At 39.2% G+C, this 288,358-nt stretch overlaps 2 protein-coding genes, 1 long non-coding RNA gene and 1 pseudogene across 3 annotated transcripts; 3 read left to right on the top strand and 1 right to left on the bottom strand.

Moving 5' to 3' along the window:
* Positions 1–10,735: 10,735 nt before the first annotated feature.
* Positions 10,736–173,011, top strand: CYP7B1 (cytochrome P450 family 7 subfamily B member 1). Its single transcript, XM_024572295.3, has 6 exons — positions 10,736–11,291; positions 142,008–142,144; positions 149,322–149,909; positions 150,369–150,575; positions 160,797–160,972; positions 168,394–173,011. Exons 1-6 carry the CDS (start codon positions 11,179–11,181, stop codon positions 168,679–168,681), a joined length of 1,509 nt encoding a protein of 502 aa, XP_024428063.2. The 5' UTR covers positions 10,736–11,178; the 3' UTR covers positions 168,682–173,011.
* On the top strand, positions 50,269–50,823 carry LOC112315451 (proliferating cell nuclear antigen pseudogene; annotated as a pseudogene).
* An 8,896-nt stretch (positions 173,012–181,907) lies between the features above and the next one.
* On the bottom strand, positions 181,908–183,348 carry BHLHE22 (basic helix-loop-helix family member e22). The gene has a single exon (XM_053930423.2). It carries the CDS (start codon positions 183,187–183,189, stop codon positions 182,086–182,088), a length of 1,104 nt encoding a protein of 367 aa, XP_053786398.1. The 5' UTR covers positions 183,190–183,348; the 3' UTR covers positions 181,908–182,085.
* A 4,316-nt stretch (positions 183,349–187,664) lies between these two features.
* Positions 187,665–207,200, top strand: LOC123477887 (uncharacterized). The gene is made up of 5 exons (XR_006652910.2): positions 187,665–188,217; positions 194,181–194,256; positions 195,474–195,782; positions 196,083–196,255; positions 205,014–207,200. It is a non-coding gene; the product is annotated as an uncharacterized lncRNA (long non-coding RNA).
* Positions 207,201–288,358: the final 81,158 nt, after the last annotated feature.

Genomic DNA, 288,358 nt, shown 5'->3' on the forward strand with positions numbered 1-288,358 from the left:
TGAGGGTCACCTGAGCTGGTCATCATCTGGATTTCATGGCTCTTACTGCAAAGACTCCAATGTATCATCCTCTCCCTTTACTCCTTCATTTTCAATTCTGTTTTTGCTTGTATTTCTCTAGCTCCATGTGTCTCAAAGTCAATGTTGTCTGAAGAGAGATCAGTTGCTATCTACACAGAACATATGTCCCTATTTGGATACCTCAAAGTCTAAGGGCTACCCCATGACTCTTTTAGATCAGACTGTTGGCCCTGGTTTAATTAGTGTGGCCAAGGCACACAAGACAATAACACTGGTATGTGATGTTGAAGGAACAATTTGTGTCTGGGTTCTGAAGGGGACAGTTGGGCAGCTAGAATTGTATACTTGCCTTATCTGTATGCCTTATGAACCCCGTATTGGAATTAAGCTAGATTTGCCAGATTTAGCAAATAAAATGAAAGGATCCCCAGGTAATTTTGAATTTCATGTAAACAAAAAGCTATTAAATGCAGTATTTGGGACATACTTAAATGTGCTTGAGGGCCACTTGAGTTCCAGGAATATTATCCACACTCTAATCAGCAGGAAAAGGGCAAGGAGGCAAAGAATGTGTCCATTCCTGTTAAATGTGCTTTCCTGGAGTAGTAATTTATACTTGACCTAGTTAGAATTTAGTCACATGGTCACATCTAACTCTACAGGAGGCTGGGAAAACAGTGTTAACATTGGACAGTCTTGTGCTCAGCTAAAGATTGAGAGCTATTCCTGAGGAGGAAGAAAGAAGTAGATATGGAGGGTCAACTGGTCATCTCTGTCAGAGAAGTGATGGGGATCAAGGCATGTGTATGAGGTAAAAGAAATTGAACTGGACTGAAGATAATTATGCTGTAATTGGGTTTCAAAAACAAAAGAGGAATCAAAGATGTCTTCAGATTTTATTTCAACCAGATCAGTTTACAGAATGGAAGCTCCTTTTAACAGAAATGGAAAACACAAGAGAAACATTAAAAAAGTATTAATATCAAGGGGATATCCAGGGGGAGATGGTGGTGAGATAGGTGGAAGCAGAGTCTACTTCCCCCTGTGCACGGGTAGAACACCTAGCCAATCTTCTGAGGAACAGAGTGAACAGCCAATGGTACCCTGGCATATATGAAGGCTGGAGGCCAAAACTGTAGAAGACATTGGAAAATCAGATGGTAAGGAGAGTGCTTTGGGACAATAAGGTCCATAGGACCAACGCAAGGACCAGGGTGACTGCAGCCCCAGACCGGGTGCTGCTCCCATCCCCCAGACCTGCGGAGTCTGCCGCAGGATTCTTGGGAGAGAGCCAGGTCAACGGCTTCCTCCCTGCCAAACAAGGTTTGAGCAGCACCAGGAGGGACCTGGATGCTTGAAGTCACTGGGGGAAATAAGGACGAAATGGCAAACACATGGGGCAGTGTGCACCCACTGAGATTGTGGACGCCAGCTGGGAAGAGTTGGGCCCAGACGACCCTGATCCGGATAGTCCCTGGTCTGGTTGGAGAGTGGGGCTGTGTGAGAGGCCAGGCACTTATTTGGAGTGACAGGCTTGAACAGGAGGAATTTTTCAAAAAGGAAAAAAAAAAGAGGCACTTCGTGGCTGTTTAGGGAATTCTCCTGCAGCAGCTGTCCCTGCCACGACCCAGCTATGCCTGTGCAGCCTTCACAGCCTCAGCTGTGGGCCCAACTTTGCTGCCAGGACTTGGGCTGCCCCCCTAACCCAGCCGCAGAGGCAGAGGGTGCCCAGCCGCACCCTCAACCCCAGAGGTGTGCCACCGACCCAGCTGCCCCCCACCCACCCCACCTCAGCTGCTGCCACAGGGACACTGAGCACCAACTCCGCTGCCCCTGGTGCAGCAGCCACGGTGGCGCCCCTGCCCTGTGAGGCAACTGGCTCACTAAGAGGAAGGCAGAGACATCTCTGCAGAGGAGACCAGCAGGGCTCAGGGAGTCAGCAATCCCCAGAAAGACTTAACTCAGTGGGGGAGCCAAACTACCCTGAAAGAGACTCTGAGAGTCCCTAGTATCTAGGACAGCAAAGAGTGAGAAGGTGGTATGTGAGGTGGATTAGGGGATCCACCAATTAGGGGATTGGTGAACCTTAAGGACAGTGCAACCAATGGACTGAAGGCATAGGCTGGGCGCAAAAGGGCACTGGGGGCCTGGCGGCAAACTGAGGAACTGGGCTGGAGGCTGGGCAACTGTGAAGAGGGCTGGCCCCCATCCCTGCAAAACCACAGAAAAGTGAAACCAATGCCCCCTCAGCCTGCTGCAGTCAGAAAGACCAGCAGAACTGGCTTGGCCAGTTTAAAGCCAGCAGGAGGCTCCTTTTCTTCTTCTTCTTCCTTTCTTTCTTTTTTTTTTTTAATTCCCACAAGTGAGACAATAAAACCTGGAGCTGTGAAAGGACCAGAGTTAGACTCAAAGAGGTATCATCCCAACAACTGAGACAGTGAGGCAAATTTCACTTTGCTACTCCAGGGAACTTGCAAGTTATAGTATATTTGTATTATTATTATTTTTTCACTAGTTTTACATCTTTTATTCTATTAGTATTTTTTAATTTCTCTTTATTATGTTTAGTCTTCTTCACTTGGTTTGTTAAATTGCATTGTTTGACTGGTTTTCCTTGTTATCTCTTTCGTAGTGCATTTTTAATTTTCCTTCTTTCACTTCACTTGTATTCCAATAGCATACTACTCTAGGTTGTATACTTCACACTCCTGTTATTCAGATCACACAGATTCTGTCATATGATTGTTGCTCCATTACTACTGTAAATAATTGTTGTTATATACAATTGTAAACACTGCACAGCACCCCTCCTGGATCTTAGCTCACTTCAGTTTCTGGAACTCTATTACTGTTGTGGTTAACTCTATTCTCTTGCATGCTACACCTATTTTCTATCCTTAACTCTCACTACATCTCATAATCTGACCTCCCGCAGGCTCACTGCTTTCTAAATCCAACTCACAATCCTTTTCCCCCCTAACAAGAATCTTATCTGTTTTCTACTCTTTCTAAAAAGTGGCTAGTTGGGTGAAATATCACAGTTAACACTATACATATCCAAAGGATCTCCTATCTCTTCTCTACAGGTTGGTACTTTAAATACCATAGAATATACTCCCATTGTCTTAATCCATTTTGCCTTCCTCCTCCAATTGATCACATAAAAGAGTAGGTGGGAGCTGTGAACACCAGCATACCTGCTGGAAGAGGAAACCCACCAACAAACGAACCACCAACAGATAATAACGGAAGAAGGTGAAGGAGTGAGTGGAAGCCACACTAACCTCCACCCAGGACCAATCTGGAAATACAACTAAATGATGGAGAAATTACCCAGCACAAACAACAGAACAAGAGCTAGAGAAAAGCCTCATGCACATAGAAGAACCAGCTTTAACATAACCTGTACACACCCACACAACAGAATACAAGACGTGGTGGATGGAGTGATCCTCAGTTAACCAGCTGGAGGGAAGGAATGACCAAAGAAAGATCCAACAACAATCAAAACCCAAAGACATACAGAAAGCCAACATAAACAACAGCCCAAGACCAGCAAGCTCAGGAGATCAAGGAGACTGCACTACTGAATTTCACAGGTCTGCTACCATAGAAGTTCACACCATAAACCCAGGGAGTCAGAACAGATCAATTTAAGAAGCAGAGACTAACAAGAAGAGTCTCACAAACAATGGCAAGACAAAAGAAACAATCCCCAAATGAAAGGAAAGGAGGAAGTCTCAGAAAGAATGCTAAATGAAATAGAGGCAAGTCAACTTAGATACTGAGTTCAAAGCAATGGTTATAAGGAAGCTCAATGAGATCACAGAGAATTACAAAAACTACAGGGAAACTACAATGAACTCACCGCAAACTATATCAATATGAAAAAGGAAATTGAAAATATCAACAAGGGCCAAGAGGAAATGAAGAATACAATTTCTGAATTGAAGAACACAGTAGAAGGAATCAAAAGCAGGCTAGGTGAAGCAGAGGATTGGATTAGCAAGATGGAGGACAAGGTAGAAAAAACCACCCAGAAGGAGCAAGAAAAGGAAAAGAGACTCATAAAGAACAAAGAAGGGTTAAGGGAAATTCAGGACAACATGAAATGTAATAATATCCATATAATAGGGATACCAGAAGAAGAAGAAGAAGAGGAAGGGATAGAAAACATGTTTGAAAAAGTAATGATGGAAAATTTCCCTAATTTGATGAGAGAAAAAGTCATACACAACCAGGAAACACAGAGAGTCCCAATCAAGAGGAACCCAAAGAGGCCCACTTCAAGACACATCATAATTAAAATGGCAAAATTCCAAGACAAAGAGAGAATCTTAAAGGCAGCAAGGGACAAACAGGAAGTAACATACAAGGGAGCCCTGACAAGACTAGTGGCTGACTTCTCAATGGAAACACTCCAAGCCAGAAGGGAATGGCAAGGAATATTCCAAGTAATGAAAACCAGAGGCCTGCAACCAAGACTACTCTATCCAGCAAGGCTCTCAATTAAGATGGAATGCCAAATAAGGAGCTTCCCAGACAAAAGAAACCTCAAAGAATACACTTCCTCCAAACAAGCCCTGCAAGAGATGCTAAAGGGTCTGCTTTAAGAACAGGAAGAAAACAGTGAGAGAGAGAGGAACACAACTGTGAAAAAATGGAAATGAATAAGTACCTATCAATAATAACCTTAAATGTAAATGGATTAAATGATCCAATCAAAAGACACAGAATAGTGGGATGGATAAGAAATCATGACCCACACGTATGCTGCCCACAGGAGATCCACCTCAGAAAAAAGGACATAAACAGACTGAAAGTGAAGGGCTGGAAACAAATATTCCAAGCAAATGGACAGGAATAAAAAGCTGGGGTAGCAATACTCATATCAGACAAAATGGACTTCAAAAGAAGGGCCATAAAAAGAGACCCAGAAGGTCACTTCATAATATTCAAGGGAAGAATCCATCAAGAAGACATAAACATTGTCAATATATATGTACCCAACATAGGAGCACCCAAATACATAAAGAAAATCTTGGAGGACTTCAAGAAAGATATTGATAGCAACACAATTATAGTAGGGGACTTTAACACCCCACTGTCAAAAATGGACAGATCTTCCAAACAAAATATCAACAAAGATACCAAGACATTGAACAATGCCGTAGATCAAATAACTTAACTGATATATAGAGAGCCCTTCATCCCAAAAAAGCAAAATGCACATTGTTTTCAAATGCACATGGAACATTTTCAAAGATAGACCACAAGGTAGGACAAAAAACAAGCCTCAACAAATTCAGGAAAACTGAAATCATATCAAGCATTTTCTCTGATACAAGGGACTGAAACTAGAAACCAACCTCAAGGAAAAAACCCCCAAACACTCAAAATCATGCAGATTGAATGGCATGCTATTCAACAATGAATGGGTCAAGAATAAGATTAAGGAAGAAATCAAAAAGTTTCTGGAAACAAATGAAAATGCACTCACAACACTCCAAAACTTATGGGATACAGCAAAGGCAGTCCTGAGAGGGAAGTTCATAGCGATGCAGGCCTACTTAAAAAAGATAGAAACATTTCAAATAAATAACCTAATGCTACACCTACAAAAAGTCAAGGAACAATAACAAAACAGCACAGAGCAAGTAGAAGGAAGGAAATAACCAAGATCAGAGCAGAATTAAATGACATAGAGACTAAAAGCACAATTGTCAGGATCAATGAATCCAGGAGCTAGTTCTTTGAAAAGATAAACAAAATCGACAAGACTTTAAACAGGCTCATCAAGAAAAAGGGAGAGAGAACCCAAATAAACACAATCAGAAATGAAAGAAGAGAGATTACAAATGATACCACAGAAATAGAAAGGATTATAAGAAATCATTATGAAGAACTATATGCCAAGAAATTTGAAAACCTAGGTGAAATGGACAAATTTCTAGAAAAATATAATCTTCCTAAACTCAATGAAGAAGAAGCAGAAAGCCTGAACAGACCAATAACACCTGATGAAATTGAAGCAGTCATCAAAAAACTCCCAACACACAAAAGCCCTGGACCAGATGGTTTCACAGGAGAATCTTGCAAAGGATGAGCTAACCCCTATCCTTCACAGATTATTCCAAAAAATCCAAGAAGATGTAAGACTCTTACACTCTTTTTTGAAGCTAGCATCATCCTAATCCCCAAACCAGATAAAGACATAACAAAGAAAGAAAACTTCAGGCCAATATCGCTGGTGAACATAGATGCTAAAATCCTCAACAAAATATTGGCAAACTGCATCCAGCAATATGTTAAAAAGATCATACACCATGATCAAGCAGGAATCATCCCAGGGATGCAAGGATGGTACAATATTTGCAAATCAATAAACATAATATGTCACATAAACAAAGCAAAAGACAAAAATCACATGATCATATCAATAGATGTGGAAAAAGGATTTGATAAGGTACAGCACCCATTTATGATAAAAACACTCAGCAAAGGGGAATAGAGGGAGCATTCCTCAACATAATAAAGGCATATACGAGAGACCTATAGCCAACATCATACTCAATGGGCAAAAACTTAGAGCTTTCCCACTAAGATCAGGAACAAGACAAGGATGCCCGCTTTCACCACTCCTATTCAACTTAATATTGGAAGTCCTAGCCACAGCATTCAGACAAGAAAAAGAAATAAAAGGCATCCAAATTCAAAAGGAGGAAGCAAAACTGTCATTGTTTGCAGATGGCATGATAGTGTACATAGAAAATCCTACAGGCTCCACCAAAAGGCTACTCGATGTAATAAGTGAACTTGGCAAAACAGTGGGATACAAAGTCAATATTCAGAAATCAAAGGCATTTTTATATACCAACAATGAAATATCAGAAACAGAAATCAGGTAAAAAATTCCTTTTGACATAGCAACAAGAAAAATAAAGTACCTAGGAATAAACCTAACCAAGGAGGTAAAAGACCTGTACTCAGAAACTAAGGAAGACACAAACAAATGGAAGCATATACCATACTCATGGATTGGAAGAATTAACATCATCAAAATGTCCATACTACCCAAAGCAATTTATAGTTTCAATGCAATCCCTATTAAAGTACCAATGCTATATTTCACAGATATAGAACAAACATTTCAGAAATTTATATGGAACCATAAATGACCCTGAATAGCTGCAGCAAATTTGAGGAAGAAGAGCAAAGTAGGAGGGATCACAATACCTGATATCAAACAGTATTACAAGGCAACTGTAATCAAAACAGCCTGGTACTGGCATAAGAACAGACTCATAGACCAATGGAACAGAACAGAGAGCCCAGAAATAAACCCAAGTGTCTGTGGTCAATTAATATTTGACAAAGGGGGAAGAAGCATAAAATGGAGTAAAAATAGTCTCTTCAACAAATGGTATTGGGAGATATGTACAGTTACATGCAAAAAAATGAAATTCAATCACCAACTTACACTATACACAAAAATAAATTCAAGGTGGATAAAAGACTTAAATATAAGTCATGACACCATAAAAGTCCTAGAGGAAAACATTGGTAGGAAAATCTCAATATATTCCATGCAGCAATATCTTCACTGATATGTCCCCTAAAGCAAGGGACATAAAGAAAGAATAAACAAATGGGACCTCATCAAATTAAAAAGCTTCTGCACGACTAAAGGAAACAGCATTAAAATGAAAAGAGAACCAACTATATGGGAAAACATATTTGCCAATAATACCTTGGACAAGGGTTTGATCTCCAAAATGTATAAGGAACTCATATGACTCCACTCCAGGAAGGCAAACCCAATTAAAAAATGGGCAAAGGATTAGAACAGACACTTCTCCAAGGAGGACATACAGAGGGCCCAGAGGCATATGAAAAGATGCTCACCATCAGTAGTCATCAGAGAGATGCAAATTAAAACCACAATGAGATACCACTTCATACAGGTGAGAGTGGCCATCATAAACAATTCAACCAACAAATGTTGGAGAGGATGTGGAGAAAAGGAAACCCTACTGCACTGTTGGTGGGAATGTAGACTGGTGCAGCCACTTTAGAAAACAGTATGGAATTTCCTCAGAGAACTAAAAATGGAACTGCCTCTTGACCCAGCAATTCTGCTGCTGGGATTATATGCTAAGAATCCTGAAACACCAATCCAAAAGAACCTGTGCACCCCAATGTTCATAGCAGCACAATTTACAATAGTCAAGTACTGGAAACAACCTAAGTGCACATCATAAATGAGTAGATCCAAAAACTATGGTACATTTACACAATGGAATACTATGCAGCAGAGAGAAAGGAGGAGTTCCTACCCTTTGTGACAGCATGGATGGAACTGGAGAGCATTATGCTGAGTGAAATAAGCCAGGTGGTGAGGGACAAATACCACATGATCTCACCTTTAACAGGAACCTAATCAACAAAAGAAAAAAGCAGGCAAAATATAATCAGAGACATTGAAGTTAAGAACAGTCTGACAGTAACCAGAGGGGAGGTGGGAGAGGAGAATGGGGGGAAGGGTTTTTAGGAACAACTATAAAGGATATGTGGACAAAACCAAAGGGTGGGGGGTGGAAGCAAGAGAGGGAAGTGGGTTTGGCTGGGGTTGAGGGGGAGTGGTGGGGGGTAAATGCAGACAACTATAATTGAACAACAGTAAAATAATTTTAAAAAGTATTAAGTGTATGCCATCTTCTAAGTAAGGTTCTATACAGCTACCATAGGAATATGACACAGTTGCTAACCAAATCTAGTAGGTGGCAGTGTAGTGTCTCTCTTTTCACTTGTAGGGGACAGTGTGATCAACTGCAGGTGTTTGCTGATATTGTTTAATAAAAATTAAAATGTTTAGCACTTAGTATATGTTCAAAAATGATTAGTACTTGATATTTTTACATATATTTTAAAACAGATGAGTCTTCCAGGTGATCAAATGGAAAATAAAAGTACAAAAGTTCAGGCTTCTTGTGAAAATTAGCAAGAAGGGGGGATTGCTGCCATGGTTACAGAAATGCACAGCATGGATACCATCCTGTAAACAGGCTCTGCTGGCCAAACAGTGATGGAAACCAATTCGCGTTCTTTTGGAGGAGACAGCGTAGCTGTTGGCTCACTGTACCCTTTTGGATTTCCTGGAAAACTGAATCTACAGCAGGAGGATGGGGAGGCAGTAGAAAGACCCTGGAATAAGAGTCAGAGATGAAGAAAAATACTCATAAACATCAGGGTTCCAATGCTGGCCCAGCCATTCACAGCTTCAAGGCCAAGGACAACAACACAGCAGTAATTCAGTTATGGAGACTGACTAAGAGCCAGACACATGAAAAGTCCTTCCAAATATGTTATCTCAGGATATGGAATCAGGAAGTTGGGGGATAGAGAGTGGGTGCAGACATGGTTATCCAAGAGATGGTTTCCACCTGCTATAACAGGAAAGACGGTCAGAAAAAACTCAGATATAGTGGGAAAATATGTTGGGGTGAAAAGTAGAGACTGTTAAAAGTATGGAGGAGAACGAGATTAATTACAAAAGACGAGTAACATATGGGAGTGCAGGGATGGAGCAAAAGAGAAAAAGAATTCATGGCCATGGACGAAAGTGTGGTGATTACGGGGTGGAGGTGGAGGTGGAAGAGGGTATAAGAAGGATAAATGGTAACGGAAAAAAATACGATGAAAACCACAGCAAAAAGTAGTTAGGGATAATTTCTCAAAGGAAGTGGGTTTTGAACTGGGCCTTGAGGGGTAGGTAGAATTTTAGCATTTAGGGAAGAGAGGAAAAATTTTCATGCAGAATGAGTATCATAAACAAAGAAGTGAAAGGGCTGATTGTGAGAGACATATTGGCTCCAGCTTTAATGAATGCGGTACTGTGCTAGCCATGGGAACTGTACCATAAACAGAAATTGCGGAGGGCTTCTCATTGCGAGTCAGAGATTTATGACTTTATCATGGAGGCATCTATCAAGAATTTTGAACACTGTAAATGCAGAATAGGTCTATGTTGTAGAGAGGTGGCAAGAGGGGTGGGATGGGCTGGAAAAGTCAAAGGTCAGAGGTATGGAGGGCACTTCTGAAGTGATAATAGTTCAGAGAGAACCCTTGAAATAAAATATTGCAAAAGAAAAAAACACACAGTTGTCCTGGAATAGGCTTGGTGAGAATGGTTATTATTATTCTTTATTTATCAACAAATCGGGGTAAGTTCCTAAACTTGAGTCTCGGATGTTCTCTAAAACGCTGCTGAAAATTATAAGTTTGGTGTGGAGAGTTAATAAACATGTGAAGTTGCATGTGAATGGTGACCACTCAGGAAAAGGTATTTTAAAATTTTCTCCCTTCTTTCTAAGTACAACCTGTGGGGCTTGTCTCACTTCTATTTGGGCCCTTACAGTTATTCTGCAGTCTTCTCTCTCTCTCTCCTCTCTAGCTGGGCTGAATGCCACCTTGGGGCTTTTGAGGGGTCCGCAGCGCGTCTGTGTTCCGGGCCTCGGTATTCCGGGCCGCGGGACTGGCCGTACACACAATAGGCTTTCAACGAAAGCAAATAGGACGTGCCCGGCGACCGGGCGGCGCAAGGGAGCGCACTCCGCAGGTATCTGCCACCCGCCGGCCGGGCTCTCGGGTCTCGCCTATGAGATTCCCGGTGTCTGCCCGCGGCTGGCGGGCAAAGTCCCGCTCCCCTAACGGGCAAGCAAGGTCCCTCCCGAGGGGCGCGGGCTACGGGATGGGGAACCCGAGCCGCACTCACTGCCTACTCAGAACACAAATCCCCCTCCTCTAGGCCTTCAGAGGCTCACTCTCGGGAAATCCCAACCCTTTCCCTTTCTGCGGCCCTTCTTCCCGCCCCGTTTTCGAGGAGCAGCCCGGAGGGAGGCGTCGCCGAGCGGGGCGGTGCGCGTGGGTGGGAGTTGTGCCGGGGGAGGGGAGTCCGGGAACTTTGAGACCCAGCCTCCAGAGGTCCCGGGTGACATCCTGGCAGCGCCTTGGACAGGCCAGCCGCTCGGGCCGGACGGAGCGCAGAGGGGAAACCGCGCCAGTCGGCACAGTCGCCGCCCGCGCCACGCGGAGAGAGACCCGAACAGCTCCCCGCGGTCGCGCGCGACCCGGACGGCGGAAGAGGTGTCTGAGAGCATGGGCCGCTTCCCGCTGGAGCCGTTGCTGCAGAGGCTACTCAGCCCCTGGGGCCTGGCCGTTGCCGCGGCCCTGCTCCTCCTGGTCCTGTGCCTACGCGCCCGGCGCACCAGGTAAAGTGTCGCCGAGACCTCCCCGCGCGGCCCCGCGGCCCAGGCCACGCATGCGCTCTGGGCCCCCTGGACCTCGCGCTGGAGAGAGGACCTAGGGACCCCTGCACGTTTGGGGAGCAGATAGTCAAAACTTGGGGGGCACCGGCGTCTTTTGAGATTCTGTGTAGTGATAAAGTCTTTTTGTGCCTCTCCCATACATGCGCATGCACATGAAAGCGTTGGGACCGAATTCGATTTGCTGTTCCAGTACAGGTTGTAATAAGCCTTAGGTTTGTGTTATACATTATGTATGACGCATGGCTTCCAAACACATTTTGGTGCCTTCTTACAGAGAGTTGATAACTTTAGCGCCTAGAATTCATCCAGCATTTCGGGAGTGGAATTTTGTTTTACATTTATTTCATTCAGTTAAAACTGAAACGTTTCGGGGAATTAATTGTGTGGTATGAACTATAAATAACTCTGCCTCAGTTTACTTCACTGTACCTCATCTGGAAAAAACCGAAATAATAGTACCTCTACCTTTTTCCTGTTTCTCTCCATTCCCCTTTCCCTCTGGTAATCACCATAATGTTGTCTGTCTATGAGGGTTTTTTGTTTGTTTTGCTTAATCCCTTCACCTTTTTCACCCTGCACCCGACGCCCTCTCCTCTGACAGCTGTCAGTATGTTCTCTGTATTAGTCTGTTTCTGTTTTGTTTGTTAAATTTGTTCATTAGATTCCACATACACGTAAAATCATATGGTATTTGTCTTTCTCTGGCTGGCTTATTTCACTTAGCGTGATACTCTGCAGTTCGATCCATGCTGTCACAAAAGGTAAGATTTCCTTCTTTTTTGCAGCCAAGTAGTATTCCACTTTGTAAATATACCACAGCTTTTAAAAAATTTGTTGACACTATTACAGATCTCCCCATTTTCCCTGCCTTTGCCTTCCTCCACCCAGCTCCCATCTGTGCCTATGAGTTATGCATATTCATTCTTCTACTGATGGGCATGTGGGCTTTTAGTTTGATGTAGTCCCATCTTTTTCCCTTTTGTTTCCCTTGCCTGAGGAGATATATCAGAAAAAATATTGCTGTGAGAAATGTCTGAGATTTTACTCCCTGTATTTTCTTCTAGGATTTTTATGATTTTGAGTCTAACATTTAAATCTTTAATCCATTTTGAGATTATTCTTGGGTATGGTGTAAGAAGGTGATCTAGTTTAATTTTTTTTGCACATATCCAATTTTCCTAACACCATTTATTGACTGTATACCATTACATGTTTTTTGTTGGGAACCGCCCTGCCTGGTTTCAGAGGCTGTAACCCCCCATGGTTAAGGCTGAGTCAGACTTGGGACCATAAGCCACTAGGGAGACAAAGCCTATCTCCCTGGCAGAAGTGCCATCTCTGCCCACTTCACCTTGCTTGGCCCTGAGCTTGGCCAGCTAGCCAATGACGGGTAAGAATCCTCAAGGGAGGATCAACCTAAGACAGGCTCTGGTCACCAGGGATAAGGTCACAGGGAAGGACTCGGGAGGGGGGGGGGCTGTGGCAAAAGGGGGTGATGGACCCTCGCCCCTCGGCTTTGAAATAGCCTGAGTCCTCATTCAGTCTGCAAGAAGTCTCCTAATCTCTTGGCTGCTTTACTTCCCTGTCTGACTTGAGCCTGAAGCGATAACAGAGGGCAGTGCAGTCCTGTGCTGGGAGGGGCGGATTCCCTGGGGAATCAGGCCTAAGGAAAATACATACATTCCTGTGAAACCTATTTAATCTGTACCCTCAGCTTAAAAGATAAGGGTCCAGACCTGAGACAGTCTGGCTGCTTAAAGTTTTATGGCCCTCTAGCTGATTGGCTGTAGCTCAGCATAAGCCCTCAAGGTTCTCTGTAAATCCTGTATTGTTTAACCCTTACTGGCTGACAATGATTGATGAGCTTTATCTGCATTCCTATGCGAATGAACCTAATAAAAGCCCATGGAGAAAAAGGATCAAGGCCCTTCTCCCCTTGAGAGAAACAGCCACCTTTCCTCCCCAAGCAGATCATGTCTTGGTAGTGTTTTTCTTCATCCGTGGCGGAACCGGGGGGCTGCGTTAAAGACCCCCGGACAGTTTTTGCCTCGTTTGCCAAATATTAATTGACCAAAAAGGTGTGGGTTATTTCTGAGCTCTCTATTATGTTCCATTAATCTAGATGTTAAAGACCTGTATTTGGAAAATTATAAGATACTGAAGACAGAAACTGAGGATGAGCCCTGGCGGGGTAGCTCAGTTAGTTAGAGCGTCATTCTGATATGCCAGGGTTGTGGCTTTGATCCCCAGTCAGGAAACATACAAGAATCAACCAATGGCCCTGGCTGGTGTAGCTTCGTGGATTGAGCACAAGTCTGCGAACCAAAGGGTCGCCAGTACGATTCCTGGTCGGAGCACATGCCTGGGTTGCGGGGGCCAGGTCCCCAGCTGGAGGCACATGAGAGGCAACCACACATCAATGTTTCTCTCCCTCTCTCCTTCTCTATCTCTCTCCTAAAAAATAAATAAAATCTTTTAAAAAAAGAATCAATCAATGAATATATAAATAAGTGGAACAACAAATCAATCTCTCTCAATAAATAAATGAATAAGTAAATAAAAATTTTAAAAAAGAAATTGAAGAAGATACAAATAAGTAGAAGCATATACAATATTCAGGAATAATTAACATCATTAAAATACCCATATTTCCCAAAGTAATCTATAGACTTTTTGCAATTCCTATCAAAATACCAATGGCATATTTTGCAGAACTCGAACAAATATTCCAAAAATTTATATGGAACCACAAAAGGACCCCAGATAGCCACAGCAGTCTTGAGAAAGAACAAAGTTGGAGGAATAAGTTTACCTGATATCAAACTATACCACAAGGCCAGTACAGGCCAATAAAAACCGTCTGGTACTGGCATAAAAATAAAGGTCTAGATCAATGGAAGAAAATATATTTTAGACACCTTTCTATGTCATGTTATTGAAATCATTATTTGTAGTGATTTTATAGAGATATACCACACTGACACATAGATATCTTTGTGTTTTGGGGGAGTATTTGTGTAGGGTTTTGGAGTTGTTGTCAAAATATACATGTGCCTTACTTTTTAACAGATGTTGCCATAGTACTCTAAGTCCCAATTTATGTTTCTACTAATGATTTATATAACTCCAGTTTCTCTTTTTCCTGTCATACTGGTATAAATCATTTTAATTTCACCAATTCGATATTAATAAAAATAAAACTTTGTTTTTTCTCAATTTTTATTTATTTGCTTTTGAGGGACTTTGGAATCCTTAAAGGAGATAATTATCTCTTTGTTTTTGTATGATTAATAATAAATGATCATTAACTACTTCTGATTATTAATAGCTCTTATATAATAGGCATCATTAAACTTTCATACCTGCTATAATTATTTTTACTATTGTTATTAGTATTTAAGAGTTTCTGGATATACCTCTTACTTAAAAAGCCCATCCACTCTCCAACATAATAAAAACATTCACCATTATTTTCCATCTAGTTTATGTTTGAAGTATTTTATACATATATATTACATTTTTATTTTCATCCAATATCCATCCTTTGAACAATTATGTCTGAAAAGTTTGTAATATAGCATAATATAGGAATGCTGGATGTTCTAAAGTAAACATTTAAATGTTACCTAAAAAATTGGTAAAAAATTTTCAAAATAGGTAGAAATCAGCTCAGCGGTCATTTGTTGCCCTTGGCCACCTACCAGCCCACTCCTCCTCTTTCGAATACAGCACTTTGATTTCCTTCTGTGAAATTGGTTTTCCCTTTTAGATATGATCTGGTGAGACTGTCAACCACAGAAGCTGTTGTAGTGTCCTTCAGGAGGGAGTACAGTGGCTTGACCTAGAGTTGTAACTGTGGGGTTGATGGGAAGTAGGTAGAATAAGGATATATTTTTGGTGGTAAAGTCAATAGGACACACTAATTAATGTGGCATATAAATGAGAGAAACGTCAATAATGAAGTTTAGAAGGTATTTTTTCCCATGTTTTATGCTTCTTGTCTGATCATCTGTGTGTAGTGTGATGTTGTTTCCTGAGATAGGATTTCTGGGATTTGAGGAGATCAAAAATTTGATAGGTAGTGAGGTATGTATTTCTGGTGCTCAGGGAAGACATCCAGGCAAGACAGAGAATCATGAAAGTCACAAATGCGAAAGTGGCATATAGACTCATGAGTGTTGATTTGATCACCTGGTGAGAGAGTTTGATGGAGAAGCAGAGGGCCCGGGCCCCTCTCCCTGCTGAAGAGCCTTCCAGAGAAAGAGAAACCAGCAGACTGAGAGGGAAGAGCCAACGATGGGGAAAGAAACCCAAGTGAAGATGGTGTTCTGGAAGCTAGGGACAAATGTCAACAAGTTGGGGGAGTTATTTGTGTCAAATGCTGCTAAGAAGTCTAGTTTGATGAGGACAAATAAATGACTATCAGAATTGACAAGATGAAAAGCTGGTAAGAGCTGCGCAAAGAATTGGTGGGAATGAGTCTGAAGTGGACTGAAATGCTGTCCTACATAGCTTCTAAGATTTTATACTCAGACTAGAGTGCAGTTCAGTATTATGTTTGATATCTCTTGAGCCAGTAATTCCAGTAATTTTATTTAAAAGAATTTCTCTTGGTGAAATAATCATGAGTTCCTTAAAAATTTAACCTTGACACAGTTCATTGGGACTGCTTATTATAGTGAAACATTAGGAAAAAACTAGATTATCAAAAAATAATGGTTTATTTAAAGAAATTCTAGCATGTCCAATAATAGAAAATCATGTAGCCATAAAACATATAATGTAGAATATGTGAAGATGTGGAAAGCCATATTCAAGCTATGTTAAGTAATAAAAATTATGAAACAATCTGTTCAAATACTCAGTATTAATGACCTCCAGCCAGAGACCATTAGGAACACACCTATAGTTGAACAAGGTGATTTATTGTTAGTTGTTTATTGCAGTGAAAAAGAACACACACACCTTTCATTCTCCATAGAAGACCGTTAAAAAGGACTATTTTGGGCTTGTGGTTTAGGACTTTGGAGAGGGTTTAAGGAAACAAGGTTTTGCTCTATTGGTAAAATACTGTCAGAAAGTGAAAGCTGTTCTGGTTGAACATTATTTTTTAATTCTATTTTATTTGTTTGCTGTTCAAATGTTACTTTTCAATTCAATATTATTTTGTATTAGTTTCATGTGTATAGCACAGTTAAACCACCATAAACTTTACAAAGTATTTCCCCAATATTTCCAGTACGTGGTACCATATATAATCACTACAATATTATTGACCGCTGTCCATGTTCGTGAGTCCTTTTTCATTTTTGCTTATTCCTTCCACTCCCTAAGCCCCGTGCCCCCCAGAGCTGTCAGCCTGCTCTCTATGAGTCTGTCTCTACTTTGCTTATTAGTTCAGTTTGTTCATTAGATTCCACATATGAGTAAATCATATGGTATTTGCCTTTCTCTGACTGGCGTATTTCACTTAGCATAATGTTCTACAAGTTCATCCATGCTGTCGCAAAGGGTACAGTCTTTTTTATGGCCATGTAGTATTCCACTGTGTAAATGTCCCATAGTTGTTTTATCCATTCATCTACTGATGAGCGCTTCCATATCTCAGCAATTGTAAATAATGCTGCAATGAACATATGGGTGCTTAAGCTGGGCAACTGAGGAGTACAGCTGGAGACACTGATTAAACCTAAGAGAAAGCCTGCAGGCAAAAGTAGACCTCTGGGAGCTCTGAGACTTGAGCTGACCCTACCCCAGCCCCGGTGCTGGATAAAAGTCTGCCTCGGTGCACAGCTTGGTTCTTTCTGCACACACACAGGTCCAGCAGAGGGAGCCACATGCTGTGGATCACTGATATCTCCAAACAGGTTGCCCAGGGCCAGTCACAGGCAGCATCTTACATAGGTCTGATCCAGAGTCTTTGCAGATCTACCTAATACAGAGACACAAACACAAAGAGGCAGCCCAAATGGGAAGACAAAGAAACAAGTCCCAAATGAAAAAAATAAGAGAATTCTCCCGAAGAAGAACTAAATGAAATGGAGGCAAGCAACTTATCATATATAGAGTTTAGAGTAATGATTATAAGAATACTCAACAGCATGAAAAAAGACATAGAAACCATAACAAAGGACCAGTCTGAAATAAAGAATGCAACATCTGAAATAAATAACACACTGGAAGGAATAAACAGTAAGTTGGATGAAGCAGAGGATCACATTAGTGATTTGGAAGATAAGATAGAAAAAAACACCCAAGCCAGCAGCAAAAAGAAAAAAAATTTTAAAAATGAGGAGAGTTTAAGAAACCTTTAGGACAACATGAAGAGTAACAACATCCGAGGGGATGAGAATACAAGGGGAATAAATGGTGATAGAAAAATACAATAAAAAATAAAAATAAAAATAAATTAAAGAACATTATTGACTATATTCTCTATGCTATACTTTATATCCCCATGACTATTTTGTAACTATGAGTTTGTACTTGTAAATCCTTTCACCCTTTTCACCTAGTCCCCTCCATCACCCCTCCCAGATGGCAACCATCAGTCTGTTCTCTGTATCTTTGAGTCTGTTCATGTATATTGTTCTTTAGATTCCACAAATAAGTGAAATCATATGGTATTTGTCTTTAACTGACTGATTTATTTCACTTAGTATAATGTCCTCAAAGTCCATCCATACTGTTGCAACTGGTAAGATTTCATTTTTTTATTGAACATTTTTAATAACTCTCATCTATAAGGCAAGAGGAATTAATTGAGACTAAATTGGTAATTGGTAAATAAACAACAGACACTAATATCAGTAAAGTTTGGGGGATGTTTGTTCATATTATTGATTTTGATGATTTTGTCAGTATTTAAACATGGTCTTATATTTGTCTTTTTCCATAATGGTCATAGAGTCGTTTTGCTTTATGTCAATGTTTGTGCAAGTGCATGATTAATAGAAGAACAAGGTATCCTAGCTGTGGGTGCCAAACAAGCACTTAAACCCCAGGGGCTGCTTCCATCCTTCTTAAAAGTAGAAAAGGTTGTGAGGATATACCTCAGATGGTTTGGTGGGGGAGGGGAGGTAAAATTTAAATGAAATGTGCAGATTTTTAGTGTACAGTTTGATTAGTTGTCATAAATGTATATACCAATGTTACTGCCATCCCAATCAAGACATACAATATTTTCATCATCCCAGAAAGTTTTCTCATGACATTTTCTAGTGAGTCCCCACCCTTGAACTCTGATTGAGTTTTGCCTGTTCTTTAAATTCATATAAATGAGATTTTGCAGCACCTATTTTTATGTATGGCTTCTTTCTCTCGATTTACTAATTTTGAGATTCACCCATGTTATGACATGTGTCAGTAATTCGTTTATTTTATTTCATTGCTGAATAGTTTATATATGTTGGGTTGGCCAAAAAGTTCATTTGTTTGTCATCTGATAGCTCCAGTAGTGCTGAGTTGTCTTTAACTTCATTCTAAACAGTTTTGTTAGGTTGTATCATGACAGCTGTAAAAAACACATCAAAATTGCTGAATTTTTGTGTAGCCATTTTAATATCGAAGATGGAAGAAAATAACATTTTCAACACATTATGCTTTATTATTTCAAGACAGGTAAAAATGGAACTGAAACGCACAAAAATTTGTGCAGTGTATGCAGAAGGTGCTGTGACTGATCGAATATGTTAAAAGTGCTTTGTGAAGTTTCTTGGTACTATTGACATTTTGGCTGAACAACTCTTTGCCATGGGACTGTCTTACGCGTTGGAAGATGTTTAGCAGCACTCCTAGCCCCTGCCCACTAGAAGTCAATAGTGGGAGATAGCCAACACACTCAAAATATACATGTCAATACAGTTATTGGAGAAAAGAAAAAAATGTGTGTTTTAATTATGGAAAAAGCTAAATAGACTTTTTGGCCAACTTCATATATATAACATATATATAATATATACTTTGTACTACATTTATTATGTATGTATATGTATACTACAATTTGGTGATCTTTTGTTTTGTTAGTGGATGTTTAGTTGTTTCCAGTTTGGGACTATAATGAATAAAGCTTCTGTAAATGTTCTTTCACAAGATTTTTGTGCATATATATTTAATTTGGGGGGGGGTTAAAACCTTAAGGTCCTGGGACAGGTTTGATAGGTCATATGGTAAAGACTTTTATACCCACAACCATTTTGGAAAGTTGACTCTTTTCCGTAGTAATTGCACTATTGTTCACGCTTCCACCAGGACTGTCTGTGAGTTCCAGTTGTTGCACATCCTCATCCATATTTAATGTGGCCAGTCTGTCGGTTGTAAGCACTATCTTTCTAGATTCTGTATTTTGTTATCCTCCCCTGAAGAGTGTTGAATTTTGTTTTAGTGTGTAGATAGATTTCTGGCTGATTATCTTGCTAGGGCTACATTCCTCTTGGTAGGTCTAGAGGAGAATCCATTTCCTTGCCTTTTCCAGCTTCTAGAGGCCACCAGAATTCAAAGCTCTTTTCCATATGCTGAAATTCCTTCCTCTTTCTTGTAAGGGCCCATGTGATTACATTGAACCAATCCATATTAATCTAGGATAATCTTCCAATCTCCAGGTCCTTAATTTTGTCACATCTGCAAAATTCCATTTGCCACGTAAAGTAACATATTCACAGGTTTGGGGGATTAAGACAGACATCTTTGGGGGATATTATTCTTCCCACCATAGTATTCCCACCAACCACCAACGATGTATTATGTCCAGCCTGCATGCAAAATATATTCACCCCATCCCAACATCCACAAGTCTCAACCCATTACAGCATCAACTCAGAGTCCAAAAATACCATCTAAATCTTATCATCCCAAAAGTTCCACATCTCATCCCAGAAATCATCCAAATAAGGTCTGGGAATCTGAGTATGATCTATCCTGGAACAAAAATTCCCAAGAACTTCATGAGTCTCCCAAGTATGTCACAGGGATTTACTCTGAGACAAGAAACTCCTCCACAGATTATGTTCTCTATCATATTCCTCACTTCTTGGATAATCCCATTTATATTTCTGGCTTTTTCTGAGATGGCTATGATGAGTCACATGCTTAATCTTTTCAGTGACTGACTAATATTCTGTATATAGGGATGGGATCTATGACTAAATACTCCAACCTTTTGATTCTTCTCCAGCACTGTGAAAAACTGTCCAGCCACATTTTTGGTCCTCTCTCCAGAGCACTCTTTCCTGACAGTGAATCTCCTAGTTTTGGTTGGTGTCTTTCGCAGTCTGGATAGGCAGAGAGTCCCCCAACTGGTCAATTACTGGTTCTTTTGTGTGTAACAGTTCTTCCCTTCATTGATATCTTTCCTCTCACATTTTACTAAGAGCAGCGAGAAAAATCTATGCTGTTCCTTCAACACCTTGCTTAGAAATCTCCTCAGCTAAATATCCAAGTTCATCAATTACAAATGCTGCTTTCCACGTAATTTCAGGGCACAACACCACTAAGCTTTCTGTAATTATATGACAGGGATTTCTTTTCTCCAGTTTCCAATAACATGCTCCTCATTTCATCTGCGCCCTCCCTGGCAGTGCCTTTCATGTTAATATTTCTACTCACAGCCTATTTCTGACAATGTAAATATTCTTTAAGATAATATATTTGTTCTCTACCACACTGCTCACTTCCTTCTGAGTCCTCACTAGGGGAGTTGTTAACATCCGTATTTCTACTCACCCACTATTGAAGGCAATCTAGGGTTTTTCCATCATCTTCCTCAAAATTCTCCCAGCCCCTGCCCATTGCCCACTTCCAAAGCCACTTCTACATTTTAAGGTGTTGGCACTTCCAGGTACCAGAATCTGTATGAGTTTCCTATTGCTGCTGTGACAAATTATCACAAGTTTAGGGGTTAAAACAATACAGACTTACTGTCTCACAGTTCTGGAGTTAGAGTCTCCCTGGGCTTATATCAATGTATCAGCAGGGCTGAGACCCTTTTGAAGGCTTTAGTGGAAAACACTAGATTTTGAGAACACATCTAAACTTGTGCTAGATGAACAAAGTCTTCAACTAGAAAAAGACTTTTAAGAATGAGCTCAGAAGAGAATGTCTCACCAAGTGACATTTCCCAGGCTACCTCAGAGAGAATCTCCTTACTCAGAATGAGATTCAAAGGGTCCATGAACTCTGTGACCACTGACCAGTTAAACTATCTGAGTCATCTTCCTTAACTGGAAAATGGAAATGACAGCTATCTCACAAGTAAAGTGCATGAGAGATGTGAACACATTTTATAAAGTGTGAAGTCACTTAGAAGACAGGCGGCTTGCACCATCAGGTTTCCTTGGCACTTCCCAGAGACTCTTCTCTCCCAGTCGCTGGTTGGGGGAAAAGAGTGGGGTGGGTTTCCTTCACTCTTTCATCTCATCCCTGCAATACATGTATTCCCACACCAACAAAATGCTTAAATATGTAGGAAATAAGGTGTAAATGCTAAGATAAATTTTAGGTAAAGTAAAAATTCAGTGATTTTTTTTGAGTTGTAAGATATCAAGGTTATGTTGATAATGACTTGTTTTGAAATGTTGATTTGTTGACATCACTGTATCACATAAATCAACTACTTTCTCTTTGTAATTACTTAATTACTCTCAGACAAGACCCCCAGTGTTCTAGGTTCCTCACATCGTTACCGTTGCCTAGAGAATGAGAACTAGGTTGCCATCATTAGTGGATGTTTTTCTTTTGTTCCCCTTTTCTCATATCACAATTAGGAAAAGGATGGGGGCAGCTGAAAGCCAAGTCTTTTTCTATGCAAGAGTATGCTGAATTTAAAAAGTGAATTTTTATGTTTTTACATAGGAGGTAGGGAGATCTCTGTGTACATCTGTGGCTCTTGATTAAATGACAAAGCAGTTACTATGTGGTGTTATACCTTCCCTTATTAAGCTACTGAGTTTGGATTGGTCTTGTCACCATTTGAGACAGATTTCAGGCTTGCTTCAATGTTTTATTTTGTAACTTGAAAAAGAGTTTCTGAAAATCCAGAACATTCCTGTTGTGTAGTTCCAGCAACATGGGAGCTCTGAAAAACAAACAGTTTGCTGTTTATTTTGTGTGTCATTCAAAATGACCATTTAATGCTTTGTGACATGGTCAGAACTGCTAATATCATCAGCATTGAGGATTGGTCAATGCTATAATCATATTTGGCAGATAAATCTCAACCATCTCTTTAAAAAATCACCTGTTTGCATAAGAGAAATCAATTCAGAATTTGTGTTGCATCAGCCTAAATCTGGTAACCTCAATCAGAATAAAATCTTGGAGTGCTTACCTTAGCAATAGAGGGACATTTATGTATGTAAATTCACACATGGCTCAGTGTCACCCAGCAATGAATCTTGCTTGTGGAGGCAGTGTAGCGTAAGGCAATGAGCATGGCTAGAAGCCAAAATGGACCTAGATCCAAAATCCAATTCCTCCCATGATGATGTTGACTTTTGAAAAGAAGATAAGAGAAGATTGAAATCGTAAGACACACCAAACAACAAAAAACAAACAAAAAACTTCCACGGTTGAAAGCCTTTTAAAAAGAAGGTGTTAATTGGGCCATAAAGGACCAGGTTCAGGGGCATGAAGTCTAAACCACCAAGAACATGCTTAGGTGGAAAAGGTAGCAAGTCCACCACCCTGGAGATGATGGTGCTCTATCACACATCAAGTTTAGGGGAAGATGGAAGTTGTTTTAAAGGAATTTACATTGGCTACAGATAATGTAGGCAGAATAATGCGAAGTGAGGGCAGTTCTGGGATAGAGTCCAGAAAGAAGATGTGTTTGCTCTTTTGGATTGGTTGTGGGCAACAGTCTAGAAAGCTCATGGGAAAGCAATAAGTGGAGGCCCCTGGGGTGGGTGGCACCTGGCTTTCTTCTTTTAGATAGTCTTTGTAGTAGCCGCCAGGAAGTTAATTCAAAGTTCCAATGTACACTCAGGAGTGTGGGCAGTCTTTTGTTGGTTTGGCTCTACAGGTGTTAATTGATTAACTCACTTACTCTTCCTTCTACCCTCTGGCCTGCTGTAATTTAATTTAGGACATTTCAGAATTTTTGTCCTTATCACAATGAACAAAGTTGAGGCTCTGCTTTATACCAGGCTCAGAGCTTAGATGTTTTGCATATATTATCTCATTTAATCTTCATTGTGGTTCATGAGATAGCTATTATTGAGCTACTTTTCAGAAGGGAATAATACAATAAGAGATTGCATAATTGCCTCAGATGGCAGAGCTCTGGGGAGTAGAATGGGTTTTTGGAACCAGGTCCATTATAGCTTTGGTAGACAGAACAAAGCCCCCTTAACCCTGAGTTTGTTCACACTTTAATGTACAGAACCTATGACTATATTAGATTACTTGGCAAAGAGGATTACAGTTGCAGAAGGCATGGAGGTTGCTAATCAGCTAACCTTAAAATGTGGGATGATCTTCAACTATTTGAGTGGACCCAGTATAGTCACAAATTAAAAGTGCAAGAGAGCAGAAGAGAAGGTCAACCAACCTTTGCAGGCCTGGGAGATTGGATTAAAGAGTTCAAAAGCCAAAGAATGTGTACGGCCTCTTGAAGCTGGAAAGACAAGGAAATAGATTCCCCTCTAGAGCCTCCAGCAAGGAACCTTGCTCTGTGAACACAACACTGATTTTAGCCAAGGAGTTCTGGCCTACAAAACTATAAGATAATAAATTTGTACTGGTTAAGCCACTGATTTTGGTAATTTGTTACAGAGGCCATAGAAAGATAACACAGTAGTCATCTTCCCCATGCTCTCTGTACGAAACTATACCGACTCTTCTAAGAAGGTTGCAAAGAAGGGTAAGACTGGGATTTGGATGACTTTGCTGGTTGCCCATGACAAGCAGGATAGAGAGTGAATATTTCTAAATACTCAGGGGCTTTCTCACTTGGTCAATTTAAAATAATTTGAGATTTATTGGTCCCAAACTTCACAGATTATCACGGGCTATTCACTAATGTCTCTTTCTTCCTTATCCCTCAATTCATGAGTAAGTTTTGAAGGTTTCTGATGTATTTTGTTTCTCCACGAACCTTCAGAATCTTTTTGAAAATCAGACATAGGTTGTAGGCATTGAGATACAGATGTGATTTGGTCAGGAAACTTTTTATTTTGAAGACTGGCACATTCCTTCTCCCTGCTGCTCACAGCATGGAGAGCTGAAGATGACTCCGAGGATTTATTTTTCATTATCATTTATTTATTTTAATGTTTAAATTATAGTTTACTGTCAGCATTATTTTGTATCAGTTTTAGGTAGAGTGCATAGTGGTTAGACAATCATAGACTTTACAAAGCGTTCTCCCCAGTATTTCCAGACTCTGAGGATTTGGAGGTCTAACAGAATGGGGTACTGTACTTCACTGATTTCTCCCAAAATAGTAAAGCTGAAAGAGCCATCCGCTGCACAGGAGAGATTAACAGCTTCCTGTAGGAGAATATTTTGTGCTTTATCCAAAATAAAATACCATTGAAATGACTTCAGGTTACTGTTCTGTGAAAGGCAAAGGACAAAATTATAGAAAGCTACTTTGTTGAATGAGAGAAGGTGACATCTATTATATCATGCATTTTTATAGCTGCAGCGCTCATTTTTATGGCTTTGGCATTTTTTTTTCAACACAGGAGTATTTGGGATGGTATCTCTTTTTGTCTCTAGGAAAGTGGAAAGAATTAATTAAGTCTGTAATTGTGTAATACAAAAATTAATAGAAATTTTAATAAAAGTGCTACCATAACAGGATTTAAATCCATTGTCACTTCTCGTCATAACTTAATCCTAAATAGCTGGTAGTAATGAAGGGGAAACTTTAGAAGCTCTACTTTAGTTTTAGCACCTAGCACAATACCCAACACTGAGTAGTTCCCAGTGAATATTTGTTTTAAGAATGAAGGATGAATGGATGAGTTAAGTGCTCAGTGCATTAATTGTACCTATTTCCAATATAAATATTTTAGAGTTGTAGATCTCAATATCAAAATATACAAACTGCAAATAAAAAGGATAAATCATGTGTCATCCATATCAGGTTTTTTGCTGCTTTAATTACAAAGTGAAGTTTTTATAAGCAAGTGCTTCTATCATGAATATTTAAAATGGAGAACATATTGGTGCAATAATTATTCTTCAGTATAAACCTCACTGAAAACAGAGCGATTGGAATGCAGTCAATTCCTAAAATTCTGCTTCTGAAAATTCAGAGTTTCAAAATATGTATTGTGAGCTTTCAGGTCTAGGTACTGGATTTGTATAACTGTGATTATGATTCTCCTCCCTGGCATAGGTGGACACTGCTTTATTTAACAGATCAGAGCTCCTTTGTGAAGAAGATGAGCCTGGTTTTGGTTAATCACACAGAGTCACACACATTTTGGTCTTTACACACTGAAAACAAATAATGATAGGGTGATTACTCATACATATGAAAAGGATCAAGTTTTCTGCTTGAAAATCAAAGTTGCCCCGTGAAAGCACTGCTTTGTTTTAGGACTATGGACACCCATCCCACTTTACCCCAGGGAGACGAATGGTTTGTTGTTCAGTTATATCCGGTGAGAATTTACCGTCCTTTTGGTGCAGGAGGTGAAGGGATTAACATCTTTGGAAGATGGACCACTTTAGGTCTGGCTACTCCAACATTGTTGACTCTTCTATATGTCTTTGTATATTGAGTTTATGATAATGTAGAATTACTATTGACTTGTTATGATGACAGCCAACATTTTCAAGAACTTCCTATGTGCCTCCCAGACATAGAGGCAAGTACTTCATATTCATTATTGTATGGAATTTATTGAATCCTCCCTCATAACAAACAACTCTCTTCATTTTAGAGAGGTAAAAAAGTAAGTCTTATTTAAATAGTATCTCAAAATTATAAAACTAGAATATAGTGCAGTGAGGGTTCAAATATAGTGTTTATCGTCAAGTCCAAATATTTAATACTGATTTTTCTTTTTTTCTTTTTAAATGTTCTTGTAATAATGTTCTGATATTTGTACTTATTATTTACTGAAAATAAAAGTATTAAGATCTAAAACAACTTTTAAACATTTCTAGTAGAACTGTAACTAAGATATGACTATATACATTTGGACTTTAAAAGAATATGTTGTCTATAAAAAGCAGGAAATAATAGTCTGCTGCCTCCCTCCGACACAAGATTGCATGAAAGCCATATTCAGTGAACAAGGTGAGACAGTACGTCTTTTTCCTTATCCCTTTTGCTAGCTTTTGCACCCACCCACTTAATGGCTCAGCAGAGGATTTGAGGCTAATTGTGTTCCTGATGGCCCTTTATTCAGATAAAAAGTCTTGGCTATTGTGAATAATGTTTTAATTAACATGGGAGTGCAGATATCTCTTTGTGATCCTGATTTCAATTTGTTGGAGTAGGGGATTTTATACCTAGAAGTGGAATTGCTGGATCATATGGTAATTCTACTTTGACTTTTTTGACAAACTTCTATATTGTTTTCCATAGTAATTGTACCAAATTACATTTCCACCATCAGTGTGCAAGGGTTCCATTTTCTCCATATCCTCACCAACACTTATTTTATTTTAATAATAGCTCTTCTAACAGGTGTGAAGTGATATCTCATTGTGTTTTTTTTTTAATCCTCACTGGAGGATATGGTTATTGATTTGAGAGAGAGAGGAAAGGGGGGGGAGAGAGAGAGAGAGAGAGAGAGAGAGAGAGAGAGAGACATCGATATGAGAGAAACTTCGACCAGTTGCCTTTCATACAAACCCTGACCAGGGATTGAACCACAACCTAGGTATGTGCTGTGACTGGGAACCGAACCCACAGCCTTTTGGTATGTGAGATGATGCTCCAACCAACTGAGCCACTTCCAGCCAAGACTCTCATTGTGGTTTTTATTTGCATTTCCCTGATGATTACTGACATTGCATACCTTTCCATATAACTTTTGGCCTTGTGTCTGTCTTCTTTGGAAAAATGTCCATTCACTTCCTTTGTCAGTAGTGAAGGAAGTGAATGAAGTTTCCTGTATATTTTGGATATTAATGATTTATGAGATAGATGGTTTGCAGAGATTTCCTCCTATCCCATAGGTTGCGTTTCCATTTTGCTGATAGTTTCCTTTGCTGTGCAAAAGCTTTTTGGTTTGATGTAGTCCTACATGTTTATTTTTGCTTTTGTTGCCTGTGCTTTTACTGTCAATCCAAGAAATCATTGTCAAGGAGCTTTTCTTCTATGTTTTCTTCTACGGGACCTGCCTCTTGACACAGAGAATATTGAGCAGGCTGAGAGCCACACTGTAATCTTTCTGAAAACTTGTAAAGTTTGATTTAAAATCACTGTTTTCCAAACGAAAACCATGTTGAAGCAACCTGGAATCAAAGGGGAAGGATATTTTCACCCTCTGGGAATCCATTAAAGACAGCTTAGTGTGTTCCCCCTTTTAACAATCCTTCCTAAATGTATTATACAAGCTGTCACCCCATTACTGCAGTTCCTCTTGCATATAGAGAAGCAGCGTTAAGTACTGCGTGAGAAGTGTTACAGACGGTTCAAAGATGACTTGATAGAGCAAAACGCAGTGGTTCCTGATATATTTCTTGAATGCTTTCAGATCTATAGTGAGATTTTAATCTTGCTTTGGGTATTGAATGACCTTTTTCACACGGACAGAGAAGCTCAATACTGTGTGTAGAATGTGTAACTGCTTTTATTTCTTTGCAGGCATGCATGTGACTTCTCTCACTATGCATGCAGTGTATGTGTGTGTGAATATATAAATGTGTAAATATATGTGTGTATATATGTGTATAGATTTCAAACTAGTTCTACCCTTTTTGCTTGTCAGTGTGTTGTACCATATGGTTACAGTATCATGCCAAAAGATAAAAATATTCCTAGACCATATGAAATCACCAGTCAACGGAAGAAGGGTAAAGACTTTCGACCAAGGCATTTGTGACTCTGATGCATTTGAGGACAGTAGTACATGGCTTAATACCCCAATTTTAAAAACAGGACATATTTTGAAATAAACATGGCTCTTACTTTTTAAGAGAAGGAATCCAAAAGTAACATCTTTGAAAATCTTATTTTTTGAAAGTAAAGGAATTTATTCAAATCAGTGTTTTCTTTCTATATGGAAAATCTCCATATTTATATATAAAACTTTCCCCCCTTATTTTACTCTCTAGTGTTACCATATAGAGAGACCTTAGAGATGAAACCTACTCTGCTACAGGTGGATGGAGTCTCTTGGTTGTAGATAATATGGCCGAAGCACAGTTTCTCTAAATTATTCTGTGAGTGGGATGTTTCAACCAAGATAAGAAAGGTATGGAAAATCAGATCCCACAGCATTCCTAGAGACCATGGAATAAAGTCATAGTAACAATGTGATTCAAGGCTGTTTACTCCCCCCAAATAAGCAACAGAGGGTCTGCAGGTGGTCTACAATATGCCTCAGTTGTGCTACTCAGATTTTACTCATTTTAGGTCTCAAGTAGACCTGGGGCCTTTTGTGACACATTGAATTTTGTTTCCAACTAATTAAGCAAATCAAAATGGGTGTGGGGGTGGGGAACTTCAATAGTTACTTTCCTAACCGAAGACTGAGTATATTTTCTACTAGAGAGGTAAGCTAGTACATAGAGTAAGTGCCATCGTCATGACATTTGTAGGTGACAGTTCTGTAAATAGTACTCATGTTATTTGACAAAGATGCGATCTTAATTTTTATCACTTCACTAATTATGATTCTTCTCCTTCTTTTGTATTTAATCCTAATTTTTTAAGAAAATGATCCTACCTGAGCTTTTTTGTAGGATGGGTCTAAAATAGTATGGTCTTGATAATCCTCCTCATTTTATAATTTATGTTTGAACCCTCCTATTTTGCAATTGAATTCTTAGATAGTGGTTTCCTCACCTTGAGACAAACAGATGCCCAAAATGTTCAAGCAAAAATCTTAGTGCAGAAGTATCTATATATTTTATTTGTTCTTGTGCTTTTCTCTTTGTTCACTGGAGATCTACCATAGAGAAATTATTTTAGTCTTAAATATCAGTCAGTAAAATTGAGTAGGTAGGTAAAAATGTTCTTAATTGCACTGCCCTGGAAGATATATGCAAATTGCATTCCACTTTACAGGCAGCTATAATATTTTTAAAGGGCTAGTCTTTCCTTTTTAGGAGCCAAAGTGACTGACTCATGTCAGTTTCCTTAATCTGCTTTAAGATAACTCAATCCCTCTTTGAAACTCTGCATTTATACTCTTAAAACAGTCATGTTTGAGAAGAAATTCTGGCCAAACTGAACCAAAAACTGGAGTAGTGTCTGTTTTGGGACTTTAAAAATTGTTAACTGTGTTATAAAAAGGAACTCATAAACTAAGAGTCTCAAGCACTGTGCTTATATGATGGGGTAAGAGGGCTTTTTAAGTATTTTAACATGACTCAAATTTGTAGGATATCTCATGACCTGTGTAAAACATTTAGCATAATGCTAGGTTATTTAATCACTTAAAATTGATCAGTTTTCATTTAGAAACCACTTGGAACAGTGACAGCTTTATAACTATTTATGATATGCATAGATTTATTTTCAAATTCACCCTCTTCTGTAGAAGCTGTGGTTATTTATAAAAAGAGAAAGAAGGAACATGCAGGGACATTGTTTTGGTCTGTCACAGGATGACTTTGGAAAATGACTAGAATTTTGGCTGCATCCAGAGCCTGCTTTCCCAGGGTCTCTGAAACCTTAAGATCAAGTAAGAAAGAATCCATGGCAGTGAGTGCTTTATTTTTTCCAACTGCTGTTTCCAAGTTTCCATTGGAATGCTACAGTTACAATCAGGTCAAAAAAATAACTTAAGAGTACTTACCCTTATTAAAAGAAAACAACTAGGGGAGTGATATTTGTGGAAAAGGTAATGATGGAGCTAACTCCTTCAGAGAAAATGGCATGATAACACTTCACACTAATCTCTCTCTGAGCCTCAGTTTTTGCATAAATAAGGATGTCAGACTAGATAATCACTTTGGAAATGATAATGATTCTTCAAGGACATTGTCATTCTTCAGTTAACCCCACCAAACAATATATATTTCAGCTATCTGGAATGTATATGTCTTTTTTTAAACAAAAATTCCATTGTAGTATCTTTCTTTCTTCCCTTTTTGACCCACTGCAAAAGCTCCACCTGTCTGGAGTTTTTCCAGCTCTTTCCAAGGCAGAATTTACCATCTTCTCTCCCTGCCTCTCCCAGTCTCCCCCAGCACCTCAGAATTCATTTCATGATGCATTATAATGATCAGTCAATAGACATTACTCCCAGTCATTGCGTTAGGAACTACTATGAGAATCAGAGTCTACTTTTCATTCATCTCTATGTCCTCAGCTCCTAGGAAAAAGTTTGGTATATTTTAGGTAGTCAGTAAGCAAAACATTAATAATTTAAAAAGGAACTGTCCTTAAATAAAATCAGTTCTCATCAAAATGTGGAAAATAACACCTATGGACAATTCTCTTCATAGTCATTATTGGTTCATAAAGTGCTGGGAAACCTGATATACACAGTTGACTCTAAAGACATGAGTCACGGCTCCACATGAGTCAGAGCTAAGCCAGTTAGGCAAGTGGGAATTCCTTTTAGTCCACTTGTCAACTACAGAGTACTTTCAGGGCCCAACATAAAAGGATCACAAGATCCTGATTCCCAGAGGGTTCAGGGCCATGAGAAACAACTCATTTCTAAAGACTGAGGGCAACACTCTTTCTGAGAATTGGAGAAAAGAGTTGTTCAAATGGGATTAGATGAGGACATTTGGAAATCTAAGCATGCTGCCAGAACTCAGATCAGAGGCAAGAAGACCACTTCAAAACACAAATTGGATGAAACTCTTGGTACAAAAACAAAATAGCAGAGGGTGAGGTATTTGGTACATTTGTTCCAAATACTTCAGGTGGCAATATGGCAGAATGGTGAAGAACTAGGGCTTTAGAGCCAGAGAAATACGGAAGAGTTTGAATACTAGCTCTGCTACTTATTTGAGGTAAGACTTTCCACAATTTATTTTACCTCTGAGGATAGAAGTAGTTTTGGAGGCAGATGGATGAGTTTTGAAAAGGTTTCATTTCTTATACCCTGAGGGAGAGCAGGCATGCCCTATTCAGTAAATAGTTATCGAACTCCTACAATATCCAAAACCCTGAGGATGTAGAAAGTACAATAAGATACCATCTCTGCCACACAGAGTATATATATATAGCTGCATTAGGAAAATGTATAAATATGTCTCAATCTTCAAATGTTCACACTTCACTGCTATATTAGTTTAAGATTGCTTAACAACTCCATTTGTCAGTATTTGCAGACTTAGTGCCTTACAATACTGACAGGTCAAGTAAGGTGAACACTTAAGGCTGTGTGTCCTGCACTAGAAAAAGTTGAGGCCACTAGTGTCAACTGTTACTGTTGACATAAATTACCCAATAATCACCAAGACAAAAGAAATTGCTTTCCCTCAGATCCATTAGTCTTTCCTTTCATGTGTTCTTTTCAGTTCAATTCAACAAATATGTCAACAAATATGTGTTGGTTGCCTACCATATTCATGCTTTTTTGCAGCTGGATGTACAGAGATGAAAGTCAATTTCTATGTTTAACCCCAAATCTATAGAGATACATAAAGGGTCCAGCAATTTTATTACACAACATGATAGGTAGGCAGGACAGAGATAAGCACACACACACAAAACACAACAACCCTTCATAGTGGGGGTAGATTAGAGACATTCTTAGGAGCAGGAACTACTGGACTCGGAATGTGGCTGCATGTGGATGGAGGAAAGAGGGAAGGTGAAAGGATGATTCTTAGGCTTCTAGTTTCAGTGTCTGTCACTGGTCATTTGACAAGGTAGAAACTGTTTAGGAAGATTAGGTCTGGGGCCCACAGGATGAACTCACTTTTTTGGACATAATGAATGGGCAGTATCTATGGGATACCCTGTTGTCCTACTGTTGACATTATTTTTTCTTTGCTTCTCACCTCATGATTTTTATCAGGAAGAGGGGCAGAGTTGTGGGTAGGATAGCAGAAATAAATGGAGGTGGCTGTCGGCTCAAGGCCAGTCTCCTAGATGTCACATCTGGCCCAACATGTCAATATTACATGCATATGTTGTCTACCATTCTTTCACAAGATGCATCTTCTGGGCCAAAGCAATCGGCTTAAGGGTAGGCATGTGACCTAAAAGTCTCCCACCTCAATTTTTTCACACGACAGTTGATGTGGAACACCCCATTCTTTTATGGCGCTGGAGTTGTAAAGACGTGAGCCTGGAAATGGCTAGCAGCCATTTGCTGCATCCTGAGGGAAGCAGGTCTACATCTTGAGAGAAGGTTTAGCTGATTAGCAGAAACAAAGCAGATAAAGGGAGGTCATTTTTAATTTCTTTTTTTGTCTTTTAATTAATTTATTTTTATTGACTATTGGGATGACATTGGTTAATAGAATTATATTGGTTTCAGGTGTACTTTATATAATACATCATCTGTATATTGTATTCTCACCTCGAGTCAAGTCTCCTTCCATCACCATTTATCCCCCCTTTACCTTCTTGCACTTCCTCTCTCTCCCCCTTTCCCTCTGGTGATCACCTTACTATTGTCTGTGTCTATGAATTTTTCTTTATTGCTAATCCCTTCACCTTCTTCATGCAACCCCACAACCCCACAACCCCTTCACGCCTCTGACAACTGTTAGTGTATTCTCTATTTATGAGTCTGTTTCTAGTTTGTTGGTTAGTGTATTTTGTTCATTAGATTCCACATATAAGTGAAATCATATGGTACTTGTCTTTCTGGTGACTGGCTTATTTAAACATTTCTTGAATGTCAAATGTGTGCCAGAAATTGTTTTAGATGCTTGGAAAATACCAATGAACAGAACAGACAAAAGTAATTAATCTGCACTTGAGCTCACATTGGAGAGAGATATTAATAATGCAATAAATAAATTAAAAAGTTAGATATGTTAGGAGTGAGTGCTGAAGAAAAATAGAGCAGACTAAGAGGGATCTAGAAGTATAACTGGTTGTAATTTTATATAGGTTAACTTCCATTGAGGAAGTAATAGTTGTGCACAGAATTGAAGTGAGGAGGCGGTGGCTGGAATTTTGGTTGAAAGAATGTTTCAGTCAGAAGCGGCAACCAGTGCTAGGACAGTAAAGTGGAAGCGTGCCTAATGTCTCTGGGGAGCAGTAAGCAGGCCAGTGTTCTGGGAGTGAAGTGAGCGATTCGTGATGTGGCTGAATATCAGGTCAGAGAAGTGACAAGTAGTCAGCTTGTGAAAAGCTTTGAAGGCTTTTGCAAGACTTTGGCTTTTATTCCTAGGGAAATGGGAGACATTGGAAAGTTGGGGATGATGGAGTCAGGTCATCTGATTCACATTGTAAATAATTACTCTGGCTGCAGGGTAGAGGGCAGGCCGGAAACAAGACACCTAGTTAAGAAGTTATAGTGGCTCAGGTTAGACATGTGGTGGTGAGAAGTAGTCAAATCTGAATATACAGGGTCCAGCACAAATAACACCCCCTTTTATTACAAAATCTTTTATTATGAAATCATAAGCATGTAATTCTATACCATTACAATATCATACTTAAGCACACTGTATGACATTTTAGGTGAAATATTCAAATTAAAACTATAAATTATTATTCCCATATTATTGCCCTACCAACCATATTCAAGCAGGCGTTACTTCTTCTGGACCCCTGTATTTTGAAGGTAGAGCTGACAGAATTTCCTGAAAGAGGGAACTTAATTAAAACTCTAAGATATGTGGCCTGAGCAACTGGAGGATGGAGTTGCTAAGAGCTGTTGTAGAGTACTGTGGATGGGTGTGTTTGGGAGGGAAGATCAATTTCTCAGGTTTAGATGTGTTAGAGTTCAGATTTTCTAATTACACAGCTAGATGGACATGTCCTATAGGTAGTCAGATGTTTAAATATCAAGTTTAGGAGAGAGGCCTGGATTGGAGATGCAAGTTTTGGCATATAGATAGAAAATGAAGGCAATGAAAGTGATTGAAATTCGGGGGGCAGTGTGGGTATAAAAGAGCAGAGGACCATGAACTTGAGCCTTGGGCAAAAGAGGACTGAAAAGGGACCGGTCGGTGAGGTGGAGGAAAACCTTGAGAGGATGGTGTCCAAGTGAAGGAAGAGCGACCGATGAACTGCGTCAAGTGCTGCTGGTCAGTCAAGTAAGATAAGCACCAAGAAGGCTCCTTGGTTCAGTAAGGTAGATCACTGTTGATCTCAACAAAAGAAGTTTCTGTGGAGTGGCAGAGCTAAAAAACTCTCTAGAGGAGGCTTGATGGAAAATGACAGGAGTGAGATTTGAGACAGTGACTACAGATAAATCTTCTAAAAAGTTTTGTTGGAGAGGGAATGAGAAATAGGGCTGTAGCTGGTGGGGGACATGTGACTAAGGACAGATTTTGTTTAGATATATAAGAGAAATGACAGCATGTTTGAATGTGAGTGACAAAGATTCCACAGGAAAAGAAAATGATATAGACAAGAGAGGGGGGAATTTCCAGAGAGAATTCCTTGCATTAATGGGAGACACTGTCTACTAGTCAACATTCTCCTGAGAAACAGAACCAATAGGAGGCGGGGGGGGGGGGGGTGTTATAAAGAACTGGCTCATATGATTATGGAGGCCAGCATGTCCAAAATCCAGAATTTGCAGAGTGAACCATCAGGCTGAAGATCAAAGGAAGGGTCAATGTTGAAGTTCAGGTTCAAGGCCATGTGCTGCAGAATTCTTTCCTGCTCAGAGGAGGTCAGCCTTTGTGTTCTATTCAGGCCTTTAACTGATTAGATAAGGCTACCAGCATTACAGTGGGCATCCACCAATGTAAATGTTAATCTCACTCAAAAACCCTCACAGAAACATCCAGAATAATGCTTGATCTGGCCAAGCCAAATTGAAACATAAAATGAACCATCACAGGTGGGATCTCATGTTTAAGAGGACGGTTGGGTTAGTCAGGGGCATGGACTGTACCTTCACAGAATGAGGTAGGAAGGCAGAGCATGGGTGTGTGATGCTGGTTGGTGGGTGGTTGTGATGCTGAGAGTCTGGGAAAGTTCTCTGCAAGTTATTTCAATTTTGTCAAAGGAATTGAAGTAATTTGAAGAGAAAGTAGGAAGCAAGGTCATCTGATGAGAGTGAATAAGGGGAACTAGGTATCTGGAGTTTGAGGAGCAAAACAAAGGGAAGGAGTGAATTAGTTATCCAGAAACGTGGGAGAGTGAATGAAGCAGGGAAATGTGACGTGAATAATGATGGAGTTCAGGATCACTGCAGGTTTGGGGTCATTAGTTTAAAGTGACACCTGCTAGTAGGGTTGTGTATATTTCTCCAGCCATGTTCACTGCCTAGGCTACACATGGAGAAGGCAGAGCATCATACGAATGGAGTAATGGTTTTGCCCATGAGCTCCCTGCAGTGTGAGAGGGACAAGGTAGTTGAAGAGGTAAGCTGGGCACAGTTATGGTGATTGGCTATGGAATTCGAACAAGGAAATGGGCAATAGAGGATATCAAGTGGGAGAGGGACTCAAAAAGGTGGATGTTCTAAGGGTGTGAAGCCCCTGGTGCCTGTCACTCCTGGGGCCAGTTTCACTACTGACTTTAGTTATCTGAACAAATTCCCCTTTGAGCTAAATAGGTTGGGTTTCTGTCACTTGAAGTTGAAAAAGTCCTGCCAATTTGGGAAGAAAATATAAAGAAAAAAAAGGGAAAGGACCTGACAAAATTTCTATTACTTTTCAAGCAAGTGATTCTTAACTATCACAATGTATCAGAATTTTCTGAAATGGAAGTGTATCGATGTTTTTTAAATGATGCTCAGATTTTACCCAAGATTCTGATTCAGTTAGTGAGGACTGAGGGACCTGTTTTCAAAACTCCTCTATATAATCCAAATGTTCAGCCTTGGCTAAGAATGAGAGATCTAAATCTTCTCAACTAAGGTCTTTAGTGACAGCCTCAAATTATTTGGATGCTGCAAATTAATCTTTGAATTAAATGATCAATTAATTTTTGGATTATCTCTGCATGCTCCCAGGAGATTTATGGGGGAAAGGAAGGTGTTCACATTTCTCCTGGATGGCTTTTACAGCTCTAGAGACCACTGTGTGTGAAGTCCGCAGCCAGCGAAGGACTGTGCTGACCGGTGTGCTGGGGACTGTGCAAACAAAGGAGTGGCCGTCACTTTCCAGGAACTCACTGGGGCTTCTTTATTTGTTATTGTTTGTTTAATGTTTATTATAAGGAGTATATTAGTTTTAGATTTATGGCTCAGTTGTTTTATTTTTTATGGTGGTTGAACACTTTACTGCAAATTAAGGCTCCTTAAGTAATTGGTGTGTAAAGTATGCCCCTTTTAATCGGCATTTATAGCAGGGCAGTAGGATATACTAGGAAGAGCTCTGGTCTGTGTGTCAACAGAGCTCTGCTTGAGTTACATTCTCACCCTATCCCAGCTCTGAAATTTAGGGCAAGTTTCTCACTCTCTTTGTTCCCATCTGCAAAATGAGGAGGCTGTCTACTACTTTGCCCCTCTCACACTATTGGGAGCTCACGGGCAAACCATAACTCCATTAGTATGACTCTCCACCTTCTCTACACGTAGCCTGTGCAGTGAATGGAACTCTAAGATCTGTTGCAACCCCAGATCTCTATGACTCAAGCTATAGTTTTATTTTTCCCCCAAATTATTTTTGATATAGAGTTGTAGTTTTGCTGTTTTATGACACAGTTGATCTTGCCTGTGGTTTATTGGAATATTGTGTGGTACCAGGTGGAAAACATGAATTGGCTTAATGACAATTCACTTTCCAATATGGCATTTAGGGAAGCCTTGTGGGGGCAGTGAAGACACCTATTCACAAAATGATGCCATTGAAAATACTGAATGATAAAGATGAAGTAAAGAATAATGGTAAGAACACTGGTTTTTGCTGGACTTCAGAAAGGAGGGAGAGAGCTAGTTTCTTTGTTGTTCTGGGAGGACTTCATGCAAGAAGTGATAATTGACCCAGTGTTTGGAGGATGAACTGGATCTCAGTATTCAGGGGAGAAGAGGACTTTATCTTGTGTGCTTGGCTGGAATGCTGGAATGACAGTCGAGGAAGTGAGGACTGTATTTTTGACAAATGGAGGGACAGGATCAATTTGTCTTTGTGGAGCAAAAGAAAAGACTGGAAATACAGAAACTGTAGACATTGAACTACATTCCAGCAGCTGACAGTGCTGTAGAATATAATGATGGTCACATTCCAGTATTAATATTTAAATCTGTTAATAAAAGGTTGAACACTTAAAAAGTAATGGGGAATGGAGACTTCTGAGGGGAAAAAAATCTTTAGAAAAATGGAATATACAGTGGGGTTTGTACATGCCTTGGAAGACATGCAGAGGACAGTGTGAAGGTAGTTTCTGGACTCTTAACATTCATGCACTTTATAAACTTTTAATCTAAATTGACATGCTAATTTAATCTACATTGATATACTCCTTGGCATCCAAACATGATGCCATTCGTACCTCCTCTTTTATAATTTTCCAATTCTTGTGGAAACATACCATTACCTTAAGGCATAAAAATCTCTTTGGTGGGGAGAAGAAGTGAAGATTCAAAATATTTGTGTGTTTGTCAAGATTTTTTTTTATTTTTTTTTATTTTTTTTATTTTTTTTTTTTCGATTTGTTGTTTTTATTATTTCTGTTGTTTATGCATTCATTGTTTGATTCTTTTTTTTTAAATATATTTATTGATTATGCTATTACAGTTGTCCCATTCCCCCCCACTCCACTCCATCCTGCCCACCCCCCTCCCTCCCACATTCCCCCCCCATAGTTCATGTCCATGGGTCATACTTATAAGTTCTTTGGCTTCTACATTTCCTACACTATTCTTACCCTCCCCCTGTCTATTTTCCACCTATCATCTATGCTACTTATTCTCTATACCTTTACCCCCCTCTCCCCCTCCCACTCCCTTATTGACAACCCTCATGTTCTAGTTGTTTGCCTAGTTTGCTCTCATTTTTGTTTTATGTGTGGTCATTAATAACTGTGAGTTTGCTGTCGTTTTTACTGTTCCTATTTTTGATCTTCTTTATCTTAGGTAACTCCCTTTAACAATTCATATAATAAGGGCTTGGTGATGATGAGCTTCTTTAACTTGACCTTATCTGATAAGCACTTTATCTTCCCTTCCATTCTAAATGATAGCTTTGCTGGATACAGTCAAGATTTTTTAAATCAAGGCACTGTACCACCCCCTCCATGCATTTCATTAAGGGATTAGGCACCAATAAATTCTGTGCTTTTAGGTTTAATAATAATGTATAAAAATACATTGCATTCAACTTTTTAATTTAATTGTGTGCTGCTAATGATTGCAATAATTTAATTGTAGTTTAACCCAGAAGAACCTTTTAAAATAGAATAAAATTGTCATGAACATTATAATAAAAATAAAATAAAGTAAAACAATATTTTAAATTGTAATACAATATTTTTGCAGAGATGTATAATTGGTAATCTATATTTAAAAAAAACTGGTGTGTAGCTAATAATTCTGTGCTGCTAATCTCATATACTTTGCAGTCTGTTTTGGAAAATCCACCAGATATTAGAACCACTTAAAAGAAGGTGATTCTTTTTATTAGGGGATTTGTTTTTATTTGGTTTGGTTTTTCAAATGGTCAAGTCAGGCATTTGCTTATGCCTATGTCAAATGTACCTTTGAATCAGAGCATAGCCACCTGCCAACTATGTAATCTTAGATAAATTACTTAACTCCTCTAGGCCTTAGTTTTCTCCTAAGTAAATTGAGCATGATAAGACATACCACATAGTTTTGACTTGAGGAGTAAATAAGAGAGTGATGTTAAGCACATAGTAGTGTCGGGTACACAGAAGACTCAAGTCAATTGTCTCTTTCTCTCTCTCTCACTCCCTCATTATATATAAATAATTGAAGTTGATTGTCGATCAGCCACTAAGTTAAATGTGACTTTAAAAAGTAGCCTCACTTGGAAAATTATCACAGAAAAAGATGAGTAAATTAGTTTTAAAAAATGAAATACTAGAAATGCATCAGAAAATTGCAAAGTAATTTCTCCTTGAAGTATGAATAATGCCTCTTAGTTCACTTCCTATATTTTAGATTTTTGTATATTGTTTATGCTTGTCTATCTAAATACCTACCTGCCTATTTAGTAATGTAAGAAATACCTGAGAGAAACATTTATTATTCACTAATGATTATAACAATGAATAATAAAATACAGATGGAAGATATTTTGGAGGAAAGAATGCTACAGGTCTGGTTAATGCATGCAGCAGTCATCCGAAAGCTGACTGGAAGGATTTGAATTTTTATGTGTGTACTGACCCTCAAAAATGTTTTTGTCTCAAAAAGGATATGAACTACTAAAATACATGCCTTTAATGTTGTGTTGATGTATGCTATAGCAAACAGTCATTCGTCGTTTAACCAAGGTTCAAATGCATGATGAAAACTTAGTGAAGTAAGCTATTTTCTGACCTAACTGAATTATCTTCTCAAATGAATTACACCCAAGTATTGGCAACTCATTGTCATAATTTCCTTGCATGTAACTTATCAGTGCCACAGAAATTCTAGAAATCTTTTGGGCTACTTGTTTGGTTAATATAAATAAAACTGACCATTCAACCTGTAGCTGGAGAGAGTCAGAAAAGAAAATCAATATGATCACTCATGAACAGGTCAGTTTATTCACAAAAATAATTTTAATACATTCAGACTTAATGGAGCTTTATGAATAATTCTTTTAGATAAGATAAAATGACAACTTTAGCATTTTTACTAATGCACTAAAAATCCACTGCAGTAGGTTTCTGAGCTGTAATTAGGAGAACTACCATGTCGTGTGACTCTCCATAAGCTGGAAGTACATGTTCGGTGCTATCATTTATAACAGTTTTTGCAAACTAAAGACATTTTCACATTTGAAAATTTGGAAAGCAGTTCAGAATCTCAACTTTGGAACATGCCTATCTTTCTCATTTCCTGCCTCCCTCTTAAGCCCTCCATTTCTCTTCACCGTGGAGTATGCGTAGGAGCGAACGGCTAGAAGACAGTACTGTACACAGTTCACACTAGGTCTTGTTAAGAAGATGGGAGGGACTACATCTTTAACCATATGGAGTGCTGAAATTTTTGGGAACAAACCAAAATGGTAATCCGAAGTCTTATTTAGGAAACAAAACTTGTGTGACTAGAAATAGACCAGCTCCTAAATATATTCTGGTTTATGTGCATTATGGTGTAAACCACATGCCACTAGGTAGGATTTTAGGTGGTCAGCAGAGGGCAGGTATATTTGCTACCTAAAGAATGTGTCTACGGTCTGGGAACTGATTATACTCTTTTTTCAGTTTGATAATTTCAAGTCTTTTCTACCCTTGTGACAAATCTATACATATATACATGTTTTTTAATATTGCCAATCCCTTTGAAGCAATGAGTGTTCATTTTTAGATAACTTTAATTATGAATTATGTCTTCAGAAATCTCATTTCTACATTTCAATTTTTAAAAGCATCACATAAGATATTTTCTGAAATATTGGTCTTCTTGGACTTAAACAACTGAAGATAAAATTGTAAACTCTTATTGGAAATATTCTATATTTTTTGCCAAAATAATCCGAGTTACCCATGATATGCAGCTACGATAGAGTGGGTTCAAATCTCTAGACTTTCAAGCATCAATAACTTCCTCACTAATTAGCTGCTTCATCCTAATGCCAATGACTTAATCACTCTGAGCTTCACTGTCCTTATTCATAAACTAAAGATTTTTGTATTTCATGATCTCGAAGACTTATGCCATGTCTGAATTTCCATTTTCACAAAAGTTTAACATACCATACTCATAGTTTGATTGTTTTCCATATTTTTTTTTCTTATAAATCATTTACCTGTCAACATATTTGTTTGCTGGATTTTATAATTTGGCATATGGTTACTCTTTTCTGATACATTTCTTTCGCACTTGATAAAGGGGAACCCACTGGATGTATTTTTGTAAAATAGTGTAAGAAGTATAGATATTTAGAGATGTAAGTGATCATAAACAGCATGAAACTCGTCTGTTAAAAATGAGAGGAGTGATGATTGTCCAGGGCCTTGATTTCAGTTTAGAAGGAGGATGTTTGAACTCAGACACTGGCAGACTGATGACCTTTTATCTTTCATCCTGTGTTCCACCCTTTGGCTGTGTCATAACCAGTAATGTTGCTACTGTGATATAATCACGGGTTTGTGACATTTAAGAATAAATCTTTGATTCTGGTGAGATACAACAGTTCCAGATTTTTGTAGTCAAAGCTCCAGTTCCTCCTTCTGTCTTGGAATTTGGAGCTGACCCGGCTGAGAAGGCTAGGAGTAACTTACTCTCCTCCTCCTTTATCATCCCACAGTGCAGCGCGACCCTCATGGTGCTTGGTCAACTCCTTGGTCAGCATCTGTTTCGGAAGAGACCTTGCCTTGGACTTGTCTTCCTGTAGATGGTGATCAGGATTGTCTGATGGCCCAGCTGGAGGCAGCAGAGTGTTGATAGGAAGTGGTGCCAAGGATCTCTTAGCTTCACTGTTTTAAAATGGAGGTTTTATTATTTTTCGGATATGGTGAATAATACCACACCACAGGGGGCCACACAGGGTAGAACCAGTTTTGTCAGGAGGCGGAGAGAGCCGGGAAAGAACTAGGGGGAGGGACTTTATTGTGGTTTCTACTGGAAGGAAAGCCAAGGCAGAGTAAGTAGGCTGAGGATTGGCTAGTTTGAATGATTTTAGCAGGCTCTGGGGCACAGGAGTTGTCCCTGGTTGTTGGTACCTGGCTCTGGGCACATTAGGGAGGGATCTAGTGCCCCAGACTGTGAAAGCCCAAGATGAAGGAAGTGGTTGGGATGTATTATCTGAATTGGTTGGTTTGTGTATGAAAGTTATGCTAACTATGGGAAGCTGGGGGTGGTGGAGGGGGGTGGAGGTCCCCTCTGGTGTTAGCAAGGCCCCAAGAAGTCAAAGTATCAAAAATGGAATAAAAAATATTTAATACATTTGCTAGGCCTTAGGATTTTTTATTTGAAATGACATAAATAGTTGTATTATTACTAATGTAATGTCAGTAATAATTCTTAAATAATTTCTGAAAACAGTACTGTGGTCTATTCATTATTTCATTTGATTTGCACTCTAATGAGGAATGAGTTATAAATTTTTACATGCTTTTTACAGATGTACAACATAAAGATAGGGGTTCACTTGCCAGGTTTCCACACTGAGTAACTGTGTAACTGTGCCTGTTCACTGCACTTCAAAATAAAAGGGGAACGGAATTACATTTATTGAATATCTACTATGTGTCAAATGTCTTCTTAGGTGCTTTAGTGTAGTGTGTTATTAAATAAATTAAAAAATTCAATATGATTAAATATTCTTAATAACCATCTAAAAAGGAATTATAATGTCATTTTATAGATAAGAAAAATGAGATTCATAAAAGTCAGGAAAATTATTTCAAGGCTACATACCTAGTAAGTGGCAGAACTGAGATTTGAACTGTCTGGGTCTGTTGGACCTGAGGTAGTAAATGAATTTCATCTCAAGCGTCAGCTTCAGTGAACTGCTGGAGGCTGGCTGAAGCGGTGTGGAGAAGGCGTCTGTGTCTGGACTCAGTGAAAGTGTCACATTTAGTTTGTGACCTTTGTCACGGGAGTGAGGGGAGAGAAGCAGCACCCACCCATTTGTTTCTTCTCCTTGAAGTAAACTCTCTTTAATGTTTCTTTCAGCTCCACAAATCTGTTGTTCTAGGTAACCATGGTAACAGGTGGTCTCTAAGCCTGCATTCCCCTTAGAGTAGAGCCAAAGACAGAGGTTTGTGGGCAGGTAGTTTGAGAATGTGACCCCAGGGAGCAGGAGCCAAGGGTCGGCAAGGAGGGAAAACCAGTGTGTTAAACCACCACTTGTACCCAGTCTGCTGTGACCTCCTGAGAATCTTTATGAAATGTATCTGAGAATACTTCCCCAGGGACAATCACAGGGGCAAGAAGCATTTATGCGTAGACTCCTAGGCCCCACGGCTCACACCAGCCACTGCTGAGCTGATGAAGACAGTGCTGGCTCTTACCAGCTCCAGTGTATTAGCAATCTGCGCTGTCCACTTCTTGCTTTCTACCTCGGTGCTTCTTTGATGCAGCCCAAGAAGATGCTGACCACTGTTGATTTCCATAGCTCCCAGAGGCCTTGGGAGACTCCATGACCCTTCTGAAATCTATTTGTCCTAGGAAAGTGCTAATGGCATCTAGTCCTAAGAACTTCCTGAACTTTTCCTCTGTCCTTTATTTTTCTGACTGTTGGGATTGTAAATATCCGTCTGTTTATAAGAGAGCAAGTATATTGGGCACTAGTAATCCTATGTAGTTGAACATCTATTGTGTGGTAGACTCCATAAACCCAGGATCTCACTCAGTCTTAACCACACCACTGTGAAGGAGGTATTACTTCCCTGCCTTGCACAGAGGAAAGCACTCTGGGAGCCAAACAATTGCCTAAGGCCACTTCTACCAAGCAGTTGAACTGAAATTCAGACTTGCCTCCTGCTGATTCCTAAGCCCATAATCATTTCATTCTGTGGTTGTCTGATGGGAGAAAGTAGGAAGGGCTTGGCTTTTATTTGACCAGTGCTTGAGCTTTTACCCTGGGGTTCTACAAAATGAACTTACTTCTGGGTATCAGGTTCGTCAGCATCCTCCATGTGAGTCAACAGGAGGCTGGCCCATTCGTTCTCCACAAAAAGTGCTGGAAACCCCCACTGGGTCTCTGACTCAGAGATGGGTCTCTGAGCCTGTGAATCTTTGAACTGGGTAAGTACAAACTGAAGTTGTCGAAAGTCCCTAGAAACTGTACCTTCTTTCCCCAGAAGGGCTGGAAGGCCACATTTTCTCAGAAACAAAATTAAACAGCACATCAAATTACAAAGAAAATTAGCATCAACCTCTCTGAATGCCAGTGTTGTAATGAATGAAATAAGACTGTGGACTTCATGATCTCAAAGGTTCCTTCCACGCTAAATTTTATGAGGCCAGGGCTACACTGAAGCAGATTTGTTTTTCAATTTTTAAATTATTTTATTGTCGTTCAGTTACAGTTGTCTGCATTTTCTCCCCCCCCCCTCTACCCCACCCCAGCCAAACCCACCTCCCTCCCCTGCTTCCACCGTCCCCCTTGGTTTTGTCCATGTGTCCTTTATAGTAGTTCCTGAAAACCCTTCTCCCCACTATCCCTTTCCCCCTCCCCTCTGGCTATTGTTAGATTGTTCTTAACTTCAATGTCTCTGGTCATATTTTGTTTTGGAGAAGCCAGAGGTCAGAGGCGTGGTTTCAACCTTTCTGTTTCTCCAGTATGTAGCACATAGTAAATCCCGATCCTGCGTTTGCCAGATGACAAAGGAATGCGAAGCTGACAGGTCCCCTCCTGCACACCTTTCTGCCACTTCATGATAGTTCTTCATCCTGTTCCAGCACCTATACATTCTACTTCGAAAACAATCCCCAAGCTTAAAAAATGGTGGGGCGTTTAGTTGTCCCTTCGTACCAAGGATCTCAAGTCAGTATATTCTCTTCCACAGGTGTACTTGCAAATTGAGATGTATACCTAATTATGAAATTAAAGGAGTTTTGTCTGTCAAGCCAGTTTCAGGTTTGAAGGACAGAACTCTTCCAAGGCTGTAAAATCATCCCACTGGATGTAAAACCCAAATTACCTGTTTGATGCACAGAGAAGGGTAGAGTGCTTTCCTTAAGGACAACAGGGGGAAAAATGAGGAAAGTGAGTGAAGAGTTGTACATGAAGTGACCACAGGCACTGCCAGGAAGTCAGCAGCCGTTCTCTGGTTGTGGCTGCAAGCCCACCAGGTACGAAGTGCATCGGGTGAGGGGATGATGTGAGTGTTCAGAGCAGGGGTCCACAAACTGCAGCCTGCAGGCCGAGTCCAGCCCGGCCCTGTGCCTCTTTTTTCATGTGTGTGCAAGCTGGAAATGGGTTTTACAGGTGAATATTTGCTACTGATTTGGTGACTGAGAACACTAACTTCAAAATTCAATTAAGCGAAATGTTAACCCCTACTCCCCCCCTCCAAAAAAAAGAAGAAAAGAAAAAAAAAATTCCATTCCTTTCTTAGCAGGCTTATATTATTGAAAAAAACGTACTCCAGCCCTGACCGGTGGGATTTGGTTGGGTATCATCCTACCAACCAGGAGGTTACAGGTTCGATTCCTGGTCAGGGCACATGCCTGGGGTGCAGGTTCAGTCTATGGTCGAGGCACATGTGAAAGGCTACCAACCGATGTTTCTCTCTCACATTGATTTTTCTCTCCCTCTCTTTCTCCCTCCCTTTCCCTCTCTCTAAATTTAAATAAATAAAATCTTTTAAAAGATTGTACTCCATTACTATTATTGTATTTTAAACTTCAATGAGGAATATGTGGAAATTTACTTATGTAAATACCTATGTGATATAATTGACTTTTCCTCTGGGCCCACAGGGCTTAAAATACTTATTCACCAGCCCTTTACAAAAACATATTTGCCAGTCCCTTGTTAAGAGGAAAAGAAGTCAGACAATAGGAAGATGAACAGGGGTATGGGAGAGGTTAAAGGAGAAACTGAGGGAAAGTGAAGTGATGTTACAAATGAAACGAAAAAAGTACAGTGTTCTTTCTCTCATCTTGTGAAGCACATACATAAAACCTCTAAGGACTAGCCAGTCTCCCTTCTCCAGCAAAAAACCAATTCTCTTCTGAGTTGAAACAGACATGTGGCATATGCACATACATGGGTGCACACGCTCCCAGTGGCCGGCTACGAGGACAACGTGACCCTGAGCGCAAATCACAGCTCTGCCTCTAACCCATTGTGAGATCTGGCGTGTTATTTCCCCTATGGTCTCGCCACCATTTCCTGAGGTTGCCAGTGGAACTTGGAATCATTAAAGCCGGTGGGTTTTCCCACTTTTCAGCACACACTAAAATCCCGACCCTGTGTGTGCCAGATGACAGTGGAATGCAAAACTTTGTCTCTGGGCTCCACATGCTGTTCTCACAACTCTTCAGTGATTCCAATTCTGTCCTGAAATTCTCTACATAAATACAGGCCTTGCCCAAGGTTCTGTCCTCAGCTCTCTGCCCTACTTTTTTGTTTTTTACGTTTTCCTTTAAAGTTCTCATTCCTTCTCCAATCTGATCATGTTATTCCTTTTCATTACCCTGACAAAGGTCTGTCTGTTGCATACAAGGTGTTTATGTGCACACCTGTCCCCCACCAGCACCAACAGATGCACGCTTCTTTCTCAGCCTTCTTCTAAATGCTTGCTCTCGATTCCAGGGCTCACTTCTGCTTGCCTGCTTTGTCTACTGAATCCCGTCAGCCCCACCTCTCACTTTTGCTGGACTAACTTCTAGTCCTTCATGACCCCGTCTGCCTTGACCCCTGCCAGTTAACTTGTGGTAAGCATTTAAACACTGTTTGAAGTGTAATATATCATATTATACTTCGGAGCACCTCACATTACTATCAGGGCTATCAGTCACAACTCCAGTATGAAAACATTCCCAAACACTGAGACCTCAGGCAGATCTTAAAAAATAAAATTGATCAGTATAATGTACCACATATGCACACATATCTCAATACTAAAAATACTCCAGGACCCAAAAAGAGATCTTGCACTTTTTGGACAGGCTTTATATAACTTAAGCAGATCATGCATGTCACTCCCCTGCTTCAGACTGCTGCATGGCTTCCTGTTTTTCTCACAGGAGAGAGAACGTCCTAGCTGGGGTGGCAGGGCCCTCCCAGAAGCCTCCACCCACCCTCTGCCGCGCTTGGCATGGGGCATTGGCCACACTGGCCTCTTTGTTCCTTGGACATGTCAAGCTGATTCACCTTTGCACCCTGGTGCTATTGCCTGGAGTTCAGCCTCCACATTTCCATAATGTGCTCAAGCTTGTCATTTAAAGCGCAGCTCAAATGTCATGTCCGAGAAAGGACTTTCCTTACCACCTTACCTAACGCTATCCTTTCCCTCTGTCAAATGAACCCATTTTACTTCCTTTATAGACTTTTTAGAGTCTGAAACTTTCTGGCTTGTATATTGGCATACTTATTCTTTTCTGCTTATAATTCTTATAATGTAAGCTTAACGAAAGAAGAAATGCCGGTGATTTGGCCATTGCTAGTAGGCCTTGGCAGTTGTCCTGCCCCTTATGCTTTCCTTCAGGATGTCAGTCTGAAAGGTCTGATTCATTCTTTGCCGGGAACGGGTTGCTTTGGTGTAACAGGGTTACATATTTGGGGTTCAGAAAAATTCTATGCATGCATGCTTAATACGGAGAGCAAGGTATGTTTGCAAAGTAAGTTTTGTTTACAGAGCAATGGGAGCCGGTACAGTGTTAAATATTAGCACAGTGATTCTGAGTTCAACAAAACAATTATTTTGTAGGCTCAGCAAATTAAAGTCAAGAACAGCCCTAAAGAGTGGATATTTGGCATTGTTTTTGTTTAAAAAATTAGCATAATATTTTTATGAGAAATTCCCATCAGTCTATTCAAATCTGAGTTCATCATCTTTATTTTTAAAAGTGTTAACTATTTAAAGAGAACCATTGAATTTCCTTCCCATATGCATTGAGTTCTGGTAGATTTTAAACAAAAGTGTTCTCTTTAAATCTTCAGTGGAAAATAACATTTAGAACACTGGAAGACCTTAGTAATTTATATTTGACCTTTACTTTTTGTACACTCTGTTAACTTTTCCAGATTGTTAATCAGGTTGTTAATCGTGTGTGCTATCTGTCGGTTCTCTTAAATCTCATCTCATCCCCTTAACATGTAACAGAAATAGTGTATGCATAGTTCAGGGTAGCATTCAAGTGTACCAATTTATCAGGTTTTACTTTCTTCCTATATTGCAAGAAAAATAATAACAAATTATACGTATGTGTATGTATATATACAGGGTGGGGCACAAAGTAGGTTTACAGTTATGAATATGTGGCTTTATTCTTGCATTATTATTTATTAATTATTGTATTATTTTCCCTGAGAACAACTGTGTACCTACTTTTGTCCCACCCTGTATATGTGGTTAAAGCTTCATATATACATATACGTACACATATATAGAAAGAGACATAAGATTTTGCAGTTTCCCTTCAAATATTGTGTTGTATAATTTCACACAGAGAAAATTAGAAAAAAAATTCTCTCAGTTCAGTGAGTCCCATTCTGCATCTCATACCTCCTACCTCAGCTCTCCATAATACCCGACATGTCTCTCCTCCTTACCAGCATACTGTAAAGTCATTAGAATTCTATGGGTGGCAGAGATGCATTGGAGAACAGCTCATAATTAATATAAACCCTTGAGGGAACTTTAGAGTTTATCTTGATATATATACATATACGTGCACACACATAACTTAGTATAACAGAAGGTTGGATATAGCATTTAATTATGAAAATATATGTCAACATATATAGCCCTACTTGTAAGTAAACTTTGTTACATAGTTTCTCTGGCATCTCAGCGGGATACCATTTACGGCCTAGCTGGAGCACTGATTTGCTTACAGGACCTGGAACCTCATACTTCAATACTTTTTTTCTCATTCTACATCGTGGATCAGGTAGTGGCATCTGCTGGCTATGAGTGATATTGCTTTCTAATTCTATAGGCAGCCTGGCTTTTCATCACAATATATCCCTGGAAAGCAGGTTATGATTTTTTTTAGAACAAACATATGCCTGAAAAGATAAATAACAAAACAGAGTGGCAATGACAGTTTACACGCTGGCTGGTTTGTGTCATGGGACAGAAGGAAAAAAGGACTTTTATTGTGAATTTACTGCGCCTATGTGGTGTTGTGTTCTTTCAGATGCTATCGGAGAGGTTAAGAAACTTATCCAGGTTCACAGGCTGGGGAAGGCAGGAATCAGTGGAATCCGATTCTGCGGTTAGTTAGGATGACCTAGCTTTTGAGGCAAACCTGAAAAGAGTATTCAGAAAAAGATCTGGGTGGCAGCGAACACTCTCATATACTGTTCCAGTTTTCTGAAGGACAGTTTTCCCATATGCACCAAAAATCCTAAAAATGTGCATGCCATTTGACTAAGCAATTCCCATTCTGGCAATTTATCCTCAGGAGATAATAACAGAGATGCTTGAAGATTTGCTAATGTATATAGTTATCGCATCTCTATATGTGCATACTATATATTACAGCATCCACTATGACCCATGCAAAATAAATGCGCTAAATACCAACCAGTAACAAAGGGTTGTTAACATAGATTGTAGTATATTTCTATAAAGAAATCATATTCATCTATTAAAATATGTTGTATAGGAATATTTATTGACATGAAAAAATGTTTATACCATATTAATAAGTAAAAGATCCAGTTTTCGATGCTGTATGATGTCACTTCCAAGTAAACCTCTATATATGAATACGTCTGTGTGAATTTTGTGGACTTGTAAAGAAGATACACCAGCGACTGGGAAACTGGCATTGGAAGGGACCCATGCCCTTTTTCTAAGTAGAGCCTGGGAAGCAGCAATTTCCTATCATTTCTTTGAGAAACGAAAAGGCTCTGATAGGCAGAGCTGGACAGCCGGATTGGAGACAGCCCACACAGTTCCCATGCACACCATCACGGGGCCAGGAGCAGCAGAATAATTTGCATGTCCAAAATACTAAAATGTGCTCGCAATGAAGACATCATTACCCTAAGGGCTGAAGATACTATGGACACATTACCACTAGTATTTGAAGCCAGAATTCAAGAAAAGATTTCAGACTATGAAATGAAGTTAATGGAGTTAGATGTTGAACAACTTGGAATTCCAGAACAAGGGTATAGCTGTGTAGTAGATGCCTCTGGTGAATTTGCATGTACATGCCGAGATCTCACTCATATCAGACATGCTGTTATAATTTCCTGTGCAAGAGACGGAGTGAGATTTTCTGCAAGTGGGGAACTTGGAAATAATAAGTTGTCACTAACAAGTAATGTCGATAAAAAAGAGGAAGCTGTTACCATAGAGATGAATGAGCCAGTTCAGCTAACTTTTGCACTGAGGTATCTGAACTTCTTTACAAAAGCTACTCCACCCTCTCCTACAGTAACACTCAGTATGTCTGCAGATGCACCCCTTGACTTGGAGTATAAAATTGCTGATATGGGACATTTAAAGTACTACCTGGCTCCCATGATCAAGGGTGAAGAAGGACTTTAGGCATTTCTAAAGTCTGAGAAAATAAAACTAAGCTCTTTGAGAACTGCTTCTGAGATTCCAACATGCCCTTAAAAGTTTCTTCTGTCACCAAATTTGTACTGGGTACATATGTAGATAATGTTTTCTGTAAATAACCTATTTTTTCCCATTCTCTACAATTTAAAGGATAGTTTCAAGTCAAATCTGGTCTTATGAACCTAGAACTACTTCTGCCTTATTTAGAAATACTCTTTAGGATTTTTGTAACAAAGGGTTTTGACTATTAGTGCAGTTTTAAGAATTCTGTTTTCAATTAAAAAAAAAGTTATTTGAATTTCCAAAAAAAAAAAAAAAAAAGAAGATAGAACACCAGCAGTGGTTATCTTTGGGAGATAAGATGATAGGTTACATTTATTTTCTTCTTTTCCTTGTCTCTATTTTATAAATTTTCTTTAGGGAAAACACATTATTTTTAACAATTTAAAACAGTTTGTATCTTAAGAAAGGGATTGAGAATAGCAACTAAGAGGCCCAAAATACAGAGGCCCAACAGGGATGCAACTGGAGAGGGACAAGTCTCTCCAGTGGGAAGTTAATGGGATGTGCCACTAGACAGGATTCGGCACTGGCCTGAGGATGGTATCCTGGTACACTGTAAAGGGAGAAGCAAGAGGCCCGAGGTACCCAACAGGTGCACAGGTTGCATCAGAGATGTTAAATGGCTGTAATGGTTCCTGGAGAGGAGTCAGACACCACAATGTCTACATAGTTTTTGTTTTTGAGAAATTGGTGGACCAGGAAGAGAACTAACAACAGGAATTAGGGTTGGCTGTGAAACGTGGATGCAAAACCCAGGGCAGTATTAAGTTACTGAACAATTGTCCCTCCTGGGGGCAGTTCTTCACATTTCCCTTTGATCAGGCTCCAAGTTAAGTTTTGTTCCCCCTCCTGGCACCACACTAAAGATTTGGAGAACCATTTGTCTGCAGATAGATGAATCATAATATCGAGTATACTAAAGGTTGCTTAAGGCTACTAATATACTTGGGACAAGTTGGGAAACAAAAATACAACCAAGCAAACAGATGGAACCAATTTCTTCTTTTTACTTATTTTTTTCCCTAGAAGCAAAGGTGATTAAATTTATTCCTTTGACTTCAAACATTTCCCTAAATTGGGATCATTTGCAATATCTAGATGTATTAAACCTTACAAAAGCTTTTGAATGTAAAGTTTTGGAGAGAAAAAGAACAGTAGACCTAGATCTCGTTGCGCTGCCATGACTGATGGAGAAACTCATTTCAGGTTCTTAGATCTCAGTTCCCTCATCTATGAAGGGAGATCAAATGGGATAAAGGTGGAGGGTCCTTTCAGCCTGGAAACTTCAGGACTCACTGGACCTGAAACTTTGCTCTTATTTTCATACCCATATTGTTTTTCGTGTCTACCCACCCCTAACCCCCAAATACAAGAGCCACAAAAGGCGAATTCAATCACAGAAGGTCAGACTGAGGGGAGAGCTGGCTCTTTACTCTTTCCCTGGAGCATTCTTACAGGCTGACTGTGGCCGAAAGGAGCACTTTCATATTCATTTATTCATCTACTCATTCATTCAAGAAACACTGACTACCCAGTTTTGTCCCAGATATTGTGCTCAACAAAAGCACAATATCGTAGGTAAACAAAATTGAAATGATATCTCTTTCAATGACAGGAAACTTCTTATGTAGGGAAGGAATTTCAATTATCCTACTGTATCTTCCCTTAGAGATTCTGAACTTCCTCCCTCTTCTCCTCCCCCTTCTGCCCACACTTCTTCTAACAAGAAATATTATGACAAAAGTTGATTGACTATGTAGATAGTATGGATGTAGAAAACCACTGAAAACCCCTGGCCTGGCACAGGAGACAGACTCATATTCAGAAAATTACAAATTGCCATTGTACAATCTATAACATGGTGATACTTTCTAAATTAAAAATGTTTTCTTAAACTTACTGTGGTGACATTCGGTAATAGGATCATATGGGTTTCGAGTGCACGTTGCTATGATACTAGATCTGTATATGGCACTGTGTGCTCACCACCCAAAGTGAAACCGTATATTAGCACCCCCACCCCCGACTCCCTAGCCTTTCCCTTCGGCAACCACCACATTGCTGGGTGTCCATGGCTTTCAATTTTATATTCCACATATCAGTGAAATCATATGGTTCTTGGATTTTTTGGACTAACTTATTTCACATAGCATCATATTCCCAAGGTCCATCCATGTTGTTGCAAATGGTGGTATTTCATCCTTTCTAATACCTGAGTCTCATTGCACTGCATATATGTATCACATCTTTATTCATTCCTCTAGTGAAGGACACTTTGGTCATCTCCATGTCGTGGTCACCACGAATAATGCTGCACTGAACAGAGGGGTGCATTTATCTCTGTGAACAGGTGTTTTCAAGTTTTTTGGATTGCTGGGTCATATGGTACCTACTTTTAATTTTTTGAGGAATCTGCTAGACTTTTTTAAATTGGATAATAGAAACAGCCACATGAACATACCTGACCACATGTTTCCTATCCTGTTTCCAGGAGTGTTTTACATATCCAACTTCAATCAATAAGTATTACAAATCTATTCAACAAATTTCTCTTTGTTCCCACTGCCTCTCCCTAAATCTAGTTTTCCATCATCATTTACTTAGATTACTTTAGTACCTCCTCACTCATCTCCCTGTCCTCTGAATCCATTAGATCCAGAATGATCTTTCTAAAACACAAATTTGATGATGTCTTTCTCCTGCTGTTATACATTCAGAGTCTAAACGCTCAGTGCAATTAGGATAACCATCCCTGTGCACTGATCTCTGTGCATCATTCAATATTGTGTCTGCTTGTGTAGTTATCTTTCTCCTGCACTACACGGGAAACTCTCCGAAGACTAGTTTATTCAGCAATGAATGAGCCTAGCACTATGCCTGGCACAGAGTAAGCACTTAATGCTATTTTTTAGATGAATGTATGGTGTCAGTGTGGAGGTCGCTTTAACTGAAATCAAAGACATAGATAAAATCCAGATGTAAGAGATGCTCAGTAAGGGTTTGGTTGAATGAACTGATAGCTAATGAAGGTTAGCAGACGAAGAACAGACATAGACAGTAGAACCCTGACAAACACTGACATTTCACTGAGTAGTAGAGGAAGGTAAAATGTGAATGATTGAAAAGATGGGAGGAAAGCTAGGAAAGAATGTGGGAGGTTGCTAAGAAGCAAACAATCTGAATAAATGCTTCTTTTTATCCCCAATGACCAACACAGGGGCAGGTGAATGAATGAGTTAAATGAATGGTGGTCAGCAGATTGGGGTTAAATACATTCCACAAAAGGCAGTTGATAACAAGGGTATGTCAAAATCTCCTCTTAATCTCTGTTGTGTCCTGTTCTGCAGCAAAGTCAATATCATCAGGACTGAGAAGTGTTCATTGGATTGGACAATTAGGGGATCCTTGATAATCAACTGGATAATTATTATAGTTTTAATGGAGCATTTGGTGCAGAAGCACAGGGCGGGAATGGAAGTGAGGAAGGAGGGCAGAAAGTATAGACCACTCTTGGAAGGAAAGGGAAGGAGACATACAGTATTTGACAACAACTGAAGTGGGACTCTAGATTAAAGGGGGTTTCTGTTTGTTTGTACTTAAAGGTGGGAGACACATAAGCACACTTGAGGGGGGAAAACTCCACCTCCCCTGTCAGTGCTCACCCGGAGTCATGACCCCTGAGCAGATGCTTTGGGCAAAGGCTACTGAATGTGTGGATGAATTATAAGTTCAGGGAGCACAGGTGTTTACTAGGCAACATCAGGAGTCAAGGAGGTGGAGGTGAGAACCACTTCAACACTGTCTGTGCTTGTGAGGCCTGGGAAATATCTCATAGTCCCCAGAAGACTTTGGGTAAGAAGGGGCAAGCATATACCCTGAAGTTGTGCAGGTACCACTGCTTCTATAGAGCAAAACACAGGGGTCACAGCCACTGCTTCTAGAGCAAAGTGCAGAGGGCCATGGGCCAGGACGTGACCTTAATTATTCCCCTTTCAAATTTTCAGCTTTGCCCATTGGGTTACTTAATACTTTTTTCTGCTCCGTATTTTCTTTATATTTCTCCAGTAATGATAATGATGATGACGGTGATAATGATAATAATCACAGGCCAGTACTGTGGTAGGTGCTTTTATGAGCACTAATTTCATTCAGCTAATAACTCAAAGCTATAGATAGTGTTCTTGTCCCCCTTTTGCAGATCAGTAACGTAAGTCGAATAAATGAATGCTTTCTATTTATAATAAAGTCAGTGACAAAATAAAATTATTTTAATACATTTTTTGTACTCAAATCTTAAGAAAAACGTCTTTCCTAAAATGATGGTATATAGAAGTTGTAGATCTGTAAATGTAGTTTGGAGTTAAATACATGCCATAAAAGGCAGTTGATAACAAGAGTATGTCAAAATGTTCTTTTAATCTCTTCTGTGTACTTGGAGGGTTATGATATAATCAAATGGAATTTAGGAAATATATAGCATTGGGTTGGGTACCTTTTCCAAAATTTTGTATCTTAAGTAATGAAAAAATTTAATTTTAAATTGTTTAATATTCTGTTTCTAATAATTTGGTTTTGAAATTAAAATATTTCTCCTGCCCCACAGGTGAAATTTTTCTTGGTCTTACTGCTTACTCTAAAAATGCAGAAGTAAAATAGTATAGCAATGATAGCTCACATAAAATTTAGTTATTGTTTCTTTTAAAATACAAATGTCTGTAGGATCACTAATTGAGTTTTCAGAGCCATTGCAACCAACTGAATACTAAATATATTTTCATATTTTGTATGAACAAGTAATCATAATACACAAGAATGACAGTGTATCTTGTGTGATTTCCTATGCAGTTTTCAGAAGTGATTTTTCTTGTGGTAAAACAAAACCAGGGAAGAAAATGCATGCTCTTAAAGTAACCTTAAAGGCCTGCCTTTAAATAGACAACAGAAGCTAGGGAAATCAACGCTGGGGGATCTTAGCTGCATTATTAATCTACCCTTTTGTGTTGCAGAATTACGACACATAATATACATGAGGGTCTACACTGCAGTTTTAACAAAAGACCTGAGCTAGACTGGCTTAAGAAAGGGATTTTATGCTCACCTCCTAAATAACTCCTTCTTTCTTTTTAATTCAACTTAGATTTAGCAAGAGAATTTAGCTATATTTGAAAATTTTAGTGGAGAGAAGTACTCCTTAATATCAAATAGATTAAAAAATATGCATTGAATGGCTGACTCAGGGGCTTTCACTAAACTGGCCATGAATGCTGAAACCATCTGTTTTTCTGGACGTTGTCAGGGTGAGTGTGGCAGAGGCAGCTGTTTGAAAGGAGACGCTTTGGATGATGAACCAGCCATTGTTTCTAAGCAATTCACTTGCATTCAGAGGCTCTACCCAAGCGTACTATAGAGTAATCAAAATCAAACTATTGTTTGTACCAATCATATTGATCTGAAAAGAACGTGGTGGGATGACCCCATTGTAGATGCAAATAGTTGTTCTGAGCAGCTGTATGCCGGCCAATATGTACCTCAGTAGGAAACAGAGAAGCTAGAGGGCTCTCTGCACCCTACTGGGGGAGGAAAAAAGATTATACCAGATTGAGCTGCAGTTTAAGGGGACTGGGGGGAATGAAGACAAGTCTGTTGGTATTGGTGGTAATTTTCTCTTGCAAAAAAATTGTCAACATTAACTCTATGGTGGTGAAGCTCTTTTTATATTAAAGCCTCTACGAGCTAGAAATCTAGAATGTCTATAAAGTTAGATAATGACTTAAAACTATAGCACAAAGAGTGATTTGTTTTCGTTGCAAATGTCAAGTCCTGACTAGTTCTGCAAATTAAAAAATGCACACTCTTGCCTTATCTGGAGTTATTCGTACACTGTTTAAAGTTTTATAATTTATTTACATCTCAGAAAAATGTAGAAACAACCCTGATATTGCAATATTTACATGAACATTAAAAAGGACATTTGTGTCTATGCAGAGAGCAAATGGAAGCACACAAAATGAAAATTATACCATTTAGTGTTTAAATATACTCTGAATGCTATCTTTTAGCCATTAGCATTTAAGCTTTTTGGTTGTCCTTGTCACTTCATTGCATGCATGCTAATATCTTCTCATATAAAATTTAATCTGTTGAACTAAATGAAGGAATTAGTATCTGAAAGACATCTTTCATTAAGCAATTAACGAATCTCTCCAACAAATCTACAAAAGCATATGTGTTTATATTTAATAATTATTTGTATGATCAGCCAGCTATAACACATGCATACATTTTGTTTTATTCACGAGATTACTACACCTAAAGGTACTGTCATTGTGCTATAGAGTCCAAATAAAAATGTGGTCAAACTGGTTGTTTGCTAAAGAAGATACACATCTATAGTTGATGGACTCTTAAAACCCCTCTGTGGTTTAGTAGAGAGCAGTGGCCGTTCTCTCAAACAGCTGTTTGGTCGTGGGTACAATTTTGTGCTGTATTGCACCGAAAAGCAGAAATAACCAGGAAAGTTAAGACAGTTCATAGGTTTGTGGAATACAGTTAAAAGAAGGATCAACACGCTTTGTGCCAACTAACCTTCTTTGTCTAATAGAGGGTCCATGGGAAGACTTGAAGTTGAAATTAAAGAAAATATATAATTTACCCACAATTTTCATTGCTTAAATAATCATTTCTGAGCAACACTTAAATTAGCAGCCTGCTCTGTTTCTTCTGGATTTACTTGCTTGCCTTGGTGTCACCGTGCGTCTGGCACAGGCTGGAGCCTGTGAAACATTCTGGCGTGGCCGACTCAGTCCGTCATTAGGTTGGTAGGCCTATATATATAGTGTGAAGGAAAAATGCTAAAACCTATGTTTCAATCAAATCTCTGATTTTTACTTGAATTATGTGTCTTGGTGGAATGGCTATGAAATATCTGAAAGTAAATTCCACTGGTTCAGATTCTTAAATGTTTTAGGTATACATTTAAGAGACATAGACAATATTGCATTGTTCTAACACTCAGTTTTCTCTCTACTTTTAGGAGAATGAGACCAATTACAATTTTTTAAAAAGCAGTAAGTTCCTGGCCAGGTATCTCAGTTGGTTAAAGTGCCATTCCAATACACCAAGGTTGCAGGTTTGATTCCCAGTCAGGGCACATACAAGAATCAACCAATGAATGCATAAATAAGTGGAACAATGAATTAATGTTTCTCTCTCTTGATCAATAATAATAATATAAAAAACATAGGATTTATTCCAAAAGCAATCACCACACTTTATTCCTCATATAAGTAAATATTTGGCCAAATTCCCCATGCCTGTCTGTAGAAATATTGATTGGGGCGGTAAGTGATATTCCGAGTGATGACCCAAGTGAGGTGCATAATGACATGTTAGCCACCAGAGAATGATGACCTGATGTTCATACCACTATACTTAAAAACAGCTCTAAAAACAGCCACTTACTATTGGATTTTTCTGTGTGTCCATGGGGAAGTTCAATTTTTTAAATGAAAAGAAACAATTCTACAAACTAATAAAATGAAAAATATATTAGTACGCATTATGGGCTGAATTGTATTCCCCCCAAATTTATATGTTGAAGCTCCTCAGAATGTGATCACATTTGGAGATAGAGTATTTAAAGAGGTAATTAAGTTTAGATGTGGTCACATGGGTGGGCCCTATTCCAATACATGTGGTGTCCTCATAAGAAATGGCATTTGGATGTGCAGAGGGATGCGTGCGTGTGCACACAGCAAAGGCCATGTGAGGACACAGTGAGATGTGGCCAGGGTGGCCTTCTGAAAGCCAAAGAGAGAGACTTCAGAAGAAACCAAACCTGCCACCACCTTTGAGGTAGGGTGTTTATACTGTACCTTAGTGCAGATAAGGAAGCAGAGACTGAAAGCAGTTTGGATATGCCAAGGGTCCTACAACTCATAATTGGGAAACTTGATTTTGAACCCATCCATGTCTATGTGTCTCCAAAGCCTTTCTCTTACCCACCCTGCTGCCCTCTGTTTCAAGCAAGGAAAGAAGTCTATCAATGCCATTTATACAAAGAATTGCAGCAATAAATGCAGAACTATAAAGATTGTTTATATTGTTAACCCTTATTAATATTGAAGCTAATAACAAAAATGGTCTATTACCCAAGAATTTTGTTAATAGAGGTTTGTATCACATATTCAATATCTCACCTTTGGTAATTTTATTTTCGTGAGTGAGTTTATTGAAAAAAAAGAAACCTCCACTTGTATTGATTCTCTACTATGTAAATCTTAACAAGTTCAATTTCTCCAGGAGATGCTAACAAAAAGAGTGTAAGTTTTCTTATAGAAAAGTGTGTTAGAGATAGAATATTGTAAAATAAATAGTATAGGAAATTAATAACATTATTTTTAATGTACAATATGTGTTCATAAGGAAGTTCACCTTCTTTTTATAGAAAAGAATTGACCGCTCCAAGCTAATAAGATGGAAAATGTATGAGTATCCAAAAGCCATGCCATTTATCCTGTTTTTCTTCTCCATTGGATTGAACTGTGTGATTCAGGGAGTGGTTAAAAGTTGAAGGTGAGATAACAATAAAATCATCTACTTAATATTTACTCATATTTTACTCATATATCCTTGAAGAACACTATTTATGAAAAAAACTCTGGACACAATGCTGCATTTTCTTTTTCTCTTTTCTACCCTTCATCACTTGATATCTTCATACTTGACAGAAAGAAACACATTCAGAAAACTTATAGACCTGCTTTTGATTTTTAAACATGTAAAGAATGCTTACTTTAAGTTGAGCAAAAGTATATACTAAAGATTTGAGATAGACCAAGGAAATGAGAAAGGCTATACCATGCACACATTAGCAAATAGAACATTAAAAATAATACTGACAATATTCCAAAACAAGCAACCAAAGTTGGATATCCCTCATCCATTTCTATGGAATTTTAACTCCTTGATTATGGGTCACAATTGGCTTTACCTAAACTGATCTGCTTCTGGACTAAAAAGAGTTCCAGAAATTCAACCCAGTGCATTGCGCCAGTTGTCCAGGTGATGTTAGTCTGGGAGTTTGAACCCATATTCTAATAATTGAAATGTTAGTAGTTAAAAGTATCTGGTACTGTCTGTCACAGTTCTGAGTCTGTCCTTTGTGAAAGGCACAGTTTCTAGCCCATAGTTTGTAGCAGAGCCTTCAGGCACACATGGGAAGAAAACAGACTATCTGCTACTGAACGTATCAACTGTTTGTGCTCAATGGTTATAGTAACCAGTAAAATATTAGAAGGTAGGAGAGTAAAATTTTCTGTGGGAGTGTAAAACATAAATGTGTTTCTCCCGAGGGAAGAACAGTAATGGCATTGACAAATGCCATCGTTGCGTGACTTTATATTAATAATATTTTACTACATAAAATTAACCTAAGGAAGGCTGTTTTTCTCTTTTGATTAGACAACTCTTCCCATGCAGCTGATCCGTGTGGAGCCAACTAAGAAATAGAAAGCCTGCTAAACAAAACTGTTTCTGGCATCTCTTCTATAAAGGGAAAGAATAAGCCTCTGTGATTGCCCAGGAGTCAACTGGGAAACCTCAGCGATATTTGAGGTATAAAAAATAATTTCAAAAAAAAATTTTGGGTTAATCTAGGGTCTAATCTTGGGAAGGCAAAATTAAGAGTTGTTAGTGGAGGGAAAACTGTAATAGCATAATCAATAAAAATTTTCATAAAAAAAGAGTTGTTAGTGAAAATGTCGCTTGATTAAGAGGGGATCATAAATGCCTGGGAAGAAGGAATGATGTTAGTGTGGCTATTTAATTACCAAAATGGCAAAACATTATTTTTTAAAATAAACATAGGAGAAACAAAATTATGAAGAACCCTAGCATTCTTAGAAATGAGAAACTTTTTAAATAATTAAAGACATGATAAAATAAGCAAAACAACCCCAGCAAATTATTCTAATATTACATAGACAGTTACAAAGAAAAATAACTCTTTGCTACCTTTAATAAGGAGTAGACTGAATTCTCCAAGACCAACTTGACATTTAACAGAGAAAAACATTCTGATATTTTCTAGAAAAGTATTCATGAGTTGTTTTCTCTTATGAATATACCCATCAAAACAGAAAGTTTTCTTAAAGTTTTAATGCATTTCAATGCTTATTTTCAGTCTTATTATTTGCAGTAATTACGAACAAAGGCAAATGAATTTTACAAAATTTCTGCAATTTTCTATATGCATTCATACTATGTCTTCACCGTCCTCCTTTACAATTTGGAAAAGCCAGGAAGTTCACTTGAAGGAAGAAAGTTCCCTCTTTTTCCTTTGATAAACGAAGCACATCTTACTGTCTTGCACACGGACAACCTGCTTCTCTTCTACTACTGCTTCTAATGTGGTTTTAATTACCTGTGTTAATCATAATTTTTAACTGAACCAACTTCTATTTCTCAAAAAGAACTGAGAGGTAGGTAATCAGGGAAGATTTGTCACGTTCAGGGACATTAGCAAACCAACCAAGTTCATGAGCACACACACAATGAGCCCCTTCAGCCACAAACACCCATTTACACCTTTTTAAAGTGGCAAATTGAACGTAATTATTAATATAACCCAGAGGTGAAACCGCTCCATAAATATAAAAATAGAAAGCAAAAATACACGTATTAAAACCCTCCTTGGGACTAACTAGAATACCTCAGTTCCATATTCTATTGTACTTGGCAGCATCCATATCTGTATTTGAAGTTTATCTATTAACTAACTCAATGTTCAGGGTCTTTATGTACTAAAGGTATTGGAAACTAGGTTGATACCAACATAGGGCAAAACAACATTTCTGTTGTTATAAAACATTTGTCAGAATCACGGTTCAATGTAGTTAAACACATAATTTTCTAGTTTTCATTATCATAGATATTAAATGGCAATAATGGTGACCTATGTGATCAGTAAACAAGGATTAGAAGCTTAGGAAGTTTATGAATTTGTCTCTGTTGATATCTACAAAATAGGTGGCTGGGATTTTTATTGGGATTTTGCTGAGTCTATAGATCAAGTTGAAGAGAACTGATGCCTTGACAATCAGTCTTCCTACCCATGAATATAGAATAACTCTCCATTTATTTAAATCTTTAATTTCTCTTATTAGAGCTTTGTAGTTTGCTGCATATACATCCTGTGCATATTTTATTACCTTTTTACCTAAATATCTTATTTTTTGGTGTTATTGTAAATAGTAGTATGTTTTTCATTTTCAACACCAATTTTCATTGCTGGTATATAGGAAAGCAATTGGCTTTTGCATATTAATCTTGTATTATATAAACTTACTATAATTTATTATTAGTTCAAAGATTTTTTTGTTTGATTCTGTGGTATTTGTACATAGAAAATCATGTCATCTACAAATAAAGGCAGTTTTTTTCCTCTCACTTTCTCAATATTTCCTTTTCTTCCCTTCCCTTCCCTTTTTCCTTCCCTTCCCTTCCCTTCTTCCTTCCCTTCCCTTCCCTTCCCTTCCCTTCCCTTCTGGGTTTTTGGGGTACCCCCTTGTAAATCCTACTTGGTCATGGTATATAATTATTCTATGTATACATTGTTGGATTTGAATTGCTAATATTTTTTAAAGAATTTTTGTATCCATGCTCCTAAGACATATTGGTCTGTAATTTTCTTTTCCTGAAATGTGATTATCTGGTTTGGTATTCAAGTGAGACTGGTCTCATTGAATGAGTTAGGATGCTTTCTGGAAGATTTGTGGAGAATCAGTATCACTCCGTAAATGATTGGAAGAATTCACCAATGATGTCATCTGGGACTGGTGCTTTCTTTTAGGAAGGTTATTAATTATTGATTGGATTTCCTTAATAGATATAGGCCTTCGCAAATTATCTATTTCTTTTATAAGATTTAGTAGTTTTTTTCTTTCAAGAAATTGGTCCATTTTATCTAAGTTATCAAATTTGTGAGCATAGAGTTGATCATAGCAATAATTAGCCTTTTAATGTCCATGATATCCATTATTATTATTGTGACTACCCATTTCATTTTTGGTATTGATAAATTATGATCTTTCTCTCCCTCATCCATCTCTCTCTCTCTCTGTAGTTAGCTTGGCAGAGGCTTATCAATTTTGTTGATGTTGTTAATGTACCAGCATTTTGTTTAGTTGATTTTCTCTATTTTTTTCCTATTTTTAATTTAATTCATTTATGCTATACTATAAATTCTATTATTTATTTTCTTCTGCTTGCATTAATTAAGATGTTCTTTTTTTCTCTAATTTCTTGAGGTAGAATGTTATTGATATTTTGCTTTATAATATGCGCTTTTAATGGTATAAATTTCTTTCTAAACACTACTTTTGTTGCATCTTATAAATTTTGACAAATCTTATTTTTATTTTTACTTACTTTGAAATATTTGTAATTTATCTCAGAACTTCCTTGATCCATAAATTATGTATGATCCATGTAGTATAGAAATATATTGTTAAATTCCCATATATGTTGGAACTTCCCAGGTATCACTCTGTGGCTCTTTTTTAGCCTAATTCCACTGCGGTCTGAGAACACACTTTGTATGACTTCTTAACTCTTGTTTAAGGTGTGTCTTATGGCCCCAAATGTGGTCTGTCTTGGCGAATGTTCCATGTAAGCTTAAGAAAGAATGTTTAATTTGCTGATGTTCCTTCTCCAGTGCTCTTCCTGTCTCTATATAGAGCCAAGCTTTTGACCTGTATCATTTTTGTTCGCCCTCAAGAAATTCTTTCCACATTTTTTGCAGGACAGGTTGGCTAATGGTGAATTCCCTCAGTTTTGTTTGAGAAAATCTTTATGTCTTCTTTGGAAGGATAATTTTGATGCATATAGTAATCTAAATTGTTTATTTCAGCAGTAAATATTTCAATCTACTCTCTTCTTGCTTGCATAAACAGAAGTCACCTGTAATTCTTATCTTTGTTTCTCTTTAGATAAGAGATTCTGCCCCCCTCTGATTTCCTTCAGGATTTTCTCTTTGTCTTTGGAGTCCTGCAGCTTGAGTATGGTACATGCCTAGTCATAGATTTTCAGTACAACTGCTTGGTACTATTTGAGCTTCCTGCTTGCATAGATTCATGTTTGTCATTAATTTTGAAAATCTTAGTCATTATTACATCAAATATTTTTCTGTTTTGTTCTATCTTTTCCTCTGGTATTCCAATTATCCATATGCTGCATATTTTAAAATTCTTTCACAGTTTTTGGATGCTTTGTTCTGTTTATATTTTTATTCTTTATTCTTTTCTTTTACATTTCAGTTTGGTAAGTTCCATTGAACTACCTTTAAGCTCACGCATTCTTCCCTTTGCTCTCTCGGGTCTATAGATGAACCCATCAAAAGCAATTTTGTTTCTGTTTCACAGCTTTTTTATTTTTCGTATTTCCTTTGATTCTTTCTTAGAGTTTTCATCTGTCTGTCGACACTATGCATCTGTTCTTCCACGTTGTGTACGTTTTCCATCAGAGCCATTCGTACAATCGTCATGGTTATTTGAAATTCCCTGTCTTATGGTTCCACAGTGAGTGTCATATTGGACTCTGGTTTTATGCTTGCTCTGTTTAGTCCGACTGTTTTTCCTATTGATTATTAGGATAATTTTGCACAGTTTCAGCTTTCACAATTATTTTTGTGGTTCCTTACTACTGTGAATTGTGAAGACTGTCTATGTGGGGTGGGGGGGAGGGCGGATAAATATTCTGCTCAAGTAATGAACTACTTAGCATAGGGAGTCCGGGGTTAAGATTTTTACTTTGCTTTGATATATACTAAATAACACAAAATCATCTAAAAATATATCTTTAAATGGGATGTTATCTTTTACCTTGTCTTTGATTTAGTTGTAGAGCTTTCTTTGATCTCAGGTTGTTATTGAGCTAGAATTCCTTTTGTGAATTTTTCTCTCTTAGGAAATAGCAGAAATTCCCTAAACATTTTGAAGTTGAATTTCAGTCATTGTTCTGATTTTTTAGAAGCATAGGATAATTCCCTGGCAATTTTCTTAATTACAGTAACAATTATAATAGTAGCATCGAGCAGTAACTGGATATTTGGCATGTTATCAGGTTCTTTGCAGACCCGTTCATATATATTAAGGCAATGTGATGGTTTCTTCTACTCAACAAATAGAGTAACTTAAGTTTTGAATACATCCAGAAGAAGAAACGTCTTTGATTAAGTCTTTCATTAATGTTGTTGATGTAAATGTCTTAGCCTTTTCCCCGGCTGAGGCCAGGGGCTAACAGAAGATAGGGAAGGCTCTTTGTTAGATCCAGGCACTTCCCACTGTCGGCATGGGACCAAGTGGCTCCCATAGCCTGAGATTTGTCATCTGGACACTTAAAGCACCAAGGGAATCTAAAAGTTGCTTTTGCCTTAAACTTAGTAATGACATACTTGATAACTTCATAGGGTGATATAAATACTTAAGCACAGCCCTAGTTTAGAGAAGGAACCAGCCCACTGCCTGGAGATACTAGCAATGCAGGATAATTATACTCTCCAAATCCTCCCATAGAAAACTCAATGACCTGTATTTACTTCTTTTTGGCCTTATAAAAGTTATGTATCCTTTTATATGCAGAGACAGTTCTTTGGGGATGAAGAGTTATGCATGCTCATTAACAGAAGAATGTGTACCACAGCAGGTACTGAATGCTAAACCCAAGGCTTATGACCCCATTGTCCACATGAGTGGCAAGCATAACTTCTCCATTGTGGTGGCGAATGAGAGGATGAAGAGATAATGGTGATAATGAAAGGGTAATTTAAATGTTCTTGCTCTGTACCTTGGTTAAATATTCAGATACCTTTCAAATTAACATGTCTCTTCAAAGGTTGGAATCCAAGTGTGATTAAAGCATTACCTTTTTGCTTTAAAACATTTCCTATGTTTTGAAATGAAGGATACTAAGTTAGAGTTGGCAGAGCACTTTGCCCTGGCTGGGAGCGTTGAGTATTGGATGTAAGTCATTCAGTCTAAAGGGATATTAGATTGTTTTTCTTGGTCTTTCTACATTGATTTTTCCTCCTGACCTGACTCTGTTGGCGAGTATATTAGCATAATCTTTGCCAGAAGACTGCTACTTGGTCAGCTGTTCCCTATAGTCCTTTTCAGTTTAGAAGAATGAAATAGTGGGACAGATGAGGTGACTTCAATGTTGGAATCTTCCTGAGAATTATTCTTTTTAAGAATTCAGGTCCTATGTGTCATTTACCAGTATGATTAATGTATATATTGTGTGAAGATCTGATTCATGAGAATTATCATGGAAATTGGCTCATTGGTTATATGTATATGAAAAGATCTCACGTGAACAGAAAATTTGTGAGGAAAAAATGACTTAAGGAAAGCAATGAATGCTCAGAATTATGTCCTTGGGAAACCTAGTCAGCAAAGAGAAATGGTGTATTATTTTTACACATAGTGTTTAAAAGAAATCAAAGCCATGAAAATTTAGACTCAAATTAAGCAAAATAAATTACAAGATAATTTACAATAGCATAATGTCTTAGATCAGGGTCCTTAGAAGTAGAACTTCTGTGCAGGACCTCCCAGGGGAAACTTGAAAGGAACCAGGAAGGCAAGACAGGGAAGGAAGGGAGCCGGAGGTTGGGGATGACCTCAGGCAGAAACTCCCAGAAGGTGGACTTCAACCTAATCCTGCAGAAGAACTTTGGAATCTGAATTACATTTACATGGGTTGAAAGTTCATCCTCTCTCACCCCATAATTACTGGTTGACAGTCACAGGGTATGTGGGAAGTTCATGGACCCTCAGGCCCTTCCCACATTCTGCACCTGCAGCAAAGCCACCCAGCAGCCTGCGGGATATCCTCTGAAGAGCTGCAGGTCTGGCCATAGAAAGTACCAGATTAAAGTTTCAGGGGGGAGGTGCATGCAGGGACGATGTAAAGGAATGGGGGGGGGGGATTCAACATTGTCTGCTATGCAGATGATCCTAAATTACTTAAGAGTAATATGACAAGTATATATGAAAATTCAATAAGGATATTCAAATCTGTATAATTCTTCAGATTAAAGGAAAAACGTCAAATCAGCCCAGTCAGGAATCCTTGTTTGTTGCTTTGTTCTTAATCATATAACAGACAAATAAAACCGGCTATTCATTGAGTAACTACTGCGGGTCAGGAACTGCACTGGGCATTGTAAATGCATTAAATCTTTGATCCTTTTTGGAGAGGGCAAGAGCTAAACAGATACAATGGTGTGCCAAAAATCGTTGTTGAATGAGCAAATGAATGTATGTACCATATTGAATTAAACACAGGCTGGCTGGCTATATACTTGTACTCTGTTTATTGCATTAAAGTAGAGTTAGCGAGTGGCTGACTCAAGACACAAGTGTACATCTGTGTGCCTCTAAAGTCCCACATATGAATATGCTCTCATACACTGCCTTTCCAAAGTAAAAAATAATTAGACCCCTTTAATTTCTGTTTCCCAAATAATAATGATAACTCTCTGCACTTGAACAGTGCTACATATAGTTCACATAGCCTTTCACATTCATTATCTCCTTTGATCTTCATCACCACCCCATGACATGTAACACCCTCCTTTCAAATTAGGCCACTAATGTTCAGAGAGGTTAGATAACTTACTCAAGGTCACAGAGTCAGAAAACAGTAGGGCTAAAGCCAAAGCCAGCTCTCCTGATTCCCAGTCCAGTGCTCTTTCCAAAATTGGAAGGTTTTTTTTTTTTTATGATTTCCTTTTTTTACATTGTGAGTTTCCCTGAAAGATTCAAAATACATATTTGATGGAGCTGTGTCATTTCAGGGTGATTAGTCAATACACATTTTCTAAGCTAAGTTCTATGAAGTTACATTCAAATGAAGGACTTCCTGATCCCCAAGGTGCATACTCAATCTCTGTGGTTTCTCAGGTATATGTAGCTTTATGAGAATGGCCAATGGTTCATTTTAAATCACTTCTACAATAATTTTGCTAATTAAAAAATGAAAATGTTAGGGAGCAAGAGAAACAATGGAGAGTATTTTTGTTAGTTTTGTTGTTGTTGTTGTTCTTTTTCTTCTTTTAAAGATCAAGAGCTGGAAGAAGATTTTTATTACACATACTTGTTCCATAAAAGGGATATATTTTTCTTTTAGTTTCACTTCAAAAAGATGGCACCTTAATTAAACTCCAGTGGGCCAGTTTAATTAAAAAATGTCAGTCAGATCCTCACAAGGGGACCAGCTATCCATGAAGCATACCGTCTGCTTCCTTTGTGATTACTCAGAAATCCCTGACCCCGCGCCCACCAGGACAGCCCCTGGCAGCAGTGGGAAGACCTGGGGAGTGTGTGCTGCTGAAGAAGACTGGGCCTTTGGTAGGCCAGTGAGCCAGGTCGGGACACTATGAAGAAGAGACACCAGGTGGATCATCGGGCCCCAGATTTTGGACATTCAGAGATTTAGAGACTTTCTTTTTTCTCACTGTACTAAACTAAGGGATTCATCCTCATATTTTCTATTCACATCACCAAGAAGATAACTAAGAAGTTAGTCCCTCTTTCATCCCTGTTCTACTTCCTGTCCCCCTGCTCTCCTTTCTCTGATCTGATGAGAGGCTCAGACCCCAGTGTTGTGTGTACCTGAGAGCCTTCTAGGAGCTACTTCAGCCTGAACCCAGATACCCCTGTCAGCGAGGAAGCCAGCTCCCTAAGTCAAGAGTGTGGTGAGGGATGTATGAATCACAGTGAACTGAGGGCCTACTATGGTCATTCCCTCTTCCATGTGCTTTAAATATGTGGTTTTATTTAATGTCTGCTTTATTATTTCATGCAGATGTAGAAATGGAAGCCTAGAGAAATTCAGTGATTTCCCCCAAAATTAAAAACCAAGCACATGGAGAAGCTAGGAACTGACCTGCAAAGCTATCCATGATCTGACGCGTTTCCAACTAGACTTGCTTCTCAACTGTCTCATCTTTATTTATGAAAGTACTTTATTTAATCTGATTATATAAATATTATATGCTTATTTTAAAATTCCAGTATGTAATAGTCCATAGTACGGATGGTTCATAGTTATTCTATTTTGTTTTGTTTGTTTGTTTTTGCCCCAAGGGACAGTTCAGTACTAAATATTTTTTATTACGGTTGATTTCATATTGGTGCTTTTATGTCTATGGGATAGATTTCCTAGACGTAAGCTTTTGAGGTTGAAGAGTATGTGCCTTTTTTATTTTAATAGATATCTCCAGTTGCCCAAGCAGTTTGTAGGATGTAACTATGCTTTTATCTGATCGGGACTTGTCATAATTTCTTTCCTTAGAAGACTTCATAGCGGACAATTAATTTTAAACAAACGAAGTCCACATTACCATATTTTTCAGACTATAAGACGCACCCCCCATATTTGGGAGGAAAATGGGGGTGCATCTTATAGTCCGAATGTAGCTTACCTGGCTCACTAGGGGGGTGGCGGTGGAGCGGGTTTTTTTCCTATTTACCTTCTCTAAAGCCTAGGTGCGTCTTATGGTCCAGTGCATCTTATAGTCCAACAACATGGTACTTTTAACTTCAGAAGTCATCATTTATAACATCAGAATTAAGAGGCAGTTGATATAAATTATTTTGATGAATTATTGTACTGTCTACATTTAAAATAAGGAATCTTTTTAATTACATTAAAAAACCCAGCAGACATACATAAGAATGGATATAATGGGTTCCCAACTAAAATTTGATGTTTGCAAACTCTGACTTATCAAATGTGTCATATGTGTTTCAGCCCTGGATTAGGTATACATAAGAATCCTTAGGATCAAATTGAAAACAAATTGCCAGAGATAGTATGTGTACTTGTATATACCCCTACTGAATTTCTCGTTTCCTTAAAACTCACAGAAGTTCTACAAATTTTCCTTCCTGGGAATTTGGATGGCACATTGTTACGCAGCAGATCGAGCTGGGCACTGTCGTAGAGGAGCTGCCCCGACGGTGCATCACCATGGTATCATAGGATTCAGAGGCAGAACTGACGGTTCCTCTGTGTACTATGTAGAATCTCTGTGACTCAGGTCTTTCTCGATGGGATGACATGCTACAATGTTACCTCGTTTAGTGCTTTGCTGAAAACCTATTTCCAAAATGTCTTTCATAATGTTCACATTTTTAAAAAGAACAAGACATTTATTTAAATTTACTTAAAAGACCACTGATTCAGGGCTAATGCTTGTATAGTTTATTAATCAAATTGTATTTAGCAGGGGGAAAAAAAGCCAGCTACAATTCACTTACAATTGAGATTTCACTCTATTTTAACGTTATTTTAATGAGCTACAGATTTGAATGTGGGCTTTGTTCATCTGTTGCTTCCGCTCAATTGCAGCTTTACCCTAAGAAGACACAAGACAGATTGATCGGGCTTCCAGTCATTGTAAGGCTTAAATGAAGTGAACAGGGCCTTATGTTTCTAAACCAAATGAGAGGATTAAGGCAAAAAGAAAAAGAAGGGGAAAAACTTTAAGTTCTCCTCCCCCCGCAAAATACTCTACAAATGCTTTAAATCATCTGTTTGCTATTCTTAAATTTGCTACTATAGTTTCCCACTTTTCCTAGGACAGCATCAGAAGATGACATCATAAAAATGAAAATCACAAATACCTCATTTTTTTAACACAATTTCAATGCAGAAGCAAAGCATTTTAATTATGTTAGATTCTCTTTGGTAGGTATCATTGTTACATGCAAATTTAAAAAGCTATTTATCATCTAATACTTTGTTTAAAATCATTCCACATTTTATATGATTTAGTTACATGGAAACAAAATTTGTTTGAATTAAAGTGATTTTGTGGTTTATATTATAACCACATTTTCAACACTGGGTATGTTTTGGGAACTTCTGTGAGGGGCCATATAAGGTCTGGCAAGCATATACTCGACAGGTTTTGGCTGCTCTTGTTTTTAATTTTCAAGGGTGGCCTAGAGAGGCCATAGATTCCAAATGAAGTTTTCCATTGTATTTGTATGATAGCTATGATGCTGAAGATGAGGAAGGAACTCCACATTCAGGAAATGGAACTTACAGAGTAGTCTTCTTAAAGCTGTGGGAAACTTTGGCCAATTTTATTACATAAGGAATTAATCATAATTTCTAACTTTCATGACTTAACTTTCTGATAACCAGAAAGCATGTATGTCCCATTATGTTATTTTTTAGATTATAAATGGTTTATATTAAATGCAAGTTCCATAAGTTATCTTTTAGGTAAGAACAGTTTCTGATTAACAATGATCATATTTTTATGAACAAATATTCTTGGTGGAATAATTCCTATTTCTAATGCTGTACATTACAAATTTGAGTCTTTTAATCATCCTTCATCTATATTTTTATGCTTATTTTGATTAAAGTGAGACAGAACTATTCCAGCTTTCCCTGAGAGCTTGTTGCTTATTGTACTTCATTTTGCTTTATTCTGCAAAGTAAAAGTATTTTATTGGGCAAACTGCCTTCATTGTTATCTAATGAAAGTACATTAATGTTGAACAACCCTTTACATGAGGAAAAAACTTATTTAATCTAACATTAACTGACACACATTATAAGGAAAAGCAAAATTTTTTAAAAAAGTCTTTTACTTTAAGTTTTTTCTTTGAGTTTATGAAAACATCTTCTTAGGCTGTCATGGGCTGAGACCAAAATCATAAAAAAATTCCCAAATAGAAGCTTAAGGGCTGACAGGAAATTCAGCTGTCCTATAATTCTGCACATGTGAGTTCAGGAGAATTTAAGATTATGTGCTTCGAGAAAAATATATTCTCTAACTTAGATGTTCAATTGAAGTTGTAAAGTATATTTGTGCTTCAGAAAATGGCAAATTCTACCTATAATACGGATCTAAATGGCTCCCTATCTGGAAGGGGTGGGTGACAAGAGCCGAAAGAGAAGAAACTCCTTCCCCATTTGGAGGGGTCCAGAGCCTAAGGACAGGCTTCCTGCCCAAAGGCCAGAGGAAGAGCGAGCCAAGTCACCATGCAAAGAAGCTGATGACCTTGGCATGCATAGGAAAAGAGGAGCAGAGACTGGAGCAACAACAAACTAAGAATATTTATTATGTATAAGAGGCAGAGGATAACAGGGAGAGCCAGACATATTTCCTTATGAAATATGTCAAACATGCAGAAGAGTCCAAAAAATAATCACACACAAGTATCATATTGATAATAGGGTAGATGTGGTAAGACCAAAAAAACATATAAAATAAACAATAAAAACTCAGGTATTAAAAAAAAAAGTAGAGAAACACTGTATGTATGTGATTCTGGCTGAGCAAAGCACAGTATTTGCTTAGAGAGTTTTAACAGCCAGGACAGATGTTTATGTGGGACTCGAGCTGGTTGTGCAGCTTGGTGAATGACAGAGTTGTTAATAATTTCAGTGACTGTGGGTTTTGTTTTGTCGTTTGTTAGTTACAGTTAATGTAGAGTTTTAATACATTTTTATTAAAAACAAAACAACCACAAAGCAAAAATATTCAAGAAAGTTGAGATTGACTTTACAGGTAAAGAACTAACTAAACATTAAAAAACAAAATTAAGCTGAGTAAATTTTAAAGATCTTAATAGCTTCATGCAAGGATGCATGGATTGGGCAACATCTCGTCGAGCAAATAGGAAGGACCTCCGAAGAGTTGTACAAAATAAAAGGCCTTTATAGGCAGAAGGAGGTAGGACAAGGAAGTTACACTAACAAAGAGCTGATTGTGGCAATGTCACCTTTCTTTAGGGGACAGTCGAAACTGTAATTAAATTAGTTATTAAGTCGTGGTTTGGTGATGTGGGGCTTAGCACAAGTGACTCCATTTGGGGCCTGTTACCTTGTTTTTAACTTAAGCAGAATCGAATTTCTTTCTATCGCTTGCCATTGGTGGTTATATGTGACTGTAATATTTTAGATTTCAAACTTCTGTTTTATTTTAGAGAATAGATTTTTGTTTAAAGGAAAAAGTTTTTATTTATATATTTAATTTTCAATAAATTTGGAAGCAATTTACAGATTAAATCTAAAATATAATTGCTATAATTCAAACTTTGCTAAAAATATTGCTAAAAAATTATATAACACTGTCATTACACAGAGACCATTATGCTAGTTATTAATTATGATAAACTTTAAAGTGTATCTACATATAATTTTATAATTATATAATTTAAAGGGATATTTTCATCATAACAAATCTATATTTGTTTAACTGATATGTCTTTTAAAATATGCAGCCCTGGTTGGTGTGGCTCAGTGGATTGAGCACCAGCCTGCAAACCAACATGTCGTGGGTTCGATTCCCCGTCAGGGCACATGCTTGGATTGCAGGCCAGGTCCCCAGTAGAGGCAGCCACACATTGATGTTTCTCTCCCTCTCTTTCTCCCTTCCCCTCTCTAAAAATAAATAAATAAAATCTTAAAAATAAAATAAAATAAAATATGCACATGACATACATTTTGGCTTCAGACAAAGAAGCATGCATTAACATTATTGAATGACATGCAACTAGTTTTAAAGAGCTCAGTTTCTCTTTGATGGCACGTGTGTACAACCGCTGTGTGGGTGTTTTGCATTGCTTTGAACACCACCGTTCTCTCTGAATGTTCTGTGTATCTAAGTAACCATGATTGTGGTTCATTTCACTTAATGGTCATTCATATGAAATTAAAGCTTTGAGAATATTATTATTTGCTTCAGCTACTATCAGTTATATTACTCTTTTATAGGATGGCTGATATTTTCACGTAACAGAGATTTTCTCAGTCTCTTGACTTTTTCATTTTATTATGTTGTTCCTTTCACTGAAAAAAGCTCATAATAAGTTCAAGGTGAAGTTTTCCGGCTCAAAGCTGTAGGTCAGTTTTCATGAAAACAATTGGCAACAACCATCTTTGACATCATCCCTTTATTCATTCAGCTTTGCCTTCTGTTGTGTAAATGACTCTACCTGTGTGTTTTTAAAAATCTCTATTTCTAATGGGCACATTAAAAAATCCTTAGGTAGTCAATGCTTTTCTGCAAATAAATGTAAAGTGGGTTATTGTGCCTTAGACTAAAGGCCAGTAAGGCAGACAAAAGGGACACCATTGCAAATTAAACCATAAAGGTCTGAAGTATTATTAAGAGGTTCACAGATACTATGTTCCAATCAGGCTCAATAAGGGCTGAATTCCTATTATACTTCTTAAGCCTCCAGAAAAGACATGGGAAGGGACCCAAAGTTAAAGTCAGTCGTCAAATAAAAAGCACTTAGGCCAAGAGCACATGAATGTATGACTGGGTAATGGGCCTTTCATCTTTGAAATAAAAACAGTTCAGTTCAATTGGAACTGAAGGTTCCCCCTTTGAGAAAGTTTATTTTAATGAGTTTCCATTTTATGCGTGGGCTGCTCTTTAATCCAGGCTGTTCCATTGAAGTCTTACCCAATGAAGACGCAAGACAGATTGTCCAAGCTTGCGGCTATTGTTAGGGGTTGATGAAGTGTATGGGCCCTTATGGTTGATAACAGAAGTAGATGGTCAAAGCCAATAAATAAAACTTTAACTCTAATTGTTGGGGGCTTTATGCTGAAAAGGTTCCATTAGCATGGATCTCTGGTTTCGAAGGACTTGTGAACCCAAAGGCAGCTTGTAGCTCTGTCACACAAACTAAGTCACTTGGGCAAGCAGCAATCTGTCCTAGCTAATCAACTCAGTTTGGCTTTTTAAATTATAGACTTCTTTTTAGAAATAAACACTGTTAATATCGTGACAGACGATTAGCAATATATGGATCTTTTGCATATAGATTTGTCACAAAAGTGGTTTAAAGAGTAGCTTGTGCATTGTTTTATGGGATCTTAATAATGTAAACTTTAGAATTAACCATTTCGTATATATTAAGTAGTTGATATTTGAATATGTGGGGGAGGACGGATATTTTGTGAGCAAAGCTAGCCACAGAACCGTCTCAAGTGTTGTCATAAATGTTGGTTGCCCACCGAAGGAACATTCGTGTGCTGTCTCCCAATTCGTACCCCTCTAAATCCACTTACTCCAATGTTGGGGGTGATGGATATAGTAGTTGTATTCTCATAGTTGTCTTAAAACCTACCAAACCCATTTGTCATACGTTTAAGTTCCTTACAAATATGCTCCAGTGACCTCAAAATTATACATCACTAATTTAGCACTTTAGAAGCCACTGTACCTCATGACTATTTAAATCATGATTTTTGCAGCACAATAGATGGAACCTTGATGATCTTGAAGGACTAACCCCACCATCATTGTCTTGACACTGGAATATAAGTTAGACCCTTGAGGGAAGTCTGCCTCGTATTTAACTTTCCAGTTACCCAGAGGAAAATCCATCCCTGATATATTTGAGGCAGAAATACAAGTGGCTGCCACTAGCCCAGCCATTCGCTCATGTGGCTCAAATTTGGCTGGTCTACAGGGGACCTTGCATGCCCGGAATGAACCACTCCGCCCCCAGGAAGCTCCATCAAACTCCCCCACATCCCAGACAACCACCATTGGCTAACTTCTGACCTAGATGTGAACATAACGGCTGCATTATGGGAAACCAGAGGCAGGATCCTAGAATTGTGGCTGAATGGGTTATTCTCTCCTCTTCTCTATATTTTGTAGTAAAATCCATGTGAGTAAAGTGACTAACAAGGATAATAATGAGAGAAGGAGGACATGAAAGAAGGTGGGTTAGGCAGCCTAATGAGGGAAAGCAGCATAAAATGTTGTTTGATAATTTATGTAAATTATCCAGTGGGTGTCTTTTTCTGTCCTTTTTCCCCTTTGAAAAATACAACATATAGTTTATAATCATGTTCAAAGTTAGTGATTTCCCATCTCTTCTTTAATAAGATTATTTGCACTTATTTTACAGTCTCAGTATATTTCAGTGGTATCAGACTATTAAAAAAACTTTCCAGATTTTTCTCTTTCAGAAAAGACAATTTAAGTATTATGATTCTCACTCTTTATTTTTTTTCTTGGAAGAGTAGCACAAATCCCAATTTCTACCAAATTTCAAGGTAGACACATTGGAAAGAAACAAAGGTGCTTCCAGAATCGTGGCCTGTAATTCACTGGTCAGAGGCCTTGGGGGCCATCAGGGTCTCAGGTCTTCTACTGAAATCCCGTACTCCCTCCTTCCTAGGTTTGTTTTTTCAGTGGTTTGAATTCCCAAACAAGGAGTGTGGGCAGCTTTATTCATACATAAGGAAAAAGGATTCTACACCTTTCTACAAGACATCCCTTCTCTGTGTCATTAGATCACATGTATGTTTAAAATGTGATTAAATGTTGAGTTTGTCCTGTTGGGTATTTTTAACCTTTAAAAAATCTCATCATTATTGTATGCAGCTATATGTCCCAGGAGTAAGTAGAGTGACGGGGACATCAGTCTTCATACAGTATGTGACACAGAACCAGAAATGGGATGCCGTGATGTCCAGATCTGTCTATCACTGAGGAATGGCCATAGACTTCCTGATCAGTTCTGACAAGTCACTGACAGTTTGCAGGAGAAGTACATATGTGACAAAGGACAAGCAGAGGTTGCGTGTGTCAGCAAGAACCCTCTGGTTCTGGCTATAAAGAGTCAAGTTACTGGCAACTCTGGTATTTGGATGCTCTTGGTTTTCTTTCTAAATATGGCTTCAGAAAATCACAGGTGCTCATTCTTCCAGATACACACAGTTTTCTGCTGCTTTAGTCGGTGGCTAAATGGCAGGTCACACTGATTTGAATGCTAATATGTTCTTGGTCCTTTTGCCACATTGTTTATGAATTTACACACATGTTATTAACATAATTGTGGATCCTAGGTGGTGAGGGGTAAATTGATATTATGTAAAGAACCACAATTGAACTGAATTGTTTTCATATCATGTTTAGCATAAAAATTGTCACCTTTGGCTCAAGTTTGAGTTTTCAAGTGTTAATGTCTGTGCTTTACCCAGATGGCACAGAGGCCGTGTAGCATAGTGGTTAAGAGCTTGAATGCTGAAGTCAGATCTCATGGATGTGAGTACACGATACAGTTAAGATTGGGATGTGTTGAGCACTCTACCTAGTATTTCTGGGAGCCAGTGTCCTTATCTGTAAAATGGGGATGACAAGAACTCCTACCTCCTAGGGTCATGAGGGTTCTGGAGGTTACCACCTGCTAAGTGTTTAGAGCAGGGTCTGGTATGTGGTAAGTGGTATATAAGTGTTTGCAGTTATCACTAAATTGCGTTGCTGAATTTTTATATAGTTGACAATACAATTTTTATGAGATAGCATAATATAAAAAGAAAGGATCCATGACTTTATAATTTGATAAACTTTGGAAAAATTTGGGCCATTATTTATTCCTTGAAAATGTTTTTGCCTCCCCCTTTCCCATTTCTCATTCTGGAATTCCACTTACTTGTATGGCTCAGACTGCTTTATATTGGCCCAAATGACATCTCTTTATTTATTTTTTACATCTCTTTTATTTAGTTTTTAATCTTTTATCTGTTTTTTATTCCTTTTGGATAGTTTCTACTGCTATTTCTCCAAGTTGACTGATCTTTTCTTGTATAGTATCTAATCTACTCTCTTGTTGATCTCATGCAGTGTAGTTTCATTTGATATTTTATTTTCCACCACTAAAATTCCTATTTTTTTGTATCTCCTATTTTTTAAATTTGTGTTTTCTTGAACAAATGAAGCACGTTTTTATTTACCACTTTAACATCCTTGTCTGCTAATGTTCTCTCTCTCATTTTTGGAGGACTCTTTTATTAACTGTTTTCTGTATTTTCCCACTTCTTTGCATGCCTGATAGCTTTTACTACATGCTGGACATAGAGGATTTTATTTGAGGGTGCTGAACTTTCTCCTTCTTTTAATAGTGTCAGGCTTTGTTCTGGATACAGTTAAGCTTCTTGGTATCAGTACGATTACTTGGAAACTTGCTTTTAATTTGTAAGGTTGGGTCCTCAAAAATATCATCTAACAAATCTCATACTGATAATTTTTTGATGGTACTACGTATTAATTAATTAATTCCCTAATTAGCTTTCTATCCATTCATTCGACTGTTTTATTGAACTTCTCTGATATGGTAGAGTAAAGATGAAAAAGAATCCTCAGGGAACTTATAGTTAGGAGAGAAGATCAATACAGACATAAAATAGTTTCAGGCAGTGGTATGCACTGATAGAATAATATGCAAAGTACTGTGGAATCTGCTGGTATTTACTTTCCCATGTATATGTAATAAATGGTCAACCAAAGTGTGCTCTCTCGTACTTAAATTTCTTTTCTCTGATTATTCTCTCTTGGCCTCACAACGTTTTAAAATTTTTCATATTGTAAGTATATATCATAAGAAGGAAAAATATATCTACTTTTATAAAAATTCAAGCGTTTATTCAACAAATATATCTTGATTGGCTATAATGTGCCAGTTCATAGCTGGAGCTACAACAATGAACAAAACAAAGTCCTTTCAAAATGCAAATTCAGAAGGCACAATCAAGTGGCTTTAATATATACCATATTACAAGATTATGACTCTATATTTATGTTCCTGCTTTTAAAGTGACATGATGATTCTAGCATTGAGTTAACGGCAGAAAAGTTGCCCTTGGGCAGGCCAGCTTGTTTCCTGTTCTGAGCTCCAGATGATAAGTGTTGCTGAAAAAAGCTAGTTCCAGAGCAGTGTTTTAAAAAAGGATTGCTGATGTATTCATATTTTTGTATGTGAGAGTACTATTTTTGTAGATACAAATTGGATTCCTTTTTTTTTTGTTTTTAGAGTTTTAGGATATGAATTTCAAGAAGATTCTTAATTGCAAAAGAAAAGTCAGGCTAAGAGCAACTACTACAAATGCTACTACTACTGCTCCTGCTGCTGGTTATGACTTCTTGAATTGTCGACATCTGCCCATGCTCCATGAAGTTCTTTACTTAACCTCTTTTCATCCTCAAAAGAATCCTACGAGCTGTAGGATAATAATAAGTATGCGAGAAAAAAGTGAGGGTGTCCGTAAAATCATTTTTAAGTATTTCTGAAAATGAGACATAGTCACCAAGACAAAAATAATTTTAAATCTGCATTATCAAAAGGACTATAATAAGACTATTAGCACATGCTACATTGCACATTGTAAATTGCAATTAGCATTGTTGATTTGATGACTGTGTAGATGGCTTTCTGAGCAAGCCTTATTTGGAAGATTCAAATGAAATTCTACATTATTTTCTTGGCATATTATAAGAATATTTGGAATTTAAAATACCCCTCCCAATAGTGCCTTCTTAGTATCTCTGCCTTACTGAACAGCGAATGCCCCGCTCAGTCAGCTTTCCAAAGAACGAACTGAAAGTTGAGAATGCACGTTCTGTCATCTGTCAGTGGAGATGCACATGAGGATCCCCTGGCTTCCTCCTCCAAGACAGGGGCTCCTTTCTGAGCGTGACAGATGACAAGACCAACACTGGGCGGCCAGCCTTTCATGACCCCTCACCCTCTCAGTGCCACCATGTACCCCTTCCCAGAGAGCGGAGGTGCTGGGCGCCCTGCATTGACTGGTGCCAGAGCAGCGGGGCCACTGACCCAGACAGACAGCTGTAGGTCTACTGTGCAGCTGTGAAGTCATTGCGCTCAGCTGTGAAGTGTGTAAAAATAGAGAGTTGGTGAGCAGTGGTTCTGCTGTTCAAGAAGTTGTAGCAGATCTCTCTACATCTTTTATATGTATACATTATATACATTTATATAAATATATTATAAATTAATAAACACAAAAACATATATTACCTATATTTTACAAAGTCCTCCCTCCCCTCACTGTCCAGCATACACCCATGTATATCTCTCTATTTCCAGATATACTTCTGTAGTGAATTATAAAAAATGGCCTCATCTCATTTTCTATGTATATTGACCAATAAACCTTTTTCAGAACTCCAGAGTGAATGATTGGTCAGACTACAGAGAATTTTACTTTGACTTTGGATTTTAAATCTTTAGCAAAACAAGTTATAGTCCAAGAAAATTTTTAAAAAAAATGAGTTAACAAATGTTAATGTTTTTGTGACATGGTATACTGGCATGACTTGGCAATAAGTGACTATCCAAGGGAGCCCGGCCATTTTAGTCACTGGGGAGACTTTTTATTTAAAGTGACAGTGAATTTCAATCCCAGTGATTAAGTTTGTATTGCAAGTCACCTTTGCAGTAGGCTCTACTGAGTTTTTAAACAGCTGTAATCTGATTGAGTTTGTGAGGTCTCTGTTCATTCAAAAGGGAGGAAGAGAGTCCTCTTCAGCACCAAATAAACACAAGTCAGCTTACATTTTTGCCTAGAAAAGAACTTTTGCCTGGAGATGACATCAGAAAGCTGACTGATGAGTCAATTGCCAGAAGAATATGGCTTGGATTCAGACAAACATATTTAAAATAGATAATAGACTCTAGAATTTGGGAAACAATGTTGGCTTGGTTATTCATTCTTGTTGGCCTATAGGGACCCTCAAAACTAAATGGAAATATACTCCATTAAGGCTGAAACTATTTTAGTAGAGCTCTCAGGCTTTCATTTTCTCTCTTGAAAGTTTGTTTGGTACGTATATGTTGCACGGCATATGCATTTTGAGTTATTCAAGTATAGGTTCTAAATGCATACTGTGTTATTTTTTACAGCTGAATCAGTCACGGTTTCTAATACACATTCTGATTTTGTGAGCTACTAGATAGCTTAAGTAGATGGATTGTTCAATTCTGTTTTTGATAGCAACCTAAATACCTTCTTAAAAGAAAACATATTTCTGATAACAATCTTTGCTTTCTTTTCTGGAAGGCTTATTATGTGCCAATGAGGCAGTACTATTATTGTGATTCAAAGAGGTAAGACACGTGTGCAACGTGAATAGCTAAGACAGGTGTAACCCATGTCTTCCTTGTAAGCTTCTTCATAAAGGTGGTGCTGGACACCCCTCTGTCAAACAACACCTTTGTTTATGTGTTATTTTAATATTTTAATAGGGGATGAGTCCTGGCTGGTGTGGCTCAGTGGATTGAGTGCAGGCCTGTGAACCAAAGGGTCAAGGGTTTGATTCCCAGTCAGGGCACATGCCTGGGTTACTGGCCAGGTCCCCAGTGGGGGTTGTGTGAGAGGCAACCACACACTGATGTTTCTCTCCCTCTCATTATCCCTACCCTTTCTAAAAGTAAATAAATAAAATCTCTTTAAAAAAGAATACATCATGTAAAAAATAATATTTTAATAGGGGACGAAATGGACCTAATTTGATCCTATTGATAAGAATACTAGAGCTGTTATTCAGGACAAGAACTAATTTCTATTGTCCCGAGGAAACTAAAATTTCTTGCTGAAATTTGCTTACTAGAAACTAAATAAATGAAGGAAACTTTCATAATTGCTAAAGTTTTGACAACTATTTGTATTTCATTAGAATTAGGATCTTGATAACCATAGTTAGAAAAATGAGAAGTCACATACCTACATTACTAACAACTTCTCAGTTAGTATATGGGAAGCATGATTGTTTGGGGAATAACTCTTTTCCTAACTTGAATATACAGGAGCTCCTAAATTAAGATTTCCCCTTATACTCATTATTAGCATGTTTTACTCAGAGTCCCATAGTCAATTTTACCATGAACTCTAAATTGAGCTTTACCTTCACAGTCTACAATTGCCCTCAGGTTAAGTTTACAGCTAAATAGGGAATATACTTTTTTCAAAGACAATTCTACTGAATATATTTTCAGAAAGAAATAAGTGTTATTATAAGCTTGTCATTTACTAGAATTGAATAAGAGGAATTCTTAGTAGTTTTCTTTCTACAAAAGTATTTTCAAATAGATATTTGATATAAAAGTAGTTTTATATAAATAAATTTAAGGTTGATTTTAGACCTCCTGGGTTATAACAACCTGTTGGACTTCAGAATGTGTATATGTGTGTGTGTGTGTGTGTGTGATATACACACACATATCACCATGTACATATATGTACACACACAATGTGTGTGTATATATATATATCGCACCATGTGTACATATACATCAGGTTGTGTGTATATATATATGATGTACATGATGTGTGTGTGTGTATACATATATCACCATGTTAAAGGCTCCAAATATCAAAGTGCCATGTTTCTGATTTTTATTGTTCTTGCTGAATCGCACTGTATTATCTTGATACTTTCTAGTATTTTCAGTACAATTATTAAAACAGTTATAGTGGCTCTAAAGGAATGTAATTGGAAAGGAAAGATGGCCTGTACTGGATGAAGTTCTTAATTAATCTTTCACTGTTAAATTGTTCAAAATTAATCAAGTATATTGCCTATAAGAAGGCAACTACACTTTACATATCTCAGTATTATCACCACCAAGCCATATATTAAAAGTTAATTTCTGATTTAAAAGTGTACTTTAACTGCAAAACCATCAATCCTAAATAATTCCATTACAAAAAAAAATCTTATAACACCAAAGAACATGATATAGTACTTTGTGCTTAACATTTGAAATTTATTTTTGGCGTGTGCTTTGCAGCATCAAATTAGGATATACATTTTTATAAAATAATCTCCTTTGGAAAATACCATTTATTCACTCATCGATTCATTTATTCAACACATATTCATTGAAAAAAGTTAGGTTCCGGGCATTGAGAATAATGTCTGTGAAATGCAATAGCAATTTTCTGGTGTATAAGGAGACAGTAAACAACTTGAATTCTAATCACATTTGTAGATAAACGTCCATGGGGCTGTTTGAGAAAATTATCAAAAGGTGATTCTCCCCTCCCGAATTGTTCTGAATTATGCAGACTATACTTTCCACTGGTTCTCAGTGTTTTTACCACGCTAATGCACCAGAGTGACAACACACAGCCCACCAGACAAACCTGATCCCTAGGGGAAGTGCTTCTCAACCGGAGGGAGGAAGTCACTTGTCCCTTTGCTGGAGCTGGAGGTAAACAAAAGACTCCCTGGATGTCTGCCCCATTCCCAGGTTGAGAATCACCAGTAGGTGCGATTATGCTTAATTACTGAGCAGACCGCAGAGATAATGCCTGAATACATCCAGTGCAAAGTCCACATGGTCCTTATACAGTCAGTAAGACCAGGTAAGTTTCGTTGATTTTTTCCCCCATTAAATCAACTAGTTGTATGATTTAATCAGTTAACTAGATGTTTTTGGGTCACACAGATGTAATCTATATCAACATGAATATATTATTTGATTGGATAGTTTGTTAAGGTATGATTGTAATCAGGACCATTTTAAGGTAAATGTGAACATATGTACCTCAAAGCCAGCATAGCGTAAATGCTGTATTTCACTGAATGCAAGAGTCGAGAGTCAAGTCTAAGATGCTTTAATGCTGGAGTACTCTTGATCTTACCAAAGGTGTCAGCGGCTGCCACCTGGCTGGCAGAGACTGTAAGAAGCTATCTCCAAAGGGTAAGAGGTAAAAAAAAAAAAAGTGCTATTCTTAGAATTAATGAGAGTAGCTTTTCTTGAAAAAACTTTATGTTCTGATATACACTATATTCTTAAACCTAAATGTAAAACACATAAAAGGGCACATATCAAGAAAGACTTAAGTAACTCAGGTAAGGAGTATCATATGACTCCAGGGGGAACCTGCAGTTATGATTAAGATCTATCTGTGGAACTCACAGACATTATCCATCTACCAGATATGCCTTCTAATAGGGCATCCTGAAATACCAGGTTTTATTGAATGACTTGAAATTGCATAAAATCTCTTCTGTGTTGGGTTAGCCATATAAGCCAGTGGGATGTTGCATGAGTAGAATGTCACGACATAAGGAACTCACACAAATAATTTCAAAACATATCTTCATGTTTAGGATTATCTTGGCCTTGCCTTTTCTTTAAAATAGAAGTGCTTCTCTAAGAGTTAACATCTCGTATCCCTAACCACTTAGTCTGAGTTAGCTTTTTGAATCCTTTCTCCCTTATTAGGAATATAGACAGGAAAGTTCAGAAAACAAAAGGGTAACAACACAAGAAAAATCTCAGCTATTTCTCTAGTTTGTCTAATCTCCTATCAGGACTTTATCGATCACCTACACTATTACTTTTAGAAAACCATGTTGAGAAGCCAGCAAACAAAATGTTAAAGAATGAAGATGAGTTTCTTTCATAGATAGAGTCTTCTCCTATAATTTGAAATGGGATGTTGGGCTATTAATTAAAATGCTTCTTTAAAGAGGCAGACTGTTGCATTATCAGTTCAAGCTACCCTGTTTCCCAGATATGCACTCTTGCTGTAAACATAAGAGGACTAGATTAAAACAGTCACATGTGTCAGTGTGCTTTCTCGGTGTTCATATACCCTCGCCCCTTTCTGAATAACAGAGCCAGTTGACCGGCAGCTGTTTCTATTATGTACTTTGGGATACGCTGCGTGCTCTTGCTCACCCTACTAACTGCGCAGGGTTCTCATGCTTCGTCCTTGAGTCACGGGGTTTCTCCCGATGGCCTAGCTGCTACTTAGGGTTTCCTCTTTTATTTTTCTGTATAGTCTTAATTATGACTTAAAGGTATCGCCACATTGCATTTACATGAAAGGAAAAAATAAACAAGTAGGCAAGATTTGAAGTTTTATAAAAACAGTGAGTATCATGATGCAGGAAATATTTCTGTGCTTCGGTTACATAAGTAAGCAATTCATGCAAATCAAGATAATTTGTCTTAGAAACTAGATGGTTGTTTTTTCTCCTAGTGAATAGGGAATATCTTTTATTTTGTCCAAAAATGCATCCTTACCTTATATTTTGGAGCAGAATAAAAAAATTAAAAGGACAGAATTTTGCATTGTTGAAAGCAATGGGAGACAAAGCTCCTAACCCTTTCATAAGGCCCTTTCAGCCCATCTCCAGCATGGTGACATTGGTGCAGACAGGGTTTGTCACCCATAAATTTACAGCTTATTCCAGTCTCTTCATAAATTGACTAAATTTTTTGAAAGAAAAAATATATATAGGTGTATAAAATACGCAGTTACAGGTTGTGTTCTATTTAGCCCTTGATTGAAACGTATTGCTCCTCAGTATCTTTTAGCTATGAAAATTATAATATGGAACAGAGATTAGAATGAAATTATCATGGCTAGAAGGCATTTACTCAGTGGTGGCAGCCACATAAACCTGAGTCCTGAGAATGATGATAATACATTAGGTTCTGCATGCCCGATATTATTGCCGTACATTATGTATGTTTCATTTATACTATTTCGCACACACCAGCAACGCTGACAGATAGGTAATTACTCTCTGCGCCAATGAACAGTTATCAGCACCACCGCTGTTTATTGCTGGAATGAAGTGCGTTTGTCAGTCAAGGTCACTTGTTTGTGTGTCCTCTTTAATAGTTCCTTCACAGTTGTTGAACTTTGCACACCGTTCGTATTACAGGGCTCCTGGAGGTTACTTTACTGCATAATGCATTTCTTGTGTTATCAAAGTCACTTGTATTTATCACTTTAATTGATAAACAACTAAGTTGCAGGAAGCAGAACTGAAGATGTGAAAGAACATATTTTGCTAGTCAGCCGAGCCCACTAGGTATTCAGTAATGAATGACCTCACAGAGAGATATTCAGCACAAACCCTCTTAGGTGGGGATACCCCGCCAGCCTGAGCTAGTGAAATTTCATTTTATAATATTAACCTTAATTTCAGCCACTGATGGATATGGACACAATTCCATAACTACTATAGCCTTTTAACATTTGCACTCTCTTAGAAGTATTTTTCTTTGTTCGTTTCTTGTCCAGTGCAGAGTTATTTTCATGCTTAGTATTTTCATACTTATATAATGGACTAAATCCATTTGGGTCGACTTTACGCCAGTCATGTTTATTTTTTTTTAGATGTGTGCCATTAAGCCTCCCCTTTCCATAAAAGATGTTATCGGTCTAATGCTGGTTATCACGGTTGTGTCGAAGCCCCGGTCTTGTTCCAAAATGAACATTGCATGGTGCATTTCTGAGAGTACGAATAAATTCAGTGCCACTGTGTCCATCCTATGCAGCCTGTAATTTCATCTGTTATAAAATAAAGAAAATGGGTGATCTTCTTATTTTTGTTTGTTAGCCACAGTGCTTTTTTAGCAACTGGAAGAACCTCTCGGATATAATAATTTACCCCGTCAAAATAACTGGAGCTATTTCCTTAAGCCTGTGATCAGCTTGAGTTTGTGTGTTGGGAGATTTATACTACCGTTGCTTATTACCAAAGAAACAGTTAGAAAGGATTTATGGCGGTGCACATTATGTGTGTGTCTGGAATTTTTGTGTACTTAACTTCTCTCCTTGCCTTTCTCTGTTTTTTTCCTCCCTTAACATTATTGTCAAATAGAGAGAATATCTATACCTACTATTAAATGCAAATTTTATTCAGGCATTTAAGCAGAATCACATCCATTCATTAAACCAATGATTCTTTTATTTGGAAAAATATATCAGCACATGGTAATATCATACCCTGTTTACAAGGGACTGTAGTTCCCCATCGGTGCAAAAGTTTACTATTTCATTATTAAAGGATTAAACTCTGGCAAAAGGTGCCTGGTGACCGTGAATGTTTTAGTTAATTTGATTATGCCCATAAAGAAAGAATTTAATTCCATAGCATCCACGGGGTCGTATGCCTGACAGTGTGGTTCCAACACATTACAGGTCTGATTTTGTCCTGGGAGGGACTGAAATTGCCATTCGGGTGAGGCGTGGAGGAAGAGATGAGCAATTCGGCTCACTGGTGAACTCAGGTTAACACCATGCCTCGACGTTTGCAAAACGCTTCCTTTTCTTAGTTCTTAGTTACCAGAGTGTTACAAAGAAAGGGTTTTGATCTCATGTAGATAGCATAGCATTAATTACCCTGACACTAATTAAACTGCATCAAACAAATACCACCGTGTTCCTCAGGGGGACAACAGAAGGCAGTTTAAAATAATTACTGGAGCTTCATGCATGTGTGATGTTTTCATTACTCTTAGGACACAAGCAAAAGAGATTTGATATCATTAAAATAGCCACCCTTTAGTGATTGCAACAACAACAGAAAAAGTGACTAAAATTTCCTTGGAGCATATTGATGTCTAAGTAGTAGTGTCTTAATGCTTGAGAATGGTAACTTTTCCTTAAGAACTGCAAGTCTGTGAAGCAGGAACAGGTGTGCCAGTTCACATTCTGGTATGATTATGTATTAGCTTATGTTTGTCAGACCATTTCATTAACCACCCACAGCTATCACATATACATATACTTTGTTCTTTCTGAACCATGAAATGAAATGCATATATCTTCACTAATGCTTGCTATCAATGTAAATGAGAAAAATAAGCTTATTACCAATCACGGCTGCTGTGAAGCCCACACCTCTGTACACTTACAGGTAATAAACATCTTTTTGTAAGTAGGACACAATATGTATTGAGTTCTTGCTATAATAAGAAATGGTGATCTTGTCCTACTTTTGCATTAATGGATGGTACTTCTCATACATATTTAGGCACAATGCAATAGGATCGTTTTGAAGCAGGCTTCTACTCTCAAAACCGGAGGTGGTCATCATGTTTGAAATCTTTTGTCATTCTGGAAGTAAGCAAACCTTCCTGGTCATAGAGAATGGGCTTCTTTTTGCAACTGGACGAGTGCACTGAGTCAGTAGCCACTGTTACAGGGATTGTATGTGGATGACCTCTGTAAGAACAGCTGTTAGGAGGGACTGATGTAAACATTGCTAGAGCCTAGCTAAATGGAGAAGTGTAAGTGATCGGCAGAGTCTTGGGTGGGTACAGTGACTGGGAATTAGACATTTGATTCTTGGTTCAGGTGCATGTGTACTTGTTCATGCATGTATACCTGTGAGCCTGTGCACACACATGCCCTGTACACGTGTGCATTTGTGTGTGTGCAGTGGATTATATGTATTTCCCCCTCTTGTCTGCTTTGTACATACCTACATTGCCCAGTCTATGGTCTTTACTTCACAAGGTCACTTATCCTGTTCATTTCAGTGACATATGAGCAGTAGGAATCAAGTTGCCTGGGTTCCAGCACCAGGTGCCAGCCATCCTCCCTGAAAGACGTTGTGAATTAAAATGGGAGAGTGGTCATTTCCAGATTTATGCAACTCATATTTCACCCACTGAATGAGTCTTTGAATGTGATTATGGAGTGGTTCTATGTATGCCATACTGCATGTTATAAGCCTTTTATTTTATTTTTTACATTTCTTTGAAAGCAATAATTTAAGAAAATTATGCATTATAAGGGGTTTCCAGCAATTTTTTTTAAAGAAAATTAAAGAAATACCAGCTATTTTAGGAAATTCTTGCTTAGGAAAATAACACTGAATTAAGTGTTTTATAATTGTCATACCAAGCAAAAAATGGATCAAAACTGATTGTAGAAGAATAAAATTTATCTTCTTGTAAAAATTTGGTGGGTCCAGAAAATATGCAAAAAATATACTTTTGTTCCTGTATAGCCAGATGGTTTGTCCTATTTTAAGCCAATAGTATCTTCATACATATTTCTTGAATGCCATTGGTTTTAGCTAGAAGACAGTGACTACTATTAGAATTTTCCTTATTCCTGGATGATCTAAACTATATTTTCGGAACATTTGGATGATCATATTGGATGATCATACCAAGAAAAATTTTTCATACACTTAGCTCATAAAAAGTATTTATACAATTTAAAAAAAACCCTTAAAATGAACAGTTCTTTTGACGTGATGTTGACAGAAGTCACTTTGATGTAGCTTAGAGTCATGAGTTTTCTATCTGTTCCATTTTTCCTGGGGCTCCATCAACTCAGACATCCTGATCTGTCATGTTGCAACTCCTTGTGAAGGCCTTGACACAGAGAGGTTTTGACAAGTGCTGGGCATCCGCAGCAGTGCAGAACAAGCAGTGTACGTTTCTCCAGGTAAAGTGACAAAATGTCTAAATGCGTCAGAACAACTGTGTGGTCTTCCATCGCATCCGATAAAATAAAGCAAACTGTTGTTCACGTTCGGTTTACATTCGGTTTTAGCGTTGTATGGTGGCAAAGATTTAAAATTCTGTTAGAATGGGAGGTTAGAGATCTTTCGCCTTATTTACAAGGGTTTACGATGATAAGAACATTTAGGTCACTAGAAAAATCCTTTAAATTCCTGCTGAGTGAGTGATGGGAGTAATTGCATAATGTGATAGGAGTCTTTAAAACTGCAACATGTCATTACATATTCTTTTCGTGTCTTCAGTACTGATTTGAGTAATCCTGCCTGATTAAGAAGTACTTTCTCATCCTTCAGGGTTGACAGTTCAGAGTTCAATTTAGAACTTTCACTGGGCCCTAATTGGACTTGTTGATGGGGTATTAACTTTTCAGACATGTCAGAGTCTTTCTTAGTTATGTTCTCTATTAATGACTGTGTGATAAATGTAAACATCCTACATATTGAATATGATGTTTTTTATATAATTATTTTGCATCTGCATTCACTCAAGAAGCAGCTGTTGAAAGTTGAGTGGGATGCAAAATGGCACAGCCTGAAGATGTTCTTGTTCACGCAGCTGACTCTTTTTGATGTGATACCTACTGGCAGGGTTGTGTGGTGAATTCAACTTGTCTGACAGCCATCAGCGCTGCTGACCAGTGTGGTCTCAGGTTTTCTAGTGATGGGAAAGAGTAGGAAAGTATCCCATAGTTTAGTGTTTTCCTCCGCTGCTGGATCTAAAGCTTCTGCCAACAACCATCTAAATCAACACCGTGCCAGTGTGCTCTGCAGACCAAAGGTCACCCCAACATCTGGCCCCACTGTCTGCTTCTTTCAGGTTTGTCACTGGGCAGCATCTGCTTATGGATTCTTCCTCAACCTCTCTTTGATCTCTCTGACAGTAAAAAGAAGCTTCTATTACCCATCATGTGTTAGCATTAAAAAAAAAACATTCAAAAGCATAGGACATTGAAAAACTGGTGGGATTTTGTATGTTTTCTGCTACTTGTATCTTTAAGCTGGACATTTTGTTTGACAAGAGACCTGGAGTGAAGTGGTTGTATTCTTGATTTCCAAAAATACTGTTACAGTCAGTACGTGTAGCATGTGAAGACAGCTGGTCTAAGAGAACCCTGTCTTGTGCCTCTTGGCCAGTCTTTAAAGAATAAAGAGTGAATAGTGCAAATTATTTTTGTGCATGTTTGTTTTGTATGAACTCTGAAGAATCAACGTTGATATCTATTGTCTGCTTTTCTGACATTTCTATCAGTGGTTAAGATCTCATGCATTTTTCATCCACCAACTTGAAATATAGGGGACAGTTTGGGGATGCGGCATAATCTCTGGATAGGTATTAGGGAATGTTGTCGAAGTTTGCCCATCTGAAAAGTGAAACCCAACAGAGTATTCTCCCCCAGCAACAGGTGGTCAGGTAGTGTGCTGTTTGCGAAGGCTGCATATCTCCTGGGCAAGGCACTCACTAAAGCATCCCCATCACCTTTAGCTCAGTTCTTCTTTCATTCCTACTCTGATGGTCTCTAGCCTGGAGTCCAAATCCAGCAAACATGAAATGAATGCCTTCATTGCCCCTGGCGTTATCCTAAGTACAGAAGTAGACGAGACAGACACATGCCCTGTTCTTCACAGTTTACAATCGGGATTGATGGGGGGAGGGGGCTTAGAAATTTTCGTGTCATGAAAAACACTCAAAGATTCAAGTGAGTTTGACCCGTCCCAAGAATTGGCAACCCATTACTATATTTGTCTGTGAATGTAATTATGGTAGTTCACAGCTCTGACTATAATAAGGTTTTAATTCCAGTCCAAATTGAATGCCACGACTCTCAGCAGGAAGTTATAGTGTGTTCTCCGGCACTTAGCACAGCCCCTAATGTACATTTGTGGAGAGAATTTATGACTTTCTTCTGTTTCTATTCATCCTCCAAAAAGTTTGACTATTTCCTTCTATATCCCTTCACCTTTCAGGAAACAAAAAATAAATAAAAATATTTTTTTTAGGTGGGATTTAACTTTGGCTAAGTAAAACAAGAATTTGTTTTTTAAACAGCATTTGCCACAATTTCAAAGCACTTTTACTAGTTTGGCACCCTTTGTTTTTCAGAAAATCCTAGATATTTAGAAGAAATTTGACACTGAACTCTTAAGTCCGTAGTAACAAGGAGTGTATTAGGACCAGGACTCTTCATATATTATTGTTATTAATTTCCAATTTTCATTCTGTAAAAGGAATTCATTTTCAGGTAATAAATGCCTCTGAAAGTGGTTAAACAATCGGTAAAGTGTAAAAAGATGTGAGATCTCTAAAGAAATGAGGTTTTGTTCCTGGGGGAATTGGTCTAAACACTTTGTAGTCCTAAGCCTGTGCGAGGATGCAAACGGAAGGGGAGCGCAGGACAAACGAGGACTGTTTCTCCCCGTTACCTGTAGTCCGGAAGGACTGGGTCACAGCAGCCAGGTACACCTCCCTCTTCTGTCCGCCAGTTCAGTGACCGTGAGCAAGCCATCTGAGCTCTCTTGCTCCCAGGTTTTTGTATTTCATCCGCAAAACAAGGTCTTGGGATTAGATGGAAGAAATAATCATCTGATTTAAAATTGTTTTTGCAGTGTATATAATTTTCATATATATGTTATCTCCTTTAATCAGAACTTTTAGGTCTGATATTTTAGGAATTGATAATTTCACTTTAAAGGGTATACATCTATTTTGTTAAATAAAGCCTTCATCAGAAGCGTCAAATTATAAGCATTCTGTTTAATGGCCTGATACCTGCTTTGGAAATAATCTGTGGAAATTCAGTCACCTAAATGGTAGGCAATAGAATTGGTAAAGAATAATCATGGCTCTATTAAGAAATTTGATAATAAGTCTTCTTTGTTCTGAACATTTATGTTTACACATTCAGAATGATGTATTAGTGTCTAATCAATTAGAAGAATTATTACTAAATATGTATAACACTTACCATACACAGAGATAATTTTGCATATATATAATTACCTTATTTGAAGTACTCCCAAAAGAAATTATACATTAAAAGAATTTTCTTTTAAAAACAGTTCACAACCAACCTTTTTTGTTAAGAAACCTGTGAATCTACATGTATTGCTTTGGCCACTAGAGGGAGTCTGCATTGTCACAAATGCCCAAGAAACCTCAGGGACTAGGAAACAGGCTCTGTTAAGAGCATTGGTGACACCTCCATTGTCTACCCATGAAATTATACACCTACCAAATATCGTGGTAATCAAACTCAATTCCATCGGGTCTGTTATCCTCCCTCCAAAAAAGGAATTTTTCATCACTTTTTCTTTTGTTCTTTTTTAAAAAAGTACAACTTTCAAAAGATGATAACTTAAAATGCTTCCTCCACAATGACCGAGACGTACCAATCGGAAAGATCAGGAGGGGTTAAAGGACATATATTAGTGAAAATCCGATCACTAACTTTCTGAAGTCCATTTTGGTGCTGGTGAAAGAAGTAATGAAACAAAACTCTTCTGTTGCTCCCTCAGGTCCTCCCCACATAAGCAGCAGCTGTGCTGGCTTTTTTCATCCTGACCTGCTGGTATCCATCACCCCAAACCTGCAGGGACATCCTGCTAGGGTGAGAGGGTAATTGTGTCTCATGTCCGGTCAGTCCGTAGCCCCTCTTCTGAGACCGCCAAACACGTGGCTTTGTGTGTGTGTGTTCCCAGAGCCAGTTTATAAATGAGGAACTGAACCGAAACCACCTGCTCATTCCACGCAGCTACCAGGACGCAGAGGGAGGGCAGGGACAGCCATTCCTTTCTCAGCGTAGCTGGTTTTAGTCAGCAGCGTAATGGAGTTCAAATTGTAAAATTTCCGGTTTCCAGCAGGCCGTCTTATGTTTTGCATAAGGATCTTACCTTACTCATTATTGGCATTTGACTTGACTCACTTCTGAATTGTTTGCTTCTCATTATCCACTTGTATGAAAGTTAGCTGGAGGACCCAACACAGTGTATGAATGAAAATGTACGTGGGTGTTAGGGATATATACAGGTTGTTTGTATGGCAAAATAATTTAGAAGTAATATCACAAGAGTAAACAGTGAGTTTCATGTAAACCTACTTTGTGTCACTGCATATTTTTATATTTTAAAATTTTTTAATTCTAATTTTATTTTGTATTGGTTTCAGGTATACAGCTTAGTGATTAGACTATCATATACTTTACACAATATTCCCCTCAATATTTCCACTGCCCAACTGGCACCATACAGAGTTATCACAATATTATCGACTGCATTTCCTATGCTTTCCTTACTTCCCCATGACTATTTTGTAGCTTTTGATTTGCACTTCTTAGTCCCTTCCCCTCTTTCAGTCAGCCCCCCAACCCCCCTCCCCTCTGGCAACCACCAGTTCTCTCTCTGGGTCTATGAGTCTGTTTCAGTGTTGTTTGTCCATTTATTTTGTTCATTAGAGTCCACATATAAGTGAAATCATATGGCATTTGCCTTTCCCTGACTTATTTTACTTAGCACAATACTCTCTTGGTCCATGCATGCTGTCACATGTGGTAAGATTTCATTCCTTTTTATGGCTGGATAATACTCCATTGTATGTATGTACCACAGCTTTCTTATCCACTTGCCTATTGATAGGCACTTGGGCTTTTCTCATATCTTGGCTATTATAAATAATGCGGCAATGAACATAGGGGTGCATATATTCTTTCAAATTAGTATTTTGGGTTTCTTCTGATAAATCCCCAGCAGTGGAATTGCTGAGTCATAAGGCAGACCCATTTTTAATTTTTTGAGAAAACGCCATACTGTTTTCCATAGTAGCTGCACCAAAGTGATGTACGTTTACATTTAACTTTTGTTCTCATTGAGATGTGGGTATCTTTAATATTCTAGAAAATCATTATATTCTTCCCAAGAAGCACCTGACTCAGAAGGCTTGGTGGCATCACCTCACATAGTGCTACTCAAACTGGCTGTGGTGACGGAACGGTCCTTTTACTCCTTTTCCAATTTGTTGTGGATCAATACTTCTGTCAAATACAATAAAAATAAATGACTAGAAAAGTGAAATAAAAAACATTTGAAATGCTACCTAGTTTTTTAGTATTATGCTCAGCAGACATAAAACCACTCTGAGATTGCTCTGAGAGTTTCGGAACACTGCCTTTCATTTTCCACGTCTCGTGGTGGACAGCGTGCGCTCGGTCTGCAGGCGAACTGGAGCAGCTGTGACCTGGCAGCATTCTCAGTTCACGCCGAAGTTCACACCTTCCTAACGATCCAATCAGAGAAGCGGTGGCCTTGCCTGTCAGACTAATAAATGCAGAACAGCGACTATAACAGCACTCCCTTAGCCTCCTTCCTGTGGACAGAGGGAGGGATTGGAAGGTTTTGCTTCTGACGAATATAGGGTAAGGATAAATAGATAAAGAGCTGTATTAAAAATTAAAAAAGCACAGTGGATGGCAGTGCTAGTTTAATGAAAATAAGGTTCCAAATGTTTGACCCTGAGCATATAATTAAAAGTTTATTGAAGATGATATTTTCTAATCACCTTATACTACAAAAGGTTCAACAATAAATTATTTTCGTCTTTTAAGTTTGGGGCAGGAATGAAGCAATGGAAGGAGGTCTTTGTTGTTCATGAAATATTCAATAGGTAAAGGGTCCAGAGAGCTCAGTAAAATAGTAGGCTGAACACATTGCCTTATTTTTCTTTCTTTTTGGTTGCTCTTTTGAAATGGAGCTGACGGTGATTTTGTTTCCCAAACCTCGGCTGATACTGAGGGTAGATTAACGAAAAAAACGTACTGGTCTGGGGATCAAGAGACCTGGTTATTATCTTGTTATTACTTAACTAGCCATCTGGCCTTCAGCAAGCCACCTAGACCTCCGTTTTCTCTTCTTAAAGTGGGAAGACTAACCCCTCTCAGTCTTCCTCACGGGATTACCGGGAGGACCGGGTTGATTAGTCAGTGGGCTTTGAAGACCATGAAGCATGTTATGGGCACATGCATGTGTGTATGTAAATGTGTATATGTGTATGTGACATTGTTCTTCACTTTTCTTAATCAAACACTCTTGAAATACACATTCTACATCCATTGTTGACCCATTCCATGTATATTTTATGGTCTCTTCTCACTTCACCTCCAGTCTATCCATAACTTTAAGTGTATAATTACACTTAAATTATTCTCATTTTAAATGGTGGAGGAAGGAATCTTTTACATACCATCTCTAAGATTTAGCCTCACCTGCCTGGTGATGCTGTGGTTCTGAGTTTGCAGGTCTGGAGAAAAGGGAGTCCTGCCTCTGAAAGGTCAGTGCCAGCACACACACACGCACGTGCAAGCGTGTGCCCAAGCTCTTGACACTCAGCTTTCTATAGCCATGGTGGGACCTCAGATTCTGCATGACAGTACTTGGTCATCCTGGCTGTGCTCCACAAATGGTCATGATGCAGCTTTCTTCAGAGAACAGGAATTGCGTGTCAGCTCAAGGTCATGGCCTCGGGAATAGTAACAGATAGTCTCAAGTCTGGGACCAGTCCTGATCAGCCTCTTCAATCCCTGGGGAGTCAGGTCTAAACAATTGGAATCCAAATACAAAATTCTGGTAATGGGGAATGGAAAAGTATCTTTCACCCCGGTAAACTGTGAAAGTCTGTGTTAGGTCCTGGAAGAGTCACTTGTGGCTTGAGAACAGGTTAGAAGAATTATGTGATCTCATTCATTCATTCACACATCCATCCTTTCAAATATCTGTTGAGCACACATCATAACCAGGTCCCAGGCACCAGTGCTTGGTGCCCCATAGACCGAGGCAATGAAAAGGATAATCTGGGTCTCTGGCTCTTGTGTAAAATACAGGCAATTATACAGGGTGTGGGAATAGCTTAAGGACACTTTATTTCTTCTGCGGCTGTCTTTGAAAGTGTATGCTGTGTAACAGAGAAGTCAGAAAACCAGCTTGACTTTATTCTTGCCCTTACACAATTGTAGCTCTGACCCAGCTTCTACACTCTCCCCTCACTCCACTAAGCCATTCTTTGAAGTGTCTCTGGCCAGCTTCTGTTGCTCTTTGAGAAGGCTGAGCTAACAATGTTGAGGGAGATGTCTGGCAAGCCAGAGCACGGTCCTGGCCCCATCCCTTAACTCCAGGACCTACCTCTGCTTCTGATCAACTCCATTCATTAGCACAAACATCCGACTTTGTCAGTGACTACAGATACACCGTCCTCTTGTGGGCCAATGCACACTTACACTCTCCCAAGAGACATGGTTAAATGAGAATGCCCATTTACTAATTCATAATTGAGGTGGACTCTTTTAGGAACAAAAATACTTGTATATCCTAATCAGGACATCCCTTTATAGACATGCAGGTAACTGGAGATCACATTGGTCTGATAGAGACTGCTACTTGATAATATTGGGGCTATTTTAGGCAGGCACCTATTTTCAGTGTATTGTGTATTCATTTCCATGGTCCTTTCTCTTTGTTTCATCTGTGAGTTTCTTTTCTAATAATGCTTTGCCTACAGAGGACACTTGGTTAACGCTGATTGATTCAATTCCTTGAGATAGAATCTAGATATCTTCACTCTGTACCTGCAGTATAAACACATCCTAGGCACGTCAGAAAGTATAGACCTTCGGGGGTTCCCAGTAGCTCTGTGATAAGTATGGTGAGCAATGAAGAGTGAGTGGAGGAGCCACCCTGACTGAAGTTATGTGGAGGGAGATTTGCTCTGGTCCTACCCCTTGCTGCAACAGTCACTTGCTGCTTCTGTAGGTGGGGAAGGTTAGAGTTGGGGGGCAATAAAGGGCCTTTTTTAAGGCTTTGACAATCCCAATTCTGCTGGTGCTGGCGGAAGACTCGTTAGTTTCCCAGGGTGCATTGAACTGGAAGGCAATTTTCGTACCATTACCATTCTGTTTAATGTATTCCTTCCTGTACCTACTGTGTCTCAGGCACTTGCGAATCACGGGTGAGCAGAAACAAGCCTATTGCAGGTAGACTTGAAAAGGACTTAGGAGGCCATCCACATTCCGCCTCTGATGACCACCATTCCCCACCCAGTTGCCATCATAACCACATGTTTAAACTGGTGCCTGTTTATACATATGGTGGATGCATGTACCAGGGGGATCCCTGCTTTCTGCCAGTCCATAGCCTTTGCCAGTGGACGGGAGTAAAATAAGATGAGGTGGATATCCATTTGGCTCCCTCTGTTTTCATTTCAGAGCTTTTGGAAGAGCTTATAAGTCATTTTCCTCTGCAATCACTAAGCCACTAATTTTCCTAAACTCTGTGACCTATTTGAGGGTTGAATTAGTGTTGATAAATTGGGACATTTAGACTTTTTGGTAAAGAATACAATTTTGATGAATGTTTATGTCGATTTAGAAGCTGTGGATGTTGATGTAGAGTGTTTAAATGATACTAAACTATTTATATGGCGCTTCTCACTATCATTGCTGAACTGCCTCCACCCCCGCGACAGCATTTACCCCAGGAGCCGCTCCATCCCAAAGCACTGAATTGTTCATAAAACCAGGAGGGGGGATGGAGTGGTGAATTTTGTGCACAGTGACACATGTGTAATCCCTTCCTAGCATGAGTATTTGGTTCCATTTCTTACTGGAAGGCATAAAACTAATTGCTTATGTGCATGTTTAAACCCCAAGAATGTCCTGGCAGAAAGTGAATGCCTGGGGGTGTTTGTATCCATGTCCCACAGTGGAGTGAACAGAAGTGGCTCCAGCTAACGGAGAAGCAAGCCTGCCTTGAAAAACCGTCTCTTCAATTTCCAAATTTTATTTTACGTGTTCGTTTTTAATAGAACAAGTCACAAATATTTCTTCAACTGCAGCTCAATGTATGTGTTATTGAAAATCAACGTTATTCCTTCAAACTTGGGACAGACTAGTGCAAAAGGTTTCTTTGGTGATTGTGTTTGTATGTGTGTGTGTTTAACCAGAATTTTCTAAGCAGAAAAAAGACCTATTGTTTCTTGGCTTGAAAATAGACTATGAATAGGAGTAGCCCTATAACCCCCAAAATACATAGCATGTGGGTTTATTACTTTTTAAGTAGAACATTTTATCCTAAACATGGGAAATGTAATGGTGTCAAATAGTGGGTTTAATTTTAAAGAATATGTAGTGTTGGGACATTTTTTTTTTGAATTAGGGAAAAAGAGTGTTACATCAAGATATATTTCTCCTTATTTATAATGGGAATATATATATATATATATACACATATGTATGTATGTGTGTGTGTATATACATATATATATATATATACACGCACGCACACACACACACAGTATACAGCTGCAGTTTATTTGAGGGATTTTCCAAGAGTAGAGATGCCAGTTAAAATTCAGAATCAAATATGCTTTTGCTAGACTATGATTAGCCAGTTAGAGGTAGGGTATAATCAATAGAGACAATGGGTATTTCAACATGGACTAGTTTAATTAGTAAATAGTAGTGCAGATGAGGGAATGTATGATGCTTTTTTGTGATGGTTTAGGGGATAACGATCGTTCCGCCTGCTTGTCTGTGTCCGTGTATAAGACAGGCCGTCACGGTTTCTGTCAACAAAGCAGGGCCATGCGCGTGGGTGCGTCAGGGAAGTCAGTGATTAATATGCCTCCTCTACTCTTTAAAGAAATTCTAAAAATAAGATTTAAGTCAGTTACGAGTATTTTGAATTTCTCTATGTTTACTTCATCATTTATTAAGTAATGAGCTTTGGTAGCATATTATAAATATAACTTATATTTTAAAGCTTGATGTTCATATGTATTTTAGATAATTTACCCCCAAATATGCAATATAGTTGGAAACAAATAAGAATATTTTTAAAGGTAAAAAAAGTATACATAGCTATTTTATAAAACCAATGTAACACTAGGAAAGAAATGAAAGGCTATTTAAACTTAATGCCAGTATCTCAGAATTTACTTTCAAATGAACGATTTTTTAGCACCCAGGGCCTAGAAAACCAGAACTCCAAAATTTGCATTTCAGCAAAAGTTGGACCCAGGAAAGTTTACTGGAAGTGTGCATTTTAAAACAAAGTGTGAATTCCATGTGGGCATGGTTTTTTTAAAAAAAGATTTTATTTATCTATTTTTAGAGAGGGGAAGGGAAGTAGAAAGAGAGGGAGAGAAACATCAATGTGTGGTTGTCTTTTACGTGGCCCCCACTGGGGTCCTGGCTTGCAACACAGGCATGTGCCCTGACAGGGAATCCAACCAGGGACCCTTTGGTTCGCAGACCTGAGCTCAATCCACTGAGCTACACCAGCCAGGGCCAGGGCCAGGTCCTGTTTGTTTGTTTGTTTTAATTCAGTGTGTGCTCAACATCTAGCATTACGTCTGGCATATAGTCTATAGGAAATAAGTATTTATTACAAAATAAATAAATGAATTTTAAAAAAGATAGGAAGGCAGAAAAGAAAGAAGAGAGGCCTAGAAAATGGAAAAGCTTCACAGGAAGCTAGTTTTAAGTGCTCTTCACATGTTAATTGTAGTTACTACAGCCACCCACATCTCTAAAGCTTTGCTAGGAGAGGTGGTAGACACAAAAGGGTACAGGCATTCTTGAAGGAGTGGCTACAGAACTGTCACAGGTGCAATGATCCAGCCTGAATTTGGGGTTTTATGTGCAGACATCTGTATTATCACCATGGCTCTCAACGAGTCAGAAAATGAGTTTTATGCTGACTGCAAGAGCTGAGAGCAGAGGGAATGATGGCTGAGTATAGTTATTTGGTACTAAATGTATTTGTCCGTGTTGTGATACAGGATGAGAGAACTCAGCCCACCCAGGAGATGGCTGGGAAGGGGAATGTGAGCTGCAGTGTATTACGTCCACCGAACCAGCGTGCCGTGTCCACTCCCAGCGCTACCAGCCTCAGTTAGCCAGAGGCCTCTTGCAGACAACCTCAGGTAGATCTAGTGAAAGGTGGGGAATATTTTTAAAGACCTACCATGAATGAGCGAAGCTTTCATTATTTATTACTCCTTTCACAGGGCTGAAAGCAGGTGGAGCTGTTTTCCCAACTATGCAGAGTAACACACATGTGAAAAATACTTGGAGGAACTTTGAATTATCCAAGGAGTAATATTTTTTAAAAAAATTTACATTTCTGGAGCATATTTTATATGCCATAGACTTTTAGATGCTATTGAATTTGGGGGAGGAAGGTTGAATTTATTTATTTTTAAATTGTGATGTTATTCACACATCATGAAGTCCATCTTTTAAAGACATACTGTTCATTAGAGTTTAGTATATTCACAAGGCTGTGCAACCATCACCACTATCCAGCTCTAAAATATTTTCATTACCCTCCAAAGTACCCTGTTAGCAGTCATCCCTGTTAGCAGTTTCCTCGGTAATCACTGATGTACTTTCTGTCTCTATGAACGTATGAACCTGCCTATTCGGGATATTTTGTATAAGTTGAATCATACAATATATGACCTGTTGTGTCTAGCTTCTTTTAATTAGCAAAATGTTTTCAAGGTGCATCCATGTGGTAGCATGTATCTGCACTTCATTCCTGTTTGTGGGTGAATAATATTCCCTTGTATGGGTATACCTCATTGGCTTATCACTCATTAGATGATGGGTATTTGGAATGCTTCTACTTTTTGGCTATTGTGAACACTGCTAATATTAACATCTGCGTATATGTATTTGCGTGGAGGTATGTTTTTATGTGTCTTGGATATACACCTAGGAGTGAGATTGTTGGGTCATGTGATAACTTTGTGTTTAATACTTTGAGGACCAGTCAGGAGTTTCCCACAGTAGCTATACCATTTAACAGCCATCCTAGTGGGTGTACAGTGGTATCTTATTGCAGTTTTGATTTGCATTTCTCTAATGACCAATGATATTGAACATCTTTACATGTGCTTGTTGGGCATTTGTGTTTCTTCTGTGGATAAACGTCTAGGAGTAATTTTGTTTGGTATTATTATGCATTTCTGAATTAATCAGGAGACAAAAAGTAAGGCAGACTTCAAACAATCCTCCAAACAGTTGAAATAATTTCCACAAGAAAGGGGGGATTTTTGTAGGGTGGATGTTGGGTGGCATCTGGGGTCACAGAGGAGGTAGTTTGGGCATCAAAGCAGGGACCAGGAGAGTGGACCCAGATGGTGCGGACCACAGTTGCACAGAGTTCAAAAGGGCAGAAACACGTTATGGAAAGTGGGAATGGAGGTGCTTAAGAAAATGTTACTTTCTCACAAATAAAACATAGCATCATTAAATATTGTTTCAAATTTTAATTTCAATTTTAAAAGTTAGGGAAAAGTGACAGCATATAATGGTCAGGATCATCTGTGTGTTTTTATTGCCATGTAATGTGCTTTATTAGAATCATATTTCTGGGCCTGGTCAGGTAGCTCATTTGGTTAGAGCATCACTCAATATGCCAAGGTTGTCGGTTTGATCCCCAGTCAGGGCACATACAAGAATCAACCAATGAATGCATAAGTAAGTGGAACAACAAATCAATGTTTCGCTCTCTCTCCTTCCCTCCATTCTCTCTCTAAAATCAACCAATAAATAAAACTTTATAAAAAAGAAGCATATTTCTGGCTAAAGCATCAGAAATTTGTGTAACTGGCACAAGTTTATTTTCTGTGTTTTTAATTTTCTAAGGGTCCATGCATCACTTTATTGTTAATTCTTTAAAATCATAGAAACTTCTATATTTTAAATAAACCAATGCCCCAGAGATGCAGGACACAGACATTTGATTTCATGTTTTTAATTTAAATAAAGTAGAAAATTTGGTACTTTGCCCCTCCAGGCACAGAACTGGGTTGGGCAGGGACTGTCACTTTAAGAAGACAGGGGACAAATCCAGCTATCAGTGAGAATAGACAAAAGGAACAAATGAGGAAAACCATGTATTCGAAAGGATGACTCAACTAGTTAGACAGACTGAACAGGCATGTACAACTCTGGAGGGGAAAATGCAGGTATGAGGAAAGAAGCTTTTGAAGGAGAAAGCCACTGAATGGCTGAAAACAGAAGCATTGTTGTTTTAATGGTGGATAAAATCTACTGTGCCTGGTGCAGAGGGAAGTCAAGGGAGGAAGCTTTTCCATTGCCTTTAAAATAAAAAAAAAAAGTTTTTAAAATAGAACTAGAAATTAGAAAGCAAGAAAAAAAGTTGAAAAACATGAGAATTTCTATTAAAAAGAACTGACCCATCTCAACTAGCATTCACTGAGTTGAGCCTTTTGCCCCAAATGGTTTTTTTTTAATAAAAGGAATCATATTTAAGTGGTAGCAACAAAAATATTTTTGAAAGCAAGAAAATATTTGCAAAGGTTGTTTCCATGCATCTACATAGCACAAATCTCCCTGCTTAGTGTGGAGGCCACCTTAGTGTGGTCAAGGCAAACAGATGTTTGCTTAAGGTTCCATATGTATTTGTCGCCTCACACCTCTTCCTCGTACAAAGGTCTTCCTCATTGTTCCCTGTTTGTCAGCCCTCGGCCCTGCTCAGTGACATAGCATGACAGAAGGAATCTCTATCTACTTCCTTAAGTCAGGAAGCTCTGCCTGAAGTAGAGACTGGTTTTTGTCAGCCCTTTTTCCTTCAAGCTGACTGATAATGAATGAATGATGAATGAATGAATGAATGAATGAACGAATGAACAAATGAGGAAAAAGTATACATTCTAGTCTTATTATCTTATTGAAGTTTATTTCAATGAAAAGGTTATGAATGTTTCACAGGCTTATGAATCATCAATTCTAGCTTTCTTGTCCCCTGGAAACTCAATACATAAAGGACTGTCCTAGAAATGCAACCATATACAGTTTTTACTTTTATTTTTCAATTACAGCTTACATTCAAAATTATTTTGTGTAAGTTTCAGGGGTATAGCATAGTGGTTAGACAATCAAATACTTTACAAAGTGTGCCTTGTCCAGTTGCTGTTATGCTGTCTTGCTTTTCAGAAAATGGCACTGCAATCTCTGCTTCTGTCTCTCTTTCTAACTTAATAGACAGACAGACAGACAGACAGACAGACAGACAGACACAGATACACACACACATATAATAGCTTTGGGTATTTACGACACTGCTGTTAACAAAAGCAGTTTTTCAAGTTCTATAATAGTCCTGATTTCTTGGGCTATGAAAGGCCTATACAGGACTCATCGCACATGGATAGGATCCCTCCTGGAACATCAGCTGTCTCTGCATGCAGACCGGGTTATCACCATAGATAATGTACCTCTTTATTTTTCTGTGGACAGAACAGTCATTCACATCAGCAACTGTGTGACCACATACTGACTAGACACTGTTTCCTCTGCTCTGAATATCACCACAGGTGCCCTACCTCTTGGCTTGGCTCAGCGTGGGTGAGATACCCACCCTGGACCAATCGACTGAAACCTGGGATGTATTGCACATGGCAACTCCCATGAAGATGGAGATAGGAATAGTTGCTGGATCCCATGGGTGTCTACTGCATCCTAACAAATGAGCCAGCATCTTATTTGTAACTAAGATGTTGGTTTTGTTGTCACAGGGGTTTCTTTGATCAGGATAAACTACCTTCTTTAGTTCTAATGACTTCCCTAGGGATAGCAAATTTATGCTAAGTAAAATGCTGCCAGAGTAGTGACATGAGAACCCTACAAACTCCTTTAAGGAGAAGATTAAGATCTGTTTTAGGGGCTTCGGGCAGGGCCACTGGTAGGCTCTCCACCTTGGTGCACACAGAGAGCAGGCTTAATGGAATAGTATTCACTCATACACACGTGAACTCTGCTTCTCAACAGGCGGGAATTGGCGCCTAGCCCTGGACTATGTTTGTGGGAGGTTTTGTCCATAGTCCCTGATGTTGAGAGTGAGCTGAAAGCCCAAGTCGGGGTGAAATGAGCAGTAAAAGCAAGACATACAGTTCAGACCTTCAGTCCAAAGTGTTTAGGCCGAGAGGGACAATTGAGGTAGAAGATCAGAGCTTGGAACTAGGATGCCAAACCAGAGCAAAAATATCCAAAAAGGAGGGTAGAGAAGTGTGGCTTACCCACGAGAAGTCCTAGGGTTCCTTTGAACCTTGGGAGGGAACCATGAAAGATAAAGAGCGGATTCTGACACCACGATAATAATAACAATAAGAATAGCAGCTAACATTATTGAACACTTACTGTGTGCCAAAATGTACACTAGCTGCTTTTAATAAGGAGCTCATTTGACAGACCATATTTTATAGTTAATTTTAAAGCATGGATCCTATGATACATGTCTATGTAAAGAAATCAAGAAGTGTGGTTCCTCCTTATGCATTCCTTTCAGCGCATAACCTTTGGGAATATTTTGATGAATCCTTAATTTTCCAACATGCCATGATTTTAGATTAGATTTTTAATGTGATGGGGATAGAGCTTTTACAGCTTATCCTCCTCAGTTACTTGAGAACGTTCTGGTGAGCTGTTAGTCCTGTACTTGTATGTAATTGTCACTTTTCTGGCAATTGGCTAATATAATCATCAGGAAATCATTGCTTTTTTTAGCCCTTAAAAATGTGCTGTTTACCTCATTTCTATTGTCTTTCTCTAAGAACTTTTAGTTCTTATTTAGCTATTACTGAACTGTTACGGTTACTTCTATGGCAGCATATCCCAGCATATCATTTTGGTCAGCTTTAAAAAGGTTTAGTTTTTTTTTCTTAGGATTTTTGATTGTCCAGTAAGCACATGAGACTGCTTTGTTCGGAATTTCAAAGGCCAGTTAGGGAGGAAGGAAGTACCCCTTTTTTTAAATATATTGTGCCACGAGTGCATATTTTTTCCCTGTAACTCAAAATATTGTGTGTGTATTAGGCTTATCACAAGCCTCATTCAAATCGTACATGTAAATATATTTTGTCTGGTGGGCTTTTCTGTTAACATTCCTGAGTTTTTGTTCAGGCATCATAATGTGCTGCCTTTTACATGAGAACAAAAGCTCCCAAATGTCGGTTCATCAGCTGACAATACCAGTTTTGTCTCTTAATTAGAAAGGAGAATAAAGCTGTTTAGGGGTGTCAATAAAATGACAGATGCATCATTAGCAGACGGCTATGGTGGATCAGTTCTGTGCAAATACTTGGAATGGAATTAATAGAAATTTCTGCTAGCACATTTAAATTGCAAGCTCGGGGGAAGAAAGCAATGTTTTAATGCAGTGAACAACCATTTAAGACTGAATTAAGAGTGTAAGAGAAATCAAGTTGCGGTAGAGAATATATTATATTATGGAGAATTTTATATATTATTAATATATAACAAATGGGCCATTATAGATGTTATATGATTAATTCATTTAATAAATATTTATTGAGGGTCTACTACATGCCAGGTGGTAAATTTAATGAGAGAGTACAAGCTCTGAGTCCAAACTCAATGTGATTGTCTCTTATAATTAGCAGGACAAAATTCCAATTCAACCATAAATCTTGGAAGGGGTTCTTTCAAGGTTTTGCATTAGATGGGTGCACACTGTGTAGAGCCCAGGTTACCCAGTGTGATTCAAAGGAGAATTCCATGTAGTCCAGATTTCCTGAATGGTGGTTGGCAAGGTTGCTTTAGCAAGCGTAAGTAGGTATATGTGAGTATGTCACACACGAGACATTATGTCATGAAATTTAGTGATCAGGACACAGTTTTCTCATGGACTAAACACTACTTGTTCATTTATACTCCTGATGCTTAAAATAATGCTGCAATAGAGTAGGTACCAATAAATATTTACTAACAATGGCTGGGAAAAGAATACATACAAAAATGCCAGCTGACTGAGGCAAAGGAACACGAACAATAGGCTAATTGGACACATTTTAAGAAAGACATGAATGATTGTGCTAGACGCCCTTCATTTGGTTTGAAAGCTATTCATTTGCTTATTAATTCTGTCAAACACCTAAGCTGTTCCAGGCACTGTGATAGGACCGGAGAGGGGAGCAATGAAACACAGGCCCTGTCCTCAAGGAGCTCCCAGTTCAGCTTTTATACGCTGACTGATTCTGGTCAAATTACAGGTCTCCCTCTGATGTATCAGCATGGTATAGAAGAATACAAAATGTCACAGACCTTGAAGGCTTGGCCTTGGAGCTGTGTTGAAAAAAGTCTTTTTTTTTTTTTGTAAATTTCAACAGGAAAAATGTATCTGCTCTTTGTAAGAACCTAGATACGTAACATTTTGGATGACTCTCAGGAACTGCCATGTTCTTACTTCTGGTTCTCAGGCTCCCCATTTCGACCACATTTGTTCAAACAGTATTGTAGCTAGTGTATTTCACACCCAGAAGGGGACTTTAATACTCCTTTCTCTATATGACAATGTCATTTAATGATAAATTATGTAACAAACCAGTAATAAGTATTTTCTTAATATTTTAGTTTTTACATTAATAAAGAAGAAATTTCAGTGTAATACTGCTCAAAATCGGATAATACCTTATGTATGAGCTAAAATTTGCATTTGTCAAATAAAAATATTACACCTTGTAGTTTGCATTGTTACACTGTTTAAAATTTGAAACACAAATAAGAATCCCGGGGAGTTACATCAAATGAATTATAACACAGGTTCAGTTTCTTCATCATAGAAATCACTGGGCTATCATAGTTTAGACTTTACTGTTTAAACAAGGACTATGGAGAACTCTTGGGTTAGGAATTATACTCAAAGTCAATTTACTTCTTTCCTAGTAGTTTAGAACATACTCTTGAAATAAGTACATGTAGCTGAGTCTGGGTGTGGCAGAGGGACAGGTGAATAACTGATAGTTCTCCTAACTGAACTTTCTTGTGGAATACCAAGTTCATGAAGGAAATGTAACAAAAAATAGCCAACTCGTGTAAGCCTAACAGCTGCTTAGAATTTAGGTCAACAAAAGATTTGTGAGGATGAGTATTTTATCGTGAACACTGTTTAGAATTGATGGCAGGCGGTACTAATAAAGAGCAGACCAGCTTTCAGTGGTTTTGTCATTATTCTTCAGTTCTCCGCAGAGGGTGCCACCGTATTGTCTGTGTGCAGGGTGGACCCCTACCGCCGCTCTGCCCTTGGTCTGCCACTGCCCTTGACCACCTTCCTCCACACGTGGACTCATGCCTCATTTTCCCAGACAGATCTTAGATGTGCTTGGTAGTCCTTACCCAGACCCCTGTCTAGACCTTGATGCCTGTCTGTCTGACCTGTATGTTCCAGAAGTATGAGTCTCAGTTACTTCCCTATCCTGGCACAACTCCGAGACTTAACTGACATTCTAGACTTTGTAACTTTTCTGCCTGAACCTACCACGCTTCCTGGCCTGTCTTTGCCTTCATCAATGCTGATCTTCCTATCTTATGTTACTAGTCAGCTCACCCTCCCCATCCCCCAACTTTGCCTTTGTCCACATTCTGACTCTGGTGCTCTAGCCTCCCTGGTGTGGTTGCTGGCTCAGCTTAATCATGGCACAACCTAATTCCTTGGCTTTGGTGGTCAGCAATTAAGGAGTTACAAATTGATAAGTCAAGGTATGTTTGTGTAGGTTTCTTCTAGCAAGTCTGCAGGTAGAGGTGGGATACAGCATTGCCTTCCTCAGCTGAGAGCCCTGGGAAATGCCAGCTGACAGAGGCAAAGAGCACCTGCCTGCCATCGCCCCCTGCTGTTCCACTGGAGCCACCTGGCAGAGGGCTTTTCTGGGGCTTTCCCAGGATTTACCAGTCTCTCCTCACTATTGCCTGTTTTCAGCGTTGCCATAGGGATTTAAAACACTCCCTCCTACCCTTAATAAAAAACCTTTAATGACATAATGACTTTCCCCTTCCAGTCTGGTCCAGATCTTTCTAGCTGGCTTCCAGACAACAGACAGTCTTCTCCCCCCATCCTCCATTATCCACCCCCAACAACCAATTCCTACCCCTGTGCTCGGTCTGTGTCGTTAGCTTCTCTTCAGTCCTCTACTCCACCTGCTAAAGTTCTGCTCAGCCTCTAAGGTGCCAATGCCCTGTGATGCCTCCTCCACCCTCCCCCTATGCCAGGTGGGTCCCTGCTGTCTGCTCTCTGGCTGTCAGTAGACACCGCCTCATAGCAGTGGCTATGTTGTGCAGTATGATTTTTTGTTACCTTCCCGTATCAACAACAGATCTCCCAGAGGAGAGGCTGTGTTTTGTTCATTACATGGATGGCCAGCGTCTGGCACTGTTGTTGGTGATATACCATCGATGATGTTTTCCAAGTTTATTAAAGAATGAAAGTCAGTGCAACCACAGAACCACCATGGTGACTTTGAGAGTCACTGCTCTTATTTACTTACTTAGAAATATGACTCGTCCCAGAGTTTGGAGTGAAGGTAAAGGAGACCAAACGGCCAAGTGTAAAGGAATCAAAAGGGACACAGACGCAGCCTGCATACTCAGTGGACTGAAACTGTCGTTGTGCAGAATGCCATCTACTAGTTGCTATTCATGTTTAAGACCTCCAGTCATAAAAAGACCCCCCAAAACTTTAAATTACGATCATTGTCTAATGATATTGAGTCAGGGAAATTTTTGATAAAATGCATGTATATTGCCTTCCTGAACATATTGTAATAGTGACATAGTTGTGGATAGTGGTATATATAATTGAAGAGCTGTATATACGGTGACTAGTTGTATATAGCTGTACACACAGTTGAACGCTTGTATACAGCTGCACATAGAGTTGAATAGTTGTACATAGCTATACAGTAAGTTGGTTGAAGCTGACTCATCAAAATATTTCAGTTCTCTATGATCCAAAGCAAAGGTATACTTTAACTTTCATTAATAGTACCTCAGGTATACATGAATTTTGATTGATAGTGGGTCTGCTCTGAGCCAGGTCTCTCTGGAAGATTCTTCTGCACACTACATAATGTTATAAACATCAGTATGCTTAATTTCTGTAAGGAAGAAAACGACTATTTTATTTCATCTTTACTTCTTTTCATGTAATAACCACAGGTGAGGAAAGTAAGGTGGAATATTAATGGCATCATTTATTACCACCAATTTTTTTAAGTTGTAATTACTCATTCACACATTTATTCTTTCAGCAAACATGTGTCAAACACTTGCCACATGCCAGACAAACCAGGTGCAACAAGGTCGAGAGTGTATAGCAATGAGAGTGTATAGAAACCTCCTACATAATACAATGTTGCTTGTGAGCACTCTCAGCTTCGGGAACACAGGCTCTTTTGCAAATGGAAATACCAAAGCACACAAAAGAAAAGTGGAAATAAATGTAAAATATCTGTCTCTGTGCACATTGGAACTATAGTCAATAGTCAGCTGTTAAATCCAGCAAAAATTCCATTGCTTTAATTAATTTCTTTGTGCTGATTCTTCCTAGTAAGCCTCAATTTTAACAAAGTTAATTAGGTTGAAGATTAAAAATCCCATTAGTGTCGATCATTCACTTCTTGGCTCCGTCAACAAGATGCTAAAACCTTGCTCAGTTCCGGAGGAGGCGGGAGGAGGCCAGGGCCAAAAGGAGCACTCCAGCTCGCTGCCCGGACCAGATATTTTATGCCATTTAAAGACTTTAGATGGATATCAGATACCCCCATCATTTTAAAGCATATTTTTGTACTTTTCCAAATACCACTTATCTTAAGTCCTTTCGACCTGTGGCTGTTTATTTTCTGAGCAGTCTATGGTTATGGTACTGTTTGCTGAGCAATTGTCCCATCTACTCTGATTATCCAATTTGCAGGTTTGCAGGGAATGGATTTTTAATCAAGGACCTGTTTCCACTGTCACCTTGTCTGCCCCTTTATTATGGGTAAAGACTCAATGGTGGCTGAATCTCACCCAGAGCAGGAAAGAACAATTAATAGAATCATGATTTACCTGCAGGTCATAATTCTGTTCAAAATACTGGTTTGAGTTATGCTTTCTGCTTTGGCTCCCACACCCAACTTAACAATGGCAAGACGTATTGGTAACACGTACCGTTAACACTCCAAGGAAGTAGCTATAAAGTGCTAGTAGTGGATACATCTGGGATCAAGACCAGGGCAAGGGGTCACAAGCTGCAGGCCTAAATATATTGTCTCAGTTACAATGCAAAGTTATCAATGGGAAAGAATCCAGAGAGGATGGAAGAGGCGGGAGGCATCTGAAATCAATTTCAGACAGGGAAATGCAGCAAGGACACTTCACTTCCTGCACAGAGTTGAAGGCCAGGAGGAATTTGATCAAGAGTTAGGATTAGAAAAACTGACTAAACATTATGCAGAACAGTGTTTTCTGAGCAGATTTATCTAAAAACGAGAGAGGGAATATCAGAGGAGAGCATAGCCCCACAAAACTTGTCTGGGATACCCGGGCCCACAAAAGATGGAAAACTCCAAGAGACTTGAGCAAATGGGAAGTTAAGGTAGGTAGCTTGAGCTTTCAACCTGAGTTTGTTGGGGTGGGGCAGGAAAGGGGTGTGCCAGAGTGCAGAGAATGCTGTGCACTAGTGGATCGTCAAAGTTGTCGGGTTCCTGGGGGAAAGCCTAGTGTCTGTCCTTTAGCTTTTGCGTAGGAATCTCTACTATTGGCATTAATATTATTATGTGCATATCTTGAATCAGGGTGAATAGGAGGGATTACTATAGGTTAACACATGAAATGCAAAAAACCCAGAATTTTACTTATAAATGGTCTCTTGCTATAATATTATTGAAAACTAGGGCCTAGAGCAGGCTCTGCAAAGACGGTGTCCTGTCAAGAACCTGTAGGGAGGTTTGGGTTGCCTCCACCCAGAGAGCAGAACTACCTATTCATGGTGGAAAAAAAAAAAAAGGTAAATCCTTCAGGTGAAATGTGCCTCTTTTGGGGCTTCAGGTTTATCAAAGGTATAATAAAGGTGAGACAGTACATTCTGTGGACCTTTTTAATTACAAAAACGTATGATCCTTGACTCTATACAGGTGTTATTTCTGTTGAACTTATCATGGCCTTTCCCTTTCCCTTCTTCTTTGCTGACAGAAAACCCTTCAAATCTATCACGGATGGGCCCACCCCAAAACATAGCCTGTTGGGAAAATATTCTGTCTGTTTCTCAGAGCGTAGGTGTTAATGAAGTCGTTAGCACCACCTCTTGTCTCTTCACACTGTCCCTCTTCTGGTCAACCTCCACTGCTACTGGGCCTGCCTGAAAGTGCTGCAAAAGCACCTTCTCTGTTCAGAAGCATCGCCTTCACTAAAGAGGTCTCAGAGGGACAACCTGCAAAGGGACCCACAGCACAGTCCTAATCACTCAGGAATCCCTCCCAACAAGTCCAATCATCATTTTACAACATGATTGCTCTCCTGGAAGCTCTTTGAACCTTTAAAGAAACCAGTGTCTTAATCTCCACCATTCCAAGTATCCTGTTGTGGATGGCTTCACACAGGTTTCTTTTGTCTAAGCTCCAAGATTTGAGCTGGTGGAAGACAAGGACAATGCCTCTTGGGCTGTAACTGGGGACATGGAGTCTGGCTTTCTTATGTATAGCTTCTAAATGGATATTGTCATTCTGCCATTGGACTTCTTTTGCTTTTTCAATCTCTCCTTTAGCCTTGCCCATGACTACTCTGTTCATATTTGACTCTCATGAAACCCCACTGAAAAGTACTTTTTAAAAAAATGTTTAATCCTCACCCAAGGATTTTTTTATTATTATTGATTTTAGAGACAGAAGAAGGGAGGGAGGGAGGGAGGGAGGGAGGGGGAGAGAGAGAGAGAGAGATTGATCAGTTGCCTCCCATGTATGCCCTGATAGGGAATCAACACCACAACCTTGGTATGTGCCCTGACTGAGTACCAAACCTACAACCTTTGGGTATATGGGATGATGCTCCAACCAACTGAGCCACCCAGCCAGGGCCTGAGCAGTATTTTTAAGGAAGGTTAAACACCAGTTCTTCCATGCCACTTACATGGAAATCCAGCAATCCAAGAAACACTAGTAAAGAACAAACCAGCTGGTGATGGCCCTAGCTTTTGCCTACATTTGGTCTTTAGCCACCACATACATCTCATGCACTCACATTCAGAAGTCAACTTACCTGTGCTAAGAAATATAAACTGGAAGTCTGCATTCCTTGAGAGGCAGATCGGGGCCTCACTGCTCCATCTGAAGTGGTTGTCAGATCTCCCCTCACAGAACATCTGCTGGGTTAAGGTTTGGAGGCATCTCAATTTTTTCTCCTCCACCCCCCCCCACATTGAATAATAAAAATGGTAAACATAATTGGCCAGAGAGTAGGAATTATAGATCAGAAACAAGAAAATATGAAATACAGCATCTTTTCTCCCTGTTAAGTAACCCATCAAATCTGGAGGGTTTAGGGTGAGCAAGTTTATATGCTTTGAAGGAAAGGAAGAGAAAGAGGGAATAAGAGGCCGAATGGGGTCAGAAAGTGATATTTAATCTGCTTTGTACCTTATCTACCAACTGTGTTATATTCTATACTGTTTTCAAATTAGTGCAGGTAAAAGAAATTGCATGCCCAGAACAACTTAATCAGTGGCCTCCATTCATTAATCAAGTCAGAAACAAGAGCTTCCAGATCCAAGTTGATGTAATTCTGGCTTGGAAAAAAAAAAAAGCCTTTCTTCTCATTAAAGTCTTATATTTGGCTTTTTCTTAGTTGCCTAAAATTAGAATGGTCAATCTTCTATAAAATCATGTTATTAATCTGCCCATTCTTTATTCGAAATAATTGTGTGCATACTATGTAAATCACTTCATACAAGCTCTGTGGATTACACACAAAACTAATGAGAATATTAACTCCTGTTTCAGCTTAAATGTCACCACTTCAGAGAAGCCTTCCCAGACCACCCAGCCTAAATGTAGCTCCCACGCACTTGCAATCATATGTGTCTCTTCTCTCCTCTCCTCTCCTCTCCTCTCCTCTCCTCTTCTGTATTGATTCTAGAGAGAGGGGAGGGGTGGGGGAGGGGAGGGGTGGGGGAGGGGAGGGAGAAGGAGAGGGAGATAAACATTGACCAGTTGCCTCTTGCATGCACCTCAACTGGGGACCCAACCCGCAACCCAGGCATGTGCCCTGACTGGGAACCAAACCCACGATCTTTCCGTTTGCGGGACAAACACCTAACCAGCTGAGCCACTCCAGCCCGGGCTGTCTTGCTTTATATTCTACATAATCTTGTCACTCACTATATTTCTTTTGATTAGTGATTAGTTTTCGCTAGAAGAATATAAGTTCCATAATAATAGAACCTTGAATCTTATTACCTTTTGCATTAGTCCAGGTTCTCCAGGGACACAGACCCAGGATACATACACACGGACCCACGTATGTACTGGCTGTACTTTTTCCAGACAGACTTTGTATGTACTGACTCTAGTAACTGGTTTTATTACCTAGTTTGACAATCGTTTTATCTTGAGGGAAATGGCGTAAACCGACCTTTTTCTCATCCTTTTCTTAAAGTTTTATTTATTTTTCAAGAGAGGGGAATGGAAGGAGAAAGAGAGGGAAACATCAATGTGTGGTTGCCTTTTGCATACCCACTACTGGGGACCTGGCCTGCGACCCAGGCACGTGCCCTGACTGGGAATCAAACTAGAGCTCCTTTGGTTCGCAGGCTGGCACTCAGTCCACTAAGCCACACCGGCCAGGGCCTGACCTTTTTCTTATTTCACATACTTATTCAGGTTATCTCATAAAAATTATCCTTTTTAAAGAAACTAGAAGTCTTTAAGTGATTTCACCTATATATGGTATTAAAAGATGAATATATACATTGAAGCGGAAATGAATAGGAAAGGTGGCATGGACTGCGTTCTGCTTCTGATTTCCAAGTAAGGGGACATGTGATATGCATATGAAATGGGGTGACTCCCAGGTTATGGGGAGGCCATGTGGTATAGGGCACTGAGGAGGGAGAGAGACCCCTGTTCTGGGCTCTGCCACTAGGGTGTGGCCTTGAGCAAATTATATTATCACAGTGGGAATAAATTCAAAATGGAGTTGGAATAGCCCTTAAATATTTCTAAGTCCTGAAACACTGCTCCCACAAAGTCGTACATTTAATTCTAATTTGGGAAACAGAGGAAGGCAAAGCTTAGGACCAGAATTGGCAGGGAGGTGTCTAGTTGCGTGTGTGTTCATGTCTGAAGCCCACAGGCTTCACCCTTCATTCCCTCCCCACCCCGGGACTCCAGAAAGTCCTCAAGGCTTCAGACTATAGTTTGCAAACCATAAACTCCTTGAAATGGAAAGATGTCTTTGCCTACTTTGAAATTATATGAACAACTGTGAAAAGGTAATCCACAAGTTTTTATAAAGCTGTGCTTTCTTTAAAATAATAACTACCTAAGAAATATGAGAACATACTGCACTATAAAAAGTTTAACTGATACAGGAGTATCTAGAGTAAAGTGTGAAAAGCCTCTTTGCCTTGCACTCTGTTTCCACTCCCCCAATCTCTGTCCCAAGTTCTTTTGGGAATTTGGTTTGAAGCCTCCAAGATGTTTATTTTTGCATTTATTTTATATATGCATGAGGAGGAAGCATGTATACAAATTGTAGCGTATAAATTGTAGAATTACTATTTTATACCTTAACCTCTTTCATTTAACCACATGCCTTAGAAATCTCCCTATGTCAATAAAATATACAAATTCTAAGGGCTAATTGTGCATGAGAACTCCCATGTACCCCACACTATCAACAGCCCTGAAAATGATTATCTTTAAAACGTTTCCTATCAGAAGGGCAAATTTGAAGTCTTCCTGTTGTTTTTATTTATTTTCTTTGACTTGAACACTAAATTTGGTAAGGTAAGCTTTCCGTTATCTGTTATGTTGATTATCACCTAAGGTCTGAAAAGAAGTGAACCTTTTAACCACAGAATCTGTTTAACAGAACTACTGACTGTTATGTCTCATGCGTCTGATAAGACATTGAGGCCCTGTAACCTGTAAAGCAATTTGCTTCTGGGTTTCAAACATATTTTCATGCATTCATAGTCATTAGTGGCCTTGGATAGAGAACATTTCATTAATTAGAGGAAACTTGTCATTCTCATGATGCAATGTAAATAGAATTTTAATTAATAAATGCAATAATTATCATTCCCACCTTGATTTTAATTGCCAGGTCTAGCAATTATAAAGTCCCAGTATTCTTTTTCTTACTTTTTTTTTTTTTTGGTCAATTTAATAGAGACTTCTTTTTTCTTTTCAAAAGGAAGCAAAGCAAAACTTAGTATCAAGCCCCAACTTCTTATTTCATGTACTGGGATGTCAAGTAAGTTGCCAAACCAATCCATCATAAGGAAGCACGAATCTCCTAAGCAAATGCCAGTAAAAAGGGAATAGATTTAGTAAGATTAATAATCACTTTAATTTATAGCATTCTTTCTCCCGAAGACACTTACGAAGCATTGCAAACATTCGAACCAAAATGCATTTTAAGCCACTGGGAAACAGATATGTAAACTTGCTAAAAAAATAAAATATGAGCCTCATAGAGTAGTCCTTCATATTCAGAGATGACACATTCATATTATATAGATATCAGTTCAACAAGTTTTTACTGCATTTTATTTGTTCTCCCCAAAGCCTTATTTTTGATAGATGATGTCTAAGATATACAGGGAGCATCCTTTCAATAACATGTGAGTGATGAAAGGCAAAACAAAACAATTTATCAAATCACACAGCATACATCCCTATAAATTTGGAGGATGATGAATCTGTAGACCCATAGAACTTGGCATGTCATGTATTCATCAAAGGTAAAGCCCCAAACATCTCAAACACTGCCGGTGACAGGAAGGCTGATCTTATGCAGGGAGAAAAGAAAGTAATTACCCTCTGAAATTATTTCTATACTATAAGAATCTTTGGAAAATTGAGTGGTTGTCTGTCAAGTTTGAGTTCAGGGTTGTATGAAGAATTTGATCTAAATATTTCAACAGAGAATGATGTCATCACATTCTTTTCTTATTTAGCACAGTTAAGTGCCTTTACAAAAAAAAGTCCAAAATGCCTACTATGTGTTATGCTATGTCTAGTATTTATAGCTGCTAATGAAGATCCAAATAAAACCCTTCATCAGAATGTAGAAAAAAAAGGACTAGGTATTCATTTTCCTCAATTCTACACCAAGGAACCAAAAGACAGTTATTTTCCCATCACAGGTGTGATTTGCAAATATGGATAAGAGACACGCTGACCTAATTTCATTCCCTAATGACAAGGTGCCCACGGGATACCTGGTTAGTGAGTCTCATTCCTTATAACTTGTTGAGTAGACTAAATGAATTATTACTATGTGTTTTCATACAGAAAGCTCAGAGGAGAGTTATCTCTCATCTTCTTCAAGAGCTCAAGATTTTTAAAGGTCCCTATTATCACTGAGCCCTGAAACATTCAAGTTGTTTTCTTGATAACATTAGGAGCATGGTGACTTTTTAGGGTCCTCTGTGCCTGTGTTCAAAGTAGGAGAGGTCTTCATTTGTCCTGGCCTAGCCCTACTGTGCCAAAGTGCTCTGAGGAAACACACTTTCTACTGCTCGGAGGTCAGTGTGGTGGCCCCAGGGGGAATGTGTCCCTCGTCCCAATTTCACATTACCTAGGTAGTAGGAGACCTTCACTTCAGAAGCCTTTTATTTACTTATTTATCTTTTGTACTTTCAAATCTATAATTCTACTAGCATGACTTAGCACATAGTGATAGGGTTTGGGGTTTTTTTCCCTTCTATTTCCTTTAGTCATTCAAAGTTGTGTGTCCCCACCCGCCCCCACCCCGCTTTGAGAAAAAAATAGCTATATTTAATTAAGGGAAATATTTTGAAAATCTATCAGAAACTTTATCTCTGGGTGGCTAGCCCCTTCTACCGTGAGAACCCTGGCCTCTGTGTGATATCCCGGTAACAGAGGCTGTGTGAGGGGGAGAATGTGTGGTCGTTGAGGAACTAGAGTGCAAGCGCCCACCCATAGGGCTGCAGAGGACGTGAGAAGCAGACAGCTTGGCATTCTGGGATAGATACTCTTTCACCCAAATTTTTCAGATTAAATAATAATACCACCGTAACACAACTCTGAAGTAGCCGGCGGTGTTTGTTATTTGGCTGTGTGCGTGATTTTTTAAGGCAGATAATGGCTATGGCAAAGCAACTCATCATGATGGTAAATAACAGTCATAATCAATACTATTGAAGGGGCAACATCCAAACAGATAATTGGATATGAGACTATTTTTCTCTTTAATTCGGTGTTCTGGTTAGTTCTACTCACTCTCCGTCAGCTAAGTCGGTTATAAGTTAGTATCATCACCAAAACTGACCATTCTGCAGAACGCAGACACTCTCCTATGTGGGCATTTCAGATCCCCTCCTTCATTTGCATTTCCTCTGGATGGCAAGCCTTTTGGGTTAGATTCTTCCTAAAATGCATCTGTGGTAACATGAAAAAATAGGTTATCCTGGCAATGTAAAATAGATTTGTTTAGCCTGAGCCCAGTTATATATAATGATGCAAACCTAAAACAGTGATCTGTAAGAGAAAATTGTATGTGCGTGCACATGTGTTTTTCTACAAGCCTACTGCATTTTAATCAGAAATGGATACCCTAAAACTAGGCTCTTGAATTATGTATCTCTCTTAGTTCCATAATCAGTAGTTTTCCTATTAAATTAGTACATGTTGCTTTTGTTTTCATATCTAAAAAGAAGTTATGGAAAGGATTTTTGATAGCCAAGATGTCCCTTGGTAATTATTGTAATTTGTTTTTAAATTGATTACTCTATTCTAGGCACTATTCTTCCAATACATTACCTCCTTTAAGCTAACGACCACCACACAGAGGCAGAGGTCATTCTGTTTTGCAGATGAGGAAGGTGGGGCTTAGGGAGGGGTGGGAACGTCTCTGAGGCGAATCTGAGATTTATACCATGCCTGGCTGGCTAGACATCTGAGTTCTTTGCCCTGTCTTTCGTGGCCTTGAGCTTCCTCATTCCTGCTTCCAACACTACTTACTCTCCAGAACGCGTGGACAGTTCCTGGCAGGAAAGAGCCTTCAGGTTCCCATGACGTTTGGACCTTCTCTGTCTCTCCAAGTCCCCCTCATCCAGGCCATCCTCCCCCTCGGGGTGCTTAGTCCTGCTACTTTGCACAGCTGTTTTCCACCCCAGGCTCCCAGCACTCTCATTCACCACATCTGGACACTCTTCCCCAGCCTGACCCTACTCACCCTTCTGATCTGACACCAAATGTGAGCTCCTCTGAGCCTTCCTCCCTAGTCCCTCCTCACCATCAATTTAATTGTGTCTGTTCCCATTACCCTCTTTCATGGGACCCTGTTCTTTCTTTTCCCCTCAACTCATAATTATGTATTTTTAATTTAAGCCATTTAATTTTTTCCTTCAGTAGGCTGGCAGCTCTGTAAGGGGACTTGCCTCACCTCTGTATCCATGATGATAAGGACAGTGTCTTTCATATTTATAAAATGGATGAACTGGGTTTACTTCTGGGTGTCACTGAGAACCAGTATTTTAGGACTGGGCAGTCATTAAAGAAATTTGAGGAGATTGTATTAATTTTTAAAGTTGTACAGGTGAAGTTAAAACAATTTGCCCAATCACAGTTTGTCTGTTCTAGTTGGTATAGCTTGTTAAATATTGACATTCTCTCTTCTTATACTGCCTTCTCCAAACATTTCTGCCTTTTGATGTAAAAGGCTCCCTCCACCTTGAAGCCTTCCCAGATCACCTCATAAGGATCAGCTCAAGAGTCCTTCCTTAACCACCTGATTTTATAGCTCCTCTTTTTGAGGACCTGTAATAAACTCCTAAGGGAGAGCAAAACTCTTAGCTTTTCATCTAGATATTATACATAGAGTCTGACCCAGTGCCTATAATACAGTAGGCATTCAATTATTTTCTGCTGAATTAATAAATATTAATGTGTCCCACTGACGATAATGGACTAGCATCATTTTCATCTATGACACATAGAAAATAATTATATAAATTTCCAGAGTCCAATTCACTGGCCAGCCGTGGTCTGGGTTCCTTTTTTATGATGATGCCAATGTGATTGGCAGGAACAAATTTTAATTCTATGCATAATCAAGCCAAATTTCAGTTGGCCGGGCTTCCTTTGAACAAACTAATTATGCCATTGTTCTGTCGGTATTTCAACCCTATATTCTGTCTCTATGTTTCTCATGCTTCAGTGCCTGTAGGACAGACAAGAATTTATAGATAAAGGACAGGTGCAACAGAGGGGACTCCCTCGTGGCGATTACAGCTCAGCTACCCGCCTTGTCTTCATCGCAGATCTCTCAAACATTTGCACACGCACCCCTTAGGTCTGTGCACATCAAGTGAAAGTCAACGAAACACGGGGGAAAGGGCTTAATCAAGTCACAGCTCTGGGCGTGGCTTTCATGTAGCATCCAGCCTGCAGGCCAGAGCCCCGCTGAGGCTCACTCAAGAATGTGGAGGCCCGGCCCCACTCAAATCCAGCTTCCCTGCTGTGCACTGGGAGACACGGTTCTTCCCTCTCCCAAGTCTTGGTTTCTCTCTCTGTGAAAAAGAATAATGATAAAATCTGCTTCAGTACATGACTGTAAAAGATTAAATGAGATAATCTATTCAAAGCATTTAGCACAGTGTCTGACATAAATGAGTTCTATAAATAATAGCTGTTATTAAGTTTGAACCAGAAGCAATAGCAGTGTGTGTGTGTATGTGTGTAAATATATATGGTGTGACCTAAAAAATAGTGAATCTTTTTGGCTGGATTGTTCAAATTTCGAATAGATCAGATCTCAAATACTGCCTTAGGATCCCCCAACACACACACACACACACACACACACGCACACTCACACCCCCTCAGCTGACCTTAGTCCTTAGTCATGGACAGTGCGTGTGATTTGAGACACAGACATGAAAAACAGTACAAGCAACCCCTCCCTTCTCTGGCCTGGGCGACTCTTGTAACTGCCCAGTGGCAATCTGTATTTCCAACCCCTCAGGCGGGGGGCAGAGCGGGTCTGGCCAGGGAGAGCAGTGACAGTGCAGTGCTGCTGAGAGCCGAGGAATATTGGGCCCCTGAGGGGGGAAGATTGGGTGTCAGGGGGACAGGCAAGAGAGAAACACAGTGCTGTCAGATTAGAGTGGACAGAAGTGAAATGCTCAGTCCTCAAGATCTAGGGGTGAAGCTGAGCTCAACTTCATTCCTTTGTGCTGACACAGTCACTGAAAAGGAAACGCAACTTAGCAGAGAAAGAAAGCAGGAGAAGAACAGTCATCCCTGCCCCTTCCCCAGTCCTGGCTACTAGACACAGCTGTGCGCTCTTTGTGGTTTACAGCCTGGCTGATCGTTTAGCTAGGAAGTGGGCGGGAGAGCTGGAGAACCCAGGATGTGAAGGGGCACTGCTGGAGCTACCTAGCAAAAGTTGCCTTTGCATTTGTAACTTGCAAGAGTTACAAGGGTTCCTTGGCTATTTAGTGCATCTTTTGAAACCTGCTGTTCAGATCATGGAGGCCCTGTTTATGAAAGGGGAAGGCAAGTGACTCATGACAAACCATATTTCATGAGCTTTATAATCTGAATCAGAAATGACTGCTATTGATTTCATCTCCTGCACGTTTCTCTGTGAAGCCTCTATTTATTTAATCATTTATTTATGCAGCCATTTTTTTTTTTTTTTTTTTTTTTAGTATTTACATGTCAAGCACTGTGCTAAGAGTTGGGAAAACAGAGATAAATATAAGACACATCAGTAGGCATGTGTATACACGCCTTCAGGAATAATTAGTTGACCAAAATGAATCAATATTTGATTCCTCATCACTGTCTATTATAAACATTTGTAATAAAATGAGGTAGCAGCCTTCTCACAATTATTTATAAAGTATCATTGGAAATAAAGTGGATATCATCTTTTAACAATGACAGAGTGGAGGGAAGATGATCAAAAAACGGTTCGTAAGAAGAGGCTTGACTAAGCTGAGTCTTAAATGGTATCTAGAAGCTTGCCAGGTGGATAAGGAAAGAACATTTCTGGGTGAAGGAGAGAGCATGTTTCAGAAATCGCCTCTGTTCCAGAGTTACTTCAGTGTAGGAGCGGATGAGGGGAGGGGAAGGGAAAATGAAGCCTCAGAGGTAGGCAGAGACTAGGCAACGAGAAAGGCAGAGTGGCCAAGAGGAGAGAATCCAGGATCGGGTCAAAGAGACCTGGTTTGAATGCCATTGCTACCGGCTGACAACAGCTGCCTGACCCAGGACATCCCCTTCCAGATTTCCTCTCTTCATCTCCCACCACGAAAAAGCACACATGTCCTGCAGGGTTGTGGTAGAGATTTGCTACCATGTGGGTGTGGGTGAAATTCTGGAAACCTAGAAAGTACTTAGTATCTGACTGTGATACATTATTGAAATGCCACACAAAGGAATTTGTGCTCTATTTTGTTTGTTCCAAGGAACCAGTAGCGATTTACTTGGTGAAGTGGCATGACTTGCATTCACCTTCTGGTTGAATGGGAACAATAGAAATCACTTGATTTGGGCAAGTTCTCTAAATCTTAGCTTGATCACCTAAAGTAGAACTTATCTTTGCATCTTATTATGAAGACTAAATGAGATTATACCAGCTTTTCGCACTGTGCCTACCCCAATAGTAACCTATCAATGTATGTTAGATATTTTTATTCTCTTTATCAGGGTGAGGTGAAAGTAAGGAGAGCAGCAGCTAGCTGGGAGGCCTTTGTTAGGGTCTGATTGGGAAGCTAGGGAAAGCCACGCCTTATAGAATGTGCTAAAGGGATTTAAGAATTAAAATTCCTGGGACAGTCCTGGGATTCTTGAATGTGGAAGATAATCTTACTGTTGATGTGTTTTCCTTCATATGTGTTTTGTCCTCTACAGAATAAAAACTGTAGTGAAAATTATTTTTGTAAAGTATGCATTTTATAATAAAGATGTATATTTCTGTAAATGAGGTCCACATTCCCTGATTGTCCCTGGTAGTGAATCGCCACAACTGAGTGTCACGGCTTTAGGGAAGAGACTACTCTGAGTTCAACAAAATTGGAACAAGTACTGGAGAGACCACAGTTGGATTTAACAAATTGACAGGAATCCGGAAGGAGCTGTGACTTCCACTCTGGACCAGATCTTCCTATCCCCCCTTTACCCTGCACACAAATTTAAATATATTAAAGGGATTATTAACAACATTAAACAGTTTAACAGAAATCAGCCTAAGCAATGCAAACCATCTGTTTATAGCTAAGATCAACTGCTCAGGCTCCAACTATAATAGAAACACAGTTGAAATCATCTTTGGTTCTCAAAAAGAAAAGGATGTAAAACTCAACCTAGCTTCTTGCAAACCAATAGGAATAACTCATATCAGAGTTATTGCTGGCATGGGCTAACTTTCAAGAACACCGAAGTGGCCTGAAATGGAAGATTTGACTGCCTTCTTCCAAATGTTCACGAAGTTCAGGAAAAGCCTACCAGAGCCCTCATGCTCAGCAAGCCCCCACCCCGCACCATTCAGAATTGAAGGATGTGTTTAAATTTCGGTGACCTCCTGTTGTATGTAACAGCAATTCCCACCAAGGCTTTATCCTTCATGCTTATGTGAAGCCTGCTTGTGTGGTTTAAGGTCTCTGTGTCTGACTTTAATTTACATCGAAAAGCTGCAAGTCACCGTATACCTTCTTTTGTATTTTCAATCCTCTGTGGAGTTTCTCCTCAATTTTCTGAAAATTTCAAAGTGTTTTTCCGACCTTCCAATCATCAGCATTGTGAGTTTTCTCATTCACTTTTTCTAGTTAAACTCTCTCCTCATAGCAGAACAAAGAGCTAAAATGATTGCCTACATTGTAGAGTATTGCTCAGCAATGTGTAAGTACCCACGTCTTGATTCCTGAGACCTCCTAGTTAGCCTAATATGATAGACGAAGAATGGCGTGATGGGCAGCCTCTGAGATGCTCCTCTAAGATGACCCTTGACCCCTGGTAGTTATACCCTTGTATGTTCCCCTCCCCTTCAATGTGGGCTGGACTTAGTGATTTGCTTCTAACAAATAGAATACAGAAGAAATAATGGGATTTCACTTTCGAGATCCAGTTACAAAAAGACTATGGCTTCCATCGTGGGCACTCACGCACTCTCGCTGTCGTGGATCACTCACTCTGAGGGAGCTAGCTCCTTATGTCCAGGGAGCCCTGCCGAGAGGCCCATGTGACAAGCGACAAGGCCTGCAACAGCCCTGCCCCACTGAGCCCTCAAACGAGACCAGAGCCCTCGACAACATGAGTACAGTTTCATCAGAGACCTTGAACCAGAGGCACCCTGAACCTTGCCTGGCCTCTTGACACACAGACGTTATAAGAAAATAAATGTTGTTTTAAGCCTCTCAGTTTGGGGGCATTTCATTATACAACAATGGTAATGAATAAAAAGGGCAAAGCTCCTGGAAACATAATGTATGAAAATCCTGCCCGTGTCATGTTTTAGTAAGTGGCCATGGGCTAGTTAGTTAGCTTTTGTAAACTTCAACTTCCTAATCTATAAAAAGGCTATAACAATAGTAATAATACTTGCCTTCTGCAGATGGTTGTTTGGGCATTAATAGAGATGAAAAGTGCTTGGCGGACTATCTGGCTCATACTAAGTACTCAGTGAATATTGTCTTGTTGTTACTGTTATCGCCAACGCTTCTCATTTTTGAGTATTGGGTTTTGACTAGGGTCCTGTCCTTTAGTGTCTTTCCTTTGGTTCTCTCTGGTGGGTCTCACATTCTAGGACTTGACTTCGCACCTATGTATTGATGACCACCAAATGTCTGCATCTCTTAAAAACTCAAGGTGTGTATTTATTGTTACCTATTGTATAATTCTAACAGGATGTCCCACCCACAAGTATCTCAGTTCAGAAATTCAGAGTTCTGTCTCGCACCTTGTCTCCCAACCCTAGCTTGCTGTTGCTTCTTCTGCTTGGGAGGAGGCATGATCTAGGAACCTTGCCCTGAGTAGGAACAGCTGAGATTGTGCTGATTTACTAAATCAGTCATTCCATTCATACAGTGATCATGCACCAAAATATTCATCATAATGTTGTGGTAAAAATTAGGAACTGTCTCAGCTTCCTTTAATGGAGAATCGACTAAATTATGCTCCTGAATAATATTTCTTCTTACTATGGGGTAACTCACTTCTAAGAGCAATACAGGGTGGGCAAAAGTAGGTTTACAGTTGTTCATATGGAAAATAATACAACAATTAATACAATAAGCCCTATTTATATTCATTCAGTGGACTACATGCAGTGCATTTGAGAAGATGCTATAGGTATAGATTTACTGGTCTAGAAAGATACCCATGAAATACTGTAAAATGAGAAAATTATGAAAGATATATAATAGCATACTATTAAAATACCTCTATGCATAGATGTGAATATATAATAAATAGGTTTTCCTTTCAGGAACTTTTTCAATATGCACAAATATTTAGCTACTACGATTTAGTTAAATAACACCAGTTCTCAGATAACACAGTTCAAGTTTTGTTGTTACAGTGTATTACTGTGAAAAATAAAGCACCGACTTCACCATTAGCTCTTCAGTCCACAAACCACTATGCAAATAGCAGATGTACATGACGCCAGTGGACACTCGTATTTCTTCCCTCAAAGTCTGCCGCTGATAGGTCCCTCCACATCTGTTACTCAGCGCACGCAAGTGTGTGGTTGTGTAGTATCCTTTTCTCCCAGTGATAAACCTATGTGAGAAATCAGGTACTTGAAAGGAGGAGTTGACCAAGAAAGATCAGCAAAGAAACAAAAAGTGAAGATGCTGGAAGTGAGATGTGAATCTAACATAAGTGGACTGATAGGAGGACCAGTTGCCCCTGGGGATGAGTGGGGAGATTGCCGCCATTCTAGAGACTGGAATGTGCAGCGGAGGGATTTAGTGAAGCGAACTTGACGTAAATGAGGGCAGTGGTTGTGATGAAAAGGATGGCTTCCCAGGAGACGTGACCTCCAAATAACTTGCTTCACCTTAAAGGGACTCTCAGATGTTTCACACCATTGACAGCATGAAGGATAAAATGTTGGAAGCTGATCCAAATTTAAAAAATGCATGTGACAACTCACCAAGACATAGAAAAGGTGTTCACTCCATGAAGTAAGTTACATGACAAGAGGAAGGCAACCACTCTTCAAACTATTCTTGATAAGTTACTATATTTAAAAAAATGTTATTCTCTATGTTTCTAGTGTTTCAAATCACAATATTCTAAATTTTCTGTTTTTATTCCATTTATAACCAATGGTAAGAGAAATTTTGATGCTTTGACAAAAACTTTTAAAGATCACAGAATCATCATCATTTTCCTTATAGATTAACATTGTTGCACAGATGAATCTTGCACAGTTTTATGTCCTGCACTTTGTGCAAAGCAAGGGCTGCCTGTATATATTGGTAAAAAGATAATAACGGTCCTTAGGACTTTCATTAAGATGCTAATAATATTACTTTGGAGAGGCTGAATTACAGGCGACTTTTTGATTACATACATTTTATAATGTCTCTACAATGAATATAGATTTTTAAGACTTAATCTAGTTAGATAGGCATCTCTTTCATTAACATCCATTTCTGAGCCGTACCAATGAAAGGAATGTGATGAGTACTGGACATTTAAGGAAGAAAAAGACATGGTTCTTTCCAACAAGATGGGCATGGAGTGGTACAAACATTTGCCATGTTATACAAACTTTTACACTGCATGTCAATAAAATGGAGATATAAACAAAAGCCAGGAGAGCATCCAAGAGAAAGCCTCATCTCCTCCTGGTGAAGTTGGAGAGAGCCTCAGGCTTTACTCCAACATTCCAGTGTTTTTCCCCAAGGAAAAATGCATCCCAGTTGGCCACAGCAGTTCATACTTCAAATTACTGAAATTTGTAGCCCTCTTTCTGCAGAGCCAATGTTAGTTCTAGGCCTCACACATGGAACAGGTGAAGTTAATAAAGTAAAAACACTGAGTGTTTTGCCAGAAATTATTTAGATACTTGTTTTATCTGCTTCCTTCTGTTACTGAAACTTGATCAAAGGGCTCTCACATTGATTGGTCTTTGTTTTTGTTTTTCATGCTGCTTTTTATAAAAAGCCAAACCTGTGTAATCAGAATCATCAACAGCAAAGAGCAGGAGGCAGTTAGCCCTGCTCTGGGCCCAGGGATGTGACTGACGCAGACAACTCCTGCGCCACGGTCGGCGTGGTCCCTGTCTGTGCTTTGCCTTTTGTTTTGAGAGTTTTAAAATTAAAGTTTAATGAGTTGATGATGGCTTAAAATTTAATTACTTCCCCAATCAATTGCAGTTGTGAGATCACCTTATCACAAACTGACAGCACCAAGCAGGAATACTTCCTAATGTAAATAAATGAATTTCAGAAACAAAAATTCTGAGTGTGATACGAAAGGCTTATACAATTGGGCTTTCCCCTGCTAGTGTCTTCAGTACATTCTTGTTTGTTAAAATGGTTTTATCTTCAATTTTGTGACCTCATTTAGAACACTCATTCCTAGAGTATGATGAAATATGGTGGTGAATGAGGGGCTTCACTAGTGTTTTGGCAAACATGGCCTTCCTTTCCCTCTGCTTCTCTGATGTTGGCTCCTCAGGGCCTTTCTCCAGGGGCAGCACAGCATATATAGACAGCTTTTCCCAAAATGCAATGATGAGCAGATGAGCTTACCTGGGTCAGAAGGCCACCCTGAGTGTGACATCAACATTGAATCACATTGTGAGTAAGTTAACCCTTTGCAGTTTGTTTTAAACCTTTTATTTTTTAAAAGATTTTATTTATTTTTAGAAAGGGGAATGGAGGGAAAAGTGAGAGAGAGAAGAATCAATGTGTGGTTGCCTCTCACGTGCCCCCTACTGGGGACCTGGCCCGCAACCCAGGCATGTGCCATGAGGACTGGGAATCAAACCTGAAACCCTTTAGTTTGCAGGCCGGCACTCAATCCACTGAACCATGCCAGCCAGGGCTGTGATAGACCTTTTAAGTCAAGGACTGAGTCTCCACTCACTGCAACACTTGCTAATCTTACATTTAAACCAAGAACAGGCTGTAAACTTGGAGTTATCAGCAGACTAGAACATCTAGTTAGAATTTAATAATAATGTTTTTTTTCCTCTTTTTCTGTATAGTAGTGATTTACTTATCTAAAGTAAATGAGTCAATTTAAGGAAAGGAACTAAGAAAATAGCGTGAGCTGTGTTTCATAGATAGGGCTAAAAAAATTGTCGATGGTCTTTAAAGAACTAAAGTTGAAAAATATCAATAATTTGGAAAAATCTTGGCTAGTAGTCAAGAGGCCCAGATTTATATTCTGGGTCTCTGTCATTTTAGGATGGTTGCAAATCATCAGCACATCTACGAGGCTGTCTGGAAAAAGTCCTATCATTGTTAATATAGTGAGAACAGTTTGTGCAACATCGATGTAACCTGGCAGCCTAGGAGAGTGGACTTGAATGTGCATGTGTGAACAATGAGGACTTCACTGCACTAGTCAATGGGGGCAGTAGACGCCATTGAGTGAGCATGTGTACTATGTAGCTGTCGCATTCAAAATGACTGAGAGAGTCCAAATCTACATCAAAATTTGCGTTGAGCTTGAACATTCCTCCATAGAAACTATTTGGATGATTCAGAAGGCTGCAGCTATGGGCAACTGATGATTGGCAGCTTCATCACAACACACCCACCATGTATCACATCTTGTGCAGAGATTTTTGGCAAAACATCAAATCACCCAGGTAACTCAGCCCCCCTACAACCCAGATTTGGTGCCTGGCAACTTCTGGCTTTTCCCCAAACTAAAATCACCTTTGAAAGGGAAGAGATTTCAGGCTGTCGATGAGATTCAGGAAAATAACACAGGGCAGCTGATGGCAATCAGGAGAACTGTTGAGGTCCCAAGGTGCCTACTTTGAAGGGGACTGAGGCATCATTGTTCTATGAACAATATTTCTTGTATTTTCTTCAATAAATGTCTCTATTTTTTCATATTACATGGCCGGATACCTTCTGGACAGACCTCATATAGCTCAATATTCTCTATTGATTATATTAAAAAATCTATTAATTTTCAGGTTAGGGTATATGTGATTCACAATAATAGTTATCAATTAATGGAGGCTTTCTTTTGAACTTGAATGTTCATAAATATTTTATATATACCATTGGACCCTCATAACCATCCATTGAGGTAGGAGGTATCACAAGGCATACTTTGCAGAAAGTGGAGCAGACACAAAGAGTATACATGGACCAGGTGAAAACCAGGAATCAAACCTAGACAGACTCCAAATCCTGTGCTTTTAAGCCTTTAAGATTACCAACCTAAGTTCTCGAGGGGCATTGCAACATTTCTTTTAAATTCCAAAGTTTCAATATGTTCACCCACTTCCCCCAGTTTGTCACCCAACCACACCATTATATCCTGTGGAAATAGCTTCAGCCCTAATCTGGACCTTGTGGCTCAAGCAGTGCAGCCGAGTGGCCTGGGGAAAAATCTCTCCATCTGCCTGCTGGCCACAAAATGGAAGAATGAGCCGCCTCTTCCTGACACCATCAAGGGAGAGAAACCATCTGCAGAGAGCACAGAGGCTTTGGAACATTAAGGAACCGCTGAAAACACTGTCCAAGTAGTATTTTCCCAAGGCTCAGGTGATTAGCATGGGCGGTCTCAGCCACGGTTCCTCATCTCCCCCATGCTTTCTCACCTCAAATACACCTTTGTGTAGTGTGAGAATCTGAGACATCGGCATTTGTAATTACATTTTAGGCACCCACTGAAAACTGTAAAAGGTTCCACAGATCATTGTTCTCTTCTAGCCTAAACCCACAGTGCTCTAGAGAGGAAATGCCCGGGCACAGTCAGAATAAAGTATGTTTACTTGGGTGAAAGGCCCCATGAAGGTCAAACATAGAAAATGTTCTGCTGCTCTTAGTTCACATCTTGAAGTAGAAATTTCTCAGAAGGTTCAAATTAAAAAATAAACCCCAAAGTTATAATAATATAAACTTAAAAAAAAAAACCACTTTTCCAGGCTGTGTTAGAAAATGATTTTATGTGTGGCATAGATAATTAAATATTTCTATATATGAATGTTCTATGACTTTGTTTCTAATTATTTTTAGGACAGTAAGACAGTTTACAGTAGCACGCCCGGTTATATTTATTTGCTTCATTTTATTATTAGGAAAAGATACACAACTTGCATAAACTTGACCCATGTCGACCATCAGATATATATCTTTTCCCTGGGAATAGAATTATTAGAGAGAAGCCACTGTTAACTTATGTTCTTGTTTATTTTGAAGTGAAGTAAATGGTATTTTTATTTTAAACATATGAACAGATTCTAGAGCATGTGCGCATGGAAGACTGATGCTAATGATTATTGGCATTAAGGTATCATTCGTATTATATTTTTAAACCACAGATCATTTTGGAGGGTTGACAGTTGATGGTTTTAGAGTGTGGCATCTTCTAATTACCTGACTCTCCCATATCTCAGCAGCAGAAATTGCAGTATGCTTTTGCAGAGTTAAATTTTAAGAAAAGGTGTATAGTATCTTCCAGATCAAACATAGGAAAAGTACTCCAGCCTCACTAAACTACCTTTAACATAATCTTGCAACATGAATCAAACTGAGGAGTTACGAGATAGAGCACATAACCTTTAATAACCCCTATCATTATCTTCGTTACAGTGTATCTTAGTTATGATTTGTATAAACCTAACACCTACCACCATCAACACTGCGCTTCCCTGGGGAAGACCTTGGGTCCTTGTCACCTAGAGCAGTGCCTGACACAAACTGAGTACAGGGTAATTGTTTGAATTAATACATTGATTGATCCACGGATTCATGGGTGACCCAGCTAAGATTGCTACAAATAGTCAAAATGTATTTGAAATCATTGACACTTCAAAGGAACTGTATGACTAGATAAGAGACAATTTCAGGATATTCTGTGCCTGGGAGGCCAAATTAAGATGGCAGGTTTTCAGGAAAGAAAGTCTGTCTCTTAGGATAAAACAAAGATATGTCCAAATGGTTTATGTGAAAGTCGACAGTAAAATGTGTGTCACAACAATTCATTTTTAAATGTTCTATCATTAGCAATAATTTGGATATAAAACAAAAGGTTAAAGTCTTGCTGAGTGGCCCAGGGACAGGTCACTTTGCATGCGCCGTCACCAGGCTTAGCCGCGCTGCGCAGACTGTGGCTGTTTCTCTTGCCTTCACCAAGGAGGGCACTGAGGAATTCTCAGATGGTAAGGCAATGATTTCCGGCCCACACCAAATAAATCACTATCCCTGAGGCTGGGGGAGGTTTATTCAAACAATTTTTCTGATGTTTTTATGGTGAATCCAGGGTCAAGGACTATTGGATTAAAATTTGGCAGAAAAAAATAAGGAGAAGACACATTTAGGGATCATTCAACAAGGTGGACACCGGATAGAAAGTAGGACAATGGGCTGGGACCCGCTGTGGAATTTAGGGGGTTCCAACAAACATTTAAAAAAATAAAATAGAAGAAAAAGTATTAAAGTGCATCACCATAGTGAGTATTGTTTCACGACTTTTAGTTATATCTGCATCCCCATATATCCACATATGTGTGTCATGTGTCACAATGTACACACTGGATCAAAAGCATTCGCGAAACATTGGTCTAAAATGATGGGAGTATATATCAACACTTACTTTGCAATCAGTACGAGGTCTGCAGAGTACCACGCAATTTATTAATCAAGACAAATCTCTTTGTTAAACTCTTATATTAGTCATCTTTGGCTAGTTTATACTGCAGGAACAAATAACTCGGTGCCTTAGAACTAATTTATTTCTTAAATAAATCTATATATTCTCCATGAGTCATTGTCTTCATTAGTTTCCACATTTACAGAGAATTTTCAATGTGAGATATTTTTTGATCTGTAGAAATAGGAAGAGAACAGTGGAGCCCTGTGATGGCTTATAAAGCTACTACTAGGAAGTGGCATGTACCACTGCTCACAGTTCATTGGCTAAAGAAAGGTCACATGGTTCAGCCTGGTACCATGAATAATGTTCCTACAGAGAGGAATGGCAGAATTTTTCAACACTACCACAATTTACCACAGCTCTTAAGCTATTCCCTTAAAAATTTGTACTCAAATTCTTTATTTTCAGGGCTTTACTCAGATTTTGGTAAGATCAATTTATCTGGGCCTTTAGGGGTAAATACTTCTGGTCCTAGTGTCTAAGAACTTTGGTGCCACAAATTCTTTACACTTTACTGTCACTTTGCAACAAATAACACATCTGTCTGAGTTGGTGGTACTGAAGACTTTAAAACCTCCTGAGATTCAGATGTCTTCATCCTTTGCTTCAGATGCCAAACTTTGGGCCCTGTAGTATACTTTCATCAACCAGAGTTATTAAAAAAACAAACATTACACTAGACTAAGATTCATAGCAGAAATTTCTAGAGATACCTCTTAGAAAATGGAGGTGGTGAAAGGTATCCATAGGTTGTAGAATTTGAAACCCTTCAGCTACCACACTCTGGCTGGTGTCAAGTGGCTCATTTTGTTTCCAGAGAATTAATGTTGTTTCCAAAAATTAGCTCTCATATGGCTCATTCAGGTAACCAGTGTTGAATATGGAAATTAGATTTTTGTTCATACAAGTTTATTACATTATAGCTTATGAATCACAGTGGCTATGTGCCAGACTCCCTTTCAAGCTAAGCAGCCTCTTTGCTATGTTATTCCAGCTGAGTCTTTTATTTGAAGTGTTCCTTCATCTTGGCTCATTCAGCCACAAACAGAAGTTGCCCTATGGGAGATAACATCTTATGTTTATTTACTTTATAGGATTATCACCTCTGGGCTCATTGCAAGTGCAAAACATATCAGGAAAGAGAAAAAATTTGACTTCAGGAAGTCAGGACTCCCTTAACCTGAAATGTACCTGACTTTCCTTGGATTCTGTGATGCAGAAAAATCGAGTCATTGGCTTGTCAGCCAGGAGACCTGGTCTGTGACCATTTTTGTTGCGTTGTGGCCATGTGGCTCTGGGCAAGTTATTTTACTTCTCTGATTCTCTTTTCATATTTGCAAAACACATGATGAGCCTCCCAAAACTTAGTTTCAGGGTTCTGTTCTCCTTATGGAATGCTGCAGAAGTCATATACACTGTTCCAGCAAATCATTAAAGAAGAGATTGTTGTTTATAAAATATGAAAATAAAAATTTATTTTTTCATATATAGAAATTGCCAGTAACATCTAAATTTAAACCTAATGCTTAAGTTTTGTTAAGTCATTGAAAATGACTAGGTCCCCTTCCAGTCACAATACAGTGAAGGCCACCAGCCCCACCGACACGTGCACAGTCTTATTTCCAAGTGCCAAAGGAAGCCAAGGTTCATGAGACACTGGGGAAAGAACGCTTCAGTTATGAAAGGGAGGAACCATAGAAAAGAAACCAGGGTTGGAGGAGCGAGGACAGGGACAAAATCAAGAAAGTGTCTCATTAAATGGAGCAAAAGAAAAAATGATGGAAAATAGGAGAGGAACTATATGGAAATTACAGGACCGTATGTCTGACTGTATTGAGGGAGATTTTAGTACTGAAAGAGCTTAATAAGATTTAGTGATGGATACACAGAAAACAACTGAAACACAAAAACAAAGCCATTGAACACTACCGAAGTAATGATTACGGTGTAAACACTGAGAACTGATTTCACAAACCAAGTGAGAAGATGCATGCACGAGGGAATAGCTCAAGCAAAACAAACTAAGAATTATGTTTAAAATATGTAAAAGGTTATCTTTAACAGAATTTTAAGATTTTCAGACCTTAGTGATATCCGTGTCTACACATGGTGCTCTTTCTTCTATATCTATGTTCTAATATTAGTGATGATAGATTTCCTGAAGTCACTCCTTTTATGCAGTGACTGAAAATCACCAGCTAAAGTTAGAAACCAGTCTTTGGGAAATAATGGTATTTCCCTTTCAGCCCTCTAACCTGGGACAAGATCAAAATGTTGCCTTTCTCAGCATCATGTGCTGTGTTACAAATGTAGAGATACTGTTATGTTATCCTATGTTAATAGTTCATCCAAATTAAAATATGGTTATGAATTATTACAGTATGAAGCAGATGTAGCATATGGTTCTCAGGCTTCTTAGCTTCCCACCTCAACAAACCAAGTACCCTTTAATTCTTTCCCTACGGTTCTGATAAGCTGTGTTTGCTTATTTTAGTGCTGTCTTTTAAAATTTGGAACTGTTTCTTTATTGGCCCGGTTTGATGAAATGTCATTTGATAAGTTGACTTTGCATTTATAAATTGTTGGCATTGATCTCCATATTGTCATTTCCAAGGCTTTCTGGCCTAGTCCTTTGTTATAATTCAGTTTCCACAAGAGTGTGGGTTCTGATCTTTGATTAAACATTCAAAATCAAATGATTTAGTCCAATGTAAGAAATGACAAGTTAATGGAATTGATATCTCTTCCATGGAGTACAATCAAATCCTGTTGGTAAAATAAATTAGCAACTGATTGTCTCAGAAATTACAAATTTGGTTGCATGGTTTTCTATTTTAATTAAGGAGTTGAAATAACTTTCAATTACAAGTCGATTTTCCTCTTTTAGAATTGTCTGGGCCATTTAAACATTCTTGACTGGTTTTCTCCTACGATCCAGTGCTCTTGGAAGCCAGTTTGTTCTTACAATGTGTTCTCTCAGAGAACACAAAGCCTGAAAAGCTGAAGTTTCTTTCAAAGTGGGAAGGTGATTCTGGTGCCCCATTTCCTGACCAGCAAATCACATATGATAGCCCTCAACTAAAATCTATATTAGGCAAATAAAGGAAATATGAAACCAAATGAAAACATATCTCTAAAAAATGGTGCTTTAAAGAAAACTTTTAGGAAATGGAGAGGAGAAGAGAACCATTATTGGATGTGTATTTTAGGTGACCCTGTGTAGTGATATGGAGATTATAATAGTAATAAGAAGAATAGCAGCTAACATTTTCAGTGCTTACTGTGTGCAAGTCATTACCTTTGGTTATTTGCAGGCATCAAATTATTTCTCACATGAGGAAAGTGGAGTGGAATATTTATTTTACAGCTGAGGGACCTGAGGCACAGAAAGGTTAAATAAACTGGCCAAAGTCACCAAACTGGGGAAAGCTGGCAGAGCCTGGAATTTGAGTCATGCCATGTGGCAGGACTAATTCAGGGGGCTATTGCGGCAAAGCTCACGAGAATGGATGAAGGCCTGAACCATGCCCTCCTAATCCAGGGTCAAGTTCATAAAGAAAAGTACTCCAGTGGTGTGGCACTGATTGTGAGGCCTGCCGAGACTCAATTAAATTTTAAGTGACAGCTTTTTAAAAATATGCCTTGACATTATTTCCATGGTGCCAATGTATCTCAGTTATGTGTGTGTGTTTCTTTGTCTTTTTAAAACTCATTTGTAGACTTCTCTGAGTGAAATCCTACATGTTTGTGTTTTGGCTCCTTATCCACAGAAGCGTTTACAAATCACTCACTTGATTGAGGCATTAGTATAAATCTGCTAATGGAATTGAGTTTACAAGGCACATTCTACAGGCAAAGCTTTGCTCAATCACACAATTGCAGAGATGAGCTGATGGCTAAGAACCGAACTGCAGTGTGGCTTGCAGAGTTAGGCGTTAGGGTGTCAGGGTGTATTTGGTCATCTTCATACTGGTTTTGCTTTAATTCCATGCCAATAATGCAAAATTTGTGACCATTCAACATCACTTGCTTTTACTTTGCCATTACATTTAATGCTTTGATCCAAAGGGCCTGCACAGTGCATATCTTTGCTACCAGGAAATTAAAGCAAGTTTTTAAGCCAGTTGCCATCCTGGTCAAACCAAAACATTTCAAGAGGAAAGGCCTTATTCATGACCCACAAAGTCAGCAGGCCTGTCTACAGTGGTACAAAAGTTGCCAAAGAGCAGAGTTAAATCACTGAGAGACTGAAAAGTGGCATTTTTATAAAGACATTTTTTTTGTATATTCTTTGTGAGGCAGGGGCTGTGAATGCCAGATGCCGATCACACAGCACCAGTGGGTTTGCAAGGTTACAAGGTGGGGAAAAAATGAAGGTTAAGTGCGGGGGACAGCAGAGATTACTTATGGTAATGAATTCTATAATTTTCCTAGACAGAGTGGATTAACGTTCATCCTGAAAAGAGATTACAGTAAGTCTGACTCTTGCAGTGAACAAATATTAAGCAGATCATTTATGTTCAACATATGAATCGAGAGTCTTAATGAATGTATGATTTATCATATATAAGGGGGGAAATGTAACTGTCCCCTAACTGTACACGCGAGATGCCCTGGGGTTTTATGAAGGAGCAGAAGCATCGTGCCCTGTGCCGCAAGCCTCCTTCCTCCGTGTGGAGCCTTGAGAGGCTCTCGGGGACCTTAGTGTCATAGTCCTACAGCTGCACCTCCTTCGTGAAGAGCACCCCTCCTTCCCATGACTGTCACAGAAACCACCCCTGCCTGCCCCATTAGCATGTCCCCTAGACCCTGGTGGAAGAAGGGGGGCACCCTGGGGCCACCATGTGTCCATACTTGTGCACTTACACGGTCGGACCCCCAGTGTCTGCTCTTCCTTTTCCAAGTGTGGGCGGGGTGGGTTCTGCTGTCCGTATGGTACATCTCGGGCGGCTGCACTCATTTTTAGAACCAGCCTTCGATTCATTTGTACGGTGTATTTTTTCCCATCATCTACTTTTCAGAAGACAGTGCCTTCTGTACATGGCTTTCATTTTAACATTAAAATAGCATGTTTTAAAATTTCAAAAGCAACAATGCACTGAGAAGGGTACAACATTTTGGTGGGATTCTTTCCAAAAATGTTACAACCTCAATCTAATCATGATAAACCATCAAACACCCCAAAGTGAAGGACATTCTACAAAATAAATGGCAAGGAGTCTTCAAAAGCAGTATGATTGTGTCACGCAGACCAGAAGATACCAATGACCAAACCCCCAGAGTCTCACCACCCAGAGGTAACAACCATTTATATGGTAAAGTATACCAGACCTCTCTCTTTACATTTATATTCACATAATTTTTTAAGAAAGAGAAAAATATGATATGGGTCTGTGGTTACTTAACTGCTTATTCACTTAAAAGTAGGTCGTGACCAAGTTTCTCTGAAAGGTAAACATTGGTGGACTCTGTCATACAGCATCCGGTGGTGTCTGTCTGGGGGTCAGAACTCAGGGCAGAAAGTCGTCACACCATGTCCTTGCTGCCCCCCACCCCTTCTCCCTCTGCAGCTCACGGAAACCATCAGCTCAGTCCACCATGGTCCTCATGGTCCAAGTGGCTCCATGTAAGCCTTTATCTTCATCCTCACGAGCCGCAGTCCCCCATGGAACTTCACGATGAGCTCCTCAGTGCCTGTCTTGTTCCTGAGGGTGACAAATTTCTTGAGGAGGCTTTCGCATTCTATGGACACAGAGAAGGGAATGTAGTACATTCCGCTCAACCCACTCCCCCTGCTCTGTAAAGTTCTGTCCGTCAAAAGGTGACATTCCTCTGACCAGTGTATGTGACTCACAGGCTCCACACATCCACCTCAGGGACATCTTACTTTGGGCCCTGGAAAGAGTTCGGGCCACTATGAGGGGCTCCCACACAGGTACCCAGCTACTGCCAAAGGTAAACCAAAGTCTGCAACCTTGATGTTCAGGTCAGCATCCGAGAGCAGGTTTTTTGCCTTTAGGTGGACAATACCCTTCTGGTTGCCACACTGTGCAGCAGACAGTGTCTGGTAGAATCTGCCGGGTGCCTCTGTGTCTTCCATGCTGCGGTGATCTGCTGGGTAAGGACACACCTCCTCCACTAGCACACTCCAGGACGAGGTAGGGTGTTTCCTCAGTCTCAGCATTTCACATAATTTCACGACGTCAGAGTGACCCAAGGCTTTCGTTATTTTGATGTCATAGGATACTCCCTGAAGCCTGGAGATCTGCTGACTCTTGTAATGGGCTCCATGGCCACCTCTTTCCCAACCGCAAAGTGTTCTGAAGAAACAGACCTTGACTGGAATCCCCTTCTCTCTCTCACCTGTCTCAGGGAGCTGCTCTTCAACTGGCCCAAGTTATCACACTTACCTTCACTTAGCCAATAATTCAAAGGATGGAGAGCTTCTAACACGAGCAACTCCATCAGAGGTAAAGGTACGCAGAGAGGGCTCACTTTAATGAAACTATTCAGGCAGAGAATGGGTGAGCAAAATCACCTACTCAACTGCTTACTGTATATGAATAACAGGGAAAACCAATCCTGTCCTGTGTACCAGCTACTTTCAAATAATCTAACCTGAACAGTAAACCTCTCAGGTATATATTATGATTATCATTTTCGGGCAAAATGGATCATCTTCACAGCTAGTGTACTGAATTTAAAATTTCCCAGTCTGAGTCAGATGTACAGAAATGTGACTTTATGACTAAATTCAAATTTCTCATGAGCCGCTATGCCTGCTGATGGCAGAAAACACTAATATTTTCAGTGAAAGGTAGCTCAGTCACTTAGTCTCTTTTGTATAAATATTAAATAAGATTTAGGACTCTCTCTTCCCATTCCTCTCTGTTGCTCTGGTGAGTCCTGTTGTGCAGATGTTCACACTAGTTGCCTTTGGTGTCCTGGGGTGCCTCCTGGCTAGGGCTTCCCACGTGGTCCTCCACCTTTGCATCCATTACTGAGGTGCCCACAGTTGGTTGTAACTCCCACCTGGTTTCCCAGCAAAGTAATGCATGTGGTTCCGCATTTCCTTTGCCCCAACTGGGATCTCGCGGAGGATGTGGGCAGCCACGAGTCAACCAGGCCTTCCACTCACTCCTCCTCTTTTGGGATCTTTCACCCAGCACCTTGCAAAGATGTCCCTATTTCCCCGTATCCTGAAGAGCTTATGGATTCTCAATTATCCAGAGTTGTGGGAACACTTTAGGTGTCCTCCTGTCCACACTGGGGCCGAGAGGAGAAATAGAGACTATTTCAAAAATACAGTTCTAAGAAGCACCGTGAGGCTAATTCCATTTTCTAATTAAGTGGCTTCCAAAGAAAGTCAAGGAAAAGATAAGCAGAGCAGTTTCAAAAGTCCCTTGCTCGGCAACAGTTTATTCAAAAGTTCAGCATTATAATCAAATACTGCAATGCACATCAGTTGTATAGTTTCTGAAAATTTAACCATACACATGAAAAGAAAATTTTCACTAATCAGAAAAAAATTGAAAAAAAGAAAAAAATTAAATTATTAATGTACTATCACAAATATTAGGTGACCTGATATAAATGCATTAAAAAAAAACTATCAGTCAACACATACATGTATTACTTCTTTTCTGAATTGATATGCATGTATCAAGGCTGCTCACCACTTACCTGGGAGGTTGTTACAATAACCTGGACTCCTAGTCTAGAATGATCACAGAAAAATGAAAAAGAGGGAATGACTTCTATAGATCGCTGTGGGGAGTGCTGGGCTTTAAGTGTCAATGGAAACAATGTGTGATAAGTCACTAGCCAAATCTGTTACATATTTATTTAACTAAAGGTGTAGCATGAAGAGGAACTTCAAATATTATTAGAAACCAAGGATTTTGTGTTGATTCACTCTTTTCTACTTTAGATGCTTCCTTTTAACAAAAAAACCCCCATGTCTTAAATGTCTTTTCTATTTATATACACATTTTATGTACTTAGATTGTTCTCCACTATTTGCTTCCATATAAATTTGAACCATACTTGAAACTTTAAACCTCAAGATATGTCCCACAACTTGTGTGGAAGAAATTGCGAGCAGCGATTCAATGGTTTATGCATAGAACTTGGTTTAATCCTTGAGAAACTTTGTAAGCTCTCATTTGTATCATTTGTGGGATGTGTACTTGTAGTCTCTTAAACAGTAAAGAGGATATTTGACAAAGTGTGTGTTGTTTGAGTGGGACTAAGAGGGGTGTGGACCATTTTTGTTTTTGCTTTTAGTTTTCTATTTGTTTTTCTTTTTGTTACCCACCATTGCTTCAAGACCCATCCCTTTCAAGGTGTGGAATTTGATCATCCCCAACAAAAATTCCCTCACTCAGCAGTGGCCAGTGGTATTGCATTTTCAAAGTCACAAAGCATGAGAGAGACAAGCAGCAGCATTTGTAGTGTGCCAGATGCAAGGGGGGCTTCTAGGGTCATTATGGTGATATCCTTTCTTCCTAAACAGTATTTCACAGATATAATAATGAAGACAGATTATGTTATCTGCCTTCCATGGGTCATAAGTTGAACTGGCACTATGTTTTTTTCCTGAAAATATGTAAAGTTGTGACGTGGTGTTTAATAGTTGTGAGCTATTGCTGTCAAAATAAACACAGCTGTATGAAATGATGACTCTCTCATCTTTGTAACAATAAAATGGCCTCCTAATATGTTTTCCTAACTCTGGGTGTTGTTACTAATCCCCTGGATTTCTGAGCTCCCTCCTTTCTTCCAGTGAAGAATACAGTTTTTTTTAATGATTTTATTTATTTTTAGAGAAAGGGAGGGAGAAAGGAGGGGAGAGAAACATCGATCAGTTGCTTTTGTGCCCTGACTGGGACCATACCCACAAGCCAGGCATGTGCCCTGACCGGGAACTGAACCTGTGACCTTCGCTTTGAGGGACAATGCCCAACTGAGCCACACCAGTTAGGGCAAAGAATACTGTTTTTGACCGAATAACAGAACATAGAGGGTGAAATTAGTGACATTAAATTACAATATGACAAAAAGCCTTTGAAAATCTTTGTCACAGTGCAACATCCATACAATGTTAAAACAGTAAATGTAGACCAAGGAGAAGTTAATAAACTGAGAGGAACTTCTGTGAACTAGGTCACCTGCAAATCTTGAAAGGATCATCAGTGATAGCCTGCATGAAATGGCAGTTGCTGACTTGGGGGCCCTGCTCTGCAATCATATGTGTGAGCTCTTCTTGTTTAATCTGTGGATATAAAAGTCACTGTTACAATATTTTCTTGGTACACTTTTGTATTTCTCAAAAAAAGCAAGTCCCTATTGCTAAAGGTTGCATTCAAGAAAAGAATGGGGAAAGGGACGAAGAGTAAGATACACTTCTATGCAATGTTTTTTGTCTTCCCATTTCTAAGTATATTTATTTAAACAGCAGCATACATTTTGTAAATTTTTATAAAGATGAATTGTTTTCACCCTGTCTGGTTGGCTCAGTTGGCTGGAGTGACTTCCGGTACACCAAAAGGTTAAGGGTTCGATTCCCAGTCAGTGCACATAGCTAGGTTTCGTGTTTGCTTCCAGGTCGGGGCACATACGGAAGACGTATGATTCATGTTTCTCTCATACCAATGTTTCTCTCTCTGTCCCTCTCCCTTCCTCTCTCTCTAAAATCAAGAAACATATCTTCAAGTGAGGATTAAAAAGAAAGAAAATTGTCTTCGAGAAACAGAAAGCAGAGTTTTGATACCTAGTTCCTTTATTTCTATCATACCCCAGATTTTTTTTGTTTTGTTTTGGCTTATTTTTTTCCCCCTGCAAGACCTTATGTTTGTCTTTCAAGTTTAATCCCACCCTGTTGGGTTGCAGGAAGATAAAGGCTTCTGATAAAGTTAATCTAGCTACATAAATGTCCATGTGGCACGTGGTCATAATGTTGATCTTTGATCAGAGCCAGGCTGGTGATATCTTGTGATGAATCGGAATGGGTTGCATGCTTCTAGTATGTCGTCTTCACAGACGGGATGGAGAATTATCAGAGTTCTCTTGAATATTTTTATTCCCTTCCAAGATAAAATGGCTTTGATGGGGTTTTTTTTTGTCTGTCTGTTTGTTTGTTTGTTTAACTGTAAATCAGATTGAGTTCCCCAAATAAGTGACTAAGAAGAAATTTCGAATTCCAGTTTTGGTAGGATTATAGGTCAAAAAGAGAAGAAACTTATGTTTTCATTCATAGTATTTCAACATTTCCTTGAACATGCCTCATGTGTTTTAAAAAGTTGTAAGATTTAACAAATATTTCTATTCATTGTGGGTTGAATAAAAATGTTCATAAAAGAATATAATGAAATATACTTCTTGGGAATGATGTTGAGGTTTTCATTGTTCTTCACAGCATAAAACATTTTGTCAAGATTATGAATTGCCCCTTTTTCTCATTATCTGATTGCAGTCTAATTGAGATCTGATAATGGAGCTTTACTCCAACCACTAAAACACCTGATGTCTAACACCCAGAATGCAGCAAGATCTTCCAGACACTGAATGTTGCCTAAATGTATCTGTCATTTCAGCCAGGCACTTGGGCCTTGCAACACATACTTTCTTTAAAATGTTGCTCACCAAATGCTCTGAATTGAACTGTGTACCCTACAGCCACACATAGAGGGGGTGTCCAGCCTGTGGCCCGCAGGCTGCACGTGGCCCAGGATGGCTATGAATGCGCTCCAGCACAAAATCGTAAATTTACGTAACACATTATTAGATTTCTGTGTGTGTGATTACATGTCACAATGTATTTAATGTGTGGCCCAAGATAACTATTCTTCCTCCAGTGTGGCCCAGAGATGCCAAAAGATTGGACACTCCTGTTAGAGGCTCATTAACTATATTTCTATGATTACATAGGAATCATTGAATAAAAGAATCGAAAAAAGCTGTGCAATTCATCTAATCCCCTTAGAGACTGGCTTAATAACACACATATATTAAAATACAAATGATTTAATTTATTTAAGTTCTTCTTTTTTTTTTTTTCCTTCCTTACAGGAGACCCGGCGAGCCTCCATTGATACAAGGCTGGCTTCCTTACATTGGGATGGCCCTGGAAGTAAGAAAAGATCCCATAGGATTCATGAGAACTCTTCAAAAGCAACACGGTGACACTTTCACACTCTTCCTTGGGGGTAAACAGCACTTCATATATCATAACGTCTCTCTTGTTCCTTAATGTCATTCTGTCTTTCTCTAGGCAACATATGGAATTTTGTACAGTATTGTTTTATTTGCAGAGCTAATATAAAAAGAAACTATGTTCTTGAGCATAGTAATCCTCACATTAAAAAAAAAACAAATAAAACACCCTTGAGGGTAACTAGGTAACCCAACTCTCTGGCCGTCGCTTGTCATTATATTTTGGTTTGGTTCCGTTTTAAGAATGGTTTTTAAAAAGCTTTACTATATTAATAGCCTTTATTTTGTAGAGAAATTTTAGGTTTATAGAAAATTGATCAGATATTACAGAGAGTTCCCATATGTCCTTTTCCCCCCACCCTGATCATAGTTTCCCCTGTTATTAACATCTTATACTAACACTTCTTGCACCTGATGAGCCAGTGTTGATACATTACTAAAATCTGTGGTTTACATTAGGGTCTACTCTTTGTGGTGTATGGTTCTTTGAATTTTGACAAATGCATAATATCGTGTATCCACCATTACAGCATTACACAGAACAGTTTTTACTGCCTTCAAAATCCCTTGTATCCCACATATTCATTCCTCTTCCCCTCCCGAGCCCCTAGCAACCACTGATCTGGAATGTATTTTTAATTCGAAAATGTTCATTATCTTTCTACTTTAATAAAATGTTTACAAAGCTAGATAAAAGAAACACAGCAAGTTTACCATGTACTCTAACCTCAAAGGGCTAAGAAGAGAAGCTACAATGTTCTTAATTCATCCTCCTTTAAGGCTTTTGCTGTCCCGATGCATCCCTATCTATTGCTACATAACAAACCTCCCACAGATTTAATGCCTTAAAACAACAACTGGTCTTGCCATAGTCACTCGTGTGGCTTGAGTCCTCTGGCTTCTTGATTTGGGGATAGATGGTCCATGCTGGCTTTATACTGGCAGGACCTCCCTGTCCACGTGCTGTTTCATCCTCAAAAATGACGCCCTTACTATGTCAGCTAGTGCGTCAGGAGTGTACGAGGAAAAGTTGCAAGGCCTCCTAATGTTACAAAACCTCACTTCAGCCTCATTCCATCAGTCTGATCAAGTTGCAGGCCAGCACAGAGTCAAAGGTAGGGAATTAGACTTCACCTCTTCCTGGGCTGAGTGGCAGCCACATTGCCAAGGAGCAATCTAGAGGGATAGTGGGAATTTGTGGAGGCCAACCTTGCACAGTCTTCCACATCAGCTTTTCACCTGGGCTAGCTATTCCCTTTCTTGGTTTTTGTCTGTCCTGTCTATGCCCCAGAGGGCTGTCTCTACAGTCTACACTCCTCGGCCTTCTCACTTCTGGTTGGTGTGCTGGTGAGAGAGGCAGGTGTGTTCCAGCTCCCCACCTCTCACTGGGCTCCGGTAACACAGTTCACTCTCCTTCCGAAGGAAATGGAAGACATCAGGCATGGCCTCACTCAGATCCCTACATATCTACCAAACATACCAGGTCTCACAACTGTTTCTAACATCTGTTCTCCAATTTCAATGACTGTTCAAGGCATTCTGGGTACCTTTTTCCATGACCCTTACTTCCTGCTTTCTCTAGGCTGGCATTTTATTGTGTATTTCTCTCATACATGTATCTTCATTTTTTTCTCTCTTGAGTCCTTACCCTTCACTTATAACCATGCTTAAGCTTCTCCTGTATTCTTCTTCTAGTTACTTTTCACTTCTTTTTTTTTTTCTCTACAGCATCCAGATTTTTCAAGAGTTATCTATATTTTCTGCTTCTATTTGCTATCTCCTAGAAACCTCCTAACCATTAACAGCCTTCTGCCTTGCTGAGCTCAACAATGGGCCCTCCCCTGGCTAGACCTCTCTACTCGGTTTGACAGCACTGACCCCTCATTCCTTCCTGAAAGTCTCTATTCCTTCACTCTCGTGACACTGCATCTTCTGGTTCTTTCTCCAACTCGGAGTATCTCTCATCTGGGTCATCTTTAGGCATGCCTGTTTTCTTTGCTCAACCCCTTCTATTTTCCTCTTACCAGCCTTAGAATTTTATATTCCATTCCTAAAGAATTCAGGTGATTTCTTCTTACTCTAATTACTTTGCTGAATATCAGAAGCTGCCTTTCGTACGTAGAGTGACTTCATTTCATTGCTACCATTTTAATGTAATTGGGAGGGAAAAATGATCCAACTGGATGAAATTGTAAGCATGACTGAGTTCTCACCTGAGCAGGCAATATTTGATTCATCACAACTTCCTCCTTTACCTGGAAGCTCTTCCAAAAGTAATTGTATGCACTCTGATTTCAGAAAAAAATGAAATGGAAAAAATCATGCATCTTAGACGTAGAGAAATTATAATATATAAACATAATCCTCACAAGGGTTCGCAGAGTCTGGGCTCCACCTACCTCCCCAGCCTCATCTCTTGCTACTGCTTGCCTTGAGCTTAATGCACCATTAATGCACAAAATGGTTTGAAATTTCCTCTCCACACCTCAGGCCCTTTTGTGCCTCTGTGTTTTCTCTTGCTGTTTATTCTGCTAGAATGCTGTTCTCTTCCAGTCATTCTAAGGTGGCTGACCCGGACTCATCCCCTGAGGCCATAGTCCATATATCGCTTCCTCCCCAAAGCCTCACTCACCATTGTCCCTTTCGGTGTGGTGCTGATGCTTCTTCTCCAGGCCCAGGTACTCCCAATGGCACTTCTGTCATAGCATTTAATAAGTTCTGAGTGTATTGCTTACTCACTTGTCAATTTCCTTCCATCGTTTTCTAGCTCCTCTATTGCCACCCTCTAGTCCAGAGCTCAGCACTGATTGATTCACAATAAATAATTGATGAGGGATTTCTCAGTACCTTAGAGCTGATGAAATACTTACTAGAATACAAATAAAGGCCATAGCTGGTTCTATTCTAAGTGAGCTTTGGCTTCATAATACGAAACTGTATTCTCCACTTGTTTTTTAAAGAGTCACTTTAAAAAATTCAACCTTATGTTCTAGTGAGTAGATACAACACATTATTGAAATTTTAGTTTTCCTTTTTTAATGCATCACACAGAAATAACCTAAGATGACTAAGCAGAAACTTGTGGCAGATTTGAATCATTGTATTCATTTTTCAAACAAAAAAACCACAATTTCTTCTGATACTTGATATCTTAGTTTAAGATACTGAGAAGCTTGCCGAATTTCTTATGTCTCAATAATTTGACCATGATTATATTTTTGAACTCAAGAGTAGACAACCACAGTTGACTATGTACTACTACTTCTCTCTGGCTTCTTACTAGAGTTTGAATGAATTCCTGTCAAGATATCTTATTAATATATATGGTTCTAATGATCAGTTTGCAAAATGCTTCATTTGGAAGATGTGAAATGAGGAACAGTTTTCCACCTTTGTCCCATAACGTGATTTCAGTGAGTAATGTTCTTGTGTGATGAGCGAATGATTGTCATCCCAAAAAGTCTCAAGGGACATGAATGTCATCTTAATAAAGAAATAAAAAGGTACATCTTTTCATGAGAAACCACGTAAATTCATGACCTGTCGCAGAAAATAGTTCTCTACTTGGTTTTGCGTGGCGGTGCAGCCGAGTCGTTTTCCCTGGGTGTCGAGCCGGGGAAATACAATGCTCATCACTGTCAGCAGCTGGCGAAACCTCCCTAACAAGGGGGAGTGTGTCCTGTGGTCAGCCTCGTGAAATGAAAAGGTGGTTTCTACTCCACTCCTCCAGCTAACATTTTCAACTTGAGATTTTAAAATATCTGTAGAAGAACCAACTAAACATGGAAATTAAAAGCTTATAATCCTGGAAAACTTCTTTCAAATTCAAATTTATTTTAGATTTTGTTGACTAGGCATTTTTATTCCACATAGTCAAATAATTGTTCTGAATTCCCATGGATGTGTCTCTGTAAAGCACCAAATAGCTGAAATGAAAACATCAAAACTCCATTTATCATGACCCAGATGTCCAACTCCTGTGTGTATAAGACATTAGTGTGGGTGATATAACTTGTTTTTTGACATTTACTGACATACTTTGCATCATATAGCTTCACCTTCCTGAAGGAAGTAATTTTGAAGGAAGTGAAAAGGCTGCTGAGTCACTAAAGGATCATGCACGGTTACATAGGAATGCTAGAGTTAATATCTTAAGGCCCAGAAAGCCCCTAAAAAGGGAAGAGAATGAAATTATTGACAAAGAAAACACTGAAAATTTTGACCCTACTTCAAATTCAAATATACTGCTCATAAGGCATATATATAGCAAAAGTAAGCCTCATTTTAACATTTATATTTTAGACATAGGCAAACTCTGAAATTCTTTAAATCAATTAATTTATGTCAACTGCTGATACTATTCTTTTCTTTTTTGAAAAACAGGGCAAAGGCCATTGTTTCTACCTCGTGATCTTTGGGAACTAGGCAACTTGCCTGTTGACACTTGTTCATTTACATAAAATTACACTAGAGGAAAAATTAATTTTGCTCCAAGAATCCATGGCCTTCAAAATAACTTCTCAGATTTCCTTTGTTAGGAAATTTAAATTCATTTTATGAATGTATATGTGTTTTCCTAACTGTCTGATTAAAGATTACAAAGAAACTCTGGTTTTGCATCTCACATTAGCAGATGGTGGACAGATGGTTTAAATTAATATTAATTTTGGAAAACTTAGCTTAAATTGTTTATACTGAAGATTAAAAGTTGGAAAGCCACCTAACATCTCCAGGGTTATTAGTACTTCCAAACCCACTTGAAAAGCAAAATCCAGAAACCACACGTCCACTTTTAAAGAAATCCACATCTTACTTAGAAAGAGATAAAACACGATGCCTTGATGTGGAAGAAAATTAAAATAAAAATGAGGAAGAGAAAATACAGATCCTGGAATGTAAAAAGCATGGAAAACAGAATTTTGTCTATAAACAAATTGCTTTAAACTGATCAGTGATGATTTTTATACCCAAGAGCCTACGTGCAGCAACTGCTTGTTGTTTTTTAAATATTAATAATCGCTTGCTCCCCGGGGTGCTTTTCCACATTTTAGTCCTTTTATTTGAAATTAACCTTATCAGTTTTCCCACACCCTCACCCCCAAAGAGAGAGAGAGGAAAAGGGACTGAAGATGTGTGGGCGATGAGTTAGGGACGGGAGCTCTCGGCTGCACACGGCCCGCCCTGCGGGAGGCCAGCCCGTGCCGCCAAGGCTGGATCATTTTGTCTTTCCACTCTGATTCTGATGATTTTAGAAAAATGATAGGAAAAATTGCAAAATATACTGTAAAAAGTGTGTGTTTTACAAGCTGAACCTTTTATACATTCTCTGAACTTCAGTAACAAATTTAAAAGAACCTTAAAGACATTTAGTAAAAGCCTTTCATGTAGTGGAAGGAGCAAAGTATGAATCACCACCTGTGAAAATACACAGCTTTGCCTAAAATGATGTCTTTTGCAAAATAAGAGAATTGATTCTTTTTTTTTCAATTATCTGTCAGGCAGATGCTGGCAATTTTATTTAATTAAGCGGCTATGGTAAAGCAGGTGTCAGAAAATATGCCCAAGTCCTGTTGAGTCCTTTCTCCTCTCCCCAGGGGGGAAAAAGATTGAGTTTATTTTATAGATGCAGCTTTGGGATCGGACCAGACTGAGTAGTCATTTCTCGCTTTCCCGTCACTTCTAGATTGGCCCACCTTATTAAGTTAATCAAGGGGAAATAGAGTGAATAAAATTTAAGTCAGATGATTTGTATTTAGAAAAAAATCATAGCACGTGTATCCCTATGTACAGTAAAAACTTAAATTATGTTTTAAATTGTAAAACAACAACAACAAAAGACATTTATCTTGTTTCTAGGGTTGAAAGTTATTCAAAACTTTGTCCCAAATCTTGTACCAAATTAAAGTGGTGTGATGCTGTCGAAGTAACCACAGACAACAAGTGAGAAGTAGTTCGTCTCAGAAAGCTACATAAACATACATGCACACACACTGTGGAATGATAAAGTTAAGGAGAGAGTGTAGATGGTCTGACACACTTCAAGGTCTGATTATTTTTTCTTCTCTAGAAGTCAATAAATAGGCATTAAAATGTATAGGAGCACCTAAACTTCCTGTGTGTTCTTGGGAAGGAAATACTTATTAAATATTGTTATCAAATACTATCTGCATATTTCATATAATTAGGAGTCTTAAAACAGTACTAGAGTACTCCAAGCCTGATGAATCAGAATCGAGAAGAAATCTGTATTTTCAACCAGCACCTTAAATCTGTAAGTGGGTAAGGTTGGACAACATTGATGTACTAAAAGACCAAATGCCACCACCTCAAAGAACACTTTCAAAGTCTTGAAAGCAGACTGGAGCAGACTCCACTCTCTGGCTCACAACTCTGCTATATAATACAACTCTCCATATAATACAATGTTTTCTTTACTCCTTTATAGCTCAAGGGGAAAGAGGTCCAGCCAAGTGTCTGGATTTCAATAAAAGATGAATAAATGAATGAATGAATGAATGAATGAATTCTAGTTTAGGATCCTGTTTCAGTATGTGACCTCAGACATGTTACTAAACCTTCCTGAACCACTATTTTCTCATCTACAAAAATGAAAATTCGGATCTTTTGTGATTTGTTTTTCTGTTGAATTAGCCATTCATTCGTAAGTACCAACTTCATACCACATCTGTACTTAGTTGAGTTAAAATTATTGTATTTAGCCAAGGCTAAGATGATACCAAGCATGAAAAAGCTATTTATAAAGTATAAATAATCAGTAATGGAAGGGCATCTCACCAATTTGATTTGTTTGATTTTCTGTTATTGGAGCAAAAATATAAGAAGTGTTTAAGTCAAGGGATTCTGAGAATATTTAAAGCATAATTTAAATATTTAAGTACTTAGTTAAAAATTCAAAGAGTACACTACCTTTTCTTTATTTCATTAAACATTTCAGAATATTTAACTTCAAGCTTCTAGAGTTTTCCCATTGTCTTCGATTTTCAAAAGAAACTTGTAGTGGATGTTTTAATGAAATGGATTTTATTAAACTTTGCACCTTTCTAGATGTTCTTTATTAAGACCTAATTTTCATTAAAATATTTTCAAATTTCTGGGGGAGGGTGCTGTTTGTTTCACTACCAAATGAGCTCATATTTTCATTTCTTTCAGGAAAGTACATAACATTTATTCTGGACCCTTACCAGTACCATTTAGTGATGAAAAACCACAAATTAAGCTTTCAACAGTTTTCTAACGACATATTAAGGAAAGTATTTTCCATCCAAAAGTTAATGACCAATGATCACCTGAACAATGAACTGCATGACTGCTATCAACATTTACAAGGGAAATCCTTGGACGTTCTCTTGGAAAACCTGATGCAGAACCTGGGACAAGTTTTTGAAGCCCGGCTATTTAAAACCACAGACTGGAACACGACGCACCTGTTGACATTCTGCAGCTCGGTAATCTTTGAGGCTACATTTACAACCATATTTGGAAAATTCGTTGCTGGAGATAGGGCAAAATTGATTACTGAACTTAAAGATGATTTTTTAAAATTTGATGCCAAATTAATGCATTTATTATCAGACATACCCACTCACCTTCTAGGAAATGCCAAGTCTATTCAAAAGAAACTTATAAAACATTTGACATCAGAAAACTTGGCTAAGATACAAGGATGGTCAGAAGTTGTTCAAGTGAGGCAAGATATCCTGGAGAAACACTATGCTTTCACGGACTTTGAAATAGGAGGTAAGGAACTTCCGAATGATTACTTATCTAAAATAGAATAATTTACAATAAGACCTTTGAAATAAAAAGACAAAATCGCGACCTTGAAAATTTTTATGCTCTTTCTAATTGGCTAATGATAAAATGTTTTACTCTGAAACAACCCTCTGTGATAATTGATTTTTTTTTTTTTTTGGCTGAGGTGTAAAACAAGATACTTAATGGTGATAATGAGAAAGAGTATAACTAAGCTGCATTTACTCCTCTTATCACATCCCCCACCTCTCCCCCCCCCACACACATTACATTTTAAACTATTCTCATTAAGCAGAAAATTAGACTTCAGAAGCCTATTGGTCCTCATTAGCATGCACTGATCCTTGGCTGGGTCTGTGTCCTAACATCTTTTAATTAGCACACTGCAAATCTAATCAGTGTAATAAACGCTATTAATCTTCCTTTTCACTTATTTTCTCCCAGCACATCATTTAGGCTTTCTCTGGGCCTCTGTGGCAAACACTATTCCAAGCATGGTCTGGACGATCTATTACATTCTACGGCACCCAGAAGCTATGGCCGTGCTGCGTGACGAAATTGACCATTTGCAGGAGTCAACAGGTCAAAAGCGAGGGTCTGGATTTTCCATCCACATCACCAGAGAACAATTGGACAGCCTGGTCTACCTAGGTAATTTATTTTTATCTGTTATGAAGAAAAGAAGGTTACTTCTCTGCAAACTCAGTTTATCACTCAAAGCTATTTACCAAGAGGTGGAGGACACAGCTGCCTAATTGACATAATAACACCCATTTACATCAATTATAAATTATGTAGTTTATAGCTGTAGATACTCTCGTTGCATGTAAACACTAAGGCCTAGGTAATTAACTATGCAAGGTATGCAAAAGGCTAGACCAAAGCTTTGCAATTATTTGAAAAAAAAGTTTCTGCCTATTAAGTCATTTGATTCTGAGCATCTGTTGGCATGCTAATGCTTTTCAAACACTGCTGTTCTGTCTCGTCAAGAAAGGTATTTGGGGCTTGAAAAAGAAAGTATTTCAGAAAAGCAACTTATGTGCAAAATGTATTTATTCTACACTGAAATGGTGTCTATATTTTCATGCCGTGCTAGGATGTTTTATACAGCCTGCAGTGCATGATTCTGAAAAATGTAGTGCAAGTGATTTCCATTGGAAATTCATGATTTAAACACACTTTGGTTTGGGCGGGGAGGAAGGAAAAGGAAGGGAGAGAGGGAGGGAAAAGAAAAAGCAATAATTACAAATTACTTCATGTGAAATGTCAATATTTTATAAACTATTCACTGACTCGTCAGATATGTGTGGTCACTATGTTAAATACATTTTAGGTCAGGAGTGACTAGGTTGTTTTTCTGTTTCTACATACACCTGTATACCAGTGACACCTGCTTTTGATGACAGTGGCTGCATTCTCCTTTACTGGTTTGATGGGAACTGCCTATGACTATGTGATAAACTTCGATTCCCAAAGTTAAATTCCATATCAATGACTTATCCTCTATTCCTTCTGCATTGACATTTCATCCTGTGGTATCCCCTACTATAGAAGAGTCCAAGTCTCGTTAGGCAAATGCAGGAGTAAGTCTGTATATATCTCCGTTCCTTCACCCCTTTGACAATGTAGGAAAGCATTTTAGCCCATGTTGGTCTCAATTGTTTAACTTTTAGATATTTTCCAGTTTGGGGGGTAGGAACTTCTATACACAAATGTCCCGCAGGTCTTGTCTGCCTGTTGGCCTTAAAAAGAATGGCCCAAGAGATTGTTCTCACTGTTTGGGGTGAAACCCATCAGAAGCAGTAGCTGGAACCCCGCCTTGTGCTGACTGTTAGCTAGCTTGTTCAGTCAATTAGGAAAAATGTGTCACCCTGTAGTTTGCTGTTTTTAGCAAACATTATCAAAGTAATTTTATACTTACTTGGTGAAAGAAAATAATCACACATTAGTAAAATACAAATATTTTTTTATTTTTCTTTTGAGAATTACTGAAGAGCAAATGCACAAAATTTGCATAAAGTTCTGGATAGTTGCCTTTACATGGATACACAGTATTTCCTGAGTAGAAGATATATAGTTCTGTAAAGATCAAGTTTGCATTTCCCATATATTCAATTGCATCTTATGAATCAGATGACATATACTGAGAAATAAAGCAAATAAGCTTCAAAGAATATGTTTGTATTCCATAGACAATTATTACCCTTTTTTTAAAGTGTGTTTTATTGATTATACTATTACAACTGTTCCAATTTTCCCTCTCTGCTCCTTCCCACCAGGTTCCCCCCTTTTTCAGCTGAAGTTCATCAATTCTCTTTTTACCCAACTTCTCATTATTGAAACGAAAGGTCATTTTTAAATTGTGGTATTAAAGGGGGAAAGGTTAAACGTATTTGATCAAAAGAAAAGGGTCCATTCAAGCCCACAGCTAGAGCTGGAGATTTTCATCCTTGGAGTGCTCATAAATTCACAGCTCACTGACCATCAACAAGTGAATAACAGCAATCCCACCTGAGCGTAGATCCACCTGCATACAGGCAATGCCTTGTGCCACCTGGAAAGTAGACCTCTGTTTATCACAACCTCGGTTACAAGCAGAGGCCAGGTAACACTCATTACAAGAACTTAATGTTCTAGAAAATACTGTGCATTTTTTTCTTTATGCGATAGTTTATGCAGGGGGAGCAAATTTTATATGACTCAGTAACAACAGATAACCTCTGCATCTAGTCATAGCTCAGCTGTATTTCTGGGTGTCAAGAGAGTTCGAACTATATGTACAAAAGGCAAGATTTACAGAATTAAATATTTGCACAGCGTACCATATGGTAGGAATGTATGTGCCTCCTGTTCTCATCTCCGTAAGGAAAGTGTTCTATGTATTCTAAGTATAATTTCTCTTTAAAGAGATATCTTGAATTTTTATTATTATAAAAAAAGATCATAAGGATTGAATGAATACTGCATTTTTTTAAAAACCAGGACAGAGAATTTTGTTATTAGTACAGCAGAGGGACGGGAGATTATTTTTCATAGAGATATTGCATGTTACACACATTTATTATACAGCGAGGTTGAAAAGGAAAGCTAGAATGTCATAGAAAAGGGTGTGTGATTCCTGAACAAAAATGATTTCTCTAGAGTGGTCCAGAAGACAGAGTCCAGCAGGGCACAGGCCGTGCAAATCTTTGTGCGTATCTTACTGACACTCCTGGCTCAACCGTGTGGGCCTCAAATGTATCAAATTTCCTCTGATGTCAATATGCACCTAATGTCAGCAAAAGTTAAAATGTGTAATATAGATTAGGCGTTTAAATACCTAGCCCAAAGCAATCATCTGTTTTAAGAGGTTGTAATAGATTTACGCTTTTATCCAATGCTCTTGAAAATCTTTCTTTGAAACCATCCTACCTTTCACTTAAAGAAAAACACAACTTTAGCCCCGGCTGGTGTGACTCAGTGGATTGAGTGCTGGTCTGCAGAACGAGGAGGTCACTGGTTCAGTTCCCAGTCCGGTCACATGCCTGGGTTGTGGTTGGGGGTGTGTGAGAGACAACCAGTCAATGTATCTCTCACACATCAATGTTTGTCTCCCTCCCTCCCCATCTCTCTAAAAATAAATAAATAAGATCTTAAGAAAAATAAAGAAAAATTTTAGCAACTTTATATTTTTATATATTTATGTAATTGGTAAGAATTCAGCGTATCATGACCTCACTAAAATGTTGTATCAATTTAGTAAAGGTCTCTACCATTAAATTTAAATTTAAAATAAGTTAGTAAATACAGTGAGGTTCAGATAACAGTTACTTGGGGCCTACATTTAATAGAAAGAGATGCTGAGAAAATGGAAATTTGAAAAACTCTAAGAGAAAAAAGTAAGAGATAATGCAAAGAGCAGAAGCTCTCAAAATTAAGTTATACTTCTTTCTTCAAGACTTACTGAAATAATGTATGTAAGTCACTTAATAAAAAGTATGGGTTCAATAATTATTATCTATTATTATCAGCAAAAGGATATTAAACTTCAATGTCATCCTTACAATGTTTATATTTTCTTTATTTTCAAGTATTTGTGAACCAAGTGGGTATGACATTCAAGTCTACTTCACCCTGCAGGAAGGCACTTTCTGTATAGCACCCATGAGAAGAGCAACTGTACTCTAAGTAAGAACATAAGGCAAAGTGGGCTGTAATTCTTAAATGGCTCAGGTGAATTGCCAGCAATTACATATCCTGAAAACGAGAAAAGTTGCAAATGTGGCTCAGGTTGGGAATATTGGAGTAAAGGGAGGTACTGCAAAACTAGGGTTGAGCAAAATTTGTAATTCTTTTGATTTTTAAAAAAAGAGTTCAATTATTATAGTATCTCTAGAATTATGACCTTTCCTGTGATTCTTCAATAAAATTCTATAAAAGACTTCTAAGCCCCCCCTTTTTTTATAAGTGGAAGAGGAAAGAAAGGAATGATTCATTGGAAAAATAAAGATTAATTACAAATAATAGTGATTATTAGACATAGTCCATATTAAAACAATGAATAGTTTTGACATTTCAAAGCAACTTTATGGACTTATATTGTTTTGTGTGACCTTCACCAAGATACTGGGGCACTGGGGCAGCTATTACTTTGTCAGTATTTTTACAGATGAGAACATTTGAGGGGAGGGTGGTACAAGGGAACTAAATGGTAATGGAAAAAGAAATACAGTAAAGATGAAAAACTAATACTCGGGGTGCTATATAATTAGCCTCAGATCCTGGAGGAACAAGAGAGAGGCAGGACTTTAACTTGGGCTTTCTGTCCACACCCAGGCTTTCCCCCTCAGACCTCTCTGCTGTCAGAGTCACTGGAGTCCTTTTCATTGTCCAAACTGAAAGGGAGGAGGAGTTCTTTGGACCATGGTCGACAAAGCCAGCCATAATAGTCACACGGACAAGATCTGAAAATGTGGGCTGGACGATGATATTTTTAATTTCAGATGAGACATTAAGGATGACAGTATTAACAATTATTTTACTATGTGGCAGGCATGTATTTTAGCTTATTTAATCCTCAAGTATTATCTATAATGTTGGGTAACAAGGTTCAGAAAGATGAGTTAACCACCTCAAATCCTACAACTAGATGGTGGCGGAGCCAGAAATTGATGCCAGGTCTGTCTAACTCAGTGCTAAACTATAAACACTGTCACCTTATGGGAAAATGCTCCGGAGATGTACCGGAGACCTTGACCACTATTTTTTACATGGACATGTATCACTAATTCTCAAGTGCAGTTGGGTTGGAGTGAGAGTGGGGCTAGAGTTTCACATCAGAATTTTGTGGGGGGGTTTTAATAAAAATAAATTTTTCATTTTGAATAGTTTTAGATTTACAGAAAAGTTACTAAGATAATAGTGTTTCCATATATCCCTGACACACATTTTCCCTTATTATCTTAGTGTGGTATATTGGCAAAATTGTGGGTGTTATTTTGAAAAAACTAATTTAGTATTATAAAATATTTTTTCTTGAGAAATTTAAATTGTACATAGTTTAGACAGCAATAGTAAAGTTTACAAAAACAATCCTCTCTTCCTGTGGGGATACATAGGAGATATCAATTCTATTTCATGTTAGAGACTTCCACCTAGAGCTGAGGGGAAAAGCATCTCCCCTAAAGGGGTGCACCAGAAATAAGGGAGTGAAATGTTTCTACATAATCTAAGGAAACATTAGTTAAAAAGTGAGAAATACTGATTTGGATGTTTATCGAATTTCCAGCTCAGCACAAAGCTAAGAGGGTTAGATAATATAATGAATGCTGGAAGCAGGAGTGGAAAGGATTGAAAGGGAAATTTAATGAGAATGCAGATTATTGAATTTAGGTCTAAAAATCAACTGCATAAGAATGGGATGAGGAAATGTGTGACTGAGAAAAAGAGGTTTAAAGGTGTGGTTCTCAGCCTTGATTCCTCCTTGGAATCATCTGGGAAGCTTCAAAAATACTCAAACCTGGTCCCGCCCACAGAGGTTCTGATTTCAGTGGCCTGGGGTGCAGGCTGACAGCTTTAAAAACTCTCTGGATGACGCTAATGTGCAACCACGGTTTAAAAGCATGTATTTAAAAGTGTTCATTATTGCATTAGTTCTGATTGCATTGGTCTGGGATGGAGTACTTATACTTATTGTTTTTATTATTAAACCATCTTACGTGATTCTAATGGACAGCCAGCGCTGATAGCCTCTGGGATATTAGAAAGTTTAAAACAAGTCAGTGGTTATATTATTTCAAAAATATGTTGTTCATCTGCTTCCAACAAAACAGTAATAGAAGTATGGTATTTACGGCAGAGAAAGTAGCTGCTCCCCACTTTTCCAACTGAAGTAGTACACCCAGTTCTGCCACATTTTAGTGGAACATTTACTAATTGAAATCATCCAGTATGTCAAAAAAAAAAAAAAGGAAAGCCATATCTTCTCTGACACACAATTTAAAAATGACACGATAGTTATCTTTAAATATTTGTAAATGGCTGTTATGGGGAAGAGAAATTAGAATTTTTTTCCTTTCAGTTTCTGAAGGGGAATAATGAAAGGGAGGCAAATTTCAGCTCAGTACGAAAAATAACTTTCTACTAAAAGGGACTTCCTGGATGTCAACATTGGAGATGTCCAGTTGGAAACTGTACAATATCTGCGCTAGGATCTTGGGAAGCATTCCTGTTTACGTGTACCTTCCAACCGTGAATTACCTAGATTGCACTGGCCCTGAAGTCCAAATCCACATGCTGTGTTCTCTTTTTTCTATGTACGTGAGCTACCATTTCACACCAGCGGCAGTAGCTCAGTGCCCTGAGCAGAGCAGGGCCTGAGTAAACGTCAATTGAGTATATGAATGTTGACCCCACACGCCTATATTTTAGCAGTAAACCGAAGGGCACGTGTGTAATGCAGAGTGAAAGCAGGCATTCATTTGTACCAATAAAGATTTATTTTTGACTTTGCTTAAAATATACAACTGCTAATCCAAAAATTAGTTATTTCACTTCACATTATCTGATTATTACAATTTCAGATTACCTTCTCACCTGTCTCGAAGGCAGTTGCATAAAATCGTATCACACACCTGGACCCTCACACCCTCTAGGGCATCCTTCCTCCAGGTTCCCCTCCCCCCTTCTCATCTACCTTCTTCCTCAGACCTCCCTCCAAGTGCTCAGCCCCAGCATACTACAGCAGGGCCTGGCTGTTCATTTCATTCACTCCAGCCACTGCTGATCGCCATGGCTAATCAGATGGTATGACAGTCTGCCCCAATCATTAAGATGACCCAAATTAACAGCCTGGCCATGTCATAGTACATTCATTCCACACACACAGACATGGCTTAAGTGTGAGGCAGAAACTTGGATGTGCTTATTTGTGTTTGCACTGTAACATGCATTATTGATAGTCCTATGCTGCTTCCGCACTTTAAATCTGCAAATGAGAATCATCTGTCAATTATTACAGCCAGAACGGAGATCTAAGGGCAAAAGAGAAAGTGTACATGCACTTTTCCACCGCCGTTTCTTTCTTTTGCCCTTCTCCTTCACAGTTACATTGTAAAGCATCTTAGCTCAACACATTTCTCAGCTTTCTGCCTACAGTGGATACTGAATCAGAATATTTTTATATCCTGAAGAGAAACAAATCTTCCCTAGCCAGGTGAAGAAGGCAGTGCAGGCTCAGAACTGTAATCTGCTGTTGGGAATTCGGTAACCCAACTTCCCTGTGAGTACTGGTCAGTGAAGCTTAGTTCTTAAAAAACACAGGCAGCCTTATCTTAATCACCATTGCAATTGTTGGCACGTTACAGTGCCTGGTGTAAATTATCCCCCAAATATTTGCATTCTTGATAGCCGTTTTCCTACAAGGCATTTAATAAGTAGAGGGTCCTATTACCTGCTAAATGTTAGTATAAATTAACAATCCATTATGCACAATAAGTTTTATAAAACATTTACAGATAGAGATCATGTTTAATTAAAATTAACTTGCATATGAAAGCCAGGCACACTAATGATCTCAATGACCTTTTATTACCTGCAGTCCCTTGTTTTGGCTGGAATGATTGACAGCTTGCTGTTTGGCTACCATGTTGAATTTCAGCTGACAAGACTTTTCATTTTAACTCAATTTGCCCGCCTATCACAAGCTGGTGGCAGTCCAGACCCAAGTCACCCAGCTTTGCCTCAGCAGCTTGCTCTAGTTCTCATTAGTACGCATTTATTCAGTGGAAATTGGAAGACAAATGCTTGAAGGCATGTGAACTAAGTATAGCAAATTAGGTTTAAAGACTGAATATTTATAAGTATATGGAAAGTTTTTTTTTTTTAAATTCTAGAGCAAATTGAGAACTGAGTGCTAGCTTTGGCATAAAAGAAATAAAGATAGAAGGGGGAAGGAAGATTCTAAGAATAACAATACTATAAGCTTTTTCTTTCCATTTTGGAAATATGTAAAATGCCTCTGACAACACCTTATCAAATACCAACCTGGCCTCTCTTTCGTGGAGTGCTTGCACAATGAAGCTTAGCACCTCGTGCGTGAGAAGGGGGAAAAAATGAGGGTCATGTTCAATTGTTGCTTGGTTATCCCTTGGTATGTTTTAAATTGCCTTGTTTGTTCGGCACTAGCACAGAAACAGATGTTGCTCTACCGTGCAGGATAATTTACTGTACCTCCTGGTGCAGCATGGAAGGCCTCCCAGGGCCCAGCTGGTCTGTCAGTGGCACTGGCTGGTGTCTGCTCAACTATGACAACTACAAGTCGAGGCTGCAATTTTTTTGTTGTGCGGTTGTCATTCTTCTCAACATATATCTCTGACTGCACTCGTACTGGGCTGGTGGAGAAGCTGCTGGCTTTTGTGCCTGTATGTGGCAACACAGAGCCGTGGAAGCCCCACTCTCCGTTGTTAATAATAATGCAACTCATTACTTCTGTCGTCTAATGATTATCGGCATGATCGCTCAGAGCAAGAGCCAGCCTCGCCTTGCACACATAACTGGTACTGGAAGGTAAAACAGATTTGTCATTTACGATCTGACCGCTAAGCCACACTTTGTGCTCCATTATTGTGATTAACTTCTGCATAAGAGATGCTCGCCCAATTGTTATTTGTGATACTGCAGTGGGCGCAAGCTGCTCTGCTTCCCGCGAGCGCGTCAGCCAATCGGATGTGACCGTGTTATTTGGACCGGTAAATGCCTGCCCTGTCACAGCAGCCACCCCATAGTTATTTAGCCTTTGTATTCCTTCCTCCCACACCTCTACTGGAGTTGGTGGGGAAACGGTGCTGCTACATATGTCAGCTACCATTTCACACCACAAGCTAAAATGATGCTGTGCTGTTGTTGACCCAACAGACCCGGCAGCCGTACAGGGGAAGCCGGCCCTCGATTTTTACCATAGAAATGTTGGTCGCTGGTGTCCTGCCAGCTTAAATCCATTGTGTCAGGTGCCTTGTGGCTATCTGCAGTAGAGTCCTTGTTCCAAAACCAAAGTTCTTTTCTGGACTCATCATCAACAAACCGTTTCAACTCGGCTTGATTATAATAACGAAGTCAGTCCAAAAGAATATGCATAGCCTCACTGTACATCACATTGAATCACCACACTGGCCACACCTAGCTGACCGCAGCCTCATTTCTTTAGACAAATGCATGCCCAGGGAAAACACCTCCTGGGAGAAGGCACCCAAAGCTACTGGATAGTGCTATGCAAGCCGTGCCTAGATTTAAATGTTAGTGAAATAGTATTCATTTTTGTTTTATGGCTGATGGGAGCCCCCACTGACCAGTCTGCTTCTATAATCTGATAGTGAGTAGCCATGTTTCAGAGCTTTGCTGAACACTAGGGAACTGGGCTCTGTGTGTGTGTCTGTGATTGTACATTGCACACCACAACCAACCATGTGTTACCATGGGAAGGGGGCAAATACTCAGTTTGGAGCTCTCTTTCACATCACTGATTAGAAAGAATCAAGCTTTATATTCCAGGACCCATTCACGCTGGTGAAAACATAGTCAGTTTTGATTATGAAGGCAGAGATGCAGACCTAGACAGGAGCTACATGCTGATATGCATGCTATCAGAATGATTTATGCAAATTATGCATATTATTCCCAAAGGAATTCCTCCTCAAACTGCCAGGATAAATTGCCGGAAATTAGCCATAAAATCTGTCGTGCTAGGAGCAAAAGGTGAAGGCCACTGGGAAAGCAAGGACATTCAGCTTCTGGAATCTTCCAGGTTATGATGGTGGCTGTTATTTTCCCTGGATGCAAAGGAAATAGAGTTTTCTTCTGAATCCTATAAAAGTATTTCTCCTTTGAAATTTTTCCAGCAAATGCTGACTCACATTTTATTTACAGCTGGCATAAAAGACTTTAAGTGTTAAGCTGTCTCAGAAAGCACCACTACAATCACTTTACTATTAACTGCCTAAGTGGTTATTAAATGTCTCAGCCTGGCTTTAAAGGCATAGCTGTTCTGTAGGCTGGTGAACTAACCCACCAGCAGTTGTTTAACAGGGATATGGTTTTAATTTACAATGGGTGTACCCATAACACAACGTTTCTCTCTTGCAAACTATTCTTTCCTACAAAAAATCCTCACTAATGACTTTCTGCCCCAGCACAGCACTGTTTGTTGCTCCCTGTCTGTGAAATGCCAGGCCACAGCTGTCTCACCCACCCCCTTCCCACTCCAGTCCTGCAAAGCCACCATCTCAGCACTTAGTGAATCTGATTAGGAAAGCTATTGGTGATGAGCTTTAATGGCAAATTGTGGGCACTCCCCAGGACCTGTCATAGTTTAAGAAGCTGTTGCTTCTTTTCCTTCAGAAAGCGCCGTTCTCGAGGCTTTACGACTATGTTCGTTTTCGTCCATCATACGCTTCATCGAAGAGGAACTGACTCTACCCTCAGAGACCCAGGACTACCTTCTGCGAAAGGGAGACTTGCTAGCCATCTTTCCTCCAATCATGCACTATGACCCTGAAATCTTTGAAGCTCCAGAGGTAAATAAATGTTGAACTGGTCACTGCTACTTCTTAGATATTGCAAGCCCATTCTTCTTCCTCATGAGCTCTTTCTATCTCTTTCTTTTACCACCTTGCTTCAGACAGGATGTGAGACACTTTGATGACTTCTGTTTTTCCTCCAATGGGAAAATGTTCCTATTCACTGAAGTGCTTCCTAGGATCTCTCCTTCAAAGTTTTTGTAACCCGTAAATAGGAATACTGTGATGAGACTCAATGCTACTGTCTTCCAATGAAATGGACATTGTACCTAGGCCATCATTACCTTTAGGGCATATATAGGTTTTGCTTGGCAGAGAATTATTGAAAACCATAAAAGGCAAGCTACTGACAGGCGGCTTAGAGGATAAACAATGATGATGATTTTGCCAAGTCTTTCCAGAATGAGGTTTATTTCCCAAAGTCAAATACCTTCATGGTCATAGTTAAGCCCATATACTTTTTCACCTCTTACTAAAGATATGTGCTCCTTCTTGATCAGTTAGGATGTATTATGAACTTGAGATTGTAAAGCTGCTGCTCACGGGTGAAGCTCTGAGGGTAATTGTGTCATCTCCTTGTATTTCCCTCCCCCCCCCCCAAAGCTGGAGTTAATGAATATCAAAGACTGGAAATTAATCCACCCTGGCTCATCCCTTAATACCACTTCAGAGGTTCACCACCTGCATGCAAATTAAATGCAGTCATATTCTGCCTGTGCGTCTCATGAAGTAATGCTGTTGCTGCAGTGGGTTTTGTATATAAAAGGCCATTTTTCAAAGGGGATCTCTGTGCTCCTTTGGAGCAGTTCAAACGCTGGACCACTTTTAAACCCAGTTGCCTAAGTGAGTTTTCATGCAGCCAGGCTAGATTAAAATATTGTTGAATTTTGGAAACCAAAGAGAAGAAGACAACTTCAAATACAATGAGATAGTGAGTACTGATTTCATTAGCAAGACAAAATTTTTTAGGCGAGCGAGAAAGTATATATGGTTTCTATGTGTTTCAGAAGAAGGGGCATTAAATGAGTGATGAGAGCAAGTCGGAAGTGAGGTGTTAGTGAGTGAATGAGCATTTCCCGACAACAAGCTTTATTTCTACATTGGTAAATATCAAAATTTTCAAACCCAAGTAGTCAGTAAGTAGGGAAAATAAATAATTAATATTTGAAAAAATATTTTAAAACTTTAAAAGTGCTTTATTTTTAGCCATAATTTTTAATGTATTTAACATTATTATTTTCATTATATGATTATTCCGGTAGTCATTAAGTTTACTATTCATGTCATGATAATAAAACCAACAAATACTCAACAAATGTTTGCCAAATCACCACTGCTTTTGTGGTACTGTTCTTTGGGTTCCTCCTATCCTCCACTCCTGCCCCTGCCCCGGTGATTAAAAAAAAGACCATAAATTATACTTTCAGGAATTGAAAAATCAAAGTTAAATATTGAACATGTCCTGATTTATATTTATGTTCTGGTATTTCTATAAAATACTAATGAGCAATGTCCAAACTTCACCTAACAAATTGACCAATCCTAATAGTAATCGGAAGGGTTGGCCTCATGCTAAACCCGTGGAAGATCAAAATCCCAGTATTGTGAATGCTGGTTTAGCATCACTGGGGTAGCTCTAACTTAAGTTGATAAGCACTTTCTATTATTTACTGGGCTTAACATTAGTCAATTATGCCTGACTAATGTGAAAATTAACTAGCTAATTCTTTGCCATAGTATTGTTTTCTTGAAATTAGTTGTGGAATGCTAGTAATTATAGTTCAGAACCATTTTCACATGATTTGGCAAGGTCCTATGTAATCATTCTATAAACATTTACTAAGCATTTACCACTGTCAGGCATATAAATTGATTCCTTTTTTTCTTAACAACTTAGGATGGCAATAAGATGCTATAGACGCTCATATAACAGATGCCCACCCAAAACAACGATGCACTGACAGTAAAGAAGGCACATCTGTCCTTGACCACTCGTTGCAAAGAGCCCTGGCTCATCAGACGCCCTTATTTTCCATTTCCTTTCTTTGGTACACTGCGTAGCTTGAATGGGACGACGGGCCTTAGGTATAGAAAACAGACAATTGCTGTTGGGTCAAAAATATGAAGAAGACTAACTCCAGATATCAGTATTGTTATTCTCAGAGCACCAAGACAGTGAAGAGCCTTAGGAGGACATAGGTTCTCCCAAGCTAACAAGGCATGGTTTCGGGTTGTTCATGTTCCAGAGACCCTAGAATATTACATTCCAAAACGGGCCATGGTTCTCCTTCACATATCTCTCTGTTCCTGAATGTCCCTCCCAAGAATCATTCATCCTTGATTACCTCTTCTTTGGCAGCGTCCCTGATTCCCACCTTATTCCTAGAGAACTTGCCATTGCCCACTCTGTGCCCCGTGTGTGCCTTTCGTTTATTTTTTGGTATGGTCCACACCACATGGTATTTTGCAATTACTTGTTTACTTCTCTGTGCTTCCATACGCTACAAGCTCAGTGCCTCGCACACAGGAGGGTGTCCTTAGGCGGTGAGCAAACAAGGGGATGCTGGGGTGGATGAAGGTACTGAAAGTGAAAATATGCTCCAGTTAACATTTTAAATCACCCCAGATATTGCACACTCATCTATGTCCAGGGCCTAAAGAGATGAAGTGGCTTGTGTGGAAACATAGCAATACTATCTGGAGTAGTGAGAACTGTGGCAAAAGGAGATCTCAGGAGCCATCTTACTGAGTCCATTCAGCTACTTCTGAGCGAATCCTCAGCTCTTACAAGCATGTAGGCCTGGTATGGCCAAGTCAGTTTCTTTTTAACTCTAAAAACGTGTTTCTAAGTGAAGCTTAGAATAGAATTTTCAAATGTTTGGAAAAAATAAAGTTTAAAACACAATGTTGGCTAAACAAAAGGTGTGTGTTTACCTAACCTAACCTAACTGAATCTATAAGCTACCGACATGTAACCTCTGTGTTATGAATTATTTTCCTGAATATTTGTTGCTTAGCTTATTGTAACGTAGCTGCTCAGGTGGTTCTTGCCTGTGTGAGAAAACAAATTGGCAGTAATATTTAAAACAATGAGAGAGAGCAAAGAAAACATCCCTTCCCAATTCTTTCTTCCTCTTTCTCTGTTGGTCTAAATAGTATCCAAGAATATCCCAGGGGTGTCAAAGTCATTTTCACCTGCAGCCACATTAGCCTTCAAAGGGCTGAATGTAATTTTAGGGCTGTTGCAGGGTAAAAACAAGATAAAACAAAGTGGAGGGCCGGGTTTGGCCCGCAGGCCTTCTGTTTGCCACCTGTGCGATAAATTAGCTAGGAATGGATAGCTCTTTAAATTTTTCCGAAGGCTTCCTCAAATTTATATCTATTACCAGACATAATTTAAGCACTGGCTCTCAAAGAATTGGTTAATGGTGATGATTTCTTTTGTGCCAAAATGCAAAGCTGGAGCTATCAAAAAGATCAAATCTATTGTGTTTTTTTCCTATGGCCAGAAGTGATATGGTATAAAGGGAGGCCTAGGGAGGTCCATATGGAAGAAACAGCAAACATTTAAGATGATAACAGATTATCATAACCATGTAGCCTCCTAAACTAAGAAAACAGTGAAACAACAAAGTAATTATAAAGCCATTGAAGTACCCATTACAGCTCTGAAGTTCAAAGGCCTCTAAATAATTTTTGTCTATATTTCAAACTGGAATAGAGTTGCGCCCCTAGTATATTTCAAGGAAACAAATGTATGGTGCATATCTACTCTTCAAAAAGCACGTGGATGGGCATGATGGGTGACACAGAAATAAAAAGCTCTGTCCTTAAGAGCTTATGGTTTAGGGGCTTGGCCTTATCACATGGTGATCTCATAGCCAAATGTTTCATTTTGACAGGGTTTCTGCCACACCAGTAAACTGCTATACCTACTCTTTGGAACCAGCTGGTAGACCAGCACTCTGAAAGCCCCGAGTTTGTCAGTTTTTACAGTGTAAATAATCCTACCTTGGCTGATTTCATGTAACCAACTTGAAGACGCTAAACATGGAGTTGAAAAGAGACATGCACACTTGTTTGAGCCAGTACAAGCTGGCTATAGCACACCACTGGTTGGAACCTGGGTTGTGGAGATAAAAGGGGACTTGTGTCTTCCGTCATCTTGCTCCCAGGAGGACTGACTGTAAATCAGGGCAACCTCGCAGCACCTGAGTCATCCATTCAAAACACTGGCAGTTTTTATTTCTAGGAAGTCATATCTTTTGTCTAATCTAGATCCCTAGACTCAAATGATGAACTGAGTGAATACAAGACCTGACTGTACTGTACGTCATCTCCCTCAACACGACCATATTTATGCCTTTTTCACTTCAGGGCTTCACATACAGGAAGTACTTTAAAAATCTGTTGAATGAACTAAACATGATATTTGGAGAACACAAATTAGAGTGTTAGACAATGTTCCTCAGTCACTTACACCAAAAATCCTTCTCTATTCATAAAATTGAATCATCTATCCAGTGCTGATTTGTAGTGCTAAATATTATACCATTTTCCCCTTGTAAACACTGAATATTCATCTACTCTTCATTCTCTACATGTTTATTTACTTATTCAATATCTCTATTTTTTTCAAAAGCTTGAAGATTGCTTTTAAAATATACTTATTGTCATGTATTTATTCATTAATTCGACAAACATATATGGAGCCTCTACTATGTGTATGGCACTCTGTTGGGTGCTTAAAAAATACAGAGATAAATAAGACAATGTGACAACTCCGATCTCCTGGGGTTTCTGGGCTCTGCCATTTCCTGTGGGTTAGCTCTGTCTTCGGCCTGTGGCAAGAAAGCCACAGCGGTCGCAGGCATCATTTTCACATAGAAGTAGGGCCAGAGGAGAAAGGTTGATGAACCATTTTTGTTTGTTTTTGTTCAAAAGAAGAAAACTTCTCCCAGATGTCCCCACAGACTTTTCCCCTAAAGCACTAATGCGATTGGTTCATGTACCGTATCCTAAATCAGCCAGAGGCCTGTGTGACGTGGTTACCACCACTGGAGCCTAGACAGATCTGACGCAGAAGAAAGATGCTGAGGAGTCATCTACAACAGTCGTTAGAGGAGCAGTGGGCAATTTCAGTGTCTTACCCTTTCTCTTATGGTTTCTTTATTCTTCCCCATTTAATAATGTTGTATTCAATTGACCCATTTGAATTATGAAACAGTGAGCTATTATAGTTATAAGAGTTGAAGCCGACACGATGAATCCTATATTGAAATTGTTCCAAATGAACTTGTACATCTTGAGCTTTCTAAACCTGCTATGGTACTGTGACCTCCAAATCTCAGGGATGAGACTATTACACTCCTCGTTATGGCTAAAACCAGGCTATATCCCTAGCAGCTGCCACAAGCTTTTCCCAATATCAGTTCCTGCTCTGGTTCCCCATGCCCTGGCAATAGAAAACAAACTGAAAATAAATTTCTACTAAAAAATGTATTTATGCCTATGTTCCCTTTGCCCTTGATGACAGTCTCAAAACAAAAGAAGGGGGCCTCTTCCCTTCTTGTTTCATAGTATATTTAACTAAGTAGGAACTTCTAACATGTTAAGTGTGAGGAAACTGAATAGAATATGATGAAAGTTAGAGGAGCGACATTCCTGATTGACTGGGAATTGGAAGGAACTGAATGTAAACACTAACTAAGGTCCCCGGAGTAGGGGACCAGTATGTGCAGATCACCATGGCCCCCAGAAGGCAGCACAGCCCATTTCACGAAGAACAGGAAACTCATGGCAGTCTTGCTCCCTTAGGAAACCAGGACATTATAAAGTCATAACCCAAGCTAAGCTTTCCGTTTGTGTTTTCTGTCTCAAACGATGGGACTACAGTGAGACCATTTCTAACTAATCATTTCATGGCAAAATTAACTTAAACTGATTTGAACTCAGCCAGGAGCTCTTGGGGAGAGTGCTGGTTTCCTCAGATTGGTCAAAAGCAACAGCACTAAAATGGGGCAAGCAGGCCCGGGCCAAGGTAGTGGATAAAGGTCAGCAGGAAACGGGGCTATGCAGTAACTCTATCTCCAGTAACAAAATATACATCAACAAAGAGTGTTCTTACTCATAGGGATGAACAGATAATTTTAGTTTAGAGCTGATTAGATTGTATTCAAATACATCCCAGAAATTTCTCTGTGGGAAAATACACTTGTGTTCTAATGCAGATTAATTTGCCATTTTGATTGCATCAACTTACAAGTTGGAGGGGAACAGAAGCTACCCAAAGCATGTTTTCTAAGCTTGACTATTTACCAAAATACGTATCTTAGGTAAATGAGGATAAACCCAGTTTTTTTTTTTAAGAAATGATCTTGGTGGCATTAATAGTGGCATGAAATGAGACACTTAGGTCATTTATGATGAATTCACAATCTATCCGGGTATTGTAGGGTTTTCTCTATAACCTGAAATGCTTTTCATCTGACCTGCTTCCTTTGCCTTTGACACTATGTAGTTCATATCCAAGTTGTGTGCTGAGCAGATCTAATGCTAATGAGCACCAAGCACAGGAAATACTTGGTCATTTTCATGCATGCCACGTGTTAATTTAATCAATGGTTTAATTCACCATGGGCTGAAATAAGGTCACTCAGTCTCCTCTTGGAAACTCAAGTGAGAATAAATTAAGATGGCGGGCCAACACCCGAGATGATCCAGGCCCATCGTGTTCTGTAACAAGTAATAGAACTCATTTATGCAAACATATCAGAAACACCTGCCAGCCTAGAGTTAGCCCAAAGAGAGTTCATTCTAATAGAACTGTCATAGGAGAAATTTAGTCCACCATCAAAAACCAAGCAAGACTGTTTTTGTGGCTTAGCTCCTCTCTAATGCTTCATGTGAATTTTATTATTTTATATCTATTGAATCTAAACATAAACATTGAGCTCTGAGCTTATAGTTCTTATCCATTAGTAGCTGACTAGGAAAGAATAGAAAAAAAGCATATTATGGATCTTCAGTTAACAGCTGCTATTCATTATTCCAGTAATAATAGTGGCAGTGCTGGATTCCTGACCTTCTGCCCAACATTGGCCCATCAAGTGCCCATTAGTCAGGACCCACCTTAGAGGACAAAAATAGAGACACTGCCCCCATACTTAGGAAACTCAGCATAGGAGAGAAAGGTGGATTGGGAGGGAATGTCATATAGATGCTCGGATTCCACTTCATATGGAATTTCTTAGTAGAATTTGAGTTTTTTGAAAGTTTATACATGATTTGCACTTAATCAAGTTTTACATTCTTAAAAGGAGCCTTTTAAGACAGGAAGGGGAAGCTGGCAACTCTGTGGCCATGGACTCAAACTATTTCATGAACATTTTTTAACATTCTCTGTTTCTTCCTCACAGGAGTATAGATTTGACCGCTTTGTAGAAAATGGGAAGAAGAAAACCATCTTTTTCAAAAGAGGTAAAAGGCTGAAGTATTACCTCCTGCCATTTGGATTAGGAACCAGCAAATGCCCAGGCCGATTTTTTGCAGTGAATGAAATAAAGCAATTGTTAGTTGTACTTTTAACTTATTTTGATTTAGAAATAATAGATGATAAACCTATACAACTAGACTACAGCCGCTTCTTGTTTGGTATTCAGTACCCAGATTCTGATGTTTTATTTAGGTACAAAGTCAAATCTTAAAGAAACTAAAAGGAAAGAAATGAGATCTATGGAAACTAACCTAAACATCCTCAACTACTCTATTTGTTTCTGATTTCTGTAAATATAATTGCTTTGTGTCTTTGGTTTTTTAAAAAAGTGCCAAATTTGATTTGATTTGAGATGCATTCAGTTTGTATTTGGCCATACAATAAAACAGGATGGTGGCATGAAAACAAACATTAGAATCAACAAAAATAATAAACCTAATAGCAGTTTTAAATTTCTACATACTGTGATTTTTCACCTGTGATTGCAAATAGGCAGCAATAGATTTGGTACTGTGGGATTTTTTAAAAGTCACTCAAATTCATCTGTAATATGTAAATACACATTTTATTTACTGCTGGAAATTTGTACTGGAAATTGACACAGTCTAACAACTTCCAAATTCACAGAGAACGGAATTAAGTTTTCATGAGAAAGACTGGACGAAAATATTCCCTTCCAAGTATAATATCGATAATACCTATATCACTATGGTATGTTCGCATTAAATGAGTTTTGCAGGAGATTAAATACTACTTCAACTTCAATATTTAGTCTTCCATAAACACTCTTTATTACTTGTATACTATAGTTCAATAGAAAAAAATTTCTCATGACATAAGACCACTCATGTTCAAGTTCGATACTGATGAGATTTAATGTATAAGAACACACAAAACCTATTATATATTCAGCAGTTGCCCTAGACATTAGCATTAGGTTTATTGTAGAAGCAAATGTTGAAATCATTGCAGGACTGATTGTAGCATTTGGCTGGAGTGTAAACTATAACATTATGCCAGTATTGCAATTAAGTCTTTCCTAACTGCTTCTACTTATAGAAATTGAGAAACTAGATAGTAGCATTTGTTCTTGACACCTGACCTTTTGGACTTAAAGTTTGTTTTATTTTGAATTACAACATTACGTAATGGAGTATAATTTTAAATGCCGCAATGCAGCATTGTGTCCACGACGAAAGGGTTCTAGTTCCAGACTACCAAGTGATTGTCTGGAATTTGACATAATGATGATGCTCTGTCTACAGGGGCAAAACAGGTGGTAAAACCCAGATAATTCATGCTGCATTAATTGAGACTTCTAAAATTTCACAAATGTGCTATTATTTTTACAAGGAAATTGATTTTTAATAACATTATAAAGTACTTACCATACTTAAGAATAAAATAGATTTCCCAGCATTTATTTTCTCCTTCCTGAAATACATGCTCTAAAAGGTCCTTAGTGGAGGTTTTCTGGTCTAAACTCTACTTTTGCTTGATTGAAGATATTTTCCTTTTTGCCCTCATTCTGGAAACATGATTTCACGAGGCGCCCACGTGTAGGATGCGAATCGTTTCCTCACAGCGCTTGAAGATGTTCCTAACAGGGCTTCCGTCATTGTTTTCAAGAGGTTAGCCCTTCATCAATTTAATTACTCAGTAGGTAGTCTGTCTCTTCTCTCTGACAGCTTTAACGTATTGTCTTTGTCTTCGATATTCTTAGTTTTTATTTGTCAAGCTTGTGATTCTTGAATCTGAGAAGGTGTGTCTTTCATTAAGTATGAAATATTGTTGGCCATTTTTTCTTTAAATATTACCTCTCTCCAGCTCTCTGTTAGATCCTCTCACCCTATACTCAATGTTGTCTGAACTTTTCTCCCCATGTTTTATATTTCTAATTTAAATTCTTGGTAATTTCTTTAGATCTCTCTTCTAGTTTGTTTTCCTTACAGTGTATCGAATCTGCTCTTTAACACATCCATTGAGTTTATTTCTTCCTTCTTTTTACTTTAACTCCAGGTTGATAGGATTGAGGAATCATACTCCTTATACCTGTTAGTTCATTGTACACAATTATAGTTGGTCCAGGCAAAGCCCCTCTGGCTTTATTTACTTATTCTATTTTATCCCTAACCCCCCACCCTTGGACCCTCTCCATTGTAGGCAAACATTCTAAAGTGTTTTATGTTTATCATTTTATAAAACACATATTATTATCTTGGGTCCATGTTTTGATTTACATAAATGTATTTTCTATAAACCAGATCCTTGTTAATATTGATTATACTCTATAATGTGCACCCACCATGTTTTAATAATCCGTTTACCCAGGAAACTGTTGGTGGGGCAGTTACTGTGAGGGAGAGGCCAAAGCCCAACCTCTCCCCACTTGTCTTCCCGCTGCTGTGCCCAGCCACCCCCCACCATGGGGTGCTGCAAACCCTGTCCTCAACCCCAGCCCCAAGAACACACACACACACGCCCCATTTGGGCCCTCAGCTTTATCTCCTAAAGCATAAGCATAGCCCTATAGCATAGCCCATGACTTTGTGCCAGGACATCTACTCCGCCATATTACCTTAAGTGGAAGCCTCAGATTCTTAAATTGATCTTCGTAGTACACTTCTGTGATGTTACAGCAGAGAAAATACAGAAAATTATTCCATTTTAATTTCTGCTTAATTTATAATTGGAAGTGTGTACGAGAATTTGGAAAAGAAAGTAAGAATAAATTAAATGGTTGAGAAAATATTCTGCAAAAGCAATGGGCAGGAGAACCAAAACATAGGAGTCCTGTGACCAGCTTAAACCTAGAAATTAAAGAGTGCTCATGAATAGAACAAATGTCACGGTGCAATAAGTTAAAGACATGGTTTCTGGCTGCAACATAACTGGTTTTTTATTGTCAACAAGTCACCTTGCTTCTCAGTGCTTCAGATTCTTTATTTGCAAAATAAAAATAACAAGGCCTTCTCGATACCAGGGTTCATTATGAGGATTAAACATAGTAAGATATGTGAACTTATTTTGAAAAGTATAATGCAATATGCAAACATAAAGCTGTAAAAGAGATACTTTAACAATGTTTGCCTTTTAAAAGCTTTTTTATGTATTTGTAAAAGGGAATAGAATGTCACTAGTTAATGTGTTAATCATTTATTTGATCAAACATTTATTGAGCATTTCCTCTGTTCTAGATATGTTGTTCATTAAATTACCTTTCCTCAAAAACACACAATTTCTTAGGGAAAACAACATATTCACAGCTAATTTATGATAAATGTAGTTGTAAGTAATAAGTTCATCCTTTTAAAACCATTCTAAAATCCTGATTTATCACTAGTTCTGACTAACCTTCCATCATTCTTTCCACATTAATGTTTTGTAATGAGAAATTACTATGTGCATAATCACACACAATAAAACATATACAGCAGGAATTGTGACTGTATGGTAAAAATAACCAAAACCAAATACAGTCATTTAGGCTCCATAATGTTTTTCAAACTGTATTTAACATATTATAAAACTCATCTTTTCTCTTGTAAGTCTCCCCTAAGTTTCAAAATAAAGGAAATGAATCATTAATAATGTAGCTTTATATCAATGGCCAACAGTAATGATGCATTCAGTTAGCAAAAACTAAATGTTCTGAAGGTATTAAGATAAAAGCTATTTATCACTAAATAAGGCATGTGATAAGCAACCCGTGGGAAATTTTGTCTTGGTTTTCCTGACACACTTCATTATATCTTCTCCATTTCAACATTAAGTTTTGGGTCACAAGTCTAAGGCAAAGGAGCTTCCCAACTCAATGGGGGTAACTTTTCCTGTAAGCATCTTCTAATTTAACAGTGGAATCTTAAAACTAATTTCAAAGATCAAAGCTAAAAATTGTCTAGGCTTGGATTGTAGTGTAAAATAATGTCAGTAATTATAAAACAAGAATTATATGTCAGTAGAATGTGCCCTGTTTTAACCTATTAAATGTGCCAATGTTGAAAACTATTATTTACTCGAGCTGCGTTATTAGGTATTCACATTCACATACTCAATTAAGAAAAAGTTAGCAAGCCAAGATGGCATTCCCTGTAGCATTATTTTAAATTATAATGAGCGATCACATAAAACTCTGGTATTTCTCTAAAGCAATTATTGCTTATTCTACTTCATAGTGTTAATCTAAATCAGTGATCATTGGGGTTTGAACATTTTAGCTTTAAATGTTTATTCTGTTTATAATACCTTCTTGAGTAAGAGAAATTTAACTCAAGGAAAGCTCTACTATATAATTTTAAATAGAAGATAATTTGGCAATATTTATGTTTAAAAATGTTTTTTAGGCAGAGGAATGCTATACATTATAAAAAAAAAAAAACTATTGTCCTGAATCAGTTGTTTAATGTTATCTTTTGATTTTAAAATGGCATATATGTGGGTTTATGAGGAAGCATATTAACATTCTAGGTAAGAAAAATGCTTTGTAAATCTATTTAATTTTATTTACAAAATGAATTCAATAAATCAATTTTTACAGCATATATGAATGGCCATGTCTTCTTATTTCCCTATGAGGAACAAGTTAGACTTGATTACAAGTAGCAAATTATTTGGTAAACAATTTTGCTGTCTGAATAGCCCCACATCTCATCACCTCCCCCCACACACACATGCATGTATTTTCATTCTGATATTCTCCTTAAAAGCATATTAATTGTTATGTTCAGAGTATTTTTCAATATATTTTAGCTTAGGTATTTATGTGGGAAGTAAACACAGATCTAAAAATATCAGTGACTAATAAGTTATTTATTTATTTATTTATATTGATTTTAAGGAGAGAGAGAGGGAGACATCGAACTGTTGCTTCGCCTATTATGCATTCAGTAGTTGATTCTCATATGTGCCCTCACCAGAGATCAAACCCACAACTTTGGCACATCGAGACAATGCTCTAACCAACTAAGCTACCTGGCCAGGGCCATAATAAGCTTTTCAATAAGTTCATTTTAACCAGACTGACCTTGCTAGGCTACAGTTCTTAATAATTGTTATGATTCTGTGGAAAGATGTATAAGAACAACAAGAAATGAGACAGAACTTCCCATCAGATGTGGGCTTTGTCCTCCGCGGATCGCTGTACCGCAAATAGTGAATAAAACAATAATATTTGGACAGTTTTCTATGTCTTTATAAAGCTGAAATTCAAACTGTAAAAAGGCGGATAATGCAGAATGCTGTTGATGAAAATGAAATGTGGCTCCTTCGGTAACTGGCCATTCATTGTTTCACTGGGATACCTGGCTTTTCAAGAAACACTCCTGTGAGTCATTGAGGTTTGAAGGGAGCTCGCCTTAGCCTCTGAAGGTGTCCATGTGTATTTGAACTAGTCAGTTCAGAATTGTTTAACAATCAGGATAAATTATGTCCTTAAGTGGACGATCTATGAAATAATTATCTTTGTTTTCAATTTTACTCTAAAAGGAATTTATTGAGTAAACAAAAATTGTTCAGAAGTATCTGAAATTAACCACGATCATGTGAGTAATAATGTGCATTTTCTATTCTGAATATAGCTGGGTAGAAAAAATACCACGATTATGCTGGATAAGTTTAAGTGTTAGATGCAGTTTATTCTTAATTATTTGAGGTATAGGTTATGTTCTCAATTTCTAAATGTGTTCTTTTTTTATAAGGAGAGCATGACATATTGCAGACTGCACAGAAAGTAAATGTTTTCGATAGCATTTTATTTCCCTTACAACACTTTGTGCTTATAGGAGAAACTAGGAGGAATATAAGCAACAGGTAAAGGTACTAATATCTAGTGATTCATCACTGAGTCACATTTAAAAATATCAATTGTGTATTAGTTGGAAATGTTTTTTGTTTGCAAGAGAGTATTTACCCCATGTTACTTTTGTTTCTAAGAACTAGCCATTGTAGTTAACAAAATGTATGTCATTATGTGTGAAAACCCACATTTTTTAGTAAATGCTTTGATTTCATGTTTAAATTCATGTTTAAGTGAAATGTACTTTTATTCTATAACTTCTAAGAATTGGCTGATATACTTAAAGTTTCATAAATGCTTTCTTTTATACTTTAAATGAAATATTTTTTAAGTATTTGAAATCACTTTTGAATTTTTTATGAATCTAAAAGTTTACAGGAAGTAATATTTTCTCTGTTTTGAAATCAGATATTAATTTTTAAAATCTTTTTATTTTGAACCAGTTTTAGACTCACAGAAAAGCCATCAAAATAATACTTATTTTTAAAGAAGAGAGTCCTTATACTAAATAATGCTTGCAAAAACTTTAACTAAAGATGGTACTAGGACTTAGGCAGTGAAGATCTTGGTTCATCTTTGACCTTTGGAAATGGTCATCCACAGTACCACCCTATAGGACAATATACTGTAACTAGCCACTGACTGGCAGAGATAATTTGAGTACGCATGCCACTCAAATCCTCCATAGTTCAAAGTGTTTTGTTTTCATTAAATTTTTTCCCTAAATTATGTAAAGAGCTTACTTTGTTGAGTAATTCCAGATTTTACTTAATTTTACTCTCTTGAGAAATCTATGCTTTAAAGATATGTATGCCTGATGTTTCACCAAAAGAAAATTTAGTTATTCCTTGGCGCTGGTTCCTGATTTCCTTTTCTCCTGCATGGTTCTTCACATTTCTTTTGGAGGCCTGGTTAGGAAATGTATGTATGTACATATGTATGTATGTATGTATGCATGTATGTATTTTTACAGAAGTCTCAATGGAGGGCCAGCCTCCACGTGAATGTTGACCCTAGCTCTGCAGGAAGACTGTATCTGGCCGATGTAGCTGTACTTACTTACTTGAAGAGATAATGAATGCATGAGCTAATGTTTTAACCACTTAGGTGCATATTCTGAGGCTCTCCCACAATAAAGTATTGTTTGTCTTCTCTTTTCAAAGAGTAGATAAAAAATATTTATCAAAGAATTCCTTTTACCAAGTTCTTCAGTAATTGCCAGAGCAGATAAATGTATAAAATGAGGTTAGGCCATGAAGCACTTTGACGTTTAAATCTAAATTCTCATCTCTAAACATCTCTATTAACATAGCAGATTTGAGTTGCAACCATCCTCCTAATAAAATATGAAATCTTTTAAGATTGCCAAGGATTTGTAAATAATGGATCCTTTAAATATCCCTGAACTTTATTCTAAAACTTATCAGGAGAAATAATAATTGCTTTATATAACCACTGATACCATTTTAGCATTTGATGAAGATGTTAATTTATGGTTGGTTAGCAGTTTATGGCTGTCATTAGTTTCTCAGTTTGATTCACATTAGAAATCTATTTTTCTTTTTTATTTTAATCGGAGACAATTATATAAAGATATGGTTATGTTTTATCTAAAATGTATCATTCTACTATAGCATTTCAAATTATTCACAGATCATAGTTCTTATATGTGCATATATGAATTTAAAAAATACAGCAATAAAATGCTTGAAACAGATCATAAATTTGCTTCATATTTTATTGCATCTCTGAATCAGGTTGAGACGACAAGGGCAACTATGGGCTTTGGGAAAGAATTAACTCTTTCCCAAACTGGGAAGGAGAATGATATCCCGGTGTGCATAATTAAAGTCAACTCCCCCATCAAAGCATGCGGTGACTTGTCAGATAGGCTTGTCCACGGGTGTATTGGGGGTAGGGGAATGAAGGTAACTGCCAAATCCTCTTTTCCTTTCCCGTCTAACCTTCCCAGCACAGTCATTTCTCTTCCAGAGCTTTCTAACTTGTATTTCTCTATTGTGAAATTAGAGAACACAGGGGAAGGAAAAGGAAGAAATTCTCACACGCACATGAACCACTCACTCAGGGGTACTAGGTAATTTTGCAGTAGCCCAGAAGGCACCTGGATCAAGTTAAGAAGAGTAATTTAGAAAAAGTGGTAGAATTGAACAGAAATCTAGCCTTAGGGAAAGCAAGCAAAGAGTTTCCCTGCCTGGCTAGGAAGAAAAGAAGTCTTTGGGGGTTAAAACTGGGGCACCTTCCCAGAATTCCTAGGTGTGGCTCAGCTGTGAGATGCTCTTGACAAGCCTGGTATCTGAAGGTGAGCCCACCAGGCCATGCGGTGCAGGGAACAGCCCAATCCTAGTGCCTGCCACCTCTCCAAAGAGTTTGAAGCAGCGTTCCTTAAGTTCGCTTTTTGTCCCAAGGAACTTGGAGGTTGCATAGCTTTGCGCTTGCCTGCAGGAGGGACCTGGGGCGCCCGTCCAGGCGAAACTCTGGGAGAAGGGGTGCTCTGCGGCTGCAGATTCGGAGTCCCTCCCCGGACGCAGCGCGAGCTGAGAAGCGCTGTAGGCGCGCTTATTGTGGACGTCGTTCTGTCTGCAAACTTGAGCTGGCTGATCTGCAGGAAAGCCATCCCTCTCTTCTCCTGCCCTCCCAGGCCCTGGCCCTGGCCCTCAGGCGAAACAAACACCAGGTATTCCGCACAGCCCACAGAACCCTGGTTCCAGTAACCACTTTATCAGTCGATCAGAAGAGCCAGAGATGCCGCGGGGAGACGGGGACTTAAACCGAGTTGCTTTTACGCTTAAACTTAAGTTATTGTCTCCTCGTTTTCTCTCCTGTTCCCCTCCTACCACCAACTGTGCCCAATGTCTGATTTTAAAAGGCCAAATTTAAATCGACCTGCAGCTCATTGACTTGGCAATCCAGGGGCTTCCGAGTTATAAATGCCAACTCAGAGCGCGCAGGAAACGGGCTTCTTTATTTTGCCCACACAACAACAACAAAAAAGTTAATTGATGTAAAGTTGCGTGGCATGTGTATAATTTAGTCTGACCCACATTTTAATTAAAAGAAAACTTATGTATGCTCCTGATGTTTATCTTTTGCAATTTAATTTTGTTTAGAGGCGCCGTTGTGTAGTTGACGCCCCTCTGCCCCCAACCCACATTTCATTAAAGGTTTTACTAAGGAGCCTCGCCTGACTAGGATTCATTACCTCCCGCCATCCATGAGCACACTTAAGGGTCTCCACTGGCTTGTCCGCTCCACCCGGCAGGGTCGCCACAATGTGCTGTGAGCCGGGAAGTGAACTCTCATCATTATTTTTCAAAGTCTGGGAAGTGTATTATCCTTTTTTCCTAGTGGTAATTAGTTACCATAGCATCTAATACGTAAATGTGCCCAGAGCACACCATTAACAGTTAAACGGAGGATTCAATTTAACACATGATTATATCTTTCATAAGTCATTACATTGGAAAAGTCAATGCCACTCATGCTGGAACAATCTCCAGGTCCGGGGCGCACAGAAAGTTTCGGTTCTGGCGTCGGAGATCAAGGGCGTGTGGAGAAGGGAAGCCCATGAGATTGCTCCTACCCTCCTATCTCCCCCAACCCAGGGAGCTTTTGGCAGTAAAGATGGGTGGTGGATGGGGTTGAAGGGAGAAGAATTTAAGCTCAATACAGGATGTTGGAGAGGATGCCCAGCTGCGGAGTGGAGAGCGCACCATGAGTGCGCGCGCGCACTCGCTCACACACTCACACACGCACCACGGGGAGGGAGTAGGAGGGGTAACTGGCGAGCTCTTCAAAGATGATCATTTACAGGCCCTGTAGGAGTCCACGCAAAGCCCCAGCGCTTCTGTCGGTGCCCAGTATCAGACTGGAGATGAAACCTAAGTTAAGAATTAGAAATTAGAGAAGATTGAAATTAGAGAGAAATTGGAAAAGGAAACAGGTGGAACAAAGGCCAAGTGGGATCCTGGGGCCTCGCTTGGCCTCATCGGCCCACTCTCAGTTCCTAAGAAACCCACCAGAGCAGAGGGATCCACAGGGCGCTGCTCCTGGAGAAGCGCCCCAAGGCGCGTAGGCGTCAGAGCAGACTCAGGGACCCGCCGCTCTGCCGGGTTCCCAGAGCACTTCTGCAAGACCTCACTGACCCCTCTGGTCTCAGTCACCCAGTCCCGACGCGGACACTCCAAACCGGAAGGACTTCTGGTGCCCACAAGCTGTGGGTCAACTTTCCAGACTGGTCCGAACTTCAGGACTCAACCCTCAGAAGAAAAGCGGCCCGGTGTTTTGCCAGGTGGGGAAGAATTCTCTCCCCAACCCTCAGTGACCTCTACAAGCTGCTGCTGAAGAAACTTTGGAAAGGTTGGGCAGGAAGAGCACCTAAGGCACCCACCGAAAACCCCTTTCCTGTTCTTTTCGGATGTCCCACATTTATTCCTAGAACCAAATGCTCATTATCTCCTGGATTGGAAAAAGAACTGAGTGGTCTGAAATTACCAAATAAAAAATAAATGTTATTAACCTGCTACTTTAATGATTGTTCGTATCCCTCTAACATTTCAACTTATTCTCAACATCCTCTTCTTTGGCCCACCCTCATCCATTTCAAGCCTTTCAGGACTAAAGACTGGAGATTAGGTTATTAAAGGGTGAAAGGAGGGTAAGTATTTCTTTTTCTCCTGAAGTTCAAGAATTATTATTTGCACAATTTCTAATAATAGTTGAACAGTACAGAGGTTGCAGAGGAAGTATTTCAAGGAGGCCACCTTAATAATGAGAAATACTGAGCAGTAAATCTTGCAGCAAACGTGTCCCCTACAATGTTAATATGCAAAAAGAAAAAAAATCGACTGATGGTGGCTGTGTTTAATTCCTAATCAGAATGATGGACAGCAGGGCCAGAACAATACAAACTAATGGCTGTGTTGCTGATCACTTTACCCCTTGATTAAAGACACCCAATTATGGCGCAGAACAGTGTCGTAATTATGTTTCTTAATCACATCCAGGAGGTTTAATTGCCTTAACGATGTGTTTCATTAAATGAATTTAGGTATTATAGTCGACAGTTTTCATACACAGTTGTTTTCAAATTAACATAATATTAGACATCGTCATGGAAATTGTTTTAATAATCATAATTAGATGCACCCAGGCTTTGTCTGGTAAATGCTAAGAGACAGGTCTCCTCCTGCCTGGGGGCTGCCCTGGTCTCTTCCCTTCCTCTACCCCCACTCCCAGACTGGGAGGGCTCCAGCTTCAGGGCCCTCTGCTGCTATGTTTTCTGCAAAGTTACAGGTTCTGATTAATCCTTTTTGATGGCAAGTGGAGCAGAAAATATCCTCCCTCACCCCCCACTAAGTCTGATGCCATTTAGGGACACCATTCTGAGCTGAGGCTACACAAAAATGCATTCAGCAAGCTGCCTACAGCAGAAGCACTCTAACTTTACCACCACCACCTCTATAACCTCTACCACAATACACATCAAGACTGCTCTATGTGAGGGTGTTATTCAGGTCCAAATACAAGCCTATACAGATATTCTTTAATGGAATCAATGTCCAATTTACCAGGACAAAGTCCCTAAAAATCTCATTAACAAGCAACAAGTTTTGAAAACCTGTATGGGCACTGTTTACACTTCAAATTCAACCTGGTTGAGTCTTCTGTCATAAAAAAAAAAAAAAAGTGAACAACCACAATAAAATTCATCCTCCCAGAATTTAAATCCATCTCTTTTCCTTGGCTTTTGGGCAATTTGGAAACAGAACTTTTGAGCAAAACTCCAAGAACCTTTACCAGCTTCGATGGGCTCTGGTGTGGTTAACAAGGCCATACAACTGGGAAAAGAATTCCAGGGACAGCATGGCCTTCAAAGTTATGCCAACAGACAGAAACTCCAGACCTCCTCCGGGTCTTACCGCTGACCCCTTTTCTCTGTCCACCAATGACCAGGCCAAGGATCCTTTGAACAAGTAAACAAGTGAACTAGGGTCACTCCTAATTATGTATCCCTGACAAAACTTCTCTAAAACTCCTTTCTTTTTTGTTACCTTTCAAGCAAAAAGTAACACAGAAGAGAGGGGACTGCTCCTTCCACAAAGCACAGCATAATAAAATGTTTGATCAAAATATTTTAATAAAGATTCTTTCTGACATAGATACACATACAAATGGTCGTACATAGCTGTCATAGTCTGATTGACCTATTGAATATATATATCATTCTTTATACATCCAAAACCCACCAATAGATCCCAACTCGCCATCCAACCTGACAAACTAAATTTGTATTCTCTGCAAGGAGTGGAAAATAGCAGGACTCCATTTTTTAAAAAAGGTTTTCTTGATTTTTGTAGGATAGAAAGGCAGGCAAACAGCCATGCAAACTAAAACTGAAAGCTCACTTTGGGTGAATAGCTTCTTGCTCTTCCTTAGCTTTATTTCATTTGTTTTAAATTTTATTATTTTTTTAGAAAAATAACAAAGGATTTCACACCATATGCAAATCAAACCAGTCTTTTAACTTAAATAATTCTCCACAGTTAAAATAACTTATATATGTACATATATATATTAAAAGCAATTAAATTAGACCTTTTAAAAATGCACAGCACAGCCTGGAAAAATATTTGCTTAGCATGTTCTTACTTATAGGTTCTATTGCTGTGATGTTTTTCCCTTTCAGAATGCAAAGGAGTCCCCTTTCAAAAGAGAGCAATTCATTCATCAATTAAGAATACACCTTTCCTGTAATTTTTGGACTGAAGCAATTTATTAAAGCTCAATTTAAATACAGGGATGATGCAACTGAAAAAATCCAGGTGACCTTTGATAAACCTAAGCAGCTCAGATACATCCATAGGTCTCTTCATACTTGTTGGCAAATAAACCTTTTAAACACTTGGCACACAGAATAAGGTAATCTGTAGAACAGAATTTTAGAGGCATTAATAAAATCTGCACGTAAGACCCATGACCTTAACACATGATAAATACTGTCAATGTGGAAGGGTCATTGAAGAATAACAAATAAATACCATGAATCGTTAATACATCATTGCAGAGTGGAAAGTAACAAGGTGCACATAAATATATTTAAATGCAATTCTTGTAGCCACAGTCAGTTTTTTTTATATCACTCTTGCCAAAACTTTTGAGCATTTTCACAGAATTAAAGTTCAGAGACGATAAAAAATACAAGTCTTTCATAGCAACATGTCTCTTTCATTTTTTTTTTAAATCATGATTTTCACTTAAATAAATCTACCTTTCAAGTTTTTCTCCTGGCTCGGAATCAAATTTTATTTTCAAGTGCCCGTTATGATTTGTCTGAATGAATATTCCAGTCCCACAAGCCACCCAACCCCGGACTCCTCCTTTCCCCCTCAGCACTAGCCAAATTCCCAATTATTAGTAGGATTAGTATTTTGCCATTTAATATTCTCCACTCTTCATAACCAAGTCACTACTTCTCAACTTATTTTTAACCTTAAAGGAAAACTCTGCTTCCTCGCGGTCTAGGCTGCCACCAAAGTTTCCACTTTTCTGAGAAAAAAAAGACACCCATACTTCAGCCCAACTCCACCTCCCTCCTCCCTCCCGCCCCACCCCAAAGACCGAAATTCCGGGGATGTCAAGGCTAAAGTCCCGTTTGTCTCTGTTGCGTCTCCAGTTCTCGCCTCTGCTTTGTTTGCTCTGCAAGTGTTTCACAACTACCAGAAGATCAAAATAAAGGGGGTGGGGGCCGCTTTTCCCTTTCCTCTAGCTTTTGGGTCGGTTTTGTGTTTTTCAGGGGTGGGTTTAAGGCTTCTCCGTGCACTGTTTGCAGAGGCTGGAGGAGACGCTGTTGAACAGGGCGCACTTCTCTGGGCAGGAGGCGGCCGGGGGCAGCCCAGCGCTGAACGGGTAGCCCGCAGCCTGCTCGTAGGCGCCCAGCGCCGGGTGCAGGGCCGCGGCCGCCGCAGCGGCCGCCGCGGAGCTGGGTAGCGAGGCGGCCGAGATGGCCTGGCCCTGATTGAGGTAGGCGACGAGGCGCCGCATCTCTTCCAGGGCCTGTGCTTGCATGAGGATGTAGTTCTTGGCCAGCAGCAGCGTGGCGATCTTGGAGAGCTTGCGCACCGAGGGGCTGTGCGCGTAAGGGATCACCGCGCGCAGCTCGTCCAGCGCGTCGTTCAGGTCGTGCATCCGCCGGCGCTCCCGGGCGTTGATATTCAGCCGCAGCGCCTTTTGCTCTTTGGATTTCTTGCTGCTGCTGGTGCTGCTGCTACCGCCTCCCGCGCTGCTGCTACCCCCGCCACCGCCGCCGGGGCCCCCTGGGGGGGCACTGGCGCCTCCGTGGAGGTGGGCATTGGAGCAGCCCTCGGCCGCTTTGGCGCCGCCGCCTCCCGCACCCGGGGAAGCCCGCGGGTCGGCGCCTCCGGCCCGCAGCACCAGCTCGCAGCGGCCGTCGCTGTCGTCGTCGGGGCTCTGCTCGCCACCGCTGCTCTCAGCCACCGAGCCCCGGCTCGCACTTTCGCCGTATTTGAGGCACAGGGCGGCCCCAGCCGGCAGGCTGCTCAGTCTAGGGTCGCCCCCAACGCCGGCAGAGCCCACCAGCAGCCCGGGGACGCCCACCCCACCGCCGCCGCCACCACCACTTCCCGCGCCGCCGCCGCTGCCTCCCCCCGGCGGCGGCAGCAGCAGCCCTGCCCCCTCGGGATCAGCCGGCTCGAAGCAGCCGAGGGGCGACGAGGAGGAGGACGCCGGGCGCTCCCGGGGCGGCGGCACCAGGGACAGGTCCATGCCCGGGGGCGTGGAGCGGAAAGACGCCTCCAAGCGCTTGGCGGTGGAGGCGCTTAGGCTTTTGGGTAGGAAGAGGTCCTCTTCGCCCGCTGCGGCCGCGCCGAGGTGCAGCCCGCGCTCCATGGTCCGGGGCCGGCGCGCAACCCGGGCCCGCGGCGCCGGCCGCCGGCTCCTCGGCTCGGGAGTCAGGCGGCGCGGGAGACGCGCCCGAGCCGGGCTCCGGAGCTGGTGCGCGCGTCGGTCCCGGTGCTGCTGGCAGCCCTCTCCCCTTCTTTTTCTTTTTCGCCTTCCCCCGCGTTCGCCGCCTCCTCCTCCTCTTCTTCTTCGTCTCCAGCCGATGGTGCTGGCTGCTGGGGCTCACCATGGGCCGCGGCCCCGCATGGTGGGAGGGTGGGCGCGGAGGGAGTGGAGCCGCCGCTGCTCTGAGACCAGCCCCGCGCCTCCTCTCCGCACCGTTTATCTTGCTTGGATTCACCTTCAAGAGATTTCCGGACCCATCAACCAGCCGCCGCCGCAGACGGGGGAGTCTTTTACATCATTATCTCTGAGTAGGTTATTATGAAGAAGACTCGCCTGTTGGGACAGCGCTTGCTACCCAATCAGGTTAACGTTTTAATTAATAGGATTAAAACGGTAACAAACAATCGCAGGCGCTATCTGGCCGCGAGTCTGAATAGTTTCCTTTCCCAGGTCTGAAGACAGGCAGCAGCTAGAGCTTTATAAAAGGCGCCTGCTCTGTTATTCTGCCTGCCATCTGTATACACAGCTTAGCGCATATGTTTGCAAGGCGCTGGGTCCTGTTAGTAACCCAACAACTGCCTTTAGCTTGACATGTGTGGCGACTTTCACTCATCAATGAGCACACTAAAAGCCCTACTTAGAGCCGAGGATGTTCTTTGCTCCTTCAGCAAATTGTGGATCCGCGGCGAAGCCTGGGAGTCCCGTGGAAAGCCTACGCTCCCTCCCACCGCCCCCCACCCCCACCCCTACCCCCACTGTCCTTCCCTCACCACTGCTGCCTCATCTTGTGCTAAATTATCTTCCCCGGAGACTTATTCTCCACTCATGTTCATAGGATGACACTGGTCTGGATTTGGAGATGGGGCTTTGCAGGGTGGGGGGACTGGTGTCCCCACTGACTTGCCCAAAATTCACCCTAGATTCTCAGCTAGTAAGAGAGGAAAGCAATCGTCCCTTTTAAATACACTGCCTTATTTCCACCCCGCCCCCGCCCATTTCCAACCGGGATTGGGGGTGGGGGGGGGAGAAAAATGAAGAGCAAATTGCCTATGCAACCCTTTCGATTAAAGGCGTGGGGGTGTCTTTGCGACGCTTTGCAAATAACCGCTACAGTGATGGTGACTCAAGCACACGATTTCCTAAATAGGAAAGAACTGATTTCTCAAACTTTCTACCGGATTAATATCTCGTGGTTTCAGAATAATCAATTTAAGCAGGAGTCAAATCCTCTCCCACCCCAAGTGGGGGCATTTGGGCATACTGATTTGCCCGAAACGTAACCGCCACGGCTGGGAAGCCGTTCGGGGACAGCTGGCCCTGCCGGGTGGTTCTGGGAGGGCTGGTAAAGGCGGATCTGCGAGGACAGTGCTCCTATCCGGATGCAAAGTGGTACACGCCGTCCTCTCGTCCCCGAGTTGCGTGTCTAGGAGCACATGGCATTTAGCGGCTGGTGTTCATCCTTCTGACATAAGTAAAAACAGTATTTCCCAACACCTCCAATAAATCTTTCCTATGTGGCAGAATTACTGAAGCCTATGAAATTTTTGGTTTCTCTGGTTTCATTAAAAACCTTTTAATTGTGGCTTTCTGAGTTGGCCCCAGGTGTTGGACTCTTTTCATTACATTTTGCTCTAATGTGATGAAATTCTAATTCTCTCCTTACCATATGGTTAAATTTCCCAACTGAGAATTAGTTGAAAAAAGGAGAAATAATCTATTAATCTCTGTAATAGATTCACAAATGAGTTTCGCCACAAAACCTGTTTTTGAATGGTAATATCAGAACAGTTGGGCGCCTTATTTCATAAAGGAAGGGTGAGGGAGACGCAGAAGCTTCTGCATTGTCACCTGGAAGGGATGAATAACCCGCGGTATCTTTTCAAAATAATTGCCTGAGATTCAGTCTCACGGGGACAGAAATACTTCGCCGTCGTCGGTTACCTTCGCGCCTTAGGATTTACTGGAGCCCAAAGACTGACACACAGCGCGAGGGCTGCGGAGGGCTTTCTAGCCTGGGACCCAGGCTCGCGGTTCTGGAGAGCTTGAGCCAGCCCGCGGGGCTCACTGGGGACCCCAAAGCCCTCGCTCACCGCTTTCCTCCCCCCCCCCCTTCCCGGGCGCTCGCAGCTGTTAACCTCTCCCTTTAGGAAACTAAAGACCTGCTCCTGTTATTATTTTTCAATTGGCAGCCCCTACCCCGGCTGGGATAGTAAACAAAGGTTCTCCATAAACGTGTAGGGGAGTCGAGTGTGCCTGATACTAACTTATTCAAAGTCCTCGGAGGACCGAGGCTGCCACCATAGTGGCTCCGGGCGAAGTGGAGACGCGTACGGGTGTCTGACTCGGTTCTTCATCCAGCCTGCCTTTTCAGTGGGACTCCTGCCGGCCCATCAGTAGGCCCTGGAAGGGCAAAGAATCTTCCACTCTCGGGCCAGGTGGTAGCTCCGGCTTTGCTGTGCCCTGCAAGGGCCTTCCGGAATGCCCAGCAGGGGTAACCACAGAAAGCCGCCTAGGCACCTCCTGCCCTGGCTTAGACTTGGGACTCTCGCCTGCTCCCTGTCCTTCACCGTCATCAGATAACTCTGCAGGCGAGAGTACCTCCTGGCCTTCCGCGACCCCACGTCCACACTCTTCTCCCTCCTCCCTCCTCCTCCCCGCGTCCATTCAAACTTCTGGGAACAAACTTTTGCACAACTTTATTTCATTCAGTAGGAGGCAAAAACCTCTTTTCTTAGCGGTTCAAGAAAATCCTCCAGGTCTCCCCGGAGGAGGTGACTGCTTAATAGATCCTGGAAATTTAGTTTTGGGAAAGTGACGGAGAATTTATAGAAGCTCTAAATGTGGGCCTTATAACAACCGTCGGGGAATGGTCTTTGAGGTTTATGCACTCGTAAACGTTTGCTGATTGCTTCTGGGAAGTTGTCAGGCACTTAACACCGCGTTTATCTCAGGGGGCAATGAAAACACATCTGCCTGGCCTCTCGTTACCTGGTTTAATCGTCGTCAGCACTAAGTCCCTGGCTGGGCTCTCTCTGCTCACTTGAGTGGGATCCCGCCGCCTGGTTTCAGGCTGGCGGAGGAGGGCTGACGTCAGCTGCTCACTTAGTGCCCTCTGGCCGCAGGAGCTCAGGAAATCTGTGCACTTGAACTTTATTCTTGGCAAGAAGCAGGGGGAAAGGGCCTGGGCTCCTGGTGTAACTAGCAAGCTGACTGAGTAGCAGAGGAAAAGCCAAAATAAACACATTCCTGTTCCTTGGCATGAAAGGGTGGGAAATTAGCCCGCGGGGAAATCTCCTGACTCAGAGATGACCCCAGAGAATGAGCAATGGAAGTGAAGTTTTCTGATGGTGCTTATTCGGAGGTCACTGTGAGTTCCCGAAGCAATTGGGGGACAGGAAATGCAGGGACTGTCTGGTCTCTTCTGCCGGCAGCTTGGCAGGAGAAGCTCAGGCCCCTCGGCAGGCAGGTCCGTGCTCACTGCCCCCAGAAACACCCAGCAGAAGCCCTTGGTGCTGGGCTGGTTGGCTTAGCGCCCGTCGGCCCACAAACATCAGCACAGGGAACGTTCTTGGCCGAGTGTTGGACACCAAGTTTACAGGCGACAGAGCATGTTGTACAAAGATGAATACAGTTCTGTTACTGCAGGAGGGAACAAGCCTATGGCATTGAAAAGATTCTAAAAGAGCAAGCTGCACCGCCCTGAAATGAGCTTCAGACCAAACTAATTTTTTTAAGTCACACTTAAATTTGTTAGTGATCGTCTTTATTAATCTTTGCTTGAAATTTGAAATAGGAACTCAAATAAAACCAGAACGGAACACAATCTAATCTCCTTTTCAAGAGGAAAGCCTGGAGTCCCTCTTTGTTATTTCTATAGCCCCGATAAACAGTTTATTGCTTACCTAGATTAAAAATTTGGAGAACTCTGAACACTGGGATTTGGGTATCTGTGTGTTTTCTGAAAGGGAGGCTTGTCCGTGTGTGTGTGTGTTTCAGTTTATCTACTTGAAAACATTCCAAAAAATAAAAGCAAAGTTTGGCAAAGATGACTGAACTTTCGCTTGAGAGCTGCTCTGGAAAAGCAGATTCTCTGAGAGTGACGGGACCCCCTGCGGGAGGCGTTTGCCGGCCGCCCCGTCCAGTCTGGCTGGGACCTAGGGGACCCCAAATGAGCATCCTCCCAGAACGGGAAGTACCCGATCCCACCCCGTAGAAGCAAGGTACACCCCCCGCGCTCCAGGCTCAGGCACCTTTGGCGGCTTTTTAGCTGGGGTCGGAGGCGTGCTGACCTTGAAGTTGCACTTGCCTGTCTCCGCCCCTCGCCCGCCCCAAGCCGTCTGGTGAGTGGCGCTCCGGTCAGCTTGAAGCCTGCACAGCTGAGGAGTATCACCCTGCGCCCCTTCGGGGTTTGGGAGCTCAGGATCTACCCGTTGGCGGAGAAATTGAAGCTCAACGAGCTCCTGAAGTAGAGCCTTCCGGTGTCGTTCTGTTATCAGTATTTTCTTACCCAGTTCGCCAGGTCCTACAAAGCTCACTGCAGAGAGATACTATGGGTCCACCCCAGTCTTGGGGACGGGCGGTGTTAATGAGGAGGAGGGTAGCGAGGGTGCAAGGGCCAAGGGAGCTGAAACGCGACTGCCAGTAAGCCCAAGGCCCCAGCCTCCCAGCTGCTTTGGTGAAGGACTTGGCGATTCCAAGAACTTCGACCGCGGAAACGTGGAAACCTGTTGATATAAAGTTCTTTCGGGAAGATTTTTCTTGTTTCTTTATCTATTTTAAATAAAAAGAAGTTGATCTTCACAATTGTTAGCCGACAGGCTAGCTTAAGTTTGAACAGACGTTGGAGGAGGACCCTCACCGCCTGAGAAAGTTTTTTTCCAGCGCGACTATGCGCCCCACACAGCTGCGCAGGTGAGTCCTCCAGCGAAGGGTTCGCCTTCCGCCTGCGGGAACTTTCATATTACGGCGACTTTTAAGGCGAGCGGAAAGACTTGCTGCCTGCCTTGCACTGCTGAGACCCCAGAGAACAATATAGGATGTGTGGATGGGGGTGGAGGAAAGCTCGTGAAAAGAATTTCGAAAAATTACCTGGGATGTTCTGCGTTCAGTTGCACTCACTAGGTGATACACTTTTTTCTGTTACACGTCCTCCCCCCACCTAATCTTATGTTTATCCAAGGTTGGAAAACATCCGGATTTTTTAAAAAAGAAAAGTTGTTAACACTTTTAGGGCTTGCCTGGTCTCCACTAATCAAGAAACAAACTGAAAAGGGCTGAGATCAGCTTTGGGATTTTAGTTCTGCGATTTAAAACCCATAGCGCCATCTCCTGGCAATGAGGAGAATATCGAGGTGGATGACAGCAATACTGAAAAGCTGAATATGAAATACTCAAATACGACTTTATTTAATGCCTCAAAAATTGTTTCAGTGATAAATCGATTACAATGACAAAACATGAGCTGGAAATTCGTGATCGTTAAACGTTGCCAGACACAATCTTGGAAGCTAATTATTTGTAAATAGGAGTTTGTGTTTTTTATATCTACACACATAATTTTTATAGATTCAAACATAATTATTTTAGGGATTGATAAATATGATTCTTCAATCTATCACAAATGTATAATTTGATGGAATAAATTAAATCACAGGTTAATTTCTACATCAGGATTTGAACAAGTCATTTCGTACTGAAGTTACTGTAACTTTATAAATATTTCAGTGTGCTCAGAAATTGATTGGCTAGTGAAAACCAGTGCTGAATTACTATTCAGATACTTTAATCATCAACAGATTTCTCTTTCAGGTATGGATATTTTCAGTAAAAGCAGTCCTCTGTTTACTTTTTGTGGATGATGCTTACTACCTATGGGAGAAGGGAAACTGATGTGAAATGACCGTTTGTTGAAACAAAGTCTTCTGGTTTCTCATGGAATTTTACTAGTCAACATTAGTAAACAGTCTGCCCCATTTTTCTCAATAGTCCTTCACCTTCTTTATTAAACAGTCCTCTCATGTCACAATCTTTCAGGATTAGGCTTTCTGAGCCTGAAATACCACCTGAAGCTAAATCATTTTCCAAACACTTAATGCACATATTAAAATCTGGATACCTAACAACTTTGTGAATCAAAATGTTTCTGAAGTGTGAGTATTTTGCAAAATTTGCTCCCTTTTATAAGGAAGACTGAAATCCAGTAAAACTTAGAGATGACATCCCAACTAAGAACATTTTTCATCTACAAGTATGATTAGATACCCAGCCAGCTGTTTAAAATATAAGCGCAAGTAGCTATGCTTTTTGTAGTGTACAAAACACTATGAGTATCCTTAAAAAACATTGTAGATAAAACAGACAAATGTAAACTCCATTTCAGGAGAAAGATTAATTTTATTTGACTAATTAAAGCAGAGATCTATTAAACCAAATATTTGGACTCATTTACTCTGTCAATGCAAGAGTTTCTGTTTGAAAGAAATTTGATTATATTTAGGAAGAACTAGATCAACAGATGGTTAGTTAGGGAGCTTTTCACAGTTAAATTTTAAATTTTAACATGGATAAATTTGACACCTCAAACAATTGTGATGAGGTCATTTGATCTATTATAGCAATGCAGTGTTGTTGGACATAATCATTTTAACTTATGTTCAAGAAACATTCAGTTAATGTATCTGGCTGAAAACTGCATTGACTGAGTTGTCCACTTGGAACAATATACATACACACACCAGACATGTATATTCACACTATATTTACATGTTGCTAAGAAAGTATTATAAAAAGGAAACCGACAGCTACAAGGCATCAAGACAAGAGTGATTAAACATACGAATACTATTCCTCTGGTGCAGTATTTCACTCAGACTACCTGAAGGGGCCTTCATGTGCACGCAGTGGTGTTAGCACGCAAACCAGGCTGTCTGTCTGTTGCAGTATAATGTGCATGTGGAGAATGGATATTACCGTATGGTATGGGGGCTTTAAAAGTTAATCTCAAAAGTGATTTGGGAGCTGCCTAGGCTTCAGGTATTTCTGGAAAAAATAAAAATCTCCCATTACCTCATGGATAAGAAGTTGAGATTTTCCCAGAAAGATTGTTTTGTAATCCGTGTGCTGGAATGTGGGATGGGACAAACATAGGCTTATAGTTGTTCATATGGAAAACAATATAATAATTAATAAATACTAATCCAAGAATAAACTCTGTGCTTCACATACTCACAACCACTTTTTCCTCACCCTGTATTCTTACTCCCTTGAGTTGCTTCCCTTAGTCCCACTGCTTTTGAGAACATGAGTCATGGGGGAAATGAAAGGACAGAAGGAAGGGTAAGGATAGGTAGGTACACAGATTTGAGGACAAAAAATGCATTTAGTGTATTCATTTGCTTTTCTTTTAAAATGAAGTTTTTGAATTATGATTTTTACAGATGTCGAAACCTGATTGCACTTCCTTGCAAATTGCTTTAAAAGATATGAGCTGGTATAGTAGAAATCACAGATTCTCAGCAGAAGAGCTATGTAATCTTTGGCAATTTTCTTGATCCTACTTAGCCTCAGGAGGAAAATGGATCTATTAATCATTGCTTTCCCGACTGCTTCGGGGTATTAATCAAAGGAGACTATGTGGAAGCATTTTGCAAACACTAAAATGGTATGTGGATTTAATGTTAATGCTTTATTATGCTTCTGTGACGGTTTCATCTAAACCAGTGTAGTCACCTTTAATTATCATTGTTGGTTTGTATTTAATTTACTTTTTCTCATTTTGTTTTTTTAAGATTTTATGTATTTGTTTTTAGAGAGAGGGGAAGGGAGGGAAAGAGGGAGAGAAACATCAATGTGTGGTTGCCTCTCATGTGCCCCCTACTGGGCATCTGTTCAGAAACCCAGTCTTGTGCTCTGCCGGGAATCAAACCAGCAACCTTTTAGTTCACAGGCTGGCACTCAATCCACTGAGCCACACCAGCCAGGGCTAATTTACTTTTTCAATCATAACTTTCAGGTGCTGGTAGACTAGGCCAACAATTTACTGCTTGAGCCATACTTGAGGGTCACGGGGTGGGGGTGGGCATGGGGCCATTTCTGTGGGGCCTTTTATGCTCCCAGGCCATCCGTGCCCTTACCCTTCTCAGCCTCTCCCTTCTCCTGAGTCCCCGACTGCTCTGCTTGTGGAGTGCTCCCTCTCTCTCTTTCTGCCATATCAAACTGAAGGAATTTGTCTCTAGCCAGTTACAAAGTGGTCACCATAGTGTATTTGACTGAATCAACTGGTATATGGATACAGATATGGCCATGGATTTGGCTCAAAGTCAGTTCTGATTTGGATATCCTACTGTGTTTTTATTATTTGCAAGAATCTTACACGATAATGCTTCAAATGTGTAGAGTGCACTTTTCAATTTAGTGACATTTGTTAAATTGATGAATATGCTATTTTTCTTCCTTCTGGATTGTTTTATGGATCTATCTGTGATCTTTGTGTGCTATTTCTTTCTCCCTCCCTATGACTGGATACATCAATGTTTTTATTATTTCTGTTGTTTATAGTCCAGTTTATGTCAATTCACTTGACAGTGGTCACCTTAACGCCAACTTGAATTAATTGTTCATGAAAGATTTATGGAGACAACATAAAATGTATTACACATCTTATCTTCCCTGACCCATTAATGTTTTAAAAAGATTTCATTTATTTATTTTTAGAGAAAGGGTAAGGAAGGGAGAAAGAGAGGGAGAGAAACATTGATGTATGAAAGATACATTGATGGTTGCCTCTCATACGCCCCCAACTGGGGACCTGGCCCACAACCCACGCATGTGCCCTGACTGGGAATCTAACTGCCGACCTTTAAGTTCTTGGGCCCTCGCTCAATCCACTGAGCCACACCAGCCAGGGCTAATTTACTTGTTATTATTTTTATCAAGGAAGGTAATCAGGGGCTGCGAACCAAAGGCTCACCAGTTTGATTCCCAGTCAGGGCAGATGCCTGGGTTGCAGGCCAGGTCCCCAGTGGGGGCCACGTGAGAGGCAACCACACATTGATGTTTCTCTCCCTCACTTCTTCTCTCTGTAAAGATAAATAAATAAAATCTTTAAAAAAAAAGGAAGGTAATCAGGTTTGTCTGAATTATCTTTTCCTTTTAAACTTCAGCTATTTATTGCCTACAGGTTTTATTATTCTGGAAATATTTGAAGAGAAATTCTACTTTTATTTTATTAGAATCAGAATTAAATCAATTGTATGTGGATTGAGAAATACATTTAAAGTAAGACAATGAAAACATTACTATGTTTATAGAGATTGTTTTTTAGAACCTGAGGGTGGAAAAGTTTATCTAAACAAGGCAAAAATCAAAGGACTCACACAGAAAAAGGTTGACATATTTAACTACATAAAAAATTTAAAATTCCTGTTCTGCAAAGGAAGAAACTATAAACAAGTTTAAAAAACAAATGGCAGATTAGAAAGAGAAAATAAACATATCAAATACGCAAAGAACTTCTACAAAACAACAAGAAACTATCCAATAGGAAAATAATTTAAGCTGGCAATGAACAAAATAAATATAAATATCCCCCAAATGATATAGATTTTCATTTGGGGGATAAGACTAATGAGGAAAATGGGGAAGGACTCATAGATGGACAGCAGATGACAGCTAGTTGGGGGGCAGGTTAGGGGGTGGAGGGATCCAGCAAAAACAAAAAAAAGACTCACGGACAACAGTGTGGTGATTGCTGGGGGGAGGGGGTATAAGGGGACTAAATGGTAGTGGAAAAAATACAATAAAGATTAAATTTTTAAAATGTTGTTCAGAATTATTAAGAAAAAGAAAACACAAATAAATGTTTTAAAAATAGTCCGCATTTTAAAAAGTTAATAATATGCAGAGTTGTGAGGAAAATGGAGGGTCAAGGCGGTGGGGGTTTCATAAGTTACATTACACACTTTTATAAAAAATGAAGAGGTTATAGATGACAGATGTTTACTGCTTGTTACACGGATAGTATTTTTTTTTCTTTAACAATTAGAAAAGCAGAAGAATAAAAGATCGCAGTCCCTAGCTGAGTAGCTCAGTGGTTCGAGTGTCATCCCAATGTGCCTAGGTTGTGGGTTTGATCCCTGGTCAGGGCGTATACAAGAATCAACCAGTGAGTGCCTAAATAAGTGGAACAACAAATCCATGTTTCTCCCTCTGCTTTCTCTCCCTAAAAATAAGTAAATAAGTATAAAGGAAGAAAGAAAGAAAGAAAGAAAGAAAGATTATATTAAAAAGTGTTAATATTTCCTCTAGGTTCTTTGCATCAGTATTCATTCTTTATCTTTTAAAAAATAATTTTCTAATTTAGAAAATTTGCTCTCCATAATTTTGCTCCTTAAATTGCATTACTTAAACCATATTCTTTCATGTTGTTTGGGTCAAGAATGCATTTAAAAATAATGGTATTCATAAACAATATATATTTTCACTTAACCACAGATATCTGACTTCTTTACTAATAATTCAATTTTTGAAGAGAATTCATGACATTAAAAATACTTGATGATTATGTTGCAATACTAGGGACTCTTACTGAGTTTCAATAATGAATAACTCAGTTTAACTTTTTTAAATTAAGGCATTTTATGCTTATACTTTAGCATGGTCACAAAACTATTTTTTAAATAGAAGAAGTAAAGATTTTTTTGTGGGGCAAAAATGCTTTCAGCTCTGACGAAGTGATTTTTGGGGTATGATTTTATCCTCTTGATCTCCTCACATGTCTTCGTATTGTCATTCACCCATTCTGTCCCTTGCTTCCCAAGCAAAAGAACAATGGCTTCTGCCTTTGAGGTTACTAAATTCACACTTTAATCTTTCAGGGGCCGCTATTTCCCAGTCACACTCGGGTGTCTGATTGTCAGCTTTATGTCTCAGAAAGTATTCCCCACAATTCAGGTACAGTAAAGTATCTAGCTCCAGCTAGCCTCTGTGTACTATATAACTTTTATAGTCATTATAAAAAATAATTTATTGAAAAAACTTAAACCTTTTCCAACTCAAGTGACTTTTGATTTAAATGTCTATGATCCTGGCTATGGCAATCAGTGATGGCAGATTTTTTTTTCTGAATTAAGTTTGCTGTTTATATGACAAAGTTTAGAAAATATTAAAGTAACATCATCTCAAAGATAGCAGGTTAGAAGAAATGGAGAGTCTATAGTCTATGTTTTACCATGACTTGCTTTGGAATCACATGTAATACAAGGCCTGGAGAAATTTCCTATTCTTTGTGTCATATTTTTCCTCTTATATATATTTTTACTTTATTCAGGCTGCTACATAGTAAACTCTAAAATACAGCTAGCTGCCCTCTGTTGTGACTATTTATTGGAAATACATTGTGAGGTGAAATTATGAGAAGCAAGCTAAGCTATTAACAGTAACATTAGATATTTAGCATAATAATTAATTATTAAAAGATTTTTAGGAGGTCATTTAAAGGTGATGGTATAGGCAACAAATCTCTGCGAATGCTTAACTGCTTAACCTCTAAAGACATAAACTCTCAATATACTGTGATCTGAATTTGAAGGTGCTGAGCTGACAGCGGTATTTCCTTTGCACACGGATGTAGCTGACAAGATCAGTGTGTCCTCTGCACCCTTCGACACTCTGGTCAGGGATTGGATCCGCTGCTTGCGAGGCCTGCTGCACTACCTGCGGGCTGCTTTGTCACCTGCTAGACTTTGGGCACTAAAATGAAATCACCAGTTATTCAAATGCAAATGCAAATAGCACCAAGATAATTTTATATTTGCCAACTGAGTTCTTCTGACTCAGAGTATGGTCAAAGCAATTAAGTCATCTTTCATCTGTGGGCAATTTGATGTGCCAAGACCCAGAAATGTCATTTGGTTTGATCATGCTACCATTTTAAAAGAAAGCAATTTGCATACAGCTTACAGTCTTTTCACTGTGTGTGGGGTTTTTTTTCTTTTTTTGGTAGGATCAAGCTCCCCATATTTTCTAGTTTCTAATGATGGTGTTGCAGCTTGTTTTAAATGCATGGACTTCTTTAAATTTTAAAAAGATATTATGATACTGAAATAGAGTTGAAAACAATCTCAGACCACAGTTAGTTAAGAGGGAATCTGTTGTCTTTGTTTTTGTAGAACCTGATGCTGATTAAGGTATGACAGAAGATATGATTGCTGTCTATAGAGCTTTAATATCAATCTTTACTGTCAATTTCAAAATATACTGAAGGACAATAAAAGACAAGACAGTAAAGCTCCTTTATAGAGAGAGCCGAGGAGATCCTGAACACTGACTGCTAACTTACTTAATGAGATATCTTGCCCTGACTGGTGGGGCGCCACTGTTTGAGTGTCAGCCTGCAAAGCGAAGGTCGCCTTTTCCAATCCTGCTGAGAGCGCATGCCTGGGTTGTGGCTGCGTCCCGCATGAGGACGCGTGTCAGAGGTAATCCATCCATGGTTCACATCAGTGTTTCTCGCCTTCTTTTTCTCTCTCTAAAAATAAACAAATACGATTTTTTAAGAGGTAAGATGGGTATGGGAAAAAAATCCTCCCATAGTAAAGGCAGCTTCAAAGGAGAAAGTGTATTAGAGAGGCTTACCGATGACGACGTATGCAAGAGAGCATTCTTAGTGAGTGTGGCTCTTAACAGAGCTGACAGTTTTGAGCCATGGGTAGGCTTACGAGGTAAAAGAAAAAAGCAGAGGGATCCAGCACTAATTTCTTCAGCCTATTTTTTTTTAGGAATAACAGTCCTGCGAGGAGAAACTGTGCTTCAAACCTCATTAGTAGGATCAAATGTGATCTTCATCTTGATAAGAGTAAGCAGTGAGTTTAAAACCCACCTGAAGGAGCAGAATCAGGAAAGCTCCTGCCTCTGTGAAGCATGTCAGAGTAATTTTGTAACCTAAATTAAGGTAAGTGGTGACAAAACCTATTTAAACATTCCAGCGGCTATCTGTGCTAACTTGAATCACTTTGTGCAGTACAATTCAACTCAGTGGGAGGTGGGGCAATGCGGCAACTATTCAACAAGGTACAGGGCCATCTTTCTTTAAGTCTTGATTCTAATATTATTTCTTCTGGAAACAGATATCTAAGTAATGTCTTATTTGTTACTTCCGCTGCAGTTTAATAATAACAGACAATTCTAGATGAGACGTGTTAATGGTTGCGAATCTCCAGAAGCTCTAGACAGGTGTTGGATAGTCTAGATGCAGTCAGTGCTGCCCTGGGAAGTGCTAGTTCCACCGCATGAATTTGTAGACATGGTTCAGGTACATAGAGTAATATCTAGTTAATAAAATATAATTTCAGTAGCAGCAACCATTATACCAGATACCATAAGACATAAGAAAAAATTTTCTACTAGTGACTGAAAGTAGCAAATTTTACCTTTTTTTTTTTACTTCAAAGAAAGACACCCCCTCCTTTCACAGCCTCCCACTCCTCTTAACTCTTTATACAGTCCAATTGCCCTTCTAATTGCACATACAGAGTCTATTTCAGAAAAGAGATAGTAAGTAATCACAGTCTACTATGATTGTAAATTTATTGGGAGGTTACAAAGGTACTTACTACAAAATGGGCCACCAGGTAAAAAATACTTCTTAAAATGTTTTGTAATATAAAAATAGATTTTATGGATTTTTCCATGTGCTCATATGCATAACATAATTTCAACACTTCACGTTCTTGTAATTGTTTGAAGTTTTTAAGGGTGGCTAGTGAGTACCTTATATATCTTAGCTTTCTCTCAATCACTGATTCTTTGCTTTTAACACATCTGTAAACACATAATTGATATTTTTGATATTTGGTATTTTATACTCATCCTATTCAGGTTTCATCTGATTTTCATTGTGACTTTAATTTGTAAATGTGAAAATTACACACTTTATCTTATGTCTTAAAGAGAAAAAAATGCTTGCAGCCATAGACTATAAATCATATGCAGTAAGATGGGTTACTCCGTTACTTGCCCCGTCATGTTCTAGAGCAGCAGGTCAGGTGAGAAGACGGTGCTCTTTTGAAACACATTCAAGCTCAGGAAATATGAGAATAAGGTGCACAGCCAGCTAAGCCTCCCTAACTCTTGCATTTCTATTACACGCTTTAGGAAGTCATGGGACCTGGATTCTGGTTCCAGTTTTCTTGTAAATTAAGTTGTATGACTTTAAACAAGTTTTTTAACCTCTCTAATCCTCATTTTTTAATCTATAAAATGAATATAGCATTTTTCTATCTGTGAAATGAATACTATCAATTCGAAGGCCTTGAGAAGCATTACTGATCATATCTATTCCTCCCGAGGGCCTGTTAAGACCTCGGAGTGAGTGAGCTTTGGACTGTGTGTTTCAAGAACCTCCATCCTGACCCCAGGATATTTCAGCCGCACTCAAACTTGTATGTCCAGCCAAAATACTGTTTACTGTCTTTTTCCATACAATTCCATATTCTCATGTTTTTCCTATATTTGGAATAAAATATACAGTTTTGAATAAAAGATTGGAGAGGCTGATAACTGTGTGAGGCTTTTCCTGACCATAGAGGCAGACTAGCCATCCTGATTCTTTAGTCCCTAGGGAGTTAGGATGATGGTTTTGTTCCTTACAGTGATATTTAACTCAGATAATTTTTACTCCCGTGTTCTGCTATTTGAATATAAAATATAATTCTTTTTATTGTTCTTTACTTCCAGATCCTAATTACCCTCATTTTAGTCTTATTTTGACCAGTTTCTGGTTTGCAAAAGACAAACCTTAAAATAACACACTCCATTTTATTCTTAGAAAATTATTTTCCAAGATAAAAAGTAGTTACTTTTAAAAATAACCTTTTTTAAGTGACATGAAATCTGGCAGAAAAATATACATTTCAAAACTCCTTTTGAATAGTTCTTATCTAGGCTTGTAAGGGGGAAAGTGCTGGATATTAGACACAGAAGATTAAAAGTATTGATTAGTATCACTCAATGATAATCAGAACGCATTATATCAGAAGATTGGGAAAGTAGTTCTGTTTTGGGTTCGGCACATGTGAATCATAATTGACATTAGAAGCATGTTAGAGGCAGGGGTAGGTTCAAAAGCATAAATTCTTATTATTAGAAACACCAATTGCTTTTGTTTAAAAAGCATAGCTTTTCATGATAACTGCCTGATGTCCATTATTCTGAATTTTTTTAATTAGGTATACAGGAATGTCAGCTTTCTTTCTGAAGTCCCAAACAATACTATTGCAAAATTCAAAACATTAGAACACCAAGGGATTAGAAGAAAAACAAATGAATTCAAAAGGAAAAGGCAGAAATTTTATACAGCTAGAAAAAAATTATACATGAAGAAAAGATATTGTTCAACATTAGGATAGTTAGTGTTTTCAAAGTTGAGAAGCCAACAAATAAAACAGAAATAATTGAAAGACATCAATTAAAAAGAAACAGTCTCTTGAAATAAATAAAGAATTGGCTCTACATACTGAAAGACCACGCCATGCTCCAGAGAAGGTTAATGTTGAATGAAGAATCCTGATTTATGCCTTGATCAAGTTACCAAACTTTACAGATAAAAAAATGTGGTTGACACATTTAAGCAATACTCAAATAACATCTGTTGGGGGAAATCAGGTTGGCCTCAGATTTCTACATAACAATATTGAATGCCCACAGACAACGGAGTAAAGAAGCTTCGTTCTGAGGCAGCGTGTGACCCACGTATATTACACTCACCAAAACCGTCCATTAAGTGTGAAAGCAAGAGGCAGCCATTCCCAAACATGAACAAACCAGCCGTGTTGAGTCCTTCCTGGCAAGTCTACTTGATGCCGAAATCCAGGCAATTCATTAAAATAAAGGACTCAGGGGAGGAGAGGACCTGATAACAAGAACAGATCTGAGCATCATTTCACTTCAGTACAAAACTAAGACTAAGCATCTATGGAGATTATGAGAATTGAGACGGAATGTAAATCTTGGTAGCTCATACAGTATTTAATCAACAAAAATAAAATAAAAGGCAGGAGGAAATATTAGTGTGGCAATCGCCTCATGTTTTCATATGATCAATCAGTAGCATTTAGAAGTGAAATACAGTTTAAAACATAACCATAATAATTCCAGCCACTCCATAGTTTTCTTTGTGATTTTTATTAATTTGGTTAAAAATTTATTCAAAATTAAAATATTTTACATTTTACTCTGTTTTGCTGTTAAGCGCAAATGCAATTAAATCATTTTTAAACATGCATAGAACAATCCCTACTTTATAGTAATTAATGTCTCTTTTGTCTATGAATTTTTGCTTAGCGCTGTCTAGTCTGATGTTCACTTAAGGTTAGTAAGAAAAATTTCTAGCTAATTGGACTTAGAATCATTATTTCTTTTTTTTGGCTTGGATTTCATAAAAAATTACATATCATTTATAAAAGTAATTTTTAATTAAAAATAAAATCTAGTGTTTTAACTTTAGACCATTCCCTTTTCTTAGGATTTTTGGTTGGGGCTTTGTTGTTTATAGACTTGGAGTGAAGCATTTGAATATGTAGTTAATTTGGGGACTGAAATAACTGGTACTATTTGACATGCTGAGTACATAATGCAAAGAGAGTATTCGAATGAAATATTATGCCAGATGTACCCACACTCCATATATGTAGTTTGCAAATGTTGCTTATTGTGTATTATGCAAATTATGATTTCCTTTGATACCTAAAACTGTGAACTTTTGTTAGAATATGCATTATTTTGCTTCCAAACTCTTAACTCCATGTTGTTAAAATTGTATATATTAAAATCTAGTCCCTAAAAGGCTTCTCAAATAGAGTTTTAAAAGGGGTTAAAATCAACTTACACAAGATAGCATTATTTGCAGTGTGAACACAGAGATGTGATTTTCAAACTCAATGTAGGTTTTGGAACACACGAAGTATTTTTGGAATACTTGATAATGGTTAGTTGACAACAATATGCTGTTTAGGCTTCTTGAGTACACCCACCTGCTTAGAGACATCAGGGTCTGGCCCAGAGCAGGAATGTGCTGTCCCTGCCTATCAACAGTGACAAGTTTCACTGTCATGGACACCTGCAAAGAGTAACCCTTGCAATTATTAACATATATACTGTTTTATGCAACCCACATCATTGATTTCTTTTCCATCTTAGTTTTTTCTTAATTATCTCATTCTAAGTGTTTTTAACATTTTTTCTCCTTTGTCTTCCTTTTTACTATTTTCATTTTATCCTGCTGTGAATATGAAAGTAGGCATGAGGAAATTACACTTAGTACTACAATCACCTATTGGACACTTTTAATATACCTAAGCACTGTGTTATGCGTGATACCAAGGTGAAAAAAGACATAGACTTGTTCTCAGAAAGTTGGCAATATAGGAAGTAAGATGTGGAAACAGTATATGTTAATTCTGGTTTATTTGTCTCCCAAGTGAAAGCTCTTTCATTGCCTAATGCAAGAGCAGTTTGGAAGGGTAACGGGACTGTGAATGTTTAAGTCACACTGGCATGAGTTTGAACCCTAGCTCTGTTACTTGATAACTGTGACCTGAACTCCAGTTTACTAGTTAGAAGGTAAATGAAAATAATACCTTATGCGGTTGTGATGTGGAATGAATGAGAAAATGCTTGTCAAACTAGTCTGTTCACTACTTGGCACATTGTATTCCCTTAATAATAATTATTTTCTTTTTTCTTTCATAACTCAAAATATTTGCAAGATAACTGTCAAACATATTGCCAGTATCTATAAAAAAGGCTGCTTTTTCCTCCTATGTATTGTTTATACTACGTTTCATGTCTATATCCCTATACGTGAATCTATGTCTACATTTATGTCCTTGCCGTCTTCCTCTTCACTCGGTCTTACACATTTTCATTCTTATTTGAATGTATACTGTCTTGACATAATCCCATGTTTTGTTATTGACCAAAACATTATTGTCCATATCTCCAAATTCTTTGCAGTCCCCAGAGAGAGAGTAGGCAGCCATCCCCCTGTGCTTGCCTTTGTTTGTTAGTGAAAGAAGTTCCTCTCCTGCCATCCGAGGCAAGTCTGTCCATGTGGACTTTGTACGTTTTCTCAGGGACTCTCCTGTGTCTCACATCACTCCTTTTTTGCTGTAGCATTTCCAGTAGTATCTACCAGTTATGCTAATCCAAAAACAAAACAAGTCTATACCACATTTTTGTTGCTTCCTCTAGCTACCTTCATATATCTTTCTTCCCCTTTCATCGCAAGTTTCTTGAAGTAGCATTTTGCATTTCTGTTCTCTGCTCAGTTTTACTTAAGTTCTCAGTCCACTACTGTCTGACTTATTCTACCAACAGTCGAGGAAACTTGCTTTTACCAAAGCCTTACACGACATCTGGTTTCTGAAATCCACGTCACTTTAAAGAAATTCTTTCTTGTGTTACTGACCTCTGTATTGTATCTGAGAGTGGACCGTTCCTGCGCCGGTCACGCTGTCCTTTGCATTGTCTGTGATCACTGGTTACTCCAACAACTAGGCGTTTAGGCCAAAAATTCAGCTTCAAAAGTAAAAATATATTACTAGGAATGGTAAGACATTTCTAGGAATGGTAACAAACAACTCTAAAATATCAGTGGTTTAACAAACACAGTCTTATTTCTCACCCATGTTTGGCCCAAGGCAGGCATTTGACTTGGGCAACTCTCGTGGGTTGCTTTCCTTCAAGTGGGGACTCTGAGATTCAAGGGTCCTTCCTTGGTTTGATGCTAGTGTCTTCCACATTCAGGCACCAAGGGGACTGTGGGAAGACAAACGATTATGGCATAAGCACAACTATTAATTATCCACCTCAGTCTGGAAGTGGCACACATCACTTCTGATAACCTTCCATCAGCTAGAACAGCCCCACGGCTTCCTTTAGAAGTGAGGTGGCCCAGAAAGGAAACGGAGCTCCTGGCTGAGTAGGTGCATCCGAGGAGCAATTTTAAAGTCTAGAAGGGAAGCATGGATTGTCAGGGTTAGCCAGACACAATTTATTACCTTTTTCAACTTTTCTATGACTTGGTCAATTCTCAGTAATGATTGCATTTACTCTCCCAAAGGGTAACTAAGTGCTCTTTTGTGTCTCGCCAGTGATTGCTATTAACATTCACTGTTATCTGAGATGCTGATGCATTTAATGTCCTAATGAGGTCCCAGGGAACGTAGCAGATTGCCTAAGAAGAGACCGTGTCTCTATATTCTCTCAAGTAAAACTGCTTTCCAGTACCTCTATGCCTCATTGATTCACCTTAGTTTTAAATCTCATCTGAAAATATGCCCTTGTCCCTGGGCAATGCCTCTTAATTTATCTCTTCCTCTGCTCTTTATTATTTAACTTTGTATTGTTTAATTAAATCAGGTTACATAGCTGTGTATTAAAGATGCTATTCAAAGTTAAATTGTTACACAACATTAGTATTTTTATTTCACTTGATGTTTCCAAAGCACTATATAGTATTAATTAGTAAATTGTCACAATATTTCAGGGAGGTAAATTAATTATATATTTTTCTTTTGAGAAGTAGCCCGTCTCAGTGAAAGACAAAAGGAGATACTTCGCTTCACAGATGCATCTATGGTAAACTCCTTCCCTTTGGTCTAAGACCAATAGAGGTTTATAATGATCGAAATACTAAAACTGGTCTTTTGAGGCCCTGTGATGCATCAGAAATCATGGTAAACACCTTACAAAGGTTAAATCTTTAATTTTCACCATATCTCAAATACGTACTTTGACATATTATGCCTGAAATCATTCACCTCATGAACTGAGTTGCCTCATTCACACTATTAAAAAACAATTTAAGGGAGCAGTAGGCCAGTACCTTGCAATTAATTCTGCACCCATGATATCAATATGCATCATAACCTCAATTAGTTACCCCAAACTTTCTTATCAGGATCTTCTGTGGGAAAGAACTTTTTATTGATGAGTTTCTCTACATCCTAAAGGGTGATTCCTTAGAACTTAATTCAAAGTGCATTTTCTGTTGCCAAGAATAATTTGGGGTTTAAAACTTGGCAAGTTAGCCCTGGCCCAGTGGCCAGGTTGGAGCATCATCCCATATACTGAAAGGTTGAAGGTTCAATTCTTGGTCAAGGCACATACCTAGGTTTCAGGTTTGATCCCTGGTCCAGGTGCATTTGGGAGGCAACCGATGGATGTTTCTCTCTCACTTTGCTGTTTCTCTCTCTCCCTCACTCTCTCTCTCTCCCCCCCTTCCTTTGTCTCTAAAAATCAATAAATATATCATTGGGTGAGGATTTAAAATAAAAATAAAGAAAGAAATACATACTTTGGCAAGTTAGCAGTTCAGGCTATCCCATGAGCTGCTTCACACCAGGTCAGAGGATGTTTTCTTTGGGGTTCCTCAGGAAATGTTGGTAGAAATCCCTACCTAATAAGGCCAACTCTGTGCAATATTTTGAAGTGTCATTTTGATACCATCTTTCTGCCTGTTTTTTCTGACTATTCCCCCTACTGATGAGCCCATTTTGTTTAGAGAGCCACCTTCCTGAACGTCTTCACTGTCCTTGCCCTTTTGGACTCAGCAGAGATGGGACTAAACAACTTCAGTTCCAATCAGACCACCCACTCTGAGATACTTTAGGGGGCCTGCCACACTCAAACCCATGCTGAGGGGCTCATGCCTTAAATTTTACTGGGCTTTGTCCCACATAATCCATGTGACCCCACTTTTTAAAAAGCTAATTTTAATACTTTACATAGTAGAAAACCAACAAGTAATGTCTTGCTATAAGGGTGACTAAGGGATTCTATAAAGGTATTAGTATGAATGTGATGACTAGAAAATTATACAAACTTTCTTAAAAGTGAAAGAAGATAAAGAACAAGGAAAAGAGACTACATGCTGACACTGGCCAATGTAACATACAGCAATATGACACTAATGAGAGCAAACATGTCAACAATATCGATAAAAGTAATATCTCGATTACTAAAACAGAGAAGGTTTTATACTGAGTAACAAAGGTAACCCAAATCTATGTTGTACCTATGATACATGCTAAAGTAAACTAATTCAAAAGGCTAAAATTAGAAGGATGGAAAACCATATAATAGGCAAATGTAAGTAAAAATAAAGCATGATTTACAATTTTGGTGATATAAGATGTTAATAATAAGGGAAAATGGGTCTAGGGGTATATAAGGACTTTCTGTACTATCTTTGCAATTTTTTTATAATTGTAAAACTACTCTGATGTCAGAATAAAAACTATTAGTTTTATGTCAAAGGACATCGGAGACAACATAAAAGGGCTCTATTAGCCAAAAATGGGAAAATTTGGAAGTCCAACTGACTGACATACAATGAATATTCAAAACCCCCATAGTTTCATGATGCAAAATATGAAAATCAAGTCAAATTGCTGGGCACTATTTAAACTGACTGGTTGTCTAATTCTTACTCTGGAGATTTGCAGTTAAAGGAATGTAATTCAGACAAACTACATAGATCTACTTGCTGAGAAAACCGAATCAATCCAGTGCTCAATCTTAGCATCCATGAGGCAATCTGAGATGTTGTTTGACGTGGGACATGATGCTGTGTAAGGCCACAGCAAGGTGATGAAGTAGTCTTGTAAAAAGCTAACTCCGAGTCTACCTTCTCTTTACCGAAATTACAGGGATAAAGGAACAAGTTAAACGCCACCATGCGAGGAAATAGACTGCATCTGAAAAGTGGGAACATTCTTTCGGATAATAGATTTCGTTCCTGTCATACTTCAATAGCAAGAGGAAAATAAAGAAAAAAAAGAGCAGACATTTCTGAGATTGAAAGAGATCTGAGAGACATGGAATCCATAGTGTGTGGGCCTTGATTAGATATGATTCAACCTTCCAGCTATGAAAATTTTTAGATAATTTGGGAAATTTGATAATGATTGAGATTTTATGATTCCAAGGAATCACTGTTGATTTTGTTAACTGTGTAATTGTTATTGTGGATTTGTCACAAAATTGTTTTTAGGGACACATAGTGAATGATACAGGGGCCATAAGGTGGCAGGAATTGGCTTATAACTCTTTAGTGAAAAAAAAAAAAACTGGTGAAACAGAAACAGAGATAAATATGGCAACCGTTGCAGGCGCTCGCTGACTTTATGATGGGCCTATGTGTAATTCTCCCCAAGTGTATGTATGTTTGAAATTTTTCATAGTAAAACATTTCAAAGCTAAATGTAGTGACCAAAGATTTATCTGAGCTGTGCGGGAAAGACTTTCTGCAAATGACACAAAATACAGAAACCATAAAGGAAATGCTTGGAGCTATAGCCATGTAGACATTTAAAAACTTTGTACTAAAAATTTACATAAACAGAGATCAAAAACAACTATATTTGGAGAAACTATTTGCAACACATATGTAAACAAAGTTAATATTTTTAATATAACTAATCTTTTTTAAAAAAGAGAATATAGAAAAAATGGGAATAGAAAAATAGGCAAATTTATGTTACATATGTAAAATAAGAATTACCAAATAAGGCAATGAGATTTTTTTTTTAATCTATAAGAAAGATAATGCTTAGAAAGATTGTTGACATTCTCTGAAGCAAGGGAGTGGGAAAATGGCACCTATATGTTACTGGTGAGAATAAGTTGCTACAAGTTTTTAAAACTATGTATTTATATTTTAAACGGACAAAATTTGACTTAGTTATTCTATATCTGAGGACTAATATTAAGAAAGTAATTTGAGATGTGTACAAAGGTGTTTTCTGAAGCACGTTTTAAAAAAATAAATTTTGGGATGTCCTCAGTGCCTATCAGCACGGGAATGAATACATGTTACCTTACAACCGCACATGCAATATTGTGAAGCCATTAAAATTACTTATGTAGATCCATATTCACTGACGGAAATATGCTGCAAGGAAGTAGAAAGGGAGGTCAATGAGCCAATATGCTCTGTGATTCTCAGATATGTATTATTAAATTGCTGTTGTGCTTACCACAGAAGGAATATTTTCAGAGTGGGATCCTTGAGAAAAGGGTCAAGAACAATTTGAAATCTTTTAATATATTTTGCCCAACTGACTTAGACAAGATGCATATTAATTGGTGCTTCACAGAAGGACCATTTTCCAGAATACTTGCCAATCTCTAGAATTTTCATTTTAAAATACTTTTGACAATTTGATGGATAAAGAATAATATCTTATTATTGTTTAATGTGCATTTCTTGTTACTAGTGTTTCCTATACTTTTTAATATGCTTACAAATTGGTTGATTTCATATTTTGTAAAGTACTTTTGAACTTCACTTGTAATTTTTTTATCGGTATTTTCATTTTTCTGATTTGTTTGTGGGAGACTTTTAATACCTCACTTCTTTTCACAGCTTATGCTGAAAATATTTTTTAGTGACTCTTTTGTGTTGCCTTAATTTTTTTCACAGTGGATCCTTGATATACATAAATTCTAATTTTTGTATGATCAAATTTAGCAGTATCTTCTTTGAATAGTTTTTCCTTTTGGGACGATCCTTACAAAGGCCTTCTCCACACTGTAACTATGTAAAATCATCACTTCTGCTTTTTGTTAGTATTTTGTGGTTTAATTCTTATATTTAAATCTGTAATCTATGTGAAATTTATTTTGATGCTGTATAATATATGAACTGCTCTAACTTGTCATACAAATGATTGGTAATATGTTCCAATACCACTTAGTGAATAATACATTGTTTCCTCAGTGATCAGAAGTTCCAGATTTATCACAAAATGTTATCTTTTAACGTGGTTTGTACTCAGTGGGTGATAACTTGTAAAATGTATTTTCCCCTTCTCCCTTAATTACATGGCCTTCCTACCCTCACTTTTAATCCTGTAATTTTCTAACATCAATCTAAATTATTATTTGAGATTTTTAAAAAAGTATTAATTTTTTTGATGTTGTGTCAAGGCTCTGAAGAAAAGTTGTGTAATTAGTGTTATTTTGTCACACACATACATACAGCACTCTGTCTTTGATACCTAAGACATATTAATAGTTTAACTCAGTAGATTTATAGAGTTTGAAAAATTTTGGGCTAACTTAAGCTTGAACGCTGCTTTGAATTTTAGTGATGTTTTTGTTTTGGGAGGGGAAGGAGTTATATTTTTCTCTCCTTTAGTTGTGAGACATAATGCAGCTGATTTCTGACTAGGCACACCTATTCTTGAAGGAAGAAAAGATTTGGACAATCTGAAAAAGCCTAACGAGTAACCTTTGCCAAGTACTAATGAGAGGTTTGAGGATCCCCCAGGGAAAAATGATAAATAAAAAACTGGAGGAGCACAGAAACTTGTAGCGATATAATTTCTCCCTGGCTTCATAATTTGGCCCCAGGTTGACCTATGTGTAACCTTAAGAAGCTCTGCTTGTGAGGTAACAGAGGGCTTCTTATGTTCCTGCTTTTAGTGAGGCTGGTTTCTCCCACCCACCCAGCTCTTTCACTTAATCAAGGAAGTTTGCAAGGATGATTCATTCCATGATGCTGCCCAGAGCTGACTCTGGAAGACGCTTTCTCAGCTGAAACTAAACGATACTTTATGTGTCTTCCCTAAATAGAGAGATTAGAAAGTTATATTAAAAAAGTGGTAGAAAAGCACATTAAATATGTGATAAAGTAAGTGGTTTTGTAACTGATTTTATTCCTTAAGTTAAAGCACTTTTTTCTTACTAGACTTTGTCAACTATAAATGAAGATAGAAGCAGTTGGAGAAGGGGCACCCAGGGAAATGCAGAATGCTTCAGGGAACACGTCTTTAAGGGTTATTAAACACAATTTGTTTTTGTCAGATTCCAATTTATCTGTATCTTAGCAAATCCAGGGAATGTGAGTTCTGACATCTTGTACATCCTTATTAATTATTCATGCTTCAGATTCTGTACTTGCTTGACCTTACAGAATATGTGCTGTGTACTCCAGTCAGAATGGACCAGAGCACCCTGCCCATTCTGCAAGAACACAATCGACCCCTCTTCCCCATTTTCTGGTTTCAGGCACAGCCCATATGTGGTACGCATCGCCCTCACTCCCCATTCCCTCCTTTGGAGGGAAAAGTGATAATAATAAGTGAAAGTGACCTTAAAGGGATAATATTAACATCCAGGGGATTTTTAAAGCTATAAACAGCTTAAAATCCAACATTACAAGCCCAGCGTATTGTGTTGTCGGAAATAACCTGTAACACTTGAGTTCTGCGATCATGCCTTTTAAACCCCCAGTTATTTCTGACACTTCTGATGTGCAAAAACAATGTGGCTTCCTTGGTGGTCTATCACCGTGTTGTCTCACTCTGGGAACGGAGATTTGAAATCCTGGACATTTGTCAAAAATGAGCTGATATTTGAAAGATGATCAACCATTCAGATTTTATTGTTTAGGATAAAACAACATAAACAGATTTCTTCTGAATATATGATACGAAGCAGCTGGCAACATTCATTTTAGGGTCACTGTGTCAGTACTTACCCTAAAGTAGTTTCTTACAGCTATTCTGGGTCTATAGATGTTCACCATTCAGGCAGAAGGATGCACTAGCTCTAAGAGTTCAGATTTTTATTTATTTTTTTTAGCAGAATTTCCTGTTGTTGCTTGAATAAATGAGCCACGCTGAAATAGCCATATCGTGAAAAATATTTGATTCCTCACAAGGCGAATCCTCCTAGTGTTTGGAGATTTATTTTTCATTTAGAAATTTCAGTTTTGACTTCCTTCGCGCCCTACTAATTCTGTCCCATGCAGAATAAGAGAGCCAGAGGATATCTGACAGCATGGGGCCAAATTTTATGGCCTTTTGTTTGCCCCTCATAAGGGAATAGGAGCAGACAAAAGCGAATAATGCCAGAAGTGGCTTTGGGGGACTCTTCATTTCCAAAATGTCAACCAGTGAGAACCAATGGGTGAAAACCAAACTAACAATGAACAAAAACTAAAAAGCAGTTGTGATACTGGGTAGTGTGGTATAGTAATATTTTGGAAATATTGATTGGTATTACTCCCATCAATTTCTATTTTCCCCTTCTTTCCACTTGAGCAGAAGAGATGGACAGTTACCAGCTTCCCCACTGGCCTAGGGCCTTTTCATCAAATCAAAGGCAGAGAAAGAAATCTAAGAGCAGGTTGGGAGTCTAGAACTCCATCGAGATCTCAAACTACAAAATGACTCCGGGCTTGGGGAGAAGGAAAAACAAAGGCGAAGTGATGAGAGTGTCCTTATTGATCGGTCCTGCATAGAAGCACACTGCCCTCAGTCTTTGGGGCAAAAATCTGGAGATTAACTTCCCTAGGAGCCCCTCATAAGTGGGAGATTCCTGTGCAAGTACTTCATTGAGGAAGAGCTCTCAGGAGATACCAATAGGGAAGTGAACAAGGTGGGCCAGAAAAAGGGAAAAAACATGCATGGGTACCATCTCGGGTTAAACCCTATCGTCTTGCTCCTGCAGATTATGCTGCAGAGTTGTCCCAGCCTGAGCCAGCTGTGGCCTCCCTCTGCACAGGAAAGCTTTGAGAACAAAATAGCCTCTGTTGCCCCAGGGCAGCCCTCAAAAGGGCCACAGGTGCTGGCTCTTGGGAACAAAGGCAGTGGGTCTAGATATGGGGGTGAAGTTTGCACAAAAATCTTAAAAATGCAATCCAAGTTGTTGTGCCCGGAGCACTCAAGTCTATCCTGCCCAGGGAATAGGAAATAGATTACCATAGTTTTAAATGTATAAAAAGAGTGTACACGGCATTGCACCACTTTCAGGGCTCTCCCTGCCACGTTATCTTTTCTGATCTTCATTAGAATCCTAGAAGATACAGGAAGCTGCATATTATGATCTAGCCTCAGATATGTGATTGAGATATATCATCAAGCAACTAACACAAAAGGTGAAAGCCTATGTCATTAACTCTAATCCCAGCAGCCTTTCTGTCTTCTTGGAGCCGCAATCTAGAGGATATTTCTGTAATCTTCTTATACAAATTCAGAATCCAGGGTCGTTACAGAGTGGAGGCTATATTGTGGTTCCTGCCAGAATTCCTTGGCTCACGTCTGACCCCCTCTGAGTCACTCAGGGTGAAGCCAATAGTTCCTGATGTTTACGAGCTCTTCAGGGAACTCATGTGTAGCTATGGAAGTACAGTTGTCCAGCCCCGGTTTAGGACACCACTGGTTCAGAGCACAGTTTGGGGTTTTAGGCAGGATGGGGTTTGAATCCTGGTTCTACCATTTACCATCTGTGTGAGTTTTGCTAAGTCATTGAAGTTCTCAAATCCTCACTTCTGTCATCTACAAAATTAGGTTATGTTATACTTACTTCAGAAATTGTGCTGAGAATTCAATGAGATGACATTGGTAAAGTGCTAAGCCCAAAACCAAGAAGGAGCAAGTTCCCGATAAGCAGAATCTACTATGATTTTATTATTTCTAATCCTCTCACTTTTCTGCAAATTACTGAAACTCAGGACATCCGTTCTCTAAAAATGATGTTTTTGCCCCTATGCCACATCGAATGTCAGTGTGGACCACTTTTCAGGACTTGAAAATGATTCAGCAAAGTGAACCTTTTGGTTAATGTTGTTTACTGGAGTGGGATTTGAGCTGCAGCAATTTAGACACTTGGCTGGCAGATGGTGGATGGCCTTGGAGGCTATGCCATTTGCTTAGAATACAAGGTTTGTAGTCTCTCTTCACCCGTCATTTCAAAATTGAGTCTCACTTAGAATTTCACAGAAGCAAATGAGCCTGTATTTAAAATCCTGGTGAAATAACCACTCATTTAGTATTTATTTACAGCTCAGAAACCCAGCAGGTACAGTCCCTGGTCTGCTTAATCTTCAAAGCAAATTCAACAGTTCCCTTAGAGTTCCTGAGTGGTGGGCATCTAGAAAGGTATATTTGAAGACTAGTTTTCTCCAAGCTCCCAGGCCCATGACAGAAATAAAACACAGGGAAAGCATTTTTCTCTCTAATTTGTAAAGCAAACAAGAGAAATAAAAAGATCAGGAGGAAGCCAGATGCTGGAAAGATACCCAAATAGAATAATCTTCAATAGGTGAGAAATCACAGCATGGAGGAAGCTGGGAAGAGGGTGGTTTCCAGGCTCTCAGACCCTTCATCACATGCATAAGCAGAAGGAAGCATCGAGTGATGATTGAGGGACACTGATGACAGGACTGGGACGAAAAAATATCAGTTCCTCTTCGCACACGCACAGCAGAGAGCGAACCTGCTGAGCAAGCTCGTCAATCAATCCTGGACACCCAATGACATCATCCCAGAACTGTGGGCGGACCTAGAGGGGATTCAGCGCAGCCCCTTCTGTCTGAATGTGGCTGGAAGCACTGAGGGAGTTGCCTTTTCACAACCAGAATGACCAGTGGGCACTAGAACGGGTATCTCCACGTTGCCACCATCCCTCTCCCCAGTGTGCTCACCTGTGTGGAGCAACCTGCAGAAAACTTTCACTCACTCAGTAAAGGTGGGCTAAAGAGGGGACATAGCTAAGGAAAAGAGATATCTCCTTTCCTGTGCCTTTCCTGAGGCTGTGCTGGGACCTCTACATCCCTTATTTCAGCTACTCTTCAGAGTGGCCCTAGCAGAAGTGTGCTCTTCCCATATTACAGGGAAAGACATTAACTTTCCACAACTGTAACTAGTTAAGTAGCAAAACTCACTTTTAATCCAAAAATTTCTTTCCAAAGCCTATGATCTCAGCCTCCATAACCCTATACAGCAATGAACACCTCTTCGCTGCAAATAATTTAATGAAGTCATGGGAGGTGGAGAAAAAATAAATGTGTACAACACAAATGTTTCTCTGGTGAGATTTGCATGTTTCCTTTAGGGTTATACCCTGAGGAGCAGGGGTTTTTACCTACTGTAGACACGTGCATTGACTAGACCTGTGCTCACACAAAGGGAGGGAGCAGGCAGGATCAACAGGACGTTAGTACATGCACCTGGCCTCCCCTCCTGAAGCTGCTCCTGCCCAGTGGTCCAGGGCCCGGATGCCTTCAGTACCTGCTCGGCTCTTACTGCATGCTAAAACCACCCTGCACGCCCCGTCTCTGCGGAGCAGGCGTCTGCAGAAGGCCACTTTCCCAAGACCAGAAGAGGTAGCGATTGTGTCTAATTCATATCAACAAACAGAAAGTCAAACAAAATGAAAAGCCCCAGAAAAACACTCTAAGGAAATGGAAATAAGTAATTTGCCTGATAAGGAATTCAAAGAAACAGTCATAGGGATCCTTACAAACTTGAGAGTGGAATAGAGCAATTTAGGGAGAATTTCAACAGAATCAGAAAGTGTAAGAAAGAACCAAGCCGACCTGAAGAGATCAAGAGAAGAACAGAGGACAGCTATAAAAACCACCTAAAAACAATGAACAAAATGACAATAAGTATATACTTACTGATGATTTTAAATGTAATAAGATTAAATGCTCTAATAACAAAGACAGGGTGGATGAATGGACTAAAAAACATGACTAATCTTTATGCTGCTTACAAAACACTTCAAATCAAAAGACACATAAGGACTGAAAGGTATTATATGCAAATGGAAATAAAAAAAGCACAAGCGGCAATACTTACATCAGAAAAAAATGGATGTTCAAACAAAAACCGTATAAAGAAACGAAGAACGTTACATTATCATACAGGGATCATTCCCAGAAGACAATATAACATTTGTAAATGTCTCTACACCCAACATAAGAGCATCTAAGTATACAAAACAATTATTAGTGGATGTAAAGGGAGAAATACACAGTACTGCAGTAACAGTAGGGGATTTTAATACCCCACTCACATCAATGGGTAGATTATTTAGACAGGAAATTAATAATGAAATAATGGCCTTAACTATCACCTTAAATGTCACTTAAATGGCAGAAAATGCATTTTTTTCAAGTGTACATGGAATATTCTCCAGGTAGATCACATACTAGGGCATTGACTAGGTAAGTTTACCTTGACAATGTTACTTGTAGGGAATACCTTGTTTTGCTTAGAGCAGGAGAGGGTCCAGGTAAAAGTAGCTGGGGTCATCACACAGTCACCGCACTGCTGACCCCTAATAAAATTTAGGGCACCAAGGTTCGAGGGAGCTTCCCCAGTTGGAAACGTTTTGCACATGTTATGCATCGTTGCTGGGAGGATTGCGCATAGTCTCACGTGACCCCTCTGGGAGGGACTATCTGGAAGCTTACACATGGTTTCTTCTTTATAGTCTAGAATTTAAGTCTTTAGTCCATTTTGAGTTTATTTTTGTATATGGTGTAATAAAGTGGTCCAATTTCATTTTTTGCATGTATCTGTCTAATTTTGCCATCACTACTTGTTGAAGAGACTGTCTTTACCCCATTATGTTTCCTTGTGTCCTTTGTCACAGATTAATTGACCACGTAAGTTAGGATTTATTTCTGGGCTCTCTATTCCATTCCACACACACACACACACACACACAAGGTCTGTCTGGAAAAAGTCCAGCCACTGTTAATATAATGAGAATGGCTTGTGCAGCATCGATGTAACCTGGCAGCCAAGGAGAGTGGATGGAATGCACATACATGAACAATGACAACTTCACTGTACTAGTCAGTGGGGGTGGTAGATGTGTTGAGGGGGCATGTACTGTGTGGCCATTGCATTCTAAATGGCTGTGTGAGTAGAGAAATGAATCTGCATCAGATTTTGCTTTAAGCTTGAACATTCCTCCGTGGAAACTATTTGGATGATTCAGAAGGCCGCAGCTATTGGCAACTGTGATTGGCAGCTTCATCACGACAACACTCATGCATCACATCTCATGCAGAGTTTTTTGTCAAAACAGGAAATCACGCAGGTGACTCAGTCCCCCTAGCAGCCCAGATTTGGCACCCTGCCACTTCTGGCTTTTCCCAAAACCAAAATCACCTTTGAAAGGGAAGAGATTTCAGACCATTGATGAGATTCAGGAAAATATGAGGGGGCAGCTGATGACGATTGGGAGAACTGTGTGAGGTCCCAAGGTGCCTACTTTGAAGGGGACTGAGACATCATTGTCCTATGTACAATGTTTCTTGTATCTTGTATCTTCTTCAATAAATGTCTTTATTTTTCACATTACAAGGCTGGATACCTTCTGGACAGACCATATATATATATATTTTCTATTTTTATGATAGTACCATATTGTTTTCTTTTCTTGGGTGTTGACCACCCCAAATCAAGTGTCCTTTCAGCAGCATTTATTCCCCTCTTTATTCTCTTCTACCTCCTCTTCTACCTTCTCTTCTATCCCCTTTCCCTCTGGCAATCACCATACTGTTGTCTATGGTTTTTTTTGTTTGTTTGTTTATTTTTGCTTTTTTTTCTTAATTCCTTCACCTTTTTTACCTAGCCTCCCAACACTCCTCCCCTCTAAAAACTGTCAGTCTGTTCTCTGTACCTATAACTTTGTTTCTGTTTTGTTTTTTAGTTTAAATACCATACTGTTTGGATCACTGCAACTTTGTAGTACAGTTTGATATTAGGGCATTTGATACCTCCTACTTTTTTGTTTTTCAAGATTCCTTTGGCTATTTGAGGTCTGTTGTATTTTCATATAAATTTTAGGGTTAGTTATTCTGAGATTGCCAGTGATATATTAATAGGGATTGCATTGAATCCGATATTATTTTAGGTAGTAATAACATTTTAACAATATTAATTCTTCCTATCTCTAAGCAAGGTACACCCTTCCATTGATTTGTAACTTCTTTAATTTCTTTCTTCAGTGTCTTATATTTTTCAGAGTACAGGTCTTTCATGATTTTGGTTAAATTTACTCTTAAGTATTTTATGCTTTTGATGCAATTTAAAGTGGGATTGTTAATCCTTCCTGCTCTCTTTTTTCAGGCCTAAAAGGGTTTGGGCAATGTGTGCAGGAACACACTGTAAAGACAATTCAGGTGGGCCAGAGCACCTGGATAGAGCCCCTGCCCACCTTCTGGAGGTTTGGGGGGAGAGAAACAATGGAGCTCGCTGGTCCCTCTAATCCTGGAGAATTTCTGCAGTCCCTAGAGAACTCCCATGGCTCCCCAGTCTTTCCTCTCTCTGGTTTATTGTACCAAAAGTGGACCCATGCGCAAGACCTCTGTACAAGCTTTATATGCAGGGTAGTTTGGGGAAGCTGCTTAGAGCACAGCAGACACTGAAAGCACCTGGGACTCTAGCCTGCTGGGCCTGAGCAGCTCTGGGCAGGGAGGCCAGCTGGGAGTGGTGAAATCCTGTAGTTCCTGTTTGTTCTCTTTGGAGACAAAACTCGCCAGGCAATGTAGCTGGGATCCTGCTGTGGTGATCCTGCAGGTAAGCCAAAGATCTCCCCTTCCCAGTAGAACTCCTGCCACCTTCTGAGTGGGAGGGAAGTAAACAATGGCACTCATGGGCTCCTTTGTCCTAGAGAGTTGACAAGGCTGCAGCTCCAGAGGGCACCCTAGGCCTCCCAGCCCTGTCAATTGGTCTCTTTCTCTTGTCTTCAGAAGCTGTTCATTCAATACTTGGTTTTCTCTCAGAGTCATTGCTGCCTTATACATATATATTTGAATTTGTGTACGGGTGAAGTTAAGTTCAACTTTCTCCTTTCAGGCCGCCATCTTAATTTGTTGCCATTTTTAAAGATTGAGTTGTTTGCTTTCTTTATTGAGTTTCAAGACTTCTTTGTATACTCCATACAAATCACTTATCAGATATTTTGCAAATAGGTTCACCTAGACTGTGGTTTGTCTTTTCTGGCCATTGAGAGTGCCTTAAAAAAGCAGAAATTTTTAATTTTGATAAAGTCCAATTTATTAATACTTTCTTTTGTGATTTTTGCTTTCTGTTTCTCATACAAAAAATCTGTCCTATACCAAAATCACAGACTTTCTTTTTTTTTTTTTTTAGAAATTTTATAGTTTTAATACTTTGGTTTTAGATCTATTTTGAGTTAATTTTTATGTATGATGCAATGGAAGAGTTGAAGTTTTTAAAAATTATAATGTATAGTTAGTGCAGAAATACTTGTTGAAAAGATAGTCTTTTACCCCCATTAAATTATCCTGATAATTTTGTCAAAATTATTTGACAAGTCACATATGTGTCTGTTTCTCAACGCAGCATTCTGTGCCATTGATTTATATGCCTATCCTCACACCAAGGCCACACTGGTTTGGTTAGTGTAGCTTTATAATACATTTTGCAGCCAGGTGATAATAGTCCTCAAACTTCATCTTTCTCAAGACAGCCTTATTCCTTCATTTCCATTCTCTGTGTATTTTTTTCTATAGTTCCTGCCTAGTTGCACTGGTCAGGACCTCCTGCCCAGTCTTGAGTAGAAGTTTATCCTTGTTTCTGATATTTGTAGGACAGTGTGCAGTTTTTCACCCTGAGTATGATGTTAGTGGTAATATTATTTAACAGCCTTATTAGTTTTTGAGTTTCCCAGGGCTGCCATAACAAAGTACTATCACAAATTATGTGGCTTAAAATAACAGGAATTTGTTTTATTGCTCTGAAGCTGAAAGCTTAAAATCCAGGTGTAGGCAATGTTGGTCCTTTCTGAGAGCTGTGAATGAGAATACGTTCCTATCCCCTCTTCTAGCTTCCGATGATTTACCAGCAACCTTTGACATTTCTTGGCTTGTAAGTACATTTCTCTTCACAGGGCATTTTCCCTGTGTCTCTTTACACTGTCTTCCTTCTGTGCATCATTTTGTGTCTAAATTATTGTTTTTTGAGGCTGCCAATCATATTGGATCAGAGCCTACCCTAAAAACCTTAATTTAACTTGGTTCCATGTACAAAGACCCTATTTCCAAATTGAGGCCACATTCTGAGGTACTGGGAGTTAAGACTTCGACATTTTGGGAGTGGGGAGTGACATAATTTAACCCATAAACATGTCATTTATTAAATGGCATAACTTCTCTTCCATGACAAGTTTGTTTGGAGGTTTTATATGAATGGTTGTTAAATTTTGTAAAATACTTTTTCTGCAGCTATTGAGATGATTATATGGTTTTTGGATTTTAGTCTCTCGATATAGTGAATTATATTGATTGATTTCCAAATGTTAAGTAACTGTTAGTTCCAGGATAGATTCCACTTGATTGTAATGTATTATCCTTTATATTACTAAATTCAATTTGCTAATGTTTTGTTAAGGATTTTTGTGCGTATGTTCAGGAAGGATTTTCATCTGAGCTTTATTTTTTTATGTATTTATTTGGTTTTGAAATCAAAGTAATAAAGCCTTCATAAATTGAGTTGGGAAGTATTTTTTTCTCATCTAGTTTCTGTAAAAATGTGCTATAATTGATGTCATTTCCTCCTTAAGTGTTTGGTAGAATTCACCAGTGAAGTCAACTTGTCCTGAGATTTTCTTTGTGAGAAAGTTTTAAAATTAAGTCAATGTCTTTAGGAGATATAGCATTACTCAAGTTTTTCCTTATTGAATAAATCTTGCTAATTTGTGTATATTTAGGAACTTGTCCATTATCTAAGTTATCAAACTTACTAGTCTAGCATTGTGATATCCCTTATCCTCTCCATGGAGGCCGTATAGTGAAGTCCTTTTCATTTCTGATGTTGGTAATTCAAGCCTTTTTTCCACCCCAATGCCCTGACTTTTCAATATTCTCTCTGATCAGTTTGGTTGGAGATTTATCAATTTTATTGATTTTTTTCAAAAAGAACAAGCTTTTGAGTGCATTGCTCTCGTTACTTTTTTGGTTTTCCATTTTTTGTTGAAACTTAACTTTATCATTTCCTTCTATCTGCTTACTGTAGGTTTAATTTAAATTTTTTCTTCTTTTTCTAATTTCTTAGGGTAGATGCTTAGGTCATTGATTTTTTTTTTCTTTTCTTTTTGGTGCAAGTATTTAATAATAAAAATTTCTCTCTAAGCCCTATATTAACTGCAACCAATAAATACTGATAATGTGTGTTTTCCCTGCAGTCAAGTCAAAATATTTTATAACTTTCTTTTTGAATTTGTTAGTTATTTAGATGTGTATTATTTACTTTTTAAATATATGGGAGATTTCTCAGATATCCCTGTTACAAATTTCTAGTGAATTCTACTGTAGTTAGAGAACACATTTTTTATGATTTCATTCCTTTTATATTATTGAGATTTACTTTTGCTTGAGAACATGGTCTGTCTAGATGAACGTTTCTTGTTCCCTTAAACAGAATGTGTACTTGGAGCTTGGAGGAACAGTGTTCTATAAATGTCAGTGAGGTCAGTTTGTTTGGCAATGTTCGGGTCTCCAATATCTTTACTGAGTTTTGTCTATTTGTTTTATGTATTGATGAGTAAGAAGGAAGTGTTGAAATTTTAATTTAATTATAGATTTGTATATTTATCTTTTCAGTTTTATCAGTTTTTGCTTTATGTATGCCAAAGTTCTGTTGTAGGATGATTTATATTTCTCGCATTTCCTTCTGACTTTTAATTATTGTTTCCATCTCCCTGCTGAATTCCCCATGTGTTCATACATGTTGTCCATATTTTCCTCTTGATCCTTGAACATATTAATTATAATTACACAGCAGTTCCTGTGTGATAGTGCCAACCTCTGGGCCATCTCTAGATTTGGTTCTATTACTTGCTTCATCTTCTGATAATGCTTTGATTTTTTTCCCCTTGATTTTATGTGTATCTCTTAATTTTTTATAAAATACTAGACACTTCATGTAGAAGAACAATAGAGAATGAGCTAAATCTTATTCTTGCCTAGAAACAGGCAAGCCTCTTCTTCTCTCACGTGGTCAGTGTGGGTGTCTGACTCAATCTGGCTTGCACTTGAGCTGGGCTTGAGGTATGCTGGGGCTATCACACCTTCGGTGTGCTGCTGCTTCATTGTGCTTAGTGTGGGGCTGTGATTTTTCTCAACACTCCTACTCTGCCCTTAGCTTTCAGGGCATTTTAGCGGAGGGTCCTGCCTCAGTCTTAACCAGTTGCAGCCAAGTTGTGCTTTGTATCAGAGCAAGATCCTACGCTCAAATGTATTTCTTCCACTTCAGATGATTTTTGCTTTTAGTGCTCTCTTAGCAGAAATTTATTTTGTGATCTCAGCTTGCTACTGAGTTTCAGAGGATTTATGAGTTTATAGATTATCTAGATTTTTGTCATTTAAGGTAGAATGATATTTGTCCCTCACTGCCTGGCTTATTTCACTTAGCACAATGCTCTCCAGTTCTATCCATGCTGTTGCAAAAGGTATAAGCTCTTTCTTTCTCTCTGCTGCATAGAATTCCATTGTGTAAATGTACCATAGTTTTTTGATCCACTCATTTGCTGATGGGCACTTAGGTTGCTTCCAGTACTTGGCTATTGTAAATTGTGCTGCTATGAACATTGGGGTGCATAGATTCTTAAAATTTTTTTTAAAAGGTAGAATGATATTCTCATATTTTTCTATACTCTACACTTAAGTGAAACTCTCATAAGTAATGTTTTAAAATGTGGGGAAGATGATGGTGTTTTAACAGTCATTTCCAAAACTGGAAAAATACTGAATGTATAAAACTGTATATCCAATATATCAATAATTCCAATATTAATTGATCTTCCAGTATATTTTAGGCCTTTGGTAAATATTGGATAAGCAAGATTCATGTTGTCTCTTTTTGGCAAAGAAATTATAATTAAAATTCTTCTACATAAACATTGAAAACATATGTACATAAGAAAATTACATAACCACGATTAAAAATCCAACAGTGATTTGAGAAACTATATTCAATAAATATGACAGAAGTTAATATCCTTAATGCATAAGGATCACATGCAGTAAATTATAACAAATACTGTCAGTGCTTCTCTGACATTTACGTGGATCCTGTACCATTTTTATCACACTGGCTTCTGGCATTCTCTCCCTTCTCAATACCTGTACCTGCCTTTCTTCTTCAGAGACGTCTCTTAGCCTTCCAGGGCATGTTTTGCCTGTGCACGTGGAGAATCAGGACTGCATGGCTTTGGTTTGAACCCGTGTCCCCACCCTCACTCCCCCCACCACAGATTTTGAGACAGTCTTTAACTAAAGACTAAGAGACAATTTTTTTTCTGATCAAGAATATTTAGAAGTGTGACCTCTATTGTCCCCAGAGGTTCCCTGAAAGGGGAATGTTATGCCAAAGTTATTCTCCATGGACTTTATTTGATACCACACACTTCTTCAGCTCCCCACACCACCCTTCCTGCCCCACTTCTCCATTCCCTAGTGGCTTTCCTAGGAGCATTACCTAAGAAACTGCTTTGGTGCAAAGCCTCATTTCAGAGACTTCTTATATGAAATCCAAGCGAGGCCATAAATCAAAGCAAAAATACTAACAGTACAACAAAAAAAACTGAGCTAAGAACATAGACTAAGAACTCACACACACACACACAACCCCATACCCCTTCCATGGGTCACTTTTTCTTAATATATTTGGGAGAAACGTAGATTTTAGTCTCACCTGTCCCTACTCCTTCCATGGCTCAGTGAGTTCTCCACAAACTTTTACTTCCTACTCCTCCCAGCTCTCCTTCGAGTGTCCTTGACTTTGCCACTGCCACCTACGACCGGGCCTGCACCTCTCCTTTGGCACAGTGGCCCCCATGGATGGTGCATGGCAGGTGCAGGGGTGGGTAGAAAATATTGCATTTCATTATAGAAGAAGCCCTTAATACAAATGACTAAAAATGATTATTCCCAAAATCTAAGGAGAAAAAGTTCAAGCTCTTTGTTGATCATTACTGCCACGTGCTTTCTTAGTCTTGGTGTTTGCCTTACACTCTCCTTGTTCTCCAAGATAGGGTCTCCCCTGCAACCCCTATGAGGAAGTCCCCGCCCCATTTTGCAAAAACTCTGTTCTCTGTCATAGGGTTTGGATGTCTCCTGGTTCTATCCTCCCCACCTCGTGGTACTTCCCGAGATAAAATTTCCCAAAGTCTAGTTTATCAGTCAACTGATAATAGCAATCCTTCGTTGTGTATGAAATGTATTGAGTATGTGTGGAGTGGGGCCAGGAGATTCAGTGGGACAATGCAGATGAGATCTGATGTTTTTGCTTCAGTCTTCCTCTTTGGTCCAACTGCAGTGGTGTGAGCCAGTTGTGCATATTGCTTCCCAGCTCTTCCTTCAGAGTAACTGCGATCAGTCATGCAGGGAGTGTTTACATCATGGCAATCAGCGATTGCTACAAATCAAGGCTTTTATCCTACTCCAGAAAGCCAATTTTTAAACATGTACTAGCACGCCCCTGTCCCATTATCTTTTTGGGGCACTGCAGCTCTCCCATTCTCCACCCAGCTGGTCTGAATGGGACTAACTTTATTCTCTGGCTTGAAACGTAGGAAGAGTACCACATCCTTCCTGGGTTTGGTAATTGATATAAAAATGGATAAACACCCTGAGATGAACCAAGCAAAGCCTTTTCTGGGACTTTTTCCTGAAATGACTGGGAAAGAGCTGCCTTTTCTTTTTGAGATCTTGGACATTAAGATCTCTGAATGCCTTCACCTTTCTCTAAAAAGTACAAATTCATAGGTATAGAATAGTCAGAGCATAGGGAATAGAGCCGCTAATATTGTAATAACTATGTGCCAGGCAGGTATTGGAGACATTGGGGGACCACTTTGTAACTTATATGATGTCTAATCACTGTACACCTGAATCTAATATAAAAAAATGCCAGTATAAACTGTAATTGAAACAAAAAGAAAAGAAAAAAAATCCCGGAATGTCTGGAGCTGGTGGTGGCCACGTGGACCAGTGCATAGACAAAGCCTGTTGAAAACGAAGCCAGCACAGAGGAAAATAAAGCCTAAACAAGGAACAAAAAGTACTAGGGCTTGTGCTCATCATTTTCATTTCTGGATACAACCCCTAAATTTCAGTTACTGACTCCAACAAATGCCTATTACTGCTTCAGCTATTTTGAGTTGTTTCTGTTACATGTGACCGTATAAATTCTGACTTATATAATTGTGAAGAGAACACACACACACACACACACACACACACACACACACACCTCCCAAAGGCAGAAAGGACGTTACAGAAAATAAGGGAGAAGAGACTTTTCCTACGCACAACATGGAGTGCTACATTATAATGCAGAGCGGCGTTAGTTTTCCTTTTCTCATCCTTCTGCTTCCATAGCGTGCCCCGGGCCTACCGAACAACAGACTCCACAACTTTTAGTTATTCCAGCACCAGGCAGGACTTTGGGGATTAAAGTTCCTCTCCTCTCCTCCCTCTCCCCATACCTTTAGACCAAGTCAAAATGTTGAGCGTTACTGCTTTCTACTCTCTCTAGATTCTGTAGATGGAAGCAATACAGAAATTGAGGAGAGGTGTAATTATACACTATAAACAAATGACGATTTTACATTGGGAAGAAAATGCAAACAAGGACGCTTTTTAAAACCTGGATTACACGAGCAAGTTTTGATAAACTTAATACCTTCCAGTGGGAGTGTTTGGTGAAACCAGATCTCAGGCACATACTGGCTGGAAAGTCAGGTGATTCCACCTTTCTGAACCCCAGATTTTCAGTATGCATCCAGAAGTTTGTGTATTTCCAACGCTCCTTTGCTGAGTAGTTCCACTTCAGGGAATATATACTAAATAAGTGATCAGAAAATCAGGTAGAAATTTACATGAAATGATATTCTTTGGGGCCTTGTTTATAACAGAGACAAGTTGGGAAAATACATAACTGCCTCACAAAAGTGAATGATTAAATTAATTGGGACTCTTCTATATAAGAAAATATTGTATTTTCAAGAATTTAAAATATGGTCCTGAAGTAGCATTGGAGAAAAGGCTGTATACAAACTGGTCAATAGCACGATCTCACATAAAAATGCACGCGTACCTCCTGACTCACCTGGTGTAGGCTGAGAACAGCCCAATACCTTTATGCTTTTGCATCTGTTGGGCCCTCACCCACTTTCCCAGCTGGTGAATTCTTACTTTTTCTTAAAAATCCAGCTCATGTATTATACCTTCTGTGGAAACTTTTCTTGGGAAGGTGGCACCTAAGAGCAGTTAAGCATTCTCTCCTAAAAACTAAAGAACAAACAACATTTTCTAAGACTTTACTTATAAGTCCCTGTCCCTCATCAATACATTGCTCTCTGCAGCCTTTACCACCCAATGGCAGTGGTACCTGAAGTGAGACCATTGCCATTCTGCATCTGTGCTGTCCTGGGAAACCTGGGTGAGGTCTTGGCCAGCAAGGAACAATGGGGATACCTGGTTCCCACCAGCAACAGTAGCCTGCAGCTGGGTGCTCTGAGCAGTCCCGTCATGGATGCATATCATCTTAAAAGATCTTTCTGCTCCAGAATGGAACACTTTGTAACTGGGAGAGGTTGACACACATTAAAAAAATATGCACTTGTGCCACCTGCAATGTTGTTGACTATTAGGTGGGTTCCATGAATAAAATCAGCCAAGCTTTAAAAATATGTATACTTGACTTTATCTAATTGACTTTAGAAACCATAAGAAAGCCATAGAAATGACTCTTCTATTACTAACACAAACCACAGGCAACGCCTGCCTCAGGCAATGTGAAACCACTGCAGGCTGGGGCAAGTGGAGAGAAGGTGAGTTCTTAGCCAGTCTTTGTTGACTTCCAGACAAATGAGCAATTCTATCAGTATAGTCCCTGCACCTGCCTTTCACAAGGGGCCTCCTCCACCAAAAATTACTTCCTTTTCTGCCCAAGCTCTCCATTTTCAGGCACTATGCTATTATTGTTATTACTACTGTTTTGCCAGTAATAAGTAGCTAATCACACAAAACTTACCTTTATTATCATAACATTTTCCTAAAGGACTGGTAACTTCCACATAGATGTACCTCTGCCATTTCTGGCTCTGTGATCTTGGACAGATTACTTAACATCATTGAGAGCCAGTTGGGAAATGATATAGGAGGGATTGGGGCAGTAGTGAGACCTGATGTTTAATAGAGAGATTGTAAGGATTATATGAGATATCACATGTGAAGTGTTATATACATATCACATATATAGTAAGTGCTCAATATATAGATGATATTGTTATTATTGGGTAACTGTGACAAGGAAATAATCTTCCTCCACCTCATAGTCAAGGTAGGTCCCCCCTACTGGGAGTCTTAGAAATCTCTCTGGAGTGGCCATGTGTAGACAGAGCTTCTACAGGACTGGTCAAGGTGGGGTCTGAGCCGGCAAAGGGGTGATGTTGTGTCTCCACTGCCACTTTTGGGGAAGTGGACATTGGATGGTCAGTACTGGACTATTATCTAGAAGGCTCTCATTTTGGTTAGTAAGAATATATTATTCATGTCTTTGCCTCATAGACATGCTGGAATGGTAGTAGTTTGGAAAGGTTTAGGTGGCAAGTCATCAGATTAAGTGACAAGATGCTTGTATACCATGAAATAAACCAGGGGCATACCTTTACAGGCTGTCTGGGCTTGTATTTCCGTAGCTCTTTGTTCCTCTGTCTGATATAATTTATCAAATAGTTGCTGTGTGTCTTTCTTCATTATTCTCTGTGCTCTCAAGCGCAGGAATTGACTTCATCACTCATTAATTCATTCAACAAATACTTACTAAGCAATTACAATGGGCCTACTATGTCTATTGTTGTATTTCCAGTTTCTAGAAGCGTAGCTATTGTATGGTGAACAATTGAGTAATTGGTTTACAATCTTTCAAAGGGTAAGTGGGAAAAGTATGTGGTTTTATGACATGCAAAGAAGAGAATTGCTAGGAAAGCAGTGGGGGAATCCAGTGTACAAAGACGGAAGAGACCAGATAGAGAATTCAGTGAAGACAGGTTATAAGCAAATAGTCAAAGTTGTGGTTTAGAAGGAGAATATTGCTTCATTGAACAAAGATATTGGTGGCAGCAGACATGGAAAGGGATAAGGAGATGAGAAAAAAGAGAATGTGGATAAATACTAAATTTAGAATAGAGGTCAGATCTGGGCAGGGGGAGGAATTGGGTTTTGGGAAGAGTGTGTGATAAGTTTTATTCATATTTGTAGCATTTTATATCTCAATCTGGGTGGTAGGTAAATGGATACTCATAATTTTCTCCATAGTTTTCATATTTCATAAAAAACAAAAGGCTCAATATGATGTTTTATTGCCTTGAAATAGATTTATAATTTTATTAAAATTTTATGAATTATAAAATCAGCCACGAAGTTAAGTCAACCTCAGTAATGCCCCTTCCACTTATACCCACCCATTCAGGCCTTTGGTAACCTTTTCTCGGGGGCTCAGTGACTATTGTCTAACTGTCCGGGCCCCCAGGCTTTGCTTTATCCCAGACACCTCCAACTCTGTCCCAGACAGGTCTTTCTAAAATGTGGGTCATGTCATTTTTCTTCCCTAAAACAGTTTGTGAGATAAAGTCTAACCTCATCAACCTATCATTCAAAGAACCCCACACTTTAGCTCTTATTTACCTCTGTGATCTTTCTCCCTAAAAGCAGGACAGAGTTCCAGTCACAATAGCCCACTTGCCCCACCCCATCCATCTAGCATGCTTTCACCAGTCTTTACTCTAAATCTGTCCATTACACTTGTAAAGACGATTGCAAAACCAGATGACTTCGCATTTCTTGTTTGGTTTGGGAAGCTTTTGGTATCTGAGAGTTTCAGATGAGCAGGTAGGTATTGGATACATCCTGGTATCCACAGTGCCTAGATTGGTCCATTTTTCCTTACAATAGTTGGTTTTCAATAAAATGCCTGTTCAGTGGGAATGAAATGTAAGTCAAATACTGAGATTATAATAATAATTACATACAATTTAAAAACATCAAATATTATGCAGGAGCTGAGGATTCATCTGTGCGTGTGGTTGTTCATACTTCTTGCAGGATACAGATCATACGTACATCCTGAGGTCCTGGTGCTGCAATTTTAGGAGTGTCATGGAGATGAGTATATTTTTCTTGTGGGGATATAGTGTTTGAGAACAAAGGGTAGATTGTGGTAAATTGGTTTATTCTTAAGTAAATATTTACTCCCTCACCCCACCTCCGTTAGAATAGTGTATGCCCCTTTTCCTTGACATTGGGCTTGACTCTGTAATTTACTCGGCCAATGAGATATTAGCAGGTGTGATGCAAGTAGAGGATTAAAATGTGTTTGCGTGGTTGGTCTTACTCTCTTGCACTTGGCTGTTGCCATAGGGCAGCTCCGTGTGCCATGGGTAGTGCGTGGCCAGTAGCTGCTGGCCCTCCAGCCTGGGCTCCAGTGTTAGAAGCGTGGAGCTGGGCTGTCTCCAACACACAGACCTGCAGTCACAAGCAGAACTGACTCAGCCAGCCTGCAGATGCGTGAGAAAGGAATAAGAGCTCCTTCTTATGCCACTGAGATCTTATGATTGTTTTCTTTGTAGAGAAATGTGGCTTATTTAAAAACAGAAAATGCTCATTTTTAGAAGGGAACAATGGTGATATTATTGATCGTGGGTGGTGGTGAGAGAGCAAGAACTGAATCCCAGGCTGGTTTAGAGTTTCTGAGAGATGAACAGCAATGATTTTTTAAAGAAGTCTATGGCCTTCTGAAACCAACTATTTCTCTATATTTAAAGCTGAATGATTTTAGCGAGCGCCTACCCTATCCCACACATCTTTACTTGAGGGTTCCTAATATGAAATACTAAGTGTTGCTTGTTTGTTTGCAGTTTGTAAAAGTGCTGACATCCAGTACCCCGGGGAACTGTGAGCAGGAGTGGAATTCGGGCTCGCTTGGAGTGCAGCGACTGAGCAGTTGATCACATTTTGCAGAATCCTATTTGCAAGCTTAGAAAATTACCACACACAGCTCACCATATGGCACAACTGATTTTTCTAAGGGGACTATTGTATTTGAAAAATCAAAACCACTAAATTCCCAAATCTCTTTTTCCTTTCTCTACTGTCCCGGTTTCCGTGACTACATTTCACAAGTCCATATCACATCTTAAGTGTAAATGATTTCTACTGAAAAACATCATGTATCATCTTCAGAAGGAAGAAAGTGAGAGAGATGTTTACTCTTCCAGGCAAACGGTGTGATCTAATTCCCACAACTCTGTCTGGGACTGAGTATGACACAACTGAGGTGCAATATCTCGCTATGATTTCTGATTTCATTTTCCTGATGACTAGTAAGTTAAAATTTTCAAGTGCTTATTGACCATTTGTATACCTCATTTTTGACACATCTATTTGAATCTTCTCTTTAAATACCAAATTGTCTTTTTATTATTGAGTTGTAAGGGCTCTTTATACGATCTCTATCATGTATGTTTCTAGTAGTTTCCTCTGTCTGTATGTTGCCTTTTAATTTTTTATAATGTCTTTAAATAGCAGAGGATTTTAGTTTTGATGAAGTCTCCTTTATCAGTTTTATCTTTTAAGTGTATTTTTTTGTATACTAACACATATTTGCCCCAAAGTCTTAAGTATTTTCTCCCTTCTTTACTTCCAGATGTTTTATAGTTTTAGTGTTTACATTTAGGTGTTTGAGCCATTTTGAATTAATTTTTGTTTATGGTGTTGGGTAAAGTTCATGGTTCTATTTTTAAAAATACAGACAATGTAGTTTTTTCCAATGTCACTTGTTAAAAAAATCCTTGTGCCATTTAATAACTTCAGCACTTTTGTCAAAAATTAATTGACAAGGTATATGTAAGTCTATTTTTGGTACATTTATTCTGTTCTAATAATAGATACATAAATCTTTACACCAATACCATGCTGTCTTGTTTAATACAGCTTTAGAGTGAGACTTGAAATCAGGTACTAAAGGTTCTCAAACTTTTTGTTTGATTTCATTTTAATTATTCTGCATAAATTTTAGAATTAACTTATCACATTCTACAAAAGTTTCTGGAGCTTTCTCTCTATCTAGCTCTTGCCTCTCTGGTACTCTCCCTTGTGAACTCTAGCGTCCTTGGCTGCTCCAGAATCCCAGCTCCTTCTCAAGTCAGGGAGACTTCCAGGCTCTGCCTGGCTCCTCCTCTCTGAGTTGCCACCCAGAGACTTTCTCAAGACAGTTAGCTGGGCAATCATCATACTCATTTCACTTGTTTCCCACCTCTCAGGAAGCACTGTTCTTCACTGCCTGATGTCTAATGTCCTGAGTGTTGTCGTTTCATCTAGTTTGTCTCGTATTTTAGGTAGGAAGGTAAGTTCTGTCCTTTGTCACTCCATCTTGATTGGACGTGGAGAGACCTTTAATGATAGTATTCAAAATTGATAAAGATGTAGTAAAATTAACACTCAGATATTTGTGAGAATTTACATTGTTACACTTTATCAAAAAGCAGTTTGGTAACACATCTACACCAAAATATTCTATGCCCCCAAATCCCACTTCACAGAATATGTTCTAGGGAAATAATTTATAATACTGATAAAGATTCATGCACAAAACTATGCATTATGACATTTTCTTTAATAGCTAAAAACAAGACAATCTAAATTTTTAAAAGCAGGGTAATGCTTACATAAACTATGGCTTATTCATTAATGGAATATTATGGAATCATTGTAAAACAGCATTTGAGAAATGTTTGAATCATAGTTAGATTCTTAACATATACTCGGAGTGAGGGAAGCAGATTCTGGTTTATTCTTGTATGTGCCCTGACTGGAGATCAAACCCGCAACCTTGGTGTATAGGTATGAAGCTCTGACCAACTGAGATAGCCCACCAGGGCTTCAGTTTTCTTTAATATCCAAGTTTGTGATTATGAACATAGATTATTTTATGCTCAGACATTCATATCAAGATCATGATATTGAGATAAATTCTTTTTCATAATCTATTAGGGTAATTCACTATTTAATTTTAATTGTATAAGTTTAAATTCTAAAGAACTAGGGTGCAATAGAGAAATTGCCCTAGAGATACTGTGTATAGTCATAATATTGCTGATTTTATTACCATTTTCTTTCAGATGGCCATATTTTAGCAGTAGTCTTAAAGATTCTCTGAAAAAATAAGAAGCCCAGATTAAATGTAAGCAGCCTCCTCGAAGCACAATGAGGTGGGCTGTGCAGCATGTATTTTGGAATTGAAGTCTAGTTCTAGGCTGATCACTAGGGAATTTGTGGGATGGTAGGATATGGAGCTTGGTAATTATGCTTCAGTGGTGCTGAAACTTGTCCTTAATATTTTAATATGTTACTCAGGATGGTAGAAGATTAAGGACAAGGTCAGTAATTCAAAGGGAAAGAATTTTTCTTCTGTGCTACAAGATGTGAGACTTGGGGCAGTCTGCTCCTTGAATCTGGGAGAGTCCCTTAAAAGGGGGTCATTTAACTCTTCAATTGAAGACTAGATCTGCCTCTCGGAAAGATGCTTGTGGTGATGTCACTCTAAACAACTAAACTGCTACACAAGGTAATCTAGAACTTGTCTGCGTGATAACCAGAATTGTGTTTCTTTTGTGTTTGGGTCCCCTCAGGCAAATTGGTTTGCTTCTTCCCTGATGCTGTAGGGGGGATGTTTTACTTATTCTTCTCTTTTGTTGGATTGGGTGCTGGAAGCTAGATGCTGAGGAACTGACTTCTGACTTGGGGAGACAGTAGGCAGGGTCACATTCCTAAGGACCCTGCACTTGTAAAGTTAGTAAGAGAAATGCTGATCTAACCTTAAATTCTAGAAAACAGGAAACAATACAAGACCAAAGATAACCGAATGGCTTAATAAGTAGAGCGGTAAGAGCCTCTGGTGGGATTGGCCTATACTATTGGGTCCCCCTTGCAGCATTGTGATGATCAAATGTATCTCTTTTATATTTTTAAAATTTTTTAATCCTCATCTGAGGGTATGTTTATTGATTTGAGAGAGAGAGGAGGTGAGAGAGAGAGAGAGAAACATTGACTTGAGAGAGAAAAGTCCATGAGTTGCCTCCAGTATGCCCCCGATGGGGATCACACCCTGTAACCTGGTATCAAACCCACAGCCTCTTGGTATATGGGACGACGTTCCAACCAACTGAGCCACCCGGCCAGGGCAAATGTGTGTTTTTAAAGGGGTCACTCTACCATGTATGCATCATCCTAGTTGTTGGATTGCTTTTCTTTAAAAGGAGAACATTAAATGCACTAGTTAGTAATCTTTTTTTTTTTTTTTTGCATGGTAAAAACTGTGTTTCAAAGCATCAAGACCTCCTTGATTTAGCTGGGTTGAGTTTTCTGCATCTACATTTTTTTTACTTGTTTTTATTGTTGTTCAAGTACAGTTGTGCATGTACATTTTTTTTCAAGGCCTACATTTCAAAATAAAGAGATTCATTATAGGAAGTTTACTATACACAGACCAGTGTCACAGTAAGCTCAGTTTCTGTACATCTATTGCCTAATTGGAAAGATGACAGTGGAATATAATGCTGCCTCTGTTATGTTGACAGTTATGCTTTCAATAGTTTATAGTTTTTAAAATCCAGAGTGAGTCAGATAAGTAAATTAAGTATATAAAATATAAAGCAATATGAATAAAACATTTTAGAAATGAAAAGCTTTTAAACTATTCTTCTGTCATTTTATACTTGTTAAATTGCCTAATTAAAAAGAATTATGTTTTTATTAACAGTCAAATGAATTGAAACGCTATTATGCACCAGTAAACTATGGTATTATCGCAATGCATAAACTTTCAAGTGTACACACAAGAGGTTCCTCTGAGTGCAAGAAAATCAAAGCCAGGAATTGGGTTCTTACAAAAGATATTTCAACAGTAAGATCATGCAAACAGGGGAAGAGGTTTATTGATTCTTTCCTAGTCTGACGTATATGAGAAGGGGAGGAAAAGGGAAATAGCGTCGTGTGGTGAGTTACGATGTTTTGGGAAATAATGGAGTATGAAGACCTTTAGGGGGCATGGTAGGTTTCAGTTTTTTTTGTTGTCTCATCAAAGTTTTATTTGGCCTCCAAATCTTTGCATTAAATAGATCATTATTTTTCCATTTTTTCTCTTTATTTTTATTGTTGACACTATTACAGATGTCCCCATCCCTCTCCCCCTTTGTCCGCTTCCCCCTAGCCTCTGCCCCCTTTCCTCTGGCCATTATCACACTGTTGCCTGTGTCTGTGGGTTATGCATATACGAGGCCTGTCCATAAAGTATCCGGCCATGTAATGTGAAAAAATGGAGACATTTATTGAAGAAGATATAAGATATAAGAAATGTACATAAGATGTTGTGCAAACCACTCTTGTTATATTAACAATGGCTGGACATTTTCTAGACAGACCTCGTACATTCTTTGGCTAATCCCTTCACCTGCTTTCATCCAGTCCCCCCAGATCAGATCGTTATCTTAGAGATGTGTTGGGGATGTTTATTTTGTACAGCAGAACATTTTACTACAACCCTTAACATTGAGAGATTTTCTTTGAAATTCTTGCTCACTGAGAAAATCCACTAGGATCTGTGACACAGGAGAAATTAAGAAACTTTTCCTACAAACAACCTAAAGACAAAAAATATGTATAATTATTTTTCACAGGATTTTTCTTTGTGATTTATCACTCTTCTTTTTTTCCCCTTTTTAAAATTGTTGTTCAATTATACTTGTCCCCATTTCTCCCCATTACTCTCCCCTACCCTACACACCCCCACCTCCCACACTCAATCCTCCCCTCTTCTTTCTAACCACTTTCAGAGAGCTTTGGAGTGACAGAATCAAGAGAAGAGGCATCTTTTGGGTTGAGTCCTGCCAAAAGCAGATCTTAAAACAAAGATTTGGCTACATGGTTTATTTGGCAGAAGGTCACAGGAAGCACGAGGGAAAGAATGGGGAAAGTGAAATAGGAAAAGGAGAAAGCAAATAAACCATGCATTCTGGGACAACTAGGTCTAGATTTCTGAAAAGCCATGAGAGAATCCTCCTTAGAATTCTCCCATGAAAGATAGGGAGACTGGACATTAATTCTCCTATTCTGACTCCCCTTTGGTAGAGAGCTACCCCAAGATGTCAATTTCTCTGCTTTTCAGGGAGGCACCAAAGGAGGCAGACCAATCTCCCTTGATGCCAGCAAAAGTGCTCAGGCAGAGACGACCAGAGTTGTGGGTCCAGGGGTACAAAGCTGGAAGCATGCTGGAAGTTCTCTGTGGTAGCTGCAGGTAAACGGTAGACCAAGGGCCACCAACAGTGGGTGGCAAAGCAGGTATTCTGATATGGCACCTTTGTATTCGGGATAGGGTTTTGGAATAGTTTATACCCTCCCATAGTGTTACCCCTGGCATCTTAGTTAATATAAATATAGTGGCATAGTGTTAGCCCTTGAGAAGAAGAGAGATGAGGTCTTCAAATATAAGTTTGGCTTCTGTGACAGAGACTGAAAATATCAGTAGCATATAAAGATAGATTTTTTTCACATGTATTAGTTCAAGCTCATAAACAGAATCTTGTTGTTTTGCACTTCCTGGGAGATTGTTCTTTTCACACAGACTAAGCTGGCCTGCACTACCTGGGCTACCTTGGGGCCGCCAGGAAGTGAGAGAGGCAAGGGGAGGGCACGTACTTGGCCTTCAAGGGAACAGTTCAGAAATTGCATGTACAATTTTCCTTTATAGCATTGGCCAGAACTTAGTCCTGACTCCAAAGAGTGCTTGGAAATGTTGTCTTGATTTGGGGCAGCCATTTGCCTAGCTGAAAATTATTTTACTGGGGGAGAAGGAGAAAACGGGTATTGGAGGACAAATAGCAAGTTCTACCACGGATCCCAACTTGATTATTGTGCATCTTCCAGGGAAGATGGACCTGAATTATTTCAGCCTTAAAACAGAGTCTTTGAATTACGTCTATTTATCATTTAATAGTCCTTAATGTCATTGTGAAAGCTTTAAAGCTTTGGGAATGTGTGTGTATGTTTGATTGTGTTGGTATAAATAAAGTTATAAATTGTTTTTACTCTGTTATGATATATTTACAGTTGTTGAAGAGATTTAATGTTCTTGTGGGAACTTATATGTGTATATTTTATCTACCATAGCTAGTTGCTTCTGTACTGTTCTAGTCTCTTTCTTTCCTTTCTCTTTCTCTCTCTCTCTCTCTGGTGCATGTGAGCATGCCTGCACACACAGCCCCCCCTTGGGTGCCTTCCTGTTATTGGTGCTTGACTAATAATCAATAAGCAAGATAATAAAATTGGTCTTGATGGTACTTTGTTTCCTTTCTCTTAACTTTGATATAGTTTTCTTGCATGTGTTAGAATGAGATATTCTCCCTGTAACTTTTTGCTTTCTGTTTCAGCCGGTACACCTAATTGGTCAAACATCTCTCCCTCTCTCTCTCTCTTTTCTGCCAGCCTTCCATTTTTCCTGTTCTGTCCATAGCCTGCAAAAAGGGAGCATCTCCACCCTCATCTCTTAGGACTGCAATAATTCATTGAAGGGCTATGGATGCCTTCTTCAAAACTTGATAAGATTTTTCTCATTTGTAATTGAAAACTCTCACACACAGTGAAACTGGACATTATGATGCTATTGATGATGGCTGAAAGCCAAGTAGAGTGGAATCAAGGACAAGTGCTGTGCTCCTGAGGAGTCGGAAATGTGTCTCTGCTCTGTCTCCCCATCCGTCTCTGTCTATTGCCCTCTCTCTCTGTCTTGATACAGACACACACACACATATGCTGTATCTACATCCAACATGTATATGTGCTGTGAATTTACTATGATCCTTAATATTGTGACTGATTTTGCTTGAAATTCTTTGTATACTTAGAAAAATACTGGCTTTCAGTAAGGGGCAGAGCTGGGATTTGAGTCCAGGGCCCATATTCTTAAGCATACGCTGCCAGTCTTAGGTGGATGGCCATCAAGCAAAGCTAAAATGTGGCCTGGGATGAGTCATAGACAAATCGTCCAGGCCAGGCTTTGGAGACTCTGGCCTAGGGTCCTACACTGGGAATGTTTCAAATTGACACCAAGTCTGTAAGCACTGAAATGTCTGGAGGTATCTCACGCTGGCTAGGGAAAGTCACCTTCCCTCAGGGGAAGAAGGAGCTGTGGTTTCTGTATGTGAGCTGCACTCACACTGACCAGGAGGACCTCCCTTGGAATTCCAGGCATCCTAGTGAATCCAGCTGGAGAACTTCCTAAGGAGCCTGACCTGGAGGGTCTGCCTCCTTTTTCGTCCTTTCAAGAAGACAGCAGGCCGCATGAGCCCACACGAGGTGTCAGGCACTTGGCTAAGCTCTTCATGTGTTTTATTGTGTTTAATCCTCACATATACATTAGGGTTTTGGTAATATCTTTATCCCATTTCATAGCCAAGAAACATGAAGCTTAGAAGGTTAACATACCCGCCCAAGGTCATGGGGTTGACCGCAGCAGGGCCAGGAGGCAGAGCCGGATGACTCTGTCCCCGGAGCCCTGATTCTTGGTTACCTGGACTCATGCCGTCCCCTCACTGAGGACTTTGGTCACTTGGACACTGCCTTGTGCTCCAACAGAATGATCAACATAAACTTCACTTTACAGAACACCATGAATACAACGGACAGGGGACACCCACGTTTCTTTTTTGTCACTTTTCCTTCCATCAGTTAAGAATGGGTTTTTTTCCTTGTAAATTGAGTCCTTTTTTTCTTAATCAATGCATTTTCCCTACATAGGCATTTATACTATCTTAATTTCTCAAATGTCCCTCCGCACGTCCTTAACCCTAATTCCTCTTTCTGCCCTCAAGGTTTCCCTTGTCTCTGCCACATCCCTGCGTCTCCTCTGACAGTCGTAGATCCCGCCCCTCTCAGAGTGGATTCCAAGCTGAGGCTAACCTATTGCCGTATATTTCATAAATCAATCTTTATAATCTCCTTACATTAATAGGACCATGTGGAGGGAAGAGCTGCATATTGCCCAGAACATGCAGTGGAAGGCGGAACTGTTCCTTAAACAAGTAAACAATAGCTACTGAATTTTTTGCTTGGCACTAATCACAATTCCTGATTCCAGTGACACAGTGCTTCAGTTTTCTCGAGTTTTGTTCTCTATCAGGCATTTCTTCATGTCTATCACATTTGAGGTACTAGAGGATTGCTAAAAGATCAGGTCATAAATGGGTGGCTAGAAATTTTTTATGAAAATATTTTTCTTAAAAAACCCAGACTTTTCAATTAAAAAAAAAAGGAAAAAAAACCCCCAAACCCCAACTTGTTGATTAACTGGAGGGACCAGTATGTGTGTGTGTGTATGATAAAATTTATATACTTTTGCATGGAAATTACATAAAATCATGTAAAATATACTAAACCACATAAAAATGTTCACAAATGAAATGTGCAAAACCCATATACATGAGATATATATATCATATGTGCAAATCATATATGTAGAAAATAAATATGGAATGATTTCATGCATTTGATTATGTATGGCATACATGTCACATATGTATGATTTTACATATATGTGATTTTAACATTTTTTTAAAAGCCTGGTTCCCTGTAGTCTGGAGGTCTCACCTCTGAAGGTTGATCTTTCTGTGGGCTTCTCTCCTGACACTGCCTGGGGTATTTTCCAGCTGCTAGACTGAGAGTGGAGCCAGGAGAAGCTCAGAGTGGGCTCAGGATGGTGAGCGCAGCCACATGGGTGTTTAACAAGTCCCCTGTGGCATGCCAGGCCAGGTCTAAATGACTTGGGATCGTGACCACTCAGAGAGGGCCGTGCTGGCTCTGCTCATCTGTACTGTGGTTTCTGAGTCTCAGGGTGCACTCCCTCACTGACCTCATGGGCTCCTTGCAGGACCTGCTCAGGCATCATCTGAGGTATTATTGGTTCTATTTTATTTTATTTTTTAATTTAATTTTATTTCATTTTATCTTATTTTATTTTATTATATCTTATTTTATTTATTTTTTAATCCTCGCCTGAGTATATGTTTATTGATTTGAGAGAGAGAGAGAGAGAGAGAGAGAGGCATCAATTGGTTGCTACCTGTAAGCACCCCAACTGGGAATCAAACCCACCCCTAGATTCATTCCCTGACTGGGAGTTGAATCTGCAACCTTTTGGTGTATGGGACGATGCTCCAACCAACTCAGCCACTGGCCAGGGCTTGGATCTATCTTAAAGTCTGGGGAAACCAATGTCTCCTTATTAATTGTAGAGTAACCGGCTAGGATGTGGCCAATTCATAGCAGAGTCAGGATTAGAGTTTAGGTGTTCTGTTTCCTAGTTCACAGCTTTTCCTCTTACCTCTTGCTCTACGTTATTTTCCTTTGGTTGCTTAACATACCTCCCACTTCCCACCAGCGGCTTAGGCAAACTCGGCACTGGACTTGTTGTTTGGTTAACGTGTATGCTACTCTACTTTGGAAAGGGTAAGCATGGAACATAAATGAATTCTCTCTCCCTTAGATGTCGTGGTTAAAAGTCCCACCCTCGTTGGCAACCTCCTTTCAGCCTCATGTCATTTTACATGGTTGACATATGAGCCCATCTCTCCTTCATGTCTTCTCCCCGCCCCCTTCAGTAAATTGGGTTTATAATAGAAACACTAACTCAACGTTAACTAAAGTGATACTGTCAAGTGATATGATAAGACTGCGGGGTGATGTTTTATGGTAATAGATTCTCTTTGGGCTTCATTTCCAAGATCATGAGATGGTACTTCACCCCTTAAAGGGCAAACAGAAAGTGTGGAGGCCACAACAGAAGGAAATCTATGGCAAGTATGTCTCCACTGTGTTTTCTTGCCCAGTTTGGTTAAAACAAACAAACAAACAACCCCTCCCCAACCTTTGGTCTTTTGTTGAAACAAAACACAGACAAGATTTTTTAGCAAAATAATTTCTATGTAAGGAGATGAGGCCTATAAAACGATTCATAATGACATCCCGCCTACTCAGTTTTTCCTTCCCGTATGGTTGTTAGTATAGTCACATTGATGTGAACCTCTTTATTTTAAACTGTTAGTCCTGAAGTGTTATAAGTTTCTACCTTAGTTTCTCTTCTCTGATTTAAGGCAGAGAAAATTTTCAAAGGAAAAAAGTAAATCAAGGCAGGATGTGAAGAAATGTAAACAGCATCGAAATGGTGAACTTTGAAAAGATTTCTACTCTTGTCTTAGTAACTCCCGGTGCTGGAGGCCTGACAGAATTCTGTAGGAACCTTGCCAGGCTTTGGTCTTTCTAAATCTGCTCTTTATTCCAGGCACCACCTTAAAAGTGGGCTTTCATACCTATTATCTCTGTGATGTGTTGCAAGTTACAAAACCTCAGTTATTTAATCTGAAAAATGAAAATAATGAGTGCCTATCCCATTGGATCATTTGGAGGACTGAGTATTTTTAAGTGTTTAGCACAGTGCCTGAGATAGAATTAATATTCATTAAATATTATCTGTAATTATTGCCATGTATCTTGATGGACAAAACCGGACTCTTGGGAATCTAGTCATCTTCTGAAATAAGGCCAGAAAAGAGGGGATTCCAGATTCTTCACCCTTTTAGAACTAACCCATTTAACTTTTATTTTGTTCAGAGGGACATATTCCCTTCTAAGTGCTCTGGTGATGCAAAGAATGATTCCACTCATTAGCCAAAGCCTCTCCCTCCCAGATACAGAGGAATGGAAGCTTGTCTTACACTTTCCATACTTTCCTGTATAATTCCCTAAGCCGCCAAAGGCCATAATTCCCTAATTGTGCATTTTGACAGGCTTAAATGTTGAAGATCCGAAAGACACTGGCCAGGAAATCAAGCTGAGTCTTTATAGCCTTGCAACGTTTTGGAAATCCACAAGGCTGTGACCAACACCACCTATAAGTAGATGCCCAAGATACTGGGGTTACTCACTGTGTTCACGATGTGTGCTTACTGCGTGAAAGTCCTTGAGAGTTATTTTTCAGGCCGAAAGTATTTGGACAATTATAATTTCTGGGCAAGAAGCAGGAAAGCATTTCAAATTCCCTTGTTTTGGATATTTTTGTGATGAGTACAAATAGATGCCACTGTAGGAGACAGCTACATTTTGAGCAGAGTGGCCTGAAATTTGTGAGTTTGGAGAATGCAGTAAGTATAATGGTTATATATCCATTTTGGGGCCAAGGATCATTCTGTTTGCACATGTTAAGTCTGGGAAATAAGGGGCTGTGTTAGAAAGAGGGCAGATGGCTGGATTTTTCCCCCGTGAGCCGATCGCTCAACCTACAAAGACTTGCACCTGGCTGCCCTGCTGCCTGGCTATCTGGAAGCCTCCTGGATGACTCGGGCACTCCTATTCCACAAAAATGGATGTGCATTTGTGCATGGTCTTTTCGATCTGGAAAAGGATGTGGATACTTCCAGTGGATTTGCATCTAATCTGAGAAAAAAACCTGATTCTTTGAGCAAAATGCTACTCAGCAGGTGTGTATGTCTTTATATGATCTAAATGGCCAAGATTCTTCTCCAATTTTCAAAAGAAAATGTGACCATTAATCAGATCCACCTTTATATTAATCAGGTTAGAAATCTGTTTCCTTCTTTTTTACTTACATAGATTATTTAAAAAATAAAATGATACCTGAAAGGACTTTGCCAGTTTTAGGCAAAAAAGACACTTAATTCAGACAAAGCCACTGTGACCAAATTCACCTTTGCAAACTACTTTGGTTGGAACTATGCTCCTGAGGCTTGAGCCTGGAACATTCTCTCCTTGCATAGTTGCTCATAACAGCCTCCTAAAGGAGCAGGTAGTGCAGCAGGAACTATTGATGGAGAAAAGAAATGGATTTAAGAACCGGGATTGTATAGCTTGTGGTTCTATGCCTTTTACTGAAGAAGAACAAGGAGGTTTAAGATGGGACCAACATGTGAGGTCTGTGAGGTCACAACTTGTCCCAGTACAAAATAAGACGGCCACACTCTTTGATCAGTATGAGACTGCAGCTTAATTGGACTGTCACAGTGGGGTAGCACCTTAGAGGTGATAGGATGCAACCCTGAACCAGCTGCCTGGGTGTTCAATACCACAGTGCTGGAGAAGGGGTGTTGGGGGAAGAAGGGTGGGCTGGGACCAGGCACAGAGATTCTGGTTTCCATGTCTGCCTTGATGCCACAGACGAGAGATCTTACTCTGGCTAAGGTTGCCTGGCAAGTAATTGCCAGGATGGAGTGCTAAGCAAGCAGCCGCTGTGTCAGAGAATCTGACCTTGGGAAGATAATGAGACAAGGAGAATTCAGAACAGATGAAAGCCAAGAGCACCTACTTTATCTACTGACAGCCAGAGAACACCTTCATGCTCAATCAGTTCCTGCTAATGAGACAAGATGGGGCAAGATGGTAAAACAGCAGTAACAGGCAAACTTTTTTTCAGTTTAATGATCTATAACTTAGTTAGATAAAATTGTCTTTTAGGTCAGGCAGCAACATAAGTCTGAGCGGAAAAATACAAAAGCAACACCTGAATCATTTTGGTTTTGTTTACTTTGTAAGGGGAGCAATAAGGCTGAAGGAAGTAACAAAGCCCCTGCCTGCCATGACCAAGCCATTTCCCGATGGACTTTTCTAGAAGAACAGTGCTTTCACATGCTGTGCCATGGCCAGTGAGTTCCTTAAATCACTCTCTTTTACAAATCCTGTCACTAGCTGTTTTAACATCCAACAGGAATTTTAACACGCACCTGACACTTTTAATTAATTAGTGCTTTAGTCTCCTCTGTGCTACAAGTTATTATGTTTCCTGGAGATGACACTACAATTTCCATGCAGATTTCAATGCCTATCAATGGGGGTGTCTGGGGACATCTCCTGCTTTCTTTGAGGTTGTAGAAATGGTGTCCAGGACACGGGGAAAGGACAGTTTGCTGGGACCTTTTCGTGCTCTTGACGTTGAACTAGATGCTTTATACATAGCTCCCTTTACTCCTTCCTCTGACTCTGGGTGGTGGTCCTTATTTAGTTTCATTTATGGATGAGAAGACTGTGGGCACAGAGAAGTTATGAAAGTTCTTCAGAGTTCGATGACTAGTATGTCATCCTTTGTCTTTTTATAGTCAAAAGTTCCTGTCCTTTTCACTATATCCTGATGCTATTAGGCAGGTTTTTCAAGACAGATAAATGGGAAGGGAGGGAAAGTATAACCCAGAAAAACAAAATCAATGTCCTTGAGACATGGAAAACCTGCTTCTGAATTAACATTTTGGAAAAGCTATACCGTGTTTTTAAAATAGTGATAAAAGATCACTATATTGTCATTGGCAGTATCAGTGGTACCTCATCTGGGTCAGAAACAGTTTAGCATGGTTTTGAGCCATTCAAGAGCTTTGACCTGATACTACTGATGATGTCTTGGTGAGAGTTCCTGCCTCTGAAGAGGAGAAAGTCTGCCCCTCGGCCTTTATTTTCTGTATTTGCACTGCTCCTTCCCCAACACACACACGCACCCACGTGCATGCACACACACAGGGCAGTGTAATCACAGGCATGTGGAAGGTTGTTCTCAGGAGTGACAGATGAAAGAAGTCAGAGCTCCCATGGAGACTTGGGGAGTGCGGCTCTCTTCTGCATGGATTGTCACCTGACACATGAGCTGGGTCTCACCTCTGCAAAGGTCAGGAAGTCTGAGCCACTGCAGCAGTTTCTCTCTGTCAGGGAAATATATTATCTGATGAAATGCTCCTACTCATAGAACAATGGATGCTTTCTTAGTGTGGCTCAGGCTGGCTCTGCTCAGAGGTGTCACAGGGTCAGCTTTCGTAATAAAATGACACCATGACGCAGCCTTGGGGACCATGTTGGGGCCACCATTCATTTTACTCATTTGCTTACACAACCTGTCCAGCAGCAGCCCCTGCATGGGTAAGGGAGTAGGTGGGGTCAGGGGAAGGAAAGGGATGGAAAGGAGAATGATGCTTTTATGGGTTTATTTGGTACCCTAAGTCAAAAAATTATTTCTCTTCTTGTAGGAACATGCCACATATCCATATGCCTCTAAGACAATAATCAACCTTTTTTTTCAGCCTGCATTAAATTACTCATTCTGACATGTTAAGGTTCTTGTCTCACTTTTTATTAAAAATACATTTTATTGTACAAAACATATTCATTACAGAAAAAACCAGAAATACATATAAGCAAGAAGAAAACTATTTACCCATTATTATGCTTCTAATGATAATCACTTTTAAAGTTTGTTGCATAGTCTTCTTTATTTCTATTTCTAGTCATAGATAATTTTACCCACACACATAAAGCAAAATGAAACAAGAACAAAAAGTTCTTTTTGGTAAGCTGTTTTTTGGCCACTTAACTATATACATGGAGATCTTCCAGATCAATAAATATATTTCCACATCAACATTCAAAAATTCTAAATTGCATTCCATAATATGGAGGTATCATAGTTTATTTAATCAACTGTTGAAATTTTGAGCTATTTGCAAGTGCCTGATATTTTTCAACAAGCTATAGTTTTTGTTTTTGTAGAGTTATCTTTTAATACTTGTACAATTCATTCCTTAGAGTAAACACCTTTCAGTGGAACTTCTGGGTCAAAGGGTATGTACTTTAAAAGCAATTTCAATTTTTCTTGAAAAATTAGTCAAAGGTCACAGAGGCATTTGGTGCCCACAGCAGCGGTGCCCACGGCTCTTCCTTTGAAGCCAGGGTCTTGGGCTAAGTCCTCCTCTCCACACTGGGACTGCCGCAGGGACCTGTCCTGAATGAGACCTCGGTCCTCAGAGTTGGGCTCTCTCTTTATAGTAATGAAATTGCATTCTATTACCAGCAGAATAATACGACTGAATTATCAAACAGGTGAGTTTTGAACTTTTGCAAAAGCAAGAGTGATCAGTAGAAGCCATCATTAAATCGTTAAAAATGAGAAGTATCGAGGCATTACTATTTATATCTGCTAATAAAGCTACTGGGTGGGTCATTCTGGGCAATGTCATAGACACGGTGTTTGCTGATTTTGACTACGAAGTTTGCCCCTCACTCACGAGGTCTCACGTACAGCTGGGTGAGTACAGGGAGCTGCTGACAAACTGAAGAGAGTTAGAACGACCACAATCACAGTCCACCTAGGAGAGGAGATGACCACAGCACAGTCTTCCAATACCTGAGAAGTTACCATTCTTGGTTATTCCAGGGGACAGAACTTAGCTACAAGTTAAACAGAAGTAGATTTTTGTTTTAAAGGAATAACTTTGAAAACAGTTATAGCATTCTGAAAATGGCGTCCACTATCTATGGGGTAATGAGTTAGTTGCTACTCTATTTATTGACACTTTGTTTTCAGAGCGATTATAAAAAAATATTTCTGCATTTGGTAGGGGATTGGACTAAATGACCTCTAAAGTTCTGTCCAAATTAAGGCTCTATGGCTGATTGGTAATATTTTATGAATGTCATATATCTCTTTCTCCACCCTTGAATAGGTATAAAAAGGGGCCTATACTTGTTTTTATTTTCATAAATAACATACTTTTATATTTTATTTTTCTTATATCTGTAAAAATAAGTGATTCATTTATCCATTTATTACTTTTTACAAATTCTCTAAATATTTTGCAGACAAAACAAAACAAATACATGAACTGAGCAGCAGTTAAGTCAGCAATGTATCTGGTCGGCATCACCTAAAACAAGAGACCCACTAGTAGCGAACTGTGAGGCAGAGTCAGAAAGCTACTCAAAATTCACAAAGCGAAACAAAAAATCTTCCCATGGAGTTTTCAGAACTCTTGTTCAGAATGGAGACAAGTACAAGAATCAAGGAACACAGCCAGGTACGTGGTTAAGCAGCAGGGCGATAGGGAGAAGTTTAATTTTGCTGTACATCTTCCAAGTGTCTTTAGGATGTTGATTTGTATTGTATTACATTGCTATAATACTACATTACTTAGTTATATTTATATTATATTTATTATATTATATTTATTATGTATCTAAATTTTTTCTCTGCCCTATTCACAATTAGTGAATTGAAAGTATCTTAGCATTTAAGTGTGGAGCACTAGTAACAAATTGAGAGGGTGTAGTGAAGTCTAGGCTCTGTATAAACTAAGCAAAGTCCCTTTGCCATCGTATATCTTAAAAGACTTTTTTCCTTAAGTTTTAAATAACTAGAAATAGAAGGTATCTCTTAAACCAGTCAAAGCTGATTTTGTTCCCTCACCCTATTATCTATGAAAGCATTTTAGAATCATGTGATAGTTGTTAACAGGATACTATATTGCTGTTTTTCCTTTAGACTATGAGGGACAAAGGCTGTGATTTGCCAAACTCCTGGTACATAGTAGGCCCTTAGTGAGAATTTATTGAATAAATGATTGAATATTGTTAATCCATCGTGTCCTGGGTATGTGGTAGATTAGACCCCAAGTTGAGGGGTCAATAGATCTATAGATCTCTATGATGGATTCATAGGTCTGATGCTGTCAGAACTAGCCATGTAATTCTCAGGAATTTACGTAACTTTTCTATCAGTTTCTTCGCTGGTATAATAACGAAGTTGGAGTAGCTGTTCTCTTCTAGATCAATTCTATGGCCTATTTTTCTTCGTGACATTTAAAGTCATTCCCCAATCACCTATGATAAATGGCTCTTTCACAAAGAAGAAGGACAGGTAGGAGGAGGAAGGACTGAGAGTGGTTTTGATAAATTGGGGACAGTGGACAATCCCCAAATCCTACTCCTTGCTTTTATAATTCAGCAGATGACTTTGCCTCCTCCCCAAGTTTTCTTTCCTAATTGCTTAGACAAATACTAAAAAGATCTTATTTTTCATTCTTTGAGTACCTGTCATACTGTCAGCAGAAGGTGATGATGCAGAGTCATGCTGGGTGGCCGGCAGAAAGAGGCTTTGGTGAGGATTAAAATGCGACCACAATTCAGACATCGATTTTTAAGCCTTTGTTTCAGTGAAGCGATTTTAGCCACCTGGATAAGAGCTATTTTTTAAAATCTCTCTTTCTAATTGCACCTTCTTACAGGCATGATGGATGGTCAGGGTGACAGGCAACATCTGCCCCTGACGGCATGTTATGTCGTCCTGCAGAGAGGCAGTGTGGCCCAGTGGACCTCTCGGGGCGGGGCGAGTCAGGGAGTACAAGTTCTAACCTGAGCTCTGTCCTTCAAACTTGTGGGATGACCTTAGGGAAGTCATTTAACTACTCTGTAGCTCCGTTTTTATCATCCATAAACATGGAGGAAATAACAAGTTTTCAGCCCTTAGTGGAGGACTGGCTAATAAATCATCAAAACGTGCTTGGCAATAAAATGCTCTGCAGAAAAGCAAAAGACGAATAGCATGCAAATGGACTTGTCCAGGAAAGGTAAACTTTGCTCCAACCTGCACTAGGTGAAATGAACATATTCACAGCAGAACACCTTTGAAATGATGAACAAGTTTTACTTGATCTGTCCGGCTCCCTGGACAGAATGGGCTGGCCCGGGGTGGCTCTCAGTGTAGCTTGAGTTGAAGAATGTGGTCCCCCTGTGACATGTGCATCTTCCTGGAGTTCTAACTCTACTACAAAAGAAGAGAACCTGAATGGGGATGCCAGTTCCCAAAAGGCACTGTAGAGCCGTGGAAGGAAGCAGAAGGAGAGGGTATCCAGTTACAGGATCTTTTTTATGCAGTCATCCTGGACCAGAAGGTCTATGCCTTGAAGGCTAAAGCCCAGGGGTTCTGGGACTGAAAGACTGCTAGCTACCTCAGTAGTTGTTTTTTTTAATCCAATAAATGATCTCACCTTGAACTTTGATATTTAAAATTCTCTTTACCCCTCTACAGGAATGCTTTCTGTTCTGCCCACTTCTTCAATCTGAATTTCACCCACCCGTCAAGTCCCCCTTCTCTGGGAGTTTCTCCCAACTATAGGTCTTTGATGACTTTGAACTCCAGGGGGACTCCATATTTAGCCTCAGCTCATCTTGCTAATCTTGACAGCAGGGAACACATATGGCACCTTATTACATAGGGGCTCCCCACCCAGGGGATGAATAAATTACAAAAAAACCTCCACATGCTCTACTGCAACCCCCTTTCTTCTTTGCCTTCCCCACCTCTCCTTGTCCTCCCCAGTCCCCATTTTCAGTGCACAAACTGCTAGATTCTATGTGGGGCTCTGGGTGCATTATTTTTATCCTCTCTGATCCTGCTGATGGGTGGTTTTCTGGTGTTCCCTGGGTGCAGATGCTGAGTATCATCTCTCCACAAGCCCAGCTTCCTCAAGGGCCTGGGCCAGTGCTCCCCAAGCCTGGTGGACTTACTTGGGAGCTTGTGACTGCAGGGCTGCTCTGGCATTCATTCCACATTCTTGCCATGATTCCTGTCAGCCTGTGTGTTGAATCCCACTGGCATTTCTAGCCCTCATGGTTGGAACTGCGGTTTGGTTATCATTTTATTCTCCCAAAAGAGTTTTACTCTCATTACAGAAGCAATGCATGCTTTTGCAGAAATAAAGGGTACAAAACAAAATATAAATCATGCAGAGTCTCAACTCTCGGCCCAATTTGTGTGACTTTTTACTGTCGTACACACTTGCACACATGCAATGTATGAACACACTTACCAAAGTGGGATTATAAAAATATGTATTTTTTAAATTAAATTAAAATTTTCACACTTTTTAATTGTTAAGTACAGTTGTCTCCATTTCCCCCCACAACTCTCCCCCACCCCAGCCATCCACACTTCCCACCCTTGCTCAAAAATGTGTATTTTGTATGCTTATGTTTTATTTAACATAATGTTCTCAGTCAAGAATAAATAGTGCCTTTCATGCTTGTTATTAAATGATTAGAAAAAGTGATTTTTAATAGCTACATGGTGTTGCTTTATATAAATATGCTAAAATTTATTGTCAGACTTCTAATGTTGAACATTAATATTGTTTCCAACTTTCCCCTCTGGTGATGAATATAAACATAAATGTATCTCTAATTTATCAGTTTCTCTCCATCTCCATTGCCACTGCCCCCTGTCCAAGTGACCACCATCTCTCCCATGCATGACTTCCATACCGCAGATGGGCCCTCACGGGCTGGAGTCAGGTGCTTAAATTAGGACCCTGGATCTTCGTCTTATAAGTATGGCCTTGGGGAAGTTATTTGGGCTCCCTCTGCCTCAGTTACCTCATCTTTTACATGGAGGTATCATTGGTAATGGTACTTGCTTAAAGAGGTGTTAAGAGAAAAAATGAAACCATATATATAAGGCACTTGAACTATTGACTGGCATGTAAGAACTTTTCGATAAATATTGCTTTTTCAACAACTCACTCATTCCTTGCATCCACTCTTGCCTGACTGTGCTCCATTCTCCACATGGTAGCTAACATTCCATCAACATGCTTATCCAATAAAGTTTACAAATATGGTACACTGAATATATTATAGTACAGCTTCCATCTAGCTTTAAAGGGGAGCTCAAGTATACGTATTGTTGAGAAGGGGGTTATTCGTCCTCCTGTGATTTCAGAGAAAACCATAAGCTATGATTTGAAACACCTGCTTGACATTCACAAGGCCTTTGCAATGAAGCAGTAGAGTTGGGTTTTTTCCTACATTTTCCAATATTATGCTACATATCACCATAAATTGTCCCCAAATTTAGGCCACGTCAAACAGAAGTTTCCTGATAATGTCATTAGGAGTCTGTAATGATTCATTGAGAACTTGTGGGAGAAAACAGCCCGGATTTTATTTGATAAATTCTTCAGAACATTAATTTAACATCTTGTTCTCTAAAATCTGTTCTCTTTGGTGGTGATAATTAGTGTGGATGTGAGTGAAGCTGAATTTGAATCATTTAAGACCTCAACATTCACAAAGAATGCCCAGCGGAGTTTATTTCTGAGATTGATATTTAGTCAGTAATTCAAGTAATGAAGTCTTGTGTTTCAAGAAAATCGGCAACCAAGTACACAGCTTGTACTGTATGGAGATGATTAAGGATAGGTATTCTAGGAAGAAACATGTTCCTTCACTCGGTTAAGAAGGGCCATTATGAAAGCATTTGGGGAGTTTATAAAGGTGTAGAAGCATTCATTTGGCATTAGTAAGGTCATGGGAGAAGTCTGAGTCACATTATAAAGTGTGTCAGCAATGATAAGCCTGTGAAATTAGTTAAACTAAAGCACACGTGTAATCGCCAATTACATGAGCGACTGACCCGGATGCATACTTTTAACAAAGCCTCTTCCATCAGGGGTAATTTTTGTTTAATTTTTGGTGAGTTTATTTCTAGTAAACTCAATCTCTGATAGGGTTATGATATCATTCTTTGGGTTTTGAAGAGTTGATAATTTTCTAAAAGACAAATCAAGCTGTTAAAAATAGAGATTAAGCATACCTTATATTTTTCTTTTTGTCAGAAGCTGTGTGCCTGGGTCTATGTGTGTGTGTGTGGTGGCCGAGGGGCTGCTCCGGGTGGGCATGAGGTGAGCATGCCGGGAAACGTGGCAGCTGCTCTTTTGGTGAGATGCAGAGCATGTTAGAGAAGGAAGGGCCAAGTCTTAGATCAGCGAGGCCAGTCCTTCCGCTTTACACGTGGAGAACAGCTACAAAGATTGTAAAGACTATCTCAGAGTCACATCGCATTTGTGGCTTAGGGTAAGTGCTCCCCAAAATAGCTCTCTGAATTTAGTGAATAAGATCCCAACTTCTGTTTTTTTAATTTTGAGGGGGGGGAGGTAAAATCTAAAAAAAGAAGAAACCATGATAAAACTGTTACTCATATGATCTATTTAGACTAATTTTAGCCCCCTCAGATTTTCCAAGGCAGCAATACCCTGTGTGCAATCCACAAGGGCAGCAATCCCGAACTCCCCTGGGCAAGAAATAGGAACCATATTTCCAGGGAGATAAATGGAGGGAAAGTTTGTACACACGTCGCTGGAAATGAGTGTTCAGGCTTATTTTCTTATGAAAATTGTTCTGTCCCTTCTTTGCTGCATTAGAGAGAACTGAAGATTAAATGCCCTCTGTGTCTGAGGAAAAGAGAACTAGTTTTAGGTTGATATGGGGGCTTTAGATGAAAGGCCTTCAAAGCTTATCGGGAAAGAATAAAGGAGTAGCACGTGTTGGGGAGCAGATGACTGAGAGAGAAATCGGAATTAAGTGGCATAGACACAATGTCTTAGGAAAGCAGTGAGGAGAGCAAAGTCTTATGGTACCCAGCCCCCCAGACCTAAGAGCTTTCCCTGGACTTGGGAGAGGGGTGATGCCAGAGAGCATCCTGTGGGTCTGTAGCCCTAAAGCACTGAGGCCCTCCTTCCCAGCAGCACTGTTCCGGAGGCAGGAGTCCCCAGAGAGGATTGGAAGGGTCCTGAGGTTCACTGGGTTGATCAGGCCAGTCTTGGGAAGTTTTTGTTGCAGAGCTTGCAGCGGAGTTCCTATTGTCAGCTCCAAGGATTTTGCTCAGGCTCTCTTCTCTCGGGTCCAGTGAGGGCTTTAGTGCACTACCAGCAAGGGTTTGCCTACATGACTCACTGTAGATAGGTTCCCTCTCTCACCATTAGGAGACCATATGCCCTAGAGGAAGTGTGTAGACCCTGGATGACTAGTGGAGTCTGGGTAGGGTCTGGAGGGTGCAGAAGCCTTTTCCTTTGGATTTTGAGAGAATGAGCTGAACTAGCTTTGACCTCTAAGTTGGAAGTGGTTAGTGACATCCCACCCAAAGTAGATGAACCCCAACTCTGGGAGTGTCTCAAAAAAGCCTGAGATAGGTACTGACCACTTCTTTAAGTCAGTTTGTTATCTCTTAAATCATTGACTTTTAGGGCCTGAAAAAGTGGTATTTCTCAAACTATGAATAAGATGAAAAATCTCATTATTGTATTGCAGTGAGGCAGGATTTATCCCAAAGCTCCAGCTGTGACTCTCTCCTTGCACAAACCTCTTTTGAACATCTCCACGAAAAAGGTAGAACTAGGGAATGGAGACACAGTGTAATAAAACAGATGTTGGTCAGACTTGTATCTCTATCTACTCTACTGCTTGACTTCCTTCCACCACCCATCAAATCATCTGGGGCCTTTCCTAAAGCTGCACTGACAGCTTCTAACCTGTGGGCTTCCATGATAGCTGCATTTGGGTGAAATTACTTATTAGCTTTCTAGACATGATGTATCTTTTACCTACAACAGAAGGAGTTCGCAAGAGGTCCTGAAGACCTCTCTGAAACACCTGACTGAGCTGCCTGTAGCTATATCAAGTAACCCAAATGATGAACGCAAGTCAGTCACACATGTCACTGTGAATAACAAGAATTAAAAATATACAACATATTCAGAATTTTAGATAATCTACATATTCTACAGGGCAACTGATCTTGTCTCCTGAGTGAAGCAAAGGCATGAAAGGAGGAGGAGGCAGTTATACATTTAACATGACTTAAGAACATAACACAGATGCGGTCTGTGGACCGTTCGCTGATACTGCATCAAACAATAAGCGGAAGAGAGACAGATGTAGCACAGTCAGGGAAGTCTAAATATGATTTGGTAGTAGGTGATATTAGTTATTGTTCATTTTGTTAGTTATAATGATATTGTGTTTGCATAAAACATCTTTATTTTTAGAGATGTTTATAGAAGTACTTAAGAATAAAATATCATGTCTAATACTTGCTTTAAACTACTTCACCAGACAAAAAGATGCAAATATAAAAAGTGTTAATCATTATTCAATGTAAATCATGGATCTGTAGAAATTAACTCTACCATTCTCTTTATTTGAAATTTAAAAGTAGCAGTAAAAGTAAAGTTTAAAAATGTATTGACACTGATTCTCAAGGCCTGTAAATATTATTTTCTCTGACCTACTTTAGTACCACTAATACTTATTTATTTAGACATCTAGGAATTATTTCTTATGTGTTCATATTCAGCCAACCCACAGGATATAATGCCAGCTATCCTTATGAAGGAAGAGCTTTTTCTTTCTTACTTTGGGTTCTGGAGCTCAGACCGTAACAGAATCCCCTTCCTGCTGCCATCAACCATTTTCTCTCCTGGGTTTCCTTCTGTTCAAATCAACTACAACCTGGGACCTATTCCCACGGCACATTCCTTTTGTGTGGGAAAGGAGGCAGAGCAAAGTAAAAGGTAGATCTCACTTCAACTTCTGGCTCTGCCAATTACTTGTGATGTGAGCCTCAGGTACATGTCCTATCCTCTGAGATGCTCATCAGTAAAATAAAAGCAATGCATGCTTAGTGCTGGCATGACAGATGCTGCAGGCACCTCACCCATGTCCCCTTGGTACTCACGTTCCCATACCTGCCAACGGCTTTCCACTGCAAATATCTGTGATGCTGCCTGAAGGTTCTGTCTGGACACAAACGCTATTTTTTTCTTGTGTTTCAATTTCCCTTATGTTGTCTCAAAGTGCTAACACTTTATTAAATACTTGGAATCTGGATGATGGTTAAGTGAGAAGGTGGGAAGAGGAGATCAGGGGAAAATATACAGGGGTGGTCCAGAGCAAAGGCTAGTGGCTGACACCTAGAATTTGGAGATATCAATCCTTAGGAGTTCTTATAAGTACTTTGGGAAATGAGTTTATAAGTTTGAACTCATTTCCAAAATATTTGGGGGATTAAAGGTTATTTTTCTTTGGGATAGGTAACTATAATCCTAAAAAATTTGAGAGCATAAGTCACACAAAGTTTGCAAAATTAACACATTTGTCATAGTCAGATGACCTAGCTGTGAAAATTCTGGAATATCTGTAGAGGGTTGATGAGACATAAGCATGTTTAGAGAAAATGGCATAACTATAAAAGGTGGTCTCCAATCTAAGTTACAGGGTCTAAGGGAGTCTGATCTCATGGGTAGGCCAAGTAATAGCATTTCTAGAAAGTAGGAGCATTCCTAAAGAGGATACCTATGTGGCTCCAGGCAGTGTATGTAATTCAACACTGAACTCCGAAAGCAATCATGTTCTTCCTTTGTAAATTGGAGATGATAATAGTACTACCTCATAAGGTTGCAGTGACAATTTAATGAGTTTATATGGGTAAAAATTGTATAATACTTGGCACGTCGAATGTGCGATGTAAGTTTTGGGTAGTTACTATCATCATCCAGCCTACTAGGAGAGAGGTGTGGGAAAAGGCAGGGTAGTTTTTCAAGGTCAGAGACTCTGGTTCCAATGGGGTGATTGATACATTTATCAGGAACATAGGCAGAAATCCCAGTGGGTAAAATAGGCCAATGGCCAGTGTTAGGAGAAAATTTGTAACTCAAGAGTCCTATGATTCCCAACTATATGGCTGATTTTGTGGGGACAGGCACTATGTCTTCATAACTTTATCCTTAGACCCTGGTATAGAGTCTGGCACATAGTGGGTACTCAGTGAATATTTGTTGAATGAATAAATGAAATGAAAGTGTAGGTGCCATGGATCTTGTACTAACATGGAAAAATATTTACAAAACTCAGTCCTAGGAGACCTACTTCATATAATAGGATTCTTTGGAGGATTACTTTTAAAATTAAAGCAAACTTTAAACAAAAGTTCTCTTCCTTTTGACTTTCTGGCATGTCACCACTTAAGGGTTTTCAAAATCTTTGCTATAAATCTTATTAAAGGAGTCATTTTTTGTATCTATTTTCTGAAGTCAGCTGAATCAACCCTGTTTGGATTAGATGCCATATTGAGCTACACACAGTAGCCTCAGTGTGCTTGTTTTTGCTTTGACACTTCTTCAGGTGCATCCAGAAGTATCTCCTTACATATATGAAAAGAGGCCCTTGTCTCCTAAGCCATCTCCTTTTGTGAAGAGGGTGCAGTCAGTTGGGTCCCCAAATTTGGCACATGTTTTTCTCTTCCCAGCCCACAATGCCCTTCTCTCAGGGCTGTGTAGTTTCTGCCCCACAGAATAGGCTTGTTAACTGAGACTAGTTGAACTAGGAAAAAGAAACCAACCAGGCTGAGCAGAACTCAGAGTCTATCTCCAGGGCACTTATAGTTGCGGCTTAGATATTCTTTGTAGTAGTCTCTGTAAGTCACTTGGAAACGAAGCTATGTAAACTTGGGAATTGGAATAGCTGCCTGCACACACAGAGGCTGCTTGGGCTTCGACCAACATTCAAGTTCTTGGTTCCATACTCTCACACCCTTTAAATAACTTCACGTTTTCACTTAAACTAGAGGTTTGTTTTTGTTACTTGCCACTAAGTGAGATTTGACGAAGTTGCTTTCTGAAGTGCTAACATTGAAAACACATTTCTTGCTCCTCTTGATGAGAGACCCTGACTCCTCCCTGGGAAGTGTTCCCGGCCCCTGTTTCTCCTGAGAAAGGATAACACAGCGTTCCCCACTGTTACACCCTCCCCCAGGTCCGACTCTCACAAGTCCTTTTCTCTTTCTTGATATGGTTCATGGGGTCTCTTTCAGTACCCATTCAATATATATGATTACCAATTCTTAACAGTCGAGTTCCAACCTGAACAGAAGCATTTGGCTTCACCTATCATCATTATTATCCACCCATGATTCACCAGCTTTCAGGGTCCCATGGCAATGACTGCCATCTCAGAAGACTTCCCACAAGCTAGTAGTTTCTTCCTCTCAGGACTCCTGACAGACTTTTTTCCATTCTATTGTGCCTCTTTTTCAAGACATTTGCTTCCAGCCATAATTAAGTGGCTATATTTGTATAATCTTCCCACTGAAAATAATGACAAAAGCTGGAGAAGGTAAAGCAAGCCAATATTTAAAGGCGTTGGGGAGTAAGCAACACAGAAAGGACATGGGGCTGTGATTTCTGAATCATCCAATCAATCAGAAGGGAAGCAACTGAGTTAAGTGCTGCTGCATTCACTCCAGGGCTTTTTTTTTTGTTTCTCCTTGATGGCATTTTTTAGCTTTCAGCAGAATTAAGTCTCAGCAGAAAGCAGCAGTTCCAGTGGGCTGAGAGACACAAGTTTGAATTTCTAAAGCAAATAACACTAAAGGGACAAAATATTCAAGGAGAGAAAAATCACAGAGGATTGAACAACAACAACAAAAAATCTGCTCACAATTTCCCCTTGAATAATGTAGAGAGATACTCCAAGCAGAAAACAGGAGCTGCAAACCCAAACCACTGAGTAGATATTTCAATAACTAGGTAGTACTGGAAAGACAGAAGTTGATGTTCACTTCCCGCCTTGGTGGATTGGCCCCAGGAACCACCCCAGACCCTGTGGAGCCCTCACAAGGGCCATGCCACTGGGCGAAGGCATACTGGAAATAGACTAGCTGCCTATAAAGCCAATAGCAATGCTTGACATGGCCAAGGTGACTTTCTGGTTCTCTATATACCTGCCAAAGAAAATGTCATCCTCTTTGTAGGAAGAGAACTTCATTCAGCACCCCCATAATTTTTCATATGCAAAGTGTGGCATTTAATCCAAAATTATTTATCATGCTAATAAACCAAAAGAACCAAGTGGTTCTATACAAAAAAAATTAAAAGTTCAATGGCTAATTCAAATAGTAGGATTATTAGAAACTCTAAATATTAGAAACTCTAAAATAACTTTGATTAACCTTACCAAAAAAAAAAAAAAAAAAAAAGAAGAGGAGATGGAAAATAACAGAAAAGACATGGAACCTATAAAAGTGAAATGAAAATTCTAGAAGCAAAATACATAATTACTGAAATCAAGAATCTAATAAATGAGTTTTATTTGAAAATTAGAGCAGAACTGAGGATTAGAAAAATGGAAGTCAGGTCATTAGAAAGAAAAGGGAGAAAAATACAGTAGTGGGCATGGAATACCTATGGGATGTTGTGAAAAAGGTTAGCATGCATATAACTGGAATCCCAGAAGCAAAGAGAGAGAATTGCCCAACAATATTTGAAGAAATACAAGGAAAACCACACGTAGTTACATCAGAGGCAAACCACTAAAATACCAATACAAAGACAGAACATTTTTAGATCAGCCAGAAAATAGAAAAAAGCATTATTTTCAATGAAGCAACAGTAAAACTTATAGCAAAAACTTATGGTGAAAGCTAGAAGACTGTGGAATATATACACCAAGAGATAATATCCTTAATAATAAAAGTGAAATAAAGACATTTTCAGGCAGACACAAAATGAGAGAAGTTGTGGCCTGTAGACCCACACTCAAAGAAATATTTAAAGTTTTTTTCAGGTGGAAAAACTGTAATCCCATATAGGAAACATGGATATGCAGAAAGGAATGAAGAGCACTATAAGAGATAAATATGTAGATAAATATAAAGATTGATATTGGAAGCATATCATATTGTCTTGGGACATTCAAAATAGATTAGATAGATATCAAAAATAATGCAAAAGACAAAAGAGATAAAGTTCTTGCACTTTTTTCTTTTTTTTTTTTTTTTTTTTTTTTTTTTTTTTTTTTTTTTTTTTTTTTTTTTTTAATTTATTTATTGTTATTTAATTACAGTTGTATGCCTTTTCCCCCATCCCTTCACCCCACCCCAGGTGAACCCACTTCCCTCCCCCCTCTCCACCCTCCCCCTTGGATTTGTTCATGTGTCCTTTATAGTAGTTCCTGTAATCCCCTCTACCTACTGTCCCCGCCCCCACCCCCCACCCCCGCCCTTGCTATTGTTACATTGTTCTTAACTTCAATGTCTCTGGTTATATTTTGTTTGCTTTTTCCTTCTATTGCTTATGTTCCAGTTAAAGGTGAGATCATATGGTATTTGTCCCTCACTTCCTGGCTTATTTCACTTAGCATAATGCTCTCCAGTTTCATCCATGCTGTTGCAAAGGGTATAAGCTCCTTCTTTCTCTCTGCTGCGTAGAATTCCATTGTGTAAATATACCATAGTTTTTGGATCCACTCGTTTGCTGATGGGCACTTCGGTTGCTTCCAGTATTTGGCTATTGTAAATTGTGCTGCTATGAACATTGGGGTGCACAGATTCTTTTGGATTGGTGTTTCAGTGTTCTTAGGGTATAATCCCAGCAGCGGAATTGCTGGGTCAAAGGGCAGTTCCATTTTTAGTTTTCTGAGGAAATTCCATATTGTTTTCCACAGTGGCCTCACCAGTCTGCATTCCCACCAACAGTGCACTAGGGTTCCCTTTTCTCCGCATCCTCTCCAACATTTGTTTGTGGATTTGTTTATGTTGGCCATTCTGACTGGTGTGAGATGATACCTCATTGTGGTTTTAATTTGCATCTCTCTGATGGCTAGTGATGCTGAGCATCTTTTCATATGTCTCTGGGCCTTCTGTATGTCTTCCTTGGAGAAGTGTCTGTTCAAGTCCTTTGCCCATTTTTTAATTGGGTTGTTTGTCTTCCTGGAGTGGAGTCGTGTGAGTTCTTTATATATTTTGGAGATCAGGCCCTTGTCTGAGGTATCATTGGCAAATATGCTTTCCCATATTGTTGGTTCTCTTTGTAATTTGGTGCTGTTTTCTTTAGCCATGCAGAAGCTTTTTATTTTGATGAGGTCCCATTTGTTTATTCTTTCCTTTATGTCCCTTGCTTTAGGGGATGTGTCTGTGAGGATGTTGCTGCGTGGAATGTCTGAGATTTTCCTGCCAATGTTTTCTTCAAGGACTTTTATGGTGTTACGGCTTATATTTAAGTCTTTTATCCATCTTGAGTTTATTTTCGTGTATGGCGTAAGTTGGTGATCGAGTTTCATTTTTTTGCACGTAGCTGTCCAGATCTCCCAACACCATCTGTTGAAGAGACTGTTTTTGCTCCATTTTATGCTCCTGCCTCCTTTGTCAAATATTAATTGATCGTATAGATTTGAGTTTATTTCTGGGCTCTCTATTCTGTTCCATTGGTCTATGAGCCTGTTTTTATGCCAGTACCAGGCTGTTTTGATTACCGTTGCCTTGTAATACAGTTTGATATCAGGTATTGTGATACCTCCTGCTTTGTCCTTCTTTCTCAAAATTGCTGCTGCTATTCGAGGTCGTTTATGGTTCCATATGAATTTCTGTAATGTTTGTTCTATATCTGTGAAATATGTCATGGGTACTCTAATAGGGATTGCATTGAATCTATAAATTGCTTTGGGTAGTATGGCCATTTTGATGATGTTAATTCTTCCAATCCATGAACATGGTACATGCTTCCATTTGTTTGTATCTTCCTTAATTTCTTTCTTCAGTGTTGTGTAGTTTTCTGAGTACAGGTCTTTTACCTCCTTGGTTAGGTTTATTCCTAGGTACTTTATTTTTCTTGTTGCTATATCGAATGGGATTTTTTTCCTGATTTGTGTTTCTGCAGTTTCGTTGTTGGTGTACAGGAATGCCTTTGATTTCTGGGTATTGACTCTGTATCCAGCTATTTTGCCAAATTCATTTATTAGGTCGAGTAGTTTTTGAGTGGAGTCTATAGGGTTTTCCATGTACACTATCATGTCGTCTGCAAACAGTGACAGTTTCATTTCCTCCTTTCCAATTTGGATGCCTTTTATTGCTTTTTCTTGTCTGATTGCTGTGGCTAGGACTTCCAATACTATGTTGAATAGGAGTGGTGAGAGAGGGCATCCTTGTCTTGTTCCTGATCTTAGTGGGAAAGCTCTAAGTTTTTGTCCATTGAATGTGATGCTGGCTGTAGGTCTCTCATATATGGCCTTAATTATGTTGAGGACTGCTCCCTTTATTCCCACTTGGCTGAGTGTTTTTATCAGAAATGGGTGCTGTATCTTATCGAATGCTTTTTCCGCATCTATTGATATGATCATGTGATTTTTGTCTTTGCTGTTGTTGATGTGATGTATTATGTTTATTGATTTGCGAATATTGTACCATCCTTGCATCCCTGGGATGAATCCCACTTGGTCATGGTGGATGATCTTTTTAATATATTGCTGGATGCGGTTTGCTAATATTTTGTTGAGAATTTTAGCGTCTATGTTCATCAGCGATATTGGCCTGAAGTTTTCTTTCTTCGTTGTGTCTTTATCTGGTTTTGGGATTAGGATGATGTTGGCTTCATAAAAAGAGTTTGGGAGTCTTCCATCAGTTTGGATTTTTTCGAATAGTCTGTGAAGGATAGGGGTTAGTTCTTCCTTAAATGCTTTGTAGAAATCTCCTGTGAAACCATCTGGTCCAGGGCTTTTGTGTGATGGGAGTTTCTTGATGACTACTTCAATTTCCTTTGCTGATATTGGTCTGTTCAGGTTTTCTGCTTCTTCTTCAGTCAGTTTTGGAAGATTATATTTTTCTAGAAATGTGTCCATTTCATCTAGGTTTTCAAATTTCTTAGCATATAGGTCTTCATAGTAATTTCTTACGATCCTTTGTATTTCTGTGGTATCAGTTGTAATCTCTCCACTTTCATTTCTAATTCTGTTTATTTGGATCCTCTCTCTTTTCTTCTTGATAAGCCTACTTAAAGGCTTGTCGATTTTGTTTATCTTTTCAAAGAACCAGCTTCTGGATTCATTGATCCTTACAATTGTGCTTTTAGTCTCTATGTCATTTAGTTCTGCTCTGATCTTGGTTATTTCCTTCCTTCTGCTTGCTCTGGGCTGTCTTTGTTGTTGTTCCTCCAGTTCTTGTAGGCGTAGGGTTAGGTTGTTTGTGTGAACTGTTTCTAACTTCTTAAGGTAGGCCTGTATTGCTATGAACTTCCCTCTCAGGACTGCCTTAGCTGTGTCCCATAGGTTTTGGGTTGTTGTGAGTTCGTTTTCATTTGTTTCCAGGAAGTTTTTGATTTCTTCCCTAATCTCGTTCTTGACCCATTCATTGTTTAATAGCATGCTATTCAGTCTCCATGATTTTGAGTGTTTTGGGTTTTTACCCTTGGGGTTGGTTTCTAGTTTCAGACCCTTGTGGTCAGAGAAGATGCTTGATATGATTTCAATTTTCTTGAATTTGTTGAGGGTTGCTTTGTGTCCTATCATGTGGTCTATCTTTGAAAAAGATCCATGGACACTTGAAAAGAATGTGTATTTTGCTTCTTTGGGATGAAAAGCTCTGTATATATCAGTTAAGTCCATTTCCTCTAGGGTATTGTTAAGTGACACAATATCTTTGTTAATCTTTTGTTTGGAAGACCTGTCCATTTTTGATAGTGGGGTGTTAAAATCCCCTACTATAATTGTGTTGCTGTCAATATCTTTCTTGAAATCCTCCAAGATTTTCTTTATGTATTTGGGTGCTCCTATGTTGGGTGCATATATATTTATAATGTTTATGTCTTCTTGGTGGATTCTTCCTTTGAGTATTATGAAGTGACCTTCTGGGTCTCTCTTTATGGCCCTTCTTTGGAAGTCTATTTTGTCTGATATGAGTATTGCTACCCCTGCTTTTTTTTCCTGTCCGTTTGCTTGGAAAATTTGTTTCCAGCCCTTCACTTTCAGTCTGTGTGAGTCTTTTGTCCTGAGATGGGTTTCTTGTAGGCAGCATATGTGTGGGTCATGTTTTCTTATCCATTCAGCTGTTCTATGTCTTTTGATTGGAGCATTTAATCCATTTACATTTAAGGTTATTATCGATAGGTAGTTATTCATTGCCATTATTTCCTACCTGTGTTCCTCTGTCTTTCTCTTTTCCTTCCTTTCCTTAAAGCAGTCCCTTTAGCATCTCTTGCAGAGCTGGTTTGGTGGAGCTGTATTCTTTTAGACTTCTTTTGTCTGGGAAGCTCTTTATTTGGTCTTCTATCTTGATTGAGAGCCTTGCTGGGTAAAGTAGTCTTGGTTGGAGGCCTCTGGTTCTCATTACTTGGAATATTTTTTGCCATTCTCTTCTGGCTTGGAGCGTTTCCATTGAGAAGTCAGTTGCTAACCTTATTGGGGCTCCCTTGTATGTTACTTCCTTTTTCTCCCTTGCTGCCTTTAAGATCCTCTCTTTGTCTTGGAAATTTGACATTTTAATTATGATGTGTCTTGCAGTGGGTCTCTTTGGGTTCCTCTTGTTTGGGACTCTCTGTGATTCCTGGATTTGGGTGACTTTTTCTCTCCTCAGATTAGGGAAATTTTCCATCATTACTTTTTCAAACAGGTTTTCTATCCCTTGCTCTTCTTCTTCTCCTTCTGGTATTCCTATTATACGGATGTTGTTACGTTTCATGTTGTCCTGCATTTCCCTTATTGCCTCTTCATTCTTTCTGAGCCTCTTTTCCTTTTCTTGTTCCTTCTGGGTGTTTTTTTCTACTTTATCCTCCAGCTCGCTGATCCGATCCTCTGCTTCATCAAGTCTGCTTTTAATTCCTTCTACTGTGTTCTTCAATTCAGAAATTGTATTCTTCATTTCCTCTTGGCTCTTGTTGATATTTTCTATTTCCTTTTTCATGTTGATATAGTTTGCAGTGAGTTCATTGTAGTTTCCTTGTAGTTTCTGGTAGTTCTCTTTGAGCTCAGAGAGCTCAGTGAGCTTCCTGATGACCATTGCTTTGAACTCAGTATCTGATAGTTGACTTGCCTCTTTTTCGGTTAGTATTCTTTCTGAAACTTCCTCCTTTCCTTTCATTTGGGAATTGTTTCTTTGTCTTCCCATTGTTTGTGAGGCTCTTCTTGTTGGCCTCTGCTTCTTAAATTGCTTTGTTCTGAATCCCTGGGTTTATGATATGAACTTCTATGGTAGAATGCCAATGGGATTCGGTGGTGCTGTCTCCTTACTCTCCTGTGCTCACTGGTCTTGAGCTGACGTTTATGTGTTTAACACGGTCTAACTCTAGTCTTTTCAGCACTCCAGGTTTTGTTGTCGCACCTGTGGGAAAAATAGAAAGGGGGGGAGAAAGAAAAGGAAAAAACAAACAAACAAACAAACAAACAAAAAAAACCAAAGATGGGAAGGAGGGAAAAAGGAAATAGGAAAGGAGGAAAGGGAGGAAGGAGGGAAGAAGGATTAAAGAAAGATCGGAGGCAAGATAAGAAGGAATTTTAACAAAAATTAAAACATAGAAATAGATAAAAGAAGGGAGGAAGAAGACATAAAAATGGTAAAGGATGGGAGGAAGAAGGAATGAAAGAAAAAAAAGAGAGAGAGAGGAAGAAGGAGTTCAGGGGGAAAGGAAAAGGGAAAAAGAAAAAAAAAAAAAAAAAAAAAAAAAAAAAAGGGAAAAAAAAAAAAATCTTCTGTTGGCTTTAAACCGTTCAGGTTATTTCTGCTGTTGTCCTGTCTGTGCAACGGGAGGCGGTGGTTGGAAGGATTGGTTTCACTTTTCTTCCTTCCTGGGTCACACTCTTCACTGTTTTGTAGGTGTGGTCCCTGGCAGGCAATCAGGCCGTTGATCAGCCAATCCAGCAGCTTTGTTCTTGGGACTCTCGAGTGGCCGCTCCAGCCGCTTTGGCTCCAGACGCGTGCGCGCGCAGCAGGGGAATCCAGCCGCTTCGGGTTTGTGACGTTATTTGGGCTCTGAGCGCGCAGCCGGCCGACCGATTGAGCCGCCCAGGCTAGGGAGGCTGGCGCGCCGCAAACTGCTGGTTCAGCCGCCTTGGTGTTACGTCTCTCGCCAGCCCCTTTGTGCTTGGGAAGTGCGCATCCAGCCGGCCCTACGCTTGGTGAGCGCGCAGCCCGCCGCCGAGCCAGAGGCTCTACGCTTGGGGGCCCGATCCAGCTGTCCGGGGCTTGAGACTCTCGGGTGGGCGGGGCCGCCCTGGGACCGAATCACGCGGTCCTCGGTTCCGAGGTTTTGGGTCTGTGGGTGGAGCAGCTAGTCTCTGCTCCAAAAGATCTCGGAGGTTTCAGGTGTGGGCGCCCCTCCGGGGTTTCATGTACGGGCCCCGTTCGCTAATCTGCGCGCACGCTACCGCGCGCGCAACCGGACCTCAGGTGAGCGCCGGTGCTGCTTATCCCGCGTTCCCCGTTCGCAGTCCAGGGGCGGAGGGGGGAGGGGCGCCAGGGGCCTCGGCCACCACCGAGAGTTCTCTAACTAGCCCCTGAGTGTCTCTATTTTCTTTTTCTTTTTGAGAAATTCCTCCTTTTCAAGCCCCCCTGGTCCAATCAAGCACCTGGCTGCTCACAGCGCAGCCTGGCCCTCTCTCAGGACTCCTGCAGCAGCCCCTGCGCCAGAGCTGGCGCCTCTGCAGCCCTTGTACCGCGCGGTCCCGGGTCCCGGGGACCTTATTGTCCTTGAGCACTCTTCTTACCGTCAGATCTTTCAGTGTCCTCTATCTTTGGTCTCTAATCTTCGTATATGCTGGAGTACTGTTGGCTGTTCGCTCTGCTCCTCAGATCAGCTAGGTATTTCCCTGGCACTGAGGGGAAGTGAATTCTGCTCCCACCTATGTTGCCGCCATCTTCCCAGCAATTCCACTTTTTTCTAAACTGGTAAAAGTGATAATTGAAAGTACAGAGTGATAAATTAATAATTCATACTGTAACTCGAAGTTAATTACTAAAAAAATATAATCATCCAACTAATAAGTCAATAAAGATTGTTTGGTCGTCTGACCATCCTAGTGTTAGGACTTGGTTAAGGTAGGTCCAGCACCGATTCTCAGGATCCCCCCGGAGAAGAGGTGCTCTGCACATGCGCACATCCTGGCTTGCAGTTGGGAAGCACAGCACTCGCGTTATTCTCTTCAAATAAGTCCTCTGTCCTCATTCTGTCAGTGGATCTTGGCTTTTTCCAGCCTGGAGGATGGGAGGGAATAAGGTTGTGTAATTGATTGGCAAACTGCACAAAGGGCCTAGGACTTCTCTGTAGATTGAGGAGCAAGATCGCACACTTAGCCTAAACGGAGAAAGTGTATGGGGGGAGGGGATCTTGTGTAATATTCTGTGCCAATGTGATGTCCTGATTTGCTCTCTCCTTTAGCCATATTTGTCTAGTGTGTCAGTGATACTATCAAGCCCCTGGGTTTTCCTACTAGGATTGTCTACACTAAGGTAAGACAGTGAGCTTTAAAAAGCCACATGTCATCTTCCATTTGGATAGCGATTTAAAGTTTATAATGCATTTTTCATATGCACGAGCTTATCTGCTCCTCATCAAAACCCTGTGAGGTAGTCAGAAAAGTTATAATTATTTCCTGTATCTCAGATTTGGTTAGTAAATTTCAGAGTGCCTAAGAAAATTGCCCCATGTCACACAGAGATAGGACTCCCAGGTCACTTTTTAGGAGTTCCAATTAAAAATCAAATGGGAGGAGAGGCTTTAAACGATGAATGTGGTTGAAATGAGTAGAACATTACAAGGATCCTCGTGATTCCTGCTTCTTCACTGGTCCTCCAAATCCTAGATCATTGGGATCTACTCTATTTCATTTTTCACGTTTGAAGTCAGGACCCCTTTGAGTGTGTTGTTTTATGTTTTTAATAGTTTCTCCCATTCATCTGATGGTCATTCCCTACAGTAGTGATTCCTCTGTTTTAAAGTTCTGCTGTTTTCAGAAAATACGTCTTATTTTTTATTTATAATTTGCAAAAGAATTCCAATTCATGATGGCGATTTAGTTATTCATAATCTCACTCCCTATAAATAACCATTGTTAATATTTTGATTTATATTATTTTAATTTTTTCTGCTTGTATTACATATAAATTTTCTTACAAAAGTTTTGGCCAAATTTTTGTAATGAATTTTTTTCTTAAAAGTATGTAAACATTTTCCTATGTCATTAACTAGTTTCATCAATATTATTTTAATGATATAATGATAAAGGCAATGGAATCATTTCTAATGTTATTGCATGATTTTGTTTTTCCCCTCATATTTGCTAATAAATAGTGAGGCCATGCACATTTTTATATACAAATACTTAAATCTTTAAATACATGCACAATTATTTCATCAGGATAAATTCATGGAAGTGGAACTTCTGACTGAGCAGTTTCTTAATCAGCTGGGGATACTATAATAAAGTACTCCAGACTGGGTGGCTCATAAGCAGCAGAATTTTATTTGTCAGAGTTCTGGAGTAGAGGCTGGAAGTCAGAGATCAGGGTTCTGGCGAGGGTTGTCCTTCAGGTTGCAACTGCTAATTTCTCATTGGATCATCACATGGCATAAAGAGTGCGAGCTGGTGCTCTGGCCTCTTCTTATAAGGGCACTTAGCCCGTTTATGAGGAGCCCACCGTCATAACCTAAACACTTTCCAAAGGCTTCACCTCCTAATACCATCACATTGGGCGTTACATCTTAACATTTGAATTTGGGGTTGGGGGGAGGAGGCAAACATTAAGTCCTTAATAACCAAGGAGGCAATTCTAAAAAAAACCCTTTTTTAAAAAAGATTTTGTTTATTTATTTTTAGAGAGGGCAACAGAGGGAGAAAGAGAAGGAAATAAAGAGAGATGGGTGTGTGTGCAACCCAGGCATGTGCCCTGACCTGGGATCAAACCTGTGCCTTTCGGTTCACAAGCTGATGCTCAATCCACTGAGCCACGCCAGCCAGGGTGGAAAAAACAAAAAACAAACAAACAAAAAAAAAACCCTTTTTTAAAATGCAGATCACTAAACAGGCTTCCAGAAAAGTGGTACCAATTCACAATTTGATCTATTTTTTTGTTGTTATTGTTGTTTCTTTGTTCTTTAAGTTTCTGCCCTGACTTTTCTCATTGCAAATCTCTACATTGCTTTTCATTATTTTCTCTAGAAAATAATCATATGAGAAGAGTGAAGCATTATTTAAAAAGTAAATATGAGAACATATTTTTCTGTCTCCTGCTTTTGGATGTCTCTGTGAAGTGTTAAGAGAGTCAGACATTTTTCAGTCTTGATTACCACAGTCTTTCAGCTTCCTAGGAGCAGTTCTTAGTGATCCGCCCAGGTTCTGCAAAAAATCTGAGGGCTCACGTGAATGCAGGAAACATCATCAACCCAAAGAGTATTTTCCTTCCTGTGGTTTCCTGCAGATCTCCGGCAGGTCAAAAGCTGCAGTTCTCCCAAGTTGCCACTAAGTGTCAGGCAGGGAATAGTCAATTGCATGCTTTGATTATTTTTTTTCAGACTTGAAGCTTCTTTCACATGGAAATGTGTGATAAGAAAGCTCATTAAATAAGCACACAGTGAAATTTCTGATCTACTTCTTTTTAGATGCTGGGGAGAAAACAATAATGGTATGCACTTCTCGCAAAACTTTTTAAAAATCATCTTTTCAATCACAAAAGTGTCTTTCTTCAGCTTCTTTTCCTCTGGTTCAGTTACTTGGTATTTTGACCATTTTTCACTGTCGTTTTTATATTTACAAGGAACTCACCACAAAAGATCCCTGGGTGAGTGCAAATCAAGCCCAAACGCTCCAAATTAATAAAGTGTCTAAAAATAAAATATTCATTCAACTCTAACTACAGAATTGAAAGGACTGAGGTAAAATCACTTCATCATCCTTCAGGATTTGGGTCATCTCAAAAAGATAGACCTGTCAGGCAGTCATTAAAAAAAATGATTCAAATAAAAAAACATATGGCTCAACATAACATTGTTGTCAACAATTTTATAAATAACTCTTTCTGGGAGATGTGAGAACCCTAAAGTTATTCCCGCTGTTTAGAAATACAGGGTGGGGCAAAAGTAAGTTTACAGTTATGAGTACATGAAACACAGTTTATTCTTGTATTATTATGTGTTAATAATTTATTTTTCACACAGACAACGGTAAACCTACTTTTGTCCCACCCTGTATTTTCTACCCAGATCAACTCCTAATTCCAGATTAGAGATGTTGACAGTATTGTATAAAATTCATACTTAAAGAAACAGCCCGAGAAATGTCAACGCTTTGATGAAATAGCCAAACGTCCTGTAGAATTGGGAGCATCCTATTTCTGTTTGACTTTGCAGCACATGCGGATCTGTTTTGAGGTTTACTTTTAGTGTTGGTTGGATTGCATCCACCGAGAAAAGATATGTTCAAGTCCTAATTCCCAGTACCTCACAATGTGTCAATTGCAGAAGGAATTATTTAAGATGAGGTCATACTAGATTTGGGGTTACCTTACCCAGTATGACTGGCGTCCTTATTAGAAGACAGCCAAATGGTGAAGACAGGAGTGCCCAGGGAGATTGCCCCATGCTGATGAAAGAAGAGATTGGAGTTTACAGCTATCTGCCAAGGAATTCCAAAGCTTGCTAGCGAATCTCCCCAAACTAAGAAGAGGCAAGGTTTCAGAGGGGGCACGGCCCTGTCAACATTGATTTTGGACTGATAACATGCAGAACTGTGAGATAATACATTTCTATTGTTTTAAGCCACCCAGTTTTTGGTACTTTGTTACAGCAGTCCTAGGAAATGAATAAAACTTTCTTTAGAACAGCAGAAATTTGTTAAAACTGCTTAAAATTGTACCCATTTATGAGTTGGAGAACTAGTGCAAGAGTTTAGTGGGATTAATGACTCACCATGTTTAATATACAAATAAACATGTATTCAGTGTTTTCCAAATTGTACTAAAAAACTTCCTTCCTCATCTGTGAGCAAATTTGCTTTGTCATGACATAACTTTGTGCTCTCATGGATTGCCATCTGATGGCTGGGAAAATCAACAGCATTACAGCGTGCTCGCAAATGGTGAAGTGTCCGTTTGGCGTCTCTTTAGGTTTGCTTGTCTACGTGCTGACCCATCTCTGCAGACGTCGAGGCCCTCCAGAGGGCCGCCCAAGGCCAATCTTGAAGACTGACGTGTGTGGGAAGGGCCCATACTCAGTGTGATACTGGGATCACATATACACACAGTGTATCAAGTAGACATTTATACTTAGAAGATACCCCATAAATATCTATTGCATGTGATTTTAAAAGAAGTTAGTTAGGAAAATATTTTGCTGAGGTAAAACATGTTAATTTATTCACCATATATTTATTGAGTAGTATAATATTTTTAGCCAGAAAAAAACCCGCTATTTTAGAACAACAGAGAACAGAGAGCAAGAGAGACTGCTGGTGCGGTCATACTTTGCGACTCCTTCTCCTTATCAGTAACAGCCACATTTGCTCGATACATACTTGATAATTTGCTGCCTAAAATTAGTTGTGAGGTGTAATTTAAGGATTAGATGGCACCATCATGTCAGGTGGCTATAATTTACTGATATTACTGGTTGTTTTTTAGCGTCATGGTGGGCGATGGGTTTTCAAAGTGTTGGTACATGAGAAGAATATCCAGCCAGACACCATTTCCTGAACACCAAATGGGCTACTTCTTGAACAACAACAACAATAAAATGAGTATGTTCATAAAACTCCCAAATTTCCCCCTAGCGGGAAGGTTGTATATGTGAGGCCTGGGATTCTTTCAAAGAATGTGTACAAATCTAAATTATTACCCAAATCACAAAAACAGCCACTTACTTGGGGCTCAAAATGTGCTCCTTGTTGAGGTGAATTAACTCATTCCTTCCTCACCACAGACCTATGGGCGAGGCGCAAAGCGTGAAGGATTATAGCTCACCTGGGTCTGAGGGCTGGTGAATGCTGCAGCGGGGTGGGAGCAGGCATTTACTGTGTATGTGCGGTGTACTGGAAGTACCGCAGTGAACAAGGCAGAGGACACGTGAGGAGCTGGAGTTCGTGTTCTCGCACGTCTAACCGTTTCAGTACCAATCGTCACTTCCTTCTTTAGTGTATTTTTCTTTCTCTCATTTAGTGAGCTGTCCCTCAGTCCCAATGTGTCAGCAGCAATTGTACTGATTTGGGTGGTTTATGCAGTTAAAATGTCAGGTGCTATGAGATTGTCATTGTTTGTGGGCCCCTGACTAAAAAGTTGATGGCACTAAACCTTGTCTCTAATTTGTTCAGACTACATACAGTTCATTCACAAAGCAAGAAGCACCATCTGACTAATGTTTTGCACATTTATCATTTCACTTCCAAATGTCAAGTACTATTTTTAAAACTAAAGTAGTTAACAACACAGCAAAAATCCTTCAAATGGGTTACAGTGGAGGTAGTCACACGCACATAACTGTGGCTGCGTCTGACTCACTTTTCACGTGTTTGACAATCATGGATTTACTACCACTGGCAGCTCAGTAATTTTGAAAGGCTCCCATCACATTTCTTCACAATCAGTCTTTGTGCAACAGACACAGAGTTATACAATTTTTTTTCATAATCGGCAGGCAGGGATTCTGTTCTTGTTTAGGTCAATTTTAACCCTCAACTTTCCTTGCATTTTCAATTCCTTCTTTTCCATCATGAGTGTATTCATTTATTTTTTTTAAAAGATTGTATTTATTTATTTTTAGAGAGAGGGCAAGGGAGGAAGAAAGAGGGGGAGAGAAACATCAATGTGTGGTTGCCTCTCCTGTGCCCCCTACTGGGGACCTGGCCTGCAACCCAGGTATGTGCCCTAGACTGCGTATCGAACTGGCCACTCTTTGATTCACAGGCCAGCACTCAATCTACTGAGCCATACCAGCTAGGGCTCCATCAGGAGTTTAAATCAAACAGAGCAAGTTAATCTTTGACTCGTAGAAAAACATTTCTAACCAAACAGTGAGAAACAGCACTCTCTAAACACTAGAGAAGGTGTTTGTTTTAGAAGATATATCTACGTCTTTATTGGGAGAGCAAAAATTTGATATTATTGTTCTCTAAACTGACATTGGTCCATATTCTGGCTGCCAGACACTTCTTGGTGCCATTTACCATTCTTCCCTCAGGCTTGCTTCTTTCCCTAGGTCTGGTGTCTTCCTCCTCTGAAGATAACTTTCTGCTTGGAGTTGTCTGCATTCATATGGCATGGGCATGCATGGTCACTAGGAAGAGACCCAGGTGATTATATTTAAGTCTGTAGAACTATTCCAGAAACCTGGAAGAGTCTTCTAGAAAAATCTATTGTGAATGATACCATCATCCCTTTCCCAGAACTGTGCTATTCCCCTTAACATTCCACCTGTGCTGATTTACCTGTGTTTAGACATAGCAGCCCCTGATTCTTGAAAACTTCTCCCAAGTTACAGTGAAAATTGAGAAGAGAATCATTTTCTCATTGAAGACCATAAAAAGAGCTTGGGCTAAGAAAATCATTTTGTTCTTAGCATTACCAAATTTAGGACTAAGAATAGCCAGTTTCCTAACAATTTAGCACACTTATTCTTCCAAGTCAAAGAGCACATTTGATCTGTCTTTAATGCGGGGGACTTAATGTGGGGCCGAGCACACCCTGGCACTCAGTAGCAATGACTGACTTACTGACCAGCACACAACTGTCTGTCTGAGGTTGCCAAGAAGGTTTGGCACACGTGTCCTCAATTAACAGATTGGATAGTTGCTAATTATCTGGATGAGGGATTTGGCTCCCTGAGCTTGCCTTTTTTTTTTTTTTTTTTTTTTTTTTTTTTGCATACAGGAAGAAAAGATTCCACCATAGTGTTCTGAATTATTGGAATTTGTCCCCTGTGGCCTACCATGTTGTCACACTGACATTTTCTCATTTTTGAGGTGAATTTGGAGTTTAGAAAATTAACCTAATGGATTAAATAAATGACTCAGTTTGAAAGTACCCTAAATCTGAATGCAGTAATTGTGATGAAGACTAGAAATGCAGGTTTTGGGAAAACGTTATTTTCAGGATATTTCATTATTTGCGTGGTTAACGACTGCTCATGACATGTTGTTTGTCTAAACTGACTCTCTTTGCCACTCGACGTACTTCTGTTGCCTTCCTACGTCACGGCTCATCCTCATGAGCAATACAAACTCCTTTGACATTAGTACAACAAAATTGCACTGCGAAAGAGAACTTTTAGCCAAGCTATGGAATACATTATGCATATCTAAACATTATATGAAAGTTACTTAGAAATTCCTTGTGCTTTTCAATCTTATTATAGCCTATTTTTAAGAACATATAATTCACTTTGCTAGTAAGGGAAGTACAGGGAACATCTTACTTTGATGACTGAGAATCTTGATGAATCCCAGAAACTTCACTTTTAACATTAATTTTCATCATAGACTACAGAATAAATGAGCTGACCAGCTGTATACCAATTTCAATCTTTGAAATGTTTTTTATGTCATAAAATATACAAAAAGAATAAGATTAACAACAAAAACAAAAGTACAACAACGAAACCCAGATACAATATCGATTCTTAAACCACACTTCCCGAGACTGAAAATAGTTCTCTTACTTCCCTCTTATGTGATCAGGGGCACTATTTAAGCCTTCTGTGCCCTTTTTAAAAGAGTGGATTTCCTAAGCAGAAAATTTAGTTTTATAATTTAATCTTGAGTTAGACTATTCCTTCACTAGAGAGTTAAATCTGAAAATATCAAACTTTGTGAAGAAATTGATACACCAGTTAGGATTAATTACTCTCTGCCTCCAAAATACATTATGTGACCTTTACTTAGGTGGTAATTCTGTCTTATATTTTGTTATGTACACGATTACCCATATCTGAAATCTAAAACCAAGAGCACACAGTAAACTTTTCCCATAATTAAGCAAGTTTGCCCTAACCAACACTCATTTCCATCTTTACCAAAGTCTTCCAAACTAGATCTTATAATGGCATCTTACTTCGTATTACAAAATATGTAAAATCATGTGTATATATATATATATATATATATATATATATATATATATACACACACACACACATATAAAGGTAGAAAGAGAATTATATGTTTGTTTCATTGTTTTTCCTTTGGAAGGTGTAGACATTTCCTAATTTACCTGAAGCCCAATTACACTGTTTAAAAATGTAAGTGCTTCCACCATTCCTAGTTATCTGGAAAATATCGTGTTTCCCTTCCACAATAGCCAGCAGCCATGTTAAATTACATAAACATTCACGTGGCATTACGGGAAAATCAAGATATACTTCAATCACAAAAGCTGGATGTGACAAATCTTCCTTGATTAGATAAGAACAAAGATCAGGTAGTGGACAGTTAAGGTTCTTACAGGGAACTAAGTAGGAAACAAAGGGACCTAGGAAAGGTTTGTGATAACAAAAGAAGAAAAAAGGACTATCAGTGTTTAGGAAGAAAGTAGGTTCTGCTTAGGGTAAAATGAAGAAGGAAATTCGTGCTATTTGTAAGTCCCTAACCTTCAGCAAAACCATGACAGATTATTAAAATAATAGCTGTTTGCAATAATCTTTGTCTCTTTGTAGCTCATCCGCCCATAATCTTTCAGTGCTTCTCCAGAGAAATCTAAACTCTCTCATATTTTTTAATTGTATATATGCTCCCTTCAGTAGTCAGCAAATTACATGTAAGAATGTATCTTGGTCTTGAAGCTATCTGAGGGAACCATAGCAATTTAAGTAATATTCTAATTGACTGAGATGATCAAAAAATTCCAAAGCCCTATTTACATGCCAACATACATTACATATAACATTGGGGGGGTGGACTTTTTCTTTACTTTTGAAAATTCAAATTTAACCAAAAAAATTTAACCAGGAAAAAACCCCAACAAAAACAGTTCATTTATTTCTCCTCCATTCACAACCCACCCCCTCTGTCAACCACCAATCTCTTCTCTTTATCTATAAGGTTGAGTTTGTTTGTTTGTTTATTTTCAGATTCCACGTATATAAGAGATCTTATGGTATTTGTCTTTTGCTGTCTTATTTCACTTAGCATAATGCCCAGGAGGTCCATTCATGTTATTGCAAATGATAAGTTTTATATTTTTTATGGCTGAGATATACACACACACACACACACACATACACATACAGAGCCCAGCAGAAGTAACACCTGTTTGAGTGTGGTTGGTAGGGTAATAATAGAGGTGTAACAATTTATAGTTTTAATTTGAACATTTTACCTAAAATGTCATATGGTGTACTTGAGTGTGATATTGTTACATTACAGAATTATATGCTTATGCTTTTGTAATAAAATATTTTGTAATAAAAGGGGTGTTATTTGTGCTGGACTATATATATATATGTGTACATATATATACATATATATATATCACTATTCCTTTATTCATTTTTCCATTGATGGACTCTTAGCTATTATAAATAATGCAGCAATGAAGCTGGGGGTGCTGATATCTTTTCAATTTAGTGTTTGCATTTACTGAGATAAAAACCCAGAAATGGAATTGTTAGGTCATAGGGTAGTTTTACTTTTAATCTTTTGAGGAGGCTCTGTACTGTTTTCCATAGCAGCTACAGTGATTTACATCACCAACAGTGCACAAGGCTTCCCTTTCCCCACATCTTTGCTAACACTTGTTATTTCTAAATTTCTAATCTTTTTGATAAAGCCATTCTAACAGGTCTGAGGTGATATTTATTGTGGTTTTGATTTGCATTTTCCTGATGATTAATGATGCAGAACATCTTTTAATGTACCTCTTGGCCATCTATATGTCTTCTTTAAAAATGTTTATTCAGATTTTTTGCCAAATCAAATTGTTTGGGTTTTTTTGCTCCTAAGTTTTATGACTTATTTTATATTTTGAATATTAGCACCTTTATCAAATATATTATTTCCAAATATTTTATCCCATTCAGTAGTTTGCCTTTTCACTTAAAAAAATTTTTTTTTGATGTATAGAAGATTTTTAGCTTGATGTGGTCCTACACTTATTTTTGCTTTTGGTGTTAGATTAAAAAAAATCATCATCAAGACCAATGTCAAGCAGCTTATTGCCTATGTTTTCTTCCAGGGGCTTTATGGTTTCAAGTCTTTAATCTATTGCGAGTTAATTTTTGTATGTGGTATAGTGGTCTAGTTTCATGCTTTTGCATGTGGCGGTGCCATTTTCCCAACATTATTTTTTGAAGAGATTGTTCTTTCCCCATTGTATGTTCTTGGCTCCTTAGTGGTAAATTAATTGATCATACTACTTATGTGCTCTGTAATCTCTGTGTCTATATGCTAATACCATACTGTTTTAATCAGTATAGTTTGTGATATAGTTTTAAATCAGGAAGCAGGATACCTCCAGATTTTTTCCCCTCTAGATTGGTGTGGCTACTCAGGGTGTTTTATAGTTTCATACAAATTTTAGGATTGTCTGTTCTACTGCTGTGAAAAATGTCATTGGCATTTTGAGAGAGATTTATGAAATCCAAAGGTTGCTTTGGGTAGTATAGGCATTTTAGCAGTATTAATTCGTCCAGGCCATGAGCACAGAACATCTTTTCATTTATTTGTGTCATCTTCAATTTACTTTAATATTAATGTTTTATATTTTTCAATATAAAGGTCTTTCACCTCCCTAATTAAATTTATTCCTAGATGTTTTATTCTTTTTGATCAATTGTATATGGGATTGTTTTCTTAATTTCTCTTTCAGATCGTTAATTATTAGTGGATAGCAATGCAGCAGTTTTTTGTGTGTTCATGCCCTGCCCTGCACTAGTTTATACGTAGCCCCACAGGTCTCAGGAACAGAGGTTGCTCCAATTCATTAAAAGCGATAAACTCAATGAGTATGAAAGCCAACCATTAAGATAAAAGTGATACAGGTCTAATGGATAAGTGGTGTTCTTCTTGCTCCAGCCTGCAGAAAATCTTAACACTAGCCGATACCTATTTAGTTCTTATCCTGTGCCATTTTTTTTGTACCATGAATTTGTCATTTAACTCAGTAACCTTATGAAATAGGTATTATCTTCCCATTTAATAGGGAAACAAACTGAGTTTTAAAGACATTTGGGGATTCACTCAGGGTCATGAAGCTAATAAAGAGCAGAAGTGAGATTAGAATTCGGATTTGTCTGACTCTAAAGACTTAGATTTCATTGCCGTTTCATGAGGCTGGAGAAACTGGAAAAAAAAAAAAAAAAGGACGAGGGCAATTATTTAAACCTTCTGTGCCTTAATATCCTCACCTGTAAAATGGAGATGACTTAATTCTACCTGCCTCATAACGGTGTTAAGATGATTAAATGAGCCCATTAATGTAAAAAAGTGTTAGCTATTATTAATTAGGGATTTTTAGTCGCTTTTGATTTATTTAAGTTTTAAGCACACTATATATAGCAAATTGCCCAATGTAGAGTAATTTAGTAACTTTAATTTGAAAGAAAAAAGCCTTTTAGAGAAACTACCTTTAGAAGGTGATTGGCAATTTTTAATTTCTAGAGCTGAATATATTATGACTTCATTTTGATATGCTCTCCAAGATCAGCCTCTTAGTCAGACAAATAAGGCTTCCTGAAGAACACTGATAGGCTGCAGCCTGGATTCACCTCGTTCTGCTCAGACAGCCTGTGGCTTTCAAGGCGGAAGAAAAATGGTTGTCCTAAAAATTCTAAGATACAGATTAAAATTCTGGGCCCCACACAAGCTACAAATCCCAGATCTAAAAAAAATGCATTTGGGACTATTATTGTTGCCTTCTGTCAACTTTGCGAGCTCCCTTTGGCCAGAGGTGAAGGTGAGGAGTTGCTCACAGGACAGGACTCCGAAAAAGTGTGGGGTGAACAAGTGGGGAGGTCTGGTCCTCGCACAGGCACTAAAGTGCCTCTTGAACCAGCACCCAGAGAAATCAGTGTCCAGAGGACGAAGAGTGACTTTGAATAGATGGTGGTTTCAGATTACCCGGAGTCTTCAGGTTTAAGGTAACAACATGCAGAGATACAATAAGGAATGGGACCCTTTAGTGGACCAACTAGATAGGTGAAAGTTTAAGTGGCCTGCTAAGTTCATTCAGGTAGCCTGTGATAAAGGTAGAACCAAAGCTCTAGTTTCATAACTCCTCAGAAAATGCTCGCTCAGTTTCCTTCTAGGTGCTTTTAGAAATTTGGTTAGAGCTATAATGGTGCCTGTAATTCTTTTATATTTAGTTTTCAGTTACAGTGGACTTCCAATATTATTTTGTATTAGTTTCAGGTGTACAGCATAGTGGTTAGAGAGCCATATGCTTTACAAAGTGTTCATCCCAATATTTCCAGGACCCACCTGTGGCGCCTATAACTCTTGATAGTTAGATGCTAATGTTGCAAACCTTGTCAGTGTACTATGTCTTCTTCTTCAAGGGGGATGTGCACGTGTCTGATTAGAGGCTGCCTGGAAGATGGCAGCTTCAGAGAAAGAGTCTAGAGCAGTACTTGACAATGTGAGCTATATGAAATACACTTTGGTCCACTCCTGCTCTCTAGTTACACCACTTCTATTTCTGTATACTGACAAATGCCGAAGACACCAAAGGAAGCTTTCTACACACTTAGCAAGCCACCTGACTGACACCCAGGAGGGTGGTTTGGAGAACTGTCTCCCTGGAATTAGGGGAGGCAAAAGTGTTTCCAGTATTTCTTCTGGAGGCATGGAAATGAATACCTTGATCTTTTCCCTCCAGCAAAGATTGTCTGCTAATACCCAAACTACTTTCAGATTTATTGTGACAAGTGATACAGTATCATGTTCAAGGAAGAATTTTGGAATGCGTGCCTTGGAAACTTTTTTTTTTGTTGCCCATCTGTTTTGCTTGTCGCAATTCCTGTTTGTTTAAGATGTACGTGTGCCAGAAATGTGGAAAGAATGTGTGTAGCGACAAGTGCAATCGAGCCATTTTCACACTGGACTTATGGGAAGCATGTGCTGCCCATCTGTGAAGTTTTCATTTTATGCAAATTTAGAAAATATATTCTTATGTCATGTTGCCTTAATGCCCAGGGGTAGATTGGAACATACATAAGGAAGAGAGAGACAGGGAGGAAATAACCTCACTCCCGGCGACAGGGTGGCCTTGCTATGACAAAAGGAAAGTCTGAGATGCATGGTGTTTGTCAAAAGTGGAAAGCTGAAGGGAAATTTTCTCTCCAAGAGTGTGGTATACAGTAAAGCAGTGTATCTTTAAGAAGATTGATTTTTAATCTATGAATGAGATTGTAAGAGCTCCTTTCTCAAGAAGCTTTGAATGGCATAGAGGCAGAGTACATGCTTATCTGTGATTCCTTCTCTTCTGGAACATTCTGTGATGAGGACCTCAGGTAGTCCCTGAGCTCTGAAGCTGACCATTTTTAAGGAGGACACTGGTGTGTTGTCGGGTCAGGGAGTATTTCTGAGGGGTTGTTCTCACTGGATCTTAAAGACTATGATTGGAGTCTCACTCACCTCCATGTTCCAACTCAGTCAATAAGCGCATTAGGCTAAAGTCACCACAAGTACATGCGGAAAGGGAGCGCTCTTAGAACAAAGCCCTGCGGACTTACTGTGATTTAAAGAAGCTCCCTGAAACTCTGACTGTGTGGGGGTCGTCCTGAGACCGGGCCAGGCTAAGGGTCTGATGCATTAAGAGTACTTGCTCCATTAGTGTCTCCACATTCACTCTTCATATTTCATTTCAGCGTGAGGATAGCTACTTAAAAGTTATCTAAATCTGTCCTTAGTCTTCAAGGCAATAACACAGTAAAAGGCTGAATATAAATAAAATAAATAAATAAATATACAAGAAAGATTGGCAGGACTCGAAGAAACAGGGGTCTCGGGAAAGTAGCTGGAATGATAGTCAGGGTTAGTGGTGTTCTGGCCGCACAGATCTGGCCACTAAGCTCAGAGAAGGACTAAGCAGAAGACCAGGGTGGGCATCGTGATGCGTGACCTGTGCAGCCCCACAGGGCGCCGTGCTTACGAGGGTCCCAAGCTTGGTTTAGTGTTCTGCTGTCACCATCTTGAAGTTCTTAATGATTTTTAAACAGGGTGCCTGCATTTTCATTTGGCACTGGGCCTTAAAATTATGTAACTGGTCCTGTTGCAGACAAATACAAGGGAATATTTTCAAACCCAAGCAGAGCTTGAGAAAGAAAATGGAGATGAAAAGGTCAACCCTGATGGACAGCAGGGCTAAGTATAGACAAGGGTCTGCTCCACCCCCACTATGTCATCAACCCTTTACATCCTGCAATACACAGTGGGAACCTAGAGCTTACAGCCATGTCCCTCCTGCCTGGGCTTTGTGGTGCTCATCCTCACAATCACAGTCTCCTCTTGGCCACTGCCAGCTTGGCCTTGGATCATCGACTACTATGTTGCTGCTGGTAATTGTCTGGAACTCCTGAACACCATCCTCTGTCTTAAATGCTGCCCCATTGACATGGTGGTAGCATTGGGGAGTGAGTGTTAGAAACTTCAAGAGCTCTACTTAGGTTGTTTTAGATGCCGATTTATAAGCTAATGGAGGTATAGAGTAGGTAGTTGGATGTAAGTATCAGAATTCAGATAAATTTAAAGGTCCCATATCTGAATTTATACACATCCACTACCATTGCTACACAGTGACCCAAATATAGCTTAAAGATTACTCTTCTTAAGAACTCGATTAAATCTTCGCTAATGCCCTCTTTTACCTGTCTAGGGAGGGGAAAACAATAGGGTCCCTTTATTCTTCCACTTACATTTATTCTGCTTATACCTAATGATATATAGGTCACTAGGTGACAGCAGAGAACTGGGGAATGGCTTGAGATAGAGGTGAATATTAGGATGCAAAGGAGCAGCTGGAGATAGCCACACTTAGCTGAGTGTTTTTAATTGTCACTCCCTGACTCTTGTGCCAGCCTGCTGAGTTAGGCTTATGACGGATTTGCTATCTGAGAGTGGGTCAACCAGCTCAGTGTCTGGCACATACCAGAAGCTCAATAAACTGCTGTTAAATCAACAGTATGCCCTCAAAAACAACAACAACAACAAAACCCTGTCTTCAAATTAAATATAGGGAAAGTTACCCAGGGTCACCCAGACCCTAGGAAGCCCTAGTCATAGTCAGAGCCTCTGTATCCCTAAGTGAAATTTTGTTGCTACTGTTGTTCATATTACTCATAATGGGCTTACCTCATGTGCCGTGCATGCTGGAGAAAGATAGCGAGCCAGCTAGCTACCTAGATAGAGCGAGAGGACAGTGATGATGAGAAACACCTTTTCAATTTTTACACTTCTCCATGAAGTGTAGCCCTTAAAAATGCATCTCTAGTAAATTCCATGAGACGCTCCACTATCTTCTACAAGGCACTAGTTAGGTGTGCTTGTATTAATCACAAAGCAGAAAATGGGCAGAGCAGAATGGTACATCTTTTGTTCACAGAATAAATAGGTTGTATTGGTAAAACACAGTTTAGATTTTCTACAGCACAAAATTTCTAAAGCCAACCAGCCTCCTATTTTATTCCACATGAATGTTTATGACCTTCGAAGCACTACATTCCATTTGGTTAAGCCAATGTCCTAGGAATTATTGTTGATTCTTTCATTTCCTGAAATTTAATTCACCAGCCCGTCGTACTGGCTTTACTTCTGAAATCTCTCAAAGTTCTCCTTAACTTTATTCTGATATCCCTAGTCTAAGCTACCATCATTTCTTACCTGAACTTTTGGAAAAATCCTCTCAATTAATCTCCTTGCATCCACTTTGCCCTCATCCACTACCTAATCCATTTCCTACACAACAGTCACAGTGATAGCAATCATCTGTGCCTCAGTTTTCTCATGTGTAAAATGGGAATAGTAACCGTACCTTCCTTTTAAGGTTCTTGTGAAAATCACATAGATAACAAAAGTAAAGCACTTGATACAGAGAAAAAACTGATGGTTTCCAATTGGGAGGGAAGTAAGGGGCTGGGTGAGAAGGGTAAAGGAATTAAGAAGTACACAGTGATGGTTACAGAATTGTCACGGGGATGTAAATTACAGCATAGGGAATATAGTCAGTAATATTGTAATAACTGTATACAGTGTCATATTGCACTACACTTATCAGGGGATCACTTTGTAAACTATATAGTGTAACCACTATGCTGTACAGCTGAAACTGGTATAATATTGAATGTCGACTGAAATTGAAAAATTAAAAATTAAAAATAAATAAATAAAATACTTTGGGGGGATAAAAACAAGAAATAAAGCACTTAGAATAGTACCTGTCCCAATCAATTAGTTGTTATGATAATTAAACCCTTAAACAGCCTTCCACTTTTCAGCTTGCCATCTCTAACCTCCTTATTACATGTAGCCCCAGAAATTTTGTGGAATGTAAATCTGATCCTGCCATTTCCAAAGGTCTTCACTGCCTTCAGGACAAACTCAAATTCCTTAGCCTGACAGCATGGCTCTACGATCTGTCCCCTGCCTGCCTTTCTTGCCTCACCTTTTGCTATAGTTACTTCCACCTGTCCCCATTCTGTTCACACATTTGCCTGCACCTCTCCACACTCCAGCCACACCAAACATCAGTGCCTATTCCAAAAAAGGCAAGATGTTCTCTTAGTCTAGATCTTTCTTTCTTTTTTTAACCACTATCCCACCTTTTATTTAACAAATGATAGATCTTCGCAAATGTTTTACATCTGCCTGAAATGCCTTTCTCTCTTCTCCCCCATGCCCTCCCCCATCCCACCACCTCCCCACCAGACACACCAGTGTCCCCATTCATGGATAACTACCACTCGACATGTGGAACTTAGTACATTCTTGGCCACGCCCAGCTTTCTCTGAACCCCACAAAGCTGAATTAGGCTTGTTTCCGGTGTGCTCCCATTGCATCCTTTATGCACATCTGTGGTGGAGCCCATAACAGGATGTGGAAATGGAGAGTTTTGCTGAAGTCAAAGAAAACAGAAGCAGAGTCCCAGAAGAGATCTAAAACATAAACACAATTTACAAAAAAGTGATTGAGAACTGGTTACCTGAATTTTCAACTCCTCGCCTATATCAAAGATCTCACAGAGTTAATTAAATATTTGAGAGGTATCTGGGAACATTCTTCTGGGAAGGGTTTTGCTGTAAATCCAACATTCTCTGTGTAAAGAGGGAGGTGGGGGTAGGGAAGAAATACCAACAGAAAAAGCACGCCCTAAGACATGCACACGAGCTCTAGAATCCAGATTCCAGGGATCTCATCTCATCACTCATTGTTTGACTTTGCAAAAGTCACTAGGGTTTAAAAAGGTAAAGTTGACTTCAATCATGTCAATGGTTTTTCATGTCCCAACAGCCACACTTCTATGGTAAAGAGAAAGTCGCATCAACAGCTTTTCTAATAAGAGGATTAGATGAGATACAATAGTTTATTGAATTTTTAAAAAATTTTGGCAAAGAGAGAGAGAGAAATATTGAGTGTCTTAAAAGAATAAAGCATTTAGAACTGAATATTCAATTCTGAATATGCTGTAGCCAAATATCAATTTGAGTAGAGTTATTTTGCATGGCTTTTCTCTGAATTAAATCTCTGCTCCAGTTATAATACTTTATATAACTTTCTATCATGAGTGGCTCTGGTCCTCAAACTGCCTTTCACTGCCAAGTATCCCCCTGCAGAGACTTGAATGGTGGCCTCCATTACAAAATGTCCACATTGTAATTCCCACAACTTTTAAACAGGACCTTATTTTGGAGGTGGAGGAGGAAGGTCTTCACAGATATAATTAAGGCAAGGGGCTCCAGATGAGATCATCCTGGATTATCTGGATAGGCCCTAAGTCCAGTGACAAATGTCTTTATAAAAGATTCACAGGGAGAAGAGGAGAAGTTCCTGGGAAGACAAGCAAAGATTAGAGTTATGTAGGAACAAACCAAGGAGCGCTTGACATCAGCAGAAGATGGAAGAGGCCAGAGTATATTCTCCCTGAGGGTTGTTGGAGATAGCACAGCTCTGCCGATACCTTGATTTTTGCACTTGTGGTTTTAGAGCTGTTAGAGAACACATTTGTTATTTTAAACTCCCCAATGTGTGGTAATTTGTTATAGTAGCTGTAGAAAACTAATATACCTCCTGTGATATTCTTCTGAGCAGATCTTATATTCTAGAATCATTTCTCACTGTATCTTAACGAACCCAGCTGGGGGCTAGTTCCACCATTCAATAAACCAAGGTTTATTGCATGTCTAATAATTAAGGATGGCACTTACATTTCTCTGGAGACCTTTGTACCTGGATGAAAACAGTGTATTATTTTCATAACACTTTGTATTTTAAGGCATTTTCAGGAACATTGCCTCATTCCCCTAAAGCCCCATTAAATAAATTAGAGGTGTCATCACCTCCATTTTCCAGATAAGGAAACTGAGTAATAATAGGCTAAGTGACTTACCCCAGGACACACAAACAGTAATAGTAATAATACAGATAAGACTGAAACCCAAGTCTGTGGCTCAACTGTCATTAATCTTCTCATTGTCGAAGGACTCATGGACAGATCTTAAACCCAGTAGCATATGAATGTTTCTCAAGTCATAACAAAGAGGTAAGTTGTGAAGCTGTCAACTAGGAAATAACTAACTCTCCATCGATGAAAGAGAGAAAGTCAGGTTCTTCACAGTGGTCTACAGGATCTGGCCCCACCTCTTACCACAGCCTTTCCTCTCCACCTCAACCCCAGCAAACCTCCCATTCCTCCCTCAGCTCGAACCACCCCGACCAGCACACTGCTGCTCTGATGCTGGCCAGACCATCCTGCTGGACACTTGTCTTTCCTTGGCCAGATGTATTCACCAGCCAGTTATCTGTATTACCAGCTCCCTCATTTCCTTTTGACTTTTGTGTACACATCACCTTCCCAGTGAAGTCCATCTCAACCCACTTGAATTAAACTGGAATCTTATCCCCACCCTCAACTCTGTTTAGCTTTCCTCTTAATTTTTCCTTATATCATTATGTGTTCTCCTGACCCCTGATGGATGGGTAAGACTACAAAAGGTACAGTTGAAAATGGGTTGGAAGAGACAGTTTTATCCATGAAAACATCATGAACAAAGGAACAAGGAATAAAAGTATGGGGTTGTCCTGGAGCCAGTATAAAAGGCCAGCTGTGCACTTTGAAGTTCTATGTTACAAGGATGCATGCTGCTCATGGCCAGGGCTTTGCTTCCTGTGCCTGAGGAGGCCATGCCCTGGCTGCCTCCAAACCAGAACATCAACGGCAACCTGCAAATATCAAAAGAGCACCTCGGAAGGCAAAATAAATAATGATTTGAGAAGCCTTCTATTTTTATTTACAAGGGAAAAAGAAAATGTATCAGCAGAGTAGACAATCCCAGATTAACTGCCTAAGATCTTTGGTGTGATTTGCAGGTCACAAGGACAACTGTCACACCCACCTGTGACAACTAGTGAAACTCAGGGGCTAGCGCTATACCTCACCCACTCCCCAAGACTCACGACTTGCTTAAAGAAGAGAAAGTAAAAAATATTTTTAAAACATGGAATATGGATACCGTAAACCAAAACCAAGTATTAGTTGAAGAGGTACGTGTGTGTGCATTGGTGTGTCTGTGAAGTTCAAAATTTTATCCTTAGGGCTTTGACAGAGAACCTTAAGGCTGACAGTTAAACTGAAGTGAAAACTAAGTGAGTTTCTGCCATCTCTAATAAGGGCCTGGAAAAAGACCATTAACTGCTTCTTGACCATGTGGTTGGGGAATATGAACTGAGTCCTTCTTTCTGTGCCCCTTCCCCCCATTTTACCCTATGAAGAAACATGCAAGTCATGGCAGAAGAGAAAGGGAACTAGACGGGAGTCACATAGGTCACACACATGGGCAGGTTCAGAGCTCTGCACTTCTACTTTCAAGGTGCGTGAGTTTGGACAAGCCCTAGCCTTTCCCAGCCTGTTTTCTCGTCTCAAAATACTACTAAACTTACCTATCTCCAAGACTTCTAGTAAGAGTCCAACTTGACCAAAGAAATATTAAAAATGGTCAGTATTGCATGGTGGACTGGTCAGACTACCCATGTTCAAATTCTGGCTCTGCTTCAAGCTGAACGTTCAAACTTCTGCAAGTTGTGTAAGGCCCCTAAGACTCAGTATTTTTTATTTGCAAAGTAGAGATAGTAATAGTGTAGTCTTTATAGAGTTGTAAGGCTTAAACCAACCCATAGGAAACTGATCAGAACATGCGTAGATGAAACTCAATACATATTATAAATGCTATAACAATAGTTGGTGTAGTTGTTGGTTAATTAAATAATTGTTATTTAGTATAGGTGTTGGCATGTAGAAGGTGCTCAGGAAATAAGAAGTGTAGACAGGCTAAATTTTGCAACTAACCACTTCCAGCAAAAAGGTACTTCCTCCTTTTGTTGAGTATTCCCACCAGAATGAAGTCTACCCATAGGGAACACCAGTCTAGACAGCAACAGGTCAGATACCAGAATTACCAAGTACACGGTGCTGTGCCAGGATTCATGTCGGGGAATACATATGTTAGGGTGGCAATGTATTAATAAAGATCAGCAGTTCTGGAGATGAAAGTCCTAGAGAACCATGTGGATTTCCTAGAAAATGGAGGATTACAAAGGACTAATATATAACTCGAGTGTATGGGTAGTTATTTTATTTTGTTTTCCCAATAACTCTACAGATTCTCATTGTTACATATTTATGTTTGAGGACACTGCACTTTACTTGGAAAAGCAAATTGCTTTGGGTTCAAATTCAGGCTGTCTAATTCTAAAACCCATGTAAGTACTCACTCAGCAGGATAAAGTCCTGAGCAAGACCAAGACCTCTGCATTTAAAGTGCTTACCAGTGTAGCTGTGGCAGTTTAAAACAATTATGTGAATGATGGAAGTTAAGACAAAAATATAAAGGACCCAAGTAGGAGTCATTAAATGTTAGAATTTCCTGCACCAAGGTTCAAAGGAGAGAGGTTACATGTGGGAAATTAAAACAGGATTTATTGTGAGCTGGTCCTAGAAGAGACACTTGGTTTTCCTGGGCAGAACTAAGGGCAGAGTGTGGGGTGAGAGACAGTACAGTGAGGTCAACAGAATGGCACACCAGGAGTCCATGAGACCTGTGTTTTCCCAGTTCTGCAACTTGGTGGCTGTGCGACTGGGCAGGTCATTGATCTCTCATCCCTTCTGTCTTGGAAGGACTGTGAGAATTAGAGATCATGTGTGTCCAATGTCTCCATAAATGGTGCTATTACGATGATTCCCCCAGGTAGCTAGGGGTAAGAGGCACAGAGGAGAAAAACAGATGCCTTACTTAAGGGTATACATAAAATAAAGGTAACATAGAAAAAATTGAAAGAGGAAACAAGAAAGAAAATTTGTCCTACAAACACACCCATTCTAGTGCATGAACATGGACTCAGGCACATAACAAAAGCAGAAGCATTTTATCAGTGTCTTGGGTGTGGGCGGGGCTAGAGACCATTTTCACTTTTAGGAATGAAAACGTCTCTGCTTTGCCAACTGCCTTCGTTTTTCATATCTGGAGACTTACCAGGACAAGAAAAAGAAATACCTTCCCCTGTCTTCAAGTTTTTTAGTCAGATATTAGTCAACTTTCATGAAATGTGGGGTCTGGTCAAGGGGCTGATCCCAGAAATGTGGCATATTTCTCACAACCACAGGACTTAAAAAAAAAAAAAGCACTCCAAAACAAGCGACAACCCCCCAAAAAACAACATATTGCCATCCCGCAAAAAAATCTAAGTGTGCTGAAAAAACAACAACATATGGCTGGGTGGGGTGTGACCAAAAGGAATATAGTTATCACGTTTCGAGCATTCCTTTTACAGACTTGAGTGAAAAGAAATTTTCTAGGACAGAACATGGAGTTGTCCCAAAGCCTGTCTTTTCTGAAAGCACAATTGGGGACAGGAAAAGCAAAGAAGGGTTTGTTCCCCGTGAGTGACAGTGGAAAGCCAGGAATGGAATCTAACCCTTGACCCAAGAATGGGCTGAAAAGAACCAAAGCAGACAGAAGAGGAAGAGATAAGGTCAGGCTCCCTGCTTTATAATCAAAGTTCTGTTGAGATTAAAACAGAGAGAGAAATGGAATGTACTTGAACATGCTCATTATCAACACCAAAGCCACAATATACACCGATAATAGCTCTGGGGTGCCATCATTATGTACCTGGAATCTAGGTTTCATTTGAACAAAACAGAATCAGCTTCAAGTGCAGTGCTCTGCTGGGGATCTCTGTTATATAACTGTTTCATAATTCAAGGCAAAGTCACACAGCAAGACTAGAAGAGTTTGGGGAAATGAGTTTTCAAACTTTGGGACTTTTGCTATTTTTTAAAACCTGGCCTGTTTACCTACTAGTTATGTAAACGAAGAGTAACCTGCAACTGAGACCTGTCTCTGTAGACTGATATCTCTATGGATCCTTTACTCTTTCAGTGGGAAATTATAGAGCATGTCATCTGTACCTGGAGATAGGTAGATGCACAAGAAGCATTCCTGCTCCCAGTGAGCTCACAGTCTAGGAGAGAAAGACTTATCACTAAACAGAGAATTCAAATTTATTACTTGTAGCATGATCGCAAGTATCTACAACAACTCTGATGTACAAAAAACGGAATGCTCTCTTTCTTCGAACTGATCTCACCCAGTTCTTGCTTCTCCTTTCCTGCTCTGCCTCAGCTCCTGCTTGGTGGTGGTGTAAAGAAATTATATTTGTCCATTTGAGGTATCTTATTATGTTTGGGTGTAAACATCATCTTTAAGATAAACACAGTCTGTTCTGGATAAATATCAATTTAGGGAAGTTGCCCTGTAGCAGAATATTGCAGACCAGGTAGTTTATTAACAACTGAAATTTGTTTCTCACAGCTCTGGAAGCTGGGAAATCCAAGATCAAGGCCCCAGAACAGTGCCTTCTGGTGGACGCCCTCTTTTCAGTTCACTGTGTCCTTACATGATGGAAGGGATTAGGGGACTTTTTTAGACTTCTTATAAAAGGTCACTAATTTCATTCATGAGGACTTTACCCTTAAGACCTAATCACCTCCCTTGGGGACCATCTCCTAATGCCATCATCTTAGGTGTTAAATTTCAACATATGAATTCTGTCGGGGACACCAACATTCAGACCATAGCAGAAGCTGCATATACTCACTTCTGCATCCCATTTCCTGCATCCCATTCACAGCCCTTCTGTCTTCCTTTCCAGCAGACTAAGAATTTCAAAGTAGTTGAGGGAGCAGGTGGTTGGGAGGTGTAGTATTCAAGGATCATTTTGTTCTACAGGGGGAAGAATATCTCATGCCTGTTTATGATGCCTCTGTAGTCAATTCCTTGCTTGTCACTGGGTATTCTGTTCAGGATTGCCCCTTTGGACTTTGTGGACACAACTGTGGATGAAGTCTAGAGTTCCTGTTATCTATGGTGTGCAAGTCCCATTCTAGGTCTTTCCCAGTCCCTAGGGTCTGTTAGCATTTTAGCATTCCCTGTAGGGGGCCTGGAAATCCCGGCTCTGTGAATGAGGCTGTGAGTCTGCCCCCGGACTTCCCTGGCTAGATGCCTTCCTCGCTCATCCTGAACTACCTCCTATGTGCGCCATCTTTCTCTGAACATAGAAATCTCCTAAAAGGCTTGAAATTATCCTAAGCTTCTGTAACATAAGGAAAAGCCTCTCTTCTCTGGATATCCAAGAAACTTTCTGGTCATTTCTAACTACAGATTCAGGTTCTAGATTCTAACTACTGCCACAGATTCAGCACCAAGGATAGGGAATGCTCACCTCTGATTAGAGATTTTATTTGTTTATTTTTAGAAAGAGGTAAAGGGAGGGGGAGAGGAAGAGAAATATCAATCAGTGCCTCTCATAGGTGCCCGACTGGGGACTGCAACTGCAAACCTGGCATATGCTCTGACTAGGAATTGAACCACCAACCTTTCCTTTTGAGGGATGACACCCAACCAACTGTGTCACAGCAATCAGGGCATCTCTGATCAGTTTTGCCCTCTATTCCTCTCTCCATCTCCTCAGTCTTGCTGGGAGTGTTCTTAATCTTCCTGTAGGACAAGAACTCTCCTCTGTTGGGTCTTAACTTCCATGGAATTTGTAGTTCGTTTCCATGAGGCAACAAGTTGGAATGGTTACAAAGCAAAAACAAAGACATCAAATTACTAAATCAGTAAATATACCCAGAGTATTTAAAAACAAGGCCTCTAAAACAGTGCTATGATAAATTAGATGTTTTGAGGCAGGTGTCCTAATAATTCTAAAAATGTAATGCTTCCATCCTTGATTTCTGTCCCAAAGTGGCTTTTGGAGATAGCAGGAACTTAAAGTGTTTAAAACTGAAACTGAAATTATTACTACATAATTTTTTCAAGATAATTAGGAAACCCACTGTCATCTGCAGAATCCCAATGCCTTTGGCTGCATAAGGACTCTGAGAGTTTTAATATCATAACTTCTAGTAATAAAAAAATTGCAGTATTTCAGAAAAACTATTTATTTCAGTTATATTAAATTGTAACAATGGTGTCAGGTCATAACTTCCAAAGTTACCTCCCATGATACACACTCTTCCTCTCTATGACCTTGCCTCTTTCCATTAATTATAGCTCTTCTGCTCTTGAATCTTGGCAGGGTTGCGACTGCTCCAACCAATAGAGTACAGTGGAAGGGACACGGTGTTACTTCCCAGGCAAGGTCATAAGAGGCCATGCGTCTTCTGCCTTGTCTACTGGATTACTTCTGTTTCCTGAGTTCCATGTAGGACATCCAACTATCCTGGGGCTGCCATGCTGTGGGGAAGTCAAGCTACATGAAGAGACTAGGGGAGGCACTCTGGTCAGCAGTTCAAGTATCTGAGTCATTCCAGCCCAGGCACCAGACTGAGTGAATGTACCCCCAGATGATTCCAGTCCCAGACATGAGGTGAACTCCAGCCTTTGGGCCTTCCCACATTTTCCACTAACTATCCTCACTGTTCCCTATCCTAGCTTCTGACCCACTGAATCTGTGAGCATAAAAAAGGCTGTTTTTAACAAGCAAAACTAGAACAATATGTTATATAGCTTTAGTAATTAAAACAATGAATTAACTTATGTGTTTGCATATTTTCAAAACTATTTTAGTCAAGGACTTAGGAACTAGACTGCTTTTACTGAATCCAATAATCAAAAGTGGGAATAAACTACTAAGTTGTGTTTTATCTATTGAGAAAGACAGGACACACCATGTATACTCATGAATTGCATAAATCGGACTTTGGTTTATGAACAGTATATAAAAGTTTGAAGAATTTGGTTTTGGGATAATCCAGGCAAAATTTCTACAATAATTAAAACTAGATGATATTTGGTGGAAAAGGGGAGACTGTAAATAGCACATTTGGGGGGTCAGATTAAAATCTTCAGAAATTGCTAGAACTAAGTACATATTATGAAGCTTCTAATGAGGAACGCGATATTTTCAAAGCAAAATTTCAATCCATTAATTTGGGCTAGAGAGGGAAGAGCAAACTGCTTGAAGCTTTGACTAATGTTTCCATTAAACTGAGTAGATTACCCGTGTACCTGGGGGCGGGCGGGGGTGAGGGTGGAAGAAAGAGCTCTGAATTGGCCTGGGTGGAGCTTGCACTCTGATAAGCGTCTGTAAAGTTTATATTCTGAAATCGCTGATTCTAATGGCAGGGAGGAGTTTTCTGAATCAAATAGACTCCACTTATGCCTCCCTTGCTCTGTTTCACTGGGCATTTTTATAGACATGAAGTAGTGAACTATGACAGGCCAAAAGTATATACAACCTTGCAGTGAGAACATACTATTCATTTTATGACAGATCTGAGCCCTGTGAGTCTTGGGGAACCAATTCTGATCATAGCAGAACCGGTCCAAGGAGCCAACTTAATTCAATGCTTAATCCACAGAACATGAGAGGTAATGGCCGTGACAGTGAGGGCACAAAGATGAAGAGCAAATGCTGTAGATAGTATAAATGAATAATTACACTAGAAAGTGATCCCTGTGCATATCTTTATAATGACATGTATTGCATTATGATGAAATTGTCTACATATGTGTCTGTCTCTTTAACTAGGGAAAACATTCTGTCTAACTCATCATTCTATCCATAGCATCAGCATAGATTTTGGCTCAGAGAAAGCACTCAATAAATGCCCTATAAAAATAATTGAACTAGAACTAAAATAACAGAAATAGAGGCATATATATGGCTTAGAAATTTTGCAAGTTTGAAACCTGAGCATAGTCCTGGGCTCCTTCTCCCTTTCTCTTAACTTCCACACCTACCTGAACACTAAACTCTGATGTTTCTCCCTCCCAAATCATTCTGCTTTTGTCTTTTCCCACTTCCACAGCCTTAAGTAACATGCTAATCATCTTTTCCCTAGGCTGCTGTACTGCTCTCCTAACTAGTCCCATCCACTATCTTGCCTACCTCAGTCCACTCACCACACTGCCATCAGAGTAATACTTCTAAAAGACAAATCTGCTTATGTTATTCCACTGCTTAAAAACTTTCAAGATCCTCCCTTACAGGATCAAGTGCAAACT

The sequence above is a fragment of the Desmodus rotundus genome, chromosome 8, assembly GCF_022682495.2.
Source record: "Desmodus rotundus isolate HL8 chromosome 8, HLdesRot8A.1, whole genome shotgun sequence".
NCBI lineage: Eukaryota > Metazoa > Chordata > Mammalia > Chiroptera > Phyllostomidae > Desmodus > Desmodus rotundus.

Bases quoted from the DNA above. Each gene is read 5' to 3' on its own strand.
- CYP7B1 (XM_024572295.3), top strand. From the start codon at position 11,179: ATGGGCCGCTTCCCGCTGGAGCCGTTGCTGCAGAGGCTACTCAGCCCC. The intron at 142,145-149,321 runs GTAAACAGCACT...CATTTCTTTCAG, and splicing joins TTTCACACTCTTCCTTGGGG to GAAAGTACATAACATTTATT. The intron at 149,910-150,368 runs GTAAGGAACTTC...ATTTTCTCCCAG, and splicing joins CACGGACTTTGAAATAGGAG to CACATCATTTAGGCTTTCTC.
- BHLHE22 (XM_053930423.2), bottom strand. From the start codon at position 183,189: ATGGAGCGCGGGCTGCACCTCGGCGCGGCCGCAGCGGGCGAAGAGGAC.